The following is a 288,358-nucleotide window of genomic DNA, read 5'->3' on the forward strand; positions in this document are numbered from 1 at the left end:
AGAATAAATTATTTAAGAAATATAAAAAATCTGGATCATCCGTTGATTTTTCTGGCTATACTATCGCAAGATCTGAATATAATATTGAAAATAAAAGAGCGTATAAAATGTATATCTTATCAATGAAAGAAAAATTAAAACGTAATCCAAAATCCTTTTATAATTTTATAAACTCTAAGCGACGATCGAGTACATATCCAAGTTCCTTTAAATATGGATCTGTAGTTGCAGATGATGATGTCACAATAAGCAATTTGTTCGCTGATTTCTTTGCTACAACATACTCGAAAAAAGTATATGACCAATCTGCTCATTATCCATACAAAATCAACGAATCCTCTGTAATAAATGTATCTACATTTAGTACAGATACTGTATTAAAAAATCTAAAAACCATAAAAAATACATACAGTCCGGGGCCGGATGGAATACCTGCGAATATTCTTAAGCACTGTGCTAATAATCTTGCCATTCCACTTTCAAAATTGTTTAATAAATCGTTACATTTAGGTTATTTACCACCTGTTTGGAAGGAATCATATATAATACCATTATTTAAATCCGGCAGTAAGAGCAACGTAACAAATTATAGAGGTATCGCTAAACTTAGTGTCATACCGAAACTTCTAGAAAAACTTATTACAGATACTTTGTCCTTTGATGTTTCTAATATTTTATCTAACTGTCAGCATGGATTTCGGAAATCTCGTTCAACGATTACAAATATATTAGAATTGACCACTATTGTTAATGATGGGTTTAGATCTAGATTACAGACTGATGTTATATACACCGATTTTACTAAAGCTTTCGATAAAGTTAATCATACTCTATTGCTCATAAAATTGGATAAAATGGGCTTCAGTTCACATTTACTGCATTGGCTGAAATCATATTTATCTAGAAGAACTCAAAAGGTGAAATTTAACTCCGCTGTATCGAAAAGTATATCTGTTTCCTCTGGTGTTCCACAGGGAAGCCACCTTGGCCCAATTCTTTTCACACTCTTCATAAACGATTTACCCACGACTGTTAAAAATTCTAATTTGTTAATGTATGCCGATGACGTGAAAATATTCCGCTCATTTAATGACCCGGACGATCAGCTTCTTCTTCAGTCAGATTTAGATAATTTTTATACCTGGTGTAATTTTAATTTAATCGAGTTGAATATACCAAAATGTAAACATATATCTTTCTATCGACTTCATCAACTACGTACTAAATACTACTTTGATAATCACGAGTTAGACACTGTCGAATCATTCAATGACCTTGGTATATTATTGGATCATCGTCTTAGCTTTCGACAGCATATTAATTCTATGGTCAATAAAGCCAATGGAGCACTGGGCTTTATGAAACGATGGGGTAAAGAATTTGGGGATCCGCAAATCACCAAACGTCTTTACATATCTTTTGTTCGTAGCATACTTGAATATGGTGCAGTAATATGGGATCCTCATTACACTATATACGAAAACATGATTGAATCGGTTCAGAAACAATTTCTTTTATTCTGTCTGCGTCATCATGGATGGAACTATCAGAACCTACCTTCGTATGAGACAAGACTTAATATGATTAAACTGCCTACATTGAAAAGTCGTCGAGTAATGCTGGGTTTAAATTTTGTTTTAAATATCATTCAAGGAAGAATTTATTCAGACCTGATAATGAGTAGGATCATAATAAAAACTCCCATCAGGCAAACAAGAAATTTTCAACTGCTTCAAATTCAATACTTTCAGAGGAATTATGCCAATAACGATCCACTACGCTACCTTCTTTTGCAATTCAATAAATTTTATAATCAGATCGATCTGTCTGAAAATAAAGATGCTTTAAAACGGAAAATAATATTACATCTTAATACATAACACTTCCATCCAATCGTAATTGTATATATGTATATTTTTAGTCTGTAAGGATACATGTATTATCTATAGACTTAATAATAAAAAAAAAAAAAAAAAAAAAAAAAATTTTCAGATTTTTCTCTTTACCAAAAACCGAGTAATAAAGGGGCGTGTTTCGGAATTTCAAAGGCACATATCTCGGGAAGTTTGAACTTTCCCCCGAAAAACTGTATATTTTTGTAATCAGGAGGGAAAGCCCTACCTGTGGTAAAAATTTCAGATTTTCCGCCAGGTGTTTATATAATCAATTTATGCCCATTTTTTAAACAAGCCGACTCGACAATAAAAAAAGACTCACAACAAAAATATTTCTCAAATCGCATAGAAAGTATTTAAAACTCTATATACATATGTATGTATGTATTTAATGGCATATGCAAAGTAAATATGTATGTTTTTACTCAATAATTTGTGCAGTACAGTGCAAGGCACATTTATAGAAGGTAGAAGTTGTAGCTGTATTTTTACCTTTTTGTAAATTTGGGTTTCAAAATGTAATAGGGTCTACTCATGAAATTTGAAACTTTGAAATTTGCTACCTTAAAATACTTCTTTTTCATCATAAACGTTTAATAAAAAGGACTTACGACAGTTCTAAATGCTTTATGTTTACATTTCAAATTTCAAATTTGTTCTATTTTAGAGAATTTTCAAATTGTATTTGTTTTTCCTGAGAAAATTTTTACAACGTGTCGTTGTGTCTATTATTCAATATTTTCTTTGACATTTAATGTTCAATAACAACAATCTTGTTTTTGTAAATTTGTTAGTTGTTGTAATTTATTCATCTACTTTGTATAAATGTCCCTTGCACCAACAAAACTGACGGTCATGGAGGTCTATTTCCTTTATATCAAAGTCTAGCTAAATAATTTTAAAATAACTAAGTAATACTTTCAATATTGTATTTCAAACATTTTTAGCTAAACAAAAGTTCTTATTTGCCCGAAAATTGTCGTAAAAATACGTTGACTGTCAGTTTTGAATAATGGTGAGTACCTCCTTAAACTATTTACTTTCCCACACAAAAGTCTTTAAAAACTACATCTAATATATCATCAGTACTAACATGGCCGGTTATACGTTCGATATCTTTAATGGCGTTTCTAAGCTTAAGGGCAGAAATGGCCAAGTCTGGAAACACATCTGGCGAGTACTCTTCCAGAAATTCTTTGATATGCTCAATGCAGCGATGTAAATGCACTCGATATCTTGCGTGTGTTAAGCGAGGTGCTTCAGGCAATGGGGATCCACAACTGTAATAAAGAATAATGGTTTTTCTTTTTTTAGATAAAAGTTAAATAAAACACTGTAAAAATACTTACAGTTCTCGAAGTAGCGTTTCTAACTTTCCCATTAAATCGGTCAAGTTCTGTTTTTCTTTACAAGATATACCAATAACCATCGGTAATTTTTTTAACACCTCAATTTCGTCTTGCGATAACAGGTCTATCTTATTAACAATTAATTGAACTCGTTTATTTTTGATGATATCTTGGTTTAAATCAAGTTCTTTTATATATTCTAAACAGTATGAATCAATTTTACTAGTATCAAATGCATTAAATTCTTTGAAATGTAGTGCGTCTGTTACTAGAAGAACTAAATCTGCATCTTCTAAACTCTTCTTAGTTTTTAGTATGCCTTGTTGTTCTATAATATCCGTTGTACGGGACCTAAGTCCTGCAGTGTCAACGAAACGCACGGGATAACCACCAAATGACAATGTCGACTCAATAGCATCCCGTGTTGTACCCGCTACGGGAGAAACGATAGCCACTTCCCTTTGACACATAATATTAAGAAAACTACTTTTGCCTACATTCGGAGCTCCAACAATACAAGTTCGTACTCCATCCCTTAGCATTTCGCCCTGTCTCTGATCATTTAAGTGTGAAGTAATTTCTTCTTGCATTTTTTTCAAATCCTTTGTAAGTTTTACTACAACATCTTCCTCGATATTTTCATCTTCACCAAAGTCTATATATGCCTCCAAATGTGCTGCAGAACGTATCAAGCACTTTCGCCAGTTATCATATAGACGAGAAAGGGAGCCGTTGCATTGTTGTAAAGCCTAATACGATTCACATTCATGGTTTAGAATAACACAACAAAAATATCAAACAATTCCTTGCCTGTTTTCTTTGAGCTTCAGTTTCAGCATGTATGAGATCTGCTAATCCTTCAACTTCCGTCAGATCCAATTTATTGCCAAAGAAAGCGCGTTTTGTAAACTCTCCAGGTTTTGCAGGCCTAAGACCCGATATATGACTTAACGCATCAAGCATCGCTGCTATTACAGCTATAGAGCCATGAATCTGGAACTCACAACAGTCCTCACCAGTAAAGGATGATGGCCCAGGAAACCATAATACTAAACCTTTATCTATCATCTCGTTTGTTTTGGGGTGATAAAATGATTTAAGATGAGCATACCGCTCTTTGAGTGTGGCAGATCCAACGATGTTACGAAGACACTTCCTAGTCTGCGGACCAGATACTCGAATGACCGAAACGCCACATTTTCCATATGCTGAACTAAGGGCATATATTGTTGAAGCAGTTGAATATCTTTTAAATGCAATATAATTAGATCCTTTTAAAACAAACATCCTAAAAAGTTGTTTTGTAATCTATTCTTCAAGTTTATCATGTCCCCAGCAAGCGAATTCAAAGATAAACAAAGATTTGAAATGTCAAAATTCATAAACAGAGGCCATGGTACAATTAGAAAGGTAGATGCCTCAGCCCAGCTGATCGAATCTAAAACGTCAAAAACTAGGAATTCGCTATGAAAAATCAAACAAAAAACCATAGCTGTGTTCCTTTACTTACCTGAGGTTACCATTTTAACCATTTGTTACCATTTTTAACCTGCAAAGCGTTCCTTAACCCCGAAAAGTGGCAAAACTGGAAGCAATTTTTAAGAGAGTGAGAGGGGAGAGAGATCGAAAATGGCTTTCTCTTCTACCACAGGCTACCAGCAAAATTTCTGCGGGTAGAAAATGGCAGAGCTGATTTTTCGACTTTTGTTTGACGATTATTTCACAAAATGGACGAAAACCCGAAGAAAAAGTCGAACACTGACAACACTAAATTAAAAACTGTGAAATAAAAGACGGAAATTGATTTTTTATGTTTTTTCTGACATTGCTGCCGGATCTACCATTTTCCGTTCCTTTACTTTTCTGGTAAAAATGTTCACGAGAGAGCAATTTTGAACAATTTTGACACTTTTCTCTTTTACCACTCTTACCATTAAAAAAGTAAAGGAACAAAGCTCATATGATTTGGTAAGTAAGAGGTAGTTTACACTATCTATCAATGTCATATGACACGAAATAAAAACATTCTATATCTACCCACGCAGGCAATGTGGAGACGTAATTTTATTACAATTTTGCTTGTGTGGACGCACAAAGTAAACGGCGTAAGGAAAATCCCTAATATTGCACATTTTAGCGACCATATAATGATGGAAATTTTCATGTCATATGACATTTACATATAGTGTAAACTACCCCTAAGAGATATCATGTCTACACTTTATAGCATGGTACAAATACACAGGTAGCCGCATCGGCAATTGTTGGTAACATAAGATGTCAAAATTTGACATCAATTCAATGCAATTGACACATTATGTTAACATCAGCTGGCTTGATAATGCTACCTGTATTATTGTACCATGCTTTATAGCAATTCGCCGTTGCATCTACCTTTGTAATTGTACCATGCAAAAAACCATATGATTCGGTAAGTAATGCTAATTTTACATTTACGAAATCCACTCGATTTCAACTGTCAATTCCATAGTTCAAACGTCAAATGAAATCTCATCTTGATTTCATTTGACGTTTAACCTATGGATTTGACAGTTGAAATCGAGTGGATTTCGTAAATGTAAACCAAGTATAAGACTTGAGCTGTCAAAATTCATATTTGTCATTTGAATTCGCTGTGAGTTATTGAAATGTCGACCTGTATAGAAACAGGTAGATGTATCTCGAAAAAAGAAAAAAAAATAAACTTAATGTTATGCTTTGTTTACATTTACGGAATCCACTCGATTTCAACTGTCAATTCCATAGATTAAACGTCAAACGAAATCCAATCGATTTCAGATGAGTTTTCATTTGACGTATACCAAAAGGAATTGACAGTTGAAATCCAGTGGATTTCGTAAATGTAAACCAAGCATTGTATGAGAATTTAATTTACAATAACTTATTTTAGCAGTTCAAGTTCGATCAGCTGGTATTTTCTGTTTCGTCAAACAAAAATAACTACGGTAACAACTTTTTCTCGGAAAATGTTTTGTATGTATCTACCTGAATTGACAGAAAAGAAATTCGTCTTAAAATTTTTTCGCCTCTTTTATGAATTTTGACATTTAAAATCTTCGTTTTTCTTTGAATACACTTGATGGATTGTAAATTAAATTCTCATACAAACACAATAAATGTTGACATTTTACGTGTGCAACATTAAGTTTATTTGTTTTCTTTTTTTCGAGATACATCTACCTGTTTCTATACAGTTCGGCATTTCAATACCTCACAGCGAATTCAAATGACAAATATAAATTTTGACAGCTCAAATCGAAAGTTTTAGACGTTTTAGATTCGATCAGCTGGGCTGAGGCATCTACCTTTGTAATTGTAGCATGGTACATTGGTACAATTGTGCAATTACAAAGGTGGATGCCTCAGCCCTGCTGATCGAATCTAAAACGTCAAATAACTAGGAATTCGCCATGAAAAATCAAAACAAAAAAACATATGATTCGGTAAGTAACTCTAAAGCCACACGCTGAAACTTTCATACGAAACTTTCCCATTATTTTGGTGTTCATAGATCGAGTTCCATACTAAAGTAATTTTATGAAATTAGTGCATTGGAGAACTCGACCTAAGAACGCCAAATTAATGGGAAAGTTTCGTATAAAAGTTTCAGCGTGTGGCTTTAGAGTAAGAGATAGCATTTCTACACTTTATAGCATGGCAGAACTACCAGGTAGTGGTATCACACCAGCTGATCGAATATGAAAAGTCAAATCCCTTTATAAAAAAAATATTTTTGTTGTAATTTCCCCAACAACATAAAGAAAGTTTTGACATAACATATTCAAAATTTTACGATGCCACTACCTTGGTAATTGTGCCATGCTTTATAGCATGGTACAATTACTTAGGTAGAAACATCGGCGAATTGCTACAACAAAGCAACTTTTTTTGTAATGTAAACTGTCAAAATTTCCGCCAAATGGTTTCTTGTTGTCTCTTTTTATCGCTTGTGTTTGTACAGTGAAGTGAACACATGCTATCTCTTACTTACCGAATCATATGGTTTTTTGTTTTGTTTTTTCATAGCGAATTCCTAGTTTTTTGACGTTTTAGATTCGATCAGCTGGGCTGAGGCATCTACCTAAGTAATTGTACCATGCTTTATAGACAAACACAAGCGATAAAAAGAGACAACAAGAGACCATTTGGCGAAAATTTTGACAATTAACATTACAAAAAAATTGCTTTGTTGTAGCAATTCGCCAATGCATCTACCTTTGTAATTGTACCATGAATTGTACCATCCCAGCAAAAAGTTTGCATCCGCTGATGCAGTTAAATAACTAGAACAATTGCCGCTGAAGTACATCTTTTCCTATGAATTCACCTATGAATTTTCAAGAGAGCGCGCAGCTAGGATGCACTCAATTTTGCTTCCACGGCACACAGCTAGAATGCACTCCATTTTCGATCCAAATCACAGTCTTTGATGTAGTGTTTTGGATTGAATTTAAATGCGGTCTAAAGATGCTATAAAATGCAAGCCATTGCAAATATCCCAAAATAAATAAAATACATTGCTTATTCGTGTAAAACAAGAATATTAACTTTATTACATTAACACAAATGCTGAAAAGAAGAAAATAAAGATCTCCCGCTTACTTATGGGACATACGATCTTAACACATCAACACTTAATTAACAAGAACGCTGACAACAAATGCCCCAAATGTGGCGCAATCGTCGACGTCAAACATATTCTTCAGTCATGTAGATCATTATCTCAACAACACCAAGCCTTTTTACAAAACAATGGATTTAACTTGCTAAAAACTGTTAATTTAAACAATATTGATCTCATCTTCAATTTCATTAAAAGAAATAATTTTATCATATAAGGAAATTAACTTTACCCTAATCATTTATATCAATGTATAAGCTGATGGCCTTTGTAGCTAATGCTTTTACCACTTTTTTTTGTTGTAATTATCCTTATATTTACTATAAGTATAATTGTAAATAAATAAATAAATAAATAAATAAATAAAAAACTCTCCATTAAATTTGATGGTAACTGGGGTTACTTCCTCTGCTCTGATTTTTATGACACCGCAATTGATATTGCTTCATCATCCAAATGGTTTTTTTTTATTTTTCCTCCTACTCCAGTTCATATTTCCAAAAAAAAAAAATCCAACTCCACTTCAAAAATAACTTGCGTCTCGTGAATTACAGCACTGTTCGTAACTTTAGTTTGTATTTCTTTATTTTTTACAACAAATTCTTATAAATTTAGACACTCTTTCTTGTGTTCAGAAAAAAAGACTAGGGATCAAAAAATTGGCTTGCTTGGCTAGGGATCTTTAAGCGAGTGCTTCTAAAATGTACCTAGCAAAAAAAAATGGAAGTGGTGCAAGTTGGAGTGAGGATTTCATTACATGCATGGATGCGCTTCCAGTGGACTAATGAAAAAGGCAATCCTTTTCCTCACATTTGGATTACATCCAACAAGCACTTTTATGTATAAACGATAAAAAATTCAATTTTCATTCAACAAATGAAATTAAAGTAATACGGCGTTTATATTATAGTTTTTTGCAGTGTTAACCTTCTTTATGAGGATTTGTTTGAAGTATATACAATGGAAATGACATTTGAAACCCAGACCCACTGGGTTAACCTTGTTATATATAAACGGCCTATAAGAATAAAATTAAAATGTCTTATTAATGGCCTGTTCCCGTACTTTACAAAGTGGTAAAAGTCGTAAACGATTTTCATACAAATTTTGTGTACGGGAACGCAAAACTCGTAAAAGTGGTAAAAATTGTAAAAATGGAGTGCTTCCTAGCTGCGTGCTGCGGAAGCAAAATGGAGTGCTTCCTAACTGCGTGCTGCGGAAGCAAAATGGAGTGCTTCCTTTCTGCGCGCTCCCTTGTAAAATTCACTGAGGAATTCATAGAAAAAGAAGCACTTCGTGACACTTGCACCAGTGATTTAACTGCTTCCGTGGATGCAAACTTTTTGCTGGGTATCGGGCGGGGTGCATTTTTCATAACTCCGTGTGGACTGCATCGAAATATGTATTGAACTCATAACTCTACATTGCACTACTTCCAATTTTTTTGCTGGGATGATCCATGGTACAATTACAAAGGTAGATGCATCGGCGAATTGCTACAACAAAGCAACTTTTTTTGTAATAGGTATGTTCGTTTACTCAATAATTTGTACAAATTTGTACAAGTCCAGTAACTTCTTGTAAACGACTAATCTCTTTTGCATTGTAATGTGGAGTAAACGAACAACATCCAGTAACAATTTGTACAAATTTTGTAAACTGTCAACATTTTCGCCAAATTGTCTCTTGTTGTCTCTTTTTATCGCTTGTGTTTGTCTATAAAGTGTAGACATGCTATCTCTTACTTACCGAATCATATGGTTTTTTGTTTTGATTTTTCATGGCGAATTCATAGTTTTTTGACGTTTTAGATTCGATCAGCTGGGCTGAGGCATCTACCTTTCTAATTGTACCATGGTCAGGTATGAAAATCGATGAAAAATACAACCCTGTTGCCATGGCTTAAAACGTCAAATGACATGGTGCAATAATAAAGGTAGATGTATATGCATAGTTAGTCGGTTTTACAAAAACATTTGAATTTAGAACTTCACCGTTTATGTTAAAAGTACCAAATAGAGTAAAAAAATCATTTTAGTTATGCTCCAGAATATTATTGCTAGATAATTGTTCCAAAAATAGCAAAAGTTGTACCCAAAACTTAAGACAGTTGCTCTGTTCTTTTACGTGCCTGAGGTTACCATTTCTTACCATTTTTAACCTGTAAAGTGTTCCCTTACTTTTAATAGCATACAATTTATATGATAGCAGTTTACCACTTTTACCATTTTCTGCCACTGTTACCATTTTTAAAAGTAAAGGAACAGACCAAATGAAAGCAAAAATGCCATTCTCTTATCTTTTACTTGAAAAGTGTGACTGATCTAACATCGTTATTGCTGGCATCCGATTTGTGGATACGGCGACATTTCTTCAGCTAGAAATTTTACAATATTTGTAATTTTGCCGTTCCCGTACTTTTAGAACAAATTTCAATAAATATCAATACTTGACAAATCGTTTATTCTCAAGTATTACTACATATTAAAAAATCAACAATTTACAGTCTATTTCACTATTTCGAACGAAAATGAAAACGAAAGAAAAACAACTACGTGTATGATTTTTAAATTTTACAGTTGATTTTAAGCAAACACAAATATTGCCATGAAAACCAAAGTTTAGGTGTTTTTCATTCGCAATCATTTTCTTTCGACATAGTGAAACAGGCCCTTAATTTAATTTAGCGAATAACATTTCTTTTCCTTGTTTTCAATTTTAACATATAGGCCCGTTATAACATCCTTTCTGTAGTTAAATATTGGCCGGTATCGGTCAGATAACCCATTTTTTATTCTTACATGTATGCTTTAAGAATAACAGCCTGTTCATGTATGTCGATAAGAAAATGAATGGGCAAGAAAGACTACCAAATTTGAGTGTGTTTTTCAAATTTGTTTTTTGTTTTGAAGTAAAAGCAAAGGCAATAATATTTCAAAAACTAAAGTTTGGGTGTGTTTCATGCGCACACATTTTCGAAATACATAAACTGGGGGTAAGTGTCAGATAAATTAAAAGGATCTTTGAGTTCCTTTTAAAATTTAAACTGCGCCCGAGAGTATGCTGCACCTAAAACAAGAAAAAATTGTCAGCAAATTCAAATCAACCAATCAGTAATGGAATTCTCTAACGCATTTTTTGGTTATCGACAAAAATCGTTAAAATTAAAATGCTTATAATTTCGGTAATTAACGATAATATTCGGTATGTTAGCGATCAATAAAAAGTAGTCGCAAAGTTCTACCGATAGCAACATTGATGTCAACTTTTATTTTAACATTCATTCATAATTATGCCTTTTAATTTTACCGATTTTTGTCGGTAACCAAAAAATCCGTTAGAGAATCCCACTACAGATTTGAGAAAACTTGAGGTATACAGATAGTTTGCCTGATATTGCCATATTTTTACAATATATAACATTTAGTTTAAATTGAAGATGTAATAAGAAATCCCTTGTAATGCGAACTTTATTCCTTACTTTTCTTAAAAGAAGGTATAACAAAAATGGACTTTAGAGACAAGATGTAAGAACGGACCATAGTGTTAAAGCAGTTTTTTGTTGGAACAACTCACCGATGCATCTACCTTTATAATTGCATAATATCCCCCTGTAGTAGCATGGTAGAACAAATATAAGGTAAAGTAAATACTACATACAACAAATACAACTCGAACAACAACCACAAAGGAATTTGTTTTTGTTTGTAACGTTACTGCCAGTTGTATTTGTAAACAAAACAAGGAAATGTCTATAAATTATTGGAATTTAAAAAACTAATAATTTTTCACATTTGGTTGAATATTTTGGAAAACATGAATGAAAATTCGTTACATTTTCAATTTTTATGTTTCCACATCATTCCAGTAAATGCATAAATTCTCGCAGAAAGTAGAATTCTTGCAGAAAAGTTTGGGGTCGCTGGAAATTCATAGAAAAAGGAGAAGCTGTTTCAATGTTTTGTTTTAGAAATCAAAGAAGCACATGCTTATTAGGGCTTTATTTTTTTAAATTTTAACAAAATACCTCACATATTAACAAACGTTGTATCGCCTCTACAAGCGGGGATTTACTGCGCTGCTTATCGTTCGAACTTGGAGGAGGTTACATATCATTGATATGAAGAACTCTTTCTGGGAAATGTTTTTTTCCGAATGATATATTTTTTTTCAAAAAATATATGTCCCTAACGTACATCGAAATAGAAATAAATGTATAAAATGTCATATGAAATTTGACACTAACGTTACAACCCAGTTCAGTCAGCTGTGTATTGCTGCTACCTTTTCTTATTCTACCATGCTGTAGTAGAGCTGGTAAATCATCGACATTCCCAACATTAGATATTTTCGATATAATGTTTTAAAATATCGATTGCTATCGATATTATCGTTAAGTTGTCAGCGACATTAATTTGGAGATGATGTCAATTATTTTCTTGAAATTATGCAAAAGTAGCTCACAGAAATGCAAAGGAGAATAAACAACTGCTTTTATTTTATAAAAAATGTAAAAAATACATTTTGTTTTACCGAAAAATGTGTACGTGTGACTACGGACTTACTTTCTTACACACACATAACAGAAAAGCAACGAAATTTCTATTTATTTCAATGGTTTTCAGGATAGGGGTTTTTATTCCGATAATATCGATAGGCAAAACTATCTATCGATATTGGATTTTTATATAATAATCGATATTATCGACAGTACCATCGATTTTTCGCCAGCTCTATGCTGAACCGCATTAAGCGGGGTACACACGATCAGTTTTGACTGTCAGTTTTGCTCAAATAATCGGTTGCTTGCCAGTAGAGCTGGCAAAAAATCGATGGTGCTATCGATAATATCGATTATTTTTTAAAAATTCAATATCGATAGATAGTTTTGCCTATCGATATTATCGGAATGAAAACCCCTAACCTGAAATCCATTGAAATAAATAGAAATGTCGCTGCTTTTCGGTTATGTGTGCGTAAGAAAGTAAGTCCGTTGTCACGTGTACACATTTTTCGGTAAAATAAAATGTATTTTTTTAAATTTTGTTTATAAAATAAAAGCAGTTGTTTATTCTCCTTTACATTTTTGTGAACTGCTTTTGCATAATTTCAAGAAAATAATTGACATTTCCGCCATTTTCATCTCCAAATTAATGGCGATGGCAACTTAACGATAATATCGATAGCAATCAATAGTTTAAAACATTATATCGAAAAAATCTTATGTTGGGAATATCGATGGTTTGCCAGCTCTACTTGCCAGTGTCGCCGTTTATTTTTGTCAGTCATCAGCAATCATAAAATATTTTGTGGTTGCTGGACAGTTTGCCATTTATCGATATTTCCGAAAAATCGACAGTCAAAACTGATCGTGTGTACCCCGCTTTATAGAGCTGGCAAAACATCGATGGCACTATCGATAATATCGATTATTATTTAAAAATTCAATATCGATAGATAGTTTTGCCTATCGATATTATCGGAATAAAAACCCCTAACCTGAAATCTATTGAAATAAATAGAAATTTCGCTGCTTTTCGGTTATGTGTGTGTAAGAAAGTCCGTAGTTACACGTACACATTTTTCGGTAAAATAAAATGTATTTTTTTAAATTTGTTTTAGCAGTTGTTTATTCTCCTTTACATTTCTGTGAACTACTTTTGCATTATTTCAAGAAAATCATTGACATTTCCGCCATTTTCATCTCTAAATTAATAGCGATGACAACTTAAAGCATAGTACACACGGTCCAACAAAACTGACAGTCATCGAGGTCCATTTCGTTAATATCAAAGTCTAGCTGAATAATTACTTTCCTAATCACTAAATTATAGGGTTGTTTACACCATCTATCAATGTCGTATGAGATGCCAAATTTTCTACCTGAAAGTAAGGGAACACTTTGCGGTTAAAAAGTGGTAAAAACTGGTAACCTCAGGCACGTAAAGGAACACGACTATAGTGTAACCACTATGAAAATTTTCATCTATCAAAATGATTTGGCAACTCATATGTAAATTTTTCATTTAGGTAGCGCTCTATTTGATACGACATTCTCGTATGTAAACATAAATTTATCAGCTGTTTTCTGACATTCTCAAACAAAAAATGAAAAACAAAATCGTTTAAAAAAGAAAATGGAAAGGTATGTATATTTAGATATTCAGTAATGTAAATAAATGGCGTTTATAATGTTGTTTTCAGATCGATTGGTCGAAAGAAGCAGTCTTTGAAATTATTGTTTGGTGGCAAAAACATGAATGCCTCTATAACTCCAAACACCAATTCTACCAATTCAGTTTCCTTCAAACAAAATTAAAATTTGCGCAAAATTGCTACTCAACAATAAATGTAAATAATGACAAAAACAGCTGTTTTTATATTTTTAGGTTATGTCATACGAAAATAACACTTGCAGGTATGAACGCACAAATTGAAAGTTGTATGGATGACGTCAATTTTGACAAACATAGAGAATGTCGAATGGGTGAAAGAAATGGCAGCTCATATGACATTGATAGATGGTGTAAACAGCCCTTTAGCTAACAAAAAGTTTTTATTTGCCAGAAAATTGCAGTAAAAGTACGTTGACTGTCAGTTTTGTTGTACCGTGTGTACTATGCTTAACGATAATATCGATAGCAATCGATATTTTAAAACATTATATCGAAAATATCTAATGTTTGGAATATCGATGGTTTGCCAGCTCTACCGCTTTAAGAGCAGTACACAATAGCTTCGTTCCAGTACTTCTTAATGGTAAAATGTTCAAAAGAGAAAACTGTCAAAAATGAGTCCAACACACACATTTTTTCAAAATGTACGGGAACGGAAAAATGGCAGAAACGTCAAAAAATCTGGAACAAATGTCAAAGTCGGCATGTCAGCCAATCGGAAGGCGGCAAACATGTTGCACATTTTTGCTCGCTCAAATTGGTCGTGTAAAAAGTTTCTAAAGAGAAAGCTATTCAGCGCCATTTTTGTTCAAAGAGAAGTGAACATTTTGCAACTTTTTGTGTACGGGAACCCATTTCGAGTAAAAATGTGTTAAATGTGTAAAAACCTTTTAGTTCTGGAACGAAACTAATGTCAGTTTTGAATGTCGATATTTCGCAGTTATCGATAACTTTTTTACAACCCCGACAAAAAGCGTAGTTGCGTGCAATCGTTTGCTCCGGTATGAATTAGTGCACATGCATCTACCTTGATTTTTGTTTCAATAATCGAACGCCACGAATTTTATATTTACAGGCCTAATAATCGTTTCTGTCGGCAATTTTGTTTTGATTCCTTTTATTTGTTATTTTTATAAACTTTGTAAGCTTGAAATGCCGAAAGTTGTATCTCGGAGTATTGTGTGCTCTGATTCCAAAGATCAAGAGGAATATAATGACGATTCACCGTTAAATATATATTACTGTTTATGTGGAAAACTCTCATTAATTTTAAGTAATAATGAAACTTTAATTTTTTGCCTCTATAATTTTTGCAAAATCTTTACTGCTCAGATTGCTCCTTGGAAAAACTACCTTTGAGGCGAACAGATGGTGCAAGAGTTATAAATGGCAAACAACATGCTCACAAGCTAACATATCTTGAAGGTGGAATTGAATATATAAGGAGGAAAGAAAAGGGGATTGAAAAACAATATCGTTTTAATGTGAGTACAATAACTTTTGGTATGTTCCAGTACTGCAAGAATCTACTAATTTTTACTATTTTTTTCGATAACATAAAGGAAAAAATGTTATCGTAGTAAAAAGTAGTAGCTTCTTGCAGGTTCTGGAACAGAGCAATTATTATCTTGTCTTGGTTGGCATACAGTAAGTAACTATCACGACTAACCCCAGTGTAAATATTATTGTCAAGGTAATGTAAATGTCAAACAAATGTATTTGAATTGTAATGGCTTATCTTTCTTTTATATGCACATAGCGGAAAATTCGCAATTTCTGCAAATTCTCCTGATTCTAACGATGTATAATTCCAGGAAATGTATACTACACGGGATATAGCCTCGAAAGTTACGCAAAAGCACTAAAAATATTTATTAACACGTTGGCGGACGTGAATGCTATAGCATTCATTTTCATGGTGAAGTAGGATGACGTGAATGCTATAGCATTCACAGGCAAAGTCAATCTTAAGTCATTTACTTGTATACAATCCCTTGTTTTTGTGATTATTGTACATAATAGGCTTATCTTTCCTTTACCGACCCACCTCAGAAAATTATGAAAAAATTACCACAGATAGTGCTTTTTGTCCCGATGTATTGCTTTTGTTGCGGAAATGTATACTTCCCAAGATATGGGCCTCCAAAAATATTTAATTTAAAAGAAAATTTTGTTCCCGTTCCCGAGATTTGCACCTGTCCATAGGAGAAAGTTCTAAATCCCGGCCGAAGGCCGGCTATTTAGAGAAAAATATTTAAATAGAACATTGGTGGCGTTTATTTAATTGGGATAGCTGTTACAATTTTGATTTTTCAAAATAGTCTGGCTTAATCCCTTTTGTTGTTTTAATATTTAAAACAACAAGTTTATTAGTGGAGAAGGTTTGGCATCGTTCGCCAAGGGGTAAGGCAAGGAATGAGATCCAGTGGCGTGGATCGAAACTAGTCTTCCTTGCCTTACCCCTTGGCGAACGATGCCAAACCTTCTCCACTAATAAACTTGTTGTTTTAAATATTAAAACAACAAAAGGGATTAAGCCAGACTATTTTGAAAAATCGAAAAATATTTAATTTAAAAGAAAATTTTGTTCCCGTTCCCGAGATTTGCACCTGTCTATAGGAGAAAAGTATCTAATTTAAAAGAAAATTTTGTTCCCATTCCCGAGATGTGCACCTGTCCATAGGAGAAGTCTTAAATCGGTGTAAAAAGCACTATCTGTGGTAATTCTTTCATAGTTTTCTGCGGTGGTTTGCCAACATTTTAGACTAGGGCCATTGTGGAACTTTGTTGGCCCATATCTCGGGAAGTATACATTTCCGCACCAAAAGCAATACATCGTTGGAACCTGGTTAAAAGCCACTATCTGTGGTAATTTTTTCATAATTTTCTGCTATGTTTTGCCAAAGTTATAGGTTAGGGCCTTTTTGGATCTTTGGAGGCCCATATCTCGGGAAGTATACATTTTCGCAACAAAAGCAATATGGTTGGAATCGGGATAAAAAGCACTATCTGTGGTAATTTTTTCATAATTTTCTGCGTTGGGTCGGTAAAGGAAAGGAGTTCCCATAATACGACTAATTTCATATACAGTCAACCAACAAAGTCTACATACACCCTATAAATCTCGAGATCTAAGGGTAAGGAAACATCTTTAAGAAAATCCAAGTACATAGTTCTATTTCATATAACTAATGAACAAAATTAAATGCAACAAAAATATATTCCATAATGCGAATAACGGTAAATTCTATCAAAATTAATATGGAAAAAGTGTACATACACCCCAATGAAATATTGAGATTACCGTAAAATTTATGGAATAAGCTAACAAATTTTACATTTTATTGCTTTATCGAACGTCTTTGATTGTCCATGATAACATTTGACAAAATAGGAATATATTTGTGGATTAATTGCCTTTATTTAAGGTCAGACTTCGTGTCTAGCTCGTTGAAGCGGGCCCTTACAGATTTCTTTGAGTTTTTCAGTCTGTTAGTTTATAAAACCCCAGAAAATACAGTGAGACCAATAATTTTGAGATCCAAGAGCGCTTTGAAGTTGTTCTTGTGGATATTATATGCTCCTGAGCTTCGCTAAATATACGAATTCCTGAGTTTTCTCATAAAGTTTATAGTTTTCACAGCATTCCAAGTGGTAACTTACATGCAGAAGCTTTGGAATTACCTTGTAATAAGGTCTGATATAATTGTTGGACCTTAACTCAATCAGAAATATAAAAAATTATTCTACAAACCAGCTCCTAAAGTTTCCAAAGCATCAAAATAAAAGCATCAGCAAAGAATGCATGAAATTTGTATGAAATTTACACTGTTAACTAATATGCTCTCGTATTAATGATCGTTAGGGTCACTTAAAGCGCTAAAAATGTCGGATAATTTTACATTGCTGATTCAATGGGTGCTCAAGGATTGTACCAGACCTTAGTACAAGGTAATTCCAAGGCTTCTGCATGAATTTTGCCCCTTGCAATGCTATGAAACCTAAAAACTTTATGAGAAAGGTCAGGAATTCGTACATTCAGGAACATATAAAGTTTACAATGACAACTTCAAAGCGGTCTAGGATCTCAAAATTGTCGGTCCCACTGTTTTTCTGTGGTTTTATAAAGTAACAAACTAAAAAACTCAAAGAAATCTGCAAGGGCCCGCTCTAACAAATTATACGCGAAGTCCGACCTTAAATAACCACAAATATGTTCCTAATTTGACAAAAAGGTATCATGGGCAACCAAAGACATTCGATAAAGTAATAAAATGTGAAATTTGTATTGCTTATTCTATAAATTTTACGGTAATCTCAATATTTCATTGGGGTGTATGTACACTTTTTCACTATTAATTTTTATAGAATTTACCGTTATTCGTATTATGGAATATATTTTTGTTGTATTTAATTTTGTTCATTAGGGATATGAAATAGAACTATGTACCCGGATTTTCATAAAAATGTTTCCTTACCCTTAAAACTCCAGATTTATAGGGTATATGTAGACTTTTTTTGGTTGACTGTATATCCATAATATATGGTCTGTTCCAGAACTGCAAGAATCTACAAATTTTTACTATTTTTTCCGATAGCATAAATGAAAAAATGTTAACGTAGTAAAAAATAGTAGCTTCTTGCAGGTTCTGGAACAGAGCAATAATAAATAAAAAATTATAATAATAATATTAATAATTATTTAATAAATACACAAAAACTAATTTCGAAAAAAAATGGGTGTCATTTTTTTGCACCTCTCTGAGTTTTTTTCGTTTCGACCTTGTCTTTTATTGCCGACTGTTTCAGAACATCGTTTACACACAGTTGGAAGGTGTAAGCACCACAACGAATGCTAGTAATTGTATTTGATGAGATGTTAAAATCAATTGATTCAATTGTATCGATAGCTATTCGGCAATCGATATCATCGTCATCTTCCTCGAAATCCACGGCATAATTATTTATCGACAATTGCATTTCATAATTCAGGATTCGTACAGTTTTGAACATATTTGATCCGTTATCGGTTTTAATTGTTAAAATATTACGTATATTAACATCATATGCCTTTAGAACATCCAATATAACTGTTTTTATATATTCAGAAATGTGACTTGATCTAACCTCCTTTATAGCCAACGTTTTAACAACGTTTTCATCGATACTTAAGTCCAGCCTTGTTGCGACATCCATCTTAAGGGAAAATAATATCCCTTTAACTCGTTTGAGATTTCCCTTTTAATATTTTTTGAGAAAGCGATAATTAGTTCCATTACGTTATGTTCATTTACCGTTATCCCGAGTACACTTAAAACAGGTTCTATAAGAACTTTAAAGGCTTTATCTTCGGCCATATGTAAGGGCGGCCATCTTTTGTAAAAAGTTCCATCAATGCTTTTATGATGTCAGAAAAAAAATGGACAGGTACTTTATGGTTTTAGTGTGCAAGTAATTGTTACGTATACAAATATTTCCACCTAGTTCTGACTTTATGACTTTTCAAAATAAAAAATTCCGACAATTCTACATGTATAATAAACTCTAAAACTATAGCACACCCAAAGCACGGACGTTGCATTCACCGCTATGCATCAGTCCTTGAGTACCTCAACGGTAATTCATAATTTGAAATAAAGTAATTTTTATTGTGGTTTAGCATTTATTTTTATTCTGAAATCATCGTCAAGATATTTAATTATATTTGTGTAATATGATATTGATAATCAAAACAATTACTTCCAACTATTCTTCGATGCTTTCTTGACTTAGCAAGAAAGACCATCGCTTTTTCACATGTATAACATCAGCTGTTCTGTACATTAGTGTACCCAAAGTGACAACATACATGTGAAAAAGCAGATGGTCTGATGGCCGCCTAAAATAAATATTGAAAATGACCCACCTGTTTTCACAATTTTCAATACTCTTCTTATTCAAATCTTCAAAAAATACACCTCCATCACCTTTTGCAAATTGTCAAGATTTTAGATATTAGATGGGATCACTGTATTTCATTTGTATTTATTCCATAAAAAATTAAACTTATTTTTTAATACTTTATAATTAACCAAACAAATTTAAGTGTACCCTACCACGACTTTCTTTCTAAAGCTATATTATGGTGTACACTAAGTGGTTTTTTAATGTACGCGCTTCTGTAGCAACCATTAGTGGTTGCGTACCAAAAATGTGTGTTTGACCACCTTCCTCTTCCAGTATCTCCTGTTTAAGAAGCATTTACGTGTCGGTATAAACCGACACCTTAAATCCAGTCCAATAGGACTGGATTTTTTTGCTCCCCAGATAACAAAGTCTCAATTCGAACTTGAGGGTGATAGGAAAACTCCCACAAAATATTATTTCGAATAGGGGAATGCGGGAAAAAAGTATCCAATCCCCGCGCATTTATAATAGGACTGATTAAGTCCGTAGCTATTATAACTAAAAACAAATAAAATAAATTAAACTTCAATTGTTTGTGAAATGCTAACCAGACAAATTACTATAATACTGATTTTTGATCAAAATTTCATATAATTTTTTATTTAATCTAGTGTAAATCTTGCAAACTGCCCCTATATTATCGACACGATCCAAACTCCGAAAATACCTTTATTTTCCACCATGCTCTTGTAAAAACTAAAAACGACATTCACCTAAATCTAGAGCCAACATCCTCGAAAAATCATCCCATTGGTGAGACGGAAAAGGTTATGGTGACAAGGCATACCAAAAACATGGGTAAATTCAGTTCTGTTACTGTCTCAACAATAGATGAGGAGGAAGATGAGATCGAAGCGGTATGTGTAACAAACACCAACATAATTATGTATCAAACTGATACTAAGACATTTATCATTTAATTACAGCGTGAAATTGCAGACAGTTATGCCAATAATGCTCGAATTATTGAAAAACAACTTCAACGTAAAGGTGGAAAATTAACTGATGTAGGAGCAAGGAATAAACAAGAAGAAGTTATTCCTTCCAAGAAGCCCAGAGGAACATTAATCGATATTTAGTGAAAATAGATTGTAATTTTTTCCTAAAACAATGTTTCTGTGTCAATATTTATAAAAAAAACTCTAATTTTAAAATTAATTATACATTAGCAATGTGTTAATTTCAGCTAAAATCCATATTTTTGATTTGTTCTCACAGAAATTTATTTAAAATGTACGGAGCGGAAAATGCAAAATTGTTTGTAAAATCTGGACGAAATGTCAAAATCAAGCTGCTAGTTTCTACTCACGCACAGTTGTGTGGTAGAAAATAGCAAAAGATGGCGCCAAAATGATACAAAAAAAACAAAAATATACGAAAATATCCGAGTTTTACGTCAATTTTTGCTTAAGGTGGGTTAAAAAAGGAAGTGTATCTTTGATCTTCATATTTACGCGAAGTGATATTTTCCTTAAAAACAGTCCACGAAAACGGATTTTTTGTTCTAGCACCGGAACCAAGAAAGTTTTAATCATCGAATCAATTTAATGTGGTTCGAAAATAGAAAGAGTATTTGTTATTAACGTGTTCGGCATAGATGCAGTGTTGCCGAATCGGACGATTTATCGTCATTTTGACGATTTTTTGGCCAAAATTGGAAAATGACGATTTTATGCCCCGAAATGAGGATTTTTCAAGTTAGCCAAAATTTCATGAAATAAAACTATATATCGTCACCATAAATGCCCGAAGACGTAACCCACAAAACTTTAGAGGAGAAGCAAAAAACGTTATAAAAGTAAAAACTGTTTTATGGAATATTAATCTTATGAAGGCGAGTATATGGGATATTATCGATCATATACGAAGGGGAATAAGTACTGAAACCAAAACCGCTGAATTGCTTAGTTTTGAGATCCTCCATTACAACAAAATCTGCAATATTATCCTATTTTCCGAAATGCCATTTCTTGAATAGGATCGTTGTTTTTGAACGTAGAAGCTTGAAATTTTGCCAGAGCATGTATTTTAGCTTTATGTATCAGATTACGTCAATTTTCATGTCGGTTACGTCTTCGGGCATTTATGGTGACGATATATACATAACTATCAGCCCTATTCTGAACATTCCCATGGGAACTGTTTCCCATGGGAGCGAAATTTCCCATTCCCACGTTTTCCATATTCTCAACGACGTGGGAACATCAAATCATGGGAATTGAATTTTCGAAATTCGAAATTAGTTACACCAAATTATGATAGCATACTTTTAGGGGGCTGTAATTTTGTTTTGTAATACAAAATGTCTATTTGCATTGAATTCGCGGTTTTTGAATTAGATTAGCAAAAGCACAACTTACTTAATTCAACAACCGTGCATTGATTTATGGATTTTTTAAGTGAATGGAGTCAACGATGTGTGATGTTGTTCTAATAAGCACATTTTCTTCAGATTGTGCGAATTGGTGTAAGCATTTTTTAATTAGTAGGCAAACATAATTTTTATGTAAAAAGTAATAGGAACTTTTTAAGTTTGTAACGAATTTAAAAATTGTATGTTGATACCGAGTAATTTTAGTTAGGGGTTTAACGAGTATATCGCTAGTTTTACTTATTCCTAATGATCGCTTGAACTCGTATTTTGCATATTTTTAAAAAAATTCAAAACGATAAGTTCGGATATTTTTCTCGATTATTACATATTTTTGCTTGTTATTACATATCGTCGCCATAAATATCCGAAGACGTATCTCAAAAAAAAAAAAAAAATAATAATAATAAAATAGGAAATAGAATAGATCAATAGACGTTGGTCGTCTGATTTAAAAAACCCGAAAGTTATATTACGAAAATGAATAAAAGTTGTAAAGATTGTATATTATGGTTATTTTCCAATATATTTTAATAATTATTGCCAAAAATTCTTTTGAAATTGATTTGTTTTTACTTGTTGTTCTGCGTTAATAGAATCAACCATGACTCTTTTTCTCGTATTTCAATACATATGGTCTGTTCCAGAACTGCAAAAATCTACTAATTTTTACTACTTTTTTTGTTTTGTTCGATAACATAAAGGAACATTTTTTATCGGTGTAAAACATGTTAGATTCATGCAGGTTTTTGTATCATATAAGAATATGCAAAATCCGAAGTCTACTAATGACATATTTTACAGTACATTTTGTATGCTTTTATTAAGCAAACACATGGCGATTATAAATATTTGCAATAATTGTGTCGTGTAGATGTCTTAAAATATGAAATTTCATAAAAATATGAAATTTCTTGATTTTTTTTTTCAACCTCCCACACTGTTTGCTGGGGAGATTTTTCCCACAAAAAGACACAAAATTCTCCCACAATTCAAGATAGAGAATGTATACTTTTTTCCCATGGGAACAAATTCCCAATTCGAACTTCATTCAGAATGAGGGGAGATGGGAAATGGGAAAAAACTCCCACAAAATTTTGTTCAGAATACGAAAATGTGGGAATGGGAAAAAATTCCCAACTCCCATGCGTTCAGAAAAGGGCTGTATATTTTAACCAAAATTTATAGAAATAATTTGAAGAAAACAGTGTTGCAAACCCGATTTTATGAGCTTTTTTAAAGTTCTTAGTAATTTCCAGCCTGGGGCTGGATTCTTGTTCTATGAAAATTTGAAATGAAAAATATTTCCTTTATAATTTTTTTCATTTGACAGTTTTTTCCTTTATAAAAGTATTCATTTCACAGTTTCATAGAAACAGAATTAAGCCCCAGATTGGCTATATTTTGGCACATATCTGGAATACAGGTAGTTTGAGCTTTTTTGCCTCACAAATTTTCGTTTAGGATTAGGTCGATTCGATAACCCAAGAGTTCGTACAAATTTCAAATTTGTACAAACTTTAACAAATGCTGTTCGATAAAAAACTTGGTCAGTAAAAGAGAAATGAGAAGTAGTTGCAAGAACTTTGCAACTTGCGAAGTTATCGAACAAACCTATTGTTAGTGAATGAAAATCGTAGCTGACTTCCGTCAGTTGCTTTGTATTCGTGCATGAAACTAGGGGTTCTTAGATCGAGTTCCATACAAGAGTAATTTTATGAAATTGAAATAGTGGGGAACTCGTTCTAAGAACCCCTAATTTCATGCACGAATACAAAGCAACTGACAATACGGAAGTCGGACAGCCCTACAGTGCGGGGTGCTTTTTCTGCGGAATTACGTGGCCGATTGGTTTCGAATAAACCAAAATGTAGTCGGAAGGTGTTCGAGGACCTGTAAGTTTCCCATCATAATAAAAAAAAAAACTAGTATTAAGACGTGATTTCCACGTCGAGCCAAGAGATAATCAGCCCAATCATGAACATCATCTCACCGTGAGTTTTCTCACTCTCGCCTCCTCCCTTATTATAAACAGCATAAGGGAGAACAAAACTCACGTTCGTGAGAAAAGTAGCTATCATAAATGTCAAAAAAGTGAGAATGTGAGGCAATTTTCTCTCACCACAGAAATCAAGGTGAGTTGAACAAAAAAATGTAACTATGGACATTTTTTATAGAAAAAAATCGACAAGAAACGAATCTTTTGTAATGATTATCAATTGTATTTATTTGTGTTTTACGTTAAAGGTAACAAATAAAAAACAATTAGAAATTCTTTTGGCAACTATACATGTTTATCCGTGTATCAATGAAGCAAGGAAGACCTCAATAGAGTTTGGCGTAATTTGGAGGTGGAGTTGAAGTTGGCCAAAATTTTTCAGATATGGGAAGCGGTTCAGAATCATATGATGAAAACAGGAATGGAAGAGGATCCTATCAGGAGCAACACCTTTCTAAAAATTTTTTTGTAGGTACTTCGCTAAGGTTCCCAGCAAAATATTCGATGCCAAAGATTCTATTCAAGCATGAGTGCAAGTTATATGTCACCTTTTTACCACCTTCGCCCATTCTTTTTACAAGACTGTGACCCCTAAAAGATCCAAATCATTTTGGATGGCATCTTCAATAACCCAGTGGAATGGTATCTTAACAACCACCTTGGCATGGCATATTCCACGAACAAGCCACAATAGGAAGGATTAAATTAATAAAAAGAGCATGTTTATATTATATAGCCTTTTGCAGGGTTAACCTTCTTGAAAATTGAGAAATTGTATTTAAAATCCATGAAATTGGTTCAAATGTTGAATAGGATCCGAATTTCACGAATTGTACTTAGCATTCATATGATTGGTCCTATTGCTGGAGAAGAGATCGGATGTTTCACGTATTGTATTTATTTACAATTCTTGAAATTCCTTCCAAATGCTGAAAATGGGATCTTTCACAACTTAATTTGAACTAATACAAAAGATCCAGTGAGATATTGTAGCATGCAAAAGGAAACGAGATAGACCCATAGTTCCTTTTAGGGATATTCATAGAATCACTTTCTGAGTCGATTTACGCATGTCCGTCTGTCTGTCCGTCTGACCATGTATTTTTGTAAAAAAAAGTACAGGTCGCATTTATTGTCCGATTCGCATGAAAATTGAGGAATATAGTTTTTGGCCAAAGGACGAACGCTATTTACTTTGGTAAAAATCGGTTCAGATTTGGATATAGCCCCCATATATATTTTCGCCCGATTTAAGACATTTGGTGCACGAAACACGCTATATATGTCCGATTTCAATTAAATTTGGAAAGTGCGACTAGAAATAAGTATGCCAAATTATATAGAAATCGGTTCAGATTTGGATATAGCACCCATATACATTCTCGGCCGATTTTAGGTATTTGAAGCACGAACCGCGCTATACGAGTATATGTCAGATTTCAATAAAATTTGGAAAGTTTGCCGGGATTTGGCCTAGAAATAAGTGTGCCAAATTACATTGAAATCGGTTCAGATTTGTATGTAGCTTTCATATATAAGACAGATTTGAGGTATTTGATGCACCAAACACGCTATATTTGTCCAATTTCAATGAAATTTGGAATGCGTGACGGTGGTTAGTCTAGAAATAACTGTGCCAAATCATATCGAAATCGGTTCAGATTTGGATATAGATCCCATACATATTTTCGAACGACTTGAGGTATTTGATGCCCGAAACACGCTATATTTGTCCGATTTCAATGAAATTTGGACTATGTGACGAAATTTGGTCTACAAATAAATGTGAAAAATTATATCGAAATCTGTTCTGATTTGGATTTAGCACCCATATATACAGGCCTGTCACAGAAACCAATTCCGATCGAAAGTGGAATTGATTCCGAATTTAGCTTCTTCAGAAACCGAAAAACGAAAAATTCTTTCGGAATGAAACCACTTTTGGTTTATCAAGTGGAATTGTATTTTTTTGATAACATGTCACATTAAAACACTCCAAAAGCACTTAAAAATAATAAAAATATTGTTTTATTAACAAAACCACATTTAATTTCATATTTTTTATAATTTTATTGAAAAATTTTGCAAATGTTCATTATTTCTCAATCAACAAAACCAATTATTAACAAAGTGTTGCCACATAATTTTTTTTCGTGAAAATCACATTTTTCTTCGAACAAAGATTTATCGTTTCTAAAAACTAAACAATCTGGCATTACGAATGATAACTTAAAACAAACATAAAGAAGAACAAAATAGAAAGAACTCAAGCACGGTATTTTTCAATGTTATGTTCATTTTTGCATTATTAAAACTGAAAATCCAAAAAAAATGTACATTCTTTTCGCACAAAAAAGCTTTCTTTATGTTTTTGCTTTGTTTCTTTTGTTTCCTCTAATGTTGCCATATTTATACTAAAAAATACGATTTTCGGAATTCACCAAATCGATCGAAATCTGGAGAAGCTAAAACAAAATCGATCGAAATGAAATTACGGAATTGAAACCATTCCGATCGGAATCTGTGACATGCCTGATATTTTACATATTCAGAGTGGTATAGGGTATTATATAGTCGGCCCCGCCCGACTTTGATCCTTTCTTTACTGGTTCTACATTGAGGAAAGCATATAATTAATTTACCATAAACGTTGGTTTAAACTTCATATTAAGCCCATATTTTTCACTTTTAAGTAGGGTGCGCTTAAACGAATGTCATACCATATTCAAGGTTTTTGTACAGAATTTTCCACGATTAATTGTTATGAACTAAGTTTTGTGCATAATTCGTTAAATTTTAATATGATTAACTGTTTTATAAAGATGTGCAAACTTGTGTAAGCATTTTTTAATTATTAGACAAACATACTTTTTGTGTATAAAATAATAGGAACCTTTTAAGTTTGTAACGCATTTAAAAATTGTATGTTGATGTCCATTCAGAATAATTTGAGTTAGGGGTTTAACTTATTCCTAATGACCGCTGGACCTCGTAGTTTGCATATTTTTAAAAAATTCAAAATGATAAATTCTGATACTTTTCTCCATTATTACATATTTTTGCGTACATATTCACATTTATTATACTGACATATTTTTAACGCCTAATCGGTATTATGAAAAACAAAAACATCAGTTTTTTTAAAAAATATTTTGGCAACAAAAATTAATAGAATTGTTAATAGATCATTTGTATACCTTTAAATCAAAAGAAAAGCCAATCCCACATTTTTTACAATCAAAAAAATAATTTGGCATATATGTACGTTTGTGTGATCGTTGTCGTAGTCGTTGAGGAAACTAACACATTTTCAATAGAAAGTTATAACCCGGTTACACATAACCGGATTAACCCAGAGGGTTTCGGTTTCAAGTGTCAATTCCTTAGCGCAAACGTCAAAGAAAACCTCATGAAGTGGGTTAACCCGGCCAAAAACTCTTGTGTAACCGTACTGTTAATCATCTCGAAGGTTATATACGAAAATGTATATAAATTGTAAAGTTTGTATATATTCCCAGCAAAATGTTTGCCTCCAAAGATGCAGTTAGATCATATGTACAACCCAGCAAAATAAATTGGAAGTAGTGCAATGTAGACTAGTTCTTTCACGGCATGTTTTGATGCAGTTCAATCGGAGTCGTGAAAAAGGCACTCCCATGCGTTCAGAATAGGGCTGATAAAAAAAGTAAACTTTTATAGTCCGATTGAATATCCACTTCTACTATGCAATAACCAAGAAAACTTCTTCCTTAATCACCACAGTCCATACTCTAACTCTTGGATGAATACATTGGACCAAATTGAGTGTTCACAGTTATGGTGGCTGCACATCACTAAACCTTATTGCCGAATTACATTTCTAAAATGGGGATGTTTTACAATTTGGGAAATGTACAATCCTTTTAATTATCAAAAATATTAAACTTGATACGATGTCACAACAGCAGATTTTAGTAAATACCCAAACTCAACGTGTGGATAACAAAAATAAACATAAATTGAGTAATATAAATTGTATTTTATTTTCTAATCATGTGTTTCAATTGGTTTCTTTTATCAACCATTCCATACAATGAGATATATGTATATATTTTAAAAGACTTTGTTAAAGAATCGATCGTTTTGTTTATTTTAAAGAAGCAGGGGCTGTGTTTCTATAAAAACATTTTTGGGCGACGTACGATGTATTACATTTTCACTGATGTATTTCATGTGTTCCATTATTAATTCAAGCTTTTTACGAGTTCTCTTTTATTGATGTTTCTTCTCAAAGCACATGTTATTTTTTGTTTATTATAATATGCATATTATACTCGATACATTTTGTTATGTTATTATATTTTGGATTTCAGTTATATGTATGTAGCCATTTTGATTCCCCCAGTTAACTGCCAAATGGTTTTGATGTTATTATAATGCTGTAATATAACGTATCTAGAACTTTACTGATCCTCATCGCCCAATTCGTGTTTAATCTTGGAGAAATCGAAATCTTCGCCTGTACCTCGCTTGAAAATGTCCAAAACATCGAGGCAAGTTGTTTCAAAGTGTGTAGTAGCATCGTAGGATTCTGAGATGAAAATTTGAGAATCGCAACCGTTGTCAATAGGTTCAAAATAATCGGAGATCGAGATAAATTTTTGTGCAATTGGTTCTAACAGGTCTAAACCTGGTTTAATTTCATTTTCTGGTTGGTCGGTTTCTACGGTTGTAGATACCATGCCGACAAACCAGCCCTTGGCAGCCACTTGATGTGCATGGCTAACCAAAGAAACATAAATATCCGACTTGCGGCCAACTTGTTTTTGTGGAATGATAATTTGTGTAGAAAGAGCATCTTTAGTATTACCAATTGGATGATCCAACAAACAGATGCAACGTATTACTTGACCCTTCTTTCGTACCTACAAAAATTAAAAAACGACAATATTAGAAACAAACTGTGCAAAACATATATAAGTAACATCAATTCGTACCTTATCTGGCACATAGCTTGGATCGCAATAGACCTGTTTGCATTTAGCTACTTCATCTCCCGAACGGACTCCAACCACTTTACCGCCTTCACCCAAGACAATTTCGTCAATAGGTTTGTCCAACATATATGTACCACCATAAATAGCCGACAAACGAGCAAAGCCCTGTGGCAATTCACCCAAACCATACATGGGATAAAGATATGGAGATTTTCCATATCTGGCCAACGAATCTGAATACAATTTTATGCGCTGAATGGTCTTAACGGCAGGCTCATTCAAGTATTCATCATCGCGGAATAATGCCAAGGCATGGCCAGTAAAATCTTGTGTATTCTTATCCAAGCCAAATTTGTCGTATAACGCTTGCATGTTCGATTTAACTGGATCAAAATCTTTCCAGGTTTTTGGATCATCTTCCTTAAAATCTTGAACATAAATTAAGAAGTTGCGGAAACGTCTCTTTTCAAACATTCCTGGAATAGAAAAAAAAAAAAATATGGTGAAACACACGTATTGAATTATTAATAATACAATTGATATAGATACATATCTATAAGGCATTTTAAATAGAATATAAATAAATAAACCTTTCCAAAAACCACTAACAATACAATAGTAGAAGATACTTGCCGAAATTTAAGTTATTATCTATACTTATAAAGGAGTTGAGTAATGATGACTGACTGAAAAAAAAAATAAAAAAATCTAGAATCTTGAAATTTTGGGTGAGGGTCATCACTCTTGGTCCGAAGGTGTCAGATAAGGCTGGATTTTTGGAAATTCGAACTAGAACGGTACGAAAAGTACTAAAAGGTACTAAATATGGTACCCTTTGTATTAGGCAGACGCGAAGAACTAGAATTCTGAAATTTGGAATGAGGGTCACTGATGGAGAGCTGTTGGGATCTTCCTTGAGGTGGAAGATCAGTGACCTGGAATAACCTTTAGTCGTGCACAGCTTCCTGTAAGTCCAGGCAATGTACTTGGAAGCATAGATAATCGTCTCAATTTCAAACAACACATATCTATAATTACAAATAAAGCTTATAAAAACTTGGGATTTATCAAGAGATGGAGTAAAGAATTCACAGACCCGTTGGTAACAAAACAACTGTATATATCATTTGTTCGCTCCAAGTTAGAGTATGGTTCTATTATATGGGATCCAGTCTATTCTATCCAAACAAAAGCTATCGAATCAGTTCAAAAACAATTCCTTTTATTTTGTCTTAGGGACCATGGCTGGAACATTCAAACCTTACCGTCGTACAAATACAGGTTAAATTTAATAAAATTACCTACACTAAAAAGTCGTCGAACAATGCTAAATGTTACATTTATTTTAAACGTTATTCAAGGAAAACTATTTTCTGATTATATTCTCCAAAACCTTTATTTAAACGTTCCATTCAGGCAAACACGCAACTATCAACTATTACAAGTACCTTATTATAGGTCAAATTATGCAAATAATGACCCACTACGCCGTCTACTCTTGGAATTTAACAAATTTAGTAACATGATTGATGTATCTGAAAGTCGAGAATCGGTAAAGAGAAAAATTATACTTTCCCTAAACAGTTAATCTATTTATATAAAACACTGTACATATGTATTATAATATATTTTAGTCTGTAAGGATTATATGAATCTATAGACTTAATAATAATAAAAAAAAAAAAAAAAAAAAAAAAATAATGTACATTAGAAGTACGTTGCCTAGACAAAAAGATAGAAGCGCACTTAAGCCCCCACATCGCTTTAAGAGGCTAAAATCTTGAAATTTGGAATGAAAATCAAGGTCTAGAAGATGGGTTGATATAAGGATGTGGTTTTGGAAATGTGTACGTATTATTCGTAAATGGTACTAAATTTGGTACAATTTGAATTTAGGCGAACCGATAAGGTTGGAATTCTGAAATTTGGAATTACTATTACTGTTGGTGTGTAGGTTTGAGATATGGAGGTAGTTTTCGAAATTTGTACATATGGGTACGAAAAGTATTAAATAGAACCAAATAAGGTACAATTTGGAAGCGGGCGAACGGACAAAGCTGGAATTTTGAAATTTAGAATTCGGATTACTGTCGGAGTGTAGGACAGAGATATTTTGGAAATTCGTACTTTTGGGTACGAAAGGTACTCAATGGTACCAAATTTGGTACAATTTGGATTTGCGTGATCGGATATATCTGGAATCCTGAAATTCGGAATTAAGTTTGTTGTTTGAACATAGCACTCACTTAGTTTTGAAAATTTGTACTTATGGGTACGAAAAGTACTAAATGGTACCAAATCTGGTACAATTTGGATTTGGGTGAATGGATATAGCTAGAATCCCGAGATTTGGAGTAAGTAGTACTGATGGAGTGTAGGTTTGATGAATTTTTGGAAATTTTTAGTTATGTGTACGAAAAGTACTAAATGGTACTAAATTTGGTACAATTTGAATTTCAGTGATCGGATACATTTGGAATCCTTAAATTGTTGGAGTTGGAGTGTTGATAGAGGTAGGTTTGGAAATTCGTATTTTTGGATACGAAAAGTACTAAATGGTACCAAATTTGGTAGAATTTGGATTTGGGTGAACGGATAGAGCTGGAATCCTGAAATGTGGAATTGATATTAGTGTTGGAGTGTGGGGCTGTGGGTTCCTCGAAAATGCACCTAAATGCATCAGAAATAAAAATTATACCTGCTTGTTTTTTTAGCTGCGTTAAAAATGCGCGTTTGTGACGTTTTTAAGTACATAGCTTCGCATTTTTTAAGTATTGCGGCGTTGAAATACAATACTTATCCCTTTCCGACCGTATACGCACAATTGTGCGGGTAAGATTAAATCAGTATAATTTCATCAATATTTGACATTATGTGATGAGATCGGCATAAAAACATAGTGTATGCCCTTTTTTCATTAGTCTTTTAAAGATCCGTCATTAAATTTTGTCTTTTCATATTAATTTCGTTGTTCAAGAAGTTTACTTTTTGAAGTTGCAAAAATCAGTCGAAAGGGTAAGTTTGGATATTAATTACAAATTATTTAAATTGAGAAATCTTGTATCAAATAATTATCGTCAGTAAAAATAAATAGTAAATATCGTGTGTAAAGTGTTAACTTCGAAATTTTTTGTGATTTTTTATATTTTTACGTCAAAACTATTTAAGGTACCACAATTGTGCGTGTTCGGACTAGATTATAAAAATATTTTTACTTTTTTGTTCTTGTTCTCAAGAAGATTAACTGAAGACGGAATCTTAGATCAGCTTTTAGATCAAGGTTTGGAACACTTTAGCGGTGATGATAAGTGCGTAGATGCAACTTGGGATTTACCCATAGCTGCAAACGATTTATCGGACCAGGAAAGCGTCAATAAAGAAGAGTCGAATGTTCTACCAGAGACAATAGGAAATGTAAGTCAACCAGAGCTCCGAATACTCGCTCTAATTCGCTCGAATTCCACTCGCGAGTGAAACTCTTCTTGAATCCAAGCAAGTTGAGGGGGGCAAATTGCCTCTTTCCCACCCAAACAAAAAATTACCCCATCCTCAAATAAATTTGCCCCACGTCCACCAAAAAAATTGCACCCAAAAAAACTTACAGACTCCTCCCAAATTTTCACTCACGAGTAAATCTGACAATAGTCGTGATATTTCTGAGAAAAAGTCAATTTGAGACTCAGTTGGAAAATTTGTGCGGCTGAGGAGACAATCAAATGTAGTTTGGAAATAAATCTATTACTTGAGCGTGTGGGACCTACTTGTAGAGATATTCTACGAAAATGTAATGCTAATTATTTAATAGATGAGCAAATGATACCAGTTACTGGTCGGTGCCCCGTTAGATAAAGCCTTCCATATAAGCCTAGAGGAGTAGAATTAAAAAACGAAGTTTTAACAACTTCTGAGGGGCTCGTCCTTCATTTTAAAATTTTACAGGGCTAAACTTCAACAGTTTCAAATATAAATTTAGTCTTAGGATCAGGATTTGTTTTTCGTTGTTAATTTTTAAACACTTCCTGAAACTCCCTTATTTCACGACAATACCACTACTACAAGATCAGTTGAATCGTGAAATCTTTTTTACTTGTACAATGAAGAAGAACATAATAAAAATGTACACGAATGAAAAGCACATGAAGAGGGGTGATGTGAAAAATTCTGTCATAGTGAATAAAATATTGTCGTTGTTCAGTGGAAGGTTTCAAGTCCGTAGTTCTTGCATATTCAGCTGGGAAAAATAGAAAATGTATGTTGAAGTTCTACGGCACAGAATACAATATGGGTGACATTGATATTTGCCATCAATTAATGGAATCATACAGGTCAGCTTTTAAAACCCAAAAATTTACTTTAAAAGTATTCATCAATTTCATTGTCCTTGCTTGCTACAGTGCATGGATGCAATATCGTGATAGTTGCAAAATGAACTCCCAACTTTAGAAAGATACCCATGACTTTACTAAGGTTTAGATTGGCGTTACTAAACAACTATAGATAAATAAGAAATATTGAGTATAAATCTGAGGGTGAGGATTAAGAATGTTGCCCAAACTAACGTTCATCCGAACAGCCACGTAAAAACAAAAGACTTAACTATCCGTCAAACTCTGACCCCTTGAACATGATTTGCCGTCAGCAAGATGCTGCCGACGTGTAGGGTGGAAATCAAGAACGTGAACTTATTACTCATATAGTAAATTATATTTATGTTTAAGTAAAAAACAAATCTGTTTCTTTAAGTATTACAATGAAAAATACAAATAAATAATATTGTTTCAAAGAAATAGATTTTTTTATTTTAAAATTAAACCGGACTGCAACAATTGTGCGTATCCTGAAAAATAAGGATAAAGGGTCTTAGTGACGAAACTTATTAACTTAAAATGTTTTGTGTATACAGACCCGAAAAATTCAAAAAATCAGATAAATCGGTCACTAGGATAGGCTATAGGTCGGAAAGGGTTATGACATTCTCGGTCTATTGCAAAGCATCTGACGATACGGAATTCAGCCGTAGTTCTTAAGTTAAATACGAGACGTTACCAACAAAAAAATATAATGGCTAAGCTTAGTCTCTTAATTACAATATTAGGGGTAATGAAATAGCAAGTTCCTGGGAAAACAAGCCAGGGAGCAAACTACAGTCAGTCTAGATAACGCAAAGCCCTTAAAAGCGACGCGTATAGAGCAAAAGGCATTGACAAAAGATGCACATATATCCCTCTGGAGTAGAGTAGAGAAGGGAAAAAAAACACAGAAATCCTATGGGGGAACCCAGACGAGGACAAAACAAAGGAACTACTTTTAATTAGTAAAAGGACATCAGTAGACTGACGGGCATCCTTGCAGGACATCTGGGGCTACAAGCGCATCTGCACAACATACAGTTATGTGAAAAATAATAAGGACAGTGACATTCACTGTCTTTGGTGGGTCCTAAAATGTGTAAATTGGAAGAAATGGCGATGGAAATTTCTTTTTGAAAATGTACATGTATTGCAATAGAAACCCCGTTACGATTTGGATTTCTTTTTGTTTCGTTTTTATACAAAACAAACATTTTTCGTAAAATGCGTGATTTCTGCTGTGAAAAATAAGAAGGACAGTTTTTAGTTTTGGTGAAAATCAAATAATTTTATTTTTTTTTTGTGATTAATTCCTGTAAGTAAAAGTTTAAAATGAATTAATTTCTATTCATTAAATGTGGAAATCTGCCGATATTTGTTAAGTTTTTTTTTTGCAAATATGGGTAAAAATATGCATTGTGATCACGCTACTCTAGAAATCATTAAATGTTCACATCAATAAGGAAATTCGTATAGAAAAACTACATAAAAGCTTGGAATTTTCAAAACAATGGTGGGGGATGAAGTTAAGTGGTCTCCGAAAATGAAACTCGTGGCAGAAACCCAAATATTACACCTGTAATAATAATACGTGTTATTCGATGAGTAAAAAATATCCTTTTACCACACCTTTACCAATTAAAAAATGACTTAAATATTAATTTTGACACATCAACAATCGGAAAAACCCTCTTTGGTGACCACTTTAGACCTCACAATGTCTGGAAGGTATCATTTTAATTTATTTTAATCGAAAAATAATACCCTTCCCCACGTAGTGGTGTAGGGTGTAAAAATATGCAACAAATAATAAAGATTGCTAGAAATCACATCGCTTGGACTAAGAAAAATTGCATAAAATTCGTTGGTCTGATGAAACGAAAGTTACTTTTTTTGTTCCAATAGAGGAGTTCATCATTGTAGAAGCCCTAAAAATCAATAATATAACCCAAAATATACTCTGAAGGCGGTAAAATATGGCAGAGGTAAGTAACATCATTGTGCGGGGCTCATTTTCTTACTAAAAAGATTTCTTACATTGAAATAATGATTACATTGAAATAATGAAAAAATATAATGATACCGTGCTGAAGAGGATATGCCACTCAAATGAATCTTCCAGCCGGATAATGACCCAAAGGTTACGGCAACACGAAGAAAGGGGTTCCAGGCCAATTAAGTAAAGTTGCTAGTATGGACAGCACAATCCCTTAATTTGATTGATTGAAAATCGATTCGATTGAAAACTTGTAGAATAAAGTTAAAATATCGATCAGGGAAAAGTGTCCATCGACGGGCTTTGGCGTGGGAAGCGATACCGGTACAGGAGTGCCAAGATTTGGTTGACTCAATGCCCATGCGATGTGCTGCCGTTTTAGAAAACAAAGGATCGTCTACAAATTACTAATTAAACTGAAGCGCATGATCTATTAAAATTTAGTAAAAACCTGCATTAATTTCTTTCAAATTTGGTCCTTATTAAAATATGTCATGAAGTGTCCTTATTTTTTTCACACACCAATCTACACCAATTCGCATAAAATATAAAAGTTAAATAAAATATGATTACAAACAATCAAAATGCTTTTATAAACCTTTTCTTAACATGTTTAGAAAACAATAAATTTTATAAACTAGAGACATTTTCGCTTTTTTAATCAGTTTTCAACGTAGTCTTGGTTATGGATTAAAGTGTCCTTATTATTTTTCACACAACTGTAGGTTGTGCAGAAAGCAGTGCCTGCAGAGCATGAGAAGAGGACGACGAAACGTTGGAACGCTTCCTCTGTCATTGCCAGGTCTTCATAAACCTGAAAACCCAGCTACTAGGGAGCGAAATACAAGGACTCGACCAAATTAGGACATTCGAGCTCAAAAAGTTAAGAGACTATGTCAATAGGACAGAAATCCTAGACTAACGTCAATAAAATAATCAGGAATTTAACTTCTGAATTCTTATATGTACTTTAATTACAACCTCATCCTAACCTCAAATTAGAGCGCACAACAGAACTCCGTATGGCTTAAGTGTATGTCCACATGGACATGTGATGATCCTGCATCACCCCTCTTTTCAACCTAACCTTATTACAATATTGCAAATACAGTATTACAATAACTTTTAGTATAATTTTTCGAAAAACCTGGCCAAAAATCAAAATAGAAATTGTATCAATTTACACTAAATAGGGTCAAAGATTGTTTATATTGCAACACTATTTTAGTTTCTTGGTTTTTTTGGCAAAATTGATAACGATATTTCCTTGGTATGTAATGCAAATACAGATTTCATTTCTTTGGTGACTTATTTATAGTGAAATTTAGTGGATAACATTTTTGTCTTTGATGCCATTTTTTAAAATGATGTTTTTTATGACAACTTTGCCAAAAATCACTTCACTTAAAAAAAAAAACGACGATCATAAAGCTCAACTCCAACGAGAAATTAATTAAAAAACATATAACGCTTTTATGATCACACAGCATTATAAGAATGTAGCTCAGAGTTGGGATTATGAAGTCAGCCTTCCTCTTGGGCAAGTATTAACCATTTTTTACACATTATGGCAACCGCATTTATATATCTTGAGAGTAAATGACGTCATCCGTCTAATGTAGTACACACATAAGTATAAACATACGACAATGTTACCAAAAATATAATATAAATTTAAAAGTGAAAAATAATAATACAAATGAAGAATGCGCAGTATTGCTTACTTACAGCACAGACTAACGAACATTTAGTTCAATGCCCTGTATAAAGACAAAGTGTGCTGTGTTGCTAATAAAATGGTAAAGACATAGCAAGTACACACAAAGAATGTACCCATACGAATAGGATTGAAATGTGAATTACTAACAGTTTGCTTTCACTAGATAATTTCCAAAATACTATTTTCATCGTCACATTTTTAATGTATTATGAGCTTAGGTATTTATCAAAAACTTATTTCTATTAACATGTATAGTCGATTCAGCAATTACGTTTGGCTGGAAGGCAAACATATGGACATCAAACGACCATATTACACATAAGGCGTCTTTTGTATAAAAAAACCAATCGGCCAGGTGCAAAAGCGACAGCTTTTAAACCAACTAAAATGTACATATTAAACAAAAAACTCCTTATGTCCATATTAACATTAGGCAATTTTCCTTGAGGCAATTGTCAGTTTGTGGGTGAGAGAGGGTGTTGAGAGGCAAAGGGTTACCATATGCCTCACCTCTCTCTTCAACAAACGGACAATTGCCGCCAGGAAAATTGCCTAATGTAAATATGGACTAAGCATTTCTTCGGTTTCGATTTCAATAAGAATTTATTATTGAGTTAAAAACAAAATTTTATTTTTTGATTATTCAGAAAATGCTACAGAATGTACGCCCAAAATTCGGAATGAGACTAAGATAGCAGTAAGCCGACTGAAAAATAATAATGTAGCAGGAGCCGATGTTGCTTATGACCGTATGTGATGCGCTGAGGAAGCAAACTCAGTTGAGATTGAATTTACTGGAGACTTTTTATAATTCGTGTTGATGTAATGAAGCTCTTAGTATTCTTGCTTTACACAAATAATAAATTCTTTTTATTTATTTTCAATTTCAATTCAATGCATCCTAGCAACATGCTGAAGAAGCATAATGACGCAGTCTACCCTAAAGTATTAGGATCTAATATGGACTGTATCCTTTGGGGGTCACGCTCTTGTAAAAAGAATTAGCGAAAATTCATAATTTGATGTCATTACAGATCACAATATATGAATTACCTGCATCTTTGGAGGTAAACAATTTATTTTTTTTAAAGGTCTACCCTGTAATTTTTTTTCAGTTGATACAATTTTTTGGCGATCGTCCCACATTTATGGTAAAATCTATAAAAAAAACTTAACCAGTTCATTATTGTGGCTAAAAATCGAATTCTACAAATATTTATGTTGATCGGTCAACGATAACCGAACCCTTGACCGATCTTTATTTCCAGTACTTTGTATGGGGACCAATAGCGATTTGTCAGGAAATCCTTTTACCACAATTATTTTCCAATCGATTAAACATTTTTACCAGTATATAGTTGTGGTTGTTCATTAGTTGGACAAATATGTATGATGTTGAGTGAGGGTCTTTACATATTTGACTATGCCGTCAGTTTTCTTGCTGAAGTCCATATGTTCAGAGCTATGAACCCGTAAGTATACCTTTTTTGTATCCTCTTCTCTATGGTGTCCAATATGAATATCACAGAAAAGCCCTCGAAAACCAGATTACAAAAATATATGTTTTACTGCAGAAGTCCATAAAAACTAATAGTTTTAAATAGAGATTTAAAAACGTAGCTGATGGTTGGACAATATATTTATTGGATACAAGTTGCTGAGCAATAAGCTCATATATATAATATACATGGAAGGAAGTCCATACATCCGGAGATATGGGCTTCCAAAACTTCTCCTGCTTATAAGGCCGACTACTTAAAAGAAATTTGCTAGACAATTTTGTTCCCGTAAACGAGATTGTACATAGGAGAAAGTCTTAAATTCCTGGCCGAAAGCTGGCTATTTGGAGAAAATTTTAAAATTTAAAAGAAAATTTTGCCTTATCTTAGCGTTTAAACTCAACTTACACCAAAGGACGTCCACCCAAAAAATATATGTGTTTAATAGAAGCACTTCCGCAATAAAAATTTTATTAAATAAATAACTTAAACTGAAATAACTTAAACTGAAGTTGTCGAAATTTAAGACGTTCTCCACAGATTCCAAATCTGGCGAATAATTAACATATCTTTTGCATAAGTGTACACTTAAACTATAACCACAAATATGGTTTAAGGCTTTCTCCTGAAATTTCTGGGAGAAATTGTATATAGTAAAAAACAAATTTCCTTTACAATTCCATTTGTAAAAATTAAAAAATATTTTTGCGAGCACATCTACGATTTTTGGTATAGAGGTTATAGAAAAAAATTCTGGTTTCAAATCTGCTCACGATCACAAAATTGGCCGTTGCGCGAAAATTTAATCTCAGTTTTCATGCCCTTATAAAGAACAAATATTTTAAAATTTCTTATTTGTTGTATTGAGAAAATGTATGCATATATCAGTAACAGCATTTAATATCCATATGCACCATAATTTCTAAAATTTGTTTTTATTTCAGCGGAAAATAAAAAAAAATAAAAAATAAATGTGGGAACAAATCTGAATTATACTACCTCAGAGTCCGCATAAGCCTCTAAAAGGTTAATTAAAAATATCTACAGATTCTAGACAATGCATAGAAAAGTATGAAACCGAATTTGTAGAGATTGGGTATATAAGTTGCATACTATAGCAACAACAAAAGAGAAAAAACTTATTGTTCAAATATAATTCCAAATATATATTTTTGGTTCGATTAGAAAAATTAAAAAAAAATATTTGGGAGTTCTCCAACAAATTCGCTAAAATCCCATACAATAATTAATGTACACTGCTAAAACTTCATCAAGAAATATAGTTTACCATCGCGAAAGCTTAAAGGCGTACTGTGATAACTTATAAGTAGTATAGGAAATTAAGCGTAATATTGAAATTACAATCATTCAAAAAATATGACAATTAAAAAGCATATTATTCGGAATTAGTTAAAGTCGGTTGATGTACATCCGATTTTGGATACAGCGAATCAATCTCTTTCAATATCTGTGCATATTTCGATGTTTCACTCAGCGGCCATTGCCAAAAACTTAAAAGTGGGTAAAAGTCGCGCAGTATGCATACGATTTTGATGCGCAACCGGTTTTATTAGTGCCCAGCAAAAATTTTTAAATAGATTCTTGTAAATTTTAAACGCAAAAAATAGATTTTTTTACGGAAATTCACGCATCAAATTTTAGCCTTTAGACTCTAATTACTAGGAAACTGTAAGGAGCACACTCATGAGATATAAATTAAACAATGTAAAATCGTGATCCTATTATGAGTTTGAAATATCTTGCTGCGCGTCCGGATTATTAAAAAATTCAAAAAACCCAAAAATTCCGGCTTCAAAATGTCAGCACCAATTTTAGATGGATGCAGTGGTTATATCGAAAAATCATATACTAGTATCATCATGTTGCCCATGAAGTATTCTGTGAATATTTCTTGGTGCATAGGTCTATAAAATGTAAGGTTAAGCCAGAAATCGGAAGCGAACATAAAAAATTGTTGGCTTCAACCCATTTTTACCAATTTTTCTACATTGATGCCAACACAGTTTCCACTTAAATTATTTTTAATGGTGGACATTATGGGATCCCTCTTAAAACACTTCATTTTAAAGAATTTCAGTCATACTATATAGAATATATAACAGTTCGCGAATTCTGATAGGATGAAACTCGGATTCATCGATTGTAACCAAAAATGTTGGTTTTTACCATATACCTATCATTGGAACCAGAACAAAACACGTAAGTTGAAAGAGATGCCAACTGGTACGTCGTCGTTTTAGTATAAACCTCGCATAAGGGAAAGTTCAGAACTTTAGAGGACACCTCGATTCATATAAGATGTTTTGCGATGCCTTTGGAAAGTCCATTTTGATTTCGACTTCAAGAATAAACATTCTTTCGCTGTATTAAAAAAACATACATTCGAAGGGTTTCACATGACATTATACCATCACATAATATGATGGTAAAATTCATCATCATATTTCAATTTTTTCAATTTCAATTTAAATTTATTTACATTCAATACAAAGGAAGCCATTTAAGGCTAATTATACATGTATTGGAAGATTAACTTAATGTAGTGCTAAACTATGATATTAAAAAAAAAAAAAAAAAAAAAAAAAAAAAAACAGGCATAAGTTGAATATACGGAATGTATTCGGATCGATGATAAAAAATATTTCTATTTAAAGGGAAATTTTGTTCGCGTTACCCGAGATTTGTTCCTGTCCATAGGAGAAAGTCTTAAATCCCCGGCCGAAGACCGGATATATATAAAAAATTTCGATTCAAACAAACTTATCGTCAAAACCAACGGATTTTTTGAAATTTCGGAGCCTATATCTCGGGAAGTATGGACTTCCTGCCCATGATATATACGTATATTGGCCTGATCAGCACTGCAAGCCCTACATGTGGTAAAAATTTCAGATCGATCCGATTCCAATCCAAACAGTCAAGCTGCTCTAAAAAACATTGTTGGGCATAAATAGAATACTCTACCAGCTGGCGGAAAAATCTGATATTTTTACCACAGGTAGATCTTTACGTCCTGATTACAAAAATGTAAAGTTTGTTGGGGGGAAATCCATACATCCCGAGATATGGGCCCCTGAAGTTCCGAAAATTCCCTTGTTAAAGCAAGAAAAAAATTTAAATTAAAAAAAAAATGTTGTTTTCGTGCCCTAAATTGGCTCCTGTCCATAGGAGAAAAAACTTACAATTTAAAAAAAAAGTCAGATTTTTTCCGTCAGCTGGTAGAGTATTCAATTTGTTCCCATTGTCCATTGTTGGGACCAAACAATAAAATGCATACATTTTGAAGATCAGCTGATTTTTTGTAATTTTTAATGGATGTCGTTTGCAATATTTTGCCTAAAGAGAGAGAGAGAGATAAAGAGAGAGCATAATGCTTTCTCAAAAAAATTACTGTGAAAATAAACGAAAATATTTTTAACATTTTACTAAACTGTGCTTGAATAATTGTCCAATAAATGGTCTATGATATTGATATTTAAAAAATATATGTATATTATTTTGATTTAATTACGAAGTAAAAAATGTTCCCAATAATGAAAAAAGAAAAATAGGATGTGCGCAATAAAAGATGTCATTGCTACTTCAGTCCTCGTTCGGGTGTTTGTATACGTAAAAATGTAAAAGTACATTTCATTTCCATCTGTTTCTGGAACAAATTTGCGATAACAAAGCATTGTATTTGTCAAGTAAAAAAAAGAAATATGGCTTAATCACGGAAATATGGAATACGCTTTTATCCATTTGTTTTTTTTTTTTTTTGATATTCCGTAGTGGAAAGACAATACGATCTTAACAAATGTAAAAGAAATCTTTTCATCGTAAAACACAACAACGGACGAAAAAGAACTAAAAGAAAGATTGCAATAATTGTTATAACATTCACATACAAACGCCTGATTTCGCGCACAGTCATCTCTACGCCTTTATGTATAATTTTTCAATGTTCGTTACCGCTACTATAAAATACGTGTCAAATTTTTGTTAGTGAGAGGGGGGAGAAAATTACTGAAGAAAAAACAAGACTTCGTACATCTCATTTAATTACAAATGCATTACAATCGGCCATCCACATCAATCATTTGGATACAAATTTCATATTTTTGCGAACGAACATAAAATTACTTACCCATTAAATCAGATGCCAATGCTTCCTTTTGATCCACGGGCACCTTTGCGATTTTTCCTCCCTTGTAGACGTAACTACCCTCGATTGACTTAAATTCGAGGTAGCGGGTGACGCCCGTATGTATTAACAATTTTACCAGCTGCCCATTAGCCATTAAGAATTTTGGAATCAAGTCCACGTTCCAATCACGGCCGCGCCCATATTTATCACCGGGGACCTCGATATTAAAACGTTGGAAAAGTTCTTCCAAAGGCGTTATAGAAGCCGATTCACCACCATAGTACTTGTTTCGGTCGATATGCAATACCTTCTTTCCAGATACGGAAAGCATACCACTCAAAATGCACTCCTTCAGGCCGGTTCCCAAAACAATTGCATCGTATTCTTCATTCATTTTGTTCTTTGTTTAAAATGAACACGGAAAAGAACTTCGTTTGCAAATAGACTACTTTACTTTTTGTTAATAAAACGAAAAAGACCACCGTCCTTTCTCCGAACACTACTACTTTTGTAAACGTTCAATAAAATTTTTCTATTCATTTTTCAATTCCTGCCGTTTCGCAGATTTGATTACTCGAATAAGTATCGTAAAATCTTTGACAGTTACTGTGCAAACGTATCGTATACAAGAAAAATATTTCTTAAGATACGTTTACAGTAGAGACCGAATTACCTGTTTTATGCTTGGTTTACATTTACGAAATCCACTCGATTTCAACTGTCAAATCCATAAGTTAAACGTCAAATGAAATCCAGATGAGATTTCATTTGACGGTTGAGCTATGGAATTGGCAGTTGAAATCGAGTGGATTTCGTAAATGTAAACTTAGCATTAGGAAAAAACAAGGTATATTTAAAAATGTCGTAAGTCCGTGTTTATACTGCTACGAATGTAATATGCTGTTTATATTAGAGCATTTTGCAGGGTTAACCTTCTTTATAAGGATTTGTTTGAAATATAAGCAATGGAATTGACATTTAAAACCCAGTCGGTTTGTTAAATCCGGTTATATATAAACGGGGTATAACTGATAGGTTTAAGTTAATTTAGTTTAATTTCAGTTAATTTAAAAATTTGAATTGTAACGTAAAGTTTTATTACGCAGTTACTTTATTTAAGCAACAACAACAACTACCATGCAGAAATCTCTTCATCATTCCAGTTCTTTACCTTTCATTAATGTGCTTTTGTTTTGTTTTGCCACAATCGTGTAATTATTGTTTAGTTTGTTACTTCTTTATTTCTTGCATTTGTTTGTTGTTGTAGTTACGTCATTACTGTGCTTGCCGTCCAATTGTATTCCCCCCATGTATGTATGTGAGTATGGTTGTTCGCTTAGTGCGAATGTGCGACTGTGTGTTCGCTGCACAGATTCGAGGTGTTGCCATATGTGTTCTAGAGGACTCTAGAACAGGGAGATTTTGGGGTATAAATAGCGGTAGGGAACGGCAATATTGAGTGAGTTGTGTTTTAAGCGTTGAACTGAACAGATCGGTAAAAGAAGTGCTGCGTGCTAACTAGATACAAGCTGTGTGCTTAGTTATTAAAGTCGGTTACGAATAAGTGTAATATAGTAAATAAAGCATTGTAGAAACGTAATCTAAAACGAACGCTGTTTTATTTGGTACAAATCGTACTGGGGAATAAAACAACGTCTACACGGAGATTAGTTAAATCTAATTCCGTAACAATACGTTCAAACTGGAAAGGCAAATTTTCTTCTCAATTTCTTTCAAAATTTCCTTGCTATTTAGGCACGCAAATAATGTTTGTGTAAATTTTCTGATTCTTCTTCATCCCCATTTTCTCATTTGATCATTCAAAGACAATACGATATTGCTTATAGAAATTAAAGTTCATTAAAAATTAAATAAATACATTTGTATATGTTTACTATTAATTCTTTACAGATAATTTTTTGTCCAATATATTTTTCATCACAAAAGTTTTTATTAAAATGTATGCGTTGTTGTTTATTTGCCAGCGGAGAAAATAAAATGTGGAAAAGACTGAGAAGAATGAAGAAACAATCCAGAACTTGCGAGTACAGGGGTGTGTGTACCCCCTCTTATTCCTCTCTATTCCCTCTCCCATGAACTCAATTTTCTGTTTCATTAATTTTGAAAGTCTAAACGCAGACTAAAGACCAAGGCATATTTATATAAGGTAGAAGTGACAATCAGCTGTATTCTTATTATTATTATTATTATTATTTTGTAAATTTAGTTTTCAAAATATTGTTACGAATGTAACTGATAGGTTTAAGTTAGTTTAGTTTAATTTCCGTTAATTTAAAAATTTGAATTGTAACGTAAAGTTTTTATTACGCAGTTACTTTATTTAAGCAACAACAACTACCATGTAGAACTCTCTTCATTATTCTAGATGTTACTTTACCTTTCATTAATGTGCTTTTATTTTGCCATAATCATGTAATTATTGTTTAGTTTGTTACTTCTTTGCACTTGTTTGTTGTTGTTACGTCATTACTGTGCTTGTCGTCCAATTGTATTCCCCCCCATGTATGTATGTGAGTATGGTTGTTCGCTTAGTGCGAATGTGCGTCTGTGTGTTCGCTGCACAGATTCGAGATGTTGCCATATGTGTTCTGGAGGACTCTAGAACAGGGAGACTTTGGGGTATAAATACCGGGGAAATGGCAATGACGGAGTAGTTGTGTTTTAAGCGTTGAACTGAACAGATCGGTTAAATAAGAGCTGCGTGCTAACTAGAGACTTGCTGTGTGCTTTGTAATTAAAGTCGCTTCTGAATAAGTGTAATAAAGTAAATAAAGCATTGTAGAAACGTAATCTAAAACGAACCCTGTTTTATTTGGTACAAATCGTATCGGGGAATAAAACAACGTCTACACGGAGATTAGTTAAACCTAATTCCGTAACAATTGGTGTCAGGAAGTGAGATTACGATCATCCTACAATGAAGTCGAGGAAGTCGAGTTACCGGCAAAGGGCGAATCCACTGTTGAGGAAGTTTCATCGGTAGCTGCCAGGGGTGACGATTTGAAATCAATGCTGGCTATGATTATGCAGGAAATGAATAAGAAAAGTGAAGAAAATTCCAAAATGATGGAGAAATTAGATGCTAAAATGGACGAAAATTCTAGAATGATGGAAGAAAATTCCAGAAAGAACGAAGAAACCACCAAACTTATGATGGAAATGAAAGCAGAAAATTGTCGAATGAGCCAAGAATATTCCAGAAAATTAGAGGAAAAATTAGAAGAGAACTCTAGAAAAATCTCTAAGGGCATGGAAGAGAAACTAGAGGTAAATTCTAGAACAATTAACGAGAAACTCGAAAACATCACGATGGTGATTGAAAAGAGAGTAGAAAACATGGAGGTACAAATTAAAGAGTTGGATAAAAAGATTTTGTCTGTTGACGAGAAATTTCTGGCTCAAGATGAGAAGATTCTGGGCATAGAAAAGAAAATGTCGGAACTGGAAATTATAGGCGGTCCAGTGAGAGCTATCCATAACGCGTTAAAAATTAAGCCTCCAGTGTTCGACGACTCTACCTCTTTCAATGTGTTCAAATTACAGTTCGAGACAGTGGCTGCTAGAGATTCTTGGAACGACAACGAAAAGGCGGTATCACTCCTTATGGCATTGAAGGGTGATGCTGCTGACGTATTACAGAGTATTCCCGCCGCTTCTAGAAACAGCTATGGAGATATAATGGCTGCTCTTGAACGTAAGTACGGTAGTGAACACAAGCAAGAGATCTACCGAATGGAACCGAGGGGAAGAGTCCAGAAGCCAAATGAGACCTTACAAGACTTTGCGGCTGATATAGAGCGGTTGGCGCAGTTGGCATATCCAGGAGAGACACATCCATTGGTGGACCGCATAAAGATTGAGACATTTGCAAGTGGTATTCGTGATCCAGAGATAAAATTTGCGACGTATGCGGCACCAATGGGAACATTTGCAGAAACCGTGTCATTTGCCCTGGCCCAAGAAACCGCGAAGATGCTGGTGAAACCTAAAGCTTACAACGTGCGGAGGCTGGAAGTTGAGGACAACAATTCCCAGACCGTTGTCGACCTGCTGAAAGATGCACTAATGCATGTGAAACGAGGGGCTCCTAGAACGAAAAAGACTTGTTATAACTGTCGGAAAACTGGACACATGGCCCGAGAATGCAGATTGCGGCAAGCAAGACCCAGATCCCCCTCACCGCCTTCAAAAAGCGACGAACAACCGGTGGCCAAGAATCTGGAAAGAGAGACATTAGGTGAATCAAATAAAGTGAATTCCGTCAATCACGAGGCGCCGCTGGCAGAGGACGAAAACGATGGTCCCACAATCTCTATAGCCATAGTCCAGCAGGAGAATCAAAACCTGACGGTTAAAGGCTTCGTCAATGGTGTATTGCGTACCTTGACATTGGACACCGGTGCAACAAAGTCCATTATTAGACCGGATTTGGTAAAAGGGAAGGTATTGCCGTTAAATGGAGTCAAATTGCGGACGGCCACAGGCGAGACTGCAACAGTACATGGAAAGGCCTACCAAAGGCTGAGCATGGGTAGAAAATCTGTAAATTTCGATTTTATAGTGGCCGATATTGTGGACGAAGTTATACTTGGTGTAGACATCATGATTGCCTTCGATATCAACCTGGACATAAAGCACCGTGTGATGACATGGTCCAATGTGGAAATACCGATAAGTGTGGGCTACAACGAGAAAAGCGAACATCGCCCAAAGGCAGAATCCGGCGAGATCGCTGTCGATGTCCGTACGGTGAAGCTGGAAGCCGCCGACAATTGGCCCGTAGGAAAGCGGAAAAATCCAAATCCAAATCGAGGAAAGGTCCATCGAAAAGCAGATGTACAGCAAGGAAGGAAACGTCCGATGAAGACCAGGTGGCACTTAGGAGGGTGACCACGAAGAAAGAAGACATAAAGTTGCGATTGCTGGCGAGAAAACAACGACGTCCAAAGGAGCGAAAGTCCAAAGCTGACGGCGTAGAGGGTACGTCTAAATTGGTTGCCACCACTACGGATCGAGAACTGCGTCTAGTCAAGAGGAACAGGCTTAAGCGGGAGGCAGTGTTACCAATGCTCATACCACCGAGAGGGAACTGTGCCTATTCGGGACGAACAGGCTTAAGCGGGAGGCAATGTTACGAATGTAACTGATAGGTTTAAGTTAGTTTAGTTTAATTTCCGTTAATTTAAAAATTTGAATTGTAACGTAAAGTTTTTATTACGCAGTTACTTTATTTAAGCAACAACAACTACCATGTAGAACTCTCTTCATTATTCTAGATGTTACTTTACCTTTCATTAATGTGCTTTTATTTTGTTTTGCCATAATCATGTAATTATTGTTTAGTTTGTTACTTCTTTGCACTTGTTTGTTGTTGTTACGTCATTACTGTGCTTGTCGTCCAATTGTATTCCCCCATGTATGTATGTGAGTATGGTTGTTCGCTTAGTGCGAATGTGCGTCTGTGTGTTCGCTGCACAGATTCGAGATGTTGCCATATGTGTTCTGGAGGACTCTAGAACAGGGAGACTTTGGGGTATAAATACCGGGGAAATGGCAATGACGGAGTAGTTGTGTTTTAAGCGTTGAACTGAACAGATCGGTTAAATAAGAGCTGCGTGCTAACTAGAGACTTGCTGTGTGCTTTGTAATTAAAGTCGGTTCTGAATAAGTGTAATAAAGTAAATAAAGCATTGTAGAAACGTAATCTAAAACGAACCCTGTTTTATTTGGTACAAATCGTATCGGGGAATAAAACAACGTCTACACGGAGATTAGTTAAACCTAATTCCGTAACAATATAATAGGGTCTACTCATGAAATTTGAAACTTCGAAATTTGCTACCATAAAATACTGATGTTCATACTAAAGCTGAAAACACATCCAATAGGTGTTTTACATTAGCACAAAAATGCGGTTTTAGAGCTGTTGCGTAATTTATTTGCTAAAACAGCCAACATTTTTCGTCATTTAAAAATGTTACCATTTTTAAAAGTAAGTCCCAATTTACATTAGCCGAGTTTACTTGCGGCAATTGTCAGTTTGTGGGTGAGAGAGGGTGTTGAGAGGCAAAGGGTTACCATATACCTCAGCTCTCTCTCCATCAACCTTACAATTGCCGCATGTAAACTCGCCCAATGTAAATTGGGACTTAGTCTGAAACACAAAACAACTCACATTCACAAGTTGGAAAAGTTAAAACAAGAACAACATCGGGAACTACCCACTAAACAATTGTTACCGAGCGCTCTGATGTTAGATTTTTTTTTTAAGATTTTTTCCAATGTATGATCAGAAAATATTCCGATTTCTCAAAATTTCCTTCAGAAGTTGAACTTATTATCAGCCATTTTTTTAAGGAATCTCTGCACATTTTCTTGTGCTTGTTTTCGAAAATCTGCAAATATTCTGCACATTCTCTGATGGGAAATTTTGATTCGTTTCTCTTTCTCGCTAGTAAATTCCCAGAGAGATTATTTTAACCCATTTCGTACTTGGTGTTCGATTTTTCGAACAGTAAAATCACTTTTTTTTTTTTTTTTTCAAAAAAAATATTTATGGATGAAAAAGGTTAAATTTTAAACATGTTTTGGTATATGTATAAAGTCTAATCTGTCAGCAAATAAAAAAAAATTGTTCCCTTGAAAACCCCACCCCCCCTCGATGTTAAGGGTAGATTCTTAAAACCTATATTTTTGGATCTTTTTTAAATTAATTTTTAAAAAATTATAAAAAAGTAATCATGGGGAATTATTGCCAATATATGTAGCCGTTTGACAAAATATAGAGAACTTGATTTACATGCGCTAGCGCGACTTTACAGATGTGCAAAGTTGACTGTTCGAAATTTCGAACGCTGGTACTTAACCTACATATCGATGGGTATATCAAAACGTGGAAATTTACTGACAAATTGCGGGGAAAAGTTATTATAGCACCATATAAGACTAAATACTAATTTTCAGCCATTTTTAAAGGATAGTACGGCTAAAAGCCTGAAATACCCTAAAATCGTAAGGTACAATTCAATGGAGGCTATATAAAACCTGGACCTATGCTGACAAATTTCTGGAGGAAAATGAAGTAACCTCAAAAAAGACTAAATATGTATTAATTTACAGTCATTTCTGTAGGATAATGCAGCTAAATCCTTCAAATCTCCCGAATATCGGGCGGTACCGTTTTATGGGGGGCAATCCAAAACGTGAACCAGTGCTGACACATTTCGGGGAAAGGTTTTGTAGGTCCAAAGAAGTCTTAGTACCAATCTTCAACCATTTTTTCATACAAAAATGGTGAAATAAATCAGTAAAACCCGCGGGAGTTTGTTAGTTCTCCTACCGGGCGCGTCCCCACCGGCGGATAGGGGGAGGAGGATGGTCGTACCACTCTGTCCAATACCTATTGCATGGTGGGTCTGGGGCAGAGAGGTGGGATTATCCACCTCTGGAAACCTTGAGTTTCCCGCGGACAAAAAACTGACTATGGGGGTGTTCCCCTAAAACAAAAAACAAATATGGAAGGAAAAAAAGAAGAAAAAGTTACGGTGCAGGGCCTAATAAACCCAGTGCCGGCGGGGACCAGTGATCTGCCTACGAGTCACACCCCGTCGATATCATGCGATCGTGAGCAATCTCCCATAGATGTGGGTGCCTTGGCATCTGTGGTCGAAGGTAATGCTACAAGCACACAACCTAGTGTAAAACCTAGTGTAAAAACGGAGGAGGATAAAGGGCAGCACAGGGGGAGGATTAACTTGACCCAACTATCTGATGATGGTAGCGACCCTGATTCCGAATCCGATAGCTGCGGCAAAACAAACACCACCGTTGTGGAAAATCCCATGAAAGAGGAAGTCCACAAGATGGTAGAAGAAGTGAGCGAGAGCATCGCAAAGCTCACGACGAAAAGAGTGCAGTGGTCTGGGGCCCAAAGGAAGAAATTTAAGAGGAACCAGGCAAAACTAAAGAAGGAAAAACAGCTGGCTGCTTCAAAGGTTACCACAGAAAGTCCCTCCACTTCTTCGGAAGCGGCGAAGAGGACAAGGTCTCCTGAGGAGCAGAACGTGGCAAAACCCAGTAAGAAGAAAAAGGGCTTCCCACCTTCAATTGCCCAGAACAAACCTCGTCAGGACAAAAGCCAAGGAGACTGCCAAAAGGATCCTTCAAATGATACTGAAGAGGCGAGTTCTGACAAAAAGAAGGTGAGCGCGACGTCGGAATCTTCTGCGGTGGCCAAGGACTCAGTAAAGAAGCCTGCTACCACCCAGAAGAGGAAGATGGACGCTGAAACCGGAACGGAGCCGCCATCGACTTACGCCAAGGTAGCCAAGAGATACTACAAGGACGAGCTGTGCTACGCAGTAATCGATACTAGTAAAGGATCTGGAAGGCTACACAAAGAGTACTTACCGGAGATCGAGAAATCGATCAACGATAAAATATTGGAACAAATCCTGCAAGGACGAGTCTCAATAAAAATAAACTGCTGTGAGCCAAGGGGGGACCTCCTATTGTACCACCTGGACTCACACGCAAACTCTGCAGCTCTCGGGGAGGTAGTCAGCAGTATAGCAACTCCATGGGAAGGTGGCAGACTAAAACTGGTGAGGAAAGACGAAATTCCTCACCTAACGAAAGCATCGGTGTACGTCAAGGGGTATGGCTGCAAGCTCGAGACGGAGCGCATGCTCGAGGTCTTTGGCGTACAAAACGAGGCCCTAAAGGTGGAAAGATGGGAGGTCTTCCACAGGGAGGAGAAGGAAGACGGCACTCTCCTTGTGATGGGGATCGACGATCTCTCGCTAGCCGGGCTCGTCAAAACCAAGGGCAAGGCATTCTTCGTCTCGAACTCGGTCTACTTCAAAGTTGGAAAGGCAAGAGTTGGTGAGGAGGAGATTGCCAAACCAAATAACCAAGAGGTCAACCTACCAAAAGGCTTTCAGGAGGGAGGAGCAGACGAAATTAGCGACTCCCAAGAAGCCAACCTTCTGGAGGACCAATGATTGAGGTCATCCAGATCAACCTCCATCGGAGCGAAACGGCAACACTAGCCCTGATGGACAAAATAACTAAAGGTAATATACATATTGGTTTAATCCAAGAACCTTGGACCATAAAAAACAAGGTTTCTGGACTTAACCATATAAATTATCAACTTTTTTACGCAAATACGGGATCCCGACCGAGGACCTGCATTATATGCCACAAAAACTTATGCTTTCTTTTTTCTCCAGAGTTGTCATCGTCGGACGTTACAGTATTGAAGCAGGGGAATGGTAACATATACCTAGCATCATTATACCTGCCGTTCGACTCCCCGACATTACCACCTTCGTCGGAATTGCAGCAACTGGTGAGAAGGATAAAGCAAACAGGTAACGAAGTACTAGTAGGTAGCGATGCTAACTCTCACCACATCTCGTGGGGTAGTACTAACATTAACAAAAGGGGACAAGCCCTTATAGATTACTTAAATACTAACGACCTAATTACACTTAACACCGGGAATACGCCAACCTTTGTTAATAGAATTAGGGAGGAAGTACTAGATATAACGATATGTTCAGAAAATTTAATAAACGAGGTACACGAGTGGAGGGTCCTGGAGGAACACTCCTTCTCAGACCATAAGTATATTAGATTTAAAATAGCTAGGCCATCGCCTAACCCGATAACCTTCCGAAACAAATCCAAAACAAATTGGACAAAGTTCGGAAAACGAGTAAAAGAAAGACTTGGGCAACCAGATGAGGAATGCCTAAGTAAGGAGGACATAGAGAGAGATGTCCTAAAGTTAACTGAGGCACTAGTAAAGTCTTTCGAGGAAAGTTGTCCCCTTCGAGAGAGGAAATCCGCCTACGAAAAACCCTGGATGACAGGGGAAATTCGGAATAAAGGCAAGGAGGTCCGCAGACTTTATAATAGGGCCAAACGTAAAAAAGCAGCTGTATTCTGGGACAACTATCAGGCAAAATTAAAGGAATACAACAAAATAACAAGAAACGCCAAACGAAACTCCTGGAAGCTTTTCTGCGAACAGGTGGATAGTGTAAATGACGTTTCAAAGATTAAAAAGTTTCTATCTAAAACCCATACACAGACCGAGCAATTGGTCGATGGAAATGGAAAAAGGATTGAAACAACAGAAGAAACTCTAGGCCTTCTGATGAAAACGCACTTCCCGCAGAATACCATGGTTAACACTGAGGCATCGACGGAATGTATTAACTCATCGGAAGAAGCACCAAAGATCGACAGCTTAATGGTCCAACAAGCCATTTTAAGCTTTTCACCATATAAAGCAGCTGGACCAGACCAGATCTTCCCGGCTTTATTACAGAGGGAAGTGGACTTTATTGCGTCCAAACTGGTCGGGATCTTCAATGCATGCTTAAAACTTGCATACACTCCTATAGCCTGGCAGGAGGCAAGGGTAGTCTTTATACCCAAACCTGGCAAGGCAAGTTATGCAACACCAAAATCTTATCGACCGATAAGTTTAACTTCATTCTTACTCAAAACAATGGAACGGACAGTCGACACCATGATAAAGAGTAAGATCCCCAACGATATGCTTAAATTCAAACAACATGCATACGTTAAAGGCAGATCAGTGGAAACCGCATTGCATGAGGTAGTACACCACATAGAAAGAACCTTCGAAATGAAAATGTACACACTTGCTGTATGCATCGACATCGAAGGCGCTTTCAATAACGTAAGCACCGAGACACTTATCCACTCCTTAGACGAGTTTCAGGTAGACAGGGCCTTAAGGAACTGGATAAACCACATGCTAAGGAATAGATGGATAAGCTGCGGGCTATACGACGTGAAAATAAGAGACAAAGTTGGACAAGGAACGCCACAGGGAGGGATACTTTCACCTCTGTTGTGGGTTACCACCATAAACAGTCTCTTGAGGACCCTAACCGAAGAAGGATTTGACCCAGTCTGCTACGCAGACGACGTTATAATACTTCTGAGGGGAAAGAATCCGAATCAACTCTGTCGTAGAGCAGAAACGGCTCTAAAAATTGCTTTTAACTGGGCCAGGCCGAGAGGTCTGAACGTCAACCCAGAAAAAACAGAATTATGTCTATTCACTAGGAAAACGAAAATGGGGCACTACGAGGAACCAGTTTTTCTAGATAAGACAATAAATATCTCTTGTACAGTTAAATATCTAGGAGTAATTCTGGATAGGAAACTTAAATGGAAAGACCATATACAAGAAAGGGCCAACAAGGCCCAAATATGTTGGTCAACCTGCAGAAGGGCGATAGGCTCAAAATGGGGGTTCAATCCTAGGATGATACACTGGCTATACAGAAGCGTAATTAGACCAATTCTAACCTACGCGTCTGTGGTATGGTGGACAGCCATGGACAAAAAATGCAATGTGGAAATATTGCAAAAGGTCCAAAGAACATGCTGCCTAAGCATTAGCGGAGCAATGAGGACCACACCGACTAGGGCTCTAGAAACAATTTTGTTTGTACACCCAATAGAGATTCAGGTAAGGTATGAGGCAGCCATCGCAGCTGTAAGGCTAAAGTCGATGAGCGAGTGGATCGAAAAGAGCCACCAAACATACCACCAAAACATATTAAAGGTCACAACGGGTGAATCTATAAATCAGGTAGTATCGGACCGTATACCTGAAACTAGTGAAGTAGCCTTGTGTGAAGTGTCAATACCTGACAGAGACATGTGGATCGAGGGAGCTCTAGCACAGATTCCCGCTGGAAGCTGTGGGTTTACGGATGGGGCTGTGCTAGGGGGGAGAACCGGACTGGGTCTTTATATAATGGAACCGGAAACGGAAATCTCCCTCCGTCTGCCGGATCATAACACGATCCTGCAGGCGGAACTCCGGGCGATAACAGAGTGTCTGCTTTGGTTTGATGCACACACAAGGCCTACCACTGTAAATATCCTTACGGATAGCAAAGCAGCCATTAGAGCTATATCAACCAAGACAGTGAAATCTAGAACTGTCTTGGAATGTATTAAATCTATAAATAATTACTCCCAACACGGTAAGGTAAACATTATATGGGTACCAGGGCATACCGGGATTAGGGGTAATGAAATAGCAAACTCCTTGGCAAAACAAGCCAAGGAGCAACCAACGGTAAGTCTAGAAAACGCTAAGCCGTTTAAAGCTACGCGACTAGAACTAAAGACATGGGCAAAAAATGCACATGTATCCCTCTGGAGTAGTGGAGAGAAGGGAAAAAACACAAAAATCCTATGGGGAAACCCAGACGAGGACAAAACAAAAGAATTACTTTTACTAAGTAAAAAAGATATTAGTAGACTGACAGGAATCCTTACAGGTCACCTAGGTCTAAAAGCGCACCTGCACAAAATAGGTTGTGCAGAAAACAGTGAATGCAGAGCATGCGGAGAGGACGACGAAACGTTGGAACATTACCTCTGCCATTGTCAAGCCTTCACAAATCTGAGAACCCAGTTACTAGGGAATGACATTATACCAGGACTCGACCAAATTAGGACAATCGAGTTCAAAAAGATCAGAGACTATGTAAATAGGACAGAGATCCTAGACTAAGTCAAAAAAAAGGATAATCCTTCCATAACCCAAAATTAGAGCGCACAACAGGCCTACTTATGGCTTAAGTGTATGTCCACATGGGCATGTGGTGATCTAGTATCACCCCTCTTATCAACCTAACCTAACCTAACCTAAATCAGTAAAACGGCAAATAAATCAATTTTATTTTACTTGTATACATATAGCTTAAGTACCAGCGTTCGAAATTTCGAACACCACTTTCCGGGAAAACGAAAAATCGGAAAAATTTTTTGAGTCGATTTTTGACATCAGTGGGTCCTAATTACCCTAAAAAGCGTTTTGTTTTCAAAAAAATAAATAAAAAATTTTTCTCGGTACGATATGGGTTAAGAACTACAAAGAAAAGGTAGAGTTTTTGTTTTGTTTGCATGCTGCGGTTTGTTTTTTTAGTTATTTAGCAACTGTTAATTGACAAAGACGTAGCGGAACAAGTTATTTTGTGATTTAAATCGCAAATTAAAATTGTAAGTTTGCAAACACATAATGGAATTATCAATATTTTTAATTATATTTTAGAAAAATAAAATAAAAGCATTCGAACACTTTATCAGGAAGGACTGCGACTATAATTTTGCAATTTTTGCGGGCAGCAGCGGTGAATAATATAATAAATCCACATTGTAATTATGAACATAGGTATATAGCTTAAATAAAGAAGTTCTTATTTAAATTGCAAGAAATTCGAATCAAATCCGAATAAAGATTAAGAATTTTGGGCGAATATATTTGGAACATCTAATGAAACATCAGAATAGTTTCTGACTTTCGGATAGAACATAGCAAATTTTTTAGAATAAGTTCCGAAACTTTCCAGAATCTCGAAACACATCTCCGAAATGTATTTCATTTTCTGCACATTTTCGAATACTTCTTCAGAGTTTTGTCCGAGATTGTTACGAAAATCACAATTTACTTCAGATTTTTTAAGAAATTTCTTCAGAATTCGAAACTAATTTTTGTGGAAACTCGAATAACACTCATTAATGATTACATGCGCAACACTAAGATGAGTAAAAGAGATCGCTTTGTTTTAAATACAGTTTGACAAACTAATAAAATCCTAAAAGAAAACAAGGAGATATTAATCCTCAACCCAGACAAGGGTGGAAAAACGATTGCAATGTTGAAAAGTGAATATGACTTAAAAATGCAGCAACTACTCATGGATATGTGTAATTACAGACGTGTAAGAAAGGATCCCACAACTGCACTGCAAGAAAAGTGCAACAAAATAATCATGCAACTCTTTGATATGAAAGTCATCAATGAAAATTATAAAAACAAACTTATAAACAAAACTTCGGTAGTACATCGATGGACTACCAAAAATCCATAAGGATGGAACTCCACTACGGCCTATATGTTCTTTCATAAACTCACCAACGTATGAGTTAACAAAATATATGGCCAACATTTTGAAGTCTTTGACAATAGACTGGAAATATAATATATAGGATGCATGCGAATTTAAGTCTAGAGTCAACGAACAATTTATTGACAACGACGAAATACTTATTTCCTTTGATGTCGTTTCTTTGTTCCCCAGCGTGCCAGTAAATCATGCAATAAATGCCATAAAAGAGAAGTGGAATACAATTAAAGAATATACAAACATTCCTATGCATCTATTCACAGATATGCTAAACATGTGTATTAAGGACTCACGCTTTTTCTTATACAATGACAAAATATATGAACAACTCAAAGGTATGCCAATGGGTTCCCCGATATCACCAATAATGGCTGATATTATCATGGAAAAAATTATTAGACGAGAGTATGGAAAAATTGACAACAAAACCAAGAATTCTGACCAAATATGTCGATGACATATTTTGCATCGTTAAAAGAGATGAAGTCGATACTACCCTCAATATTTTAAATGCGTATAACCAGCAACTACGTTTTATAATGGAGAGTGAGAAAAATAATCAGTTACCATACCTCGACTCACTGGTAATCCGACAAGAAAATAAACTGATGTTAGATTGGTACCAGAAACCAACTGCGTCTGGAAGGATTATCAACTAACTAGTCAAAACATCCAAAAAGCATAAAAATAAATACTGCAACAAATTTTATACGCAGGGTGCTTAATATAAGGGATAAAAGATTTCACGCAACCAATGAAATGAAGATTAGAAAGATTTTAGCCATGAATGACTTCCCAAAAAGAACCACTAATGATTTAATAACACAGTTAAAAACCAATAAAGGTGTTATTACTGAACCCAAAAAATATACAAGAGATCAACGTATGTGTCTGGCTTCTCTGAACGTTTTTCCAATTCAAATTTATTCAACAAAGAACAATACCAAATTGCATTAAAAAGTAACAACACAAACAACAACTTTTTCAGCTGCACAAAGGCAAAAATTTCCAATGAAGAAAAATCAAACGTGGTGTACAAGATAAAATGTAACGGCGACCAAAAGGTAAAAAAACAAACCCATTGAACAAAAAACTGCACTAGCAGCCCACTGTGCAGTAACAGGGCATACACCTGACTTAAAAGATGTGTAAATACTAACACAAGAAAACAACTACAGACGACGATATATGTTGGAAATGCCCCACATTATAAATGTACAAACAAAACATCGCATTAACTACAAAACCGATACTGAAAATTGCGCTCAAATCTATAGAAACACTATAGAAAAACATAAAAAGCTTTAGTAAGAAAATACCTTTGCGCGTGAGTGGAAGTTAATGTCTTACCAAGTTCTTTAAAACAAAAGAACAAATGTAATTATTACAAAAATCTTATATAAATGCCTGCGTACATAAGCTGCCTTGCCTGATTGCCTTGCTTTCCTGCTTCATTTCTGACATAATAAAAATAAAAGAGTAAAGAAACCTGGCGAGGCAGCTTATGTACGTAGGCCTTTAGTACATAAGTTGCCTCGCCTGCTTACCTTGCTTGCTTCTGATAAAAGAATAAAAAAGAAAAGGGTAACCCAGTTCGAAATTTGCTAGGCCTTCTTTATTCTTTTATTTTTATTATGTCATATATGAAGCAAGAAAGCAAGGCAATCAGTCAAGGCAGCTTATGTACGCAGGCCTTAACCCCTTTATTGTTTTTCTGTTTAAAGCTACAACCCTGATGATGACCATCGACGATGGCCGAAATATTAGAAAAATAAAGTTATAAAATAAAAAAAACAAAAAAAAAATTTTTTATTTTCCGATGACCTCAAGCCAAACTAATAACTCAAAGAAGATTTCAGTCATACGCAGACAGTATGAAGATCCAAATCCAAAGTTCAGCACCCCTTCTCAACTCCTTAAAAAGTCTTCTCCGGACTTATCAGTGGCGAATTTGATGACCAGCCCGTCGTTCTTCTTAAAGGAACCGATAATCCTCCAATTCCAACGTTCTGCTTCTCAACCAATTTCAGTATTCGTCCTAGCTCCATTGAAGGAAGAGGGACCCGTACTGGGGTTACCATCCCATATGGTATCTCAGACAAAGGTACAACCGCCAGATTGCTACCTTCCCAAAGAGAGCCAATGTCATTAACTGTTTTAACAAGGAAATCTGCCGATTCCTTGTTTTCACAGCTAATTACCTTGACTCTCTTGTAGAGAGCGGACTGGCCTAGCCGTACATTGGTCTGGTCAACCACGTCCGAAACTATCAACCAATGACTGTCGCTGATACGCCCATTGGGATCAGCCCTGTCTATGATCGCCAGCATTCATAGACGAGCTTGCAAAACACTAGTTTCCGCGTTGTCCCTACTCGCCTTTGGGAACGAGCAGGGTGTCTGCAGAGCTCTAGGTTTTGCGTTGTCCTCACTCGCCTTTACAGACGAGCTCGGAGTCTGCAGAACACTAGGCTTCGCGTTATCCTTACTCGCCTTTACAGACATACAAGGCTTCAGAGAAGAAGCACATGATGAAGAGGTTTTAACCTTTTCAACAGTGATCCTCTCATTAGCCTTTCTCGTCACCGAAGCAAACGATGCCGACGGATAGACCGGCTGTGACAACGTAGACTTCGTCGCAGAAGGAGGCTGTTCCTCAGACGACCTCATCCTCTTCACAACCACTGTTTGTGATTTTGGATCGGTCGATCGAGGTCCGTTATCATTTCAGGAAGTCAATGCCGTCACTGACCCATCACTGTTCCGCCAGCTCGTGTTCCCATTGTGTCGGATGGTTTCTTCTTTTTCATCAGCTCACTAGAGGTGAGTCCCCACCCTTTGGCCAGCTACATAATCAGTCGAAACCTTCCCAGAGGACTTGGATACCTTCTTTCTCCTTTTTGGCTTCTTCTCAGCATTCTTTGAGGGCTGCGACGTTGCCGCATTGGATAGAGGGGTATCCTTATTCGAGTTGAAGTCTCCTCCCTTCGTCGCCTCTATGGAGGTTTCGATGGGGGTTACTCCCTCTCTTGACGTAGGGATTTCACTGACACGCACTTCCCTCTTAGTTACGTGGGGATATTCTCTTTCGAATTTCCTCACGATCTTGAGGTTAGAGCGAATCATCTTGCGTATATGTTGGGGTCTTTATTAGCGTACCGATTGCAATACTTAGTTGCCCTTCGGTATGATTTTTTGTATCTTGCTTCTTTGGCTTTGGCAGAATTGGAGGTCTGTGGATGCAGCGAATCATCCATCTTATCGATAGGTTCTTCGCTCCTGCCACTCTCCTCCTCTACTGCTTTCTGCTTCAGAAGTAGAGGTTTGTCGGAATTGTCCGACACCGAAACGTCACCGGATGGGGGATCGTTAGCGAGACTAGAGGTAGGGACACTGTCGCGTCCATATCTTCCTCTTCTTCACTCAGCGATATTTTTTCCTAAATTTCATCCGGGATGCTTTCCTGCTTGAGTGGGCATTTTCCTCAATAAGATTGAGGAGTAGTAAACTTTGTCTGTTTAGACTGTCATTTATATGGTCCAGTTCCGGAGTGTCATCCATCCATCCATTTTTCCAGTCCGTTCATTTGCAGCAGAGTTTGAGCTGCTGGAAGCAACATTGGGGGATTCGTTGTCAATATCCATATTTGTAATTGTGAAGGAAAATGAGGAGGTTGTACTTGTGAGTGAAAAGACTGAGGGTGCCAAGGCATGGTAGAACAAATATAAGTTAAAGTAAATACTACAACAAATACAACTCAACAACAACCACATTGAAATTTGTTTTTGTTTGTAAACCTCAGTGTCAACATACATGTAAACAAAACAAGGAAATGTCTATAAATTATTGGAATTTAAAAAACTAATAATTTTTCACATTTGATTGAATATTTTGAAAAACATGAATGAAAACTCGTTAGATTTTCAATTTGAATGTTTCCGTATCATTCCACTAAATGCATAATTTCTCGCAGAAAGTAGAATACTTGCAAAAATGTTTCGGGTCGCTGGTAATTCATTGAAAAAAGAGAAGCCGTTTCAATCGTTTGCTTTCGAAAACAAAAAAACACATGTTTATTAAGGCCTGCGTACATAAGCTGCTCTGCCTGATTGCCTTGCTTACCTGCTTCATTTCTGACGTAATAAAAATAATAGAATAAAGACGAAATTTCGAACTGGGTTGCCATCAGTTGGAAATTGGGTCGGCCTTCTTTGTTCTTTTATTTTTTTATTGAAGCAGCAAAGCAAGGCAATCAGGCAAAGCAGCTTATGTACGCAGGCCTTTAGGGCTTTATTCTTTTCAAGTTTAACAAAATACCACAGATATTAACAAATATTGTACCGCCTCTATAAGCGTTGTTTTAGTGTGCGGCATGTCGTTCGGACCTGGAGGAGGTTACATGTCAATGATATGAAGCCGTCTTTATGGGAAATAGTTTTTTTTTTCTGATGAATAAATTTGATCTTCAAAAATATATATCCTAATATACATCGAGCATAGAAATAAATATATAAAATGTCGTATGGAATTTGACACTAACACTAACAACCCAATTCAGTCAGCTGGGTATTGCTGCTACCTTTTCTTGTTCTACCATGGTGCCAAGGCATCCACACATACATCAGTCGAAGATTCATTTTGAGAGTTTTGGGTTTTTGGTTTTTTTTTATAGTTCGAATGTCCATGGGATATTGAGTTGTGGAGGAACTGAGGTCCACCGTGGCATAGCCTCCTTACCACGGCAAAAGCATGAGAATTACACGTTGAGTCGCCCAGGTATCAACGAGGCTCCGTTCAAATACAGTTGGTACCCTAACTGCAAACCTTAACAACACCGATGAGCACGTCGCTTAACACCCCGGTCTTAAGCCCTCGGCACATACGGTCCGTTTAGTGACACATTGGGACACGCGTTGTCCCAAAACAGTTAAATTATGTTTAACTTTAATGCGTCAGCCATGTTGATGTTTTTCAAAAAACTTGGCATCACTTTTTTCATGTGGTTGTTGTAGCGCAACGGACCGTATGTGCGCGGGCCTTTAAAGTGACATGTTTCGGAAAAAGATGTTAGTTTTCTGAAGAAGCTTACTCTGCATTTACACATGACAGGACAGTTGAGTTTATGTATTGGTTGTCAAAACCCAAAACTTGCTAAACAGTTGTAAAATTATGAATGAAAATCATTGAGTTCGTTTTTTTCGGTTCACATATTTTGTAATTGTTCATGCTCTTTTGATTTCAACACATTTCAATTATTATTTCACTTTTTCTTACAAAAATGTCAAAAATTTGCTACTTCTACTGTCTGTGAAAAAATTATGGACAACAGTGAGACAAACGACAAATGTATGTATATGTAAGTAAATCAGGGTTGTATTTGAAGACAAATTGTTTGTGTAAACGCCTTGTAATAACCCGTCTGCACCCACTGGGTTTCTAATGTCAATTCCATAGCGCAAACGTCAAATAAATATTGGCTGTATTATACTATGTTTACATTTACGAAATCCACTCGATTTCAGTAGTGGGATTCTGTAACTCATTTTTGCTGTGATCGATAATTGTCGGTAAAATTAAAATGCTTATAATTTCGATAATTAACGAAATTTTTCGGTAAGTTAACGATAAATAAAAAGTAGTCGCTAGCCTCTACCGACACAAACAGTGATGCCAACTTTTCTTTATGTTTTTAGTCATAATTTTGCGATTTAATTTTACCGATTTTTGTCGGTAACAGCAAAAATGAGTTACAGAATCCCACTACAGATGTCAATTCCTTTGCGTATAAGTCAAATGAAAACTCATCTGAAATCGATTGGATTTCATTTGACGTTTGAGCAATGGAATTGACACTTGAAATCGAGTGGATTTCGTAAATGTAAACATAGTATAACACTGTATGCTTTTTCACATGTATGACATCAGATGGTCTGTATATTAGAATACCGAATGTGACAACATACATGCGAAAAAGCATATGGTGTGATAAAAAAATGCTCATAGCATGGCACAATTACCAAGGTATGTATATGCATCAGCCAATAACTATAACAAAAACCAGTTCAGTACTGTGAAATGTCAAAAAGGTTTTACAAAAATTAAGCGATTCAAATATTTTTTTTAAACTAAATTTCATTGGGCAGTTATAAATACACGCGTTACTATAAAAATCCATCAAAAATTCACAATTTTTCATCTAAAGTTTTGTTTTGTATTTTTGTGTTTTCAATTACAACAACTTTTTGACAGTTCATCAGCTGCCCATAGGCCCGTTCTTACACCATGTCTTTAAAGTCAATTTTTGTTGTACCTTACTCTAAGAAAAGTAGGGAATAAAGTTCGAATTACTAGGGATTTGTTATTGCATCTTCCATTTAAAATAAATGTTATATTTTATAAAAATATGGCAATATCAAGCAAAAAAGTCTGTATACATCAAATTTACTTAAATCTGATTGGTTGATTTGGATTTGCTGTCAAATTTTTTTTTCTTGCTCTGGGGGGCACTTTAATTTTTAAAAGGAACACTGACCTCCTTTCAATTTATCTGACACTTATTATTAAAGGAAGGGTGCCAGTGTGGTGCAATGGTATGCACACCCGCCTTGCACTCAGAAGGTCTGCGGTTCGATTCCCACGCCAGGCAACATCAAATTTCCAACGGTGGCAAAATACCCCTCCGTAATGTTAGCGACATTTTCCTGAGTATTTCAGCCATGTAAAACTTCTCTACAAGTGGTGTCGTAAGACACGCCGTTCGGACTTGTGCTTGGTTTACATTTACGAAATCCACTCGATTTCAACTGTCAATTCCATAGGCTAAACGTCAAATGAAATCCAGATGAGATTTCATTTGACGTTTGAGCTATGGAATTGACAGTTGAAATCGAGTGGATTTCGTAAATGTAAACTTAGCATTGGCGATAAACAGTAGGTCCCATGCTCGCCTGCTTGCCTTGCTTTCCTGCTTCATTTTTGACATAATAAAAATAAAAGAAAAAAAGGAGGCTGAGCAAATTTCGAACTGAGTTGCCCTATTCTTTTTTATTCTTTTATCAGAAGCAAGCAAGGCAACCAGGCGAGGCAGCTTATGTACATAGGCATTTTTTTGAGTTACCGACAAATGTCGGATAAATTAAAATGCTAAATTATGAATAAAAAGTTGACAAGACAGTTGCTATCGGTAGAACTTTACGACTACTTTCTTTTGGTCGCTAACTTACTAGGCGTTTACACCAGACAGTTTGTCTTCAAATACAACTCTGATTTACTAACACATACATACATTTGTCGTTTGTCTCCCAGCTGTCCATCATTTATTCATAGACAGTCGGATTAACAAATTTTTGACATTTTTGTGAAAAAGAAGTGAGATGATGATTCAAATGTGCTGAAAACAAAAGAGTATGTACAAAAACAAAATATGTGAACGAAAAACGAAAAGGAATCGATGATTTTCATTTATAATTTTACAACTGTTTTTGCAGTTGTCTGGACGCCTACGTCACACAGACAAGTTTTGGGTTTTTGACAATCAATACATGAACTCAACTGTCCTGTCGTTTGTAAACGCAGGGTTATAGCCCGTTTAGACAAGTCATTTTAAATCGACTCGATTTCTAAATCCAACTTTCAAATCCTAGTTGTTTAGACTAGTCTAAAATTATATAAGATGCCAGTCAGCTGATATTTGTTTACGTATACATACGCGAATTTGCAGAAAGAATTGCTTGAAAATTAAAAATGGAATGGAATACTGCAAAAATTAATCTGACAAATTGCTATTAAATATGTTGTTTACAATTTATATTAAATTAAAGCTAGGTACATCCATTTTATTTTTGTTTAATATTTTTTCTATTTTTCCGCTTCTGTTTGTTTTTGTGTGTTTGTGTTTACAGTTATTTGAAAAATGTAAATAATAGGGTTATGACTTTTTTACAACCTCATATCCCTGTGTCATATTAGGATCAGCTTTTGCATAAGATTAGATAAAATCTTAATTACAAAGTGATTCGATAGAAAAAAGCTCACTCACAAAAAGCTATTAAAGTTTTTATTGATGCGCTTTTTGAAAAAAATGGAGTCACTTTAAGCACATAAATAACACAAAGCAATCGTTAAAGCCACACGACATATCCAGAATGACATAAGCTTTTGTTTCTCACCAATTTTATCGTCATAATATTACATATATATCATTTTATATCACATATAGCTTTATTCCATGTATCACATAAATTGAAAGTGGTTTGTGCGGGACCTTTTTCAATATTTAAATGAAATAAAATTTATTTTAGTCAATTATAGGCAAAATGTCATTTATTCGTGCAAAAGGAAAAAAATTTTGGAGCAAATTTTTTTTCATTTCATAGGATTTTCCAAAAAAAAAATTGTCAAAGTGGTTTGTGCGTGACCTTTTTTAATAACTAAATAGAATAAACGTTACTTTTGGCATTAATAGGCAAAAGTTCATTCACTCTCGCTACTGGAAATCATTTTTGAGAAAAAAGGTCATAAAGTCGTAACCCTAGTAAATAAACGACACATGAACATAGTTGCATAGTTTTAGGAGCAAAAAGCAGTGTTGTGTATCAAAATATTTCGATTTAACATTTGATTTAAAACAAATCCAAGTTTTGTGTTGATTTAATTTTGTATGGTAATACCCCGGTTACACTATTGTAGGTTAACCCACTGGGTTTAATAGATCCAGTGGGTTAATCTTTGCTGGTTACACTTAGCTTTTCGAGGATATAAACTGTCAGCTGATGTTTGTTTACGTATACATACAAAATAACTAATAAAGTTGTGTGTTACACTTTTACAATTTCTCGTATGAGATATCGTCACCGCCTTTGCTCATATTGGTATATTTTACACACAGGGATACATTTTTGTATCATGGTATCAATCGTACTTCTTGTTATAAAAGTGTCTAATGAAAAAAAGTAAATAATTTTATGATTTCCAAATAACTTTAGATTTATTAACTCCATAAAATCTCATGCGACCAATCGTAAACGTGTAAAACACGACAAACTCTGTTGCAAAAACAGTTGCAACTTTTGGTACTTTTTGATTAGAGTTGGATTTTTTTGCACAAAAACCGAATACAACACTGTATTTTTGGTGGATTTGTGCCGGATTTAAAATAAACCCAGCCACGAGAGGATTTAATTTTTGTATGGCAAATCTGGTCAGATTTGACCAGATTAAGCAATAAATCCTCATGAAGTGGGTTAACCCGGCAAAAAGCTGTAGTGTAACCGTGCTATAAATCAGGGAGGATTTGGGTGGATTAAGCACTTAAATCGAGATAATGCCCTTAATCATCGTATAAGGGTATAGTCTAAACGGACTATTACCGAAAAATATCGCTAATTACCGAATTTTGTCGGTAACTCAGTAAATGAGTTAGAGAATAGCACTACTGATAACCTACAAATAACACCTGTTTGGGTACATTAATAAAAATAAGGAAGTCACACCCTTATTAGAAGAAACCCGCGTTTACACATGACAGGGCAATTGACTTCATGTATTGATTGTCAAACTCCCAAAACTTGCCTGTATGACGTAGGCGTCCCGACAACTGCAAAAACAGTTGTAAAATTATGAATGAAAATCATCGATTTTTTTGTTTTCCGTTCACATATTTTGTGTTTGTTCATGTTCTTTTGTTTTCAACACATTTCAATTATTATCTTACACATTTTTACAAAAAATATCAAAAACTTGTTAACCCGACTGTCTGTGAAAAACTGATGGACAGCTGGAAGACAGCCTATAAATGTATGTATGTAATAGTAAATCATAGTTGTATTTGAGGACAAACTGTCTAAACGCCTAGTAAAACAATCAACAGTTTGCAAGTAATAATTAAATATTTATATGTGGTTCAATATTATTTTTACTTTATTATACCCTCCACCATAATATGGAGGGTATAATTAAATTTGTCATTCCTTTTGTAAGACCGTGTTTAGACACTCAAACTGGAAAGAAAATTTTTCTTCTCAATTTCTTTTAAAATTTCCTTGTTGTTTAGACACGAAAATCATGTTTGTGTCAATTTTATAATTTTTCTTATTCTTCTTCACACTCATTTTCTCATTACGCCGTTCAAAAACAAAGCCAAGGCAAAATTGTAATGAAAAGTAAAAATGGACGTGAGTGATAAACAATTAATTATTAAAGGAACCCTTGAATTGCATTTTAATTTTGATATTTCCACTTATTTCTAATTGTTTTTGCTTAAAAAATAGTTTTTCCTCCAAAAGGTTTTTTTACAATTGTCTTCGCTGTTGTTTGTTTCTCGACAGAGAAAATAAAATGAAAGAAAATGCAAAAACAAATCTGCAGCCAACTTCAGGTTGTATACGAAGAACAACGAAACAAAACAGAATTTGCCAGTACAGAGGTGTGTGTACCCCCTCTTATTCCTCTCTACTCCCTCGCCCATAAACTCAATTTTCTTTCCCATCAAATTTCCCTGTATAAACAGGGACTAACTTACTTACTTACTTAGTTGGCCCATTACAGAACATTTGTTCCATAGACCGAACTAAGAAAATATCTCCATTCCTCCCTGTTTTTCGCTTGACTTTTTGGAATACCGCGCCTTTCCATTTCTTCATCCACTTGCTTGCTCCATCGAAGCTTAGTCCTGCCGATTCTGCGTGCACCGCCATGTGGCATGTATTCATACGCCTTTTTAGCGGGTTCATCATCGCTCATTCTCATGATATGGCCTAGCCAACGCAATCGTTGCATCTCGATACGTTTAACTATATTCATGTCTTTGTATAGCATATATAGCTCGTGGTTCATACGACGTCGATATTCACCGTCAACGCAAATCGGCCCGTAGATCTTTCGAAGAATTTCCCTCTCAAACACACCAAGCACGGCCTTATCTGCTTGCGCAAGTACCCATGCTTCGGAGCCATACATTAGCACGGGTAGTATCAGCGTTTTGTATAGTGTTATTTCTGTTTGACGAGATGTGGCTTTGTTTTTAAATTGCTTACTTAGACCATAGTAGCATCTGTTGGCCAATACAATTCTTCTTCTTATTTCACAACTGATGTTGTTTGTTGTGTTTATGGCAGTGCCGAGGTAGACGAAGTCTTTAACTACCTCAAAATTGTAGGTACCAACTTTCACAGTTGGTCCGATTTCTATGGACGCTTTGCGCGTCGACACCATCAATTTGGTCTTTTCGCCGTTTACCGCCAGACCCACTTTCGCAGCTTCTGCTTCGACCTTCCTAAAGGTATCAGTTACTTCCTTTACTGATCGTCCCATGATGTCTATGTCATCAGCATAGGCAAGTAACATGTGGCTATTGGTGTAAATTGTGCCATTTCTTTTGACATTTGCATCTCGTATTACTATTTCCAGCAAAATGTTGTAACACATCGAAATATTCATCGGAGACCCTATATAGTATGTATATTCTTGATCAGGGTAAAATTATAAGTCGATATAACCATGTCCGTCCGTCCGTCTGTTGAAATCAAGATAAAGCTCGCAATTTTTAAGAAAGAGCTTTGTAATTTGTATAGAAGTTTCTATTACTCAAATTTGTTACTTAGTCTTCGTTGGGGGTATACAATTTTCCCCCAGAATTTTGCCGCCATAGAATGGTACCTCCCGATTTTCAGCATTTTGAAGGTTGTGGCCTCAATATTCCACCGAAATGGCTGAAATTTGGTATTTAATTTTCTTTGGGTGTATACAATTTTCCCCCAGATTTGTCATTCCGTTTCTAACACATCGAAATATTCATCGGAGACCCTATAAAGTAGGAATATTCTTGATCAAAAAACTTGGCATCACTTACACATTTTTCATGTGGTTGTTGTGCGCGACGCTCAACGCACCGTATGTGCCGAGCGCTTTAGGGGTTCTCAGAATTATGTGTAAGTGCTGCCAAGTTTGTTCTCGAGTTTTGCATGTGGTTGTTGTAACTCGACACTCAACGGACCGTATGTGCGCGGGCCTTTAAAGTGACATGTTTCGGAAAAAGATGTTAGTTTTCTGAAGAAGCTTATGCTTAGTTTACATTTACGAAATCCACTCGATGTCAACTGTCAATTCCATAGCTCAAACGTCAAACGAAATCTCATTTGGATTTCATTTGACGTTTAACCTATGGATTTGACAATTGAAATCGAGTGGATTTCGTAAATGTAAACCAAGCATTACTCTGCATTTACACATGACAGGACAGTTGAGTTTATGTATTGGTTGTCAAAACCCAGAACTTGCTAAACAGTTGTAAAATTATGGATGAAAATCGTTGAGTTCGTTTTGTTTTCGGTTCACATATTTTGTAATTGTTCATGCTCTTTTGATTTCAACACATTTCAATTATTATTTCACTTTTTCTTACAAAAGACAAACGACAAATGTATGTATATGTAAGTAAATCAGGGTTGTATTTAAAGACAAATTGTCTTGTGTAAACGCCTAGTAATAACCCGTCTGCACTTTACCCGATTTAATGAACCCCCTGGGTTTCTAATGTCAATTCCATAGCGCAAACGTCAAATAAATAATGGCTGTATTATACTATGTTTACATTTACGAAATCCACTCGATTTACGAAATCCACTCGATTTCAGCTGTCAATTCCTTTGCGTATACGTCAAATGAAAACTCATCTGAAATCGATTGGATTTCATTTGACGTTTGAGCAATGGAATTGACACTTGAAATCGAGTGGATTTCGTAAATGTAAACATAGTATAACACTATATGCTTTTTCACATGTATGACATCAGCTGGTCTGTATATTAGAATACCGAATGTGACAACATACATGTGAAAAAGCATATGGTGTGATAAAAAATAAATGCTCATAGCATGGCACAATTACCAAGGTATATGCATCAGCCAATAACTACAACAAAAACCAGTTCAGTACTGTGAAATGCCAAAAAGGTTTTACAAAAATTAAGCGATTATAATAATTTGTTCAACAAAATTTCATTGGGCAGGTATAAATACACGCGTTACTATAAAAATCCATCAAAAATTCACAATTTTTCATCTAAAGTTTTGTTTTGTATTTATACCCTACACCACTATGTGGTAACCCCTCATACCAATTGCGGATATTATTCGAATGTTCGGCACAACTTTCGAAAACGATATCACATTCGAAGAATTGGCAAATGTTTTTCGGGTGTACACAAGCACGTTGTTCTTTTGTTCGTCAAAAGTTTAAAAACGATATCGTTTTCGAACATTTGGCGAATGTTTTTTCTTCACAAGAAAAATTGTTTCGAGAAACATTTTTTACTTTGAAAATTTTTTTGTTTCAAAAAAAAATTATATTGTTTGTAAAAAATTCCCATTTGCTTTTTTCAAATAATTTCGATATAAATGCTACGTATAATATGTACAATAAGTGTTGATAAAGACAACATATGGGTAGGTTGCCAAACACAAGACAAAAATGTTTATCAACAGTTACATATCGAGTCGCTAACATAATGAAATAAAAACGGAAAAGGTACATAACAGAAACATCAAGAAACTCCACAAAAAATGTTTTTCGCCACTATCGTAAAAACTATCATCTTTCATTCGCTAATAATATTATTAACGATATTCGAATTCGAAGGTTTTCCTGCCACAAACTGAGCGACGAATGAATCGTTTTCAATTCGTTCTCGTGTGTCGTTTTCGAACAAAATATCCGCAAAACTATCGAAAAACATTCGAAAACGAATCGTTTGCGATAGCAATGGTATGGGGGGAAGGGGTATTATGTGTTAGTGCATTTGTATGTAACATACAAAAGGAAGCGAGATAGACCCATAGTTCCTTCTAGGGATATACATAGAATCACTTTCTGAGTCGATTTATGCATGTCCGTCCGTCCGTCCGTCCGTCCGTCCGTTCGCATTATACAGGTCGCATTTGTTGACCGATTTCGCTGAAAATTGGGGAATACCATTTTTTTAGCCGTCGGAAGATCAAGTTCGAAGATGGGCTATATCGGTCCAAGTTTTGGTATAGCCCCCATATATATTTTCGGCCGATTTCACGTATTTTCTGTAACACACACGCTATATATGTCCGATTTTGATGAAATTTGGAATGTGTGACTGAATTTGGTCTAAAAATAAATGTGCCAAATTATATCGAAATCGGTTCAGATTTGGATATAGCTCCCATATATATGTTCGCCCGATTTCACGTATGCGATGTACCAATCACGCTATATACGTCCAATTTTAATGAAATTTGGAATGTTTGACTGAATTTGGTATAGAAATAAGTGTGCCAAATTATATAGAAATCGGTTCAGATTTAGACATAGCTCCCATATATATTTTCGGCCGATTTCACGTATTTTCTGTACCAAACACGCTATATATTTCCGATTTCGATGAAATTTGGAATGTGTGACTGAATTTGGTCTAAAAATAAATGTGCCAAATTATATCGAAATCGGTTCAGATTTGGATATAGCTCCCATATATATGTTCGCCCGATTTCACGTATGCGATCTACCAATCACGCTATATACGTCCGATTTTAATGAAATTTGGAATGTTTGACTGAATTTGGTATAGAAATAAGTGTGCCAAATTATATCGAAATCGGTTCAGATTTGGATATAGCACCCATATATATTTTCGGCCGATTTCGCGTATTTGCTGCTCCAAACACGCTATATAAGTCGGATTTCAATGATATTTGGAATGTGTAACTGAATTCGGTCTGGAAATAAATGTGCCAAATTATATCAAAATCGGTTTAGATCTGGATATAGCTCCGATTTATATTTTACATATTCACAGTGGTGTAGGGTATCATATAGTCGGCCCCGCCCGACTTTGATCCTTTCCTTACTGGTTTTGTGTTTTCAATTACAACAACTTTTTGACAGTTCATCAGCTGCTCATAGGCCCGTTCTTAAGTGTGGTACACACGATCAGTTTTGACTGTCAGTTTTGCTCAAATAATCGGTTGCTTGCCAGTGTGGCCGTTCATTTTTTGTCAGTCATCAGGCAACCACAAAATATTTTGTGGTTGCTGGACGGTTGGACATTTATCGATAATTCCGAAAAATCGACAGTCAAAACTGATCGTGTGTACAGCGCTTTACAACATGTCTTTAAAGTCAATTTTTGTTGTACCTTACTTTAAGAAAAGTAGGGAATAAAGTTCGAATTACTAGGGATTTGTTATTGCATCTTCCATTTAAAATAAATGTTATATTTTATAAAAATATGGCAATATCAAGCAAAAAAGTCTGTATACATCAAATTTACTTAAATCTGATTGGTTGATTTGGATTTGCTGTCAAATTTTTTTTCTTGCTCTGGGGGGCACTTTAATTTTTAAAAGCAACACTGACCTCCTTTCAATTTATCTGACACTTATTATTAAAGGAAGGGTGCCAGTGTGGTGCAATGGTATGCACACCCGCCTTGCACTCAGAAGGTCTGCGGTTCGATTCCCACGCCAGGCAACATCAAATTTCCAACGGTGGCAAAATACCCCTCCGTAATGTTAGCGACATTTTCCTGAGTATTTCAGCCATGTAAAACTTCTCTACAAGTGGTGTCGTAAGACACGCCGTTCGGACTTATGCTTGGTTTACATTTACGAAATCCACTCGATTTCAACTGTCAATTCCATAGGCTAAACGTCAAATGAAATCCAGATGAGATTTCATTTGACGTTTGAGCTATGGAATTGACAGTTGAAATCGAGTGGATTTCCTAAATGTAAACTTAGCATTGGCGATAAACAGTAGGTCCCATGCTCGCCTGCTTGCCTTGCTTTCCTGCTTCATTTTTGACATAATAAAAATAAAAGAAAAAAAGGAGGCTGAGCAAATTTCGAACTGAGTTGCCCTATTCTTTTTTATTCTTTTATCAGAAGCAAGCAAGGCAACCAGGCGAGGCAGCTTATGTACATAGGCATTTTTTGAGTTACCGACAAATGTCGGATAAATTAAAATGCTAAATTATGAATAAAAAGTTGACAAGACAGTTGCTATCGGTAGAACTTTACGACTACTTTCATTTGGTCGCTAACTTACTAGGCGTTTACACCAGACAGTTTGTCTTCAAATACAACTCTGATTTACTAACACATACATACATTTGTCGTTTGTCTCCCAGCTGTCCATCATTTATTCATAGACAGTCGGATTAACAAATTTTTGACATTTTTGTGAAAAAGAAGTGAGATGATGATTCAAATGTGCTGAAAACAAAAGAGTATGTACAAAAACAAAATATGTGAACGAAAAACGAAAAGGAATCGATGATTTTCATTTATAATTTTACAACTGTTTTTGCAGTTGTCTGGACGCCTACGTCACACAGACAAGTTTTGGGTTTTTGACAATCAATACATTAACTCAACTGTCCTGTCGTTTGTAAACGCAGGGTTATAGCCCGTTTAGACAAGTCATTTTAAATCGACTCGATTTCTAAATCCAACTTTCAAATCCTAGTTGTTTAGACTAGTCTAAAATTATATAAGATGCCAGTCAGCTGATATTTGTTTACGTATACATACGCGAATTTGCAGAAAGAATTGCTTGAAAATTAAAAATGGAATGGAATACTGCAAAAATTAATCTGACAAATTGCTATTAAATATGTTGTTTACAATTTATATTAAATTAAAGCTAGGTACATCCATTTTATTTTTGTTTAATATTTTTTCTATTTTTCCGCTTCTGTTTGTTTCTGTGTGTTTGTGTTTACAGTTATTTGAAAAATGTAAATAATAGGGTTATGACTTTTTTACAACCTCATATCCCTGTGTCATATTAGGATCAGCTTTTGCATAAGATTAGATAAAATCTTAATTACAAAGTGATTCGATAGAAAAAAGCTCACTCACAAAAAGCTATTAAAGTTTTTATTGATGCGCTTTTTGAAAAAAATGGAGTCACTTTAAGCACATAAATAACACAAAGCAATCGTTAAAGCCACACGACATATCCAGAATGACATAAGCTTTTGTTTCTCACCAATTTTATCGTCATAATATTACATATATATCATTTTATATCACATATAGCTTTATTCCATGTATCACATAAATTGAAAGTGGTTTGTGCGGGACCTTTTTCAATATTTAAATGAAATAAAATTTATTTTAGTCAATTATAGGCAAAATGTCATTTATTCGTGCAAAAGGAAAAAAATTTTGGAGCAAATTTTTTTTCATTTCATAGGATTTTCCAAAAAAAATTGTCAAAGTGGTTTGTGCGTGACCTTTTTTAATAACTAAATAGAATAAACGTTACTTTTGGCATTAATAGGCAAAAGTTCATTCACTCTCGCTACTGGAAATCATTTTTGAGAAAAAAGGTCATAAAGTCGTAACCCTAGTAAATAAACGACACATGAACATAGTTGCATAGTTTTAGGAGCAAAAAGCAGTGTTGTGTATCAAATTATTTCGATTTAACATTTGATTTAAAACAAATCCAAGTTTTGTGTTGATTTAATTTTGTATGGTAAATCAGGGAGGATTTGGGTGGATTAAGCACTTAAATCGAGATAATGCCCTTAATCATCGTATAAGGGTATAGTCTAAACGGACTATTACCGAAAAATATCGCTAATTACCGAATTTATAAGGATTTAAATTTTACCGATTTTTGTCGGTAACTCAGTAAATGAGTTAGAGAATAGCACTACTGATAACCTACAAATAACACCTGTTTGGGTACATTAATAAAAATAAGGAAGTCACACCCTTATTAGAAGAAACCCGCGTTTACACATGACAGGGCAATTGACTTCATGTATTGATTGTCAAACTCCAAAAACTTGCCTGCATGACGTAGGCGTCCCGACAACTGCAAAAACAGTTGTAAAATTATGAATGAAAATCATCGATTTTTTTGTTTTCCGTTCACATATTTTGTGTTTGTTCATGTTCTTTTGTTTTCAACACATTTCAATTATTATCTTACACATTTTTACAAAAAATATCAAAAACTTGTTAACCCGACTGTCTGTGAAAAACTGATGGACAGCTGGAAGACAGCCTATAAATGTATTGTTACGAATGTAACTGATAGGTTTAAGTTAATTTAGTTTAATTTCCGTTAATTTAAAAATTTGAATTGTAACGTAAAGTTTTATTACGCAGTTACTTTATTTAAGCAACAACAATTATCATGTAGAATTATCTTCATTATTCTAGATGTTCTTTACCTTTCATTAATGTGCTTTTGTTTTGTTTTGCCACAATCATGTAATTATTGTTTAGTTTGTTACTTCTTTATTGCACTTGTTTGTTGTTGTAGTTACGTCATTACTGTGCTTGTCGTCCAATTGTATTCCCCCATGTATGTATGTGAGTATGGTTGTTCGCTTAGGGGTAGTTTACACTATATGTAAATGTCATATGACATGAACTTTTCCATCGTTATATATTCCCTAATATGTGCAATATTGGAGATTTTCCTTACGCAATTTACTCTGTTCGTCCACACCAGCAATAATGTAATAAAACTACGTCTCCAAATTGCCTCCGTGGGTAGATATGGAATGATTTTATTTTGTGTCATATGACATTTACATATAGTGTAAACTACCCCTTAGTGCGAATGTGCGTCTGTGTGTTCGCTGCACAGATTCGAGATGTTGCCATATGTGTTCTGGAGGACTCTAGAACAGGGAGACTTTGGGGAATAAATACCGGTGAAATGGCAATGACGGAGTAGTTGTGTTTTAAGCGTTGAACTTAACAGATCGGTTAAAGAATAGCTGCGTGCTAACTAGAGACTTGCTGTGTGCTTAGTAATTAAAGTCGGTTCCGAATAAGTGTAATAAAGTAAATAAAGCATTGTAGAAACGTAATCGAAAACGAACCCTGTTTTATTTGGTACAAATCGTATCGGGGAATAAAACAACGTCTACACGGAGATTAGTTAAATCTAATTGCGTAACAATTGGTGTCAGAAGTGAGATTACGATCATCCTACAATGAAGTTTAAGGATCTACGAGTGGAAGACTTGAAGAAGGAGCTAAGTAAGTTGGAGTTGTGTTCTACTGGCAACAAGGCCGAACTACAAAAACGCTTGTTGGAAGAGTTCGAGCGCCGTGGAATGAACATCGATGAATATGAGTTCGAGAAGGAGGAAGTCGAGTTATCGGCAAAGGGCGAATCCAGCGTTGAGGAAGTTTCGTCGGTAGCAGCCAGGGGTGACGATTTGAAATCAATGCTGGCTATGATGATGCTGGAAATTAAGAAAATAGAAGGTAGCTCCATGGAAATGAATAAGAAAAATGAAGAAACTTCCAGACTTATGGCGGAAATGAAATCTGACAACTGTAAGATGTTAGAAGAGATGTCTAGAAAGAATGAAGAAACTTCTAGACTTATGATGGAAATGAAAGCAGAAAATTGCAGAATGGTTGAAGAAAATTCCAGAAAGAGTGAAGAATATTCCAGAAAATTGGAGGAAAGATTTGCCAAATTCGACGACAAATTAGAGGAAAAGTTAGAAGAGAACTCTAGAAAAATCACCGAAAACTTAATGGCAGAGAATTCTAGGATGTTTGAAGAAAATTCAAGAAACTTAAAAGAGGAGTTGGAAGAGAATTCTAGAAAAATTAACGAGAAACTCGAGAATATCACGATAGTGATTGAAAAGAGAGTAGAAAACGTGGAGGTACAAATGAAAGAGTTGGATAAAAAGATTTTGTCTGTTGACGAGAAATTTCTGGCTCAAGATGAGAAGATTCTGGGCATAGAAAAGAAAATGTCGGAACTGGAAATTAAAGGCGGTCCAGTGAGAGCTATCCATAACACGTTAAAAATTAAGCCTCCAGTGTTCGACGGCTCTACCTCTTTCAATGTGTTCAAATTACAGTTCGAGACAATGGCTGCTAGAGATTCTTGGAACGACAACGACAAAGCGGTATCACTCCTGATGGCATTGAAGGGTGATGCTGCTGACGTATTACAGAGTATTCCCGCCGCTTCTAGGAACAACTATGGAGATATAATGGCTGCTCTTGAACGTAGGTACGGTAGTGAACACAAGCAAGAGATCTACCGAATGGAACTGAGGGGAAGAGTCCAGAAGCCAAATGAGACTTTACAAGACTTTGCGGCTGATATAGAGCGGTTGGCGCAGTTGGCATATCCAGGAGAGACACATCCATTGGTGGACCGCATAAAGATTGAGACATTTGCAAGTGGTATTCGTGATCCAGAGATAAAATTTGCGACGTATGCGGCACCGATAGGAACATTTGCAGAAACCGTGTCATTTGCCCTGGCCCAAGAAACCGCGAGGATGCTGGTGAAACCTAAAGCCTACAACGTGAGGAGGCTGCAAGTTGAGGACAACAATTCCCAGACCGTTGTCGATCCGCTAAAGGATGCACTAATGCGTGTGAAACGAGGGGCTGGTAAAACGAGAAAGACTTGCTACAACTGTCGTAAAGCTGGACACATTGCACGAGAATGCATATTGCAACGACCAAGGCTCAGATCCACCTCACCGCCTTCAAAAAGCGACGACCAACCGGTGGCCAAGAATCTGGAAAGAGAGACATCAGGTGAATCGAATAAAATGAATTCCGTCAATCACGAGGCGCCGCTGGCAGGGGATGAAAACGATGGTCCCACAATTTCTATAGCCATAGTCCAGCAGAAGAACCACAACCTAACGGTTAAAGGCTTCGTCAATGGTGTATTGCGTACCTTGACATTGGACACCGGCGCAACAAAGTCCATTATTAGACCGGATTTGGTGAAAGGGAAGGTATTGCCGTTAAATGGAGTCAAATTGCGGACGGCCACAGGCGAGACTACAACGGTGCATGGAAAGGCATACCAAAGGCTGAGCATGGGTAGAAAATCGGTAAATTTCGATTTTGTAGTGGCCGATATTATGGACGAAGTTATACTTGGTGTAGACTTCATGATTGCCTTCGATATAAACCTGGACATAAAGCACCGTGTGATGACTTGGTCCAATGTGGAAATACCGATTAATGTGGGCTACAAAGAGAAGAAAAGCATGTGTCGCCCTAGCGCAGAATCTGACGAAATCGCTGTAGATGTCCGTACGCTGAAGGTGGAAGCCGCCGAAAAATGGCCAGTACGAAAGCGGAAAAATCTCGCAACGAGGAGGAAAAAGCGAAGATGTACGTCGAGGAAACGTCCATCGAAAAGCGGCCGTACAACAAGGAAGGACAAGTCCGATGAAGACCAGGTGGCACTTAGGAAGGTGACCACAAAGAAAGAAGGTATAACGTCAAGATTCCTGGAGAGAAAGCAACGTCCAGAAGAGCAGAAGTCCAGAGCTGACGCAGTAGAGGGTACATCTAAATCGGTTGCCACCACTACGGAACGAGAACTGCGTCTAGTCAAGAGGAACAGGCTTAAGCGGGAGGCAGTGTTACCAATGCCCATACCACAGAGAGGGAACTGTGCCTATTCGGGACGAACAGGCTTAAGCGGGAGGCAATGTTACGAATGTAACTGATAGGTTTAAGTTAATTTAGTTTAATTTCCGTTAATTTAAAAATTTGAATTGTAACGTAAAGTTTTATTACGCAGTTACTTTATTTAAGCAACAACAATTATCATGTAGAATTATCTTCATTATTCTAGATGTTCTTTACCTTTCATTAATGTGCTTTTGTTTTGTTTTGCCACAATCATGTAATTATTGTTTAGTTTGTTACTTCTTTATTGCACTTGTTTGTTGTTGTAGTTACGTCATTACTGTGCTTGTCGTCCAATTGTATTCCCCCATGTATGTATGTGAGTATGGTTGTTCGCTTAGTGCGAATGTGCGTCTGTGTGTTCGCTGCACAGATTCGAGATGTTGCCATATGTGTTCTGGAGGACTCTAGAACAGGGAGACTTTGGGGTATAAATACCGGTGAAATGGCAATGACGGAGTAGTTGTGTTTTAAGCGTTGAACTTAACAGATCGGTTAAAGAATAGCTGCGTGCTAACTAGAGACTTGCTGTGTGCTTAGTAATTAAAGTCGGTTCCGAATAAGTGTAATAAAGTAAATAAAGCATTGTAGAAACGTAATCGAAAACGAACCCTGTTTTATTTGGTACAAATCGTATCGGGGAATAAAACAACGTCTACACGGAGATTAGTTAAATCTAATTCCGTAACAGTATGTATGTAATAGTAAATCATAGTTGTATTTGAGGACAAACTGTCTAAACGCCTAGTAAAACAATCAACAGTTTGCAAGTAATAATTAAATATTTATATGTGGTTCAATATTATTTTTACTTTATTATACCCTCCACCATAATATGGAGGGTATAATTAAATTTGTCATTCCTTTTGTAACTTACTTACTTACTTAGTTGGCCCATTACAGAACATTTGTTCCATAGACCGAACTAAGAAAATATCTCCATTCCTCTCTGTTTTTCGCTTGACTTTTTGGAATACCGCGCCTTTCCATTTCTTCATCCACTTGCTTGCTCCATCGAAGCTTAGTCCTGCCGATTCTGCGTGCACCGCCATGTGGCATGTATTCATACGCCTTTTTAGCGGGTTCATCATCGCTCATTCTCATGATATGGCCTAGCCAACGCAATCGTTGCATCTCGATACGTTTAACTATATTCATGTCTTTGTATAGCTTATATAGCTCGTGGTTCATACGACGTCGATATTCACCGTCAACGCAAATCGGCCCGTAGATCTTTCGAAGAATTTCCCTCTCAAACACACCAAGCACGGCCTTATCTGCTTGCGCAAGTACCCATGCTTCGGAGCCATACGTTAGCACGGGTAGTATCAGCGTTTTGTATAGTGTTATTTCTGTTTGACGAGATGTGGCTTTGCTTTTAAATTGCTTACTTAGACCATAGTAGCATCTGTTGGCCAATACAATTCTTCTTCTTATTTCACAACTGATGTTGTTTGTTGTGTTTATGGCAGTGCCGAGGTAGACGAAGTCTTTAACTACCTCAAAATTGTAGGTACCAACTTTCACAGTTGGTCCGATCTCTATGGACGCTTTGCGCGTCGACACCATCAATTTGGTCTTTTCGCCGTTTACCGCCAGACCCACTTTCGCAGCTTCTGCTTCGACCTTCCTAAAGGTATCAGTTACTTCCTTTACTGATCGTCCCATGATGTCTATGTCATCAGCATAGGCAAGTAACATGTGGCTATTGGTGTAAATTGTGCCATTTCTTTTGACATTTGCATCTCGTATTACTATTTCCAGCAAAATGTTGTAACACATCGAAATATTCATCGGAGACCCTATATAGTATGTATATTCTTGATCAGGGTAAAATTATAAGTCGATATAACCATGTCCGTCCGTCCGTCTGTTGAAATCAAGATAAAGCTCGCAATTTTTAAGAAAGAGCTTTGTAATTTGTATAGAAGTTTCTATTACTCAAATTTGTTACTTATGTCATGTTCACACGAGCGTTTCAATTACGTTGTTCTCCTGTCGAACGACGTGCACGAATTAACCCGTTTCCACGACACCATTCGTAATTAACAGAAACATAAGCAAAATCTCCTTTATATTTGTTTCCTTGTTTTCACGAAAATATGAACCGAAAACACATATAATATACATTAAATGAATAGGAAAAACAATAGACTTTCCTTCAAAAGTATCTTCTATATTTATCTACACACATTTCATTCATTTTTTCCATAAATTCTGAATAATTTTGTATTTAAAATATATTTTTATATTTTTCTATTTTCAAAATTAAAGAGAGAGAGACATGTCAAAACAATGTTTGTGTATACAGACTTTCAGTTATTTGTTTCCTTTTTGTTTCTGATTTTTTACGCGATTTTGAACTAATGGACAAGAAATGTGTGTGGAATTAAGAAGGAAACACAACCATCTTCCTTCTGCATCTATATAAAATGTTTAGTTCATTAATTTTCATTCATTTTTTTCCTTTTTTCTAAAAGTTTTTGTGTTTTCAACAAATTTTTCAATTTTGAATTTAGACATGTCATAATTATTTTTTTTCGATAAATTCTCTCATTTGTTAGGGATGGGACATATTTTATCGTTGTTCGGAGAGTATTTCTACTTATGCCATGTTCATACTAGAATTTGAATCACGTAGTTCGTTCTCATAATTACGTACACGAATTAACCCGTTCATACGACATGGTACACAATTCATAGCAACATGATTCATATTTTCATACTTTTTATTTTCTGATTTTAAAGAAAGTTTCGTCCAAAAGACGAGTAAAATTAATTGATATGAACTGAAAAACTATTTGTTCTTCTTTCAGATATCTATTTAATATTTAATTGCATTATTTTCATTCATATTTTCTATTTTTTCTCACAATTTTGGCGTTTTCAGCAAATAAAAATATTTTTCTATTTTCAAAATTAACGAGAGAGAGACCTGCCAAAATAACTTTTTGGTATACAGACTTTTTGGCAGGCATTTGATTTTTGTTTTTAAATTTGTACGCGAATTTGAAACGATGGACAAGAAATGCAACTGCAATAAACGAAAATAGAACATTTGCTATGATTTAAATGTTTATTAGCCCTTAAACCGTTTACTTTTCATTCAGGTTTTGCAGTTTTACTAAAAAATTTTCGGTTTTTAATAAATTTTAAATTTTATATATTTCCTGTCATAATTAATTTATTTCGATAAATTCTCTCATTTGTTAGAGATGGGACATATTTTATCGTCGTTCTGAGAGTAATTTAAATTGAACAAAGTACACAAATCGTTGTTCGTTCTCAACATTTTGTATGGGAAATGAAGTAATTATATCGTAATTTGGGGTCGAACAACGAATAGAGAACGAATTACCGTCAGTCTGAACAAGGCATTAAACAACATAGAAAAATCTTCGTTCGTTCTCAGAATTTTGTATGGGGAATCAAGTAATTTATTCGTATTTGAGGGTCGAACGACGAATAGAGAACGAACGACGTACCGTGGAAACGGGCTATTAGTCTTCGTTGGGGGTATACAATTTTCCCCCAGAATTTTGCCGCCATAGAATGGTACCTCCCGATTTTCAGCATTTTGAAGGTTGTGGCCTCAATATTCCACCGAAATGGCTGAAATTTGGTATTTAGTTTCCTTTGGGTGTATACAATTTTCCCCCAGATTAGTCATTCCGTTTGTAACACATCGAAATATTCATCGGAGACCCTATAAAGTAGGAATATTCTTGATCAGGGTAAAATTAAAAGTCGATATAACCATGTCCGTCCGTCTGTTGAAATCAAGATACAGGGGATCAATTCTTGTTCTATGAAAATTTGAAATGAAAAGTTTTATAAAGGAGAAAACTGTCAAATGAAAAAAATTATAAAAGAAATATTTTTCATTTCAAATTTGCATAGAACAAGAATCCAGCCCCAGCTCGCAATTTTTAAGATAGAGCTTTGTGATTTGGTACAGAAGTTTCTATTACTCCAATTTGGTATTTGTCTTCGTTGGGGGTATAGCCCCATAGAACCGTACCTACCGATGTTCGGTATTTTGAAGGTTGTGGCCTCAATATTCCTCCGAAATGGTTGAAATTTGGTATCTGGTCTTCATTAGGGGTATAAAACTTTCAATATGAAATTTGTCGGTATAGGTCCTCGCCTTCATATAGCCCCCATAGAACAATTTTCAGTATTTTGAAGGTTGTGGCCTCAATATTCCTCCGAAATAGCTTAAATTTGGTATTTAGTTTTCTTTGGATGTATACAATTTTCCCCCCGAAATTTTTCGGTATATGTCCACGCCTTCATATAGCCCCCATAGAACGGTACCTCCCGATTTTCGGTATTTTGAAGCTAAAATTTGGTACTTAGTCTTCGTTTCCCCCAGAAATGTTTCGGTATAGGGTTACGCTTCCGTATAGCCCTCATAGAACGGTTCCTCCTGATTTTCGGTATTTTGAAGGTTGTGGCCACAATAATCCACCGACATGGCTACAATTTGGTATTTAGTCTTCATTTGGGGTATAAAACTTTCCATATGAAATTTGTCGGTATAGAACAATACCTCCCGATTTTCGGTATTTTGCAAATTGTGACCTCAATATTCCTCCGAAATGGCTGAAATTTAGTATTTAGTCTTCATTGGGAGTAAAAAACTTTCCCCCAGAAATTTTTCGGTACCGCTTCACCCCTTAATATAGTCCCCATAGAATGGTACCTCCCGATTTTCGGTATTTTGAAGGTTGTGACCACAATATCCATAGAAATGGCGGAAATTTGGTATTAAGTCTTTGTTGGTGTATTCAACTTTCTCCTCTAAATTTGTCGGTATAGGTCCATGCCTTCATATAGTCCCATAGAACGGTAAATCGCAATTTTCGATATTTTGAATTTGCTGATACGAAATTCATCCAAAAAGATGGTAAGTCTAGATCTGCATCTCCTGGGTCTTTTCCAGGATATGCCGCAGGATAAATATCAGGTCAATGGTCCACTTATCTCGTTGACCATAGGATTAAGTCCTTCACACAATATCCCTGACACTATCTTATAAGCAATATGGTGCAGATTAATGTCCATGTATTTTTGTTAATTTTCTCGTTTAGAGTTAAGCTTGATGATCTGAAATTATTTGCAAGTGAAAAAGGAAAGCCAAGGACTCGAACCCACATAGTCACCAAATTACGTTACCTGGTTTCATTGGTGGTAAAGCAAATCTTCGGTCGTATCGACTATGTAATGGCTCCTCTGTCCTAGAACTTATCGTTTTTCAAATGCAAATGTGTTTTTGTACATTAACGCGGATACTTGGCCACAGAAATATATTTTCTTCATGACAAACGCTTTTTGCGCTGACTTTGAAGTTATGAGTTTTGGCTTTGAACGCTGACACGCCATGACAACATTTTTTGATATGTTTCGTGGGTTCAAATCCCAGCCGGGCTCAGCCTGTTTTTTTTTTTATTTTATTATTATTTTTTTTTTTTTTTTTGATGTAGTTAGAGCACACATTGTTATTTTTTTATTGTGGACGGGACTCACGATGCTCAGGTTCCAATCGTCAGGGTTGCGTTTTTTCTTCAAGATGATGTTAATTAGCCGATGAACACACTTTGTCAGCTTGTTGCCTGCTGCCTTGAACAGTTCGGCTGCTGCCTTATTATTGTTCAGCCTGTTAATTGATCGATGATCGACAGATAGTAAATGTTGATCTGCATCTCTTGGAAATTTTCTAAAATTGCCGCAGGGTAAATATCTGGTCAATTGGATCTGTAGTAAATTCGTCGTCGCTAGTATTGGATACCAACAATTTGGAAAAATGGTCTTTCCATAACCGGAGCACACTATCTGTATTTGTTACCGGATTTCCTTCATGCTCCTATGAATCTCCATTTTTTCGCTGTTCCGCTTTTCCATTCCTCTCATTTTCTTGCGGAAAATACGTTTTTCTTATCTCCTTTTCTCCCGATACATCTCTCGTGCGCTACGAGTTGCTACTGATTGTAGAGTAACCCTATATGCCGCATTAGGGCGGCCCAAAAAATGACAAAATTGTTTTTTTAAACACCTACCCTATGGTCGAATAATAAACGGTAGTCGTATCTGTCAAATTTAGGTACGTACACTCCACGTCAGTAGAATAGGACACCTAAAATTTTCCTAATGTTAGCTTATTTACCCCCACGGAATAGGGATAGGTAATGGAAAGCAATAATCGATTTTTCGACTTTTCGATTTTGGTCTAAAACTAAAAATGCGATTTTTCGGTCTGGCGATTATTTCACTTGTCATAAAACTCGACTTTCGACTTTTTCATAACCGCAGAAAATCGATTATGATCGATTATTCGTCTATTTTCGAGTTTTATTTTGAAAATGTAAAACAGACAAAACTGTGAAACCGCCAAGTCAGCAATCAATGGGCAAACTCGAAAATCGATCAGAACATAATCGATTATGCGATTTTCCCTCCAAAAGCCAAAAGTCGACCACGATTTTTAGACTTTTAACTGCAAAAAGTCGACTAATCGATTAATCGAAAATCGGCTTATCTATCCCTACAACGGAAGTTGCCAATCTTCTACTGGGCGCGCCTTCCCGGGTGGCGGATGGAAAGGGGGGTCTCTGAGTTATGTGGGGTCGGCACTGCCCGAGGGAAACCAAAGGCGATTCTGCCTTCACATATCTCAAAGACTCTGGGGATTTTTCTTTTAAACCCCTTGTGGACCAAAATTGGATCGGGGTAGTTCCCTTAAATAAATAAACTAAGATGGGTAAAAGGCATAAAAGGAGTAAAGTTACGGTGCAGGGAGTTTATAACCCAGTACCGGCGGTAAGCGTTGGTGAGATCACAAGCCACGTGCCGTCGAGATCAAGCGAATGAGATCTGGCTGCCTTAGGTGTGGATGCCTTGGCACCTACAGCTGTAACTGCTACAAGTGCAGAAAATTCAATCCGAAATATGGTTGACGAACCGGCAATTCCAAAGGACAACGCTCCAGCCATAACTGGTGTAAATCAGTCCACGGCTGACAGGACCTTAGTTTTGGGCGGGGACGACCTACACGGACGACGAACTGGACATTACAGCCACTGACTCTAAGTCGATGGCCAACGATGAGGAATCAACGGAAACTCCTCCAACACGTTGGGACACGCGTTGTCCCAAAACAGTTAAATTATGTTTAACTTTAATGCGCCAGCCACATTGTTGTTTTTCAAAAACAGTGGCATCACATACACTTTTTTCATGTGGCTGTTGTACCGCGACGCTCAACGCATCGTATGTGCCGAGCGCTTAAGTCTCCGGCCTGCGTTAGGGAATCCAAGGAGACTTCGAAGGACACCGACTTAAATGCAATATCCGCCAAAGATGCTGCAGATACGAGGCACTATAAACGTGCGATCTCGTATCTGCGCAAGTTCGTGGGAAGGGACGCGAACTCGCATTCAAGGAGGGAGATTACTTTCATCAAGAGTATGTTTAAGTACGTTAGGAAGTTCGAAAGAACTTATCCTAACGCACCCAGATGTGAACTCTTGGTGGAAAAAACCTTCCTCCAAACCCTGTGGCTGCTTCAGCCAAAGACTCGAAAGAGACTGCGGTGACAAGCAAAAAAGTGGAGGTGAAGCCTGCTGCTTCTGGCAGTAAGGTGGAACCTAAAGCTGTTCCGAAGCCGAACCCGGATCAGAAAGTACTGGAAAAGGATAAGGGGCATAATTCGACACCAAAAGACTCTCGTAAGGGTAGTCAACTGGGGAAGTTGACTGTCCCAAATCCGGATCCTACCCCAACTGACGAGGGTAAAGCGGAAGAACAAAAGGTTTCGGAGACCCGCGCAATCTGTTCGGGAGTCACGACGTCTGAGAAGGCGAACAAGTCCTCACAGCCAAAGACTGTGAAGCGGGTTCGCTCTTCAGAAGGCCCACAGCCTTCGCCAAAGAAGACGATGATCTCCCAGGCGGTCAACACGGCGGATTCCTATGCTGGCGTTCTTGATCGCAAAGCCAAGGGAAGTAGCACCAGTACTGAGAAGGCGTCCACCTCCTCGGAAAAATCTGCTACCAAGGCCCGTGGTCAAGGACGTAGGAAACCCCATGCCAAAACGGCCAAAGTGGCAACCGATGACGATCTCCTGGTTGCAATCATCGGCAGAGCTGACCCCTTCGGGAAAATCAGCTCTTTGAGACTCATCTTCGTAGAGCCATTGTGTCCACTGAGGTAGATCAGGGTGACCGTCAGTTTGGCGGTGCCTTCCTTCAGAAGGGAGTTAAGGTCATCAAATGTCTCAGCAAGAGTAACTTAAGAAGAACTTTAATGGCTTCAACGACCTTTGGGAGGGGGCAAAAATTGCTGCGGTCTCTGTAGCGGAGATTCTATCAAGGAAGGTATTCGCAGCATGGGTTCCGTCACCCCCCGTGGACAAGGAACTTCTGCTGAGGATGCTGGAGCTCCAGAACCCAGGTCTCCTTACTGAGGACTGGACTGTCATAAGTCTAACCCCTTGTAAGGAAAATGGAGGGTTGGACGTAAAGGTGGCGGTAGACTCCTCAGGAGAGGAGTACCTCAAGGTTCGTGAGGATAAAATGAATTTTGGTTCAGGATGGGTTCGGTTTCGACTAAGTCCACCTCGCGAAATTCAGTAGGAGTAGGTATGCGGCAGGTGCTACGCATTTTGCAGATTAATCTGCATCATTGTATATACAAAAAAGGTCTCTGGACTGAACAATGCCAACTTCGAGGTCTTCGCGTCGTCCGAGGGGGACAAGGTGAGGACCTGTGTCGTAGGTAGGAAGAACCTTATTTTAATCTTTCTATCTAATTATATCAATAGAGACATGTGCACGGTGCGACTGGAGAACGACAGAGAGAAGGCCACTCTCCTGCCCTCAATCTACATGCCACATGAGGACCCTGATCAACCAAATCAGGGGAAACACAGGCTGCTAAAAGAGAACCTGGGCGTTTGTAACGTAATCCTTGGATTTGACGCCAACGCCCACCATTTATATTGGGGCAGTAAGGATACAAACACTAGAGGTGAGTAAATTTTCAACTTTATACTATCTTATAATCAAAGAATATGTAATAAAGGAAATGCCCCTACCTTTAAAATTAGAGACAGGGAGGAGGTCATTGACCTATTAGCCCGTTTAGACTATACACTTATACGATGATTAAGGGCACTATCTCGATTTAAGTGCTTAATCCACCCAAATCCACCCTGATTTACTATACAAAATTAAATCAACTCAAAACTTGGATTTGTTTCAAATCAAATGGTAAATCGAAATATTTTGACATACAACACTGCTTTTTGCTCCAAAAAATGTAACTATTGCAGTCTGTACAAATATTGGCAACTATGTTCATGTGTCGTTTATTTACTAGGATTATGACTTTATGACCTTTTTTCTCAAAAATGATTTCCTGTAGCGAGAGTGAATGAACTTTTGCCTATTAATGTCAAAAATAACGTTTATTCCATTTAATTATTAAAAAAGGTAACGCACAAACCACTTTGATTTTTTTTTTTTTTTTTTTTTTTTTGGAAAATCCTGTGAAATGAAAATTTGCTCTAAAAGTTTTTCCTGTTTCACGAATAAATGTCATTTTGCCTATTAATGACTAAAATAATTTTTATTCCATTTAAATATTGAAAAAGGTCCTGCACAAACAACTTTCAATTTATGTGATACATGGAATAAAGCTATATATGATATTAAATGATATATATGTAATAATATGACGATAAAATTGGTGAGAAACAAAAGCTTACGTCATTCTGGATATGTCGTGTGGCTGTAACGATTGTTTCTAGTTATTTATGTGCTTAAAGTGACTCCAAATTTTTTTCCAAAAAGCTCATCTATAAAAACTTTAAAAGCTTTTAGTGAGTGAGCTTTTTTCTATCGAATCACTTAGTAATTAAGATTTTATCTAATTTTATGCAAATGCTCATCCAAATATAACAGAGGGATGCGAGGTTGTAAAAAAGTCTTAACCCTATTATTTACATTTTTCAAATAACCGTAAACACAAACACACAGAAACAAAAAGAAGCGCAAAAATAGAAAAAATATTCAATAAAAATAAAATAAATGTAGCTTTAATTTAATAAAAATTGTAAACAACATATCGACGACTCCAAACAATAGTATGCTAAGTCGACTTAGCATGTTTTCAAGTTCTTTACATTTTTATATTTAACGTCCTTTAACTTAAATTCTGTCAAATTTTGGTAATGATCGGACAATCCGAACAGAAGTTATAAACAAATATTTACTTAGCATAGTACTGAAGGTCAAAGAAATTTCCAGACTTTCAGAGCTTGTCCTGCAAAACTCGCTTTTCAGAATTAGCAAACTATTATTTGGAGGTGTCGAACGTCCTTTAACTTAAATTCTGTCTAATTTTGGTAATGATTGGTCAATCCGAACAGAAGTTATAAACAAATATTGACTTAGCATAGTACTGAAGTTCAAAAAAAATTCCAAACTTTGAGAGCTTCTACTGCAAAACTCACTTTTTAGAATTAGCATACTATTATTTGGAGGTGTCGATATTTAATAGCAATTTGTCAGATTATTTTTTGCAGTATTCCATTCCATTTTTAATTTTCAAGCATATCTTTTTGCAAATTCCCGTATGTATACGTAAACAAAAATCAGCTGACTGGCATCTTATATTATTTTAGACTAGTCTAAACAACTAGGATTTGAAGGTTGGATTTAGAAATCGAGTCGATTTAAAATGACTAGTCTAAACGGGCTATAACTCTGTCAAATTAAGATGATTCTGTCGTCAAGAACTGGTGAGTATCCAACAAATGCTCCTTTTCGGATTATATGGGGATATACTTCGAAATCTCTTTCGACGGAGTCTGCCGAAATCCTTATAGGAACCCGAGAAGGACGGACTGGGGCAGGTTCACTGATCTGACGAATCATCAACTGACACTCACTGGAAGGATAGTAACAGTTGCTGAGCTTAACAGTAAAGTCTCCAACCTAACAGAAACGCTTCTTCGCTGCCATAAGGATGACTGTCCATTAACTTGGGAAGAAATCCCAACCAGTGTGGTGGAACAAGGATCTTGGCGAACTGCGGAAAAAGCTGTATAACAGGGCACATGCGACGAAACTTGACAGTAACTGGGAATCGTATAAAGCGAGTTTCAACAAATACAGGAGTGAAATCAAGCGCGCCAAAAAGAAGTCATGGGTTTGTTTCTGTGAGTCTGTAGAAGGAGTAAACGACGCTGCCAGGTTCCGCAAGATACTCTCCAAGGACCCTAAATCCATTGGCAGTATCAGGGTATCGGGGAAAGCCAGTCACTCTGCACCGAAAGACTACAGACCTATAAGCTTATCCTCCTTTCTCCTCAAGACACTCGAACGACTGATCGATCTGGAGATTAGGAGCTTTGCAGACACTGTCTCGCTGAGCAACACGCAGCATGCTTACATCAAAGGTAAATCTGTGGAAACTGCTCTTCATGAGGTCGTGGGTTTTATTGAAAGAAACATGGACTTAACCTTGGGTGCTTTCCTGGATATAGAAGGAGTTTTCAACAACGTAAAACTTAAGTCCATTCATCTATCGCTTAGAGCGGTCAACACCCCGGAAACCCTGATATGCTGGAGAGCAGGATCATTAGTTCTAGTATTGGGGAGTTGACGATAAGGAAAAAAAGTAACTAGAGGTACCCCCCAGGGAGGTGTACTCTCACCGCTGCTGTGGCTACTTCTTATAAACAACATTTTGCCGGAATTCGACAATCAGGGCATCAAGGTTGTCGCATACGCGATGATGTTATATTGATAACTGGCAAATTCTTGTCCACAATATCGGAGCTTATGCAAAGAGCCTTATCAAAGCTGTCCCGTTGGGCCACCGCAAATGGCCTTGGTGTAAATCCAACGAAAACAGAACTGGCATTGTTCACCAGAAAGCTCGGCGACTTCGTGCCACCAACATTGGATGGAGTGCAGTTACATCTATCTCCTGAGGCCAAATACCTAGGTACAATCGTGGATTCACAATTAAGATGGAAGAGGAACGGACGAAGAGGGGTATGATTGCACTTTATTCATGTAAGAATTCGATTGGGAAAAGCTGGGAATTAAATCCAACTATTATACACTGGCTGTGTAATACTGTTGTGAGACCCATCTTATCTTACGGATGTCTGGGGGCACGCGCTTCGACATACATCGAACTCCGGCAACATAGACAAGGTGCAGAGGGCAGCATCGATCCTGATAACTGGAGCTTTTAGAGTACACCGCAAGCAGCTCTAAATGCGATGTTGAACCTCTTGCCCATGAGACTCAGCATCAAAGGTCAAGCAGCACGTAGTCCCCTGAGGCTACATGAATTGAATCGTTGGCGTGACAGCACCTATGGACATGCATGCATTCTTCGGGAGCTAGGACCAAATCTTAGCTTAAATCAGCAGGGGAAATTCAGCTACTATTTATCACCAGTCCAAAGATTTGAAGATATTATCCCTAGTATAGATGACTGGATCCGTAGTAACCCTCCTCTGGACGGTCTGGCTTTCAACACAGACGGTTCCAAGATGGAAGAAGGTACCAGAGCTGGCGTCTACTGCGAAAAGCTTTGTCTCGAATACTCATACAGGTTGAACAGCGGCTGTAGTGTTTTCCAAGCCGAAATCTTCGCGATGAAAATGGTTGCAGAGTAGATAAAAAGTCTGGATGCAGAAATCTTTGAACCGGTGACTATCTTCGTTGATAGTCAGCCGGCTCTTAAAGCCATCAAATCCTCCAACATCAAGTCTGAGGCTGTTCTTGAGTGTAGAACTGATTTCGTGAACCTCACAAACGCTCTCCGACTCTGCTGGGTACCGGTACACTGTGACATTATGGGAAACGAGAAGGCAGATAAACTGGCAAGACATGGAGCCCAATCAACAAGTCACCTTTTTCGGAGAGTGGAGACGTTCTTTGAAGAACGAGCCAAGGAACTATGGCATAATGAATCAAGGTGCAACGTGTCAAGGCCCATTTGGCCGACTCTATCAACAAACAGAACAACTTCGCTCTTAAATGTGAGCAAATCAGAAATCAGGGTATTGACGGGGGTCATTACCGGTCATTGCAACATCCGAGCTTTTATCGGCAAATGGCAGGATGATGGCATGGATTATTGCAGGCTCTGTGAAGGTGAGGAGGAAACGGAGACTTGAGCATATTTTATGTCGCTGCCCGATGTTAACTCGAAAGCGATACAGATTAACAGGAGAATGCTTTCCTCCAAGCTTAACCTTCTGCTCAAACATGGAACAAACAATCATCAATAACATCATCAAAAATTTGAATTTGCTGGGACGGCGCAACCCATACGCGTAACTACTTCTCTGACTGTTTTCTAACCATCCCCAAATAAAACCATGCTCCTTTTTTATTACATTTTCATCTTTAATAATCCAATTATTATTACTTTCCCAACCCCACCCTCTTTTTTCTTTATTTTCTTTTGTTTCTCTTCTTTTGACTTTTCAGGTACTTCTGAACTTCTTTCTCTGTTTTATGGATGATCACAATGGACCGAAAGGTCTCCGAGTGGCGTAGTCAATATATTGGCTACACATCCCCAAAACTAACCTAGCTTATTTATCCCGAAGCGAATGAATCTATGTTTCTAGTCTTGTAGGAATTTAAAGTCGATAATGTTCCATATCAAACACAGAAAAAATTAAGGTTCTAGCTTTTCGCGAAATGATTTTCTAAAAATTTTCCGATAGTACTATGAAAAATAGGCCTTTATTTTTGGTCATCAGGATAAACAGTCATTTTATTTTCGCGAGTTTTTGATTTTTCTTTCAGTCTATAAAGCAGGGCTTTCTAATCATTTTTCACCAAAGAAAACCTATAAATAATTTCGCAGACACCGAAAAAACGCGTAAAAGGGTTTAAATTGACAGATAATAATTGAAACATCACAGAATATAAATAGGAGTCGCGCAGTTATGTCATATTTCTTCACAATAAGATAAAATATGACACAGACAACCTCAATGGATAAGATGGAACATTTTCAAAATAATTATGAAAAACGTCAAAATTTCTTATAAAAACCTTGATGTTTTGTTCAATAAAATGATTTTTCCACGAACAAGTCTGCCGTTTAGAGGTTTGGGAATATGCTCCACATTTGTCGATGGTCAGACTAGCAAGATTTCAACATGGCGACGTCAAGTTTATAGACGAGGGGTATGATGTAGTGAAACCCATGTACATGGTTTTCTGTGTTTGTTGTGTTACCTTCCTTTGAATGTGGAGCAAACTGTAAAACGTCCGACTTGCTGGCGGAAAATATCATTTTATTGACCAAAATATCAAGGTTTTTAGAAGAAAGTTTGAAGTTTTTCATCAGAAGCACTCAATTGTATCCGTCAAGGTAGTCTGTGTCACATTCTATCTTATTGTGAAGAAATATGACATACATAAATAAAGTTGCGCGGCTACTATTGAAATTTCGGAAAAATGATCAGAAAATCAATTCGCGAAGAGCTAGAAACATAACTTCATCCGTGTTTGATATGGAACATTATCGACTTTAAATACCTACAAGATTAAAAACTTATGCTTGGTTTACATTCGGCGTCGTTTCGTGATTTCGAAGGCGTTTCGTGATTTCGCGCGGAATCAAGCAAAATTGATGATGATTTCGCATACAAAAATTAATGCTTTGTTTACATTTACGAAATCCACTCGATTTCAACTGTCAATTCCATTGGTTAAACGTCAAATGAAATCCAATGGATTTCAGATAAGATTTCATTTGACGTTTGAGCAATGGAATTGACACTTCAAATCGAGTGGATTTCGTAAATGTAAACCTAGCATAAAGCGTCTCATTTCGCGATTTCAGCGAAATCAACATCGAAATTACAGTACTCATGATATACAACCCTGATTTTGCCTAAAAAAATACCAAAAGTTGCAACACTTTTCACGTATTACAATAAACAAGATAGATGGTCAATTGCTGCAACAAAAAATTTTAGTATCAAAATTTGTAAACAATGTGAAAAAATATTAACTGATACCAAAATCCACTGGATTTCGCGAAATCCAGAAATACATCCCGGTGTTTACACTTATTTTTTGTTGATTTCAAACATATCACAACAATCAAGGTAGATGCATATGCGCAGCTGATCGAACATGAATTTTCAAAACAAGCTGTTGTAAATTGATTGACAATGTAGAACTTTACTGCTTTATTTCGAAAACTATCTATATATAGTATTAATTAGTAGTATTCATAAACAAATGAAAAAAATAAAAAAGGTTTTATCGTTGAGACATCAAAATTATAAATTTTGATAGATAAAAGTTGTGTTCAGAACCTGCAAAATATTACTACTTGCAGTAATTTTTCCGTTTAGTGCTACAAATGCGTTCCCGTACTCCGAAATCTAGCAAGACTTGCACTTTTCGATAAACAAAAAGAGCGCTGAATAACAAATACCCTTCTCTCCTGTTTTCTGTTATACAAATTTGGTATAGTAAAAACTAGAAGCATGTTTATTGCACAGCCGACCAAGAAGAGGGCACATAAAATTCTCAATATTTGCAACTTTTGTGTTAGTGTTAGTAATGTTGTATGCACGCATGCTGCAAAACAAAAACAAATCAAAACATTTGTGTGCTCTTTCGTTGCGTTCGGGTCGTGTGTGTGTGAATTGCCGAAAAACTTCGTAACTTTAACAATATCAAAGCACGCCATTGGTTTATTGGCATCTGAATATGATAGCTGATACATTGATTGTGACATTTCTGCTGGAGTTTTTGCAATTTCCGTCATTTTTCATTACCGTATTTTTTAGGAAATTTGTATGGGAAAGAAATTTTTGACAATTCGCTCGTTCTTCTAACATTATTTTTTATATTGTTTACACATTTTGATACTAAAATTTGTTGTTGCAGCAATTTATTGTGATACGTGAAAAGTGTTGCAACTTTTGGTACTTTTCTAGGAAAAAAAACAGGGTTGTATATCATGAGTACTGTGATTTCGATGTTGATTTCGCTGAAATCACGAAATGAGATGATTTCAATTTGTATGCGAAATCATGATAAATTTTGCTTGATTCCGCACGAAATCACGAAACGCCTTCGAAATCACGAAACGACGCCGAATGTAAACCAAGCATGACTTTTTTACACAGCTTTTTTATTGTGTTCCCGTACTTTTTTAATGGTAATGTTAGAAAAAATTGCTTACCAATACAAATTTCTTAAAAAATACGCGAACGGAAAAATTACGGAAATTGCAAAAACTCCAGCAGAAATGTCAAAATCCGTATCCGCTCTCGTATTTAGATGCCAATGAACATGCTGCTAGTTTCTACTAGGCCAAAATTGTATTGCAGAAAATAGGAGAAGATGGTGTTATTCGGGTTTTTTTTTCGTCTAAACAGAAGTGCAAGTCTTGCTAGATTTCGGAGTACGGGAACGTATTTTTAGTACTAAACGAGAAATTTACTGCAAGTAATATTTTGCAGGTTCTGAACACAGCATTTATCTATCAAAATTTATTATTATAGGCCGTTTATAGCCCGTTTAGACTATACCCTTATACGATGCTTAAGGCCCTTATCTCGATTTAAGTGCTTAATCCACCCAAATCCAACCTGATTTACCATACAAATTTAAATCAACTCAAAACTTGGATTTGTTTTAAATCAAATGTTAAATCGAAATATTTTGATATACAACACTGCTTTTTGCTCCTAATAATCATGGTACAATAAGAAAGGTAGATGCCTCAGCCCAGCTGATCGAATCTAAAACGTCCAAAAACGAGGAATTCGCCATGAAAAATCAAAACAAAAAACCATATGATTCGGTAAGAAAGAGATAGCATGTCTACACTTTATAGACAAACACAAGCGATAAAAAGAGACAACAAGAGACCATTTGGCGAAATTTTTGACAGTTTACATTACAAAAAAAGTTGCTTTGTTGTAGCAATTCGCCGATGCATCTACCTTTCTTATTGTACCATGCTAATAATGCAACAATTGCAGTCTGTACCAATATTGGCAACTATGTTCATGTGTCGTTTATTTACTAGGGTTATGACTTTTTGACTTTTTTTTCTCAAAAATGATTTCCTGTAGCGAGAGTGAATGAACTTTTGCCTATTAAAAATTAGCTCCAAAAATTTTTCCTGTTGCACAAATAAGTGACATTTTGCCTATTAATGACAAAATAATTTTTATTCCATTTAAATATTGAAAAATGTCCCGCACGAAGCACTTTCAATTTATGTGATACATGGAATAAAGCTATAGCCTATATGATATAAAATGATATATATGTAATAAAATGACGATAAAATTGGTGAGAAACAAAAGCTTATGTCATTCTGGATATGTCGTTTGGCTTTAACGATTGTTTTGAGTTATTTATGTGCTTAAAGTGACTCCAAAATTTTTTCCAAAAAGCTTATCTATAAAAACTTTAATAGCTTTCTGTGCGTGAGCTGTTTTCTATCGAATCACCTTGTAATTAAGATTTCATCTAATCTTATGCAAAAGCTCATCAAAATATGACACAGGGATGTGAGGTTGTAAAAAAGTCATAACCCTTTTATTTACATTTTTCAAATAACTGTAAATACAAACACACAAAAACAAACAGAAGCGGAAAAATAAAAAAAAAAATAATAATAAAAAAATGGATGTAGCTTTAATTTAATATAAATTGTAAACAACATATTTAATAGCAATTTGTCAGATTATTTTTTGCAGTATTCCATTCCATTTTTAATTTTCAAGCAATTCTTTTTGCAAATTCGCGTATGTATACGTAAACAAAGATCAGCTGACTGGCATCTTATATCATTTTATACTAGTCTAAACAACTATGATTTGAAAGTTGGATTTAGAAATCGAGTCGATTTAAAATGACTAGTCTAAACGGGCTACAAGCCTGAATTTGTGTAAAGGAATAAAGAAATCCAAAATCGCATTTGAATAAGGCCTGGCCTTTATTAATTTGCTTGAAATTGAGGGTGAAGCAAGCAACAAAAGTGATTGTGTGTCTTCCTTAAAGGCCTCGACACATAAGAAGCATGGCATTCTTGCTAATGGGTACTTTACACGATATGTTTTTTACATATGGGTTGTCACTTTCCATATACATTTTGTATTTAAAAAGTGACAACCCATATGTTAAAACATATCGTGTAAAGTACCCATAAGTCATATCTGGTAAATGACTTAAGACCAAGTTCGACCTAATTCAAATGTAATTCTGAAATCTTTTTATTAGGTCGAACTTGGTCTTTAAGGGGTGTTTACACTATCTATCAATGTCATATGAGCTGTCATTTCTTTTATCCATTCGACATCCTTTATGTTTGTCAAAATCTATACCACTTTTAGTTTTTGCGTTCACACTAGCATACAATTTCATATGACCACAAAATATAAATCATGCAAATAACACAATTTATATTGTTAAAAACTTTAATCGCACTCACATTTTCGTTTTCTTTACCTATTTCCTTAATTTTTGGTAAAATTGTTTTCTTCTAACAATTAATTTCTCAACTGCATACGAAAATACATGGCCGAGTGCTCCCTAAATAAAAAATGTACATATGAGTTGCCACATCATTTTGATAGATGAAAATTTTCATAGTGGTCACACTATAGCTCTGTTCCTTCACCTGCCTGAGGTTACCATTTCTTACCATTTTTAACCTGCAAAGCGTTCCTTTACTTTAACAAGCATACAATTTATATGAGACCAGTTCAGCACTTTTACCATTTTTTGCCACTGTTACCATTTTTTAAAGTAAAGGAACAGACCATATGTTTACAACATTTGGTCTGTTCCTTTACTTTTGAAAATAGTAAAACCGGCAAAAGTAGTAAAAGTTGTAAACTGCTCCCATATGAACTGTATGGTGTCTAAAGTAAAGGAACGCTTTTCGAGTAAAAAGTGGTAAAACTTGAAGATTCTTGCACGTAAAGGAACAGAGCTATTCACAGCTAGCAAATTTTACATTTTACATGACATTCATACACCCATGGTACAATAATTCATAGGTAGGCCAGGTATGAGAATCGCCAAAAAAATACAACCCTGTCGCTATGGCTTAAAACGTCAAAATTGTTTTGATGAATGATAACGGATGAGTATACAAAGAAGAAGAAGAACGAAATGTTGAAATGAAAACAAAACAGAGTTGAATTTTTTGATCAATAATAAATATCAACTCTGCATGTCAACACGGGTTTGACAAATTAAGCCATAACATAAAAAAAATTGTAATCAGCTGTTAGCTGTGGCCTACCTAAGAATTATTGTACCATGCATACACCCATGGTACAAAAAATAGAGGTAGGCCAGGTATGAAAATCACTGAGAAATGCCACCCTGCAGCCATGGCTTAAAACGTCAAATGGCATGGTGCAATAATAATGGTAGATGTACCTGCATAGCTATCCCGTATTACAAAAACATATGGAACTTAAAGCTTCACTTTTTATATGTTAAAAGTGCCATATAGTGTACAAATATTTCTTTAGTTAGGCTCCAGAATATTCTTGTTGGAAAAGTGTTCCAAAAATAGCAAAATGTTCTTCCCAAACTTATGACAGTGAAAAATGTCATTCACTTATTTTCTACTTGACAAGTTTGGCTAATCTGACATCGTGATTGCTGTTATCCGATTTGCAGATAAATGTCAGCAGAATTTTTCAAAAATTGTAATTTTTACATTCCCATACTTTTGGAACAAATTTAAATTAATATCAATATATGATAAATTGTTCATTCGTAAGTTTTGCTAAAAAAATCAACAATTTTATTTTGCCACGCGAATACATATTTTTTGTCCTTGTTTTCAATTTTAAGATATAGTGTTACACCAGAAGTTTTTTGTTAGAACAATTCAGCGATACATCTACCTTTATGACTGCATAATGTCAAAAACAGTACAAAATGTCAACCTCGCTTTTGACAGATTAGGCCATAAAAAGAAAAAAATTGTAATCAGCTGTTAGCTGTGGCCTACCCATGGTACAATTACTTAGGTAGAAACTTCGGCGAATTGCTACAACAAAGCAACTTTTTTTGTAATGTAAACTGTCAAAATTTTCGCCGAATGGTTTCTTGTTGTCTCTTTTTATCACTTGTGTTTGTACAGTGAAGTGAACACATGCTATCTCTTACTTACCGAATCATTGGTTGTTTGCATGATACAATTAATTGTGCCATGGTTGTTTGTTTTGATTTTTCATAGCGAATTCCTAGTTTTTTGACGTTTTAGATTCGGTCAGCTGGGCTGAGGCATCTACCTAAGTAATTGTTCCATGGGCCTACCTTTACTTTATTCTACCATGCATACACCCCTTAACGCTGGAATACACCTGTTGTTAATTGTTCAATGCAATTGTGATGAAAATACTCGGTAGTTGTCAAGTCTGATTATTTTTTCTTCAGTTTCGTGGTTATCGGTTACAAAAGAGAGAAAATAGCAACCAAATATCAACAATCTGAGGTCTGGTGTTGACAAGAACGCGTGGAGTGAAGAAATGATTTTTTGTTTTTGCAATAAAAAATTCAATCAAAACAGTGAAAATTGAGAAAAGAAAAATATATAAAATTAAAAAGAAAAACAAATATCAAGAAATGATTTGATTGAATGAATACTGATGGTATATATCAATATAGCAAAGAAAAATAATCTTGGCAAGTGGTTCTCATTTGTCGCTTTTAATTAAAGTGAGATTTATATGTAATGTGCAAGCAAATAAAATGTGAAAATAAAAATACCATAAAAAGCAAATAAAAGAAGTGAAAAAAAACAAAAATACGAGCGTATCAAAACAGAAATTCATCGAAGTTTTTCACATTGCCAAAAAGAAAAGAGGTAACCACATAGGGGAACGTAATAATTGTTTTTCATCGATCTCATTGGAAAATAAGCTACAAAAAGACAATTGTATATACGTGTTCCTACAACAGTTTGGAACATTATGCTTCTAAGATAAAGCAAGTACACAACACAATTGCCAATAACTAATAAAAAACCAGTCCACCAAGCAAGCTCTCACACAAAGCTGAAGGCAAGACAAAGCGAAAAATCATTTGCAGTTGAGGAACCAGTTGTCGTTTTGCTGCTTACCATGTAGAATTTTAGAAAACAACGACAACAACTCAACAACTCGCAGTGCCCAATACACGTACACTTCATACTCAAACTTTATCTTCAATGCTTCTGAAGTCAGCTTCCATGCAGTGAATCGAAACCTCTTCTCCCACTTCACTCCCCCTTTTCGATGTGTCATTTGTACTTTCATTTTAGACATTCTGCATTGGTTGTAAATTTGCTTCGTGTAAAGATATGTATTTAACCGAATATTTATTTGCAAAAGTTTAACAATAAAGACATATATTGTTCTCAATGGTTAATAATGTTAAATCAATTTTTTGGTAGATTTTTTGAAGCAGTTTTAATTGGTAATTTATGTTACACAAAGAAACAAAAATAATATGCCGAGTAAATGAAGATTGGACCTAAAAACCTTTGGAAATTGATATGCATATACTTCTTCACAAGTTGCATAGCATAGCACAAAACTATCGTTTCTTATTTTTACTAAAACCTATCTGGGAATGAAACTCTTTGTCCGGATTATATACACACTACATAAAACACATACCCAAAAATCTACCACCTGTGAAACACACTTCCCAATATCGTATACCCCTATCCAGCATCAGCAGGATGTTTGTTCATCGTATAATAAAAAGTACTTCACAGTCGCATAGAATACTCAGGTTCAGATGTTGTTATCATTGTGTCGCCTCCGGTCATCGGCCCCTGCTGTTTTATTATATTTCAATGGTTTTTTTGCTATTTTGATTTTAGGATTGATTCTTTGACATTCTCGTTGGAAAATGATATCTAGCGAAGTTAGTTTATTCAGATCCTCAGGTATGTCAATGTGATTGATTGACAAAGGTGGAGTTTGATAACTTCTATTTATACGAACTTATTGTCGATTATTAACGTATATTCGGTATTCACATGAGTGATTAATCCGGAAATTGACTTAAGCTGAGTTTAAGCATTAAATTAATTTTTTTTTTTCAAATTTCTTCCACAGGTAGGTCTCGTCACCCTGATCACAAATATACCTATATAACATTGAGGGAAGTCTATACTTCCCGAGATATGGGCCTTTGAAGTTCCGAAAATTATCTAAAGGCCGACTACTTAAAAAAAATACAATTTAAAATATTTTTTGTTCCCCTTTCCAAGATTTGTACCTGTCCATAGGAGAAAACCTTAAATCCCCGGCCGCCGTACTTAGTTTGGAAAAAATTATAATTTTAAAAAATGTTGTACCCGTTTCCGAGATTTGCACCTGTCCATAGGTGAAAGACTTAAATCACCGGCCGAGAGATGACTACTTACGATTTACAATGGTACGCATATTATCAGCATCCGTTCAAAAATACCGAAGTTATACACAAAGAATTTTCAAAACTTCTGAAGCCTATATCTCGGGAACTCGGGAATAGGACCAGCTCCTACAAAAACGTTTTGGAGCCGTTGCAACCGAATTTAAAAGCAACAAAAATCTTAATTATGTTCAGCACTTTATAAGAAAATTAACCAATTTTTTACAAAACTCCAAGAAGTGGGGAAAAAGAAATAATAGCACCATTATTTAAATTCTTGTAAAATGAAAGAAATTGGGGAATAAGTTCAGTTGACGCACTATGCTCAAAAAAAATTTTTTTAAAATTGTATTTTTTTAAGTAGCCGGCCTTTGGCCGTGGTTTTAAGACTTTCTCCTATGGACAGGTGCAAATCTAGGGCACGGGAACAACTTTTTTTAAATTTAAAATTTTCTCTTATCAGCTGGCCTTTAACAAAGGAATTTTTGGAACTTCAAAGGCCCATATCTCGGGAAGTATGGACTTCCGCAATAAATGTTATATATATTTGTGATCAGGGTGACGAGATCTACCTGTGATAAAAATGTCATTTCGATCCGAGCATAGTTGGCCAGCTCATTTTATGACGAAATTGGTCATAGGTCTACACTTTATCACTCAAGAATAGTAGTTCATAAATAGTAACAAGTGTTTTCTTACTTATAGTTATTTGAGTGCCCTAGTAACTCCTAGGGATTGGCTTGGTATCGAGTTAAACATATTCTACTACTGGTTGCAGGATTCTTCTTAAAGAACCTCAAAATAACTTTCCAACTTGATTTTCTGATTGTTGGGTTTCATGCTGTAGTTGCTTTATTGAAGTTAGTTTAACATTTTTTGATTTGTCATAGCCTAGGGTCAACGCACAACCCTAGAGAAAGGCCACAGAACTTCTAAACGACAAATTTTTTGTCTTTCTTCCAGATTATAACCCAGTTTATTACTGTCCATATCCTTTTGGAAGGACAAACTAGTGCCATCTTATTTTCTAAATGAAATAGAGTCAAATTTTCAATGATTTCAACGATAATAAGTTAATTCTACACAGTTTTGTTGCCATGTATAGGGCTTAGTCTCTAACGACAAAGTTAAACAATCCTTTCATAATCGTTTTTGATATATATTTTTGGTTCTATTCAGAGTATTTGAGAATATGTAACAGAGAAACCACAACTACATAAATATTGCCCCACTGTTGGTCCAGCAAATGTAGAATTTCCTTGTGACCATTTTTCTACTTTAAGCATTTTCTTTACAGTTAATCGCGTGAGGAATCATTTTCATAGATTTTTTTTAGAGTAAGAAAACACAAATAATTATTGATAACAACGTTTACAATTCCTTGCTCCCCAGAATATAATTGTTTTCAGTGTAAAAATCTTTCAAAAACATTTCCGAAAAAAGTTTAACAATCTTCTCATTTTTGCAATACTTAATTAATAATCGATTTAGTAGTAATAATTTATAAAACTGAGCTCTGCAATATTGTTTTATTTCACACTAATCCTGAATCTTATTAATTTTTAATATTTTTACAGATAAAAAAAATCATGAAGTCACCTTTAAATAATCAACATGTGTTCTGTTAATAGTAAATCAGTTAAAACGCTGTAAAAAGCGCGTTATAGTTTGTTGTTTGTGCGTATATATATAACATTAATATTTTTGATATCATCGAAACTAATGGTGTCTTGTGAAAATGCCTTCTGCAAATACCGAAGAGTTGAGGCGAAAGTTCACAGTTGTTCAACAACAAAGATCAGCACCCCCTGGATTTTCAGCGCAAGGAGTAGGTGCTGCATCGAACTCAAATTCAGTGTACGATCCGTTAAATGCTTCATCTATTCCTTTAGGCAATACAGCAACGGGATTTTTGAATGTACAAGAACCCGAAAGAACATATATATTTCCGGGTCCGGGCGGGCTTGGCGGAAATGTACTCGGTAGTACAACAACGGCTATACCGGGAGTTGCCATTATAAACCCTGCTCCTAATACGTTAAGTGTGACATTAGCGACGGGACGAGGACATGCTCGCTCAGTTAGCCATGGCGGTGGTGCTATTGTGGGTCCAAGCAATCGGCCCATTAAATCGGCTATGAAAGGTCATCAAAGAGCATTTTCGCAAGGTCAAATCACTGACTCACCTGGTGCCACAAACACTCCTAGGGGCCACAGTAGAGTCGGCTCGAAAACCGATTTCATTTTGCCACCCGGTCATAAAGAGGAAAATGAGACGCGTGAATTTGGTCCTTCCGCGCCATCTTCAGCTGCGGGTCGTGGTCACTCTCGACAAGCTTCCCGTTCTGAATCGATATATACACTACGCCGGTCTGAAACTCCACCCTGGTGGAAACGTATAGGTTTGTGTCGAGCGGAAAAATGTGAAGAACGCTCTTATCGTATTGTAGTGCCAAATCATACAGTTCCCCCGAAAACTCCAAAACGTGATCATCCAAATGGTCATTTTGTCGGTAATAAAATTCGCACTACCAAGTATACACTGCTCTCGTTTATACCGAAAAACTTGCTCGAACAATTTCATCGTGTAGCAAATTTATATTTTATCTTCATTGTTTTACTCAATTGGTTCCCTGCCATTAATGCATTTGGCAAAGAAGTTGCCATGATTCCTGTCTTATTTGTTTTGGGTGTAACAGCTGTAAAAGATTTGTTTGAAGATCGTCGTAGGAGATTTTCGGATAAAAGGATAAATAATTCAACATGTCGTGTATATGATGGGTAAGTTTTGTCAACCATTTTTTATTTTATTATGCTATTAAATGCTATCAAACATTGAATATTATATGTAGGTATATTCTTTTTATTTATCCTGTATGTAATATATTACTTTCAGAATTGTAAAAAATAAGGTGTACACAATGGCAGGCAAAAGTTTGGTTAACATAAATTTTTCTCAATTATATCAGAAATCAGCTACATTATAAAAAAAACTAAGTAGTTATTTTTCTATATGCTATCAGAATGTAAGTGGGTTAAACACAAAATTATTATTCACTGAAAGCTTCGAATTGGTTATATACATATAATAGCATTGTGGTCAACATGGTCAAAACCATCTGGTTCTAAATAGTGACATATTATGTATTTCTAATATTCTTCTAACTTAATTGAAATTAATTATTGGCACATAGAATTTATTGCCAAATCCATTATAGAAAGTATAAAATCAAGATTATTCAGCTTGAGGTCTTGATTTTATTAATATTCAAAAGATCGAACAAAACATAAAAATACTAAAAAAAGTATATATTACACTGTGCGACATTTTTAAGGTGATCTTGTGCAAACAATTCGAACTCAGGATTTTTTGAAAGTACAGACCCAAACGACAGATCCAGCTCGGATTTTATGGCCCCATCTAAACATGGTTTAATATTTAGTTTTTAAAGAAATTCTGGGCTATATCTCTGAAACCAACGCGAATCTTCTTCTGACCTCTGAAGCAAATTTGTAGATAAGGACAAGAATAAAATATTTGTAGAAATAATAAACTCGAAAAACTACATTTATTACCTCAAATTTCAAAATATATGCAAAAAATACACAATTTTTATACATTTCTCACCGTATCTCCAAAACAGTTAATTTTTTCTGAATATTTTCTTTTGGAAAAATATTCCCTGGAATGTTATACACAACTCTTCAGAACATGTCATTGTTGTAAAATGCCTCTATGCCGTTGTTTTCTGTACATTTTTCAACGACGATTTAATAAAAAAGTCAATAATGTAGTGAAATCCGAAATGCGAGAAAAAACTTGATGTGAACTGTGTTTGAAATACGTGTTGTAAAAGATATGATGAAAAATACCGCTTAAACAACAGCAAGTAAGCATTTTAGAGTTTCAGAATGTTCTAAAGAATTGTTCAGAACTTTATTTGGAAGATTTTTGCAAAAGGTTACTTGGTTCAACTCCCAAAAGTTTAGCCGATACTGACCAGAATTTCAATAATTATGTAAATTTTTCTATATTTTATAGATTTTGATGCCCTAGATGGAGTTTTTCTTATGTGGTTTTCTCAAAAGATAAGTTCTACTAGTTTAGGGCTACAATATTGCTAAAGACAGCAAGGCCAAATTCCTATTCGTTTCTGAGATAAAGGCCTGATAAATGCAAAAAAGTGTAGATTTAGCCCGGTTCAGATGAGGCCATAAAATCCGAACTGGATCTGACACGACAAAACCCTACTGGGGTTTTATAGTCTAAATATGTACTTTCAAAAAATGCATACGAGAAGTTGTTTGCATTTTCAGTGTTGCATAGTGTAAGCAAAAGTTCCAAATTAAAAAAATGAATGATGATTCAGATAGAAAAAATATACTTCTTGGTTATTTAAATATGCTTTCTGCTAAGTGAATTACATTGCCTGATTCTGAAGCTCTGACTCCCTTAACATTCATTGCATATATTAACCCCAATATATTTAAAATTGTTGATCGATTATGTGACATCAATTTTCAATGAAAAAACGAGGGTCTACGCAAGATCCCTGCCTTACATCTTGATAAACACATATTTTTTCACAAATACAAATTAAAGTTGTTTTAATAAAATATTAAAACAACGACAACGGGATTAACCCTGAATATTTTAAAAAGCCAATTAGAAGTCGTCATCAAAAATAAAAAACGCTAACTCTCTCAAAATACATACAGGGCAATCATAAATGTGGAATTCGTTCCCTTCCCCAATTTCACAATTTTTATTTCCATATTTTAATTTCCAAAAATGAAAATATTTTTGTCGATTCTTCGAGAATATTCCATAATTAAGTGATTCTAGTCAGGGTTTAAAATGCTAACGCCATATTAGCAAAAGCACCGAATATTTGCAGCTTTGCCTGCTAAAACTTCTTCGAAATATTTTTGTCAACAATGAACAACGGCAACATGTAGCAACAAATTTCACAAAAAAATTGCTAGCGATGCTGATGCTATTTGATATTGTTGCTATAATAAAAGAGCATCGGCCACTCATACTCATATTTTGCAGCACACATGATCAACACATACAAGAAAAGGTAATAAGCAACAAAGTTTCAACGGCTTAGCCAGGTTTGCAGCAAACAATTGTTTTTGAGATCAGGGTTGTCAGTGTAATGCATTAAAAATCACACAATAATAATTAGTATTCTCTAGGTTCTACCATATACTTGTAATGGCACTTTGACATTAAAGACACCTTTTTTATTACTGCGTTGGCAACTCTAATCACAAAAACACCCTCGGTTGCTAATTCGTTGCGACGAATGGTCAGCCGACTGCTAAATATGTAGCGTGGTTGTCGATTATGCCTAAAGAAAAAAAGATTAGGCGTAAAAAACGAAATTAGCAAAAATATACAAAAATAAATATGCGTTCGGTTGCTTATTTAGCCGTGTGTGTCAATATTGTGTAGCAGTGTGCAGCTAATGCTAATATTTTTAAATGCTGGCTTTTAAACCCTGATTCTAGTAGTTTTCAACGTTTTAAAATATTGATTTTTTTAAATTGCGGAAAATTCCGAGGGAAATATGCCCTGATAATATACGCGGAGCTCCTGCTTATGCCTAGGAAGTTTTTGCGGATGCTGAAACTAGAATGTTCATAGATGAGAAAAATCAAAAAGGAAGAATTTTTAAATAAATCGTGTTCAAAGTTCACATTTGTAGAGTTTTTTAGACATTCAGGATTTTGTTTGAAAAAGTCTTATCGAAATGGGACTAGAGAAAATCTTATAGCTGTGAAAACTCTCTACAATATTGGCTTTTATAATTTCCTAGGTTGTGACATTTGTGGTATATATAATTTTAAATTGGGACATTGCACTAACTGCTTCCTGCTTCCATAAAATGCTTGCCATTACATTTTTTTATAAGCAAACAATGAAGTTAGTGCAATGTCCCAATTTGAACTTCAATCATAGCGATTATGAATCTTCACGTAGGGAGCTACTCACAAGTGAGTTGCAGTTCACTTTCACCTGCTCGAGCTATTATGATTGAGCAGGGAGGAGCACAAAAAGTGAACAAGGGTTGACAAGTCGGAAAATGGAAAATAATGGCGCGACTTGTGAACCCTTGAAATAATAATTTGTGTTGCCATACCGTCATTTTTTGCACAAATAACTTTGAGATTAATTAATTCTTATTTTTTGTATAAAAAATAAATAAATTTTCAAATTAATAAACATTTCTAGCAAGAAAAATGTCAGTTATTAACAATCCACTGTAAAAGAACATGGATATTGGTAAAAGAAAATACAACATTAAAACAACATGGCAACATCTGTAACAGCTGTTCTTTTGTTTTGGCAGATATGTGAAAATTGTTTATTTACACTGAAGAATTCGTGAAATTTATTGGAAAATCGTAAAAAAGTGAACAAATGTCGTTGAAAAACGTCATTAAATGGCTACAATAAGTAAATGTTTAATGTTGCATTTTGGGTGATAACAGAAATGGCAAATTCTGAGGAATACCAAGGAAATGAAGTGGAAGTTGTGTTTAGCACCATCTCCCATTCTTTCCAAGACTGCGACCCCAAAAGATCCAAATCGTGTACATTACTCTCTCTAGGAATAACAATTGCAGACATGGGTTGCTCCTGATTGGGTCCTTGTATAGTTGTGAGCCGCTTTATGCAGAATGTACCTTTTTGATCTGTCCATACCTGAAAACTCGATTTAGGCCTTCCTTCACTGATACATACCACGGGCAACGTTTTAGTTACAGTACTTGCTCGGGCATTACCGTGAGATAGGGATGGCTCTCACGGTAATGCCCGAGCAAGAACTGTAACTAAAACGTTGGGTGGGTTGGCCCGACACACTAGGTCCATCAAGAACCATACTGGATAGAATCCCTTGCTCAACAAGTAGTTTTGAATAGCTTTCACATAGTCGCAGGTTCTAATGTAAACAAATATAGTGTGAATAAAGTCCACAACAAACCAGAGTAGTTTTTGCTCAACTATGCTTGGGATATTGCAGTCGTCTAAATTCTTAGGCAAATATTGATAGCACCATGCACAGCACTCTGCGTCTTTTAATGGTGCGATGCCAAACCTAGTAATATAACTCCAGTGGATAGTTACATGCCATTCTTGGAACTGAAGGTAGACCCAATTTTCTGAAAGAATTCAGAGATTCAGACCGAATTCGTAAAGAACTCTGAAAAAATGTTAGCGGTCAATGTCCTAAGCTTTAAAAAACAAGAACATTTGTTTTATGCAACTATAAACATTATGGTAGAAATTTATAATAATGATACTTCTTTCTTTTTATAAGAATAAAAACAAAAACGCCCATTTGTTTTTAAATTTTTAAGTTGACCTCAAGCCATATTAAAACCAAAGAAAATAGCGTCCAAAGGTCAACAATAACCTCACAACATAAAAAATCTCTTATTATTTTTTGTTACTTTCAACCTAAAATACAATTAATTATCATTACAGATACAAAATATTCGTATTTTTTAAAATAAATGTTCACACTTAAATTTTTTTGTTCAACTCACTTTGATTTCGGTAGTGAGAAATTTCAGCAGAAATTTGCCTCTTTTTCTCACTTTTTTTACATTTGTAATAGCTAATTTTTTCACGAACGTGAGTTTTGCTCACCCTCTTGTTGTTTATAATAAGGGAACAGTGAGAACATAACATCACTCACGGCGATATGATGTTTATAATAGGGGAGGAGGCGAGAAAGAGAAAACTCACGGTGAGAGGCCGTTCATAATTGGGCTGTATATCTCAAAAGATGGTACAATCTAGGAAAGAATTTGTAGAGAATTTTCACAGCTATAAGATTTTCACTAGATCCATTTCGATAAGACTTGCATTTTTCGAGAAAAATTCTAAAAACCTCTACAAATGTGAACTTTGACCGCGATTTATTTAAAAATCCCAAAAATGAAAATTTGTAATTCAATTTTTCCATTTAGAATTTGAACTTTTTTTATTTAAAATCTAATAATTTATTATTATAATCTATTCGAAATTAGAATTATTACATTTAAAATTCGAATTATTCCATTTGGAATTCAAAACATTTTATTTGTAATTCGGAAAAATAAATATATGCAACCAAAAATGTTGTATTTTTTGTTTCGAATTTCAAATGGAATAATTAAAATTACAAATGTAATAATTCGAATTTCAAATGTAATAATTCAAATACAAATATTAATGAAAGAATTGAAATTATAAATTAAATAATTCAAATTTCAATTTGAATTCTCAGAAGGTTGTACCACTTTTACCTCTGCAAGATAGAAGATAATTTTAAATCAAATGCAAAATAAATTCTCCTACTAATTTTAGAACTTGAAAAGGAAACTTTCCTCTAAAGCTACTATTTTGAATTTAAGCAATAAGTAATTTTTAAAAGATTCTGATATCGTTGAAAATGTTTAGCTATTTTTTTGCTACAACTTATTCAAGTGCGGTTTGTCAAATTAGTGATACAAATAGGTTTAGATCGAGCATATATGTATTCAAGAAATTTCTAGAAGTCTACCAAGTTAAAGGTCGTTTCACCCATGTACAGTGTCGGCCAAAACTAAAGTACATTTTTCAGTACGTTTTTTTAAATGGTAATTTTTTTAAGAAAACAATGTTTTTCTTTTTATTTATATCTCTATTATTGGAAAATACAGGCAATGTCCGTCCGTCTGTCTGTCTGTCTGTCTGGCTGGCTGGTGCGCACGATAACTCTCGAACGGATCAATCGAATCGGTTCAAATTTTGGGTATCGAAATATTTTGTCCAGATTCGATTTAAGTTCGAAGATGGGCAATATAGGTCCACTCCTTTAGGTACCTCCCCCACAAATGTTCAAAAATTGTCGCAAAACTTGTGCGCTCGATAACTCTTGTAGGGAATAAGCGATTTGGTCCATACTTTACACATCGTGTAATATCTACCAAACTTAGATGAGGTTCCAATATGGACTCAATCGGTCCACTCCTTCGGGTACCTCCCACACAAAATTCCGGAAATGTTCAGTTTAGGACCTGGTCTCGAATCGCTTTGATTTTTGTTTACGCACGTTGTATTCGCTGTCCTCTATACGACGCTGTAAGTTTCATTAGGGGCAAGTCCATACTTCCTTAGAAAATAGCCTGAAAGTTACAAAAAACCCTATGACACCGTGTGTAGTGGTTGGAGCGCATGATAACTCTCGAACGGACCTGCCGATTCGGTCCAAAATTTGGCTTTCGTAATATTTTGTCCACTCCTTCCGGTACCTTCCCCACAAAAGTTCGAAAATCTTCGGAAAATTTGTGCGTGCGATAACTCTTGAAGGAAGTAACCGATTTGGTCCATACATTGCACATTATGAAACTTCTACCAGACTTAGATGAGGTTCCAATATGGACTCAATCGGTAAACTCCTTCGAGTACCTCCTTTTCCGCAAAATTTTTGAACTTTAGTCATACGACCAACATTTTGAAACCCCCTAAATACATAATTTTTTTGTGAAAAAAGTGTTTCAATTTGCAAGGGCTGAGGGTATATCTCTGTCGGCAAAGCCGACTGATCCTTTTTTACTTGTTTTCTAAGTGATTTTGTATTCGACCAGAAGATACTGTACTGTAATATCGGCTAATGTTTTGGTATAGCCCCTTTATAGCTGTACCTACTGATTTTCGGTATTTTGTTGATTTAAGCCACATTTTTATGCATGCATGTACAAAAACTGTCTACATAGGTCCATGTAGGTCCATATAATATTAAGGCATTTTGAAGGTATTATACATATTTGACTACTGGATTGTCTATATAGGTCCATGTTTTGGTATACACCATTTTCACATGTTATTCGAAGAATTTCAGTTGTTCATTTTGACTGAATTTTTTTAGAATTTTCATAATATAGGTGTAATTTGGAACTTAGGGCTCCTAGTGGTCATAAAACTTTTCCACCAAAAATTGTGGACCTGGACCCACGTTTAGGTATAGCCCTCGTATAACGGTACCTCATGCATTTCAGTATCCTCAGCAAAATTTTCCGGAAATTAATTATTTCGCCAGAAAGAATTAATAATTTAATATCCTCTATGCCTAAAAGATGTGCGTGTGTCATCCAGAATAAAGGATACGCAATGTTGATTTAAATAGTTTTTGTTATACCTCGATTAAGTATATTTGCGACCTAAAATGTTATTTGAATTTTAACATTTAATTATTAAATTTTGAATTGTTTATCTTTGTATTTCCCAATAATAAAGATAAATAAAAAAAGATAAAAAGAAAAATACAACTTTGTTTTCTTGAAAATATTACCATTTTAAAAAATGTACTGAGGGGGTGCTTTAGTTTTGGCCGACATTGTACATTCAACCGTACAATGGAAAATATGAATCATTTGGTCCTATTCCCACTTTGAAATTGTTGTTAATTAATATTTTTTTCATTTAAAATGGTTCCTGCCCGGTTTATGACACTTTCCTAAGGAATGTGGAGTCCTTAGACGATTCAACATTTTCCACCTAAAATTTTTCAAACGTTTCATCATTTCGCATTTGGACTCCTTTTTCAATTTCAATTTATTTTATAAATGAGAACCTAGCCCATAGGGCCAAGAGCGGTTCCAAAAACTACAAAACATGTACCACTCAATACTATTTTTGTTGATTATTGCATTTTTAAAATCATTTGCCTCCAGAAGGGGTAAAACCGCTGAAAGTATGCTACGAAATATCACCTGAGAAAAGTCAAGAAGTAAGGGTCAGTATTCCAAATTTTGATAGGAAAGTGGGATAAGATTCGAAAATACCAGCTACCATGTAGTCCGTTGTGTTATGTTCAACAATGTTAATAAAAGTTTATTATTTCCGATATATTATATATTATATATATTTCCGATATTATGAGCAGCAAATCTACTAATCTACCTTGAAACATTACCTAAACTTAATTCATTTTAAATGAAACATGCGTTGGTTGTTGATTGCTATACTGTTATGTCATTGAGGTATAAGAAAGAACACATTCTCAATTTCTTTAAATAATTATAACCGTTCAATTGTACTTTCAAAATAATTACAAGGTGTATCTATTATTTTGGATGTGGATGTATATATTTCAGAGTATATTTTTGAAAAAATAAATCGACGATCCCATTCGAGAGCTTTTAATACAAAAACATTCCCTTCGGTTTGAATATATTAAACAATGAAAAATCAAAACCATATGTATTTTTGTCATTTGAAAAATTAGCCTTTAAGGCTGCATTTTACAAGTTGTTCAGGAAATCTGATTACATGTTGATGAAATCATTACTAGTTCATTAACAGGCGGTGACTCTTATCACTATTACCACAAGCATAGTGTCTGTTTTTATACATACATTATGTTCAATATGCTTCTGTATACATACAAACATACAATGCCCATATCTGTTTATGTGTGCGCCCCACCTCAACGAGAAACACTTTACACAATAACTCTGAAGGAATATGAGTTCACTGATAGAAGTTTCATATGACCTAGTTTTCCATTGACATGACGGTCAATAATTCTCAATACACAAATGTTGCTATTGGACAACAAACAAACACCATTAGGGAGTAAACATTTGTAAAGAAAAACAATTATCCAACTTAATACACCGTGATAAACACTGAGGGAGGGTGGAACTTTTATTGCAGTAAGGCGGTTTGAATGCTATGCATGTACAAAAACTGTCTACATAGGTCCATGTAGGTCCATATAATATTAAGGCATTTTGAAGGTATTAGACATATTTGACTACTGAACTGTGTATATATAGGTCCATGTTTTGGTATACACCATTTTCACATGTTATTCGAAGAATTTCAGTTGTTCATTTTCACTTAATTTTTTTTAGAATTTTCATAATTTTTTTAATTTAGCATTTATAATTTGAGAATTCCCATTGAAATTCGAATTATTTTATTTATAATTAGAATTTTTTCATTTTAAATTTGAATTTTTCCATTTGTAGTGTGAATTTTTTTCATTTGAATTCGAATTATTACATTTGAAATTCAATGTAATTTGAATTATTCCATTTGAAATTCGCAGCAAAAAAAAAAAAAAAATAATAATAATAATAATAATAATAAAAATACAACATTTTTGGTTGCATTGGTTTTATATTTGTTTTTTTTTTTTTGAATTACAAATTGTATAAATGTAATCAATGTGATAATTCGAATTTTAAATGTAATAATTCGATTTTCAAATGAAAAATTCAAAATCCAAATGGAAAAATTCGAATATAAATTAAATAATTCAAATTACAATTGAAAAATTCAAATAATATGTAAATGACATAACTCGAATTTCAATTGGAATTATGAAATTACAAATGAAATTCGAATTATTGCGTTTGTAATTCGAAACATTTTCTTTGTAATTCTAAACACTTTATTGTAATTCGAGAAACCAAATATAAAGCCAACGCAACAATTTTTTTAATTTGTTTGTTCCGAATTTTAAATGGAATAACTCCAATTAAAAATGGAAAAATTCAAATTACAAATAAAATAATTCGAATTACAAATAAAAACTAAATAAATTATAAACAAAATAATTCGAATATTAATTGGAATTCTCAAAATATGAATGAAATAATTCGAAATTCAATTGGAATTCACAAATTACAAGTGAGATGTTTTGAACTACAACTGAATTTATTCGAATTACATGTGAAAATTGTGTATGTTTTGAATACTGTTGTATCAAAAACAAATGTTCGACTATACTAAAGAAACCCGCTCTTGCGTGGACTTATTAAAGTGCATTCAATATAGAACACTATGGAGGCTATTCAGAACGTAAATTCCCCGTGAGTTTTCTCACTTTCTCCTACAAGTTGAAACGGTGGAAAGACAAAACTCACGGGGAATTTTCGTTCAGAATACCCCCTATATAGTTTGTTTTGCTTAACTTCATCGTGACCTAAAAAACGCGGCAAATAGAACAATAACAAAACAAACTAGAAGTACATATTTGGGTGAAAGTAGCTGGGGTTAGCGGTGGGCGCCACCAAAAAGTAAACAATATGTATAAGGTAAGCAATGGTATCGAATTCTTAGTGCTAACAATTAGGATACAATAAAACAAGTGCCGCAGCAAAGTCATTAAATGTGGTTGTGCTTTTATAGCAATACAAGAAAAACAAAATAAAAGCGTGAAAATTATTGTAGGTGCAGGAAAAATATTGTAAGAACGTGGTTACAACGTAATCATTAACCATAGTTCGTTATTTATTTAAATTATCTTAAGAAAAATACATTAAAAATTGGTTATATTGATACTTACTGATCAATGAAAGACGGCTACAACGAATGTTTTGATAGCAGAAATGGAAACAAGAAAAATAAGACCCCTTTTTTAAATGCTAACAAAAACATTTTACAAACTAGATAAAAACCTCTAAACAATCAGTAGGGAATTTTATTTAAATAAATTCGTTCGTTCGACTCGAACGAACGATTACTTATTAAATTTCTCCATCCACGACCAGAAGATGGGTGGTATTGATATTAGAGAAGTCACCTTTATTATGTCGTTAATATTCCATCTTGGGAGGCTAAAAAAAACAAACAATTAGATCAATTGCTTTTATAACCTACACCACCTTGTGGTAAGGGGTATTATGTCTTTGTGCATTAGTTTGTAACATGCAAAAGGAAAAGAGATAGACCCATAGTTCCTTTTAGGGATATACATAGAATCACTTTCTGAGTCGATTTACGCATGTCCGTCTGTCTGTCCTTCTGACCGTCTGTCCATACATTTTTGTAAACAAAGTACAGGTCGCATTTATTGTCCGATTCACATGAAAATCGTGGTGTAGGGTATTATAAGTTGGTTTTGCCCAAAAAGTTTGTAACGCATCGAAATAATGGTCGTAGACCCATACTTATATATACCAAAATGAATGTCTCGACGAGCTGAGTCGATCTGGCTATGTGTGTCCGTCCGTCAGTCCGTCCGTCCGTCTGTCCGTCTGTCCGTCTGTCCGTCTGTCCATCTAAACCTTGTAATCACGCTACAGGTCGCAATTTTGATCGGATCGTCACGAAATTTTGCATGTTGATGGGGGTCCCGGAGGGGAAGAAGCCTATTGATTTGGTTATGGTCGGACAATATTTAGGGGACGGAAAGGGCAAAAAGCTTAGGTGGATAAAAAGACAACGTTTTTTTTCCAAAGCGAATATCTCAGCTTCTATATGGGGTATACCAAAAGCAAAACCTGACAAATAAATTAGAAAATATCACCTTTCTAATGATGCAAAGTAGGTGCTCGTAGGTGATCAAACAACGAAGATATCACAATAGTAGCAAATCAAACCCCAATTTTCATTTTTGCGATTTTAATTATATTGACGAATATCACAGCTTTAGTTGTAAACTTTCCAAAAGCAAAGCCTAACTATGAAAGTAGAAGATCCCGTCTTTACAATGATGCAAAGTAGGTCGGCGTGGGTAACCAAATGACGGAGATATCGCAATAGTCGGTAATACATCCCATTTTACTATTTTTTTGGAAATCACGCTACTGGTCGCAATTTTGATCGGATCGTCACAAAAATTTGAGGGTTAATAGGGGTCCCAAAGAGAAAGAAGCCTATTGATTTTGGTGATGGTCGGATAATATTTAGGGGTCGGAATGGGCAAATACTTATTTGGAGAAAAGTCAACATTTTATTTCAAAGCCAATATCTCTGTTTCTTTAAGAGGTATATCAAAAGCAAAACCTAGCGAGGAAAGTAGAAAACATCACCTTTACAACGATGTAAAGTAGGTTGTCGTAGGTGGTCAAATAGCAGAGATATGGCAATAGTCGATAATGCATCCATTTTTCCGATTTTTTTGTAATCACGCCACAGGTCGCAATTTTGATCGGATCGTCACGAAATGTTGGGGGTTAATAGGGGTCCCAAAGAGAAAGAAGCCTATTGATGTTGATGATGGTCGGATAATATTCAGGGGTCGGAATGGGCAAACACTTATTTGGAGAAAGGTCAACGTGGTATTTCAAAGCCCATATCTCTGTTTCTTTTAGAGGTATATCTAAAGCAAAACTAGGCAAGGAAAGTAGAAAATATCACCTTTACAACGATGTAAAGTAGGTTGTAGGTGGTAAAATAGCAGAGATATGGCAATAGTCGATAATGCATCCCATTTTCCGATTTTTTTGTAATCACGATACAGGTCGCAATTTTGATCGGATCGTCACGAAATTTTGGAAGTTAATGGGAGTCCCACAGAGGAAGAAGCTTACTGATTTTAATGATGGTCGGATAATATTCAGGGGTCGGAATGGGCAAACACTTATTTAGAGAAAAGGTCTACGTTTTATTTCAAAGCCAATATCTCTGTTTTTTAAGAGGTATATCAAAAGCAAAACCTGGCAAGGAAAGTAGAAAATATCACCTTTACAACGATGTAAAGTAGGTTGTCGTAGCTGCTCAAACAACAGAGATATCGCAATCACGAATTTTTTGATAGTGGATGCGGGTCCCACAGAGGAAGAAGCCTATTTAGTTTGGTGATGGTCGGATAATATTCAGGAGTTGGAATAAGCGAAAAGCTTATTTGGAGAAAAGTCAACATTTTATTTCAAAGCCAATATCTCTGTTTCTTTAAGAGGTATATCAAAAGCAAAACCTAGCGTGGAAAGTAGAAAACATCACCTTTACAACGATGTAAAGTAGGTTGTCGTAGGTGGTCAAATAGCAGAGATATGGCAATAGTCGATAATGCATCCCATTTTCCGATTTTTTTGTAATCACACCACAGTTCGCAATTTTGATTGGATCGTCACGAAATTTTGGGGGTTAATGGGAGTCTCACAGAGGTCGGATAATATTCAGGGGTCGGAATGGGCAAAAACTTATTTAGAGAAAAGGTCTACGTTTTATTTCAAAGCCAATATCTCTGTTTTTTTTTAAGAGGTATATCAAAAGCAAAACCTGGCAAGGAAAGTAGAAAATATTACCTTTACATTGGTGTAAAGCCGGTTGGCGAAGGTGGTCAAACAAGGGAGATACCACAATAGTCGATAATGCATCGAATTCATCCATTTTTTGCAATCAAGTTACAGGTCGTAATTTTGATCGGATGAGAGAAAGAGGCATATTATTTTTGGTGGTAGTCGGATTATATTCCCTAAGAGAAATGTTTAGCAGTGAAAAGCTTATGCACAGGGGTAGTGGTGTAGGGTATCACATGGTCGGCCCCATCCCGACTATAGCCTTTGCTCACTTGTTTTATTTTGGTAAAAATCGGTTCAGATTTGGATATAGCCCCCATATATATTTTCGCCCGACTTAAGGTATTTGGTGCACGAAACACGCTATATATGTCCGATTTCAATGAAAATTGGAATGTTTGCCGGGATTTGGCCTAGAAATAAGTGTGCCAAATTATATCGAAATCGGTTCAGATTTGGATATAGCTCCCATATATATTTTAGGCAGATTTGAGGTATTTGATGCCCGAAACACGATATATATGTCCGACTTTTAAATCGAAATTATTATATAGTCGGCCCTGCCCGACTTTGATCCTTTCCTTACTGGTTGTTTATTACACTGTGCAGCAGCATTTTTGGGGTGGAAATTTTCTTTTGGAGATGAAAGCCCTTGCTGAGTATACTAAGAAGCCAAAAGGAAATTTTCGCCATAGGTCAAGTTTCTGAGATATCGCGCGATGAAGTTTTTGATTTTTCCCCTATAATACTTGGGAAAATAGCTCCATATCTCTGCTCGGCGTTATTATAGCTTCGTTTTGAGGTGACATGTCCACAGTCAAATCGATTGGCGAATCTTTTTGTAGAACATTTCATTCTTCTAACTCAATGCCTTTCATGTCCTTTTCGTCCTTTATTTCTTGAACCGTAGTGAAAGTACCACAAGATGAGATTTTTCGGCATCCAAATATTGTACAAAAATGTTGCTTAGAAGATTTTAGGTATGCTTCTCTTTGATAATTAATCGATTTTGTCCCGTTTGACCTATGGCAGAACTGTCCGTCCGGGTTTATCATATTACCTTCATCGACATTCATCGCCAAAAAGAATTGTTCACCCCCCCAGCCTTTAATAAAGCTGTTTGAAATATTTTTATAGAAATCTCCTTCCACCGTTTCAAAGAAAATAGTTCCATCACCTAGTTGTTGTTGTTGTTTTTTTTAAAGTCTTTTAATTTTGCTTGTCAGTGGTGGAAGGTGAATCTTTTAGTTTGCCCACTTCTTGTCAATCGTCGGCCTATTGGCGGCTTCCATGTCTTCGTAAGTTTGCATCATAGTAAGAATCTTCTGGGGTACTCTCCTTGATTAGACAGATAAATAAATTCATCATTTCCAACGGATTTTAAATATCATCGCTGCATCTGAAACTCCCTAATCTTCTACCACTCCCTAATCAAAACCTATTGATTTTTGATAGGTATACAACGTTTTCGTCGTATATCGGAAAGTATGTCATATGCCACATTTTCGGCATCTAGTAAAGGTTTTTTTTTATGACAGGCTCCTTTGATGACAGACTGCTGTAAAATTTTCCAGCAAAATTACCCATTCCCCAGAAATTGACCCTATCGATCATTTTTGGTTCCAAAAAGTAGAGTATTAGCGATTCTTCTAAAAGACAGTTGGTCTATAGTTCCCCATTATGCTTCTGAATCTGCCAAGCATTATGAACCCCCATATCCACACAGTGCGCTATGATTGGGGAAATACAATTTTTGTCTAATCGTTCTGATCAGAACGATATACTCTATCCATTTCGAGCGCTCTCAGCACGCAGATGAACGTATCCACCACGAAAAATTACTCCAAATAAGCATTTAAGGTACATATATTTAGATAATTCTCTATGGAAAATATGTCAAATACATAGCATATTATATGCCCAATGTCCTACATATAGGATACCAAACATTAAGGTGTCACAAAAACAAAACTAAAAATCAATAGCTAAATGTTTATACATATAACACTCAAGCAATTCTTTATAAATAAAAATCCAAAGAAGATATAGTATTTATTCACTTGTAAATGTGTCAAAATTTACGTACCATTTAAATGTGGCCCCATATTCAGTCATTTTAAAAATATGACTAATGAATTATTCAATAACGCAAGAATAGTAACAAAAAATAATGCGATCAGTAAATCTCCCACGAGATATTGATGAGTACAGAGTGTGTCAACAAAAAAAAAAAAAACGGTACTTCTATAACAGTAAAGTATCATGTCAATAAGAATTTAGTGTGTACTACATTTAGGTCATTGGGCATATCTGGGTTAAAAATGCTATATTTGCAAAATTGCGAATGTACCACGCCTACTATTTTGAATATGTTATATCTCCAAAACTTTTAATTAATTTCGGAGAAGGTGGGGTACATTCCCCAAGTCCTAGATAATAACGCTATATATGCGCAACTTATTACCATATCGGATTCAATGGTGTTGTGTCTCCGACACTAGGTACTTTTTTGGAGCCAAAATATTCGACCACGCCAACTTTTTTAAATATGTTATATCTTGAAAACTGATGACCACGCCCTCACTTTTCTTTCAAAAACTACTGAACCTAATTCCATAAAATTTTCAGATAATGTTCAGGGATGCGCCGGCAACGCGGATCCCTGTCTTCTAATAATGTTACATATTAAAGTTGATATATCATCTCCAAAAAAATTTCTCTTGAAAATAAAAAATATAATTTAGATAAAATTTCATGATGCCTTAAGTAAAGTACGGCTATTGACATGCACAATTTTACTAAATATGACGTTTGTATTGCTGTCATCACATTATCAATTATTGCTACCTTATAATCTATATTTGTGTTTATTTGAATTAATTCACACATTTTCACTAACGGTACCCGGTAGGATTGATAAATTAGATCTCGTTAGATAAGTAAATACAATACATTAAGAACAACAGTCTATTATAGTTTGTGCAGATTTTTATCAATTTCAGTTTGTTTAGGACTTTGTCACGTTTTCTATAAAATATGTATGTATGTCGTCAATGAACAGAACGCGCGAAAATCACTCGGGACTGTGTAATAAATAATAATTAAGACGTTTGTTTATCCAGTCGTGTGAATCTCTTTACTCGGCTGTTAACCGGACGGTCATTTCATAAATTCGCTAATTGACAAAAGAATGTGTTGGCGGCCAAAATACAGTAGTATCTAAGTTTATCTAATCACGAGAAATTAGACCGGTTAAAATCAATTTATATATTTCGCAAAGGAACTGATTCTTTCATTTTTTAATTTCATAAGATTCGATTTGATATGCAACTATAATTTCATTAAATGATATTTATGACAATTATTGTATGAAAAATGAGTAGAAATATAATTGCAATGGGGATCATCCAATATGGTGTAATATTTAGCATGCCCGCCTTGCATGCATAAGGATATGGGAAGAAGATTTACGTTTACATCAATAATTAAGAAATCATTTGAGATTAATAGTATTATTTACAACATCTTTAAAATACAATTCTAAATTTTCTCATATTAAAAAAGCAACAAAACAAAAAAGAACTTAGTTTGTGAGAGCAATTAGGTTGCGTGTACTTTTTTATTCAAAACGCCAAGTAAGTAGAAAATGAAAATCACAACGAAAATAAATGAATCGTTGACAGCTGGTTTCCAGATAAACAAATCTTACATTGAACACGTGTTTGGCAATATAATGAGATATTTTAAAATGCAATGCACTCACATTAAAATGCGGCTTTTTCGTCATATTTGTAGGCTGGCTAGGCTTTAGGTACAAACCAAATAAAGTGTAAAAATTGATACAAAATTTGGAATGTTGGGTTCGAACGAAAAAAAAAAAATTGTGTAAAATGTCGTTTCAATAAATTGAATTGAGTATCTTACGATTGACGATTCGTCTAATCCAGAAATCTAATAACCCAACAAACGGTTGAGAATTATGCCGATTGTGTAGGTGAGGTGTTCAACTGCTCACGAGCACAGGCAATTATGTCAGCGTATGAGTTGTTGCCCAATACTCATCTAATAACTTATGTACATGCAATTCTACTTCCACCGGCTTTTGCACTCATTTTTTTGTCATGGTACATCTTTCTACCAAAAACAATGTTAAGTGGTGCCTTTACTCATTATTTAGATCGAGTTCGGATGATCTCGTGAAAAATTTACTCCAATTAGTAGGTGTAATTGTATTCCAAACAATGAATAATGGACAAAAATTGAACTGTAAGTAAAATTTACAAAAAATGTATAAAACGTGTCAATAATGAATTTAGGGGAAAATGACTTTCTGATGTCAATAAATCAGAAAGTTAGAGTAACGTTCCCAGCCACTAATCGGAGGATGTAATTTATTTTTCGGCAGTGACACTTGGCCGCTTCCCCTCAAATGACATGAATGGGTCAATAAAGTCAAGTTTTTCTGACATGGGCAAGTACGGGTGCAACCAGAACACTAAACATTATTCTTCACTTAAGGTCAACATAAGGTCAAAACACAATATGCGTTGTCTATCAACAAAACTGCATTGACCAAGCAAATTTAGATAATTTTGGCTAAGCAAATGTTGGAAGTATTAACCGAGCAATTGATAATTTTTATAACCTCAGTCTTTAAACCAGCAATCGGCACACAACAACAAAAAATTGAGCAAACACTGTTTCAGTACATGGTTTTTCAATAAGTTAGAGAGAGAAGATATCTTTGCTTGCTCGCGAGTAAAGGGCTGCGGAATGCTGCTTTAGAGTAACGAGGGTAGAAGTCGTAGAAAAATAGAAATTGCTAAATCAAAAAACGTATTTTTTGTGTTATGCCAATATTTGAGTTAATAAGCGATGTTTAGTGGTCCAAAATTTGGCCTTCGTAATATTTTGTCGAAATATCGACTGACACAGTCACTGAAATGACTGGAGGACGAGCTATCTCTCAAAAAGAAATGACTCCCAAAAAAAAAGATCCGATGCATTCCTTTAGGTACCTCCTCCGCCTCACTTTTGATCTTTAATCTAAATATATAAATTTTTTGAATTCATGCGTCCGAAGAGGGCCAGCAAATCTGAAAACCTCCTAATACATGTTTTAATTCCGTTACACCCTTATATGAGAAATTCAATATATAGGTTCAATTAGCTGCGCTGCCCCCCTATAACTGCATAGGCAAACAAACTATGTTTTAGAAAATGTGGGACAATGAGAGCAAGCAAGCCAGTTACCGGACGGTGACGATGACGCTACAACAACAATAAAAACAGTAAACATCGTCATGTTCTCTCTTGAGGTTTCCCCCGCACACTTGCAAAATCTCATTGACCAACAAACAATTATATTTCGCCGTGTCGTGTTGGTCGAGGGAAAGTTTGTTTTAGCATTTAAATTTATTGATTTCTTTCTACTGCCTCACGTTTTACTACGTGGTAATTATTAGTTGACTGAAATGAATTGAAAAATAACAAATAAATTAAATGTTCTGAAAACAACAGCATATGGAGTATTCCCAATTGTGTTTATGGATTTCTCCTCGCCATTTTATTGTATGTACATATATAATATATTCTTAAATAAGTATAAACCTGACAGTTTGGGTACTCCCCTGCAAGCAAAAACTATCGCGGAAGTGACTTAGGCGTGTCGCCCAGGGCGATGAAAACAGTCGCGGAAGTCACCCTGAAGTGTCCTCCATTGTGAAGAAATGAACCACCCCGGCGTGTCGTCTTGGAAGTTACTACAGCGACACTTCTAGAAGATTATTACCGCGATATTTCTTGGAATTAAAAAATAAAATTTTCTATTAATTTTTTTATTTTAATTTTTTTATTTTTATTTTTTTTAAAGTACGCTCTTTTCGGGAAGGTATTCTTTTGAATTTCCACCTACATTAATTTTGTCATTTTAAAAATGTGATGTTTTGTTGCCTGACTTGGGAAGCGAACCCAGACCTTCAGAGTGCAAAGCGAGTATGCTTATCAGATAGAAAAATGTTCTATATTGGTTCAAATGTGTTGAATCATTAAATAAATGTAAACAATCGCCTTGGAAGTCACTCAGAAGTCACTCCGAAGTGTCGGCATACGCGATAAAAGGTAATCACAATGAGGCTATGGAATTGTTTGTGTAATTCACCAACGATCTTCCTTGGCGTGTCTCCGGAGTGACTTCCTAGGCGAGGGAGTGAGTAACTCACTTCCAAATGCTGGCAGGGTCCTAATAAGTGTCAGTTAAAGAAACATATTTCCAAATCCTAATGTTGGATTTACAGCAGTATCATAAACTTAAAAGACAGTAGTAGACGTATGTATGTCTATGTCCATATACCGTGTCGGCCAAATCGAAAGTAAATTTTTTTAAAAATGATAATTTTTTAAGAAAATTAAATTTTTCTTTTTATTTATATCTTTATTGTTGGAAAACACAAACATAAGGAATTCAGAATTTAATAAACAAAAGTTAAAATTCAGAAATCATTTTATGTCACAAATGTAAGCGGACAAAACTAAAGGTTCAACAAAAACTATTGAAATCAATATTTCGAAGCGTATACTTTATTCTGGATGACACAAGCACATGTTTTAGTCATAGAGGATATTATATTATTAATTATTTCAAACGAAATAATTAATTTTCGAGAAATATAGTTTAAATCCTCAAAATACTGAAAATCAGTAAGTACCGTTATATGGGGGCTATACGCAAACGTGGGCCAGGTCCACAATTTTTGGTGGAAAAGTTTTGTGACCACTAGGAACCCTAAGAACCAAAACATTAGCCTATATTGCTCATATTCATCCAAAAATGATGCTACAGCATCTTTGTCAAATACAACGTCGCTTAGATTTAAAAATTAACAAAAAGAACGATTCACAGAAGAGAGGCCGGTTTATTCAGTCGACGATCAGCAAAAAACCTTTTAAATCGACCAAAAAATGAAAAAGCCAGATTGGAATTCGCCAAGACCCATCTGAACTGAGGGCCCACGTGAAGGAGGACTGCGCTGTTTTTTGATGAATCTGAGTTTAATTTAAAGAATTCCGATTGCATACCGCGTGGACCAAATGGGCAAAGGTTAAATCCTAAATATTGGAAAGGCGGGATACGATGGTATGGATTTTTTCTCTGGGCAAGAGATTGGACTGATTCATAAAATTAATGGAATTACGGATCGTTTAAAGTATCGTTTCAAAGACGTGATGTTGCTTTATGCTGAAGAAGAAATGCCTCTTAGATGGACATTCCAGGAAGATAACGAGCCACAAAATGTATCGAAAGTGGTTAAGGAGTGATTTCAAAACAATTCGACAGAAGTTCTCCATTGGCCTGCCCAATCTCCTAATCTTGGCTCTCGATTGGGACTTATGGTAGATCGTTAACTCAAAAAATCAACAGAAAAGTTGCAAAACCAATGAAGATTTATTTATTGTTGTCTTATTAGGTCGAAGGTCATTATTTTATGAAAGTTCTTTGTTTAATTAATTGAATTAATCGAGCGAACATGACCTAAGGAGTTTTTGTATTGATAAAGTGAATTCTAGCGAAGTGTACAAATAGAAGTTATCAAAATCAACCTTTGTCTTGTAGCCGTTCACATCCGATATGCCTGATGAGCTGAATTAAACTACCAGCGAAACGATCGTATACAAAACTCCTTCAATACAAAAACTCCCTAGGTCATGTTAGCTCGATTAATTCAATTAATTAAAAAAAAGAAGATTTAGTTGAATCCCGAAAATAGCCTGGGAAGCATTATCGCCTGTAATAATTAATAATTGAATACCATCTATGACTAAAAGATGAGCTTGTATCATCCAGAATAAGGACACGCAACAAAATATTGATTTCAATAGTTTTTGTTGCACCTAAAATTAGGGGGTGCTTTGGTTCTGGACGCTCATATTAGCGAAATAAAATGATTTTTGAATTTTAACTTTTGTTTATTAAATTAAAAATTCGTTATGTTTGTGTTTTCCAATAATAAAGATATAAATAAATAAAAAGAAAAATACAACAAAAAATATAAAAATACAACTTTGTTTTCTTAAAAAAAGTCAGTTTAAACAAGTAAGAACGGCGTAAGTTCGGCCGGGCCGAACTTGTTATACCCTCCACCATAAGTTGTATTGAAGTAAAATGGAATAATTAGTTTCCTTTCGTGTATGAAAAATACTTCGGTAAAACAATGTGAGGCACCATTTTATGGGGGCTATTTCAAAACGTCGATCTATACCGACAAACTTCTGACGGAAAGTTTTTAGGCTCAAAGAAGACTAAATACCAAAATTCCTATATTTCGGTAAGAGAATGTGGCTAAAACTTAAAATATACCGAAAATCAAGAAGTACGCTTCTATGGGGATATAGGAAGACGTGGACCTATACTTATAATACTCTTCTGGAATATTTTATAACTCTTGGAAGACGAAATAACGAATTTCAGCCATTTCGTTTGGATATTGACGTCACAATCTTCAGTTTTACGAAAATCGGGGGGTACCGTTCTATGGGGGCTATATCGAAACGTGGACCTATACCGACGAATTTTAGTCAGAAATGGGGCAATATGAAAGCGTGGACCTGGACAGACATATTTCTGGCGAACAGTTTTATATCACATTGAAAACTAATTACCAAATTTCAGCCATTTTGTGGAATATTGAAGACACAACCTTCAAAATACGAAAAATCGGGAGGTACCTTTCCATGCGGGCTATATGAAGGCGTGGACCTATACCTATACCGACAAATTTAAAGGGGAAGTTTGAGTACCCCCATCGAAGTCTAAATACCAAATTTCAGCCATTTCGGTGGAATATTGAGGCCACAACGTTCAAAATACCGAAAATCGGGAGGTACCGTTCTATGGGGGCTATATGAAGGCATGGACCGATATCGACAAAGTTATGGGGAAAAGTTTTATACCGCCAACGTAGACTAAGTACCAAATTTCAACCATTTCGGTGTGATAATGAAGCTAAAACCTTCAAAATACCGAAAATCGGGAGGTACCGTTCTATGGGGGCTATATGAAGGTGTGGACCGATACCGGCAATATTCCGGGGGAAAGTTTTATATCCCTAAAGAAGACTACGTACCAAATTTCAGCCATTTTGGTAGGATAATGAAGCTAAAACCTTCAATATACCGAAAATCGGGAGTTACCGTTCTATGGGGGCTATATGAAGGTGTGGACCGATACCAACAATATTCTGGGGGAAAGTTTTATATCCCTAAAGAAGACTACGTACCAAATTTCAGCCATTTTGGTAGGATAATGAAGCTAAAACCTTAAAAATACCGAAAATCGGAAGGTACCGTTCTATGGGGGCTATATGAAGGTGTGGACCGATACCGACAAAATTCTGGGGGAAAGTTCAATACCCCTAAGGAAGACTACGTACCAAATTTCAGCCATTTTGGTAGGGAAATGAAGCTAAAACCTTAAAAATACCGAAAATCGGGAGGTACCGTTCTATGGGGGCTATATCAAAACGTGGACCGATATATCCCATTTTCAATACCAACCATCCTGCAAGCAATAAAAACTTCTGTACCAAATTTGGACTCTCTATCTTTAAAATTGCGAGCTGTATCTTGATTTCAACAGACAGACAGACGGACGGACGGACGGACGGACAGACGGACAGGGTCAAATCGACATAGAATTTTATGCTGATCAATAATATATATACTTTATAGGGTCTCCGACGAATATTTCGATGTGTTACAAACGGAATGACAAATTTAATTATACCCTCCATATGGTGGAGGGTATAAAAATGTGCTGAGGGGGTGCTTTAGTTTTGGTCGACACTGTACATACAGTGATGGACAAAAGATTACATTAACCCCATAAATCTCGGGGTTTAGGGTAAGTAATGATGATTGCTTAAGTCTGGAGTATTCCCACAATGGCTTAACTTCATTATTACTCTCTATTATAGAGAGTAATGTTTTTCAAAACGAACTGACAAGTAATGATTTTTATGAAATTCCAAGTGTACAGTTTTATTTCTTCTCACTAATAAATAGACTGCGGAATCCTATGCAAATGCAAATATGGTTACGATGGTCGTAGAGAAAATCTGATTAGACAGAAACACGTTTTATTACAAAATAGAACGAATTAGGCCCAGAAATTTTTGCATATTTTGCATATCGTGCATATTTCGACATATTTTGACATATCTGCATAAAATGAGCATATGCAAAACCATATGCAAAGATATATTCAAGGATTTGTGGTCTAAATATCCCACCGAAATGGCTGAAATTTGGTATTAAGTCTTCGTTAGGGGTATGCAACTTTACAACTGAAATCTGTCCGCATAGATCAGTGTCTTCATATAGTCCCCATAGAACGGTACCTACCGATGTTCGGTATTTTGAAAGTTGTAGCCACAATATCCCACCGAAATGACTGAAAATTGGTGTTTAGTTAGGCGTTGTGGGTATAAAACTTTCCACCTGAAATTTGTCGGTATAGGCCCACGTCTTCATAAAGCCCCCATAGAACGGTACCTCCAGATTTCTGTTATTTTGAAGGTTTTGCCCTCAATATCCCTCCGAAATGGCTGAAATTTCGTATTAAGCCTTCGTTGGTGGTGTAAAACTTTCCACCTGAAATTTATCGTTATAGGTCCACGTCTTCATACAACCCCCATAGAATGGTACCTCCCGATTTTCGGTATTTTGAAGGTTGTGGCCTCAATATCAAACCGAAATGACTGAAATTTGGCATTTTGTCTTCGTTGTGGGTATAAAACTTTCCACTTGAAATTTGTCGGTTAGTTCCACGGCTTCATATAGCCCACATAGAACGGTACCTCCGGATTTCTGGTATTTTGAAGGTTGTGCCCTCAATATCCCTCCGAAATGGCTGAAATTTCGTATTAAGTCTTCCTTGGGGGTAAAAAACTTTCCACCTAAAATTTGTCGGTTTAGGTTTAGGCCTTCATATAGCCCCATAGAACGATACCTCCCGATTTTCGGTATTTTGAAAGTTGTGGCTGTGATTATACATTTCTCTATTTTATTTACCTGTCTGAAGACAATTTTAAACAGAAAAATTGTACATACAAACATTTTTGTACCTATTATTGAAATATTTGTTGCATAAGAAAATATGTAAAATGCATAAATTTTGCATATGCAAAAATTTATGCATTTTGCATAATTTTGCATATGTCATATGTTTCGATTGCAATGTAATCAGAAGACAAAAATATGCCCAGTCCCAAAATTTGACATGAATCGGACTAAAAATAGGGGTTGCATAAAATTCCGCTGTCTACTAATAAACAATATTTAATACAAAAAAGTATATTCCATAATACAAATAACGGTAAATTTTACAAAAAACAAAAAATGATAGAAACAAAAGTTTACATACAGTGTTGCGCATATCAAAAGCAACAAATCCAGTATTACGCATTAATTTAATTTTTGTATCCGTAAAATATTTAAAAAAATTTCACTAAAATCGTATGCACAATATCTCTTAAGCGGGGCAACCAATTTGGTCAAAACTTTGGATCTCCTAATATTTTGTCCAAATTTAGTTTAACTTCTAAAATGGCCCATATCCGTCCTCTCCTTAGGGTACCTCCCTCCCCCACAAAAGTTCAACATTTGTGTCTAAGTGCTATTTTTGGTCTGTTTGAAGATCCTTTGGCAATGTATACCGATGCGGTTCGTTGTGGTCCTGTTTGTAGCGATATTATGTTATACTTGTGCAAAAGTTGTACGATGAGCCACTGAAATGACTAGTAGGCGCGATATCTATCGAAAAATATGACTCCCAAAATAAGATCTACTTCCATAATGGACTATGTCGGTACATTCCTTCAAGTACCTCCTCCGCAACACTTTTGAACTTTAATCCTAATCCACAAAATTCTGAAAAGACCCAAAATACATTCGATCTGTCCGTAGATGAAAGTTCAAATTCATATAGGCTGAGGGTATACCAATTGTTTATACATCAATTGCTACTGTTAAAAACGAAAACATCAATGAAATAAATAAGTGTATACAATATTTTCCTTTTGTTAGAGGCGATTCCTTTTTCTGGAAGTTTCTATATACCCAATGTTTGTGATAAGTTATCATTTGATGAACTTTTTAAAACTTTTTAAGTTTATAGAATCCAGAATTTCCAATGATACCGCCCGTTATAACTTCATTAGATCAGTATCCATCATTCTTATATGGACCCAATCCCTACGATCCTATGTTTTTCGAGACCCAGGCTTCTGACTTTTGCTAACAAAGGATACAACTGCACTCTAAACTTTCAATTTTATTAAATTGATAACTGAAATGTTAAGGAATTTTCATTACTTTTGATGTTTTTTACCCTTGGGCCCATATCCATGCTTCCCTCGAAGAAGTTCGTATGACTGATATCAGTTTCAAAATTTTATTTACCTTTAATCTTCCAAAAAAAAATGTATTTTATACAAAAATGATATTTTACAAAATATTGAAGATTTTTGCATGGGATTTGGTTCAGTCGCATATGTTTTGACCATTCAATTTTAAGGCGTGTCATGTATTTTCATATTTTTTTCAAAATTTTTGTTGTATACCGTATCAACATTTTTTATTTTCTTATATTTGAAGCAATGAACTATAAATAATTACAAAACATACTTAATTTTACTTTCAAAAAAATATTTTAAATAAAATTTTCTAAAACGTGCAATTTTGTTGCCAATGTATGTATATCTGATTTCGATATAGCTCCCATTTTTATCTATTTGGTGCACCAAACACCCAAATTCCGCCCCATTTTGATGAGATATGGTAAATATCACCGAATTTAAACTAGAAATAAATGTACCAAATTGTACTGAAATCGGTTAAGATTTGGATATAGCTCCCATATATATGTTCGCCCGATTTGAGGTATTTGGTGCACCAAACACAAATTCTGTTTATTTTTTCATTTATATTTTCGGCTGATTCCATGTATTTGACGCAGCAAATACAAAATTATACAGATATTTTTCAGAAATTTAAAAAATGAAACTTGGAAAATGCAATTTGGTCTAGAAAAAAATTTTGCCAAATTATATTGAAATCGTGGTGGTGTAGGGTATCATACATATATTCGGCTTAATGCTTTCTTACTGGTTTATAATGTCAATAACAATAAATTTGTAAACTATATGTGAGCCTTTTGCCGGATCTACAACCTCAAATAAAAATTTGCAAAACAAATATGGCAATCAATCTACCCCAAAAATTTAAAGATTTGACTGGATTTACAACTTTTGAAAGGTTTTGCATAATTTAAGAAATCCAATATAACAATATTAGCGCCGGATCTTACCATTTTTGTTTTTGTTTATCTTATTTGCAATGTTCTGTTTATTTTTTCATTCCTCATATTGTTTTTAAATTCCTTATTTAGACGTGTAAATGTGTCAAAAATTAGTCAGCGAAACATTTGTGTTCAACAGGTTAATTTGATCATTTCTATTATGTACAAATATTATTTTTGTTTAGAAAACCTCAATCCAATTTAAATGGCCTATAAACAAACATTTATATTTATCCATGCATACATACATATGTATGTACATACATGCATTTCGAGTTAAAATGCAACTTGGAATTACTGTTGAATTTCACAGCTGTTTGACACGTTGGTTTATTCTCACCAGAATAATTCATTAAGGTGAATTGTTGTGAAAATTAAACAGAAAAGAACAATAATAATATATACATAAATGCTTTGTGTTACGTTCTATATATTTATATGTATGTATGAAAATACAAAAATATTTGTATATGTGTATATGCAAATGTGGGGGTGTGTATTGCTAATTGTACAAAACTGACATATTAAATCTATATGGAATCATATGCAAACTCGCGGGATTTGAAATAAATGCTAAAAATCCTCGTATGCGATTAAACTTACAGTACCACGAAAAACAATAGCAGGTGACTTTGTTATTATGGTTTAATCGTTATTTTATTTATTTATAGATTTGTTTATTTCTACAAAGCAAGATAAGAATTATATAATTTACAGTGAATGTGGATTGTGATTAATACAAAATATCTTATACTCATATTCTTTATAAATAAAATTCAAATGTCGTTAGTAATTACATTAGTTTAGAAAGGCAGAATCGATTTGGATATTTTTTAAAATGTTCGTTATAGTCCATCTTAGATTGTTTATGAAAGGAAAAATGACCACGCCTACCTTTTTTAAATATGTTACATCTACATAACTACTGAACCGATTTTTCTAAAATTTTAAAGGAATGTACAGGGTTTCCTCCCAGTGAAAATAGGCTACATATTTTGTTGAATTTCGGAGGGGGCGGAAAATCTCGCCTATGCCCTATTTTTTAAAAACGCTATATTTGCCTAAAGACCCGGCCACACCAACATTTTAAAAATGTAATAAATATAAATCTTATAAAACTACGGAAGGGATTTTCATTAAATTTGCAAACAATGCTTAAATTGTCCCATTGTGAAAACGTAGGGGTTGAGGTACCTCCCCTGTGCCCTATTTTTTATACCCTACACCACTATGTGTGGAGGGTATTACAAGTTGGTTTTGGCCAAAAAGTTTGTAAAGTTTGTAGTATAAAAAAATATACCAAAATCAAAACCATGAAATGAAAGTAGTATGTATCATCTTTACAACGATGTAAAGTAGGTTGTCGTAGGTGGTCAAACAACGGATATATCCCAATAGTCGATCGTTCGATCTAACTTTTTATTTCTGCAATTTGAACTGTTATGAAATGGGTGTTGATGGGGATCCGGAAGTAGCCTTTTGGTGATGATCGGATAATATTCAGGGCGACGGAATGGACAAAACAGTTATTTTGAGAAAAGCGATTATCTCCGCTTCTGTAAGGGGTATACCAAAAGCAAAAAAAGATATAACTGACAAGGAAAGTAGAAAGTATCACCTTTACAATTATGTAAACTAGGTTGTCAAACAACGGAGATATCCCAATAGACGCTAATTCAACCCAACTTTTCATTTTTGCTATTTTAACTTCCAAAAGAAAAAACTGGCTATGAAAGTACAAAATCCCACCGTTAAAATGGTGTAGGTTTGCGTAGGTTATCAAACAACCCATTTTTTATTCTTTGTAATCTCGCTACAGTTCCTATTGATTTTGGAAATAGTCGAAAAATATTCATAGGTTGAAATGGGCAAAAACGTATGTGGAGAATATTCAACGTTTTATTCTTATGTGAATACCTTCGCTGCTAGTAGGAGTATTCAAAAAGGAAAGCCCGTCAATGGAAGAAGAAAAGATCGGTAATGCATCCAATGTTTCCATTTGTGGTAAGGGGTATTATGTCTTTGAGCATTTGTATGTAACATACAAAAGGACACGAAATAGACCCATAGTTCCTTTTGGGGATATACATATAATCACTTTCTGAGTCGATTTATGCATGTCCGTCGGTCCGTCTGTTCATGTATTTTTGTTCGCAACGTACAGGTCGCATTTTTTGTCCGATTCAGCTGAAAATTGGGGACTACAATTAGCCATAGGAAGAACGCTATTGCTTTTGGTGAAAATCGGTTCAGATTTGGATATAGCTCCCATATATATTTTTGCCCGATTTCACGTATTTGCTGCACCAGACACGCTATATACGCCCTATTTTGATGAAATTTTGAATGTGAGACTGAATTCTGTCTACAAATAAGTGTGCCAAACTTTATCAAAATCGGTTCAGATTTGGCCGATTTCACGTATTTTCTGTACCACACACGCTATATACGTCCGATTTTGATGAAATTTGCAGCTCAACTCGAAAGAGAATTAATTAAATTTGGAATGTTTGACTGAATTCGGTCTAGAAATAAGTGTGCCAAATTATATCGAAATCGGTTCAGATTTGGATATAGCTCCCATATATATTTCGGCCGATTTCACGTATTTTCTGTACCAAACACGCTATATATTTCCGATTTCGATGAAATTTGGAATGTGTGACTGAATTCGGTCTAGAAATAAATGTGCCATATTATATCGAAATCGGTTCAGATTTGGTTGTAGCTCCCATATATATTTTCGGCCGATTTCGAGTATTTGCTGCACCAAACATGCTATATAAGTCCGATTTCAATGATATTTGGAATGTGTGACTGAATTCGGTAACGGTGGTGTAGGGTATCATATAGTCGGCCCCGCCCGACTTTGATCCTTTCCTTACTGGTTTTGATTTGAATTGTGGTCTATATACAACAAAAGTGGTCTATATACCTAAATAAGGCATGAAGACATCGTCAAATATTAGGGATATAGAAAAAGACGCTCAGATACCACATTATTTAATTTTGTTGCCAATATAATGGTTGCTTAAATAAATATAAATCTTTGTATAATATTTTGGTGACAACTTATTTTACACAAAAATTTACCTATTGTTAGTTTTACCTTGTATGAATAAATATACACAAATGTATAAAATTTTTAGGCCTTTGATTGTCAAATTTGAAACATTATGCTGAAAAACTTATAGTGGATAAATAATAACTTTTTGGACAATTGGTATTTTACAGAATGATGTTCACTTAACACATATAGACATCACCGTCGTCTAAATGTTAAAAAAGTGACAAATTGTAAATTTTTCAGTAATGAACAAAAAAACTTTCTCCTCCACCATTTAGAAAGTATTTTGAGGAAAGTAAAAGGTAAAAAAATCGCATGAAGACATTGTTTGCTTAAATTCTACGAATGTCTTGCTTTGCTCACTTGCTTTGCTTGTTGTTGAAACTATAACGAGCACGGCAGAACTTAAAAACACAACCGGTTTATGAAACCTTGAAAATGACACTTTGCTTTGTATTAAAAAATAATAAACAAAGAAAATATTTACTTCCCACTATTGTATACTTGAAAATTTGATCAATTTTACGAAAAGAAGTAGGAATTGATTTGATGATTTTGCGAATAGAAGAAGTATACATGTATTTTGTGGGAATATTATTTGTATTTTCCTTATATTTCATGCATTTAAATTTATTCACTCCCTAAAAATATTAATATAATTAATTTTATAACTACAAAGAATCTGTAACATCGGAAGACATGTCGAATAAAGATGATAAAAAAAACAAACAATATATCGCCTTTCCATTCATTCATCACGACAACAAATCATAATAGTATTTTATTTTCCATTTTATTTCTCTAGCCAAATGATTTAGAAGGCGAAACACATAAAATCGACTTGACATTGAAATTTTAAACAAACTTTTTGAACTAATGATAATGATCAACAAAGCCACAAACGTCAAATAAACCGGTTATGCGGACGGGCGGTCATGATGGTGGTGACCAATCAGCAAACTAACCGTTTGTTCATTCAGTTTTAATGGCCAGTAGTGGGTATGTAAAAAACACATACAAATAAAACATATACAGTTCTGAAAATTTGTTTAGGTATGTTGAAGATTTGTAGTATACCTCTTTTTATTCGCCATTGTTGTCATATAACGTGTCAAAAGTTTTCAATTTCCTAAAATGACATTTTCAGTTTTCTCTGAAACTTGTTAAATAGATACAAAAATTGTTTTCTATATAAATAAAAATCAAATGTCCTTCCTTCTTATCAGTTGAGAACGGCTGGACCTATTTGTATAATTTTTTTAACGTTCGTCATAGTCTTACTTATGTTTTTACGGAGAGAAAATTTACCACAACCACTTTTATGTCCACTTTTTTAAATATGTTTCATCTGCAAACCTATTACAAACAGACATTTTCAGGGAATGTACAGGGATGACCTCCGCTGAAAATAGGCTAAATATTTTTTTGAATTTTAAAGTGGAAAAGGCTTAAAACGTTGTCATTAAAAAACAAAAACAAAAATGGCCCAGTAGTAATTAATAAATATTCAGGACGGTATTACTGTCGTATAATTGTCTTATAAAATTGTTGATATCAACCTTAAAGTGGGAAGTATAATATTGAGTCTGAAATAGTTCCCCAATAATTACTAGCATATTTTATTACAGCGTTTTATTTAACTGGCTTTGGTGTCCGTTTAGTTCAAATCTAGTAACTCATTTTCCACACAGTTGCTGTTGATCAATCGAACTAAAACTTTGCACCCTTTTCAGATTTGGATGACAATACATGAATATGAAACCAAAACTAATATGGGTCAATTTGTTCTTATAGCCCCCATGTAGCGGTACCACCCGGTTTAAAGTATTTTATCTTCGTTTTTAGGCCGAATTGGACATGTTGGACATAGGTCAAGGTTTTGATATAGCCTCCATATAGCGCTACCACCCGATTTCAGGTATTTTAAGGGTTTTATTCTCATTTTCAACCCGAATTGGCTGAAACTTGGCATTTGGAGTTCCCAATGGCACAAAAAGTTCTCCACCAAAAATTTTGGACATAACACCAGGTTTTGGTATTGCTCTTATATAATGCTACCACACGATTTCAGACATTTAAAGTTTTTATCTACATTTTCGGCCTAAATTGGCTATAATTTTGTTTCGAGGTTCTCAGTTGTAAAACAATTTAATTACTGAAAAGTTAAAATTAGTCATATGGAATTAAAATTTATTGTGACTTATAATTGATAACAAAAAATAATTAAAAAATTAAGTTACAGTGTTTTATTTACAAGTGGCCTTAAAACTAGAAAATAATTTTTCATGATGGAATCTCCCTCAAAAAAAAAAACGGTTGCATTTGAATTGGAAATTGTGGCAATATTAAAGGAAGGGCAAGCGTTTTATTTGAGAGATTCCATCATGAAGAATTATTTTCTAGTTTTAAGTGCATTTGTAAATAAAACACTGTAACTTATTTTTTTTAATTAGTCCCGATTTACAGTAGGCGAGTTTACATGCGGCAATTTTTCTCGTTCCTTTTTAAACTTGCCTCTTGCGTTTATAAAAGGCAATTCTGTTCCTACAAGTTTTGTTTTCAAAACAATGAAAATAATGTCAAATACGAAAAAAAGGAATTGCCATTCCCCTTACGTGTCTCTCCTACAAACTGGGACTTGCCGCAAGTAAACATGCTTAATGTAAATTGGGACTTATTTTTCATTATCAATTATAAGTCACAATAAATTTTAATTCCATATGACTATTACTGAGCCTAACTTTGTCGGAAGAGTTGTAATTGGGATTCAGATAAATAGATTGGACAGCCTAGTCAGCAATAAATTGTAATTCCATATGACTATTACTGAACCTAACTTTGTCGGAAGAGTTGTAATTGAATTCAGATAAATAGATTGGACAGCCTAGTCAGCAGTCTGCCATACATTGAAACCTGCAGAATTCACTTGATTTAAGGAAAGTATATTGCCACCTAAAACACGCCATAACGTTGGTTACTTTAAAGTTTTATATTAATAAATTTAACATACACATTTTATACTTTCGTGGTGTGTAATAAGCCATTTTTGTATGTATTTACATTCTTTCCTCACGACACTACTTTGAGTGCGTGACGACGACTCCCCCCTAAAAGCATCTCAAAATAATGTCTGGTCATTTTTGGCAATGCCACCATGCAACAACAGGCTATTAATGAGAGTTTAAACAACCTGAATCTGAAGTTGTGCTCACGTCTTTGTTAGTTAATGCGATTTGTGCTTGACTTCAAGTTCGTTAGTTTATTCACACAATACGTTTAGATTTGGGTTTTCTAACCTTTTCAGTTAAACTCTTTTGTTTTTCCACAATAACTTCATGGACAGACATACACACGTACTCTACATAAACAACAAGAACAACACATCTTGTAATATATAGATATAATTGATACATACGTACATACATATATTGTGTATATGCCAGCAATGTAGGTAAGTAACTTGATTCGTTTTTCTCATGATTTTAATGTGGTTTATTGTGTTTGTAGGTCATACCATTACGAGTTCATTACTCCCACTAAAAGCGGTGCAGTTATACGATTAAAACATATCATTGATACGGTGACTTATTATGAAAATAGCATCGAATTTATTTGTTCTGGGTACTTTCAGAAAGGAACCTCCGAACATGAACACATTGATGTTGAATTAAACATGATAATAATCAACTTATTGTAACATTGTGAAAATTGATTTTTTAATTTATCCCCCGCAAATCATCAAATCCTGTGTTAACAAATAAAAATATTTTTTTTGTCTTTTAGTGTCCGCGTTTTAATTAAATTTGTATAGCCGATAGCCGTAGTCGCTAGTGCTTTTAGAAATAAGTTTATTATAATTTTTAATTTTAATAAATATTTAAATAAAATAAAATAAAATAAAATAAATAAATAAATAAATAAATAAATAAATAAATAAATAAATAAATAAATAAATAAATAAATAAATAAATAAATAAATAAATAAATAAATAAATAAATAAATAAATAAATAAATAAATAAATAAATAAATAAATAAATAAATAAATAAATAAATAAATAAATAAATAAATAAATAAATAAATAAATAAATAAATAAATAAATAAATAAATAAATAAATAAATAAATAAATAAATAAATAAATAAATAAATAAATAAATAAATAAATAAATAAATAAAGTATGTATACATATTTTTGATCAGGGTAAAATTCTAAGTCGATAAAATTTTTAAGATAGAGCTTTGTAATTTGGTAATTTGGATCCACGTTTTGATATAGCTCCCATAGAACAGTACCACCCGATCGATGGTCGTTATATTTTAGGTTTTAGCTTCATTATCACACCGAAGTGCCTGAATTTAGTCTTTGTTGGGGGTAAACAACTTTCCCCCAGAATTTTGTCGGTATAGGTCCACGCCTTCTTATAGCCACCATAGAACGGTATCTCCCGATTGAGGCCTCAATATTCCACCGAAATGGCTGAAATTTGGTATTTAGTCTTAATTTGGGGTATAAAACTTTCCACGTCGAAGCGTACCTCCTGATTTTCGGTATTTTGAAGGTTGTGGCCTCAATATTCCACCGAAATGGCTGAAATTTTGTATTTAGCCTTCATTTGGGGTATTCAACTTTCCCCTATAAGTTTGTTGCTATATAGTCCACGCCTTCAAATTTCCCCCATAGAACGGTACATCCCACTTTTCGGTATTATGACGGCTGTGGCCACAATAATCCATCGAAATGGCTGAAATTTAGGGGTTCGTTGGGGTTATTCAACTTTCTCCTCTAAATATGTCGATATACAGTGGTGACCAATATATTTGCAACAAAATCCATGTTTTAGAACTTTTTCTGTAAAATATTTTTTTGAAAGCAAAAGTAGGTATTTTTTTGCAATTATTTATAGTTCAATGCTTCAAGTATAAGAAAATAAAAATTTTGACACGATACCCAACAAAAATTATAAAAAATATGAAAATACATTACCTTAAATTTCAATGGTCAAAACTTATGCAACTGAACTAAATCGCATACAGAAATCTTCAATATTTTGTAAAATATCATTTTTAATATGATTCAAATTATTTGCTTTTGGTTTTGGTAAGTTTTAAAGTGAGTAAAATTTTAAAACTGATATCAGTCATACGTACTTCATCGGTGGAGTGGCGGGTCTAGGGGAGGAGTATGAAAATGGGTACAATAGTCAGAAACTTCGGTAATAATGGAAATGTCTTGACATTCAAGTTTTGGATTGAATAAAATTCAGAGTCCAGAGTGCAGTTATATCGTTTATTAGCAAAAGTCAGAAGTCTGGGGCCTCGAAAAACATATGAACGTAGGGATCGGACCTGTATCAATGGGCAACATCATTGAACTTTCGGGATTCTATAAAGGCAAAAAGTTTTAGAAAGCCCGTCAGATGATAATTTACCGCACATATTTTGTGTATAGATATTTCCGGGAAGAGGCTTCCCAAAAAAGGAAAAGGTTTCAACATATTTAATGCTCGCTAGAATATATAAAGCACATCGCATAAATTTATGAAAAATGCGTTTATTATAGAATTATATGTCAAAAACATTATTTATTGTTCAAAAAAACAGGAATACTATCAAAAATTCACTCAGAAGACTATAAAACACGGTAGTTAGAATATAATGTTAATGGGCTTTAGCAAGTACTAAATGTGTTGCAAACCATTTCTTTTCTTGGGAAGCCTGTGCTCTTCCCGGAAATGTCTTTATACAAAATGTGTGCGGCAAATTATCATCTGATGGGCTTTATAAAAATGTTTGCCTTTATAGAAACCCGAATTTCCAATGATATCGCCCGATATAACGTCAATAGATCAATAGTACTCACTCAGATAAGGGTCCGACCCCTACGCTAATATGTTTTTCAAGACTCAGACTTCTGACTTTCGCTAAATGTAAAAAATTCCATTATTACCGAAGTTTCTGCCTCTTGCAACCATGTTCATACTCCTCCCCTAGATCCGTCACTCCACTGATGAAGTACGTGTGACTGATATCAGTTTTAAAATTGTACTCACTTTAAAACTTCCCAAAACCAAAAACAAATAACTTGAATCATATTAAAAATTTTATTTTACAAACTATTGAAGATTTTTGCATGCGATTTGGTTCATTTGCATATGTTTTGACCATTAAATTTTAAGGCGTTTTATGTATTTTCATATTTTTTGTTGGATATCGTATCAAACCTTTTTATTTTCTTATACTTGAAGCATTGAACCGTAAATAACTGCAAAAACAACCAAATTGGCATTCAAAAAAATGTTCTAAAACGCGCAAATTGGTTGCAAGTGTATTGGCCACCACTGTATATCTGATTTCGGTGAAATTTCGAATGTGTGACGTCCGATTTTATCAAATTTGGAATGTGTGACTGAATTCGGTCTAGAAATAAGTGTGCCAAATTATACCAAAATCGATTCAAATTTGGATTTAGCTCCCATTTATATTTTTTATATTTTCGGGCGATTTCACGTATTTGCTGCACGAAACAAGCTGTATATTTTTGATTTCGATGAAATATGGAATGTGTGACTGAATTCGGTCTAAAAATAAATGTGCCAAATTGCATCGAAATCGGTTCAGATTTGGATATAGCTCCCATATATATTTTCGCCCGCACCAAACACGCTGTATACGTCCGATTTTGATGAAATTTGTAATGTGTGACGGAATTTGGTCTAGTATATGTAAGTGTACCATATTATTAGAAATCATTTCAAATTTATATACATATATCGCCTATATATATATATATTTTATATATTCACAGTGGTGTAGGGTATCATATAGTCGGCCCTGCCCGACTATAATCCTTCCATTACTGGTTTTTATTTATAAAGATATGAAGGAATTATTATTTTTAACTTGCAAACATTTATATTATTTTTTAACTAAATAAGACATGTTTTTACTAAATGTTTGTAGTTTCTGTTATACAATAACAATTCCAAAAAATATGTATACGACATACCTAAAATATTAAGAAAATGACCTTCAGCGCCTAATACCATTCCGACTTCAACAAAATTCATATGCGGTCCTTCTTTTATTATAAATCAACGCTTACACAAACTTTAGAAAAAATCCAATTACTTTCTGTAAACATCATTGTAACTATCCTTGCCCTTTTCCAATTTGAAGAGCGCAACCGTTGCCAGTCTTTATTGCCTGCATACAAATCGTCAATTGTAGTTTCAATTCATCAATTATGCCAGTTCAATAAGGTTTTGCTTTTTCTTAGTTTCACTTCGAAAAGCGTATACCTACTCGGAATCATGCAATAAGCATTTTCTGAAAGGAGGGAGGTGTTTTTAATAATTCATGCTGTTTGTGTTGTGTTCTGGAAGGCAAACCTCCCCAATAATTACTATTGGTGGAAAGCAATAACCATGTAACACAATTCAATAACATTTGATTTAAGGGTAAACAAAGTCAATGTTAAATTTAAATCCTAAAGAAATTATTTAGTAAAGTTATAGGAGTGGGATAAGATATGACAATTTTAATAATACAGACCTACGGTATATTTACATCATTTATTTTTTTAATTATATGTCCCATCAAAATATTCACATTACCAAATAACGGGTTTTTATAGTTTGTAGTCTTAACTACTTACAAATCACATACTAACCCATTATTTTAACAAGGCCATGTCGCACTGATTAACTAGTTATTCTATTGCCACTAGAAGTTGAAAATAAGCCAAAAACAGATGTTCTATTTTTAAAACAGTTGAGGTAAACTTATTTAAATTTCAACGTACCCACACTTTTATTTTGCTCTCAGGGGGATCTGAATAAGTGAACTTTTGATAGCTAAACACACTACACACTGTGTCACGTTTACGAACATTAAGGGTTGTTTAAACGCTTACATGTACAACACAAACCGTAGTCATTACTTAGTAATGAGTAAAATAAGTTGGCGTTGTTGTTGTAGAAGAGTAGACACTTACTTAAAGATAAACTTGATGCTGGGTTGGCAGCCGCCGGTTGCTGGCCAATCCGGTACGAAAGGACCCGCTACAGCGGGATTGGAGTAAAGTAAGTAGTTTTGCATTGTAAAATTTTAAAGAAATAACCCACCATTTCTTAGCCTTCTGATAATGCAGAAGGTAGCTTGTTTACATTACTTTGTAATGGGTTATTCGACATACATATATTTCTATGAGTGCACATTGATTCATATTATGACATGGGACCTCGTTTTTTCGACGACACCACTTGTAGAGAAGTTTTACATGAAAGAAATATTGAGGAATGTTGCTTATATTACGCTTGAGTTACACAAAAGTAGTAATGGAAAGAGTTATTAATAAAGAATGGTAAATCGAAAATAAAGAAACAATACATTTGTTAGTGTGTCCCATATTTACTTTTTATGTACACTTCATACGACCAAAATGTGCCTTATCGAAATAATGATCTTAGACCCCAAGTATGTTTGAACGAAATCCGTTTCAGACAATTTGGAGTCCATCTATCCGTCCGTCCGTCTCGTTGGTTGGAGCGCACGATAACTCTGGTTCAAAATTTTAAAAAAGTTCAAAATGTTTCGCAATAATGGTAAGTACGATAATTCTCGAAGGGAGTAACCGATTGGGTCCAAACGTTGCACGTCGTAATATTTTTAACAAACATAGGCCGAATATGGACTATATCGGTCCAATTATTCGGTTATCACCCACACAAATGTACAGAAAAGTGCAGTTAAGACCTCCTCTCAAGTTGAACTCGGACCCCTATTACTACGGTACAATTTTTTCAGGGGCAAGTCCATACTTCTTGCGAAAATGGCACAAAGGCTGTAACAAAAACTCCCACGACCATCATGTGTACTGGTTAGTGCGCACGATTACTCACGAACGGATATTGCGAATATGGACTATATCGGTCCAATTATTCGGTTACCACCCACACAAATGTACAGAAAAGTGCAGTTAAGACCTCCTCTCAAGTTGAACTCAGGCCCCTATTACTACGGTACTATTTTTTCAGGGGCAAGTCCAAACTTCTTGCGAAAATGGCACAAAGGATGTACTATGGACCATATCGATCTTCTCCTTAGGGTATCTCTCACAAAAATGCGTCTAGGCACTCCTTATGGTCCTGTTTATTATTAGTTTTTTTATGGACTTCCATGCATCCTTATATAATGATCCAAAATTGTTAAAGTCAAATTCTTCCGCTCGGTTCGTTAGTTCTTGAGATATAAAATATTTAAAAAGTAGCAGTGGTCGGGCCCTAACTAAAAACATTTGGCTGTTGCCTTCCAAAATAAATTTCAAACCCGATGCGTTCATAAGTTTTGCAAACATAGCGATTTTAAAACAATAGGACTCTTCCTGAAAATTTTCTGAAATTAGATTCAGTAATTTTGGAAGTACAATGTATTGTAATGTAAAAAGTGGTCGGGTATTTCGGAGACAAAACCACTATTGTCTCCCAAAACTAATGCTCAAATCAAAAGGTATCCCATCTCCTCCGAAATTTATAAAAATATACATTACATTTATAAAAAAATGGACATTACTTTTATAAAAAATATACATTACATTTATAAAAAATATACATTAGATTTATAAAAAATGTACATTACATTTATAAAAAATATACATATTTTCACCGAGGGCCATTTCTGTACATTCTCTGAAAATTTCATGGAAATCGGTTAACTAGACGGAACATTTTTAAAACAAAAGTGGCCTGGTAGTGTCTTTTGGCCCCAAATAAGTACGTAAGATCGGACACAAATCCATTTTCAAACCGACACATTCCAATTTTTTGCAAATATTGCGTTAATAAAAAATCATAAGGGAGGTACTCCGTCCCTATGAAATTCAAAGAATTATGTAGCCTATTTTCAGCAGGCGCAATCCCTGTACATTCTCTGAAATTTTCAGAAAAATCGGTTTTGCCGTTTTGGAGTCTGTAGTGAATATACAGACAATGGTTTTATTATATGTATAAGATATTAAAAACATTAACAAGAAATTAGCCAAATCGGATAGACATTGTCCGATTTTAGATATTTATTATATATATATTATTTCTTTAAGTAAAACATTAAAATTTCGTAGTACATTTAAAAAATGAATTAGCCAATCGCTGTAGCTGTTTTCCAATTTTAGATAAATCGAACGTGATACATTTTTCGGTCCAGCCCACGATGGGGCCAACGACAGGATTTTGAGGCAAAACGTAATTTTTTCAAGTCAGTGATTGAAATCAAATAATAACGGAATTATATTCTTAACACTTTCAAACCTCCAAAACCAAAAAATTACAATCGTAATGTATATGAGAGCTATATCTATATATGAACCGATATCAACCAAATTTGTCAGATTCGTTTCTAGGCCAATTATAAACATCTGCACGAAATTTTGAAGGTCTAGCTTGTCCCTGTGATTTTTTGCCTCAAAACCGTGACTTTGGCCCCGTGACTTTGGCCAACAAACTACATTTAAACTACATTTGAACCCACGTCCTTGAAAAACATATCAAAAAATGTTGTCATGGCGTGTTAGCGTTCAAAGCCAAAACTCATAACTTCAAAGTCAGCGCAAAAAGCGTTTGTCGTGAAGAAAATACATTTCTGTGGCCAAGTATCCGCGTTAATGTACAAAAACACATTTGCATTTGAAAAACGATAAGTTCTAGGACAGAGAAGCCATCACATAGTCGATACGTCCGAAGATTTGCTTTACCACCAATGAAACCAGGTAACGTAATTTGGTGACTATGTGGGTTCGAGTCCTTGGCTTTCCTTTTTCACTTGCAAATAATTTCAGATCATCAAGCTTAACTCTAAACGAGAAAATTAACAAAAATCATTAAAAATGATCTTCGCCCTAAAAAGGCAAAATTTATTTCCTCAAGCCAAGCACGACCAATTTAATAAAAGTCTATATTGAGTTTAAGATTTTTTTTATTTTCAGTGTTTTTTTGTCAGTACACAAATTAAGGTACATATATTAGTTATTAAATAAGTTACACTTCCCATTCCATTCCATTTTATTTACATTTATATTTGGTTTATATTTCCGCGGTTTTAGACACGTTAAAAGGCTTAATAATTTAATTTTGCTTTTAAGTTTTTCTATAAAATTCTCACTTTGACTGCTATTTAAACAGCCTTCATGCCGCTATTTTGAAAAAAAATATTCATATTCATAAATTTTGACATGTTCTACAGTGCGTTGGTACAAATGTTCATAAAATTTAGTAGTAGTTTCCCGGAATCGTAGTAGTAGTTTCCAGGTAATAATAAAACATTTTATTGAATGTTCCATTAAGAAGGAGTAATGCAATAATAAGATATCTTTTATTCATTTCACATAAAACCTAAAGACTCAGTTCCAAGGTAGGAATTCAGTAACTTTTTAACAACTTTACTCATTGTTTCTTTTACACCAATTTCATTTGTTTTGTAGTTGTTACAAAAACAAAAGAAATTTTAACAACTTTTTAATCGATAAAAGTTACTACGATTACAATTTTTTCTTTATAATATAGAAAAAAAGTAAAATTAGTAGATTAGTAGTAGGATATTGTGCATCCTTTACAATTTTGCTGCATAGTAGTAAAGGTGAATGTTAAGTCAGAAATGGCCATGATTGGAAGATTTTTTTTTATACCCTCAGCCTTTAGGCTAAGGAGGGTATATACACTTTGATACGACGAAAATGTGCCTCATCGAAATAATGGTTTTAGACCCCAAGTATGTTTGGACGAAATGTGTTTCAGACAATTTGGAGTCGATCTAGCAATGTCCGTCCGTCTGTCTGTCTGTCTGTCTGTCTGTCTGTCCTGCTGGCTGGAGCGCACGATAACTCTCGAACGGATGAACCGATTCGGTTCAAATTTTGGCTTTCGTAATATTTTGCCCAAACTTAGTTTAAGTTCGAAGATGAGCTACATCGGTCCACTCCTTCCGGTACCTCCCCCACAAAAGTTCGAAAATGTTCGGAAAGTTTGTGCGCACGATTACTCTTGAAGGGAGTGACCAATTTGGTCCATACTTTGTACAGCGTAAACTTTCTACCAGAGTAATATGTGGTTCCAATATGGTCTCAATAGGTCCACTCCGTCGGGTACCTGCCACACAAAATTTCGGAGAAGTTCAGTTTAGGGCCATCTCTCGAATCGCTTTGATTTTTGTTTTAACAACTTGTATTCACTGCCCTCTATACGACGGTACAAGTTTCATCAAGGGCAAGTCCGCACTTCCTGAGAAAATAGCACGAAAGTTGCAAAAACCCCCTATGACACCGTGTGAGGTGGTTGGAGCGCAGGATAACTCTTGAACGGATCTGCCGATTCGGTTTAAAATATGGCCTTAGTAATATTTTGTCCAAACATAGTTTAAGTTTGAAGATAAGCCATATCGGTCCACTCCTTCAGGTACCTCCCCCACAAATGTTCGGAAAAATTGTTCGTACGGTAACTCTTGAAGGGAGTGGCCGAATTGGTCTACACTTTACACATCCTAATATATCTACCAGATATAGATCAGGTTCAAATATGGACTATATTTGTCAACTCCATCCGGTACCTCCCACACAAAATTTCGGGTAAGTTCACTTTAAGACCTGCTCTCGAATCACTTTGATTTTTGTTGAAGCAATTTGCATTCGCTGCCTCAATTACGATGGTAAAAGTTTTTTTAGGGGCAAGTCCATACTTCTTGAGAAAACGGCCCGAAGGGTGTAATAACCCCCTATGGCACTATATGTTGTGGCTGGAGATCCACTTCCATAACGGTCAATGTCGATCCATTCCTTTTAGTATATCCTCCGCAAAACTTTCGATCTTTAATCCTAATCAACATTTTTGTCTGTTCAAACGCCCAAAAGTTTTAAAACCACCTAAATACATACGTATTTTGGGAAAGAATAGTTTCAATATACACAGGCTGAGGGTATATCTCTGTCGGCAAAACCGACTGATACTTTTTTACTTGTTTATTTTTGTCGTTAGGTGCAATTCTATGTGCCATATTTGTGATTGTATTCTATGTATGTTGTTATTTTCTTTAAAATCAGTCGAGGCCCTGCCGAACTTTTTACATGATTTAAAGTTTCTAATTTCAGTATGCAATAAACTTAACACATCGAATATAAAGACATGTAGAGGTCTTTAATGTACTGCTACATTAAAGACCTCTACATGCTTTCAGACAACCCACAATTCTTTATAATAAATGAACACCCTAATGTAGAGTGAAAAACGTACACATATGGATAATTATTTTCTTCATTGCCTTTGAAAAGCCAATCATATAGCGGCATATGTGTGATTATTTATTGTACGTTTGTTAGGAATGTAATAAAAAATGACAGTTTACCGTATAATTATCTTAGCACACGCAATTTATTAACGATATGAAATTGTAACATTTGTTATTAAAAACCACTTAATCCACAAATCTAGCGAAACCTATGCATATGGCATGGCGATTCAGGTGACATGCATGTAGATGACTGTAATGTCAGTCAGTTGCACTTACATATTTTTCTGTAAGCACTTCTAAGGATATTGTTCTAAATTATTCTTTATAATATATAATTAACTGATTCTCTTCCAATGGAGATGGAAATGTTTCCCACATACATACATATGTATATATATTCATATTTAGGTATATATGTTTTAAAGATTTATTACAACAATCCAGTTGATTTCTATTAATAAAGTTTTCGTTTCCTGGCGGTTTCCAAAATGTTTGCTTTATCTATAAGTTTACAATAAATATATGTTAATTGTAAGGAACATGTAATAATCGATAATTGGTAAAGATTAGTTTATCGCCAGCAATCTAAAGTTAACTTTAAAGTAAATAAAATAAATATTTTTCCATAATGACAAATCAATTTCTCTCATAATTCATTCATAATTTTATTCAATTATTTGTTCCGTTGTTGATATTATATTTTCTTCAAACATAGAAATTCGCAATCCTATTGATTTGATTGATTAGTCTAAATTGTTATCTTTGAGATATGACCTAGGAGAATGTTTCGTAAATATTCCATAAAATCTATAGATATGAAGAGAATTGCAAAGAAAAATTCTGGAACATATCAAAAAAATTATTCCGTGCAAAATAAAAAGTATTCCGTGCATTCATGATTGAAGTTGAAACTAGGGGTTTAAAGATTTTTCGAACTTGCTCTATCTTATTTCTTCAGAAAGCAAAGCAAAGCTTATTTGTCGCCATATTTTTTTATTTATAAAAATTTATTTAAGAACAATAACAGAATACAACTTCTTTCTGTACTTATTTTACAAATTATATTTAAAATGTACAATGTAAACAGTGGACCGAAAGTTTTTAATTACTTCACAACATAGGTATTAGAACGGCGTACAACATGTGGTTCATAAAAAACAAAATCGGGGTTACCGTAATAAATGACTATACCAAAACGTATTCATATTAAGAATGCAGATTCCGATTTCCGATTCTAAAAATCGACAACGCATTTGTATAACTTCGTGTACAATTTGACAACAGTCATGTTAAAAAAAATTGTCAATGCCTGGTGCAAAATTGACTCCATACGGTGTTGATTTTGTATCACGTATTTTTATACCCTACACCACTATGTGGGAAGGGTATTATAAGTTGGTTTTGGGCAAAAAGTTTGTAACACATCGAAATAATGGCCGTAGACCCATACATATATATACCAAAATGAATGTCTCGACGAGCTGAGTCGATCCGATCGTCACCAAATTTGGGGTGTTGATGAAGGTCCCGAAGAAGCCTATTGATTTTGGTGATGGTCGGATAATATTCAGGGGTCGGAATGGGCAAAAAACTTATTTGGAGAAAAAGTCAACGTTTTATTTCAAAGCGAATATCTCCGATGATGAAAGTAGAAGATATCAACTTTGCAACGATGTAACGTAGGTTGTCGTAGGTGGTCAAACAACGAAGATATCGCACTAGCCGCTAATAGAACCCAACTTTTTATTTTTGCGATTTTAATAATAATAATGACGAATATCACAGCTTTGGTTGGGGACCCCCAAAAACAAAGTCCGACTATGAAAGTAGAAAATCCCATCTTTACAATGATGCAAAGTAGATTAGGGTAGATGGCCAAATAACGGAGATATCGCAATAGTAAGTAATACATCCCATTTTTTTGTAATCACGCTACAGGTCGCAATTTTGATCGGATCGTCACGAAATTGATTTTGGTGATGGTCGGATAATATTCAGGGGTAGGAATGGGCAAAAAAACTTATTTGGAGAAAAAGTCAACGCTTTATTTCAAAGCGAATATCTCTGCTTCTATAAGGGGTATATCAAAAGCAAAGCCTGGCAAGGAAAGTAAAAAATATCACCCTTATAACGATGTGAAGTAGGTTCTCATAGTTGGTCAAACAACAGAGATATCGCAATAGTCGGTAATGCATCCCTTTTTCCATTTTTTGTGCAATCACACTACAGGTCGGAATTTTGATCGGATTCTCACTAAATTTTTTGGGTTGATGGTGGTCTCACAAAAAAGAACCCTATTCATGGTTGGCGTACATCCCACTTTTCCATTTTTTATTATGCCTGTGAAGTTATATTGGAAATTATATTGGAAAAATTAATTTTTAGCAAAGGCGCAAACCATTCACAGGGTGACTCAGAGAAAACATATTTAACTAAAATTGGAGAACAAATTGAATCGCAAATTATAATTTATGGTCATAACTATTAAAATAACGGTAAAGTATAAACAATTCTGAACAAAATGAATGAAGGAGGCATAAATACGTGTTTAATATATATCAAAGAGCTGTATTGAAAAAGACACTGAACAGAACAGCCCATTGTGCCAAAACTATAAAAGATGGGCGGACGAAACTTGGCTTAAATTAAAGGCCTCTTGAATAGCTATCAGCCAATATATAGATTTTATCCGAAATCAATTTCAGAGATCTGCATTTTTGCGATCTACCTTGGGCCCACCTATGAAAAAGACACTAAACAGAACAGCCCATTGTGCAAAAACTATAAAAGATGGGCGGACGAAACTTGTCTTAAATTAAAGGCCTCTTGAATAGCTATCAGCACATATATAGGTTTTATCCGAAATCAATTTCAGAGATCTGCATTTTGCGATCTACCTTGGCCAAACCTATGAAATATATACTGAACATAATAGCCCACTGTTCCAAAACTATAAAAGATGGGCGGACGAAACTTGGCTTAAATTAAAGGCCTCTTGAATAGCTATCAGCCCATATATAGGTTTTATCCGAAATCAATTTCAGACATCTGCATTTTGCGATCTACCTTGGGCCCACCTATGAAATATATACTGAACATAATAGCCCACTGTTCCAAAACTATAAAAGATGGGCGGACAAAACTTGGCTTAAATTAAAGGCCTCTTGAATAGCTATCAGCCCATATATAGGTTTTATCCGAAATCAATTTCAGAGATCTGCATTTTGCGATCTACCTTGGGCCCACCTATGAAATATATACTGAACATAATAGCCCACTGTTCCAAAACTATAAAAGATGGGCGGACGAAACTTGGCTTAAATTAAAGGCCTCTTGAATAGCTATCAGCCCATATATAGGTTTTATCCGAAATCAATTTCAGAGATCTGCATTTTTGCGATCTACCTTGGGCCCACCTATGAAAAAGACACTAAACAGAACAGCCCATTGTGCAAAAACTATAAAAGATGGGCGGACGAAACTTGGCTTAAATTAAAGGCCTCTTGAATAGCTATCAGCCCATATATAGGTTTTATCCGAAATCAATTTCAGAGATCTGCATTTTGCGATCTACCTTGGCCAAACCTATGAAATATATACTGAACATAATAGCCCACTGTTCCAAAACTATAAAAGATGGGCGGACGAAACTTGGCTTAAATTAAAGGCCTCTTGAATAGCTATCAGCCCATATATAGGTTTTATCCGAAATCAATTTCAGACATCTGCATTTTGCGATCTACCTTGGGCCCACCTATGAAATATATACTGAACATAATAGCCCACTGTTCCAAAACTATAAAAGATGGGCGGACGAAACTTGGCTTAAATTAAAGGCCTCTTGAATAGCTATCAGCCCATATATAGGTTTTATCCGAAATCAATTTCAGAGATCTGCATTTTTGCGATCTACCTTGGGCCCACCTATGAAAAAGACACTAAACAGAACAGCCCATTGTGCAAAAACTATAAAAGATGGGCGGACGAAACTTGGCTTAAATTAAAGGCCTCTTGAATAGCTATCAGCCCATATATAGGTTTTATCCGAAATCAATTTCAGAGATCTGCATTTTTGCGATCTACCTTGGGCCCACCTATGAAAAAGACACTAAACAGAACAGCCCATTGTGCAAAAACTATAAAAGATGGGCGGACGAAACTTGGCTTAAATTAAAGGCCTCTTGAATAGCTATCAGCCCATATATAGGTTTTATCCGAAATCATTTTCAGAGATCTGCATTTTGCGATCTACCTTGGCCAAACCTACGAAATATATACTGAACATAATAGCCCACTGTTCCAAAACTATAAAAGATGGGCGGACGAAACTTGGCTTAAATTAAAGGCCTCTTGAATAGCTATCAGCCCATATATAGGTTTTATCCGAAATCAATTTCAGAGATCTGCATTTTGCGATCTACCTTGGGCCCACCTATGAAATATATACTGAACATAATAGCCCACTGTTCCAAAACTATAAAAGATGGGCGGACGAAACTTGGCTTTAATTAAAGGCCTCTTGAATAGCTATCAGCCCATATATAGGTTTTATCCGAAATCAATTTCAGACATCTGCATTTTGCGATCTACCTTGGGCCCACCTATGAAATATATACTGAACATAATAGCCCACTGTTCCAAAACTATAAAAGATGGGCGGACGAAACTTGGCTTAAATTAAAGGCCTCTTGAATAGCTATCAGCCCATATATAGGTTTTATCCGAAATCAATTTCAGAGATCTGCATTTTTGCTATCTACCTTGGGCCCACCTATGAAAAAGGCACTAAACAGAACAGCCCATTGTGCAAAAACTATAAAAGATGGGCGGACGAAACTTGGCTTAAATTAAAGGCCTCTTGAATAGCTATCAGCCCATATATAGGTTTTATCCGAAATCAATTTCAGAGATCTGCATTTTGCGATCTACCTTGGGCCCACCTATGAAATATATACTGAAAATAATAGCCCACTGTTCCAAAACTATAAAAGATGGGCGGACGAAACTTGGCTTAAATTAAAGGCCTCTTGAATAGCTATCAGCCAATATATAGATTTTATCCGAAATCAATTTCAGAGATCTGCATTTTTGCGATCTACCTTGGGCCCACCTATGAAAAAGACACTAAACAGAACAGCCCATTGTGCAAAAACTATAAAAGATGGGCGGACGAAACTTGGCTTAAAGTAAAGGCCTCTTGAATAGCTATCAGCCCATATATAGGTTTTATCCGAAATCAATTTCAGAGATCTGCATTTTGCGATCTACCTTGGGCCCACCTATGAAATATATACTGAACATAATAGCCCACTGTTCCAAAACTATAAAAGATGGGCGGACGAAACTTGGCTTAAATTAAAGGCCTCTTGAATAGCTATCAGCCCATATATAGGTTTTATCCGAAATCAATTTCAGACATCTGCATTTTGCGATCTACCTTGGGCCCACCTATGAAATATATACTGAACATAATAGCCCACTGTTCCAAAACTATAAAAGATGGGCGGACGAAACTTGGCTTAAATTAAAGGCCTCTTGAATAGCTATCAGCCCATATATAGGTTTTATCCGAAATCAATTTCAGAGATCTGCATTTTGCGATCTACCTTGGGCCCACCTATGAAATATATACTGAACATAATAGCCCACTGTTCCAAAACTATAAAAGATGGGCGGACGAAACTTGGCTTAAATTAAAGGCCTCTTGAATAGCTATCAGCCCATATATAGGTTTTATCCGAAATCAATTTCAGACATCTGCATTTTGCGATCTACCTTGGGCCCACCTATGAAATATATACTGAACATAATAGCCCACTGTTCCAAAACTATAAAAGATGGGCGGACGAAACTTGGCTTAAATTAAAGGCCTCTTGAATAGCTATCAGCCCATATATAGGTTTTATCCGAAATCAATTTCAGAGATCTGCATTTTTGCTATCTACCTTGGGCCCACCTATGAAAAAGACACTAAACAGAACAGCCCATTGTGCAAAAACTATAAAAGATGGGCGGACGAAACTTGGCTTAAATTAAAGGCCTCTTGAATAGCTATCAGCCCATATATAGGTTTTATCCGAAATCAATTTCAGAGATCTGCATTTTGCGATCTACCTTGGGCCCACCTATGAAATATATACTGAAAATAATAGCCCACTGTTCCAAAACTATAAAAGATGGGCGGACGAAACTTGGCTTAAATTAAAGGCCTCTTGAATAGCTATCAGCCCATATATAGGTTTTATCCGAAATCAATTTCAGAGATCTGCGTTTTTGCGATCTACCTTGGGCCCACCTATGAAAAAGACACTAAACAGAACAGCCCATTGTGCAAAAACTATAAAAGATGGGCGGACGAAACGTGGCTTAAATTAAAGGCCTCTTGAATAGCTATCAGCCCATATATAGGTTTTATCCGAAATCAATTTCAGAGATCTGCATTTTGCGATCTACCTTGGGCAAACCTATGAAATATATACTGAACATAATAGCCCACTGTTCCAAAACTATAAAAGATGGGCGGACGAAACTTGGCTTAAATTAAAGGCCTCTTGAATAGCTATCAGCCCATATATAGGTTTTATCCGAAATCAATTTCAGACATCTGCATTTTGCGATCTACCTTGGGCCCACCTATGAAAAAGACACTAAACAGAACAGCCCATTGTGCAAAAACTATAAAAGATGGGCGGACGAAACTTGGCTTAAATTAAAGGCCTCTTGAATAGCTATCAGCCCATATATAGGTTTTATCCGAAATTATTATTATGTTCAGTATATATTTCATAGGTTTGGCCAAGGTAGATCGCAAAATGCAGATCTCTGAAATTGATTTCGGATAAAATCTATATATTGGCTGATAGCTATTCAAGAGGCCTTTAATTTAAGCCAAGTTTCGTCCGCCCATCTTTTATAGTTTTTGCACAATGGGCTGTTCTGTTTAGTGTCTTTTTCATAGGTGGGCCCAAGGTAGATCGCAAAAATGCAGATCTCTGAAATTGATTTCGGATAAAACCTATATATGGGCTGATAGCTATTCAAGAGGCCTTTAATTTAAGCCAAGTTTCGTCCGCCCATCTTTTATAGTTTTGGAACAGTGGGCTATTATTTTCAGTATATATTTCATAGGTGGGCCCAAGGTAGATCGCAAAATGCAGATCTCTGAAATTGATTTCGGATAAAACCTATATATGGGCTGATAGCTATTCAAGAGGCCTTTAATTTAAGCCAAGTTTCGTCCGCCCATCTTTTATAGTTTTTGCACAATGGGCTGTTCTGTTTAGTGTCTTTTTCATAGGTGGGCCCAAGGTAGATAGCAAAAATGCAGATCTCTGAAATTGATTTCGGATAAAACCTATATATGGGCTGATAGCTATTCAAGAGGCCTTTAATTTAAGCCAAGTTTCGTCCGCCCATCTTTTATAGTTTTGGAACAGTGGGCTATTATGTTCAGTATATATTTCATAGGTGGGCCCAAGGTAGATCGCAAAATGCAGATGTCTGAAATTGATTTCGGATAAAACCTATATATGGGCTGATAGCTATTCAAGAGGCTTTTAATTTAAGCCAAGTTTCGTCCGCCCATCTTTTATAGTTTTGGAACAGTGGGCTATTATGTTCAGTATATATTTCATAGGTGGGCCCAAGGTAGATCGCAAAATGCAGATCTCTGAAATTGATTTCGGATAAAACCTATATATGGGCTGATAGCTATTCAAGAGGCCTTTAATTTAAGCCAAGTTTCGTCCGCCCATCTTTTATAGTTTTTGCACAATGGGCTGTTCTGTTTAGTGTCTTTTTCATAGGTGGGCCCAAGGTAGATCGCAAAAATGCAGATCTCTGAAATTGATTTCGGATAAAACCTATATATGGGCTGATAGCTATTCAAGAGGCCTTTAATTTAAGCCAAGTTTCGTCCGCCCATCTTTTATAGTTTTGGAACAGTGGGCTATTATGTTCAGTATATATTTCATAGGTGGGCCCAAGGTAGATCGCAAAATGCAGATCTCTGAAATTGATTTCGGATAAAACCTATATATTTTGATTTCGGATAAAACCTATATATGGGCTGATAGCTATTCAAGAGGCCTTTAATTTAAGTCAAGTTTCGTCCGCCCATCTTTTATAGTTTTTGCACAATGGGCTGTTCTGTTTAGTGTCTTTTTCATAGGTGGGCCCAAGGTAGATCGCAAAATGCAGATGTCTGAAATTGATTTCGGATAAAACCTATATATGGGCTGATAGCTATTCAAGAGGCCTTTAATTTAAGCCAAGTTTCGTCCGCCCATCTTTTATAGTTTTGGAACAGTGGGCTATTATGTTCAGTATATATTTCATAGGTTTGCCCAAGGTAGATCGCAAAATGCAGATCTCTGAAATTGATTTCGGATAAAACCTATATATGGGCTGATAGCTATTCAAGAGGCCTTTAATTGAAGCCACGTTTCGTCCGCCCATCTTTTATAGTTTTTGCACAATGGGCTGTTCTGTTTAGTGTCTTTTTCATAGGTGGGCCCAAGGTAGATCGCAAAAATGCAGATCTCTGAAATTGATTTCGGATAAAACCTATATATGGGCTGATAGCTATTCAAGAGGCCTTTAATTTAAGCCAAGTTTCGTCCGCCCATCTTTTATAGTTTTTGCACAATGGGCTGTTCTGTTTAGTGTCTTTTTCATAGGTGGGCCCAAGGTAGATCGCAAAAATGCAGATCTCTGAAATTGATTTCGGATAAAACCTATATATGGGCTGATAGCTATTCAAGAGGCCTTTAATTTAAGCCAAGTTTCGTCCGCCCATCTTTTATAGTTTTGGAACAGTGGGCTATTATGTTCAGTATATATTTCATAGGTGGGCCCAAGGTAGATCGCAAAATGCAGATGTCTGAAATTGATTTCGGATAAAACCTATATATGGGCTGATAGCTATTCAAGAGGCCTTTAATTTAAGCCAAGTTTCGTCCGCCCATCTTTTATAGTTTTGGAACAGTGGGCTATTATGTTCAGTATATATTTCATAGGTTTGGCCAAGGTAGATCGCAAAATGCAGATCTCTGAAATTGATTTCGGATAAAACCTATATATGGGCTGATAGCTATTCAAGAGGCCTTTAATTTAAGCCAAGTTTCGTCCGCCCATCTTTTATAGTTTTGGAACAGTGGGCTATTATGTTCAGTATATATTTCATAGGTTTGGCCAAGGTAGATCGCAAAATGCAGATCTCTGAAATTGATTTCGGATAAAACCTATATATGGGCTGATAGCTATTCAAGAGGCCTTTAATTTAAGCCAAGTTTCGTCCGCCCATCTTTTATAGTTTTTGCACAATGGGCTGTTCTGTTTAGTGTCTTTTTCATAGGTGGGCCCAAGGTAGATCGCAAAAATGCAGATCTCTGAAATTGATTTCGGATAAAACCTATATATGGGCTGATAGCTATTCAAGAGGCCTTTAATTTAAGCCAAGTTTCGTCCGCCCATCTTTTATAGTTTTGGAACAGTGGGCTATTATGTTCAGTATATATTTCATAGGTGGGCCCAAGGTAGATCGCAAAATGCAGATCTCTGAAATTGATTTCGGATAAAACCTATATATGGGCTGATAGCTATTCAAGAGGCCTTTAATTTAAGCCAAGTTTTGTCCGCCAATCTTTTATAGTTTTGGAACAGTGGGCTATTATGTTCAGTATATATTTCATAGGTGGGCCCAAGGTAGATCGCAAAATGCAGATGTCTGAAATTGATTTCGGATAAAACCTATATATGGGCTGATAGCTATTCAAGAGGCCTTTAATTTAAGCCAAGTTTTGTCCGCCCATCTTTTATAGTTTTTGCACAATGGGCTGTTCTGTTTAGTGTCTTTTTCATAGGTGGGCCCAAGGTAGATCGCAAAAATGCAGATCTCTGAAATTGATTTCGGATAAAATCTATATATTGGCTGATAGCTATTCAAGAGGCCTTTAATTTAAGCCAAGTTTTGTCCGCCCATCTTTTATAGTTTTGGAACAGTGGGCTATTATGTTCAGTATATATTTCATAGGTTTGGCCAAGGTAGATCGCAAAATGCAGATCTCTGAAATTGATTTCGGATAAAACCTATATATGTGCTGATAGCTATTCAAGAGGCCTTTAATTTAAGCCAAGTTTCGTCCGCCCATCTTTTATAGTTTTTGCACAATGGGCTGTTCTGTTTAGTGTCTTTTTCATAGGTGGGCCCAAGGTAGATCGCAAAAATGCAGATCTCTGAAATTGATTTCGGATAAAATCTATATATTGGCTGATAGCTATTCAAGAGGCCTTTAATTTAAGCCAAGTTTCGTCCGCCCATCTTTTATAGTTTTGGCACAATGGGCTGTTCTGTTCAGTGTCTTTTTCAATACAGCTCTTTGATATATATTAAACACGTATTTATGCCTCCTTCATTCATTTTGTTCAGAATTGTTTATACTTTACCGTTATTTTAATAGTTATGACCATAAATTATAATTTGCGATTCAATTTGTTCTCCAATTTTAGTTAAATATGTTTTCTCTGAGTCACCCTGTGAATGGTTTGCGCCTTAGCTAAAAATTAATTTTTCCAATATAATTTCCAATATAACTTCACAGGCATTTTTTTATTTGAGTTGTACTGACGATGTACTTAAATGCGTTTCAACAAAATTGACCTGTATTAATGAAGACATTCAAAGCAATGGCGCTAAGCTATCCCGATTTTAATATGTTGAATTTTACCAGTCAAGAGCTTATGCACAGGGGTAATGGTGTAGGGTATCACATAGTCGGCCCCGACCCGACTATAGCCTTGGCTCACTTGTTATTATTTCGATGAGTTACAAACAGCAAAACAAACTTATTACACCCTCCTTATTATGGTGGAGTGTACAAAAGTAGACCATTAAGATTTTTGTATGAGTAAATTACATTTTCTTAAAACCTGAAAGATAACAAACTAACACAGAAAATTTAATTTTTATCAGATGATTTGTTTGTTTATTTAATTTATAAGCAACAAAGGATCACTTGATTGATAGATGGTATTAATATTAATTTGTTATCTGGCATTTGGTTATGGAACATAATCAATAACACTGTTTCACAAAACGGAATATAAAAATCTGTAGAGTTTAAGAGTTTCCTTTTGGGGCGAAATCTCTTGTATATTATGTCTGTATATTAGGGCGACCCAAAACATATTTACTTTTTGGAACTCCCACCAACCTCCTATTTTTTTCTATTTGATCCTAAAACAGGCTGCCTGGCTGGCTGATGCACGATAACTCTCGAACGAAGTAACCGATCAAACTTACATTTAAGTTCGAAGATAAATAAGCCTGATCTTTCCACTCCTTCCGGTACCTCCCGCACAAAAGTTCAAAAAATTTCATTAAAATAGTGCGCACGATAACTCTCGAAGGGAGTAACCGAATTGGTCATAACTTTGCATATGATAATATTACTTCCATGTACCTACCACACACAATTCGGAAAAAGTGAAGTTGAGGAAGTCCTCTCGGTTCGTTTTGAAATGTTTTTTTTTTTGCAGCGCCCTTTACAACGGTGCATTTTTTCGGGGGCAAGTGCATACTTCCTTATATATTGGCCTAAAAGCTCCAAGAAACCCTGACGGCACCAACTAAAATGACAAATCCGCAAAATAACTATCGCAGAGAGTTTCTGATTGGTCCCAACTTTGCACATCGTTTTATTTCATCTAGTCATGTATCAAGTTGAAATATGAACTATATATGTCCCATCCTTTGGGTACCTCCCACACAAAATTTGCGAAAAGTGCATATTAACAGCTCCTCTCCAATCGTTTTGAATTTTTTTACAAAAAGTTCTTTTTGCGGGCCCTGGGTACAATTCCCTATTTCCTGAGATAATGGTCCAAAATCTCCAAAAAAAAAAGCCTGCCGGCATCAACTAAACTGTGTAGTACGTAAGAGAAACCGATTTGGTCCCAAAGTTGTACATCGTATTTTTTCTTACACTTACGAAGTACATTTTTCGGGGGCAAGTCCAAACTTCCTGAGAAATTGGTCTAAAAAACAAAAGGAAACGAGATAGACCCATAGTTCCTTTTGGGGATATACATAGAATCACTTTCTGAATAGATTTATGAGTGTCAGGTCGAATTTATTGTCCGATTCACCTGGTTTGGGAATATCATGTTTTAAGCCATAGGAAGAACGCTATTGCTTTTGGTGAAAATCGGTTCAGATTTGGATATAGCCCCCATATATATTTTCGCCCGATTTTACGTATTTGCACCAAACACCCTATATCTGTCAAATTTTGATGAAATTTGGAATGTGTGACGAAATTGGGTCTAGTCATAAGTGAACTGATTTGCATTTAATATGAAACTAATTTTCTGATTAAGTCCAAGTTTCGATATAACGTCATTGACCTAATTTACATGGTTTGAAGGACTTGTTTACTTATTTTCAAAATGATAACGTTAGAAAACATTACGACGCAACTGCAAATTCAAAATTTGTTTCCAAAAGGTTTAAATGATACTGACAATGTCAATACGTTGCATTCAGGAATCCATTGCATTACCCTCTATGGTAATCTGTATTGCACCACGGTTGCTCTTTTTTTATACATACATACATTCTATCCAATAATCATTGATACTACAAATCGAAGTTCAGTGGTTAACTTCTTATGTATGTACATCACATTCAATGCTGGCATATAAAAATCAAACAAAATATAAAACTACGTCAATTCTATGCAGTAATATTTTCATTTCTAGCGAAGACAAGCGGAACCTAATACTTGGCCAGAATATAAACAATAAACGGGCCTTGGGAGTGAAACTGTGCTCTGTGGAAATAATAACTGAACTAAAACACTTTCACGAATGTGATGGCAAAAGCAATAGAACAAACCTCAATGTCCGTACGGTATAAACGTGACATGGCAGACTAGTGTATGTGTCAAATATTGAAAAAAATATGTAGACACATTCATTCATACCATCGAGTGATTGTCTATAGTATGTTTCATTGGTAATGTTTGCTTACAACACCCACGTCATTCCGCTAAGCAACAAAACTACTGGTGTTTATCTTAGCTTCTGGAATTCCACAACCACTCAACGTAACGACGGTCAGCCTAAATAAACCAAACCAATATCAATGTATTTATGGAGGAGACAATTATATTGACCATGACATTCACTTGGCGGCCTTGTTATTAGTGTCAAAATAGTAAAACTCCGACATAACTCAATGAACAAATCATCGATAAAGAAGAGGTTCAAATTTATTAACAATCGCAGTTTATGTCTGTGTTGAAATATTTCAAATCAATTACACTGAAAAAAGCAAGTGATCTTTCGTTAACACCCAGAAATCTGAGATCTCAGAGTGCTAAAACCAATAATTTGCCGGTTGAAATAAGGATTTGGAGTACGGTAATTTGCCAACACCGATTCCCAATATAAGAACTATGCTTTTCAAAAAAAAAAAAAAAAATAATAAATAAATAAAACAAGTCAAAAATGCTTGTTAGGATAAAATGTACTACTTCAAATGACGTGGACGATGAAAAAATAGTTTGAAGCTTAAAGAGTAGAGTTACTTCTCTTGGGAGCATAGGGCTTCAAAAAACTTACTCAGTTGTTTCTGCATCTTTCCATGTAAGGTTATTTTGTCTTAGTCCTTGATTTCTTGGTCGATCTCGATTTCGTGATACGGGGATTCTATTCAAGTGCCCTTCTGGTTATGCTATGAAAATTTTTTAAGGTGTGGCCAATCCATCTCCTCTCCATTTTCTACGTTTTACCTGCGTTTGCATGGGTTCCTGGTTCGTTAAGGGCTTATGGCTACTTATTGAGCACCAAAAAAGCCGTTTTCATGAATTTTTACAAGAAATCTACCCAACTTTTTAGAAGATTTTATTTTTTCATCTGAAAGGTCACACCTTGAGCTACCTTCGGATTTTTTTTCTGAGAAATGCCCGCATACCAAACACTGTTTATAACCCTACACCACACTGTGGTAAGGGGTATTATGTCTTTGTGCATTTTGTATGTAACATGCAGAAGGAAACGAAATAGACCCTTAGTTCCTTATGGCGATATACATATAATCACTTTCTGAGTCGATTTATGCATGTCCGTCCGTCAGTCCATATATTTTTATTCGCAACGTACAGGCCGCATTTATTGTCCGATTCAGCTGAAAACTGGGGAATATAATTTTTTAGCCATAGGAAGAACGCTATTGCTTTTAGTGCAAATCGATTCAGATTTGGATATAGCTCCAATATATATTTTCGGCCGATTTTACGTATTTGCTGCACCAAATACGAAATATGCGTCCAATTTTGATGAAATTTGGTATGTGTTATAGTTTTATGGTGCTTCGCGGTCGTATATCGCCGACGGGTCCGCCTTTAAGCAGTGTCCAATTTTCGCCCATCGCATATAAAGTGTAGTCGAGCATACTGTGTGAACGGTTAAAACCCATGGTCAATGAAATAATCGGGTCATACCAATGCGGTTTTAGACCTGGTAAGTCGACCAAATCTTCACACTGCGCCAAATATTGGAGAAGACCCACGAAAGACAAATCGACACATACCACCTATTCGTCGACTATAAGGCCGCGTTCGACAGCCCAATTAGAGCAAAGGTGTTTCAAGCCATGTCTGAGTTTGGCATCCCTGCAAAACTAATTCGACTATGCAGGATGACATTGGCTGACACAAGATCAGCGGTTAAAATAGGAAAGAACCTCTCCGAGCCTTTCAACACAAAACGAGGTTTCAGGCAAGGTGACAGTCTATCGTGTGACCTATTTAATATCCTACTGGGAAAGGTCATACGAGATGCTAATATATATACGGCCAGAGACAAAAACAGCACGATATACAATAAAGATGTAATGTTGCTTGCATACGCAGATGACATAGACATAATAGGTAGATCAGCGCGAGCCGTAACAGCCACCTTTGGAAAAATTGAAAAAGAGTCTACCAAAGTGGGTCTGGCAGTCAACGGCGATAAGACGAAGTTTATGCTATCAACACGCAAGTCGTCCAGTAGACTCGGACCAACTGTGGATGTTGATAATTATAAATTTGAGATAGTAAATGACTTTATCTACCTCGGCACCGCCATAAATAAAATCAACAATATAAGCCTTGAAATAAAGAGAAGAATAATATTGGCCAACAGATGCTACTTTGGTCTAAGTAAACAGTTTACAAGTAAAACCACCTCTCGTCAAACAAAACTTACGCTCTACCAGACACTGATACAACCCGTACTTATGTATGGATCTGAAGTATGGGTACTTGCGAAAGCAGATGAGGCAGAACTTGGTGTGTTTGAGAGAAAAATTCTTCGAAAGATTTATGGACCAATATGCGTTGACGGTGAATACCGACGTCGTATGAACCACGAGCTATACCAGCCGACCGACATCGATATAGTAAAACGTATCAAACTACAACGATTGCGTTGGCTTGGTCATGTCAGCAGGATGGATAAAGATGCCCCCGCCAAAAAGGCATTTGAATACGAGCCACTCGACGGTATACGCCCCAAGGGAAGGCCAAAACTCCGATGGAAGGACCAAGTTGAAGAAGATATCACAGAACATGGCATCCAAAATTGGAGAAGTAACGTAAAAGATCGGTGCGTTTGGAAATCTATTCTTAGTTCGGCTTATGAAACAAGACGTTCTGTTTAATACAAAAGCCATCTAAGTTAGTAAGTAAAAGCTAAGTTTCTCCAAAAAAAAAAAAAAAAAAAAAAAAAGAATTGGTCCAAAAAGCACTACACACGAAAGAATACGTATTTACCTATCCGAAAATCATTTTGTCAGGTGTGAATTGTGAATGAATAAGATTTTCTGCATTTGTTAAAAATTTTCGGCCACAAATCCGCCAAAAAATATTTAAAAAAGTCTCTCACTTAAGAACAATATTTTTATGTGTATAATAATCCCACAAAAACATATGAAGATCGGATCATCTGATTTCGAGCTACAATGGCCACCGCTTTGAAAAATTCCATTTCAAGAAAAACGCATTTTTTGTTTCTATCCTAACGCACATATCAATTGTCAGTCAGTCAATTGTTGTCCGATCGACTCGATTTTTTTTGCAACATATCTATTCTACCCGAACTTGAAAATGAGTCAATAAAATAATTTTCGATTTTTATACCCTACACCACTATGTGGTAAGGGGTATTATGTGTTAGTGCATTTGTATGTAACATACAAAAGGAAGCGAGATAGACCCATAGTTCCTTCTAGGGATATACATAGAATCACTTTCTGAGTCGATTTATGCATGTCCGTCCGTCCGTCCGTCCGTTCGCAACATACAGGTCGCATTTGTTGACCGATTTCGCTGAAAATTGGGGAATACCATTTTTTTAGCCGTCGGAAGATCAAGTTCGAAGATGGGCTATATCGGTCCAAGTTTTGGTATAGCCCCCATATATATTTTCGGCCGATTTCACGTATTTTCTGTAACACACACGCTATATATGTCCGATTTCGATGAAATTTGGAATGTGTGACTGAATTCAGTCTAGAAATAAATGTGCCAAATTATATCGAAATCGGTTCAGATTTGGATATAGCACCCATATATATTTTCGGCCGATTTCGCGTATTTGCTGCTCCAAACACGCTATATATTTTCGATTTCGATGAAATTTGGAATGTGTGACTGAATTTTGTCTACAAATAAATGTGTCAAATTATATCGAAATCGGTTCAGATTTGGATATAGCTCCCATATATATTTTCGGGCGATTTCACGTATTTTCTGTAACACACACGCTATATATGTCCGATTTCGATGAAATTTGGAATGTGTGACTGAATTTTGTCTAAAAATAAATGTGCCAAATTATATCGAAATCGGTTCAGATTTGGATATAGCTCCCATATATATGTTCGCCCGATTTCACGTATGCGATGTACCAATCACGCTATATACGTCCGATTTTAATGAAATTTGGAATGTTTGACTGAATTTGGTATAGAAATAAGTGTGCCAAATTATATAGAAATCGGTTCAGATTTGGATATAGCTCCCATATATATTTTCGGCCGATTTCACGTATTTTCTGTACCAAACACGCTATATATTTCCGATTTCGATGAAATTTGGAATGTGTGACTGAATTCAGTCTAGAAATAAATGTGCCAAATTATATCGAAATCGGTTCAGATTTGGATATAGCACCCATATATATTTTCGGCCGATTTCGCGTATTTGTTGCTCCAAACACGCTATATAAGTCGGATTTCAATGATATTTGGAATGTGTGACTGAATTCGGTCTGGAAATAAATGTGCCAAATTATATCAAAATCGGTTTAGATCTGGATATAGCTCCGATTTATATTTTACATATTCACAGTGGTGTAGGGTATCATATAGTCGGCCCCGCCCGACTTTGATCCTTTTCTTACTGCTTTTAATTTGCAAGTGGCTATAACTCCCTTAAGTTCCACAGCTGTTGGGCCAGAAGATCCTGAGGCATTTGATTATGGATACCTGTAGCTTTTGCGTGATGGTGTTAGATACAAGCCTGGGTTCACTGCCGTATAGTACAATCAATATTATACCTGCTTCGAATATTTTAAGCTTGGTTTTCCTGGATATGTGTGAGCATCTCCATACACATTGCGTCCGAATGCTGCTCTCGCTTTGTTTAGCCGAGATAGCAGAAGCTGTCGGCTCTGAAGCAGGGTGTATTCGGTACTAGTGTTGTAAATTCTCATGGCCTTGGTTCTTTTGACGTTTATCTCAAGTACAACATTGTGAACCAGTCTCTCCAGGCCTTCTAATATTGATTGCATTTTGGATATCTTGCAATCTAGTCTTCGAGTTGTTGTGAGAGTCTCTAAGTTACGCCCCTTCATTATACGCTCTACCATAGTATATATTTCTGAGTCGAACCAGTCGTGTCCGATTGTCTGTCTGTTGTAAACACGCTAGTGTCCGCAATAACTGGACTAGAAGTTTATATTTTTGCACCTGAGTGTCTTTTTTTCCATGGGCAGGTCAAGGTATAGCCCCCATATAGCCTCACATCCCGATGTTCGGTATTTTGAGGATTTTTGGCTACAATTTTTACCCAACGGAAATTTCACATTTGAGGTTCCTAGTGGTCACAAAACTTCTACTGGTACCTCCTGATTTTCGGTATTTTTAGGATTTTTGCTACATTTTTTGACGGAACTAGTTGCAAATTGACATTTGAACTTGTACACCAAAAATTGTTAACATCGGTACATGTTTTGGTATAGACTCCATATAAAGGTACCTCCCGGCTAAAATAAATGTTTTTTTACTTGTTCATTATTTCATGCGGTGCAATCGTGAGCTGTAGGGGTGACATAAGGTAACATAAAATAAAAAGTAGTAAACGTTGTAAACTTTTAAAAGTTGTGATATAAAAAGGAGTTTGCCTCAAGTTGGCGGAAAAGTTATTTTTAAATTCTAGCTAACCAAAGTTACCAAATAAGCAAACTAAAAACTAGTAAGCTTATTAGGCGAAATGAACAATTCCCTTTTCATGGTTTTGAGGTATAAACACCGACAAACACGACACATTTTCCTTCGAGCTCAAATATGTCTGGTTAGGTGATTGATTGCCTTGATAATGAAATATTCGAAATCATCGGCATATTAAGTCAAAGAACGCCACCAATAGGTTTGTTGTGTAAAGTTTGCGATCTTCGGGACCGAAGTTTCCGATCAGCAACCTTTAATCGAAACAAACACGTTTGACCGGAGCTTGAAATATTCTACAATCTATCAGTTTATCCACTTCTGCGTCCTTGGAGAACGCCGGTCATAGAATCAATGGTGTTCTTTCCTGGATAAAACTAAGTACTGAATTCCTCTTTCCCACAGTGTTAAAATAACCTCGCTTCCTCTGAATAATTTTATTTTTTGTCAAAAACCTATTGATTTTGGATAGGTATACGACGTTTTCGATGCATGTATTATACGTCGGAAAAGTATGTCATATACATAAAACTTTCTGACTGACCATCTCAGGTTGTGAAGAACTGAGAGTTCTGCATGCTCGTACATCACTTTTATTATTTTGAATATTTTCTGGGGTACTCCATTTTTGCTCAATGCTTTATGTCAATGAACTATCTACTGTGCGGGGGTGCGCCATTCTATAAATTGTTCTGTTATGACGCGTAGGGTGTTGGCCTTATCTAGACAGATTTTATTTGTTCATCTTGTTCATCTCTCAGAATGTAAAAAACATTATGCCTTTGAATTTTGTTTTTTATTATGGCTGCTGTATTTTATTATGCTTGTATATGGTGTTGAGCAGGGTTATTCTTCTCCAGTTGTTACAATCTTTCAAGTCGTAATTTTTGGCTAACTTCACAACGATGCCTTTCTTCCACATTGTAATTTTTCCTTCCCCCAAGCTGATATGATGTGACGTCAAAGCAACTCAGCTGCGATTCTGCCGTCAAACTGCAGAGCTTCCATTTTCTCCTGCTGCTTCGTCCAATCGCTTTTTTCCATCTCATTTCGCTTATAACTAAAAAGTCGATTTTATACGGTATCATTTGCTTTTTTCGTTCTGCAAGCCTCGATGCTTCACGAAGAGTGCAGTCCATTGCGCAATTCGGTCATATTTCGTGTGCCAAAGGGGTCATTAAACTCCTCTGGAAATCTTGTGCTGATGAGCTGTTAAGAAAATGTAGCCATCCTTCCGAAAAAATATAAATAGATTAGTTTTGGCCGCAGAATGGGCTGCTGTTGAAAATGTCGCACTTTTGGAGTTCCTATTTTCTTCTATAATCTGTATCAATTTGACATTATCAGTTTATTATATATCGGCAGGAGAATACCTTTTTGTCTGAGTTCTAACTCGATTGCTTACCTTGAAATGACAAAGATCTTAAAGTTCGTTTCAAATATCTCAGAAACGGGGTACTGTTTGCCAAGATTGCTGGGATGAAAGAATTTTGCAGTTGTTGGGGTCCTTGCTTATTTAGTCTTGCCTCTGTTTGGGGCCATCTCCTGCCATTCATATTTTGGGCGCACAATGTACAGATCTTAGGTTTGAATAACAGTGCGCCTCTAAAAATCTTATGCAGGTAATCTGTTAAGCAAATGTAGGCATATTCCCGGATAAATATAAATCGATTAGTTTTCGTCGAAGAATACAAGGGGATTGCTAGTAATAATGATGCACTCAATTTGGCATTATCAGTTTATTACAAATCGACAGGAGAATACATTTTCGTCAGAGTTCTAACTTCTCTGTCTTTTTGACAGAGTGGAACTTAATATATCGACCAACGTACTATTTCTGACAAAGCATGCGATACCTGTCTTGATTGAACCTCATAGTATCTGCAAATCATGAAAAATTTTTGGCTACGTCTGTTGGAAATTTTTAATACAAATTCTTAGGTGTCAACATAAGTTGTTGTTGACAAATCATTATGAAAACTACCACATCATTATTCTCAACATTTTCTTTTACGGAAATTGCTTTCCACAGGGAACTGAGACATATTATCTTATGATTAGCTAAAAGATTTAACATGATGATTTGGTACTATTTTGTAAACATTTAAACACTTATTAAACGCCTACTGAGAAAATCTAGTACAGTCATGCCCCCCACACCTAGCCCATGGGGAAATGGAAAGTGAACGTAAATCACACTGTGTCAATTAAGTGACATGCAATATAGTACGCTGCTACCAGTCTAAGAAATGTCAAACAGATGAAATAAATTGTTGTTAAGCTTAGAAAATTCCCATGCGGAATTTGTTAAGGTTTGGGGGCAATTGTGGCCAATTGACACAATACATAGTACTGGGTTGGGGCCATGAGTACTAAAACCGATTAGACATGTGCGCGTATATTCAGGTGTTAAACTTTGTAAACTATTAATAAGTCTGACACCTGTAAACTTTGTCCTTCCATTGTTCAAAAGTACTTTACAATTAAGGAGAACTATTTTCAATTGTCATATTCTTGATAAAAAAAAAACTTACGTGGGGTTTTCAAAACCGAATAAGAAGTAATCATACGGGTATGTAATGTAAAAGCAACCTACAGCACGGAATCGGGTAATGTAATATAACACAATGCCGAATTACATCACATACCGAAATATGTTTATTACCAACAATAATAACAACATTGAAACGGGGAAGGACTTTTTAGAAGGAAGACGGACAAATCCGACCAACAATCTTACAGAAAGTCCATATTTACATTAGGTAATTTTCTTTGCGGCAATTGCCAGTTTGATGGTGAGAGAGGGTGTTGAGAGGCAAAGGGTTACCTTACGCCTCAGCCCTCTGACAACTGCCGCAAGGAAAATTGCCTTATGTAAATATGGACAAAGTGAATCCTTTTGAGAGTGCCCTGGAAAACGTCAAAGGCGGCAGGTTAGAAAATTACGTCATATTAAATAGTTGTTAATAAAAGTTTTGTTATGTATTGTTTTTATAATAAAAACTTTTTTGTTGGTCTAGATTGGATGCTATTCAATTTGTTGAGTTTCGACCACTTTAAGCAAATAGGAAGAATTGGTAAAATAATTGATGAATTTAAGGACCTGCTAGACAATGTTTGGAGTATATTAAAAATATAATATTTTTATAATTTTTATGTCTACTATTGTAGCCATGTATGACATAATATATATTCGATATTTTTAAGTGGAAATTTTTTATAATAATTTATTTTTCTCTCTTTTTTTCCTTTTAGTGAGACAGAACGATATAAGCGAGCAAAATGGCAGGACGTTCGAGTTGGTGACATTGTACATTTGTCAAATAATGAAACAGTACCTGCTGATATTCTCTTATTACGTACCAGTGACCCCCATGGGGTCTGTTATATTGACACCTGTGATTTAGATGGTGAAACAAATCTCAAGAGAAGAGAGGTTAGTATAAATGACAAGAAATACCTAGCAATATCTTTATAAATAAAAATCAAATGTCGTTCGTTGATCACGCCCATATTCATGCCCATTTTTTCAATTTCAAAGTTTTCTACAAAAACTACTGAACCTACTTTCCTGAAATTGTCAGGGAATGTAAAAGGATGGCTACATATTTTGTTGAATTTCGGAGGGGGCGGGGAACTTCACCTATACACTATTTTTTAAAAATACTATGTACATAACATTTCAGAATTTATCGGTTTGAAAATCTATTTCCGAGACAATTGGGGTTGTGTCTCCGACCTTATGTACTTATTTGGGAACCAAAGACTTTAACAGGCTCACTTTTTAAAATAGGTTGCATCTAAAAAACTACTGAACCAATTTTTCTGAAATTTTAAGGGAAAATAGGATGCATATTTTGTTTAATTTCGAAGGGATGGGGTATCTCCCCTATGCCATATTAAAAAAAACGCCATATCTTTATAAATAAAAATCAAATGTCGTTCGTTGGTAATTGCATCAGTTGAGAACGGATGGACATATTTGGATAACCCGGCTTAGCTTTTTATGGAAAGAAAATTTGACCACGCCTACTTCTACGCCCACTTTCCTGAAATTGTCAGGAATTTTTAAAAATGTTATATGTATCTTCATAAATAAAAATCGAATGAAGTAATAGATGTAAAGAGTATGCCACACAAATTTCAAGTCGATCGGAGCAAAATTGGCTGAGATATGACTGTCAAAGTGAAGAACTCGTTTTGTGCGTACAACAGTGCTTCGGAGCCGGAGTCTACGAGTCGGAATCCACCAATTTTGCTGGAGTCGGAGTTTAAGTCGAAAAAATATCTCGACTCCGACACTGGACAAATTTTTTCTACATTTATCTATAAAATATTTTTAAGATGAGTCGTATCTATTTTGATTATAAACTGAAATTTTTGCAAACAAATTCAAATTTCCACGACAATCGAATTATAATTACTCCTTTAAGGTGAATATATTTATGGCAAAAAAAAAAAAACAAAAATCAAAAACATTTTGGAATAATGGTTTTAGATACTACATATCTTGAAAGTCTAAATATTATCTGACTGAGGATTTTTTGAAAGTACAGACCCAAACGACAGAAAACCCTAGTTGGGTTTTGTTGTGTCAGATCAAGCTCGGATTTTATGGCCCCATCTAAACATGGTTAAATATTGAGTTTTTAAAGAAATTCGGGGCTATATCTCTGAAACCTATGCGAATATTCTTCTGACCTCTGAAGCAAATTTTTCGATAAGGACAAGAATAAAATATTTGGAGAAATAATGAGCTCGAAAAACTACATTTATTGCCTCAGATTTCAAAATATATGCAAAAATACCACAATTTTTATACATTTCGCACCGTATCTCCAAATCCGTTTATTTTTTCTGAATATTTTCTTTTGGAGAAATATTCCCTGGAATGTAATACACAACTCTTCAGAACATGTCATTGTTGTAAAATGCCTCTATGCCGTTGTTTTCAGTACATTTTTGAACGACGATTTAATAAAAATGTCTATAATGTAGTGAAATCCGAAATGCGAGAATAAACTGTTGGTGTGAACTGTGTTTGAAATACGTGTTGTAAAAGATATGATGCAAAATACCGCTGAAACAACATGAAGTAAGCATTTTAGAGTTTCAGAATGTTCTAAAGAATTGTTGAGAACTTTATTTGGAAGATTTTTGCAAAAGTCTACTTGGTTCAACTCCCAATAGTTTAGCCGATACTGACCAGAATTTCAGCAATTATGTAAAATTTTCTATATTTTATAGATTTTGATGCCCTAGATGGAGTTTTTCTTATGTGGTTTTTATACCCTATACCACAATGTGGAAAAGGGTATTATAAGTTTGTTTTGGTAAAAATTCATGTAACACCGCGAAATATTCGTCGGAGACCCCCAATGTGGTATACCAATCTTCATATCTCGACGAGATAAAGCGATTTTGTGATGTGTGTCCGTCCGTCCGTCCGTCTGTCCATTATAAATTGTAAACACGCTCCAGGCCGCAATTATGGACCGATTGTCACGAAATTTTGTATGGAGGTCGGGTTCAGATCAGAATAGATCCCTATTCTTATTGGTGATGACCGTAAAATATTTAGCGGGTGAAATGGACCAAAAACATAATATTTATCCAATTTTCTAGCGGCTCTGTAGGTCTCAATAATAGTCCGATCAACGCGTAGTTTTAAATAAGGTAAGAGTATATGATGATGAAGAAGAAGCGTACAAACCAACTTGAAGATCAGTTAATACTTAGCGGGTTAAATGGACTGAAACTTTTGAGTGAAATTGGTAAAAATTTCAATAACGTAGCGGTTAAACAACGGAAGTAGTAGTACTACATAAGTGGGTTTCATTACATTTTAGTTTGTGTGAACTAAATTTTCCTTTCCTGCTACAAAAATGTCTTTGTCATGCTAGATAACTTTTTGGTTTTGGTCATAAGTATTATACATTACATCTCTGATATTTGATAATTAAATTTTCACAATCATTGAAAAGAAGTTCCGTGGAGAGAGATTGTCCAGGGATAGTGGTATAGGGTATCCCATGGTCGGCTCCGTCCGACTATAGACTTTTCTTACTTGTTTCAAAAGATAACTTCTAGTTTAGCGCTACAATATTACTTAAGACAGCAAGGCCAAATTCCTATTCGTTTCTGAGATAAAGTCCTGATAAATGCAAAAAATTGTAGATTTAGCCCGGTTTAGATGAGACCTTAAAATCCGAACTGGATCTGACAGGACAAAACCCTACTAGGGTTTTTGTAGTCTAAATATGTACTTTCAAAAAATGCATACTAGAAGTTGTTTGTATTTTCAGTGTTGCATAGTGTAGGTAAAATTTTAAAGTTGTGTATATACAGTTGCGTTCAAAATAATAGGAGCGCCCAAACAAAAAAAGAAATATGTCAAAAAATATGGTTAAACTTATCCATTTTGGTTTATTTTAAATTTGTTTAACATTGTTGACATCCCAACAGTTAATTCATCAGCAGAAATGTGACAATCTGCTTTAAATTATTTACTGTTTACACCAACATTATAAATCGTGTTTAAAGTTTTGTTCAAAAAATAGGAGTGTGGAAGAAAAAGAACGATAAAAATTGTTTTAGTTGGTTTAGGATCAAAATTGTCAATATTTTAGTTGATAGTAGTAAATCCAATAGATTTTATGAGATTTGATTGTTGTTTGAAAACAAAAGTCCTTTGGAGGTAGCCAAAAAACCGGCGATTGTCCTTGCAGAATTTTTTTTCCATAAATTGAGCACTTATTGGGCAACTCAATGGATTTTGTAGACAAAAGCTTTAACGATTAGATTTGTTTGATGTTATGGATGTTATCTCTAACAATATATAATGTTTGGTATCCCATAAATTTGTGTATTTTGATCCTTGATCCAAGTTTAAGACAGTTTACATTAGCCCTTAAGGTAAGGATCGACCAAAAAAAGCGTATCTACAAGGAATTTATTCCCCAACCAAATAATATTTGGAAGTCCTTAGGGTGATAATCTTGTATATGCAATCAATTTCGCTTCTATTCAAAAAATGTTTAAAACGTGAACGGTTGAAATGTACTTTGAACCATTTAGTGATAGGAAGGCTGGGATTGCACTATGGTTGGTATACGCCGTAATATATTTTTCAATATAAACTTACGTTTTTCACTCAAAAATACTTCATTTAGGTTATTTTCGTAAGAAAACTGTTTATTATACGATGCAAAACCTAATAAAAATAATTTTAGGCCAACTTCAAAAGTTTGTCTTTAAAGTTTCCTTCTCAACAAAGCATTTTGAAAAATGTCTCATATGTGCCAATCATCCAATTATTCAAAAATGAACCATATAATCAATTCTCCGTGCAGTTAAGATGCTAAGGACCTCAAAACATCACTTGATCGAGAAATTAATGCCTTATAGATACGCTTTTTTAACCGATCCTTACATAAAGAGTTAATCGAAACCGGCTTTAACTTGGCTCAATGATCAAAATACACGAATTTCCGGGATACCGATCATTATATATTGTTCGAGATAACAGCCAGAGCATCAAAAAACTCTAATCACTAAACTTCTGTCTACAAAATCGATTGAGTTACCCAATAAGTGCTCAATTTATGAAAAAAATCGCTGCAAGGACAATCACCTGTTTTTAGGCTACCTCCAAAAGAACTTTTGTTTTCAAACAGCCATCAAATCTCATAAAATCTATTGGATTCACTACTGACAACTAAAATATAGACAATTTTGACCTTAAACTCAACTAAAAATATTTGTATTGTCCTTTTTCTTCCGCACTCCTATTTTTTTGAACAACAAATTTGAAGACGATTTATAATGTTGGTGTAAACAGTAAATAATTTAAAACAAATTACCATATTTCTGCTGATGAATTAACTGTTGGGATGTCAACAATGTTAAATAAATTAAAAATAAACCAAAATGGGTAAGTTTAACCATGTTTATTCGGCCATTCCCTTGGTGTGAATGAGCACTCCTATTATTTTGAACACAGCTGTATTATTAACTTTGAGTGGAGTAGGAAATTATCCTTGGAGTCGACACTGGAGTTGGAGTCGTGAAAAACCTACACCGGTGTTTGCAGACGGAGTCGAATCAAAAATGGCTTGACTCCGTAACCGTAATGTAGAGGCGGAACTTAAAACGCGCTTTCCTCGAAATTGAATTTTTGAAGTCGGTGTCAACGATAGCTCGAAAAAGAATGGATTATCTTCACATATGTATTTTGGTGAGCTTTCAAATCATAAAAATCTTGCCTTTAGGCTAGATGCACTATTTTAATTTTTTGTAGGATTTTTGAACAAAAAGGTCCATTTTTTCACTATTTTTTTAATCGATTCTTTAAGTTTCTGTTTCAATTACACTGTACAACAAAATCGAACTTTTTTAAAATTACAAGAAACTCCGCACAGATTATGAAAGAAGACCGAAAAAAAGAAGACACGAGTATCGGCGTTTTGAAAGTTTACGTCGGGCGAATCCAACCTGGCTCCTTCCTTTTGTCGATATGAAAGGTTTTTTGCTGGTCGTCGACTGAATAAGCCGTTGTCTACCGTTCTTTTGTAAATCGTTCTTTTGCTAATTTTTCAATCAAAGCGACTTTGTATTTGAGCAGAAGATGCTGTAGCATCATTTTTGGATGAATATGAACAATATCGGCTAATGTTTTGGTATATAGCCCCCATATAGCGGTACCTTCCGATCTTCGGTATTTTGAGTATTTAAGCCAAATTTTCCTAGTGGTCACAAACCATTTCCACCAAAAATTGTGGACCTGGGTCCTCCGATTTTCAGTATTTTGAGAATTTAAGCTAAATTTTCCGAAAATCAATTATTTCTCCCACAATAATTAATAATTTAGTATCCTCTATGTCTAAGATGTGCTTGTATCATCCAGATTAGAGGATACGTAACGAAATATTGATTTCAATATTTTTTGTTGTACTTCAAATTGGGGGGAGCTTTAGTTTTGTCCGCTTATATTTACGACCTAAAATGTTTTTTACAGTGTTTTATTTAACTTGCTTTGGTGTGTGTTTAGTTCAAATCTGGTAACTCATTTTTAACACGGTTGCAGTTGACCAATCGAACTAAAAGTTTGCACACTTTTCAGATTTGGATGACAATACATGAATATGAAATCAAAACCAATATTGGTACATTTTTACACTGTTTTACAATGTTTTATCTAATTTGCTTTTCAATTCTGGTAACTCATTTTTCACATAGTTGCAGTTGACCAACCGAACTTAAAATTTGCACACTTTTAAGATTTGGATGACAATACATGAATATGAAATCAAAACTAATATTGGTCCATTCTTACAGTGTTTTTACGGTGTCTAACTTGACCCCCTTTTCAAATCTGGTAACTGATTTTTAACACGGTTGCAGTTGACCAATCGAACTAAAACTTTGCACACTTTTCAGATTTATATGACAATACATGAATATGAAACCAAAACCAATATGGGTCCATTGTTTCCTATAGCCCCCATATAACGGTACCACCCGATTTCAGGTATTTTGCTTTTCAAATCTGGTAACTCATTTTTCACGCAGTTGCAGTTGACCAATCGTACTTAAACTTTGCACACTTTTCAGATTTGGATGACAATACACGAATATGAAATCAAAACTAATATTGGTCCATTGTTACAGTGTTTTTAAGGTGTCTAACTTGACCCCCTTTTAAAATCTGGAAACTGATGTTTAGCACGGTTGCAGTTGACCAATCGAACTAAAACTTTGCACATTTTTCAGATTTAGATGACTATACATGAATATGAAACCAAAATCGATATGGGTCCATTTTTTCCTATAGCCCCCATATAACGGTACCACCCGACTTCTGGTATTTTGGGGATTTTGTCTTCATTTTTAGCCCGAATTTGCTGTAACTGGGCATTTGGATTTCTCAATACTCCAGGAACTTCCCCACTAAAAATTGTGGACGTAGGTCAAGGTTTAATATTGCCTCCATATAACGGTACCACCCAATTTCAAGCATTTTAGTCTACATTTTTTGCTCAAATGGACTGTAATTCGGCATTTGGCGTTCTCAGTGGTCAAAAAAATGTATTTACTAAAAAGTTAAAAATAAAAATTATTTTAAAAAATAAGTCTCAGTGTTTTATTTAGAAATGCACTTAAAACTAAAAAATAATTTGTCGCTTAGCCTCAATAAATATATTCTTTCTCATGATAGAATCTCTCAAATAAAACGCTTGCCGTTTAATTTTGCCACCATTCGTAATTTAAATGCAAGCGTTTTATTTAAGAGATTCTATCATGAGAAAGAATATATTTATTGAGGCTAAGCGACAAATTATTTTTTAGTTTTAACTGCATTTCTAAATAAAACACTGAGACTTATTTTTTTAAAATAATTTTTATTTGAATTTAACTTTGGTTTATCAAATTCTGAATTCCTTATGTTTGTACACGGTGAGCCTTAACTAATTTTAAATGGAAGGTGCTTACACCTCGGAAGTTTTTGCTGATTCTGAAACTACAATGCTCATAGATGAGAAATATCATGAAACAAAAAAAATCGCCGGAGGGATTTTAAAATAAATCGCGATTTAAGTTCACATTTTTAGGGGTTCTTTAGGTTTTCACGATTTTGCTTGGAAACCGGAGTTCTATGTAAATGGCATTAAAGCAAATGTTGTAGCAGAGAAAATTCTCCACAAGATTGGCCTTTATGATATTTTCGTATATTTTACCGTTTTTAAGATATGGAAGTTCAAATTGGGACAATGCACTGACTGTATCGCCTCCTTATAAAACAATGTATTTACTGCAATTTCCTAAATAAAACTTTTATATCTTGAAAATGGAACAACCTAGGAAAAAATTAATCATCAAGTCTTGTAGAGAATTTTCACAGCTTCAACATTTTCTTTAGTCCCATTTTGATATGACTTGCGGTTTCCAAGAAACATCTTGAAGACTTAAGATAAAAACCTAAAAATTTGAACTGAACCTCTATATCTCAAAAATTGTAAAACCTACGAAAGAGCCTAAAGGTCAGTTTTGTAGAGAATTTTCACAGCTATAACAATTTCTTTAGACTCATTTCGATACGACTTGCGGTTGCCAAGCAAAATCGTGAAAACCAAAAAAACCCTAAAATTGTGAATTTTGATCGCGATTTTTTTTAAAAATCCATCCGGCGATTTTGTCTCTTTTTTATTTTTCTCATCTATGAACATTGCTGTTTCAGAATCCGCAAAAACATCCCATGTGTAAGCCGTTTTCATTAAAAGTTAGTTAAGGGACACTGTGCATGATATTGTTTTATAAGGGGGCGATACAGTCAGTGCATTGTCCCAATTTGAACTTCCATATCTTAAAAACGGTAAAATATACGAAAATATCATAAAGGCCAATCTTGTGTAGAATTTTCTCTGCTACAACATTTGCTTTAGTGCCATTTACATAGAACTCGCGGTTTCCAAGCAAAATCGTGAAAACCTAAAGAACCCCTAAAAATGTGAACTTAAATCGCGATTTATTTTAAAATCCCTCCGGCGATTTTTTTGTTTCATGATATTTCTCATCTATGAGCATTGTAGTTTCAGAATCAGCAAAAACTTCCGAGGTGTAAGCACCTTCCATTTAAAATTAGTTAAGGCTCACCGTGTGTATTTTCCAATAATAAAGATATAAATAAATAAAAAGAAAAATAAAAAACAAATTTATAAATTAGTTTTCTTAAAAAAAAATTTACATTTTAAAACAAGTGAGCCAGGGGTCGGGGTCGACTACGTGATATCCTACACCACTACCCCTGTGCTTAAGCTGTTGACTGGTAAAATTCAAAATATTAAAATTGGGATAGCTTAGCGCCTTTGCTCTAAATGTCTTCATTAATACAGGTCAATTTTGTTGAAACGCATTTAAGTGCATCGTCAGTACAACTCAAATAAAAATGGAAAAGTGGGATGTACGCCAACCATCAATAGGCTTCTTTCTCTGTGAGGCCCCCATCAACCCCCAACATTTCGTGAGGATCCGATCAAAATTTCGACCTGTAGTGTGATTGCACAAAAAATGGTGAAATGGATACATTACCGACTATTGCGATATCTCCGTTGTTTGACACCTATGACAACCTACTTCACATTTTGTAAAGGTGATATTTTCTCTTTCCTTGCCAGGTTTTGCTTTCGACATTCCTCTTACAGAAGAGAGATATTCGCTTTGAAATAAAACGTTTTCTCCAAATAAGTTTTTTTTTCAAATTCCGAATAATATCCGACCATTACCAAAATCATTGTGGCTAAAAACGTTGGGAAAACTTTACAACTAATGCGAATAGCAAGGAAGTTTATAGAATTTGTTGAGGCTCTTATTTCCGATGTAAGTCCCAGATTAGTTCGCAAAAAAAGTTTTGAAAACAATTTGAAACGTTATACAGTTTCCAACTCAAACAACACATCGGTCAAGAACCCATAGTTTCAACCAACAGAGGATAAAATAATGTCATATGGCTAAATAATTCTTGTTTTTTTATATTTTTGTTATTGAATCTTATTTTTAATATAATTTATCAAAAGTAAAAAAATCAAATTGGACCGTTTAAATCGTATAAAACATTGGATTTTCTACCAGTGTTTCATAAATTGTCTTCCTTTGGGTATGACAATGGTTTCTTGTCCAGAGTATAACTGTTTAAATTGTTTTCAAAACTTTTTCTGCGAACTTATATTGGAAACAAGAGCCTCAACTAATTCTTGGAAGTACCTATTCGCATTATTTTTTAAGTTTTTTCCAACGTTTTTAGCCACAAAGTGCCGATGGCCTCAAGGGATTTACACCAGGATGGATTGTGTTTAACTATATTCGGTAGTTTAACGTTTTTATTATACGGCGCACATATGAACGGTTGATACTAATACAGTTTCCGAATGAATATTTTACAATTTAAATGTTTATATAAAGGAAACAAATTTGATTTGAAGGTATAACGACATTTTCCACATACCATGGGAAAAGTGGTAGGAGATGGCAACCCTGTTATGATATCAAATGCAAATTCTTCAGAAAATTACACAACAACAAAAATCAAATTTAAGTCAAAAGTACAGCTAATTAAAAACGATAACACTACAATTTTAAATGATATTCCGTTGTTGCTTTTGTTTTGCACTCCCCATTCTCAAAGATCAGTCAATATTGTTGTTGTTATCTCATCCAACTACAAAGTACATAACAAGAACAACTGGAGACAAAATATTACATTTTAAAAAATTGTAACGCATTCAAAAATTGAATTAATGCGTAATGCTGGATTTGTTGCTTTTGATATGCACAACACTGTATGTACTTTACCCGTAGTCGTTAAATAATAAAAAAAAACTTACCAAGTCTGGGCTTCTGGCATCAGTATATATAGGCCAAGATTTTAAGATGCTTGCGTTTTCAGCTCTTTGCGCCGTAAACTAAATGTTTTCCATAACATCGCTCCAATTCAATGTATCTGGGCTTAATGATGCTTCAAGTGCTGAAGCAACTGAATCAAATCTCAGACTTGAGCGAGCATGTGTCGTCTTCTATTCCGAACTGAAAATTAATCAAAATAGAAAATTAGCCTTCCTACTGCAAAATAAATTTAAGTATATCGAAGGACACAATCTACCATTTCCTTTTTCCATGCGAAGTCGTTGCTGCGAAACTTTGCACGGTTTCCTATGGCTGGAATAGCCTCCTTTATATCCTCCCTGTCAAAGTATTTCAAGCTATCAAAAGTAACCTTGGCGGATACGCTGGTATATTACCAAATGAGCCTGAACTATGATAAAAATCAAACTTACCTTTCAAATAAAGGAAAACTTCGGACAATCCGGCTTCTTCTAGCCACTCGATCAATTTTTTTGGTGTCTTCGTCTTCCAATATTTTTGTAGAAATTGTTTGTTTGCATACAGTTTCTTCTACAAAACATACATCAGCTTCAGTAGAGATGCTTTGCACTTCTTCGTTTTGCGCGACGACCATGTTTTCAGATATCAATTTCACTATCTACAATTGTCACGACTTCACCACTTTCTATGTACAGTACACAATTAACTAAATTTAATTTTACTAACATTGTTCTAAGCGTACAAAAAGCACGAATTTTCACAAACTACTATAAAACATCTAAAATGCTATGAACAGTTATTTATAATGTTGCCATGTTGATTTAACAATGTCTGTCCTTAAATAAAAGTTGATTCCATGTTGATTCAATTTAAGCCACGAAATAAAAAGAACCAATATTAATTAAAAGTTTTTTAACGTTAAATCAAAATTGTTTCATTATAATTCAAGAAATAAGTAGAAACAATATTAATTCAAAGTTGAAAACCTTTAATGTATTTCAAAGATATTTCTCTGTTACGTAGTTCATTTTCAACTGGTTCTATGTTCCAATTTTCCAAATTGTATCTTAAATATCTTGAGTTCTCTCTCACTATTGAATTTAAGTACCTTGCGTCAATATTTAATATAAAAATCAACTAACAACAACCTTTAAAATAGCTTTACGTGACGCTACACTACATTTTAAAATTTTATGATTTTTGGTCAAATCCTGTGTACGTCCCTGATTAGTATGGCTTTCACGGTGACATCAGAGCAAGTATTGCAACGAAAGCATGCCTTTGTGTTGCTGTACTGGAAGAATCTATGTCTTCTCATGTAGATGGTCCACTGAAGACATGCACTGTGTTGCACTTATATTCGCGGACCACAATAGCGCCGCATAGCTTACCACAGATGTCGTTTTATATGTGGTGAACAAGGGTTCTTTATCTGCACCCCAAGTGCTACTGGTTAGGGACCTGAGGACCTTGCTTCTATCTCTCAGCTTGTCGCAGATAGCTCAGGCGTGCGCGGACGACATGAACATGCTGTGCAATGTGACCCCTAGAATTTTGGCGTAGTTTCTAACAATGACTTTCATCTCGGTTCTCACCTCTGCCGTCCATGTGATGAACAGAGTGGCCGTAGATTTAGTGGCGGATATTTGCATATACCTCGCTTGCAAAAATGTGGTAAGATCAGTCAAATAGGAGTTCAGCGTTTCACAAATTTCATCAGGGAATGTACCTGACGCCAGGATCCTACAATCATCCGCACACGTTACGGTCTCAACAGTTCACGAGATATCACCTCACCTAAGGGTCGTCTTGTTTCTGAATTCCACGTACGACCGGCGTGCACACATATAACTGATTATCCATCATTCCGAACTTGGTCGAAGGGTAGTCTGCCCGATGTCCTCAAACAGCGTGGAGTGCTTGAAAGTGTCAAATGCTCTTTACAAGTCAAGCGCCAACATCACTGCACTGTACTGTGCTGCTTACGGAACCCATGCTGTATGCTGTGATCAACTACTAGATAGCTATTTCTAACGATGGGGAGGATTAAAGCCTCAAAGTTTTTGATACGGGTATGATTCACATTTGCTGGCACCCTGGTTTCAACGGCGGGACAACCCTGCCCATTTTCCAGATTTCGGTGGCTAGCGGCAGGTTGAGAACTTTAGTGAGATACTCGACTCCCGGCTCATTAAGCTGTTTCAGCATTACCATGTAGATTCCATCTGGGCCCAACGTATTGAATGATTTAGCGTTTCTGATGACATTCGCAACATAATCCATTGTAAATTGTGGTGGTTTATCCTCGGCAGGAAGAGATGTGATGCGACGTACTACTCTTCTCTTCGCCCTATCACTCCCGGCGTGCACACCTCTTCGAATCAGTCAGCGTAACGTCGCCAAACGTGACTGAGGTCCTATCTTCCTTCTTTCGAGGGTTCGAAAGTGACTTAACCGTTGCCCACATTATTCCGGCTCCAATGCTGCAACTCTTCAGATGATTTAACTAATTGTTCTGCTTATGCTCACCGACCAACTTTTTAACATCCAGTGTCAGCTCCCTGACTCTGGCGTCATTGGGGTCGGCACGATGAAGATAATCACGCTCATTTGCTAGTCTCTCTCTCTGCTGGAAAGTTTCGCCTCACTTCGGGTATTCTACCAGCAGGCATATGACGTGTGGCTGCAGCAGGTATGATATCTCGAAAAGTCTTTTCTACTACCCTAGCATCAGAAGAATTGGTCATATTATATAGCGGATTATTCTTCGACTTTTTCAAGTAAAATGTGCTTTATGCGTAGAGTTTCATTTTTATGAACTTCCGCATGTCGCATTTGTCTGAATACTGGCATTGAACTGCTCATAGAGTTGTTCTATTACACTGTGCAACACTGAAAATGCAAACAACTTATAATGGGCATTTTCTGAAAGTACATATTAAGGCTACAAAAATCCTAGTTGGGTTTTCCGTTATTAGATCGGGTTTGGTTTTTCTGCCTCATCTAAATCGGGCTAAAACGACAATTTTTCATTCTTCCAGGCTTTATCTCAAAAACTAAAACGTATTTTGCTTTGTAGTCTTCAGCAATAATATAGCCCTAAAGTAGTATGGCTTAAGTGTCGAACAGCTTAACTAGGAAAAACTGCATCTAGCAGGTGAAAATTGATAAAATATATGAATATCTACATAATTTCTGTAACTCTGGTCAATAGCAGCTAAACTATTGGGAGTCGAACCAAGTAACCTTTCGCACAAATTTTCCAAATAATGTGCTCAGCATTTCTTCAGAACATTTGAAGCTCTAAAATACTTATTTCAAGTTGTTTAGTGAGTATTTCATATTATACTTTCTACAAAATATTTTTCAAACAATGTTCACACTGCCTGCTTATTTTCATTTTTGGGATTTCAATGAATGTTATTAAATTGTCTTTAAATATGGTAGAAACAGCTTGATAGAGGCATTCTACAAGAATGGTATGTTCTGAAAACTTGTGAATAACATATCAGCGGCTAATTTTTCCAGTCAGCGAATAATGTAACTGTTTTGGAGATATGGCGCGAAATATACAAAATAATGGAATTTTCAGACATATCATGATTTTGAGGCAATAAATGGTCTGAACTTTCATAAAATCCGCAGTAGAAGTTGTTTGCACACAATTATCTATAAAATGTTGCACAGTTTCACAAAAGTTTTGTAATTAGTATTATTGCTGGGCAGATTACATTTGCTCGATCATATCGGCCCAAGCAATCAGTTTGATTTTGCTCTTTGGTAGAATTTTAGGAATTTATTCTGCTTCTGTTCATACGAGTACAGTTAACATATGGAAAAATTCCGTTAATTTATTAAATCTTTGCATTTTCACTTTACCGATTTTTGTCCTTAAAAAATATGACAGAGTCTCTCCACAGAAGCATCATAAATTAAGTGAATACATATCTTCTATGATATTTATTTTTAGGTGGTACGTGGTTTTATCGATAAGCAGTCTATATTTATACCAAATAAATTCGTTAGCCGAGTAGAGGCAGATGCGCCAACAACAAAGCTATATAGATTTCATGGGGCCTTAATACATCCCTCTGGTGAGAGAGTACCAATATCAACAGAGTGCTTATTGCTAAGAGAAAGCAGACTTAAGGTAATGATCTCTATAATTTTGGTAGCCAAGAGCGCATTGCCTAGTTATGTTTTTAATATCCTTTTCATTTTTTTTCTAGAATACCGATTTCATTGAAGGCATTGTTGTCTATGCTGGACATGAAACAAAATCGATGCTTAATAATAGTGGTCCTCGCTACAAACGTTCCCAGGTGGAGCAACAAATGAACATAGATGTTATCTGGTAGGTAGTGAATGTAATAATATGGTCGAAAAAATATTTAATAGTTGTCATTTTCTTTATATACAGGTGTGTAATTATACTGTTAATCTTATGTGTAGTCGGTGCTGTGGGATGCAAAATGTGGCTTAGTTCTTTTGAACAGTTTCCTGTACCTTATTTACCGTTCGATGTTAATCCAGACTATGAAGGCCTTTTAATATTTTGGACATATATAATAATACTACAAGTCATGATACCGTTATCTTTATATGTGACCATAGAATTATGTAAAATATTGCAAGTTTTCCATATACACAACAATATGGATTTATTTGACAGTGACACCAATAAGAAAACGGAATGCCGTGCTATGAATATCACCGAAGAACTTGGGCAAGTACAACATATCTTCTCCGATAAAACGGGGACTTTAACTGAAAATAAAATGTTATTTCGGCGATGTGCCGTCAATGGTATAGACTATAATCATCCGCCCTCCGAGTTGGAGAAGGTTTATTCAAAGCCTGGGTCTCCAGCGCCGCCTTTAATAGCGAATGCCTCGCTCATAAACGATATGCTCAATTTGAGTACATCGGGACAGTATTTATCACAGAATTCTCAACGAATTCAAGAATTTCTGGTTGTATTAGCCATATGCAACACAGTAATTGTAAGTGCTACACCGCATCGTGATCTCATGAATGCCAGCGGTATTATTGAAGTGCAAAGTAATAATGCATCATTAGTGGGAGAATCATCGGTGACTCTAAAAGGTAAGTTGTTTAAAGATCTACAGCCTTATTTAAAATATTCGCAGAGACTCGACTTGTTGCTGACAATATTGGACATACAGTATCAGACAAAACATTTGCAACTGACACATACAATTAAATTTTAGCGCTATAATATTTGTAAAAACAAACTTTTTGTTCAGTTTTTCAGCATTAAAACGTTCTTCATACTCCGAAGAAAACATCCACAATTAGTTTTTGTACCTTATAACGGTGGTCCACTTTTAATAGCGTACTTAAAAGAAATATCCCATATTTTAGCAAGACAAAACAATTGCAACTCTCTTCGTCACTATATAAATAAGGCTCAAAATTATGACTCTTTACATTATTTTTGTGTCACATCCAGATTTTTATTAGTTAAGGGTCTCTTTAAGACTGAATACATCAATTTATAAAGCTAGAAAAGTTACATAATTAATAGGAACGGAATATTTTAATCTAATTTTTACTTTGCACTTGATAAGTTTGGAAAATGCCTAGGCAATCGTATTACAAGAGAATATAATCTAGAATCATCCTTAAAAATAGCTTGTAGTTGAATACGAAGGCCACACAAAATCAATAAAATGCATTTTTCAGTTTTTTGAGTAATTTAGTCTGCTGAAGTCCATAAAACGAGGGCCTGCTGTGAATATAGGCCCCATACCAGGCCCATTTATGGAGGTTCCGTAAAACGACAGAAGTGATAAATGTTAGTTTTATATCGACATTAACCTTAGAAAAATATTACGATTATATAATAATACCTGGACTCAGGGACGTACGCAGGGGGGCCCGGGCCCCCCGAAATGATTTGTTCCGATAAAATTTTTTGAGCTACTTTAACAAATTATTACGTCTTTTCTCTAAAATAATTTTTAGTTTTGGAAATTTCAAATGAAAACTTATATTTTTCTGAATGTTCTACCTACCTCTAACAATTACCAGCAATATTAGGTATAGAGGGTTACCATAGGGATCAAACAAGTATGCTCTTTCAGATTTTTTGGTAGACTTTTTCTATCTGCTCTTCGGCCCGAAAGCTTAAGTTCATTTCAGGTATGAAATTAATATTTTAAGAACTTACGAATTTAAAAATACAGAACTTTAATTTTCGATTTAGAAGGTTTGAATTTATTGAGTCAAAGATTGAAAAATTGATTTGTCACTTTATTCCCTGTGATTTACAATATTTTGCATTTGTGTCATAAGTGTGTATATGGAACAATTCTTTATATTGTTTTCTTGTTTTTGTTGTTCTTGGGAGGTTTATTTAAATCATGGCATAGGTCGATCTTCAGACATCATCTTCAATAAGACACTTCAATCACTTTTTTATTAAAACTTTCGACATTTTACCAAACCTGGGTTTTGGCTATGACATGCGTATAAGGGGGAAATATGAAAAATTCCCACAAATCTGAATTTTGGTGCAAAAAGTTATTCGGGTTACAAAAAAAATTCCCACAAATCTGAATTTTGGTGCAAAAAGTTATTCGGGTTACAAAAATCGCCTAAAGTAAAAGTTGTAGATTTAAAAATTAGCAACAAGAATGGTCTTTATAATTTTTAAAACGGAATCACCATTCATGAAGTATCGTCATCTGAGGGTCAAAATAAACATATGGAGAAATAAGCCGCATAAGAGGCGAACCTGTTAAAATAACCAAACGACACCCACTTTGTAATAATATGTTCAGTAGAACCGGGTCTAACCCGGTTTTTGAATCTGTACTTTCGGGTCAAATAACCGGATCCGTCCAAAGGAAATTATACATTTCCGTAATCAGCTCAATATACCCTCCCTCTGGCATTATAATTGCTGCAAAAATCAAAAACTAACTTGTTACAAATAATGAGGGTTACGCCTTTTGTGTTTTATGAAAATTACATTAAGCTGTTACGTCTTTTGGCATTTTTTGAATAGGATCGCTATTTTTAAACGTAGAACTTTGAAATTGCCAGAGCATGTATTTTAGCTTTATGTATCAGATTCCATCAAAAAACGAATTTCGATTTTCATGTAGGTTACTTACGTCTTCCGGCATTTATGGTGACGATATACTATTACTAATAAATCTTGTCAAAAATATATTTTCTTCAGTCAGTTCCAAGCAGTTGTGACGCAAACATTAAAATTCGATTATCTCAAAAAAAAACTAACTTGTTTGTACTGCTGTTTAATTTTCAAATAATGAGGGTTACGCCTTTTGTGTTTTATGAAAATTACATTAAGCTGTTACGTCTTTTGGCATTTTTTGAATAGGATCGCTATTTTTAAACGTAGAACTTTGAAATTGCCAGAGCATGTATTTTAGCTTTATGTATCAGATTCCATCAAAAAACGAATTTCGATTTTCATGTAGGTTACTTACGTCTTCCGGCATTTATGGTGACGATATACTATTACTAATAAATCTTGTCAAAAATATATTTTCTTCAGTCAGTTCCAAGCAGTTGTGACGCAAACATTAAAATTCGATTATCTCAAAACGGGAAAATGACGTGTGGAATACTTAAGTGGTAAACAATGGCCTGTACGTCTCGAACCAGGAATATCTGACAAAGCTAAGACATTTTATGAGTTTTTTAGTCCACGAGAATGGACTGCCAAAAAATAGAGAACGAATACCTAAAACAGAGTACTGTACTTTACAATATAGTACAGTTGGTCACCGAATGCATATATCAAAATATTGTGGCGCCTTAAATGACTTTTAGTATAACTCTCACTTGTATTGATTATTTTTACTCCAATAACGATTTAAATATGCCATGCCTACACGCCATATTTCTTTCTATATTTCATATTTGTAGTCTTAGTTAATTGATTTTTCGTACAAAGCAGCGCACGTAAAAATACTTTATGAAACAATTCCAATAGTTTCTTTCGTATTTTCCATAAGAACAATACAAAACGAAACATAACCCACGTTGACCGAACTCGCTGTTTGGTTTCGTGTTTTTACTTTCGTGAGCGCGAACAAAACTAATAGCGAAAAGATCTCAATTCCACAACAACAGATTGAAAACGAAAAAGATCAAAACACATGAATAGTTCAATGAATGATTCGTTTGGTGGTTGAAAAACTTCCACCGAAGTATGTTCCAAGTATGTTGATGATAGCTTTTGGGTTGTTAACAGGGTTGCCGTTTTGGGCATTTCGGACCAAATTTGGTCCGAAAAATATTTAATTTTTAATTTGGTCCGATGGTCGGCCCAAATCCACTTTGGTCCATTTACATCCTAATAATAAAAAAAAAGTATTTTATAAAATATCAAATATTAGTCTTTGAAATATATTTATCATGATACTTATGGAATGATTCAATGATACTTCAATGATACTTATGAATGATTCACGTATTGTTGCCACTGTTTAAAACATACCACCGAAGTTCATAATTATTTGGTGGCAACGGAATCTTAAGATACACTTCGCAGTCGGCATTTCGTCATTAGCGATATTCCAATAATTTAGTGGCACAGAATTACATGCTGCGTTTTCCCTGTTGTTTAAATGTTTGCTTATAAATTGTTCAATAGATAAAAACGATGTATAACTAAGTAGAAAGGTATGTTCTATAACAATGGGTATTGATCACAAATGCAAAATGCAGGCAAAATTAACTATAACGGTACTATTACAAAAATATTAAGACCCACTTGGCAATGGGATTCGAATAAATACTATTTTTTCTACATTTTTAAAAAAATTGTCAATACAACTTTTTCTTTATACCCGTGTGAAACATTTGTTATTTTATTTAGGAATTTATCTTAAGAACTTCCTAATTTTTCGATTTTGAAAATGGTTTTGTAATTGAAAAAAAAAAAATAATAATAATAAAGTTAAAAATTATTGTACTAACATTAGTGTGTATTACTGAATCATCTCCTGGAATTAATCACTTTAATATTTGTAAGATTATTCGGTTCGGATGCCCATATATAAATCCAAAGCTGTAGTTAATTGATTACACTGTGCTACAAAAGTTGACAACATTTTTTTGCAGGGATTCTGATGCATACATATGACGAAAATACCTTCGGTTTCTTTGGGTCACTTCGATTTTTTTATGTTATAACGGTAAATGTAGTGAAAAAAGGGGTTTCTTGGATTTTCAACTTAAAACGGACATAACTTCTTTTTTCCACTGAAAAAGTTTATTTTTTATTAAAAGGTGAAAATCATGTCTTTCGAACAAACCATAAAATCGGATAACAAATGGATAAGTTTTAGTGATTTAAGTGTGACAAAAACACATTAAAATACAGCAAAATGCTTTTCCTCGTGCTCTAGGCTGCGTAGAAGACACCAAACTTTATAAAATGGGGAAAACCAATGAAATCGGTTGAAAAATAGATGAGTTATGGCATTTTTTGTGTTTTAACTTTTTGGTTTTTCCTTTATAACAGTTGGTACCTTAGTGACAAAAACGCATTAAAAAACAGAAAAATGCTTTTCCTCCTGCTCTAGGCTGCGTAGAAGACACCAAACTTTACAAAATGGGAAAAACCAATGAAATCGGTTGAAAAATAGATGAGTTATGGCATTTTGTGTTAATAAATTTAACTTTTTAATTTTTTATTAAAATAGTTTCTTATATAAAATAAATAAATTAAATTGTATTGACAAATGTTAAAAAAGTTCGAAAAAAATCGTAATTATTCGAATCCCACTACCAAATGGGTCTTAAAATGTTTATAATTGATCGTAGTTTAATACAAATAAAACAAGTAAAAATGTATAAGTCGGCTTTGTCGACAGAGATATATATCACCAATATTTTTGAATTTTTAACATAGCTGAAGCCAAGGTTTACCCTTCTAGAATACGCGACTTGTGGTTCTATATTATACAAATTAAATATTTTTGGATGAAATGAAATGTTTTTGGACATGGCAAAAAATATTGGCCTTAAAAGATAATTTGTGTGGAAGCTGTGGCTATATTGATGTTAAAAAATGGGTAAAAATGGGTTGAAGCCACCATGTCTTTTTTTGTTTTCTCTCGATTTGTGAGTAAACCACACTTCTCTCGATTTTCCTGTCAAAGTAAAAGTAAAAGCAAACTAAATACGGATCATCTCACTAATGTATTACTTTTCAAAATTTGAACTGCTTCTACCATTAAATGATGCTGACATTTTGAAGCCAGTTTTACAGTGTTTTTTGACATTTTCTTCTAATTTCATTCCGCAAACAGGTTTTACAAAAAATCGTATATAGGATTGTAGAACTCGCGATTCTGAGTTATTTGATATATGTGTCGTGAATGTAGTCTACACAGCTTCATAGGAATCTGCATCCAAATACGGAAATTTTGTGTGAACATTTTTCTAAAAATCATATTTTTCGGGCCTAATTTTTATAATTATCTTTTGATTTCCTCGTACTTGATTGCACATTTTAGTTTTTTACGTTCCGGATCTAATAAATCATTCCCCGTGAAAATCCATCCACTAAAACGCGAGTTATAAGAAAGTCCAAAGTAGAAAAATCACCTAAAATTGTTTTTGGAAATATCGCGTATTTTATCGCGTTTTCTGCGGTTCGTTTCCACTGCAATGAAACAACTAATACAGCATCTTCGTTTTGGCGGAAACAGAGTTTTGAAAACTTCACTGATAAGGGAGCTACATTCATTTTATCCCAAAAAATAGTGTGTGATGCTACATCCACGGTTCTTAATTGATCGCCTTGAAATAGATATATATCGATGTAGATTTTCATGGTGGACATTGAAATCGGATGCGGACAAAAATTGTATGCACTTTGCGCAAATTAGCGATATTTTATAGGTATTTTAATGCTAATATGCAGCTGATGCTACATCTTAGCCTCCAAATTAAATTTCGAAAAATATATACAAATTAACAGATATGGTCTTGCTGTACATGAAAATCACATGCGGACAAAATGATTTTGATAATTACGCGATTTACACGTATTTGAAAATGCATATAAATAAAAATGAGTTATTTGACCTCTATTTCCATTTCAGAAGTTTTGACATATATCCTCATCAACACAATTAGTTTCCCTAATGGGAAAGCTTTAATATGAATGTGAATAAAGCAAAATCTGTCTATTTTGTTGGGAAATTTAAGCAAAATGAAGGAAGTATTCCTATAAATTTTTACAATATATTCTACTACATAATGCATGTGAAAAAAATATTTTTTCAAACAAAAAATTATTTTTTGACCAAAATATGTGTTTATTTTGGCTGTAACATCCAAACTATAACACCAATCTGTATGATTGCAGTCTCATTTGATTCGCCGTGAGGTTTGGATCCACAACAATTTTTTATGTAATTATATGACCACTAAATGGGCCTTAATTTTGAAAAAAGTAGACTTATATTCAATAATTTATCAATTTTTTGTACATTCCGCGAATTCTGTGTAACATTTTGCACTTATTACGCAATCTACTCGCTGAAGTCACTTCGAGAGCTCTTTTTTGTAACAATTGTGCTTATTAAAATAATTAGCGTTTTTATAATATTTTCATTCTTAAAAAGCGAAATAAAAGCGCAATAACTTTTGTCCGCAACAACCAAAAATTTGCTCGCGACCAGGTTTTTACTGGGAATCTTTTTCTTAACCTACATATCAAAAATCGTTGACGTAGCGCGAAAAAAAATTATCCTTTTTTTCTGAAATGGAATATGAAATAATTGACAATATTCCTGATATACACTTAGCCTATGTGAATTGAAAATTTTATCTACGGAGAGATCGAATGTATTTATAGTCTTTTTAGAATTTCGTGGCCCTTTTTGGACATTTGAACTTGCCGACAAAAATGTGGATTAGGATTAAAGTTCAAACGTGTTGAGGAGGAGGTACTCGAAGGAATAGTTTCATAATGGACTATGTCGGTGGATCTTATTTTGGGACCGCCCACTAGTCATTTCGGTGCGTTATCGTATAACTTGTGGAAGCATGGTCCTCATGATCCACTGGAAAACATAATATCGGTGTAAACAGGACCACAACGAACATACTCTAAACTGCACTTGTACACAAATGTTGAACTGTTGTGGTGGAGGTACTCAATGGAGATGAGCGATATGGGCAATTTAGACAAAATATTAGGAGATCCAAAGTTTGGACGAAATTGGTTGTCCCGTTCAGATGATATGATGTATACCATTTAAGTGACAATTTTTAAATATTGGGGTGAAGTACCGGAAGTTGTGGACCGTTATTGCCCATCTTCGAACTGAATCTAAGTTTGGACAAAATATGATGAAGGCCAAATTTTGGACCAAATCGGTTGAACAGTTCGAGAGTTATCCTGCCCTTCAGCCCCTACATATGGCCCATAGGGGTTTTCTACACCTTTCGCTCTGTTTTCTCAAGAAGTATGGACGTGCCCCTGAAAAAACGTATACCTTCATAATTGAGGCAGTGAATCCAAGTCGCTTAAACAAAAATCAAAGCGATTCGAGAGCCGTTCCTAAACTAAACTTTTCAAAATTTTGTGTTGGAGGTATGCGAAGAAGTGGACCAATTGAGTTCATATTGGAACCCCATCTAAGTATGGTAAAAATGCAAACCGACCTAGTTTTGTTGCCTGTGGACATCTAAATGTTCAAAAAATAAAGAAACCCCCACCGCGAAACGCTTTATGCCACCATTATGGCTTTGAAATTTTAAAAGGTTCTAAGACATTTGATATGCCGGAACAACTTAGTGATAGGGGAAGGCAGACGTTAATTTTTTTTGAAAGTAAAGTTTTTAATTTCGACGGTTATGATGTTCATACCTCTTTTACTCATGGTATACGTACGAAAAAAACTGTTTCTGACCCGTTATTACACAAGAAAGGGCGCCTATGTTTCTGTGCTTTTCATGTCATGCATATCTTTTAAATCAAAGCCCTTGATGTTGTCATGAAGCGTTCAGCGGTGGGATTTTTGCTATTTTTCTGAGCTCTAGATGTCCACAGCCAACGAAACTGCCCGGAACCCATCGATTTGCGCTTGTTTTCCTCAGAAGGCAGAAATTTGCTTTATCTTTGGCATATTTTCTCTATTTCGGACCTATAAACCTATCAAATGCGAATTTTTTGTAATTTTTTGTGGTGTAGAAAATTTTGGACACAATTCAATATAAAATTTTGACTTTATAAATTGTTTCTAACGATTTCTTCATAAGAATATGTTTTCGAGCTCTAAGCATCGATTTTCACCATATTCCAAGCCCCTAACACAATTTTTTCACAATATTTGTTGGCAATCAACACACACGGCCTTTATTTATAATTATAAGTATTTTTTTTTTTTTTTTTGTAAAAGTTTACCACATCTGACAAAGGATTTGTGTAAATTCTTAGGTTGGTTCTATCCTGGTGAATCATTAAAAAATGCTAATATTTTGTAATTTTTTGTGTGCCGTTATAAAAAGTGCCGTTATAACGCATAAGTGAAACATTTTAGGTATTAAAAATATCGCCTACTATATACTCTACATGCCCGCAAAAACATAATCTACAATTTCTCTCCTATCGTTAGTTATAACGTTATTTGTAGGCAAAAATTGGTTGGTTCTATTCAGATGAACCGCAGTTATGTATGTGTTTTCTATTTTGAAAACAAATCATGAAAATCAATTCATTGTGAAAGAAAATTATTTGTGTCTACGAATGAAAATATGTTTAATGTGTTTTAACCCACTTAGCGCCGAGATTTTTTTTGCGAGAAAACTTAAATTTTTTTATGAAAATTAAATGTTTGAGATTTTTTAAGTATTTTTGTAAAAAAAAACTTTTTTCTCTAAAACGTATAGTTTTCCTGCAATCGGACCTTCTTTTAAAAGTTCCAAAAACTTTGGAGGGTAATATAGGTGTATCCTTATATGCCAATCCCTTGGTTTTTGATTGAGAAAATACTCTTACTATATTCCTAACAAATCCTTGACTTATATGATTCTAACATTTTTGATTAAATTTTTATCGCATATTTAAATTTTTCATCAAAAGTCGAAAATTGCAATTGCGTAGGTCAAATGAAGCGTTATCAGCGTGAACTTACAGATACAATACTATAACAAAATGCAAAAAAACCCACAAAAATATTCGAAAAACCGGAGTTTTACGTCAATTTTTGCGCAACCATTTTTTGTGGCGTTTAAACGACCAGTGGCTTTATCTGGGTTAATAGCGGTTTTGTGTTTAATACGGACGGCCCAAGAGCGCTTTTGTGGTAGGATGGTGAATTATTATAGTACGTCGAGTTAAATATTAGGTATAGGCGTTACAAAGGAAATAAATGTAAAAATGTCAAAAATTTTAAAGAAAATATTTTTCATTTCAAATTTTCATAGAACAAGAATCCAGCCCCAGGAAGTTGTCAATCAGACAACATAATTTGTGGCTAACTAGACAGTTCCTGCTGGCATCTTATATGCCGTGTCATCCTAACCATCACATTCGAAGCCATAAGTGGCTAAAGAAGCAATAAATTCCTAATGTAACATCCACCTGCAATTTCGGACATTGAGCAGCAATTTCCCTGGCATTCTTTAACAACTTCTTGCTATACCCGGATAGCAATGTTCTCAATTCCTATAGATACAAGCAATATCAACAGTGAATGACTTCAAGAAATTAGTGGTTAAAAATATATTAAAAATTTGGTATAACATTGCGGTACTTTGCGGCGCAGTTTCTACGGCTGCACATATCCGCCTCCATGCACACAAATTATTGATATATTTTTTACTCGTCTTTGTCATTTTTTAATTAAATTCTTCAGAAAAGAATGCTCGAGATCAGTCGAACTGTCACAACAACCACTAAATTCGAAGTCTCCTTCTAAGAAAATGAATAAGGAATGCATTATTTCATATTGACGTTATATTGGGGATAATTCTCCATTATGTCTACAACTGATGAAGTCAAGGAAATAGTAGTTAAAAAATGCGATATTAAAAATTTGTATACGTTTGCTGCACCTTCCCTCGCCACTTACCATTTCCCGATTGCGTCACCTAAATTGATATTTGGGTCCTTTGTTACTTCAGCTTTGCCTACTCGCCGTATTTTTGCCTACGCCCTAGATTGCTATAAGATATTCACAATTATAGTGCGTCTGATATACTATATTTATTATCTGAATCCATATGCGGCTGCCTTCCCCTATTTGACTAAACACATAAGGTGCTTATCCAAGCCTCAATTTATATAAAATAATAAAGAAATGCAAGATCGCATTTTAATTATGTAGGTAGCAACTCCCCTTTATTCTTTTACATTAAATTGAGAGTGAAGTAAGCGACAAATTTCATAGTGTTTGCACCTTCACCTTACCATTTAGTGACATTATAGACTATTACATGGTGATAACATTAAACGTTTTACTATTTTCAATTCAATTATAAAGCAGACATATTAAGTTGGTTGCTTTAAATATAAGGTTACTTCTTCCCCACTGCCTTCTCTCATTTTTTACTCGTGGCGGATTTGATTGGTTTAAGCATAACTTTAAGTTTAAAGGCTATGAAACTGACAACATTAGATATTAGCAGCTGTAGTGGAATTAAAACGCAAAATTATGAATGAAAAGTATCAATAAAAGTTGACAGCACTGTTGCTATCGGTAGAATTTAGCAACAGCTTTATTTTGGTTGTTAACTTACCGAAAATTTTCGTTAATTACCGAAATTATAAACATTTTATAGCTGATGGCCTTAGTAGCCAATGCTACACGCAAAAAAAAATCGGCCTCTCTAACATATGTCCCAAACATATTTTGCAGCAAACATATATATGTTTGCAACAGTCCCAAACATAATATATGTTTGGGTCTGCAAACATATATATGTTTGGGTGGAAACAAATATATGCTTGGGTGCAAACATATATATGTTTGGGTGCAAAGATATTTATGTTTGGGTGCAAAGATATATATGTTTGGGTGCAAACAAAGATATGTTTGGGTGGAAACAATTTTATGTTTGGGTGCAAACATTTTATATGTTTGGGTGCAAAAAAATACAAACCCAAAAGGCACAAAAAAAAAACAAACACATGCACCAGTGGGCGCTTACTGAGAGCAAGGGAGCGTAAAATTCAATGTAAAACACTTTAAAATGTGTGCTCACTTGCTCTCAGTAAGAGCTCACTGGCTATCTCTATAGTATACACACAAATGTTGTGGTTTTTTATTAAAAGGCAAAAGAACAACAAACACATAGGTACATACAAAATTCCAAAGAAATACATAACACACTTTAATAAAAGAAAAACTGATTGAAATAATTTGTAGTCACACTTTTAAGAAGGAAAAATATATAGAAACGTAGTTGTACGCTTCTCCTTAGTTGTGAAATAAAACAAATTGTCCTCATAGTTGAAATCATCAGCGGGGAATCGGCATCTAGAATCAAATGATTATGTAATGTAATAAAAAAAATATGGATATGCCATATTTCAAATGTACATAAGTATGTATGTAATTACCAATATTAAATGCGATTTCTTCCTTGTCCAATAAAATAATTCCATTCAACTTTCCGATTCAATTATAAAATGTATTGGGTATTTAATTTACTAAAAACACAATTTCTTTAAGAAAACACAAAACACTGATTTATTCACTCACTTTACAGTCTTGACTCTACAAAGGCAACTAAAACACTGAAGAAAGAAAAAAAAAATATAATTCATTTCATTTTTTCTTTTCTTCTTCGTTGGTTAACACAACGAAACAAGAAACACACGAGTTTGACGCATACATGCCACCAAAGCCCCCTTCTTCGCTTCTACGTCTTCTATTATACAATACCTACAACTCTTTATTATAAAGCAGCATTCCGCAGCCGCGAGAGCACTGTTATTACTCTCGTTGACAAACATCCTCTCTCCACCCATGAAAAAAATGTTCTAACATAAAAAGTATGTTTTACCCAAACATATCAAATTGAGATATGTTACAAAATGTTGCAAACATATATTTGTTTGGACCCAAACATATTATGTTTGGATCCAAACATATAATTGTTTGCAACCGGTCCCAAACATATATTTGTTTGGATCCAAACATATTTCTAACATAAATTTTTCTGCGTGTACCTTATTTTATTAACTTTGTATTTACTACTAGTTAATGTAATAAATAAATAAATAAATAAATAAACATTTTAATTTTAACGATATTTGTCGGTAACTCGAAAAATGAGTTACAGAAGTCCACTACTGAGGGGGAGAACTGCTCCCTTGACCCTATCCCGCATATTTTTTAAGAGATGGGATATACTTTCCTGCCATTTATTCAGGGTCCTAATTGTCGAATCCGTTATCGAGTGAGTTTTTATTCGAATACAAATTACGAACGTTTGAAATTTTTTGATTCCTTTATACTTTCAAAATTATTTAAAAAAGTTATCGATACATTCAGTTAATGAACGTTGAAAATATACGTCCTCTGTTCCAGAACCTGCAAGAAGCTACTACTTTTTACTACGATAACATTTTTTCCTTTATGTTATCGAAAAAATAGTAAAAATTAGTAGATTTTTGCAGTACTGGAACAGACCAACGGTAAACACAAAAAATACAAACATAGTCCGGTTAAAATAGACATTGAAATAACAAAAATTCCCACATAGCTGAATTTTGGTGGAGAGCTAGGGTTTGCCATTAGAAGCAACGTCCTAAAAGTCCCCATCGATCCCATGTGTGCAAAAAAAAAATTATTCGGGGTCAAAATTTAAGGGTTTTCAGGTTTTTGGATTTATTTTTTGAAAACGGTTGACCGAATCAAAAAGTGACTAAAGTAAATATTGTAGACAAGTTTGATTCTTATAATTTTTTTCTTAGAAGGAACCATTCTTGAGATATAGCTGTTCTAAAAAACACATGATTTTTATGCACTTATAAGGGAAATATGCACATATTCAGACGAACCGGCTAAAATAAGCGAAGTAATCGGGTCTGTCCCCCAAAAAATATATATTTTCTTGAAGAGCGAAATTAAAGATATCTAAAAAAAAATCCAACAAAATCGGAGTGTGTTTAGTAGAGTTATTCAATGTTAGAGTCATTTTATGCAAAAATAGCCCATTTAACCCACATGTATAATCGAAAGCCCAACGGGAACGACCCAAGCCCAAAACTCTCCGATTTTTTTCAAGTTTTGTCCGAAGGTAGGGTTTGTTGCGCTGATTACGGAAATGTATAATTTTCAACAGTTGCGGATCCGGTTCGCCGGTTATTCGATCCGAAAGGCCAAATTTAAAAACCGGGTTAGACCCGGTTCTACTGAACCGATTACTGTAAAGTGGATATCGTTTGAAAGCTTACGGAAGTATCTAACACATAGTGTCGTTACTTTAACCGGTTCGCCTCATAATGTACTTACGCGGCTAATTATTTATTTGACTTTTAGATCGCGATATCTCGAAAATGGTAAGTCTTTTTTAAGAATCGTAAAGACCATTCTTGTAGACAATTATTGAATCTACAACTTTTACTTTAGCCGGCTTTTGCTAAGTCTTACCGTTTTTGAGAAAAATTAAAAAAACTGAATAATGTCTCCAAAAATGACCTTTGACCCCGAATAACATGTTTTGCACACATGGGATCGATGGGGACTTTTAGGACGTTGCTTCTAATGGCTAACCCTAGCTCCCCACCAAAATTCAGCTTTGTGGGAATTTTTGCTATTTCCCCCTTATACGCATGTCTATTTTGACCGGACTAAACAAAGAAGTTGTTGTGCAGCAATTTTCTCGTAAAAAGAAATGTAAACATGAAAATTGTATAAAATAGAAAATTGTAAAAAAAATAAATTTCACGATGTAAAAATATAAAAATCGCATTCTGACATTGGAAAATATATTTTTAATTTTTAAGAAGCATCACCCTTTTTGTCTATCTTTCTTACACATTTTATTTTATTGGAAAAAGTCATTAGTATGTGATTTTGTTTAGTTTTATTGCAAAAGCTTCCATTAATATTTACTACGTAGTATAAAGATCGTTTTATGCCACAAAAATAATCATTTCGACAGCAAATGTGTGCGGGCAAAAACTCGCAAGATTCCAATCGAAAGTGTATTCGATAACGGATGTCGTAATCCAAATACTTAAAATATCGATCGAAATAACTCGATCACGTATGCGAAAATTTGGTCCCAATGTTATTTTTGTTCGTCCTTTTCCAAATTTATGTGAGAAAGACTTTATTTGAGCTTGAGGCTTGGAAAATGCTACACATCAACAATTTACTGACAACAAAACGAATAATCTTCAAGAGCGACACGGATAATGCTAGAGTTGTGTAGTTCCGGAACGAACTAGTTCCAAGGAACTATTCCGAATAAGGAACTATATCCGGCTCTTGCTTTTATATAGTTCCTTTAGCATATACAGTTCCTATTGTTCATCTCGTTCCTTTAATTTATCACCTACGTGGTTCTTTTTTCGTTGTGTTAAGTTTTCAGATTCTGTCACATTGGCAAATAAACGTAAATGACATGCGCGTTATATCGCTGCAATTCATTTATTATTATCATGTCAATTCCACCAAACGATAATTCAGAAAGATTCATTGAACTATATCGCTCTCGGAACTATTTGGATCGAAGGAAATAAAAAGTACGATAAGATAATTCATATAGATTTATGGAACTATATCGCTCTCGGAACTTTTTGGAACGAAGGAAATAGCAAGAACTATGAAAGAGAAAGACTCATTGAACTACAGTGTTGGTCACACAATTAGCACACCCCACTACCAACATTTATTTTGCTTAAAAAGACCTTCAAAAGTAGTTGTATTGAATAAAGTATTTGTACTAATATATTCTCAGTTGTATGCTTAAAGAATACAACGCAATACAGAAACTGAAACATAACTTTCAATTTGACTAACCCCCAAAAATTTAAAAAATGTCCTAAATTCACTGGACACGTAATTAGCACACCTTAAAAGAATCACTAATATTGTGAATAGTTTCAATATGTTCGTCCATATTCTGTTTTAAATCCCTTTCTTTTGGGAATAAGTTTCAGTCTGCTAGTTATATTCTCCACCAGTCTCCGAAATTTCAGTGCCAGAAGGGAATTATATGGGGTACACCTTGGGTCCCAAGGACTGATGGAAATTTCAGTTTTTTTTAGTTTTTTTTTATCGATTTTTGCACATGTAAACAAATTCAATGAGGCAAGTAGTTCATAGAAACATCAAACAAAACATCATATTCTTGTTCATCTCTGTAAATTTTCGAATAGTGGGATGTACCCACCAGCAGTGTGCATCTGTAAAATCCGTTTGACACAATAATTTTCGTTAAGAAACTGCAATATGATGGTTTGAGCTATTGATTATATAAATACTTATCCATCTGAACTGAATTTTACCGATATGTCGTGATGTATGTCACGATAAACCTATGTTCATCTCTATGGGACCTACGCAAATTTCAATAATTTTGTGAACATAAGGCAAATTGGAGATAGTCTAGTGAGACCGCAAGATAATATGTTTCCCGGAGCTTAAAATGATTAAATTTAAAATCAATAATCCAGAAAACATTTATCTTGAATAGTATATACCTACTTTCATGGATTCTGACCAATTTCAGGAAACCTCAAAATCCTGTATTGTTAGAAAATGGATATTCCTAAACATACTCATGTGCTTCGTGTTCACCTAGCGCTTTGTTGACAGTTTTGTAGTGATAGGTCTTTGGTGTTATTCAGACTTGTAATTTTGAATAACAAATGGTGTTATAAGTTGATCCTTCTTTACATAATGGTGCATTTTATTGATCTTCATTCTATAAACCCCTTCCAAATCGAAAACTTTCTTTAATGAATCATCTACCTTAAACACTTTTTGAAAAGTTTTTGCACTTTATATTTAAATTTCAGTAATCGGTTAACAATTCCAATAATTTCAGATCCAATTGTACATTTGTTTTTAAATTTTTGGCGAATTTTTGACGTTTAGGTGTACATTACGAAAAATGGTCCGCTATTGGGATATATTTTGAGATTCCGGGGTGATAAATAATTTTTTCTTTGGAAAAATGATTTGTTCAATGCGTTTTGAATATGAATTAACTTCAATATAAATTAATTTTTGTATATTAATTGAATTAAATTAAAAAAATCATAGGGTGTGCTAATTATATGTCCCCTTGATAATTTGGGCGTCTTCACAAAACTTTTATTTTCAAAAAACCACTGATAATACTATTCACTTATATCATTAGAACTGTTAAATACATTATAGAAAAGGATTTTGTTTACGAAAATACTTCAATTTGCCCTATCAAAACTCTTAGCTGACTAAAATCATTTTGCCCCAAAGGGGTGTGCTAATTCTGTGACCAACACTGTATATCGCTCTCGGAACTATTTGGAACTATATTGAGGAACTAGTTCCTTTTGGGAAAAGGAACTAGAAAGATCGATCCGCTCCGGGAACTAGATTGCCCAACTCTAGATAATGCTGCTTATTGTTATCGCCATCTCACACAAAAAAGTATATCGTGCAAAATATGTAAAACAACTCAGTGCAATATTTACATTAGACGATGATTTTTAAGTAACACTTGGCAATAGGTTTATAATGTTTTACATGTAAGCGCAATTTGTCCATTTTTTTGTGTTGTTTTCTGTTTTTATTGTTGTTTAACTTATACAATGCTGTCTTTTCCCTGTAGGAAGTGTGGGGTCATGTGTTGACATGTCGCCACTTTGTCTACTAATATGGTGAAAAAGTCAACACTTTGTCACCAGGTTGTCAACTATTGATACCTTTACCTTAATAAGAAGAAGCATTGTGTATATTGACAGATGATAGCCCAACGAAGCATCTTTTTTTAATTTTCTTAATTGTTTGGCGTAAAAATTTTTGCGGTTGGTGAAAAAAGTGTTTTTTTTTTTTAAATAAATAAAATATCGTGAAAACTTAAAGTATATAATTTCAATAACAAGTATGAGCAAAAGAAAATATAAAAGACATGTGAAAAATAATCAATTCTATAGCAAAGTACGAATTCTGAGGCGACTAACAACATTTGTAGTGAAATTTCGACAATTAGATGTTATTTGGAACCTTTAGAGAAGATTGTGGAGCCTGATGTATATATTGTCCCCTCTCGCTGGAAATGCTGAATGCAACTAAACATAATAATGAATTACAATGTTGAAGAATTATTTGGCAAAAATCGATTGTGAGATTTTTCCAATGTTATACAGCTGTAATAGGCAAGCAAATTTAAGGACATATTTTTTATTTATGTTTATTTATACATGTTTATTCTTTTCAATTCCTAGATGTTATATCAACATACAGCGAATCGCCTGATAAAACGTTAAGTGCAACAGAAGAACTATTTTAAGCAGACAAGCCATTGGTGCGACTTGGCCAAGAAACTAAAACGAAAACTTTTTTTATTATTTATATGTTAAAATGTTTAAGCAGCCTTGAAAACATTGTCTTTATTTACTAATTTTTACTTATGTGGAATCTTTGGCTTAGCCATTTAAAAAGATAAAAATAATATTATTTGTTTTATTCTTTAATGAAATATAGTATTTTAACAAATGTGTAGCTTCATCTTCTTATTAAACGTACTATATAGCTGTTATATCTATGAAAAGTTCCAAATAAGTTAAAAAATTTAGTATTGAAAATCTGGTACTATTGACTCACTACCTCCAATGTCTATACTGACTTACTACCTCCAATGTCTATACTGACTCACTACCTCCAATGTCAACACAAGGTTCCTCAGGAACTTGATGTATAATAAATAATTCATCAACCTGACTTACTATTGAAATACTAGTTCCATCGTCAGTACTGACTTTCGAATGACACGTTCATACAAAATGTCTTTAGAAAATTACATTAGTTGTCTACAGTTTGTCAGTAGTACTGTTGACAATGTCAGTAGTAAGTCAGTATAGATTCACTATTGACATTTCCTACAGGGTTAACACAAAAGTTCAGTAAAAGAGAGTGAAGTGAGAGAACAATTGTTTGCTGAGAAATTGCTAAAAGTAGCTGAAAGAATTTTTCCCAGCAACATTTAGCAAGTTCCATCAGCTGTTTTTAATCATCTGCTAACGGTCTGATGCTCAATTTTTATCTGATTTTTGTGGAAAAATACTATAAATATTACGATTTAGCTATATTTATTGATTATTTTATTAATATATTACATATTTATACCCTATACCACAATGTGGAAAAGGGTATAATAAGTTTGTTTTCCCAAAAATTCATGTAACGCCGCGAAATATTCGTCGTAGACCCCTCATGTGGTATACCAAACTTCATATCTCGACGAGATAAAGCGATTTAGCGATGTGTGTCCGTCCGTCCGTCCGTCCGTCTGTCCGTCCATTAAAAATTGTAATCAAGCTACAGGCCGCAATTATGGACCGATTGTCACGAAATTTAGTATGAAGGTCGGGGTTATACCACAATAGAACTGATTAGTTTTTGGCGATGATCGTGAAATGTTAAAGGGATGAAATGGACCAAAAACTAAATTTTTGGTCGATTTTGTAGCCGCTCTGTAGGTCGCAATAATAGTTCGATCGGCGCGAAATTTTAAACAAAGGTTAAGTTTATGATGGAGAAGGCGTGTGCAAACCAACATGAATATCAGATAATATTTAGCGGGTTAAAAGGACCAAAACTTTTGTGTGAAAATTGGTAAAATTTGTAATGTACAGGTTATATCTTTATCCATGGAGGAAAGATATTGCAAATGTACAGTGGTATAGGGTATCACATGGTCGGCCCTGTCCGACTATAGCCTGCTCTTACTTGTTTTTATTTATTTTGCTTAAAATTGAATAACTTTTTCATTGCTTTTTCATACATTGGCGCCAATGTTTTTGTTTTGGTAATCAACTGTTACCTTGCTAAAGTTTACTAAATGCTGTCTTTTTACTTTTTTCTCTATTTTCGTATCAAAGAGTAAAATCTCTCTTATGCTAAGTTTACATTTACGAAATCCACTCGATTTCAATTGTCAATTCCATAGCTCAAACGTCAAATGAAATCTCATCTGGATTTCATTTGACGTTTAACCTATGATTTGACAGTTGAAATCGAGTGGATTTCGTAAATTTAAACCAAGCATTACTCTATGAAAAGAAGTTACTGAATAATTATTACTGAAAAAGTGAAAAGACACAACTACTATTAAAACGCATAATTTTTTGTAGATTCCCTGAAGATGCAAAGTAACTCGTTGCGAAATATTGGAAAAAATAAAATCTGGCCTCAAGCTGAAATAAAGTCTTTCTTAACTTTCCATTGATTTACCTAGAATTTGGGCACTGCATCTGTTACAGTTCTATAGATATTCGCATAGAAAATCTACATTTCATTTTGTTTTCGTTTTCTTTGTTTAAATTACAATACAGGATAATTACAATTTTAATTATAAAGTGTAACAAAAATATATATGACAAATGTTGTCAAATATTTCATATTCCATTTCAAAAAAAGTGTTCAATTTTTTTCGCGCTACATCAAAGATTTTTGGTACATTGGTTAAGAAACAAATTCCCAGTACGAATCCGCTCGCGATCCAGTTTTATGTTGATGCGGACAAAAGTTATGGCGGTTTTATTTTCGTTTTAAAGAAAAAATTATTATAAAAACGCTAATTATTTTACCGCGAGCAATTGCTACTAAAAAGTTATATTATAATAATATTTGTTAAATGTTACTCAGTACTCGCGAAATGTATAATAAATTGATAAATTATTGAATGTATGTCAACTTTTTTCAAAATAAAGGTCCATTTACCCGCTATAAAATTAGGAACAAATTCGTATGAAAGCAAAACTTCACGGCGAATCAAATGAGACTAAAATCATACAGATTGGTATTATAGTTTCGATGTCACAGCCAAAATAAACACATTTTGGTTAAAAAAATTATTTTTTGTTTGAAAAAATATTTCTTCACATTCATTATGTAGTATAAAATTTTGGAAAAATCTATAGGAATACTTCCTTCATTTTGCTTAAATCTCCCATTAAAATATACGGATTTTGCTTTATAGACATTAATATAAAAGCTTTCCTATAGAGGGAGATAATTAGGTTGCTGAGGATATATCTCAAGGCTTCTGAAATGGAAATAGAGTTCCCAAACCCATTTTAATTTATATGCATTTTAAAATACGTGTAAATCGCGTAACTATCAAAATAATTTTGTCCACATGTGATTTTCATGTACAGCAAGACCATATTTTTTAAGTTGTATGTATATATTTTTCGAAATTTAATTTGGAGGCTAAGATGTCGCATCGGCTGACAATTGCCACAAGGAAAATTGCCTAATATAAATATGGACTAATTCGAATTACAAATAGAATAATTCGAATTTCAAATGTAATAATTCGACAGTTTTTTATCTCTACTGAAAAAATTCTAATATTTTCTCTTTAATTTAAGGCATAATCATTTTGGTTGACAACTAATTGTATATGTATGTTTCTTTTAACATTTCAGCTGTAAAAACATCAGCGGACCAAAACGATTTATCCGGCTCACCATCTATACAACAAAATAAATTAGCATCAGCCATACCAGCCGATCGTTATGTACGTCTAGCGGAATCAAGATCGGTGACACCATCACCACCTCCAAACTTGCTTTTTAACATTCCCACGCAATCACATATACCATCGCTATCACCAATAAGTAGTTCAGCAGAGTCAACGCCTACCTCAGAATCACCACCAATGAAAATGAAATCATTGTCACACAACATATCTCCTACAGGACGTGCTAAAGCGGTTATCAATTCCAAGATTACCAGTCTAACGACATTTTTAAATTCTAAAGCACAATCGAAACGATTGGCCAATAAGTTGCAGTAAGTAACTCTTTTATGTTATAGACGTGTTCCAACACTCTAACAGTATATTGCTATTTTAGACAACAAAAAAACAATATAACATATCAAACGCCTGATGGCCGTCCTTTGTATGAAGCTGAGAGTCCCGACGAATTGGCATTGGTTAACGCAGCCTACAGTTATGACTGTTGCCTTATTAATCGCAGTCCTAATCACATATTAGTGAGCATACCCAACAAGGGTTTAGTTGAGTATGAAGTTTTGAAAATACTGCCCTTCGATTCCAGTCGGAAATGTATGTCAATTGTAGTAAGACGCACTGGTACACAAGAGATCGTTCTCTATACCAAAGGTGCTGATAGTTCAATAATGCCTGTACTAGCTCCGTGCTCACCAAATTCTCCCGATGGCATTATACGTGAGAAAACCCAACAACAACTCGATCATTACGCTCGTGAAGGCTTGCGGATTTTAGTAATGGCTAAGAGAAATTTAAATCCTGCAGAATATACAGAGTGGTGGGCTAGACATCAGGAAATCGAAATGTCAATGGAAAATCGGGAACGTCGTTTGCGTGACTCATTTGCGAAACTTGAGAGCAACTTAACGCTATTAGGTGCCACAGGCATCGAAGATCGTCTACAAGAAGGTGTACCTGAAACAATTTCATCATTGTTGGCTGCAGGAATATCAATATGGGTATTGACTGGAGATAAACCAGAAACTGCTATTAATATTGCTTATTCCGCTAAACTATTTACACAACAAATGGAATTAATTAGGTGAGTTAGAATAGTCTCCATTTTTACCTAGTGTTTTCAATTACAGCAATAAGAGAAAGAAACATAAAATTATGTTATATAAATTTTTCAAAATGTATTTATTTACTCAATCATGTTTTAGATTAACAGCCCGCTCAAAAGACGCTGCGGAATCTGCCATCAACTTTTATTTAAACGAAGTAGAAGCAGCCAAAGTAGCACCACATCGCTTAAAACCACGTGCCCTCGTGGTCGATGGAAAAACCTTAACTTTTATATTAGATTTAAGGTGTGTATTTGATGTGACATATACATAGTTGCAAGCATTGATGAAAAAATGTTCACCCCATTTGATTGTGAATAGCCTAGCCGTAATATACGGAGAAATTAATTTCCATTTTTTCATATCAATAGGCAAAAATAAAAAAAAATATTTTTATTTATTTGTTTATTTATTTTTAGATGCACTAAAAACTAGAAAATAAATTGTTCTCTTAGCCTCAATAAGTATATTCTTCTTTGGTTTATATAGATCTCTGTCGAATTATATACAGAATTCGGCAGAGATCTGATGTACAACAAAGCTAATGAATTCAAAATGTGTAAGCTTTACAACCGGTATATTAAAGATGTTTATATTAAAAATAGTCTGCCCATGTGAAAAATAACCAATTCCCTAAAAAGGTGAAAAATTATAAAATAATTACTATTTGTCTTTGAGCCTCAGTGTCATATGGAAAATATTGCTCTGGCTAAGCGCATGAAAATAAGAATTTCCCTTTTTATTTCATCCTATAAAAAATACATTTAAAAAGCGTAAAATATTGTACATATTCTAATTGAACATTCTTCCATCAATGCTCGCCCTTTGTGTATTGCAGTTCTAACTAAGATTTTTTTATATAGATCCAAACTTATAAGGCCTTTTTTAAAATTGGCTAAAAGTTGCGCATCAGTATTGTGTTGCCGTTCAACACCGTTGCAAAAAGCATATTTGGTCAAAGTGGTTAAAGAAGAGCTACGATTATGCACATTAGCCATCGGCGATGGTGCTAACGATGTATCAATGATACAAGTAAGTATGAAAAATAGACCCATTTTTGTTTTATCGTAATATAATTATGTTCATTTAGATGGCTGATGTTGGTGTTGGTATATCTGGCCAAGAAGGTACACAAGCTGTAATGGCTGCTGATTTTACAGTAGCCCGCTTTCGCTATTTAGAGCGTTTACTTCTTACCCACGGGTATTGGTGTTATGATCGCTTGTCACGTATGATATTATACTTTTTCTACAAAAATGCTGTAAGTAAAGGGGAGCTATTAGTGTAACTGTCTGTTGCATCCTTTAATGATTCGAAATATTCCCATTTCTATTCTATAAACTAAAAATTATACTTGGCTTTTAATCCCATTTTAGGCCTTTGTGTTCCTGATATTCTGGTACCAGTTGTACTGCGGATTTTCCGGTTCTGTAATGATGGACCAAATGTATTTAATGTTGTATAATTTAATATTCACCTCGCTGCCGCCTTTAGCTATTGGTGTCTATGATCAACGAGTGCCAGAAGACTTATTGCTTAGAAATACATATCTGTATAAAAATGTAATGTTGGTAATCTATATTTACAAAATTATACTCACGTATTGTATGTACATTTCAGGGTCGTTTGGGTTTGGCGTATAAACCACATGATTTTTGGATAGTGCTCTTAGATGCACTGTATCAAAGTCTGATAGTATTTTTTGTAGCTTTATGTGCCTATACTGATTCGGATGTGGGCATATGGGAATTCGGTGCCACCATAACAGCTTCTTGTTTATACACGAATTTATTGCATGGAGTAATTGAAATACGCTCATGGGTAACTAGAGAAGAAAATCGTAAAATTTAACATATAAATAATGTACATTTCATTTCTTTTCTTACAGACAATACTTCACGTACTTTCAATGGTTTTAAGCTTGGGTTCTTTTTATTTGTTTTCAATTATTTACAACTCCATGTGCGTCAATTGTTTCGGCCTTCCTTCTAGTTATTGGGTGATCTTTCGATGTTTTCGTTCTGCAATTCATTGGCTTGTCATTTTATTATCGGCAGTAATAGCTGTTCTACCACGGTAAGTATTTTGTACACAATAAAATTGTGGAAAAATTTAAAACAATTTTTTGTTTTGCATTATTTCAGTCTGCTCCTTACGGTTCTAAGAACCACATTGTGTCCTGATGACAGCACAAAAGTTTTATTGCATAACAAACGTGAACGTCATAGAGGTGAGGGTCTATTAGTTACTTGGTCACGGTCGACATCTGCTTCATCAATATATAGGTAAAGAACACACAACTAATATTTATATAAACAAAAAAATTGAAACCATTTCAATTACCTAGAAGTCTGCCTTATTTTAAAGATAAAAATGTATATTTCCTTTAGTTTTTATGTATATTTCCAATATATCATGCACGCTGTAAAAAATTAAATACAAACGATATTAAACTCAACATAGTCACAAATTAGATTCAATTTTATTTACATTGTTTTTTGCCTTTTTTATTATCAATATTTTTTTGTAGATGTTTGACCATTGTTTTATTTAAAAGTTGTTTTGATTTACTTTTGTTATATTAGTTGTGTGTCTTTATTTAAATACTGTTGATTATTTATCATTTTATTAAATTAATTTATTATTTATTTTTGAATCGAACTAATACACAAATAAACACTAACCTATTTTAATTACACAAATAATACTGACTTTAACATTATAATTATTTATTTGAGAACTAAATGATATATGCTGTCCCACAAACAACGTAATATGTAATTATAGATGCTACTTGGCTTACTGTCCATCCCTTAGTATTTATTTCCAATTTTTATGCACTCAGCCTTTAGGGTAAAGAGGGTATATACACTTCGATACAGCCAAAAATGTGCCTCATCGAAATATACACCTAGTATGTTGGAACGAAATATGTTTCAGACGATTTGAAGTCGATTTAGCCATGTCCGCCAAAATTTGGCATTCGTAATATTTTGTCCAAGCTTAGTTAAGTTCGACGATGGGCTATACCGGACCAACCGAAGGGTGGGTTCAAAAATTTTCTGTAAAATGGTGTGAATGATAACTCTCGAAGGGAGCAATCAAATTGGTCCAAACTTTGCACTTCATAAAATTTCTACCAGACATAGATGAAATGACTAATTGGCGCGATATCTATCGAAATGAAATGAAGATCATTTCAAAAACTGAAAAGCCAATTGATAATTCCCTTCGCCGGGATGAAATCATGATATTAGTAGCGATCAGTAGATTTGCAAGCTGTCAGTGAGTTTTGTAAACATTACTCTCTGTAAAGAAAGTAATGAGCCAAAGTAATTAAGCCAATGGGGGAATACTCCAGACTTAAGCAAACGAAAAGAAATGACTCCAGAAAAAATATCTACTTCCAAAATGAACTATGCCGATGCTTTCCTTCAGGTACCTCCTCCCCAACACTTTTGAGCTTTAATTCAAATCCATATTTTTGTCGCCTAGTTCATACGTCCAGAAATAGCCACAAAATTCAGAAAACCCTCAAAATACCTAATTTTTAGGGGGAAGGATTTTGGTTGTGTGGCCGCTTTTCGATCTCTCTGTAGATGAAAGTTTCCACTCACACAGGCTGGGATATATCTCTGTCGGCAAAGCCGATTGATACTTTTTTATTACGTGTTTTTATTTAAAACGTTTGATTGCAAGTAATGTGTTTTGGAGTAATGACGGTGAAAATGATATACATACATAGTAATTAAACCTTCCGTAGTTTGTAGACTGATGGCAAAGTCTTCTACACCTTTTTCAGAAGTAATTAGAATTATTTTAATTGTAATTCGAGAATTTTATTTCTAATTCTTAACATTTCATTTGTATAGGGTTCCTTTTTAAATGAAACTCAATGCTTTTGTCTAGGGTTAATTAATATAATATTTAGCTCAAGTTTATTAAAATGAAATTGTAATTAAAACAAAGGAAAGTTAAAATAAAAGAAACATGAATAATGATCGTCGTTAATCGTCGTTTATGCGAGCCGTCTTGAGAACGTCTTTATTTGTTCGCGTCGTAAATGCAACTCATTTTTATAATTGTAACGGGACATCATCATAGCTAAACATCATTGGTCTCTCTCTAAACTTCACTCACACTTCTGTTCCCACAACTCGGCCATCCTGCGAAAGTAATTCATCATCGTCTTCTTCTTCTCCTACAGGCCAAGGCTTCATAAACTCTGCGCAAGTTGTTGTCTGCTTAGGACCTTCATTATCTCCGCATTTCATGACATCATAGGTATCATTAGGCTTGATTTTTGTGATACGATATGGACCCAAATACTTCGGTTTTAATTTAAGACCTCCTCCAAGCTGAGTTCTTTTAATCGCCACTAAGTCACCAATCTTGTATTTTCTAGCAGCTTTACGTCGAAGATTATACGTTTTCTTATTCTCAGCTTGAACTTCCAATATTTGTTGTTTTGCTTTTTGTCGTAGTTCATTTCGTTCTTCGTCATATGCCATCATAAATTCTTCTTCGATTAGCTCCTTAATCTTGACGTCTTCTTTTGTTCTCATCTTCGCGCCTACCAACAGCTCAAATGGAGTGATTTTAATGCTACGGTGATAAGTTGAGTTTATTATTCGTTGTACGTCTCCAACATACTTGTACCACTTCGTAGGATCTGAAATACTAAGTTTAGATAAAACAGAAATAATTACAGAATTAAGTCGTTCAATTTGTCCATTTGCTCTGGGAAGACCTGTTGTAATTTTCATGTGATTAATATTCTCGGATTGGCAATAGTTCCTAAAGTCTTCGCTGGTGAAAGCTGAACCACGGTCTGATATTATATTGACTGGATTTCCAAACGTTAAACTTTGTAGTTGCAATTTAGATATAACTTCTCGTGCTGATGTTGTTTTAGTAGGATAGAGCCAGCAAAATTTAGTGAATGCGTCGATTACAGCGAAAATATGGTTATACATTTTACTTGTTGACTCTAACGGTCCTAAGTGGTCGATGTGATACGTATGCAATGGCATCTCTCCTTTTGGTATTGTGTGTAATTCTCCTTCTTGTTTACCTTTCTTCTTATTCGTTATTATACAAGGAATACAGTTTGATATTTGTTTTTGAATCTTTTCTTCCAACTTCGGAATGAAATAATCTTTTGACAATAGTTCTTTTGTTTTCTTTACAGAAAAATGACCTCTTTCGTGAGCATTTTTAATTATTTCATTTTGCATTCCTTTTGGTACACACAGCAATTCCAAATCATTTACCAATTTGTATAAAACACCACCTTTCATGAAATATCCATCGTAATCCGTTTGATCGTTCAGAATGTGCCGTATTGCTTTCAGGTCGTCATCGTGTTGTTGTAGTTGTTTTATTCTCGCCGTCAAACTATCTTCGCCAATAAACATCACAGGATGTCGGCTTAAGGCATCAACGTGTCGCATTTGATTACCAGGGCGATGTTCCACATAAAAATGATACTCTTGCAGCAACATTATCCATCGGGCTACTCTTGTTGGTATGTCTTTCTTCTCAATTGTTTTGGTGAACGCGTTACAGTCCGTAACCAACTTAAACTTCAATCCAATTAGATAAACACGAAATTTTCTTAACGCCTCCACGATTGCCAAAACTTCTAGTTCGTAGCTCTAATATTTTCTCTCTTGCTCAGTAGTTTTCCTACTCATAAAATAAACTGGGTGCAATAAACCATCATCAGGAGACTTCTGCAGCAACACTGCTCCGTAACCATCAATCGATGCATCCGTGTGAAGTTCCGTCTCGTACTTTTGATTGAATATGTTCAGAACTGGTTGACTCGCCATCATTTCTTTTAATTTGTTAAAAGATTTCATTTGTTCTGGACCAAAATAAAAAGAAATTTTACTTGATTTTAAATCAGATAACGGTTTTGATATTAATGAGCATTGTGGAATAAATTTCCTAAAATACCCCGCAAGTCCCAAAAAACTTTCAACTTCTTTCAAATTCTTGGGTGGTGGATACTTGATCATGGCTTCAGTTTTTTCTGGTGATGGGTAAATCTTCTTATCCTCAATTACATGACCAAGAAATTGTATACGCTTCTTTAGAAAATGACATTTCTTCAAATTAATCTCAAGTCCATATTCTTTGCATGTTGTCATCGTCGCTAGCTGGGATGATAATATCGTCGACGTAGGGTAAGGCAATACCTTCTCTGTTCAAATTTCTAAAAATCGCGTTGACATGTCGCTGAAACACTGCTGGTGAATTTGTAAGTCCAAATGGTACCATCTTAAACTGGTATTGACCATTGTGTGTTACAAACGATGTGTACTTACGGCTTTCCTCATTTACAGGCACGTGAAAGAAACCATTTCGCAGATCAATTGTGCTAAAAACCGTTGCACCTTGTAACCTATCCAGTTGATCTTCAATTAAGGGTAATGGAAAATGGTCCTTTACGATTACCTTATTTATTTTTCTGTAATCTATACACAATCTATGAGTTCCATCACGTTTCTTCGTTAAAACTACAAAACTCAGAATTTGACACCTCTATTATATCTTCTGCCATCCACTTATCTATCTGGTCATCGACAATATATCTCTCAGTTAAAGGAAGTCGCCGTGGGTTGCAAAATATTGGATCTTCCTGATTTAATGTTATTCTCATTTCCACATTCGTTCCTTTGGTCTTTTCCGGTCAATAGTTCTTAATCAAATCTAAAACTTTTTCTTTAGCGTCATCACTTGCCGTTTCTCCAATACATATCAATATCCGTGTCATTTGCGCCGTTCCAAATATCCAAAGCCATCATACTGTAAACATCTTCGGATTCATCGTCTTTCACTTTTCTAAACTGTATTCTTTCCGGTGTTATGTTCACTTCAGCGTAAGAGCAAAATTCCTTTCCAATAATTACGTCGACATCTATACACGTAGCTGGTACAACTTGAAAACATAACCTGTATTTCTCACCATCAATTTCAACCTCGTGCTCAAAAGATCCCATTGGCTTTATTTTATTGTTTCCAAATCCGACAAGATAAAAGTTTGTTTTTGTTAGTTCAGGCTTATTCAGAACCTTGTAGACATTTTCAGTTACAATGTTGAACTTGCTTCCAGTATCGAATAAGGCAAACCAATTCTCTTCTTTGAACTTTACGTTTATCATCATATCTTTGTCTGAATTAATTCGTCGAACCTTTCCGTTTTGTTTTTATGGGCAGTCTTTTGAAATATGGCCGTAGTTGTTGCAATTGAAACATTTCAAACCTTTGCCAGCATTTGGACATTTTTTGGATGTATGACCCTTAGCTCCACAATTATAACATTTCATTTCAGTCTTTTCAGTTTTGTTGGGCATTTTTGCTTGTACCGGCGTAACATATTCTTTCTTTACTGTTGAAGACTGCATCATTTCATAACATCGAAGTTTCTTTTTAAATTCATTTATGTTTTCCGCTCCAAAAAGTATGGCTTTATTCACCGTCGAATCTTTAATACCTTCTATTACATATTGCATGAGCGCCTTGTCTTCAATAGAACCTCTTGATGCAATCTCTCTCATGTGCAAAAAATATTCTTGAATGCTCTCATTTTTTAACATTTTTCTTTCCATGAGCATTTTATGTAGTTGGCAACTATTTACCACAGTATCAAACTCTTCCAACAAAGCCTTCTTTAATTGATTGTATGACGTAATACTCCTTTCACTCGATATGAACAATTTCGCTAAACCCTTTAGTGACCGTTTTGCAAAAATAAACATTTGAAACTGATCCCAACACATTACTCTGGCATTGTCCTCAAATTCATCCAACCAAGAGCGGATTGACAAGTTTTTGCTTCCATCGAAATTTCTTATTGTGTCCTCTATGTCTCTGAAATTCATCGCAAATTTTGGTACATGGAGTGACAGGTTATATTGCCCAGCAGTCGCAATATTCTCTTTATTATTCTCGTAGTCCTCGCTATGCACTTTATTCGTTGGTTGTTGTTTTAAAATATGTTGTCTCCCATCTTCGTTGCCATTAGAAAAGTTGTTGTTCTCCATACGGACTCTGCTTTGCAAATTTTGACTAACGGTGTTTACAACATTATCATCTATTTTTCTCGGTACCATGGTTAAATCATTGTCATTTATCGATCCCGGTTTATCATCATTTGTTAGACTCTCCGCGTCGTCTACTTCATTCTCTGCTTCGTCATCATCTGCTTGACTCTCAACGTCGACGTCGTTTGTTAACAGCATACCCTTCTTCAAATTTGAGAATATGTGAGCACATAAATCCTCAACGTCATAACTCAAACATAATAAATTGCAAATTGAGACCAAATCGGCTGTTGACAAGTTCTGTTTGATGTACTTCACTTTCTCTTCATACTCAGCGCTGTCCTCTGCATACTCAAACCCTTCAAAATTGCGTAATCGTTTTCTGTTTGATCGATCTCCTTCTTCGCCAAAGATAAATTTATGCAGTGCCGTTGTTATTGTTCTTTTGGACGTAGATAAATTGTTGCGTATGACGTCATAATCTCCGAGAGTCGGCATTGTTGTAATTCGCTTCAAACTTTTTGCAAATGCGTTTTTTCTAACTCAAGGTTAAATTAGTTTCAAGGTTAAATCAAAGTTAAGAGTCTTTTTGTTGTTTCATACATAGAATTTTATTTCGAACCGAACCGAGCCGTACCGTCGTTTAAAACATTTGTACATACATACATTAATATTGTTTGAACGTATTGATTTTTTACAAGACATAAAACATACATGTGTTTTCTTAAACATGTAACCTCTTCTCCAGAATATTGTTTAAAATAATCTGTGGAGATTTAAATACATCAGGTTTCATGTATTTAATAATTGTTCACAATTACACGACTTAATCGAATGGTTTAAATAACCTCAAATGTTGTTTACACGTTTGTTACACAATTTACACGTTACGTAACACTACAGAAATTGAGTTGGCATATGTAATTATTATTTCTTTCTCGCGATTGAGTTCTCAAATTTATTTCTTTTCATATCGGCGTCTTCAAATTTATTTATTTTTCCTTATCGCGGTTGAGTCCCCAAATTTATAGGGTTCCTTTTTAAATGAAACTCAATGCTTTTGTCTAGGGTTAATTAATATAATATTTAGCTCAAGTTTATTAAAATGAAATTGTAATTAAAACAAAGGAAAGTTAAAATAAAAGAAACATGAATAATGATCGTCGTTAATCGTCGTTTATGCGAGCCGTCTTGAGAACGTCTTTATTTGTTCGCGTCGTAAATGCAACTCATTTTTATAATTGTAACGGGACATCATCATAGCTAAACATCATTGGTCTCTCTCTAAACTTCACTCACACTTCTGTTCCCACATTTGTAATTCGAATTACAAATGGAATAATTCACATTACAAATAGAATAATTCGAATTACAAAAGAAATTCGCGAATTACAAATGAAATGTTACGAATTACAACTAAAATGTTTTGAATTACATTTGAAAATGGTGTTGTTGTCACTAGTAGCATCTCAACTCGGAGACCTTTATTCCATTAAGGACATCTTGAAAACGTGCGGTGAAAATCTGTATATACGAATTGATCATATCTAATAGATCTGAAAGGAACATTTATTCTAATAAGACAACAATAAGGCTGACTTCCGTATTGTGAGTTGCTTTGTATTCGTGCATGAAACTAGGGGCACCAGAAGTGGAGGTGGGGGACTAGCTTTCGTTTGCACCAGTCTGTTTAATACAGACCTATCTCGCTTGAGCCTGACTCTAATGACCCGTCTGGTCTTGGGGGACTTTAATGCGCATCATGAGATGTGGCATTCGGACCTCGGAGGGATTCAGCGCTGGATGAGCAGATTGATAGCTCTACGTTTTGCACGGTCAATTAGGACGCTCCTACCAGAATTTGAGGAGAGTGTCACAGTTCGCCAGACATAACTATCGTGTCACCGTCATTTCCCTTGGACCAGACCATCTCCCCATAATTGTCTCCATCAGCAGACCACCCGATTTCATCACCTCTGAACGCCGCACATTCGTCAATCATAAGAAAGCCGATTGGCTAGGTTTCAGAGCTTCAGAGAACTGCCCAATGCTTCTGATGTTCGGATAACGGAAAGGACATTCTGAGACATCATCACTGCTGCAGCTGCTCGCCATATACCTGCTGGTGGAATACCCGAAGTAAGACCAAACTTCCCAGCAGAGGCGACGGGATTAGCAAATGAGCGTGACGATCTTCGTCGTGCCAACCCCAGTGACCCCAGAGTCAGGGAGCTGACATTAGAAGTTAACAGGCTGGTCGGCGAACATAAGCGGAACAAATGGTTAAATCATCTGAAGAGTTGCAACCCCGGAAGGAGGGAAGATTGGACCTCAGTCACGTTTGGCGACGTTAAGTTGACTGACCCGAAGATGTGCGCAAGATATTTCAATCGACAGTTTTTCGAGCACCCCGGCAGTGACAGGGTGAAGAGAAGAGTACTACGTCGCATCAGATATCTTCCTGCGGAAGATGAACCACCACAGTTTACAATGGATGATGTTGCGAATGCCCTGATGGAATCTCCATGGTAATGCTGAAACAGCTGGATGGGCGGGAAGTGGAGTATCTCCCTAAAGTTCTCGACCTGTCGCTAGCCACCGTCATTGTTCCCGATGTATGGAAAATGGGGAGGGTGGTCCCGCTACTGAAGCCAGACAAGGATGCCAGCAATAGTGAATCGTACATGCCGATTTCGCTTTTGTCGCCTGTAGCAAAGACTCAGAAATAGCCATCTAGTTGCCGCACGACAACAGCGCTGCACGCCATCTCCGCATATATTTGTCGAGGACTCAACCAGGAAAGGCAGTGTGATAGAACGGTGATGGTGGCGCTTGACTTATCAAAAGCCTTTGATACAGTCAGGCACTCCACGCTGTTTGAGGACATTGAGCAGACAACCCTCCGGCCAAGCTTGAAACGTTGGATAATCAACTATATGTGTGGACGCCAGTCGTACGTGGTATTCAGGAACAAGAAGTCGAAACCCCGTAGAGTGAAACTGGGAGTTCCCCAAGGTGGGGTGATATCTCCGGAACTGTTTAACCTTTACCTTTCCTGTATTCCGCCCCCTCCAGACGGCATTGAGATCGTAACGTATGCTGATGATTGTACGATCCTGCCGTCAAGTACCTACCCTGATGACATCATAAGCAAATTCAGCGCGAATAAAGTCCTCGGAGTACATCCCCCATCTATCACAGCTGAGGAGCGTCAGCTGCCACGACAAACCAGAGTTGTTTTCGCTCAATTACGCTCGTGATATTGCAGTCGCCTAAATTCTGATTGGGCGGCACACTGAACCTTTTCAACTGCCCTGCCGAATCTACTCATCTAACTCCAGTGGATCTGTGGTTACATCCCATCCCTGGAACTGGAGATAGATCCAGAGCCAGATTGCGCAGAAGAACGAACACGCAAACACACAATAATAAACACTGTTACAACAACAACGGCCGACTTCCGTATTGTCAGTTGTTTTGTATTCGCGCATGAAACTAGGGGTTCTTAAATCGATTTCCCCACTACTGCAATTTCATAAAATTACTCTAGTATGGAACTCGATTTAAGAACCCCTAGTTTCATGGACGAAAACAAAGCAGCTGACAATACGGAAGTCGGTCAATGTCTTAGCGTTATAAGCAACTGCCAATCTATCAAACTTCCGAACTGGAAGGCAATACAATTCATGAAGGAAAAACACCTTCGATTGTATATGTGTGTGTATTGGACAAACATGCCTGATCAGCTGAAGTAACCACCAGTCAAACGATCGTAGCATATCGGTTGGATGTGTGTGGTCTTCGCTAGATATCACTTTTTCAATACTCCGTAGGTCATGATAGCTCAATTAATTCAATTAAATAAAACTTTCACAAATAAATGACCTTCGTACTAAAAAGACAACAATAAATACCATTTTTTTCTGTTTAAAAATAAAAAATTATTAAACGGCTTCGCCAATGATTTGAACGAAATAGTGGAATTAATAATACCGTGATTTTTAATGCCTTACAATTGGTAACACTTATCGCAAAAACTATTGTTTGCTGAAAACCTGGCATTTTACACTTGCACTTAAAACAGGTGTTTTGTGAGTTTACGTCATTTATTTGACAGATATTGTATGGAATTGACAACTTAAATGATGCATGTTTTATAAAACATTGTTAAATGTAAAATGCGTTTAAACCGTTGAAACTATGTTGCTCATTCTCTTTTCAAATATGTGTTGATCGTGTGTGCTGCAAAATATGAGCATGTGTGTTCGGTGCTGTTTTATTATCATTGTTGTTAAACATATTTTGATGCGATTTTAGCAGGCAAAGCACCAAATTTTTGATGCCTTTGCTAATATGGCGTTAGCATTTTAAACCCTGATTAATTGTGATTAATATAAAGGACTATGACGACACTACAGGTTCAATAACGGACATGATCCGAGAAATATGCTGGTGGCTTTCATCTCTACTAGATCTTCGTATAGTTGTGCTGCTGCTGGTTGGTTAACTTTGAACTGGAGGCGTAGATACTCGCGTCTGCTCTGGTAGTTCGTTTATTGATAGATGTTTCGATCCAAACTTCCGATTGGGTGGTTTACGGATGTTTTTCGGTTCATGTTTTGGTTTAATATCTTGACCAGGTTTTGGAACATTGTATCTACGAAATTGGTCGATATGTCCTTTAGCTTGTAACCAGTATCCTGTAGTACCTCGTAATGTAGATTCCCCTTTTTCTAGCGATGACACCAAAGTTCCAAGCAGTTTTACCTCTCTCGTACCAATGCACTTGACGAACTATCAATGAAGGTGGTGAAGCATTTTCTGGCTTACCTGGTCGTATGATATCTATTTTTTTCGCATAACGGTGTTAAATCCTTTTCCATGGTCTTTAGTTTGGTTTTTAATGTGTGAACGTATCTTTCAGTGAGACCGCTTGTTACCGGCATCATTGTCATGTCATCTTGCACCAGTTCACTGTAATGGTAACTTACACCAGTTCATTGTCATGGCATTTTGCACCATTTCATTGTCACGACATTTTGCACCAATGCACTATAGGTAGTTTGCCCTGTTTTTGAGACAAAAATTAATAACAGCGAAATTAAAGGTTTTTTTATCTTTTTAAATTATTTAGGTGTAAAAGTGAGATAAAACAAAGATTTTTACAGATAAATTCGGATATAACGAACAACGGTTATAAGCAACTACGTATATAACGAACAAAGCTATTTTTTCCAATGCAATTTTCATTAGTTTTCTTATACACAACAGACTGTTGAAAACGATCACGGTAGTAAGTAACAACAATTTTGTGCCCGCGAGTAGATTTCCAAACGAATTGTTACTACAGTTTTGTATATTTTTTGAATATACGTTAATAAAGACGAGTTTAGTACTCCCCTAAGCCGTATCAATGATTAATATGTAATAGAGAGATAAAATAAAGCTTACTACTGCCGCACCGTTTATAGAAAACCACGGATATACCGAACAATTTGTCGCCATTACTTATTTTACTTGCAATGAAACTGTAAACGCCAATATTTTTTACATTTATTGTTTATTTCCTCAAACCAAATTTCCACAATTTTAAGACTTTTTATTGAGAAGTAACCTAAATAAATCTCGGGTTTTGAAACCTAGTAATACCAATGCAATGTGTTCAGTAATGTGTTCTAGGTGGCAAAATCACGGCCAATTTAGTATAAGTCTATATGAAGTGAGTTTAAGAAAAATAAAATATTTATTTCTGACTTTTTGTGTTTTTTTGGTCGCTACCCAAAATGTTTAAGCAAGTTACCTATAGTGCAATGCATTGGATATGGATTTCCAACAATCAGCAATACAATTTGCGGATCAATTATGTAATTTGTTGAATACAATACACAAATGATGTCATTTTTCTTTATTTTTATGTAATTTTCAAGATTATTATCATTATGTGTTTTTTAATATGTATATTATATTGATCTGCCAAAATCATAGTTATCCTTCCGATGGCTGCAAGACATTTCATTCCACTTGGGGTTCCGTTTTTTTTTCAATTTAATTCCACAAAATGAAACAGGTTTCCAAACACAAAATATATTTTTCTTTTTTTTTCATAGTATTTTTTATTAAAATATGTAAATTTTGCCACAATCTGACTTTTCTTCATCTGACTTTTATTTTAATTGTAACAATTACTTTTGCAAGTAAACAATTATTCGGGTACACGATTATTTGATCATTTATTGTACGGGTACTTATCAATTTATTTAAATTCATGACGATATTATGACAAAGATCGGATCTTTCACCACTACATTTGCATTCATGAAAATTCGATGAGATGGATTTTGCACAACTCCATTCGAACTCATGATAATTCGAGGTAAAGATCGGATCTTTCTCGACTTCATTTGAACTCATTCAAAAGAATCAGTGATATCATTATTTCACATAGAAGCACTTCCATTTAATTTTGCTGGTTATATCTTCAGTTGTAGTACAAGACATTTCATAAACGTAAGGAAATTGAGAATATGCGTCTACCCAGCAAACAAAATGTCGGATGTCCGACATATCGGAACAATTTCGGAAGCAAAATCGTTCAGATTTCGTTTCGATTTCTATACGATTTTTCGTAGGGGAATTCGTTCAGATTTCGTTCCGATTTCGGAGAAAGTGTCGGAAGTAAATTTCCCTTCGAATATGCTAATGTTTTTCTTCGGATTTCGTTACGAATTCGGATCGATATGTCGGAAACAAATTTCCCTTCGCACAACAACCACCTTTTGTATATATCAAACAAGCAACATTTTAGTTTGTTGTCGAAAAACAAAATGGTTGGTTATAAAATACATATACAGTTTTTAAATATTTTAAATATAAATGCAACATATACACTCCACGTCAGTAGAATAGAACACCTACATTTTTGTTAATGTTAGCTTATTTATCCCAAAACGAATGAATCTGCGTTTTCAATCTTGTGGGGATGTAAAGTCGATAATGTTCCATATCAAACACAGGAAAAATTATGTTTCTAGTTCTTCGCGAAATGATTTTCTGATCATTTTTCCGATAGTACTATGAAAAATAGGCATTTATTTTTGGTCATCAGCATAGAACAGTCACTTTATTTTCGCGAATTTTTGAGATATTAAAGCCGAATTTTCTTTCAGTCGATAAAGCAAGGCTTTCTAATCATTTTTCACCAAAGAAAACCTATAAATTATTCCGCGGACACCGAAATAACAGCGTTAAAGGGTTTAAATTGACAGATATTGGAAACATCTCGGAATATCAATAGGAGTCGCGCAATTATGTCATATTTCTTCACAACAAGATAGAATATGACACAGACAACCTCGACGGATACATTCGAGTGCTGCGGATGCTGATAACATGGAACATTTTCAAAATAAGTATGAAAAACGTCAAAATTTCTTATAAAAACCATGATGATTTGTTCAATAAAATGATTTTTCCGCGAACATGTCTGCCATTTAATGGTTTGGAAATATGCCCCAGATTTAGAGGAAAATAATCTGATATGAACATAACCGCTATTTAATACACTGAGGGAAATTTTAGTACCTTATAAAACAACATACGAAACCTAAAACCTCAATTTCCATGACTGTGTTTTCCCGCGAAAACGGGGCTTTTACATTTGCGATTTCAGTTAAAAAAACTACTAATTCGTAAATCCGGTATGGAGAGCATAAACTGGTCCATTTATATTGGAGCATAACACCGAAATAAGAACACATATAAAATTCAAAATCCAAAGGGTGTGTTCAATCATGGTAGAACAAATACAAGGTAAAGTTAATACTACAACAAATACAACTCGAACAACAACCACAAAGGAATTTGTTTTTGTTTGTAACGTTACTGCCAGTTGTATTTGTAAACAAAACAAGGAAATGTCTATAAATTATTGGAATTTAAAAAACTAATAATTTTTCACATTTGGTTGAATATTTTGGAAAACATGAATGAAAATTCGTTACATTTTCGATTTTTATGTTTCCACATCATTCCACTAAATGCATAAATTCTCGCAGAAAGTAGAATTCTTGCAGAAAAGTTTGGGGTCGCTGGAAATTCATAGAAAAAGGAGAAGCTGTTTCAATGTTTTGTTTTAGAAATCAAAGGAGCACATGTTTATTAGGGCTTTATTTTTTAAATTTTAACAAAATACCTCACCATGGCACAATTACACAGGTAGTGGCATCGTCAAATTTTGAATATGTTATGTCAAAACTTTCTTTATGTTGTTGGGGAAATTAGAACAAACAATTTTTTTTATAAAGGAATTTGACTTTTCATATTCGATCAGCTGGTGTGATACCACTAGCTGGTAGTTCTGCCATGTACCTCACATATTAACAAACGTTGTATCGCCTCTACAAGCGGCGATTTACTGCGCGGCTTATCGTTCGAACTTGGAGGAGGTTACATATCATTGATATGAAGAAGTCTTTCTGGGAAATGGTTTTTTCCGAATGATATATTTTTTTTTCTCAAAAAATATATGTCCCTAATCGAAATAGAAATAAATGTATAAAATGTCATATGAAATTTGACACTAACACTACAACCCAGTTCAGTCAGCTGGGTATTGCTGCTACCTTTTCTTGTTCTACCATGGTGTTCAATTTGAAAAATGTGCTAAAATTTCCCTCAGTGTATTAAATAGCGGTTATTTTCATATCAGATTATTTTCCTCTAAATCTGGGGCATATTTCCAAACCATTAAATGGCAGACATGTTCGCGGAAAAATCATTTTATTGAACAAATCATCATGGTTTTTATAAGAAATTTTGACGTTTTTCATACTTATTTTGAAAATGTTCCATGTTATCAGCATCCGCAGCACTCGAATGTATCCGTCGAGGTTGTCTGTGTCATATTCTATCTTGTTGTGAAGAAATATGACATAATTGCGCGACTCCTATTGATATTCCGAGATGTTTCCAATATCTGTCAAATTAAACCCTTTAACGCTGTTATTTCGGTGTCCGCGGAATAATTTATAGGTTTTCTTTGGTAAAAAATGATTAGAAAGCCTTGCTTTATCGACTGAAAGAAAATTCGGCTTTAATATCTCAAAAATTCGCGAAAATAAAGTGACTGTTCTATCCTGATGACCAAAAATAAATGCCTATTTTTCATAGTACTATCGGAAAAATGATCAGAAAATCATTTCGCGAAGAACTAGAAACATAATTTTTTCTGTGTTTGATATGGAACATTATCGACTTTACATCCCCACAAGATTGAAAACGCAGATTCATTCGTTTTGGGATAAATAAGCTAACATTAACAAAAATGTAGGTGTTCTATTCTACTGACGTGGAGTGTAATAATTCAAGATAGTGCTGATAGACTTAACATATTCGTACACAAAGTTTACCTTGTTCTACTATAACTACAAAATGATAACAACATTGAAAATCATTAGATACCTTTGAAATTATAATCTTCCAATAAAAAACATAACAAAGAAAATTGATGAATAAAAATAGGCATCAGAGAAAATTTTTTTCCTTCGATAATCATACTAAATTATTCCAGAATTCTTTACGAAAGTTCGGAAGGTACCTCAGATTTTCATAGGACATTATTCCGAAATCGTTCAGAAATCTGTACGAAAATTCTTAGGAAAAAAATCGAATTCCAAATTTCCCAAGGATTTTCTTCGGATTTCGTTGCGAATTCTGACCGAAATCGATCCGATTTCGTTACGACATTTCGTTCCGAAATTATGTCAACCACTTCATACAACTTTCGTTAAGATATCGTTACGATTTCGGATCAGATATCGGACGTAACGTCCGAATTTTGTTCCGATTTCGTTACGATATCGGTACGATTGGGTTGCTGGGTACATACATGTTTCGCTTCCTTTGCGTGTGCTGTATTGTTAGCGCAAGATATTTGCGCTTAACGCAAGAGTTTGACATACGCTTTTGTATTACAGAGTACGGTGATGCTAGATTTGCGTAAACTGGTTGCGAAAGGAGATACGAAAACGGATTAGAGAGTATCAATTACTTAATCCGGTCCAATTTTTCTTACGCATCGCAATACAGAGTAACCCCCCTGTTTTTATACCCTCCACCATAGTATGGAGGGTATATAACGTTTGTTTTCCGTTTGTAACGCATTGAAATAATAACTTACGACCCTATAAAGTATATACAGCTGCGAAAAAAATAATAGCACCACCTCCTACAAATCTGGTTTGGAGGATTCTTATTTACATGTGCAAATTTGCTAACCGTTTCATGCGTTTTTAGAACTAATAGACTCTAAAGAATTTAAAACTAACAAAAATGATAATTGTTTTCGACACTTTCTAAAAAAATTAACCAATTTTTACAAAAACCCCAAAAAATAGGCGAAAAAAATAATAGCACCACGATTAAAAATTTTCTTAAACTGATAGAAATTGCACAAATGTTTACACTTTATTGCTCAAGAATAGTAGCACATCAAGAGAAACAAGTGCATACTCATTTATTGTTCAGTTGAATTCGATAGCAACGGCTCGGGTTAGGCTTGGTATCGAACAAGCGGATTCTGGTATTTTTCTCAGGATTATTCTTAAAGGACCTCTAAATAACTATCCAAAATGTTTTTCTGGCCTTTGGTTTTGATGCTGTAGTTGTCTTATTGACCTTAGCTAACACTTTGTCGAGTTGTCATAGTCTAGGGACAACGCGCAACCCTTTAAAATGACCTCAGAACTTCTATAAGACAATTCCTTTGACTTTCTTCCAGATTATAACCCAGTTAATTACTGTTCATATCCTTTTGAAAGGACCAAACTAGTGCCATTTTATTTTCTAAATGAAATAGAGTCATATTTTCTAGGATTCCAACGAGAATAAGTTACTTCTTCACAGTTTTGTTGTCATGTATAGAGCTTAAGGTAAGGTCACATTAGGCAAATATTTGCTCAAAAGTGACAAATATTTGTTTGCCACAATTTGACCAGCAAATATTTTTCAAAGGCAAACAAGAAAACAGCTGATTTTGGGAAAACAATACTATTTGGAAGCAAACAAAAATTTAACCAAATTGCTTTTAATGTGAACACCGTTCAGCAAATATTTTCCTCCTTTTTTGACAAACATTTATTTGGTCTTACAATTTGTTTGTAAGAGCAAACATCTGCTGAAACACCTTGTTGTCACATATTAAAAAGGGGCATATGACCATAAAATGACGAAATTTCTTGAAAATATATAATACGAAGTCAATAATTAGTGAATAAAGAAATAAATAAATGGGAGGTGAGGGATTTAAAGAAACAAAAATGTTTTACAATCGATGAATCCGAGTTTCACCCATTCAGAATTCGCGAACTGCTAACATATTCTATATAGTATGATTGAAAATCTATATCCATAAGGTCGACCATAAAAATTAATTTACGTGGAAGCTGTGTTGGCATCAATGTAGAAAAATAGCTAAAAATGGGTTGAAGCCAACAAGTTTTTTATGCTCCCTTCTGATTTCTGGCTTAACCTTACATTTTATAGACATATGCTCAAAGAAAGACTCAAAGAATACTTCATGGGCAATGTGATACTAGTGAATCATTTCGATATATCCACTGCATCCACCTAAAATTTATGCTGACATTTTGAAGCCGGAATTTCGGGGTTTTTAAAAAAAACCTATTTTTTGAGTTTAAAATTTACAAGTGTTATTCAATTTCCTTTGTACCCCGCGTGAATTTAGTTTTTTTTACGCGACGGATCTAATGAGACCTTCCGCGATCGAATCCATCGACTAAAACCGCGGATATAGATACCTTGAAAATACGAAAATCGGCAAAAATGTATTTTGACGAATCGGCGTATTAAACCGCGATTTTCTTTAACATTTCTTACATAAATGGAATCCTTTATACGCGATTTTACCAAAAATAGAATGTGGAGGCACATCCGCGGTTCGTGAAGAATCTGTTTGAAATAGATGTATATAGACATATTTTTGATGGGTGCTACTGAAACCGGATGTGCATCAAAAATGGTGGGTTTTAGAAAAACGCAAAATCTCAGAAATTATTAGATGTATTGGCATACATTACAATAGTAATTGTGACGTAATTATTGGTAGTGGTTATAATTGTACTGCTACGCGGATTTAGTTTTGTTATTTATACATCCAATACTGTCTTGAAAACAACAACCGACGTTTTAATCCCGATTATCTGTCAACATTAATAAATCAGTACAAAAAATCTTCTTTCTTTTAAAAATATTACCGTGGCAAGCTGTAAATAGCTGCGGTAAAATGTGAATTTTTTCGAAAAATTTTGAAGAAGCCAAACAAAGTGCCGCATATTGAATTTGACACTGTTTTTCATTTGGTTATTATTGTTATACATGGATTTTTATTTATACGCCCAATATTATCTTCACAAACTAATTTTACAAAAAGCGCGATTTTTTTATAAAAAAATTTAATTTTCATAAGTCAATACAAAAAAACTTCGTTTTCTATGTTTAAAAACATTATCTTGATAACCTGTATATTATTTTCATTAATAGAAAACGTTTTCATGGTAAACTGTCTGCACCCTTTTGGTTGAAATACTACGTTGACAACATTTAAATACAAATATGAATTCATAATAAACAAAATTGAAAGCTGTTTATAAAAATAATTTTCCAAGGCACAATGTGCCATAATTCACATAAATTCGCAACAATACACAAATGAACTCATTCCGACAAGGCACTCATTGCCAAACATGTGGTCTTTGATTTGCCTTCTCCACAACAAACAATAAACACAACGCCATTTTTATTATTTCTCTCTATTTTTCTCGGCCAAATAATTTTATATTTGCTGGCAGTTTGCTCAAACAATTTCTGGGTGAACATATCTCTTCAAATGTGAACACACGGCAAACATGTTTGCCCATTTCGTTATTTGTCACTGTTTGAACAAACAAAATGTGTAAAATATTTGCTTGTAATGTGAACACAAATAAAATTTTGTATGAAATTCACATTTGTTTGGGCAAAAATGGGAAAACGAATTTGTACCAAATATTTGCCTAATGTGACCTTACCTTTAGTCTCTAACGACAAAATCAGCTCTATACTATTACGGTTAAACAGTTCTTTCATAATGGTTTTTGCTGTATATTTTTGGTTCTATTTAGAGTTTTTTGAGAGCATGTAACTGAGAAATGAAATTATTTTCGTCCAAACATAAATATTTATAACCACAACTACATAAAATATTGCCCCACAGTTGGTCTTGCAAATGTAAAAATTCATTGTGACTATTTTTCGGCTCTGTATAGTGTAATCCGTTAAAATTATGACGTTTCCTGGAACTGTGTGCTTTTAAATGATCTTATCTGAGATATTTGCGAAGTTTCTGTACTGCTTCCGATACAATATGGTGTTTTTATAGGCTACTAGGACCTTCGAAATAGTACCTATTTGCATTTCAGATGAAAATTTTTACCTGATGTTGTGTCGGGGATCAATTAATTCTAATACTTTACGCATTTTCTTTACAGTTAATAGCGTGATGGATCATTTTCATAGATTTTCAAACAAATGTGTCAACTTATCTGTAAAACTTTGCTATCAACAGAGGTGTTGTTCATTATTTTGGGCTTCTCTGCACTGTAGGACCTTTTACGACCTATTGTAATTTAAAACATCGTATTTTTTGAAGGTAGAATGTCAAAAAAATTGAAATTAATGTTAAATAAGTCAAACAAGTGTTTAAATCTAAGAAAATGTGCATAAAGTAAAATATTTTCTATAGAATATGTAAATGGTGCTATTATTTTTTTCGCCTCTTTTTGGGTAGTTTTTGGTTAAAGCTGCCAAAATCAAATATTTATAATAATGTGAATATAAGTTTTTTCTTTTTATAAAAGGAGACACCTTAGGATATGCACCTAAAAACAACATTAGTGAAAACAACAACAATCTTGATTGTTTTTTGTAGTGGTGAACAAATTGTTAACGGTGGTGCTATTATTGTTTTCGCAACTGTATGTATATTCTTGGTCAGGATAAAATTCTGAGTCGATCTAGACATGTCCGTCTGTTGTAATCACTCTAGCGCCCGCAAAAATTGAGCTAGAGATCTGGAATTTTGCACCCGGGCATATTTTTTCCGTAGGCAGGTCATGTTCGAAGATGGGCTATATAGGTCCACGTTTAGGTATAGTCCCCATATAATTGTACCTCCAGATTTTCGGTATTTTGAGGGTTTTAACTACAATTTTTACCGAACTAGCTGTAATTTCGCATTTAAGGTTCTTAAAGATCAAAACACTACTACACTAAAAACTTTCAACATAGGTCCATGTTTAGGTATAGCCCCCATATAACGGTACCTCTCGATTTTCGGTATTTTATTGGTTTTAGCTACATTTTTCAACCAAACTAGCTGTAATTTGACATTTAAGGTTCTTAGGGGTCACAAAACTACTCCACCAAAAACTGTTAACATAGGTCAATTTTTAGGTATAACCCCCATATAACGGTACCTCCAGATTTTCGGTATTTTGAGGGTTTTAGCTACAAATTTTAACCGAACTACCTGTAATTTCGCATTTAAGGTTCCTAAAGATCACAACACTACTCCACTAAAAACTGTCAACATAGCCCCCATATAACGGTACCACCCTATTTTCGATACTTAGATGGTTTTAGCTACATTTTTAAACCGAACTAGCTGTAATTTGACAGTTAAGGTTCTTAGGGGTCACAACACTACTGCACCAAAAACTGTCAACATAGGTCCATGTTTAGGTATAGCCCCCATATAACGGTACCTCCCGCTTTTCGGTATTTTGAAGGTTTTAGCCACAATTTTTAACCGAACTGTAATTTGACATTTACGGTTCTTAGGGGTCATAAAACTACTCCACCAATAACTGTCAACATAGGTCTATTTTTAGGTGTAGCCCCCGTGGAACGGTACCCCCGATTTTTGTATTTTGAGGGTTTTAGCTACAATTTTTAACCGAACAGATGTAATTTCGCTTTTAAGATTCTTAAAGGTCACAACACTATTGCACTAAAACTGTCAACATAGGTCAATGTTAAGGTATAGCCCCTATATAATGGTACCTCCCCATTTTCGGTATTTTCAGGTATTTACATTTGTTGACTGAATTACCCGTAAGGAATTTCAGTATTTTAGCTACATTTGTTGACCGAACTACCTGTTATGTCACATGCGAGTTTCCCAGCTGCCACAAAACGTCTCCAACAAAAATTGTCAACATTATTGTCATTGTCAAATTTCTTCGAAATCTGTTTAGCAACAATGAACAACGGCAACATGTAGCAACAAATTTCACAAAAATATTACTAGCGATACTGATGCTATTTGATATTGTCGCTATAATAACATAGCATCGCACACGCATACTCATATTTTGCAGCACACATGATCAACACATATCAGAAAAGAGAATAAGCAACAAAATTTCAACGGCTTAGCCAGGTTTTCAGCAAACAATTGTTTTTGAGATCAGGGTTACCAGTGTAATGCATTAAAATCACGATATAATTAATTCCACTTTCAAAGGCCTTGCGATTTTTTGGTGAAGCCGTTCAATATATATTTTTTATTTCACTGTGCAACATTTTTGAGCCAATCGCGTGCAAACAACTTCTGTCCAGAATTTTATGAAAGTAGAGGACCAATAGGCAAAAACCATATTTGGGTTTTGTTTTCTTAGATCGGGTTCGGTTTTTATGGCCTCATCTAAACATGGTTAAAGATCGAATTTTTAAAACAAATCGGGGCTGTATCTCTGAAACCAATACGAATCTTGTTTTGACATCTGCAGCAAACTTGTAGATAAGAGCAAGAAGAAAATATTTGGAGGAATAGTGAACTCGAAAAACTCGATTTATTGAATCAAATTTCATAATATATCTAAAAATTCTATAATTTGTGTATATTTCGCAGCGTATCTCCCAAAATGCTAAATTCTTCTTAATGTTACCTTTTGGGAAAATATTCTCTGGAATGTAATACACAACTCTTCAGAACATTATATTGTTGTAAAATGCCTCTATCGCCTTGTTTGTAGCAAATTTTTCAACAACAATTTGGTAAATATTTCAATAATTCTTTAAAATCCCCAACATGAGAATAAACAGCCTGTGTGAACATTGTTTGAAATAAGTTTTGTAAAAGGTATGTTATGAAATACCCCTTTAACAACTTGAAATAACAATTTTAGAGGTTCAGAATGTTAGGAAGAATTGATGGTCACAATATTTGGAAAATTTTTAGAGTGGTTACTTGTTTCAACTTCCAACAGTTTAGTTGTTACTGACGAGAATTTCAGAAATTATGTAAACTTTTCTATATTTTAACGAGTTTGATGCGCTAGATGCAGCTTTTCTTAGTTCATCTGTTTGACACATAAGTTCTACTAATTTAGGCCTACAATATTGCTGAAGACTGCAAAGCAAAGTTCTTATTAGTTTCGGAGATAGAGGTCCGAATACTGGAAAAAAGGTTCATTTTAGGGCGGTTTAGATGAGGCCCTAAAATCTAAACCCGATCTAAGAACACAAAACCCAATTAAGGTTTTTGTAGTCTCAATATGTACTTTCAGAAAATGCCCATTAGAAGTTGTTTGCATTTCCAGTGTTGCACAGTGTTTTTAAACAATAATAATTAGTATTCTTAAGGTTCTACCATATGATGCAGGCATTTTGACATTAAATTACACCTTTTTTATAACTGCGTTGGCAACTCTAATCACAAAACCACACTCAGATGCTAATTCGCTGCGACGAATGGTCCGCCGACTGCAAAATATTTAGCGTGGTTGTCGATTATGACTAACGAAAAAAAGATTTTGCGTAAAAACGAAATAAGCAAACATGTACAAAAATAAATATGCGTTCGGTCGCTTATTTAGTCGTGTGTGTCAATATTGTGTAGCAGTTGAAGTGTACAGTTAAGGCTAATGTTTTTTTAGATGCTGGCTTTTAAACCCTGGGTAGCACCAATTTCAGGTTTTTAGTTTTTATCTAGATTTTCGGTTAAAATTGAATGTCGTTTTGCTTATATGATTAAAAGTAGTTAAAAACTTCTCTAACAAAAAATGTGAACATTGGCTAACGTTGTGCTGAGCCCCCATATAACGGTACCTCTCGATTTTCGATATTTTGACGGTTTTAGCTACATTGTTTGACGGAACTACCGTTCTCAATACAACTTTTCTCTTTTTGGTATAGGCCCAATTTAAGCACATCTCCCGATTTGCGGTATTTTGAGCATTTTAGCTTGATTTCTTCGCCGAACTTGCTTTAATTTGACATTTTAAGCATATATTGTGCACAACACTTCCCCAACAAAAGTTGTCAATATAGGTCCCGATTTTCTGTGTTTTCAGCGTTTTGACAACATTTTTTAACGAAACCACCTAAAGTTTAAGGTTCTCTGAAGTCACGAAACTTTCCAACCCAAAAATGGTCGTAAACTTTTGCGCCCTAAACTGTGGACAGGGAAAGAAGCAAATTATTCCATTTTAGTAAAGAATATTTTATGGTGGAGGTTATAAAAAGTACGGCCCAGCCGAATTTAACAATTTTTTACTTGTTGTAACTAATTTCGACCGTTGCGCATAAAAGATATAGGCGTTTCAAATTTAGTAATTAGAACAAATTAAAAAAAATCGCTGCTTTATATAGTAAGCTGCAATATCCTATTACTGTTTACAAAATTGTTACAATTTGCGATGCACAATGGATCCACTTGTATGGAGAAAGTGGCCAAAAATATTTTCCGTGTAAATATCAAGTCAATGCGCTGGTTACAGCTTTGTGCTGCTGCAAAGAGTGTTTTAAGAAACCACGAGCGTAACATTCTCCCCCTTTCCCCTCGGGAGGGGGTATACGGTAAGAATTGTTTTATGCTGTTAATACAAAATGACATGAACAAAGGTCCCGATTATCTTATGATGCAAAAATAGGCTTGGGGAAACAAAATAATCTCCAAAACAAAACAATCTCCAACCAATTTAGCGGATTAAAAAAAAATCAAAACTTTTGTCTGAAAATTCGTAAAATTTTTAATATAGATCTTATAGCGTTCTTCCTGGATGGCACGTACCGCCAACGTAAGACAAATTTGGAAGAAGATTTCTTCATCTTGCCACTGACACCAATTATGTTAATGTACGTGGTCAGATAACAGAGTTCTACGCCAATATATCCATAGAAACCCTATTCTAGGGCAGCTTTAGTCAGCGGCCCACCATTTATAGTCTGGCACTAGATGGCAGCTGTTTTTAATACTGAATAATCTTAAACCCATGACCTAATTTGGAAAATTATTCCCGAGGTGGGCACTGGTGGACATCATTACTAAAACCTTAGGTCAAATGTAGGTATATGGTCGAATTGGCATTACAAAATACACTAAGAAAATATGCAGCTAACTAGAATTCCACAACACGCTAAAACACTATTTTTTAATGAAAATTAAGCTATTACCTCCCCCTTCAAAATCCACTATAATATTTTGCTATACGTATTAGTTTCGCGATATTTTGAATACATTTACTTGCACTTAAAATATAGATTGTACTCACAACAAAAAATATTAGTCAAATGTTCTGACTTTTGAAGCTATTCTTAAGAAGATCGCGTTCGAATGAAACAAAAATTTATATATGTTGAAAAAGGTCCATGTCAGAGTTGCCAGATGTTGTACCAAAATTTTGACATTTATTTTTTTATTTTTGGCCAATGGGTGGATCCACTGTGCGATGATGGAAAAATACTTATGAAAAGTCTTAACGGATTCGCGAAAAATAGGATTTCTTACAATTTTTTTTTTAAAATAGTAGCGCTTGTACTTACAAAAAACAATCACGTCACGTTTATTTCCTCTTAGGTGAATGCACATTGTGTATTGTTTAATTCGTATCTTAAGAACGGCAACTCTTTGGCGGATGCTGTAAAGAACAATCTTATATGAAATTTAGTAGCCTACAACTTCTTCAGACACTTTTTGGTAGAAAATACGAGTTTCGAAATAATTGCAAAAGAATGCCGACAGGTAAACTACCACACAGTTGGCTATTGTTTTTTTTTGCATTTTCTATATTGCGCGACTCTTATCTCAGGGACCGTAGGTCCTAAGCCGATAATTTAAAGACCAATCTCGTAGAAGTCTACAAGTTTCTCTTTATAATCATTTTTGTGATATGATAAAAAACCAAAAAAGTCCCAAAATCTGGCCTTTGACCCCGAATAACTTTTTTTGAACACATGGGATCGATGGGGACTTTTACGATGTGGCTTCTAATGAATGACCAACTCTAGCTCTCCACCAAAATTGAGCTTTGTGGGAATTTTTGCTATTTGAATGTAAATTTTGACTGGGCTAAAAAGGTTAAATGAGAAAAAAGCTCATCACTGAAAAAACAATTTGCATTTGAAAAATGAAAAGTTCGATGACAGAGAAGCCTCTCCACAGCCGATATGTCTGCTGAACTGCAAAAAATCATCGGTCATTAAGCTCGACTCCAACGAGAAATTAATTAAAATGTTATAGTTATTTATTGTTGAGCTAAAGCATTTCTTTTTATACCCTAGACCACACTGCACTATTGGGCCAAAGCCAGGGTTTTGAAACAACAAATCACAAGGGCAAGCAAGACCTTTAAAATTCGGTGCATATGTTTATAATGGGCCTAAACTAATCTGCCAAAGTTGGTTAATATCGGTTCATATATACATAGCTCCCATATACGTATGTGTGACGTAAATGTGACAATATTCGGTCTAGAAACAAGTTTGCCAAGTTATATTGGTTCAGATTTGGATATTTGGAAAACATTTTTGGCAAATCATATCAATATTGCTTCAGAATTGGAAATAGCGCCCATATATGTATATATTTGGCCGATTTGAGGTACTTGGTGCATCAAACACGGAAATTCTCTCCAATTTTGATGCAAATTGGAAAATGTTACAGAATTCGGACTAGAAATAAGTTTTGCAAATTGCAAGTTCAGATTTGAATATAGCTTTCATATATTATTTTGCCCGATTTGACTCACCAAACACAAAACTGGACAGATATTGTGATGTTATTTGGAAATTTTCAAGCAATTTGGTCTAGAATAAATCTCGCCATATTATATTGAAATCGTGGTGGATTTTGTTCTTTTTAGTGACCTGAAGCCGAAAAAATAAAATATGCTTTATAATAATTTTTCTATCACATTCTAATTTTTGTATCATTCTAATTGATTTATAATAAACTTTTATTTTGCTCATTTCAGAATCACCGATTATGGGTCTAAGAATCAGATTATAACATCAATTACCTGATTATTACTTATTACTGATATAATTTATGTAAGCTATAAACAATATACCAACGACTTTTTATATACATACAATTATTTGTTAATTTTTTTTAATATTGTAATGTTAAATGAAATATCCTGCCCGATACGCCGCCTTTACTAATATATGAAAATTATTTGCTAAAAAGTTAAATTAATATATTTTTAATAGAAAATGAATGTCCAAAAATTACAACTTTCTGTATTATTGTATATTAATTTATTAAGAGTACTTATTATTAACAAAAATGTATTATGTATTATCGAGGGGCAAAGATTATATATAATTTTATATATCTACGGCTCAATGCTTAAGTATTACCATTGTCATGCTGTAGATCATAAGAGTAAAATAATTTGTTGGCACATACTTATATAGGGAAATTCACTTTCTGCAATTATAAACGGTGTCTTGTTAATTTAGGGTTGTCGAAATACTGTGTGGTGAATGTGATATCCTGTGGGATTGATTAGTTAATAAATAGAAACAAATTGATAGATTTTAAAAACATATTTCCTATATTTAAAGGTTTGAACCACAAGAATCTTGCTCACTTTTTATCTAAAGAAAATTAATGCAATCCGCAAATGTGATTTCTTCCTAGAATCCGACCAACAGCAACGCAGAATCTATTTGTTCGAAACGCAGAAATGACTTATGGAATACTTATGAATTGAGCTAACGAATTACTATTAATTGAGTATGAAACATGCACTCAATGTACAATATACGTTTTGACTGACATACATTTCTAAACTATTTTCCGCTTCTCAAACAAAAGGAAATGCTTTAGGAAAGCTGTCGTTTAACATGACGGTGTAGTTATAACGAATGGAATTGCATATTTGCCATAGAGGTGATAATACAAGCTCATATTGTAGACATTCTACACCTATTTTATCAGCAACCATCTTTCCTTTTTTATTGTTTTGCAATGATGTTTCAACCAATTTATTTAAATAAAAATAATAATGTAATTAAACAAGCAGCAGATATTCAGCATCAACATTTAGCCCCAACTATAAAAATTGTACAGCACATAAACCTCAATAATCAATTAGTTTATAATTTCGTCTTTGGATTTAAGTTGTGTATAAAAATTTCAATCGTGATTTTTCATTTCAATGACATGACAACCTTATAAGAAAAAATAGGATTAAATGTGATAGCTACTTTTAATGCAAACAAATCAAAACAAAAAAAATGTATGTATATGTAATTTCATTTCTCAACACAACTTTGGTCTGAAGGCAATAAATTTGTAGTATTAAGTCATTGAACCTATTTATAAATAGAATAATTATTTTAAAAAATAATAAAAATAAATTTAAACTAATACAGTTAAAAAGTTAAGGAAATAGAAATAATAATGATGAAGAAGAAAAGAAAAACAATAAATAGTAAACGGCTGTGATTGTACACTCATTTTAGTGAAAAGTAATAAAATAACGTTAAAATCATATAATATATTTTTTGTTTTTATGCAAGATTTCAATTGAAAACGAAATTCATGTTTCGGCGTACAGAAAGTGCACTACAGAAAAATGCGCAACAAACGAAAATGTATCCCAAAATTTGGGGTATTTTCTATATTGAAAAATTGCTTAAGCAAACGCACATCAAATAAGGAAATTGGTCAAAAAATCCGTTTACGGCCCAAATTGAAGTTGGGATGTATTTTAAAAGTGCAAAATCACCCCAAACATCAAATTGCAAAATAGGCCTTAAATTATGTACTATCGCATCCCAGCAAAATTTGAAGGAAGGGGTTACATGCCATGACGTGATTTCATGGCATCTTTTGCATTGGTTCAAACGAAGTCGTGAAAGATCCGATCTTTTCATCAGCATTTGAACCCATGTAAAGGAAGTCGTGAAATATCCGATCTTTTCATCAGCATTTGAACCCATTCCATCGATCCAAAAGAGTTGAATTTTGTGTTTTTATTTATACACATTTTTCTAAATATATAAGATTAATTATTTACAATAGGCTTGATGTTGTTAAAACTCTCGTCGTAATGATAATGTCATTGCGAGGGGTTGGTGAAAATGACATGCCGAAGCATTGGTGGAAATGACATGCCAAATCATTGGTGAAAATGACCTGTCAAAGCATTGGTGTAAATGACACGCTTTGGATCCAAAAATTAATAATATCTTTTGGGGTTCACGCTCATATAAAATTCATCGATGAAGATGCTAAAAAGATGACATGCCGATCACTTGCACCCATGATTGAATGGCATCTTTGGCATAGAACATTTCGCTGGGATTGTTTATTTAATAAGATTTCAGGTGTAAATGGAATATGAAATTCGGGTTGTATTTTCAAAAAAAGTTTTTGATGATTTTACAACGATTTTCAATAGAGAACAACTTTACATTACTCCCGAAATTCGATTTATTTTTTTAATATTTTGTCTATCGATAGATCTTGTCTTCCTGAGTATGGTGGATTATGACCGGATTCACTTGATATGGGAATCACATTAAACTTTTCGGCTTAACTCTTTTCCAGAGGGTAGATATTGCTGCGCTGATCACTGGAATGTACAATTTTTTTTCGGGGACTGACCCGGTTACCCGTGTTAGGTCCTGCTATACTGAACCGATTCCTACAAAATGAGTATAATTGCAAAGCTAAATACCTATCCAACAAGTGGTCATATGATGGGGTTATTTGCAGTTATTCTGGTGATTTAGCCCAAACCACGATTTTTTGGACCCGGGTTTTTCCATAAAACACTCAAAAAGTCAAAAATGGGTCCATTATGGGTGCTCGCTTAATGTATGCCAGATTATAGCTCGCTTAAAGTATGCCAGATTAAAGCTCGCTCTTTCCAAATCGTGCTATATGTTGCAAGCGTAACTGGATCCAGAATATTGACAACCCGGTTTTTCTTAGTGGCTATTTAGAGAAAAATTATAAATATTTATCAAAAATAGAAAGATTTGTTCCTGAACAAGAAAGTTTATTCTATTATCGCAGCTTGTTTCGATTTTTTACTTTTCTTTATCACATTTTCGGACAGAAATGTGGATTCAAAAGTTTTATTATTTCTTTTTTTAAACTATTATTCAGGGCAATCATGAATATTTCCCTCGGAATTTTCCGCACGAAAATAATTTTAAAAAATTAAAAATAAAAAAAAAATCTTTTAAAACCAATATATGTAATGAGCTACACCTAACTCTCAGCGCGACGTACAAAAATTATTCACCAACCTACCACAACAACGCTTTCTGAGCGTCCGTATTACCCAAATACGTTGAGTCCAAAATCACATTTAAAACACAAACTCCGCGACCGAAACTTACTTAAATGTTTTCATTCGTAAAACAAATAATTTTACTTTGAAATACAATTTCATGTTTTGTTGGGCTTTTGTTTTTAAAATACAAAACACACACACATACAAACAATAACGTTCTGTCAAACCCAAACACAATGTCGGACGTCCGACGCGTCTGCTCAAAGTCGGAAGTTTTTTCCGAGGCGTCTGACCGACTTCGGTCCGAACTCTGTCCGACTAGTCTGACGAACTTTTTCCTGTCCTCTCTCTCCCTCTCTGAAGGAAATTTTTCTATTTTCTCTTGTGCTGCTTTGGCAAAATTAAGTGTAAATAAGCACATTGTAAATGTGTAATTGTTGATGTGCCGACATTGATGCAGTACGAAGAAAAATTTAGTGCTCGGGTTTTAATTTCTGTATCGGAGAACAAATTTGGTTTATTTTTTTTATGCGTGTTGATGCATGATAGTGTTTAAATGTTATTCATAGTGATCGGTTGCATACATATTTCTTTATTTTTGTGAAGTTAATGAAAGTAAAGATTTTCTTCGTCAAACTTCAACACTATGTTTTTATATTTGTATATGGCCAAAGTTAAGTTTCTTAACACTTTTATGTGTATGAACATTTTTGGCATGTGAAGACATGTATTTTCACAGATCGTGTTGACGAATTTGTTGTTCTCCACAGTTTGTTTTCCGCATTTAACACAGCATAAGATGATATTAAAAACATTAATATGTTTATAGTAGATAAACTTTTATAGGATTTGGATATTTCTTAACTGAAACACTTTCGAATTTCATAAGATTTTACTTCCGAATTCGGACCGATAGCTGTCCGAAAGTCGGTAAATAAATCAGAAATTTATACGATAGTTCATCAGAGTTCGGACCGAATTCGGTCCGAAAGTCGGCTAAAACATCCGATTTTCATCCGAATTTCGGTCAGAGAACACGTCAACCACGCCATATGACTTTTGGTCAGAGTTCGGACCGAATTCGGATCCGAACTCGGACGTTTCATGCAACTTTCGGACCGAATTCGGTCCGAACTCTGATGTTTTTTCCGATTTTGGTTTGCTGGGAAAGTTAAATTTTTTTACCCTACACCACTATGTGGAAAGGGTATTATAAGTTTGTTTTGGTAAAAATTCATGTAACACCGCGAAATATTCGTTGGCTCGCTCTCTATTCTTTGTTCGACCCCAAATTACGATGTAATTACTTCATTTCCCATACAAAATATTGAGAACGAACAAACATTTGTGTACATTGTTCAATTTAAATTACTCTCACAACGACGATAAAATTTGTCCCATCTCTAACAAATGAGAGAATTTATCGAAATAAATTTATAATGACAGGAAAAATACAAAATTTAAAAATTTATTAAATACCCAAACATTTTTAGAAAAACTGCAAAATATGAATGAAAAGTAAACGGTTTAACGACTAGTATATATTCAAATCATAGCAAATTGTTGTTGTTGTAGCAGCATATAATGCTGGGTTGGCAGCCGCTGGCCGAAACACTTTTGGTTTCGGGTCAATCCGGTACGTAAGAACCCGCTGCCGTGGGATTGTATAGCAAATTGTAGGTTTGTCTGGTTACTCTAAAATTTTCAACAATTTGTACCAATTGTTGCTGGAAGTCGTCTGTTAACACAAAAAACCAGCAAAAGAGAGCGATTCAAGAGAGACATTTTGACAGTTCTTTCACTGAGAGTTTGCAAATTCTTGCTGGACAAATTTCTTCTTGCAACCACTTGCAACTCTTCTTCTTCCTGAAAACAATCAATCATCTGTTTTTAATTTTCCGTTGGTTTATGTTATGAAGAAAACATTTGCAAAGTGGAAAATCCTTTTTTGGTTCAATTTCTTTTCTATTTTAATACAACATGTTTGCTTCCTTTGGTTCCTTTATAGGCGGACAAATTGTTCTGTTTTGGCAAGTCAGCTGATTGCTTGCTGGTTTTTGCTGGGAAGGTGTCTGTTTACTTTTTACAATTTTCTAGCAAAAGAGAATCAAAACACCTTACTCTCTGAGAAAGTTCTTGCTGGTCAATTCTTGCTGGGAAAGTAACCAGACAGACCTTGTGTCTTCTCTTTCATTGCACTTGCATTTCTTGTCCATCGTTTAAAATTCGCGTTCAAATTTAGAAACAAAAATCAAATGCCTGCTGGAAGGTGGGTATACCAATAATAATGCCCGTAATTTCTACGCGTAGTTATCTATGAGTTCATAGATATCCCCTGTGTAAGCAAAATTTCATAATTTCAATCCATAGGTAACGTTACCGGGTCGAAAACGGCCGTGTTACTTACACCATGGATTTTGCCAGGTCGATCGTTGCCAATGTGTTAAAAATTTTAAAACACTTATATGTGGCAATGTTTTTACGAAATCATGAATGAAAATCACCAATGTTACCACATGCTTTCAAAATTTACACACCTCGGCAAATGGCACGTAGAAATTACCAAACGCGTAGGTAAAGATAACTAATAGGTAGCTACCTACCCGGTTACCTAGTGCTAGAAATTACGGGCATAAGTTATTCTGGCAGGTATCTCTCTCGTTAATTATTAAAATAGAAAAATTTGAAAATATACTGAAAATACCAAAATTGCATGGTAGAACAAATACAAGGTAAAGTTAATACTACAACAAATACAACTCGAACAACAACCACAAAGGAATTTGTTTTTGTTTGTAACGTTACTGCCAGTTGTATTTGTAAACAAAACAAGGAAATGTCTATAAATTATTGGAATTTAAAAAACTAATAATTTTTCACATTTGGTTGAATATTTTGGAAAACATGAATGAAAATTCGTTACATTTTCAATTTGTATGTTTCCACATCATTCCACTAAATGCATAAATTCTCGCAGAAAGTAGAATCCTTGGAAAAATGTTTGGGGTCGCTGGTAATTCATTGAAAAAAGAGTAGCTGTATCAATCATTTGCTTTTGAAAACAAAATAGCACATGTTTATTAAGGCTTTATTTTTTAAATTTTAATAAAACACCTCACATATTAACAAACGTTGTATCGCCTCTACAAGCGGGGATTTACTGCGCGGCTTATCGTTCGAATTTGGAGGAGGTTACATAACATTGATATGAAGAAGTCTTTCTGGGAAATGGTTTTTTCCGAATGATATATTTTTTTTTTTTCTCAAAAAATATATGTCCCTAATGTACATCGAAATAGAAATAAATGTATAAAATGTCATATGAAATTTGGCACTAACGTTACAACCCAGTTCACCCCACGTTTACACATGCAAGTGACAGTTCGAAAAATACCAATACACTCACACATATTCACTGCCACACCAACTAACAACCTCACTGCCCATAAAATTTTCTTGTCAGTAGTCAATGTAAGTGCTTTGAAAGTAACCTAAATTTTTTTCCGAACGTTTACACATGCAAGTGTCAGTTCGAAAAAATTGAAGTTTCGACTATAATATGTATACACAACTGTCTGCAAGTTACTTGCATGTGTAATCATTGGGTTAGTCAGCTGTGTATTGCTGCTACCTTTTCTTATTCTACCATGCCAAAATTGTGAGAAAAAATAGAAAACATGAATGAAAATAATAGAATTTAATATTAAATAGATATCTGAAAGAAGGACAAATATTTTTTCAGTTCATATCAATTAACTTTACTCGTCTTTTGCATGATACAATAAGAAGGTAGCAGCAACTGCCGTTTTTGGTAACATAAGATGTCAAAATTTGACATAAATTCAATGCAATTGACACATTATGTTACCATCAGCTGGGCTTCAGCTGGGCTGATAATGCTACCTTCTTATTGTATCATGGTCTTTTGGCTGAAACTTTCTTTAAAATCAGTAAACAAAAACTATGAAAATATGAATCGTGTTGCTATGAATTGTGTACCATGTCGTATGAATGGGTTAATTCGCGTACGTAATTATGAGAACGAACGACGTTATTCAAATGCTGGTATGAAGATGGCATTACATAACTTGATTTGGTATAGCCTTACATTTTGATACCTACAGATTCCACGTATTTTGAAGCAAACTGGTGATACAAAATCAATATATTTTTATACCGTATAATTGTTGTGCTTGTTTTTTTCTGGTCAGATGCTGAGGGTATATCACCGTTAGCGCAGCTGACTTATACTATCTTCTTTGGTGTGTAATTACAAAAAGAATACGCTCGACGTATTTCGGTAGTTCTCATAAGCAAGGCCTAGAGAAGGTCGGCCATTCAGAGTTCTGTTAACAACTTTTGACAACAAACATAATATATTTTACATTATTGTGATTTAAGTTTATTTGTATTTTAAATCACAATAATGTTTTTGACATCAAACATAACAATCAGCTGGGCTTATTGTCCGACTGTATAGATTGTGCTCATAGGGGTACATGTGTTCTACTTTTTTCACTACACACGTCCTGGGTATACGGACGTATATAGGTATGGGCCTAAAACTTTGGAAACTACGCACATTTATACAAGGTAGAAGTGATAATCAGCTGTTAATTAATTTTTTTTGTAAATTTGGTTTTCAAAATGTAATAGGGTCTACTCCATGGCCGAACTACCAGGTAGTGGTATCACACCAGCTGATCGAATATGAAAAGTCAAATCCCTTTATAAAAAAATTATTTTTGTTGTAATTTCCCCAACAACATAAAGACAGTTTTGACATAAAATATTCAAAATTTTACGATGCCACTACCTGGGTAATTGTGTCATGGTCTACACGTGAAATTTGAAACTTGTAGGTCGATTCCGCATTGCGATGCGAGTCATGTCGTGTCGTCAATCGTCTCTGCGACAAAATTTAAAAAATATACTACGCAAAGCGGTAGAAAATAATCATCGATAACAAGTTATCGGTGATGTAGCGGAGCGTTTTTTGTTTTGATTTGATAAATTAGAAAAAATATCAGAACAAGTTGTACACAAAAGTTATAGTTTTCTAAAATGATAAGCTCAGTGGAACTATTTTTTGATGATAATGAAGAAAATATAGTAAACGTAGCATCTATAAGACGACCAAAATTTAGAGATAAATCGAATCCTTTAGAATTGCCATCAGTATTGTGAGTATGTTTGGTTTCCAACATTCATCAAAATAATTGTTAATTTTTCCAAAAGACGCTGATATTTGCTCTGTTCCAGAACCTGCAAGAAGCTACTATTTTTTACTACGATAATTTTTTTTTCCTTTATGTTATCGAAAAAATAGTAAAAATTAGTAGATTCTTGCAGTACTGGAACAGACCAATTTATATAGTAGAGACATTAAAAAATTACTTAAAAAGCCCACAGATCAACAGCAATACAGTCACTCCTTAAAGTGTGTGGTGCTTAAAATTTTATGCAGAAGTAAGCTATCAAAAATCCCATGGCAATGACTTTAACCTTGGGGTGGCTCAGCCCACATTGTCAAAGGTATTAAGTGAAGTTCTGAAGTTAATACAAGAAAAACTGTGTAAAATTTGGATTGTTTCCAAATTAACAGAAAGGAAAAGCGTCAAAATAAAAACTATTTTAATTCAAAAACAAATTTTTTTGTCGGATGTATTGACGGAACACACGCACATATATCTGAATAGAAAAGGATATTTTAGTTTAAACGTTTTGTTGGCAAGTACGTTGTCAATTTCTACTCTCATTTTGAGGTTTTTCATTTCCTACCTCAGCAGATTGTCCAATTTCACTGTTATTATAATCCCATGTCTCTTTAATTCCGTAGATCGCACCTGCAGTATTTGAAACCATATTAATTTGCAGTAAGTCTGCTACCGCTTGCCCCATCGACGACAAAGATATTTCTTGTGATGGTCCACCTCCTGTAGCTGTAATGTTCTTCTTATTTTTGGGACATTTTTTTTCTTTAGTTTGGATTTAAAATGAGTCCATACTCTGTGTGTCTCATCAAAAGTGGCTTTGGTTTCGCCAAAAAGTCTGACTCCACGAGCTACGTTTGGGTGGGCTTCCATTTTTTCAAGCAGCATTTCAAATTGCTGTTTTGTAATAATTTTTACCAATATAAGTACCGAAACACCAAAAACGTATATAATATTAAATAAATTCACTTAAAATAAATAAAAATGTTACTTACGTTTCAATTTTTCGTTTTTATAAGTTTGTAAAAAATGCACGGCGACAGCTAATTTGTTGTCGCCGGAAAATGAACTTTATGGCGACAGAATTTGACGTCGTCGGGCGACTTTTGCCATACGTAATGGAAAAATTGCAACTAGCAACACGACTCGCGTCGCAATACGGAATCGACCCATTAGAAATTTGCTACCATAAAATACTTATTTTCATCATAAACGAGAATTCTGAATGCGTTATATTTACTTTTTGATTCAATTTTTTCTATTTTAGATGATTTTCAAAATGTATTTATGTTTTTCCTGAAAACAATTTTAGAACGACCCTATAATAATAATAATTATTGTTCCACTAACATCCCATACGGGACAAGGGAGACTTCTCTCATATCAATGAGTGCACCCCGATTCATAGTAGCACAATGATATGGGACCTACTGTTTATCGCCGAGTCCGAACGGCGTGTCTTAAGACCCCACTTTGTAGAGAAGTTTTACATGGCTGAAATACTCAGGAAATGTCGCCAACATTACTGAGGGATATTTTGCCACCGTTGAAAATTGTGATGTTGACTGGCCGGAGAATCGAACCCTACCATTGCACCACGGTGGCACCCGGAACGACCCTATTATTCAATATTTATCTTTGACAATTAATTTTCAATACCAACAATGTTGTACCTTATATGAATTTGCCTTGTTCGCAAGTATTACTGCATATTAAAAAATCAACAATTTTATTTAGCCACGCGAATAAAATTTCTTGTCCTTGTTTTCAACTTTAAGATATAAGCCCGTTTTTACATCCTTTCTGTAGTTAAATATTGGCTGGTATCGGTCAGATAACCCATTTTTTATTCTTACATGTTTGCTTTAAGAGTAAGTGTCAGATAAATTAAAAGGAACTTTGTGTTCCTTTTAAAATTTAAACTGCGACCGAGAGTATGCTGCACCAAAAGCAAGAAAAAATTGGCAGCAAATTCAAATCAACCAATCAGATTTGAGAAAACTTGAGGTAACAGATTTTTTTGCTTGATATTGCCATATTTTTACAAAATATAACATTTAAGCTTCGTTCCCGTACTTTTTAATGGTAAAACTCGTAAAACAGAGAACTGCAAAAAATTTGTTGTCACACACAAGTTTCTTGAAATAGTTCGGGAACGGAAAAATGGAAAATACGTCAAAAAAACTGGAACAAATGTCAAAGTCGGCGTATCAGCCAATCAGACGCCGGCAACCATGTTACTATTTTTTTACTCGACCAAATTTGTCGTGTAAAAAGTTTTTAAAGAGAGCGTCATTCAGCGCCATTTTTGTTTAAAGAGAAGTGAACATTTTACAACTTTTTTGTGTACGGGAACGCTTTTTCGAGTAAAATGTGTAAAAGTCGTAAAAATTGTAAAAACTTTTTAGTTCTGGAACACAGCTTTAGTTTAAATGAAAGATGTAATAACAAATCCCTTGTAATGCAAACTTTATTCCTTACTTTTCTTAAAGTAAGGTATAGCTGTGTTCCAGAACTAAAAACTTTTTACAATTTTTACGACTTTTACACATTTTACTCCCAAAACCGTTCCCGTACACAAAAAAGTTGTAAAATGTTCACTTCTCTTTAAACAAAAATGGCGCTGAATGACGCTCTCTTTAAAAACTTTTTACACGACAAATTTGGGCGAGTAAAAAAATAGTAACATGGTTGCCGGCGTCTGATTGGCTGATACGCCGACTTTGACATTTGTTCCAGTTTTTTTGACGTACAGTGCCCGGCATAATTATTTTGACAAGTTTGAAAAAATTATGTGTTTGGTTTTTTACCGGATTAGTCTTCTACAAAAATATGAAAAAATATTCTGGCTAATCCTTTACTAGAGTACTTATAATTAGTAATAGATTTTATCAATTTAAATTTACGCTTCCACTTTTGTAATGTAAATAAAATTTCACTGCGTGGCATAAGTATTTTGACAAAATTGTTTTATTGATTTTTAGACCTCAAGAATTAAAAATGTTTTATTTATACTTATGATTATTATTAGTTACGGTAAAAATAATATGCTTCACACACATATTTACCGCTATGGACCCATTTACGGATCGATGTTTCAAGGATTTAGGGATTTATCACTAAACAACATTTTCGATGATTTTCTCCCATTATTTTCCACATTTCCACTTTTTAATGAGAGTAAGAAGATTTTTCTCTTACAAATGTGATATTTGAAGGAGACTACTTTAAGTTTGAACCCGAAATACGCTCCAAACTTGCTCCACAAAATTCAGGCTTACCATAGTAGCAGTGTTCTGCAAATGAATACATAACATTTCGATCGGTTTAATACTATGTTGTTAAGAAATATTGTTTAAAATGCCAAAATATTCATTATAGTCCACAGCATTATCGATAAAAATTAAATATCACAGTATTTTAAATGGTCGATCAACATATTCTGATGCCTGGAAATGTTTGGGCATGGCAATAGCATCAGAAGGACATTTATTTCACAAAGATATCAAACTTCTTGGCGGTTTTTTGACTCAAGCATACTAAAAAAGTTATTCTAAGATCAATTATGTCCAAATTTATTTTTATCAGTCCACAATATGCTCTTCCACAATGATTGGTGGGGTGCAAGTGATTTTTATTGAAAATCTAATTGAAAATGTTTGTGGCTATGATTTATAAATCGAGTGGAATAGCAAAAAATGACTTCAAATTGTTTTTTTTTTTCTAATGTTTGGAGGTTCTAGTCTTAATAGAGAGTTTGCTTTGACATCGAAATTATTCAGAAGATGAGGATTTGTGTGCTTAAGTAAGATTAGATTTGCAATTCTGCTCTATTTACCGGAGAGCAACTTCTGTAATTTCACATTTTCTGCCTAGATCGACCATATTTACAGCGTTTTCAGTATTTTCAGATTTATTCGTTTCAAAATAAATAGATAACTGCAGCAATGTCTAAATAATAGCTACATTTATCACCGAAACTGTAATTTTAAATTTCACTACAATTTTTGACAACACCATACCCTATTTGAATTAAAAATCTATGACTGTCAAGAACATTTTTTCTTAAATGTTAATAATTTAGCTAAATCAATTAATTTTGTTACCAAAAAGTTCGATTAAGTACCAAAAATAACATAATTATAGCATGTCAAAATACTTATGCCGTTTTGCGTTTGCCTCACTTTTTAAACATTCTCCTACCTAATCACAAATAAAGCTGGAATATTTTTGAACCACTAATTTTTATTTAGCTGAGAGGACAAAGAAAACCCCTAAGCTGTTAATATCCCGTTATATGAATGCTGACAATAATTATATGCCTTTTAAGACAAATGTAAATTTTGTCAAAATAATTATGCCGGGCACTGTATTTTCCATTTTTTCGTTCCCGAACTATTTCAAAAAACTTGTGTGTGACAACAAATTTTTTGCAGTTCTCTCTTTTACGAGTTTTACTATTAACAAGTAAGAAAAGCGTTAAGTTCGGTCGGGCCGAACTTTTTATACCCTCCACCACAAATTTCAGCCATTTCGGTGGATTAATGTGACCACAACCTTCAAAATACCGAAATTCGGATGGTACCGTTCTATGGGGGCTATATGATGGCGTGGACCTATACCTACAAATTTCTGGTGGAAAGTTTTATACGCCTAAAGAAGACTAAATACCAAATTTCAGCCATCTCGGTGTGATAATGAGGCTAAAACGTTCAAAATATCGAAATTCGGGAGATATTGTATTATGGGGGATATATCAACACGTACACCTATATAAACATTTTATGGTAGAAATGTTTCTTAGCCTCTGGAAACACAAAATACAAAGTTACAACCGATTCTTTGGTCAAATGGGTCTAATACATTCAAAATATATTAAAATGACGCGTACTTTATAAGGGGCCTTATGTGGGGGCTATACCAAAACGTGGACCTATATAACCCAACTTTGGTAGGAATGTTTTCTGGCCTCTGAAGACACAAAATACCAAATTACAACCAATTCTGTGGTCAAATGGGTGTAATACATTCAAAATATATTAAAATGACGCGTACTTTATATGGGGCCTTATATGGGGGCTATACCAAAACGTGGACCTATATAACCCACCTTTGGTATGAATATTTTTTGGCCTCTGGAGACACAAAGTACCAAATTACAACCAATTCGGTGGAAAAATGGGCCAAATATCTTAAAAATTCCTTAAAACGACGACGCGTCACGCGTCATTTTGTATGGGGGCTATACGAAAGCGTGGACCTACATAGCCCGCTTTCAATACCAAAAGTCCTACGTAAATATAACATATTTTCCCAAAATTTCATCAACCTACGTCAATCCGTTCGGACGCTAGAGTGATTTCCACAGACGGACAGACGGACAGACGGACGGACATGGCTATATCGATGTAGAATTGCACGCTGATCAAGAATATATATACTTTGTGGGGTCTACAATGATTATTTCGAGTAGTTACAAACGTAGTGACAAACTTAATATACCCCCATCCTATGGTGGAGGGTATAAAAAGTACGGGAACGAAGCTTATAACAAAAATGGACTTTAAAGACAAGATGTAAGAACGGGCCATAGTGTTAAAGCAATTTGTTGTTGGAACAATTCACCGATGCATCTACCTTAATAATTGCATAATGTCAACAACAGTAAAAAATATGTGTGTTCGTTTACTCAACAATTTGTACAAGTCCAGTAACTTCTTGTAATCGACTAATATGCTGTTTATATTAGAGCTTTTTGGGAGGTTAACCTTTATTATCAGGATTTGTTTGACGTATATGTAATGGAATTGACATTTAAAACCCAGTGGGTTTGTTACATTCGGTTATATATAAACGTACTATAAGGTTTTTTGCATTGTACTGTAGAGTAAACGAACAACATCCTGTAAAAATTTGTACAAATTGTAAGTAAACGAACACACATATTATTGTACCATGGCAATATAGGTAATTTGGACAGGTTTTTAGGCAAAAAGTCGATTTTTGCACTTTTAATAACGCGAGTTTACTAATTTGATTCGAAGAAAGAACATGTCAAAGTCCATGGATGTGCAATTTGTTTTCAAAAATATTCAAAACTCGCGGTATAATTCGAAATTAAAATCAAAATTTCGAAGACAAAATAAAAAATCTTAAAAAAGGTTAAAATTCAGAGCAGAATTTAAACGCAATTTGTAAGAATTTGGTAATAATCAAATACAAAGATATGATATTCAGTGGAATGGTGGCGGTGTGTACTTTCTGTTTTAAGAAATAATTTTCTTCAAAATGTTTGTTACAGCAGAAGAAATCGTCATATAGGATACAACCTAAGAATTATTTTTTTTACAAAATTATAGTTTTATATTATAGACTTTTACAAAATTGTCCAACTTTGTCCGAAATTCTGCCACCGGGAATATCTTCAGCAAAGGGTTCTGAATCAACTACATAATTACCAAGGTGTGATTTTTTGCGTTTTTTGAGTTATATCACTTTTTTGAAGGTGCCCTCCTTGCAGAAAAAAATATTTTTTTTTTTTTAATTTTTTGTTTGGTGAAGGAAATATTAAACACAAAAAAGCATCCAATTTGAACTAAAAAGACATTTTCTTTAAAGAAATATTCACCATATGTTTTAAAAATGTACAGACGTGTTGTGGTCAACATTTTTGTTAATTATAGCCGTAATATGTTCTAACTAGGGATCATGATTGCGTGATTTATTTGGTCCTTTAAAAAATAATATTTATAAAGATTTTTTCGCGAATCAATATTTTAAACATATCAATGTTTATAAAAATCTTTTGGCGGATCAGTACTTTAGTTTATTGCAACCGTTATTCTTTTCTTTTAACCGCGTTCATTGAGTTGGAACGAATAAAATAGGTAAAATGAGAATAGGGGATAGGAAAAAGAAAATTTGTTCTTCATATGTGGCGTTCGTTATAAACGCGTTCGTCTGTAAAATTCTTATTAAAGCTTACTTTTAAATATCATATGTTAAAATATTTGAAACAGTGCTGAAATTCGTCGCTATCCGCTAGTGCTTAAAAGAGGGCCTAAAAATCATAACAAATTGTAAAAAATTCTACTCGCGGGGTAACAATTTTTGTTTGTTATAATCGTGGTCGTTTTAAGAAGTTGAATGTGTGTACAAATATTAAGAAAAATTCTTTGGAAACACAAAACCTTGTTCGCTATAAACGTAGTTTCTTATAACAGATGTTCGCTATATCCGAATTTTACGGTGCAATTCTTTGTTTTATCTTACTTTTGTATATAAAGCATTAAAAATATATAAAAAGTCCACATATCCACCGCTATTAATTTTTGCCTCAAAAACAGGTCAAATTACCTGTAGTGCATGTCACTATGGGTCAAACAGCCCATTTTACTGGCCAAAAGTCAGATTTCGCACTTTGTACTTTACTTATTTTGTGTTACTTTTGGTCTGTTCCTTTACTTTTAAAAATGGTAACAGTGGCAGAAAATGGTAAAAGTGGTAATTGTATGCTATTAAAAGTAAAGGAACACTTTACAGGTTAAAAATGGTAAGAAATGGTAACCTCAGGTAGGTAAAGGAACAGAGCATTTCTTGTAAGAAACACTTCAAATATAATAAAAATAAATTTTGTTTTTGTATGAGAAATTATACCTTTACATTGCAGGCTGCCAAATATGTATTATCCAAATATCTTTAAAAACTTGTTAACGAAATATGTTTATGAAACAAAATCACCATATTCGCATAAGAAACGATTTGATTAGAAAGTATTCGATATCTATTTATCAAAAATGTCCTCCTGTCATCATTTATGTGTATAAATAGTTATTGAATGGGTGTTGACTTTGAATTTTCAAAGAAAGTAGAACATTTTGAGGTTATGTACGCTTTTAAAGTCTCGGCAACGTTCGGCAATGAAATTGAAAATTGAAATTGGTTCATTAACACGTGCCGAATGCAGAAAATTTCATGTGATTTTGCGTAAATTTGCTCGACAAGAATTATACAACTTTTTTCAGGTTATCATATTTTCCATAATATTGATTTTTTTGAAGTCAGGGTTAAACCTCTTACCAAATAATTTTAGCCAAATTGGGGTAGAAGTGACAATCAGTTATATTTTTTTTTTGTGAATTTGGTTTCAAAACCCAGCAAAAAAGTTTGAAAGTAGTGCAATGCAGAGTTATGATTTCACAACATCTTTGAATGCAGTCCACACGGAGTTATGAAAAATGGACTCTGTTCGATACATATTAGAAGCACTCGCTTCTAAAGGCACTACAGGCACAAGCCAATTTGTTGATCCCTACAAAAGACGTCGCAGTTTTTTTCCAAATATAAAAAAGAGTTTCTAAAATTCTAAGAATTTGCTTAAAAAATAAAGAAATACAAACGAAAGTTGCGAACATTGCTGTAATTAACGAGACGGAAATTAGTTTTGAAGTGGAGTTGGAGTAAATTTCGAAATTTGAGCTGGAGTGGGAGGACAATATGTATAAAAAACCCTTTGGTTGATTAAACAAAATCAATTGCGATGGCATGAAATGCAGAGCAGCGGAAGTAAACTCGGTAATTTGTGTTTATGTAATAAAGTTCTTTATATTATTGTTTTAAACAAATAATAAATAAATTTTATTTATTCTGGGATATTTTGCAATGGCTTGCATTTTTATAGCATCTTTAGACTGCATTTAAATGCAATCGAAAACATTGCATCAAATGCAGTGATTTGGATCGAAAATGGACTGTATCCCAGCTGTGTGCTGTAGAAGCAAAATAGAGTGCATCCTAGCAGCGCGCTCTCTTGTAAAATTCATAAGTGAATTCATACCCAGCAAAAAAGTTTGGAAGTAGTGCAATGCAGAGTTATGATTTCAATACATCCTCCGATGCAGTCCACATGGAGTTATGAAAAATGCACTCCGTTCGATTCATTTTAGAAGCACTCGCTTAAATATCCCTTTAAGCAAGACAGTTTGTTGATCCCTAGAAAAAGTGTCGGAGGTTTTTTCCAAATGCATAAAAGAGTGTCTAAAATTTTAAGAATTAGTTAAAAAAATAAGAAATACAAAATAAAGTTGCGAACATTGCTGAAGTTCACTAGGCGGAAATTATATTTTGAGTGAAGTTGGAGTTAATTTCGAAATCTGAACTCGAGTGGGAGGACAATATAAAAAACCCTTTGGATGATGAAGCAAAATCAATTGCGGTGCCATAAAATGCAGAGCAGAGGAAGTAAACTCAGTCACGATTAAATGTAATGGAGAATTTTTATAATTTGTGTTAATACAATAAAGTTCTTAATGTTCTTGTTTTGCACAAATAATAAATGTGGGAACAGAAGTTTGAGTGAAGTTTAGACAGAGAGCAATGATGTTTAGCTATGATGATGTCCCGCTACAATTACCAAAATGAGTTGCATTTACGACGCGAACAAATAAAGACGTTCTCAAGACGGCTCGCATAAACGACGATTAGTCGATGGTCAGACTAGCACGATTTCAACATGGCGACGTCAAGTTTATAGGCGAGGGGTATGAAGTAGTGAAACCCATGTACATGGTTTTCTGTGTTTGTTGCGTTGCCTCTTCTGGTTATTCGTTGCAAGCTTTTTTCTTCCATTTTCTTTCATTTTTATTTTCTCAAGCAAACGTTAACAACAAAACAAGCATAAAAAGATTTAATAAAAACATTTGATTAATGAAAGAGTGAAAATTTAAATATTTAATATTAATTTAATTTTAATTATTTTGTGTTGTTTTTTAGTTTATTTATGTTTGTTCTGTTTTTATTGGTATGAGAAACACAACAAACGCGAATGGTAAAATAAAGAGGACACGCAAAAATCTTAAATTTCACGTTAACGTGTGTGGACACTAACGAAACTTGAAAAGAAACTTTAACGAAATTGGTTTCAAGAAACCTTGCTAGTCTGACCATCGACTTAGTCGATGGTCAGACTAGCACGATTTCAACATGGCGACGTCAAGTTTATAGGCGAGGGGTATGAAGTAGTGAAACCCATGTACATGGTTTTCTGTGTTTGTTGTGTTGCCTCTTCTGGTTTTTCGTTGCAAGATTATTTCTTCCATTTTCTTTCATATTTATTTTCTCAAGCAAACGTTAACAACAAAACAATCGTAAAAAGATTTAATAAAAACATTTAATTAATGAAATAGTGAAAATTTAACTATTAATATTAACTTAATTATTAATGTTAATTATTTTATGTTGTTTTTTGGTTTATTTATGTCTTTTTTTGCTTTTATTGGTATGAGAAACACAATAAACGCGAATGGTAAAATAAAGAGGACACGCAAAAATCTTAAATTTCACGTTATCGAGTGTGGACACTAACGAAACTTGAAAAGAAACTTTACCGAAATTGGTTTCAAGAAACCTTGCTAGTCTGACCATCGACTTAACGACGATCATTATTCATGTTTCTTTTATTTTAACTTTCCTTTGTTTTAATTACAATTTCATTTTAATAAACTTGAGCTAAATATTATATTAATTAACCCTAGACAAAAGCATTGAGTTTCATTTAAAAAGGAACCCTATAAATTTGGGGGCTCAACCGGGATAAGGAAAAACAAATAATTTTGAAGACGCCGATATGAAAAGAAAGAAATTTGAGAACTCAACCGCGAGAAAGAAATAATAATTAAATATGCCAAGTCAATTTCTGTAACGTGTAAATTGTGTAACAAACGTGTAAAAAACATTTGAGGTTATTTAAACCATTCGATTAAGTCGTGTAATTGTGAACAATTATAAAATACATGAAACCTGATGTATTTAAATCTCCACAGATTATTTTAAACAATATTCTGGAGAAGAGGTTACATGTTTTAAGAAAACACATTTATGTTTTATGTCTTGTAAAAAATCAATACGTTCAAACAATATTAATGAATGTACAAATGTTTTAAACGACGGTACGGCTCGGTTCGGTTCGAAATAAAATTCTATGTATGAAACAATAAAAAACCTCTTAACTTTGATTTAACCTTGAAACCAATTTAACCTTGAGTTAGAAAAAACGCATTTGCAAAAAGTTTGAAGCGAATTACAACAATGCCGACTCTCGGAGATTATGACGTCATACGCAACAATTTATCTACGTCCAAAAGAACAATAACAACGGCACTGCATAAATTTATCTTTGGCGAAGAAGGAGATCGATCAAACAGAAAACGATTACGCAATTTTGAAGGGTTTGAGTATGCAGAGGACAGTGCTGAGTATGAAGAGAAAGTGAAGTACATCAAACAGAACTTGTCAACAGCCGATTTGGTCTCAATTTGCAATTTATTATGTTTGAGTTATGACGTTAAGGATTTATGTGCTCACATATTCTCAAATTTGAAGAAGGGTATGCTGTTAACAAACGACGTCGACGTTGAGAGTCAAGCAGATGATGACGAAGCAGAGAATGAAGTAGACGACGCGGAGAGTCTAACAAATGATGATGAACCGGGATCGACAAATGACAATGATTTAACCATGGTACCGAGAAAAATAGATGATAATGATGTAAACACCGTTAGTCAAAATTTGCAAAGCAGAGTCCGTATGGAGAACAACAACTTTTCTAATGGGAACGAAGAAGGGAGACAACATATTTTAAAACAACAACAACCAACGAATAAAGTGCATAGGGAGGACTACGAGAATAATAAAGAGAATATTGCGACTGCTGAGCAATATAACCTGTCACTCCATGTACCAAAATTTGCAATGAATTTCAGAGACATAGAGGACACAATAAGAAATTTCGATGGAAGCAAAAACTTGTCAATCCGCTCTTGGTTGGATGAATTTGAGGACAATGCCAGAGTAATGTGTTGGGATCAGTTTCAAATGTTTATTTTTGCAAAACGGTCACTGAAGGGTTTAGCGAAATTGTTCATATCGAGTGAAAGGGGTATTACGTCATACAATCAATTAAAGAGGGCTTTGTTGGACGAGTTTGATACGGTGGTAAATAGTTGCCAACTACATAAAATGCTCATGGAAAGAAAAATGTTAAAAAATGAGAGCATTCAAGAATATTTCTTGCACATGAGAGAGATTGCATCAAGAGGTTCTATTGAAGACAAAGCGCTCATGCAATATGTAATAGAAGGTATTAGAGATTCGACGGTGAATAAAGCCATACTTTTTGGAGCGGGAAATATAAATGAATTTAAAAAGAAACTTCGATGTTATGAAATGATGCAGTCGTCAACAGCAAAGAAGGAATATGTTACGCCGGTACAAGCAAAAATGCCGAACAAAACTGAAAAGACTGAAATGAAATGTTATAATTGTGGAGCTAAGGGTCATACATCCAAAAAATGTCCAAATGCTGGCAAAGGTTTAAAATGTTTCAATTGCAACAACTACGGCCATATTTCGAAAGATTGCCCATCAAAACAAAACGAAAAGATTCGACGAATAAATTCAGATAAAGATATGATGATAAACGTAAAGTTCAAAGAGGAGAATTGGTTTGCCTTATTCGATACTGGAAGCAAGTTCAACATAGTAACTGAAAATGTCTACAAGGTTCTGAATAAGCCTGAACTAACAAAAACAAACTTTTATCTTGTCGGATTTGGAAACAATAAAATAAAGCCAATGGGATGTTTTGAGCACGAGGTTGAAATTGATGGTGAGAAATACAGGTTATGTTTTCAAGTTGTACCAGCTACGTGTATAGATGTCGACGTAATTATTGGAAAGGAATTTTGCTCTTACGCTGAAGTGAACATAACACCGGAACGAATACAGTTTAGAAAAGTGAAAGACGATGGATCCGAAGATGTTTACAGTATGATGGCTTTGGATATTTGGAACGGCGCAAATGACACGGATATTGATATTGGAGAAACGGCAAGTGATGACGCTAAAGAAAAAGTTTTGGATATGATTAACAACTATAGACCGGAAAAGACCAAAGGAACAAATGTGGAAATGAGAATAACATTAAGTCAGGAAGATCCAATATTTTGCAACCCACGGCGACTTCCTTTAACTGAGAGATATATTGTCGATGACCAGATAGATAAGTGGATGGCGGAAGACGTAATAGAAGTTTCAAATTCTGAATTTTGTAGTCCCGTAGTTTTAACGAAGAAACGTGATGGAACGCATAGATTGTGTATAGATTACAGAAAAATAAATAAGGTAATCGTAAAGGACCATTTTCCATTACCCTTAATTGAAGATCAGCTGGATCGGTTACAAGATGCGACGGTTTTTAGCACAATTGATTTGCGAAATGGTTTCCTTCACGTGCCTGTAAATGAGGAAAGCCGTAAGTACACATCGTTTGTAACACACAATGGTCAATACCAGTTTAAGAAGGTACCATTTGGACTTACAAATTCACCAGCAGTGTTCCAGCGACTTGTTAACGCGATTTTTAGAAATTTGAACAGAGAAGGTATTGCCTTACCCTACGTCGACGATATTATCATCCCAGCAAGCGACGAGAAAGATGCGATAATAAATCTTGAACGAGTTTTGACAACATGCAAAGAATATGGACTTGAGATTAATTTGAAGAAATGTCATTTTCTGAAGAAGCGTATACAATTTCTTGGTCATGTAATTGAAGATAAGAAGATTTACCCGTCACCAGAAAAAACTGAAGCCATGATCAAGTATCCACCACCCAAGAATTTGAAAGAAGTTGAAAGTTTTTTGGGACTTGCGGGGTATTTTAGGAAATTTATTCTACAATTCTCATTAATATCAAAACCGTTATCTGATTTAAAATCAAGTAAAGTGTCTTTTTATTTTGGTCCAGAACAAATGAAATCTTTTAACAAATTAAAAGAAATGATGGCGAGTCAACCAGTTCTGAACATATTCAATCAAAAGTACGAGACGGAACTTCACACGGATGCATCGATTGATGGTTATGGAGCAGTGTTGCTGCAGAAATCTCCTGATGATGGTTTATTGCACCCAGTTTATTTTATGAGTCGAAAAACTACTGAGCAAGAGAGAAAGTATTCGAGCTACGAACTAGAAGTTTTGGCAATCGTGGAGGCGTTAAGAAAATTTCGTGTTTATCTAATTGGATTGAAGTTTAAGTTAGTTACGGACTGTAACGCGTTCACCAAAACAATTGAGAAGAAAGACATACCAACAAGAGTAGCCCGATGGATAATGTTGCTGCAAGAGTATGATTTTTATGTGGAACATCGCCCTGGTAATCAAATGCGACACGTTGATGCCTTAAGCCGACACCCTGTGATGCTTATTGGCGAAGATAGTTTGACGGCGAGAATAAAACAACTACAACAACACGATGACGACCTGAAAGCAATACGGCACATTCTCAACGATCAAATGGATTACGATGGATATTTCATGAAAGGTGGTGTTTTATACAAATTGGTAAATGATTTGGAATTGCTGTGTGTACCGAAAGGAATGCAAAATGAAATAATTAGAAAAGCTCACGAGAGAGGTCATTTTTCTGTAAAGAAAACAAAAGAACTATTATCAAAAGATTATTTCATTCCAAAGTTGGAAGAAAAGATTCAAAAACAAATATCAAACTGTATTCCTTGTATAATAACGAATAAGAAGAAAGGTAAACAAGAAGGAGAATTACACACAATACCAAAAGGAGAGATACCATTGCATACGTATCACATCGACCACTTAGGACCGTTAGAGTCAACAAGTAAAATGTATAACCATATTTTCGCTGTAATCGACGCATTCACTAAATTTTGCTGGCTCTATCCTACTAAAACAACATCAGCACGAGAAGTTATATCTAAATTGCAACTACAAAGCTTAACGTTTGGAAATCCAGTCAATATAATATCAGACCGTGGTTCAGCTTTCACCAGCGAAGACTTTAGGAACTATTGCGAATCCGAGAATATTAATCACATGAAAATTACAACAGGTCTTCCCAGAGCAAGTGGACAAATTGAACGACTTAATTCTGTAATTATTTCTGTTTTATCTAAACTTAGTATTTCAGATCCTACGAAGTGGTACAAGTATGTCGGAGACGTACAACGAATAATAAACTCAACTTATCACCGTAGCATTAAAAGCACTCCATTTGAGCTGTTGGTAGGCGTGAAGATGAGAACAAAAGAAGACGTCAAAATTAAGGAGCTAATCGAAGAAGAATTTATGATGGCATACGACGAAGAACGAAATGAATTACGACAAAAAGCAAAACAACAAATATTGGAAGCTCAAGCTGAAAATAAGAAAACGTATAATCTTCGACGTAAAGCTGCTAGAAAATACAAGATTGGTGACTTAGTGGCGATTAAAAGAACTCAGCTTGGAGGAGGTCTTAAATTAAAACCGAAGTATTTGGGTCCATATCGTATCACAAAAATCAAGCCTAATGATACCTATGATGTCACGAAATGCGGAGATAATGAAGGTCATAAGCAGACTACAACTTGCGCAGAGTTTATGAAGTCTTGGCCTGTAGGAGAAGAAGACGATGATGAATTACTTTCGCAGGATGGCCGAGTTGTGGGAACAGAAGTTTGAGTGAAGTTTAGACAGAGAGCAATGATGTTTAGCTATGATGATGTCCCGCTACAATTACCAAAATGAGTTGCATTTACGACGCGAACAAATAAAGACGTTCTCAAGACGGCTCGCATAAACGACGATTAACGACGATCATTATTCATGTTTCTTTTATTTTAACTTTCCTTTGTTTTAATTACAATTTCATTTTAATAAACTTGAGCTAAATATTATATTAATTAACCCTAGACAAAAGCATTGAGTTTCATTTAAAAAGGAACCCTATATAAATGCATTTTATTTATTTTGGGATAGTTTGCAATGGCTTGCAGTTTTATAGCATCTTTAGACTGCAATTAAATTCGATCTAAAACACTGCATCAAATGCCGTGATTTGGATCCAAAATGGAGTGCATCCTAGCTGTGTGCTGTGGAAGCAAAATGGAGTGCATCCTAGCTGCGCGCTCTCTTGTAAAATTCATAAGTGAACTGACTTGGAACATGGAGTATACCAAAATGCTCGTGAGGACTCCCTCTTTCATTTGGCGTTGAGACTTTTGTGTACGTTTTTATATCGTGGCTTCCAGAGCCAATTTTCTGTCCTGACCACCAGTTGGAAACCAGACAATTGGAAACTTTGTTCTACAAAAAACTGACCTGGAACACATGGAGTATACAAAAATGCTTGTGAGGACTTCCTCTTTCGTTTTATGTATAGTTTATTGCATGGTATAATAAAGTAGATGTAGGCCAGGTATGAAAATCGTTGAAAAATACAACCCTTGCCTTGGCTTAAAATGTCAAATGACATGGAGTAATAATAAAGGTAGATGTTTATGCATAGTTAGTCAGTTTTACAAAAACATATGAAATTTAGAACTTCACTGTTTATTTTACAAGTACCAAATAGAGTAAAAAATAAAAATCACTTCATTTATGCTCCAGAATATTATTGCTAGATAAGTGTTCCAAAAATAGCAAAAGTTGCACCCAAAAACAAAAATGCCATTCTCGTATCTTCTACTTGAAATGTTTGGCTGATCTAGCATTGTGATTGCTGGCATCCGATTTGCAGATATGGCGACATTTCAGCTAGAAATTTTACAATATTTGTAATTTTTCCGCTCTCTTACTTTTAGAACAAATTTCAATAAATGACAATACCTGACAAATTGTTCATTCGCAAGTATTACTGCATATTAAAAAATCAACAATTTTATTTAGCCACGCGAAAAAAATTTCTTGTCCTTGTTTTCAATTTTAAGAGATAATGTTAAAGCAGTTTTTTGTTGGAACAATTCACCGCTGCATCTACCTTAATAATAGCATAATGTCAACAACAGTAAAAAATGTCAACCCTGCTTTTGACAGAATAGGCCATAACAACAACAAAATTGTAATCAGCTGTTAGCTGTGGCCTACTTTATACATTATTACCATGGTTTGTTGTGTACGTTTATACATTGGAGCATAAATTAAAGCTTCGTTCCAGTACTTTTTTAATGATAAAAGTGTCAAAAGAGCAAACTGTCGAAAATGAGTTCCACATACACATTTTCCAAAATGTACGGGAACGGAAAAATTGCAGAAATGTCAACAAATCTGGAACAAATGTCAAAGTCGACATGTCAGCCAATCAGAAGCCGGCAAACGTGTTGCACATTTTTGCTCGCACAAATTTGTCGTGTAAAAAGTTTCTAAAGAGGAAGCTATTCTTCGCCATTTCTGTTCAAAGAGAAGTGAACATTTTGCAACTTTTTTGGTGTACGGGAACTTTTGAGTTCTGGAACGAAGCTTTAATTTTTATATTCGTAGCTATTTTTCGTCCCCACAGTTGGAAAAACGTATTATAGTACGTTTATATATAACCGGATTTAACAAACCCACTGGGTTTTAAATGTCAATTCCTATAGTATAAACAGCATATTACATATATGAAATTTTAGGCTTTCTGTGTCACCCTGTGTTTTTCGATAACTTTTGTTATCGTTGCTAAAGGGGTGTTTACACTATCTATCAATGTCATATGAGCTGTCACTTCTTTTATCCATTCGACATCTTTTTGGTCTGTTCCAGTACTGCAAGAATCTACTAATATTTACTATTCTTCCCGATAACATAAAGGAAAAATTGTTATCGTAGTAAAAAATAGTAGCTTCTTGCAGGTTCTGGAACAGAGCATTTATGTTTGTCAAAGTCCATACCACTTTTAGTTTTTGCGTTCACACTAGCATACAATTTCATATAACCACAAAATAAAATCACGCAAATAACACAATTTATATTGTTAACAACTTTAACCCCGCTCACATTTTCGTTTTCTTTACCTATTTCCTTCATTTTTTGGTAAAATCGTTTTCTTCTAACAATTAATTTCTCTACTGCATACGAAAATACATGGCCGAATAGAGCGCTCCCTAAATGAACAAGTAAAAAAGTTGATACTTTGCCGACAGAGATATACCCTCAGCCTGTGCAAATTAAAACACTTTTTTCACAAAAAAATTATGTATTTAGGGGGTTTCAAAATTTTGGTCGTATGAACCCACAAAAATGTTGATTAGGATTAAAGTTCAAAAATTTTGCGGAGAAGGTACTTAAAGGAATGGACCGACATAGACAATGGGGGTGCAATAGGGGGGTTTTACACCCTTCTGGCTATTTTTTCAGGAAGTATGGACTTGCCCCTGAGAAAACTTGTACCTTCGTATAGGCAACAGTGAATACAAGATGTTACAGCAAAAACCAAGGCGATTCGAGAGCAGGTCCTAAACTGAACTTTTCCGAAATTTTGTGTGGGAGGTACTCGAAGGAGTTTACCGATTGACTCCATATTGTAACCTCATCTAAGTCTGGTAGAAATTTCGTAATGTGCAAAGTATGGACCAAATCGGTTACTTCCTTCAAGAGTTATCGTACTCAAAAATTTTCCGAACATTTTCGAACTCTTGTGGGGGTGGTACCGGAAGGAGTGGACCGATATAATCCATCTTTGAACTTGAACTAAGTTTGGGCAAAATATTACGAAAACCGAATTTTGGACCGAATCGGTAGATCCGTTCGAGAGTTATCTTGCGCTCCAACCTCTACACACGGTTGGTCTGTTCCTTTACTTTTAAAAATGGTAGCAGTGGAAAAAAATGGTAAAAGTGGTAAACTGCTATCATATAAATTGTATGCTATTAAAAGTAAGGGAACACTTTACAGGTTAAAAATGGTAAGAAATGGTAACCTCAGGCACGTAAAGGAACAGAGCAGGTGTTATATGGTTTTTTGTAACTTTCAGGCTATTTTCTCAGGAAGTATGGACTTGCCCCTAATGAAACTTACAGCGTCGTATAGAGGACAGCGAATACAACTTGCGTAAACAAAAATCAAAGCAATTCGAGGCCAGATCCTTAACTGAACTTTTCCGAAATTTTGTGTGGGAGGTACCCGAAGTAGTGGACCGATTGAGTCTATATTGGAATCTCATCTAAGTTTGGTAGAAATTACACGATGTGCAAAGTATGGACCAAATCGGTTATTCCCTACAAGAGTTATCGTGCGCACAAGTTTTGTGACAATTATTGAATATTTGTGGGGGAGGTACCTGAAGGAGTGGACCTATATGGCCCATCTTCGAACTTAAATCGAATCTGGACAAAATATTTCGATACACAAAATTTGAACCGAATCGATTGATCCGTTCGAGAGTTATCGTGCGCACCAGCCAGACAGACAAATTACACAATTTATATTGTTAACAACTTTAACCCCGCTCACATTTTCGTTTTCTTTACCTATTTCCTTCATTTTTTGGTAAAATCGTTTTCTTCTAATAGGCCGTTTATATATAACAAGGTTAACCCAGTGGGTCTGGGTTTCAAATGTCATTTCCATTGTATATACTTCAAACAAATCCTCATAAAGAAGGTTAACCCTGCAAAAAACTATAATATAAACGCCGTATAACAATTAATTTCTCTACTGCATACGAAAATACATGATAGATGAAAATGATCATAGTGGTCACACTGTGTGTACAACATTCACAGCTAGCAAATATTACATATCATATGACATTCATAGATATATGTAAGCACCCCTTAACTTCACGCAGGTGATTATTGCAGGTTCTAGAACAGAGCATACAAGTTTGTTATCGAATGGCGTTTTATACAAATTTTTGGGATATCGTACAGACCTTTTGGTATCGTTGCTATCCATGGCCCAATAATCAATGTAGCTGTATCGCTGAATTGCTACAACAAACAAAACTTTAATAAATGTCATTGTTTACAAAGCCCTTGTCACACTAGAGAGTTTTCTTTGAAACAATGTTATGAAATCTAGGATTCTTACGTCGAGTTCCATACTAGAGCAATAAAATAAAGTTGCTGTAGTGAGGAACTCGATCTATAAATACCTAAAAGTTTCAATGAAACCACTCTAGTGTGACCGTCGACATACATACAAGTGAAAAACATTTGGTCTAATTTTTTCGATAACATAAAGGAAAAATAGTTATCGTAGTAAAAATTAGTAGAGTTGTGCCAATGGAACTATAAACTAAATGTCAATAACATAGCGTATACGTCAAATAAAATTCTCAGGATTTATGTGAGGTATTAGCAATGAATTTTTTATTTGACATCCAGTGGAGTTCGTAAAGCTGGGTACATATTGTCAGTTTTGAATGACAGCTTTGTTGTTGCTTGCTAGTGTGGCCGTTCATTTTTGTCTTTCAAACTGACAATCGGCGTGTTCCCGTACTTTATAAAGTGGTAAAAGTCGTAAACGGTTTTCATATAAATTTTGTGTACGGGAACTACACATTTTGCGTTAGTGGTAAAAATTGTAAAAACTTTTTAGTTCTGGAACAGAGCTAATGTGTACTGCTCTTAAGTCTAAAGCTGGGTACACATTGTCAGTTTTGACTGACGATTTTTCGAAAATATCGATTGCTTCAGTTTTGTTGGGTTTTACGGAGCGGTCACACTATCATTCATGTTGGATGCCAAGCCGTCAGTCAAATTGTAAAATTTGCTCAATAAATATGGGCGCTGGCAATCACAAACTAATGTTTGGTTTACATTCGGCGTCTTTCCGTGATTTCGAAGGCGTTTCGTGATTTCGCGCGAAATCAAGCAAAAATTATCATGATTTCGCATACAAAAATGAAATCATCTTATTTCGTGATTTCAGCGAAATCAACATCGAAATCGCAGTACACATGATATACAACCCTGTTATTGCCTGAAAAAGTACAAAAAGTTGCAACACTTTTCACGTATCACAATAAACAAGGTAGATGGTCAATTGATGCAACAAAAAATTTTAGTATCAAAATTTGTAAACAATGTGAAAAAAATATTAAATTACTTTGTCACAATGCTATTTTTCAGTGTGTTATTGCACTTTTTTAATGGTAATGGTAGAAAAAAGAGCGAATTGTCAAAAATTGATTCCCATACAAATTTCTTAAAAAATAATGGAACGAAAAAATTACGAAAATTGCAAAAACTGCAGCAAATCAACGTACCAGCTATCGTATTTAGATGATAATGAACATGTTGCTAGTTTCTACTATGCCAAAATTGTATGGCAAAAAACAGGAGAATAGAAGAAGTGCAAGTCTTGCTAAACTTCGGAGTACGGGAACGCATTTTTAGCACTAAACGGGAAAACTGCTGCAAGTTCTGAACACAACTTTTATCTATCAAAATTTATTATTAAGATGTCTCAACGATAAAATCATTTTTTTATTTTTTCATTTGTTATTACTATACACAATTAATACGATATATAGATAATTTTACGATAATTTTCGAAATAAAGTTGTAAAGTTCTATATTGTCGTATATTTTTGATGACTAATTCAATTTACAACAACTTGTACAACAACTTGTTTTGAAAATTCATGTTCGATCAGCTGCGCATATGCATCTACCTTGATCATTGTGATATGTTTGAAATCAACAAAAAAATAAGTGTAAACACCGGGATTTATTTCAGGATTTCGTGAAATCCAGTGGATTTTAGAGCGCAAGTATAAACTTGGCATAATAAAACAAAAACAATAAAATGATGCATGTTAACAAATATATGGCTATTTTCTATTTACTTGGGAATGTTGTCCATGAAAAATCCCTACTCAGCGACCCATGACTTCCCACTAACTTAAAAATACACATATAATGAATTTGGAAAACCACAAGCATTTATTTATTAATACAGCACATTTATTAGTATAGCACAATCAATTTAGACACTGAAAGATATTGAGCACATTTTTCCATTTTGCTTTGGCGTCAACCACAGAACCATCTCGTTTTTCCTTTTATAATATTCACTCCTTTCACAATTTGTTTTTATGTATAGCTATTGCCACATCTATTAGTACCGCACACACAATTCAAACTCCGGGAGATTTTTAAATTTTTTCAACAGCAGAATGCAGAAATTTATTTTTTTCCTTTTTGTTTTGTTGTCATCCACAGAACCATTTGCCCATTTGCTGTTTTCCTTGTTATCCCGTTCACTGTGTCGTCAAATTTCTTTTGTTATGACCGCGTGTATCGCCAATTCCAATAGTAATTCTCCAAATTTAATAAAACACACGAATTCTTCATTTTTATTTGATAATTACACTGCAAATTTATTCCTTGAATGACGTTTTTGGTGCACACTATCATACAACCAACACCAGACTGTCCAACAACCACAAAATTTGTTGTGGGTGCATGATGAATGACAAAAATGATCGGTCACACTGGCAAGCAACCGATTATTCGAGCAAAGCTGTCATTCAAAACTGGCAATGTGTACTCAGCTTAAAGCTGGGTCATGGTGGAATAAGAAGGTGTTACATCGATAACAATAATCGGACCATTTATTGAGTTCTGGAACATTTGTTCACAAATTTTGACGTTTGGTCTGGTAAATGGCCGATTATTGTTATCGATGTAACACCTTCTTATTCCACCATGAGCTGGGTACACATTTGGTCTTTTCCAGTACTGCAAGAATCTACTAATTTTTACTATTTTTGCCGATAACATGAAGGAAAAAATGTTATCGTAGTAAAAAATAGTAGCTTCTTGCAGTTTTGAATGTCGATATTTCGCAGTTATCGATAGCTGTCAAACCGTCCAGCAACCACAAAACATTTTGCGGTTGCATGATGAATGACAAAAATGAACGGCCACACTAGCAAGCAAAAACAAAGCTGTCATTCAAAACTGACAATGTGTACCCAGCTTAAAACTGCTTTTAATTTTTGCTCTGTTCCAGAACCTGCAAGAAGCTACTATATTTTACTACGATAACAATTTTTCCTTTATGTTATCGAGAAAAATAGTAAAAATTAGGAGATTCTTGCAGTACTGGAACAGACCATTTATTTGTCGAATGTTTTAAAGGCCAAACATATAACTCTGCGTGTGCGTTCAAAAATACAAAAACAAAATACATGTATTTCAAATTGAAATACATGTATAGCGGGGTACACACGATCAGTTTTGACTGTCGATTTTTCGGATTTATCGATAACTGTCCAACCGTCCATCAACCACAAAATATTTTGTGGTTGCCTGATGACTGACAAAAGTGAACGGCCACACTGGCAAGCAACCGATTATTTGAGCAAAACTGACAGTCAAAACTGATCGTGTGTACCTCGCTTATGTATTTTGTTTTTGTATTTTTAAACGAACACGCAGTTATAGGTTTGGCCTTTACAACGAATAACCTGTACAGCATGGCACAATTACCAGGTAGATGCATCAGCCAACAACTAAAACAAAAACGAGTTCAGTACTGTGAAATGTCAAAAATGTTTTCCAAAAATAAAGCGATTCACACATTTTTTTCAACAAAATTTTGATATGCATTTATTAATAAACATATTACTACAAAAATCCGTCAAAAATTCATAATTTTTCATTTAAATTTTTGTTTTTTTTTTTTTAATTTTGTGTTTTCAATTACAAAAACATTTGGCCTGTTCCCGTACTTTATAAAGTGGTAAAAGTCGTAAAAGTTGTAAAAGTCGTAAACGATTTTCATATAAATTTTGTGTACGGGAACGCAAAATGTGTAAAAGTGGTAAAAATTGTAAAAACTTTTTAGTTCTGGAACATAGCTATTTTCACAGTACATCAGCTGGGCTGATGCGAGTACCTGTATGATTGTGCCATGCTGTACAGCAATTTGTTTTGACAGTTCATGTTCGTCGAACATTGTTCGATCAGCAGGGCTGAACCATTTGTTCATGATCGATTAGTAGGGCTGAAACATCTACCTTGTTTATTGTTCCATAATGTTATCGAAATGCCATCGATTGTCTGTCATCGCTAGTTAATAAACAACCACCAAAAGACAGCAAATATACCGGAGTAGACAGGCGAAATTTAATATTTGGAATATTAATATTTTATGCAGAAAATATGGAGTTTAAAGTTCCCTGAAATAATAAGTTGATCTCTATAAAATCGTATATGTAAAGATTATTTGTAATAAATATGAAAGTCGTAAACAAAAATTGTGTTCTTATTTTTCTTAAAACGAAACCATGTTTCTGAAAATGGAGGCAAATTAATTTAAATGTACTTTGGCACTGTGGAAATGAGGCGTCTCTTCGGGGTTCCCGTACAACAAATATTGGCATAAGACGGATTCACATGAGGCCGGGATAGTTTCGTAAAAACTCTTTTTTTCAAATGTAGGCATTGATGCGTTGATCACGGGTATGTATAATGTTGGGACGGATCCGGTTATTTGACCCGAGAGTTAGACCCGGTTCTACTGAACCGAAAAGCTTATGAAAATACCTATCCAACAAGTGGTCAAACTATAAATAGGTTTTCACGGGTTCAGGAGATATAGCCGATTTGCTGTATGTTGTAATATCTTAGAACCTTGACAAACCGGTTATATTGGGCTCAATTCTTTGCATTATACAAATTTCATTTTTTTTTTTAGTGCTTATATTTTGTTGCTTTGGGAACAAAATATTTCACATTTCTGATTCAATTAATGCCCAAGGATTGTGTCGGACCATAATACAAGGCAATTCAATGCCTTTTATATGTAATTTGCGCCAGGAATTTCGCGGAATATATAAACTTCCTGAGAAATTTTAAGGAAAAACGTGTTTTAATCGACGTCCAGGAAGGAATATTTTGCTCAATAGCAACTCCAAAGCTTTCTAGGATCTCAAGATTTGCAATCTGAAACTAATTTTGTGCTTTTTATAAAGTACAATACCTAAAAACGCAAAGAATTAAGCAAGGGTCAGGTTTAATGAGCTATACAAGAAGTCCTACCTTAAATAACGGCATTAAACCCCCAAAAATTATTTGTTTTCTCTAAAATATATCATGGTAGAACAAATACAAGGTAAAGTTAATACTACAACAAATACAACTCAACAACAACCACATTGAAATTTGTTTTTGTTTGTAAACCTTAGTGTCAATGTACATGTAAACAAAACAAGGAAATGTCTATAAATTATTGGAATTTAAAAAACTAATAATTTTTCACATTTGATTAAAAATTTTGAAAAACATGAATGGAAACTCGTTAGATTTTCAATTTGAATTTTTCCATATCATTCCACTAAATGCATAACTTCTCGCAGAAAGTAGAATTCTTGCAAAAATGTTTGGGGTCGCTGGCAATTCATTGAAAAAAGAGAAGCTGCTTCAATCGTTTGCTTTTGAAAACAAAAAAGCACATGTTTATTAGGTTTTTATTATTTTCAAGTTTAACAAAATACCACACATATTAACAAATATTGTACCGCCTCTATAAGCGGTGTTTTAGTGTGCGGCATGTCGTTCGGATCTGTAGGAGGTTACAATCAATGATATGAAGCCGTCTTTATGGGAAATAGTTTTTTTTTTTTTTTTGAATAAATTTGTTCTTCAAAAATATATATCCCTAACAGACATCGAACATAGAAATAAATACATAAAATGTCGTATGGAATTTGACACTAACACTACAACCCAGTTCAGTCAGCTGGGTATTGCTGCTACCTTTTCTTGTTCTACCATGAAAATATATGGTAAATTTCAAATTTCTTTTGCAATTCCATTGGAAGAAATGTTAAAATTTTTTTTGCGAGCACATCCGCAATTTTTGGGACATAGATTAAGAGAAAAGTCGTGGTTTCAAATCTGTTCGCGTTCACAAAATTGGATGCTGCGCTCCAAAGTTATGGCGGGTTTTGTTCCCTTATAAAGAACAAATATTTAAAAATTCCATTTTTGCTGTAATAAGAAAATGTATATATAAAGCGTTAACAGCATTTAATATCTATCCGTAGATGCCTAAATATTTACTAAATGTATTTCTATTTTCGCGGAAAATCAAGAAATATTGAAAAAATCTTGGAGTAAATTTAATTTATTCTAATTTAAAGTCCAAATAAAACTCGAAAAAATGAATTAAAAATAAGTACAGATTCTAGACAACGCGTAGAAAAATATGAGACCAAAATTTTAACGATAGGATTTATAACTGTCATATTACAGCAACAACAAAAGACGAAAACTTATTGTTGGAATATTATTTCAAAAATATATTTTTTTGTTTAATACGAAAAATAGAAAAAACATTTTTGGGAGTTATTCTACTATTTCGCTAAATTTCGATGCAAGGACTGACGGACCTCGCTGAAAATTCTTCAAGGAAAATGCGATGACAAACCCGAAAGTGTATTTGCTTACTTTGATAAACAATAGGATTATGAAATAGAAAGTAATATTGAAATTACAACCAAAGAAAAAACATAAAAGTTAAAAAACGTATAATTCGCGAATTCGTTAAAATCAGTTAAGGCGCATGCGCTTTTCAGATACAGCGAGTGCATCTCTATCAATATGTATCGATTTTTCCACTTTTCATTCAGCGGCCAAAGTGTGCCGTAAACTGCATCTTACTGTTAAAAAAACCTTTTTGTGGGTAAAATTTCGCGATGTACATAAGATTATAAGGCGCATCCGATTTCAGTGACCGCCTATAAAAAATACGTCATTATAACAAATTTTAAACAAATTCGTCAAGAACCGCGGATGTGCTACCAAATTCTATTTTATACGAAATACGAATATTACTCCAGAATCTCAGTAATTTATGCCACACGGTTTTGGAAAATAATATAATCGCTTATGAAGGATTCCATTTATGTAAAAATAACCAAAGAAAATCGCGGTTCAATGCGCGGAATCATCAAAATATAATTTTGCAGAATTTCCTACTTTCAACGTATCTATAACCGCCGTTTTAGTGGATGGATTTGAACTCGGAAGGGTTCATTAGATCCGGCGCGTAAAAAAAGAAAAATCACGCGGGGTTCAAGGGTACCTGAGTCACAGTTGTAAATTTTGAAGCCAAAAAATAGGTTTTTAAAGAAAATTTACGCACCAAAATTTCGACTTTGGACTCTTATTACTAGGGAGCTGTAGGAAGCACACTCATGAGATATACATCAAACGACGTGGAATCACGAGTTCTACAATCCAATAAATAGTTTGGGAAATTATCTGGTTGCGCCCTCCAATTATAAGAAAAATTCAAAAAACCCAGATTTCAAAACTTCAAAATGTCAGCATCGATTTTAGGTGGATGCAGTGTATATATCGAGAAGTCATACATTAGAACCATGTTGCCCAAGGGGTATTCTTCAATTCTTTCTTTGGGCTCAGGTCTGAATTTTCCGATTTTAGGTGGATGCAGTGTATATATCGAGAAGTCATACATTAGAACCATGTTGCCCAAGGGGTATTCTTCAATTCTTTCTTTGGGCTCAGGTCTGAATTTTCCGTGGTTTGACCAGAAATCAAGAAAGAACACTAAAAAACTTGTAAACTTCAACACATTTTTACCCATTTTTTAATATTACCACCAACACAGCTTCCACATAAATTATTTGTTATGGTTCATATTATGCGACCCCGGCTAAAACACTTCAATTAATACAAATATATTCATATTATATAAAATATATTGACAGTTCGCGACTTATTAAATGGTGAACCTCAACTTCAACGATTGTAAAACATTTTTGAATATTACCATATCTCAGAAACCCAGAGACATTCGCCAAAGCTAAAAAATTTATAAATTTTGCTACTAATTCCATAAATTTTACTATACTTGTATTTCCTTGGAGTGTATGTATAGTTTTCTGTGTTGCGAAATTTGATTTTCTTTAATCGTATTAAATATATGTATTAGATTAAAATAAATTTGTGTAATTATGGTTATTTTGTCACCAAGGAGCCACACAGCGCAGTTGTTGCTGTAAAAAAACCCAACGATTTAGCTTAAACTGCATTTTTGTAGGGTGTATGTATACTTTTCTGTGTCACTGTAGCTGTCTACTGAAGATTTTACTCCCTGTTTATGTATTTCGAAACGAAAATGTGTGCGCATGAAACACACCCAAACCTTAGTTTTTGAAATATTATTTCCTTTGCTTTCGCTTCAAAACAAAAAACAAATTTGAAAAGCACACTCAAATTTGGTAGTTTTTCTTGCGTATTCATTTTCTTATCGACATACATAAACAGGCCCTTAAAGTTCTAACGAATTTATTTTTTTGAAAATTTTGCCTATTAGGTTGAAGATATATACATATAACTTCTTTCGTCTGTTTTAGAAACGGAAAGAATCTATCATTTTAGGCCTAATCCTCGTTCAGATATAACTCTCGGGTCAGTCTGAAATGTTTACCATAGATAGGTATCGATGTCTTGATTATTTTTTATTTATTTATTTATTTATGCTCATGCAAAAACCTAGCCCATAGGGACATGATCAGTTCCAAAAACCACTATACATTTACTACTCTCAAAAACTTAAATTTAACAATGTTTTGATTCTTAAAATAATAATGGGCCGATTCCGTACAGCGAGGCGAGTCATGTCGCGTCGTCTATCGTCTCTGCGACAAAATTTAAAAAATGCACTACGTACAGCGATAGAAAATAATCGTCGATAACAAGTTATTTTTATTATACCCTATACCACAATGTGGAAAAGGGTATAATAAGTTTGTTTTCCCAAAAATTCATGTAACGCCGCGAAATATTCGTCGTAGACCCCTCATGTGGTATACCAAACTTCATATCTCGACGAGATAAAGCGATTTAGCGATGTGTGTCCGTCCGTCCGTCCGTCCGTCTGTCCGTCCATTAAAAATTGTAATCAAGCTAGAGGCCGCAATTATGGACCGATTGTCACGAAATTTAGTATGGAGGTCGGGTTTGGACCAGAATAGAACTGATTAGTTTTTGGCGATGATCGTGAAATGTTAAAGGGATGAAATGGACCAAAAACAAAATTTTTGCTCGATTTTGTAGCCGCTCTGTAGGTCGCAATAATAGTCCGATCGGCGCGAAATTTTAAACGTAGTTTTGGTTTGAGATGAAGAAGTAGCGTGCAAGTCAACGGTATGATCGGATAATATTTAGCGGGTTAAATTGATCAAAACTTTTGTGTGAAAATTGGTAAAATTTCTAATGCACATCTTATAACTTTATCCCAAGAAGACGCGTTTAGTGGTATAGGGTATCACATGGTCGGCCCCGTCCGACTATAGTCTGTTCTTACTTGTTTTTTTTTTATTTTATTTTTATTCGTTAGTAAAAATGAACGGCGACAGCTAATTTGTTGTCGCCGGAAAATGAACATTACGGCGACAAAATTTGACGTCTTCGTGCGACTTTTGCCATACGTAATGGAAAAATTGCAACTGGCAACGCGACACGACTCGCCTCGCTGTACGGAATCGGCCCATAAATCTAACAAATGAATACCTACAATGCAAAAGCAAAAGTCTTAAACCAGCCATGCAATTATAGTTCGATAACAAATTAACATAAGAAACCATGAATTTTATATTACACTACTATTAAAATGCTCATAGAACATTCGTTTGTTACAATTTAAAGAGGAATTAAATACCTTCAGCTGTGGTGGCAAAGTGTTAAATACATGAGAAACTCTTACAAAAAAGACTTCTCCAACAATGGAGTCAAACACGGAACAAGCAGTTGTTTGTTTCTCTACGATCTGGAGAATGTAAAAAGGTCTAATATAGTAGAATGTAATTTGACCGGCATTCAAAATCGGTTATTTGAACCAAAAGTCCGGGTGAAGACAGGAGTTTTTGCCCGTTGTTGTAAATGTATATCCCACACTTAAACCTTTCCAAAATGGTGCTATATGTTGTAATATCTTTTCTGGGTCCAGAGATATTGGCCTTAGAACAGTGGAGACCAACAAAATACAATCAAAACAAATATGAGTGGAAAAGCAAACAACCAAATGATGTTTATCGTTTGTTTTTGTTCACGTACACTGTGCGTGAGGGAGAGAAGCGAGTGCAAAGACAACTCAGTGGGGTCACTGAGTGTACTGTGTTTGCAAAAGGCGCATCCCTAATAAATCCGGCTGCCTTAATATGTTGTATACCAACCAAAGTTTTCCTAACTTGATACTTTTTCTAAGATGCCGTCCTTCGACCGTCGCTTGACATTTTCTCCTCTGGGTTTTTGTATCGAACTCATTGTTTATTTTACAACAATTTCATTTGTCTGTTTTGTAGTTGTTACAAAAATAAAAATTAATTTAAAAAATTAAGTTACAGTGTTTTATTTATAAATGCACTGAAAACTGGAAATTAATTTTTTCGCTTAGCCTCAAAAGTATATTCTTCTTCATGATGGAATCTCTCAAATAAAACGCATGCCTTTTAATTTTGTCACCATTTTTAATTTAAATGAAAGCGTTTTATTTGAGAGATTTCATCATGAAGAAGAATATACTTTTTGAAAAAATTATTTTCCAGAATATAGATGAAAACTTTACAGTGTCTGATATCGGGTGGTACAGTTATATGGGGGTTATACCAAAACCTGGACCCGTGTCCACAAAGTTTCTGTACCATTGGGAACTCCAAATTCCAAGTTACAGCCTATTCGGTCTAAAAATGATGATAAAGTACTCAAAATACCTGAAATCGGGTGGTACCGCTATATGGGGGCTATAGGAAAAAATGGACCATATTGGTTTCGGTTTCACGTATTGTCATCCAAATCTGAAAAGTGTGCAAAGTTTAAGTTCTATTGATCAACCGCAACTCTGTGGAAAATGAGTTGATGTCAGGCATGTCACAGATTCCGATCGGAATGGTTTCAATTCCGTGATGTCATTTCGATCGTTTTTGTTTTAGCTTCTTCAGATTCCGATCGATTTTGTAAAATCGGAAAACTTCATTATTTAGTTTAAATATGAAATTAAATGTAAATTTGTTAACAAAACAAAATTTTTATTATTTCTAAGTATTTTTAGAGTGTTTTAAAGTGGCAATTAAACAAATATTGGTATAAGACGGATTCACATGAGGCCGGGATAGTTTAGTAAAAACTCTTGGCATAAATAGAATACTCTACCAGCTGCCGGAAAAATCTGAAATCCGGCTGCCTTAATATGTTGTATACCAACCAAAGTTTTCCTAACTTGATACTTTTTCTAAGATGCCGTCCTTCGACCGTCGCTTGACATTTTCTCCTCTGGGTTTTGGTATCGAACTCATTGTTTATTTTACAACAATTTCATTTGTCTGTTTTGTAGTTGTTACAAAAATAAAAATTAATTTAAAAAATTAAGTTAGTGTTTTATTTATAAATGCTCTGAAAACTGGAAATTAATTTTTTCGCTTAGCTTCAAAAGTATATTCTTCTTCATGATGGAATCTCTCAAATAAAACGCATGCCTTTTAATTTTGTCACCATTTTTAATTTAAATGAAAGCGTTTTATTTGAGAGGTTTCATCATGAAGAAGAATATACTTTTTGAAAAAATTATTTTCCAGTTTTTAGTGTATTTATAAATAAAACATTGTAACTTAATTTTTACAGCCAATTTAGGCCGAAAATATAGATGAAAACTTTAAAGTGTCTGATATCGGGTGGTACAGTTATATGGGGGTTATACCAAAACCTGGACCCGTGTCCACAAAGTTTCTGTACCATTGGGAACTCCAAATTCCAAGTTACAGCCTATTCGGGCTAAAAATGATGATAAAGTACTCAAAATACCTGAAATCGGGTGGTACCGCTATATGGGGGCTATAGGAGAAAATGGACCATATTGGTTTCGGTTTCACGTATTGTCATCCAAATCTGAAAAGTGTGCAAAGTTTAAGTTCGATTGATCAACCGCAACTCTGTGGAAAATGAGTTGATGTCAGGCATGTCACAGATTCCGATCGGAATGATTTCAATTCCGTGATTTCATTTCGATCGTTTTTGTTTTAGCTTCTTCAGATTCCGATCGATTTTGTAAAATCGGAAAACTTCATTATTTAGTTGAAATATAAAATTAAATGTAAATTTGTTAACAAAACAAAATTTTTATTATTTCTAAGTGTTTTTAGAGTGTTTTAAAGTGGCAATTAAACAAATATTGGTATAAGACGGATTCACATGAGGCCGGGATAGTTTAGTAAAAACTCTTGGCATAAATAGAATACTCTACCAGCTGGCGGAAAAATCTGAAATCCGGCTGCCTTAATATGTTGTATACCAACCAAAGTTTTCCTAACTTGATACTTTTTCTAAGATGCCGTCCTTTGACCGTCGCTTGACATTTTCTCCTCTGGGTTTTGGTATCGAACTCATTGTTTATTTTACAACAATTTCATTTGTCTGTTTTGTAGTTATTACAAAAATAACAAGTAAAAAAGCATTAAGTTCGGCCGGGCCGAACTTTTCATACCCTCCACCATAAAATATTCATTCCTGTCCCCAACTTTAAGTGAGTACGTTAAAATGTCAGATAATGTACATAAAATGCTTCATTCGGGAGGCCCTTTTTTATGGTGCCTATATCTAACTGTTGACAATTTTTGGTGGGCTAGAAATTGGGAGGTACTGTTATATAGGGGTTATAATAAAACATGGGCCTATGTTGACAGTTTTTGATGGGAGCCTTTAATGTCAAATAACTCCTAATTCGGTTAAAAAATTTAGCTAGAATCCTCAAAATATCGAAAATCGGTACATAACGTTGGAACTTCAAATGTCATTAACAGCTAGTTCGGTGGTATCTGGGCTATACAAAAATATGAACTTAAATGAACAATTTTTGTTGGAGAATTTTTGTTGACTTTTAAATTTCAAATTACAGAAAGTTCGTCCAAAAAATAAAGCTAAGGTACGGAAAATCGGGAGGTTTGTTTTGGTGCTATACAAAAACATGGACCTCAAAGTACCGAAAATAGGGAAGTATCGTTATATTGGGGCTATGTTGAAAATTTTTGATGCAGATGTGTGGTGACCACTACAACATTCAAATGTCAAATTACAGTTAGTTCTGTTAAAAATTGTAGCTAAAATTGCCAAATAACTGAAAATTGGGAGGTACCGTTACATGGGAGCTATATCCGAACATGAACCTATGTTGACAATTTTTGATGGAGAGGTGTTGTGACCACTAAGAACTTTAAATGTCAAATTACTGCTTGTTCGGTTTAATATTGTAGCTAAAATAATCAAATTACTGAAAATCGGGAGGTACCGTTATATGGGGGCTTTTTTGACAATTTTTGGTGGAGAGGTGTGGTGACCACTAAGAATTTCAAATGTCAAATGTTCAAATTAATTATAATTCGGTTAAAACTTGTTGGTAAAATTCTCAAAATACCTGAAATCGGGCGGTAACTTTATATGGGGGCTATTCCAAAACATGGACCTATGTCCACTAGTTATATAAGTTTATTGACATTTAAGAACCCTAAATGTCAATTGATAGCTAAATCGGTCTGAAAATTTAGATAAAAACGTCAAATGCCGTAAATCGGGGGTACCGTTATATGGGGGCTATACCAAAACTTGGACCTAGGTCCACAACTTTTGTTATATAAGTTTAGTTACACTTAAGAACCCTAAATGTCAAATTATAGCTATATCGGTCTGAAAATGTAGCTAAAAAAGTCAAAATACCGTAAATCGGGGGGTACCGTTATATGGGGGCTATACCAATACGTGGACCTATGTCCACAAATTTTGTTATATAAGTTTATTGACTTTTAAGAACCCTAAATGTCAAATTATAGCTAAATCGGTCTGAAAATGTAGCTAAACCCGTCAAAATACCGTAAATCGGGGGGTACCGTTATATGGGGGCTATACCAATACGTGGACCTATGTCCACAACTTTTGTTATATAAGTTTATTGACTTTTAAGAACCCCAAATGTCAAATTATAGCTACATCGGTCTGAAAATGTAGCTAAAAACGTCAAAATACCGCAAATCGGGGGGTACCGTTATATGGGGGCTATACCAAAACGTGGACCTATGTCCACAACTTCTAATTTATAAGTTAATTAACACTTAAGAACCCTAAATGTCAAATTATAGCTAAATCGGTCTAAAAATGTAGCTAAAAACGTCAAAATACCGCAAATCGGGGGGTACCGTTATATGGGGGCTATACCAAAACGTGGACCTATGTCCACAAGTTTTGTTATATATGTTTGTTGACACTTAAGAACCCTAAATGTCAAATTATAGCCAAATCGGTCCGAAAATGTAGCTAAAAACGTCAAAATACCGTAAATCGGAAGGTACCGTTATATGGGGGCTATTCCAAAACATGGACCTATGTCCACTAGTTATATAAGTTTATTGACATTTAAGAACCCTAAATGTCAATTGATAGCTAAATCGGTCTGAAAATGTAGATAAAAACGTCAAATGCCGTAAATCGGGGGTACCGTTATATGGGGGCTATACCAAAACTTGGACCTAGGTCCACAACTTTTGTTATATAAGTTTAGTTACACTTAAGAACCCTAAATGTCAAATTATAGCTATATCGGTCTGAAAATGTAGCTAAAAATGTCAAAATACCGTAAATCGGGGGGTACCGTTATATGGGGGCTATACCAATACGTGAACCTATGTCCACAACTTTTGTTATATAAGTTTATTGACTTTTAAGAACCCTAAATGTCAAATTATAGCTAAATCGGTCTGAAAATGTAGCTAAACCCGTCAAAATACCGTAAATCGGGGGTACCGTTATATGGGGGCTATACCAATACGTGGACCTATGTCCACAACTTTTGTTATATAAGTTTATTGAATTTTAAGAACCCTAAATGTCAAATTATAGCTAAATCGGTCTGAAAATGTAGCTAAACCCGTCAAAATACCGTAAATCGGGGGGTACCGTTATATGGGGGCTATACCAATACGTGGACCTATGTCCACAACTTTTGTTATATAAGTTTATTGACTTTTAAGAACCCCAAATGTCAAATTATAGCTACATCGGTCTGAAAATGTAGCTAAAAACGTCAAAATACCGCAAATCGGGGGTACCGTTATATGGGTGCTATACCAAAACGTGGACCTATGTCCACAACTTCTAATTTATAAGTTAATTAACACTTAAGAACCCTAAATGTCAAATTATAGCTAAATCGGTCTAAAAATGTAGCTAAAAACGTCAAAATACCGCAAATCGGGGGGTACCGTTATATGGGGGCTATACCAAAACGTGGACCTATGTCCACAAGTTTTGTTATATATGTTTGTTGACACCTAAGAACCCTAAATGTCAAATTATAGTCAAATCGGTCTGAAAATGTAGCTAAAAACGTCAAAATACCGTAAATCGGAAGGTACCGTTATATGGGGGCTATTCCAAAACATGGACCTATGTCCACTAGTTATATAAGTTTATTGACATTTAAGAACCCTAAATGTCAATTGATAGCTAAATCGGTCTGAAAATGTAGATAAAAACGTCAAATGCCGTAAATCGGGGGTACCGTTATATGGGGGCTATACCAAAACTTGGACCTAGGTCCACAACTTTTGTTATATAAGTTTAGTTACACTTAAGAACCCTAAATGTCAAATTATAGCTATATCGGTCTGAAAATGTAGCTAAAAATGTCAAAATACCGTAAATCGGGGGGTACCGTTATATGGGGGCTATACCAATACGTGAACCTATGTCCACAACTTTTGTTATATAAGTTTATTGATTTTTAAGAACCCTAAATGTCAAATTATAGCTAAATCGGTCTGAAAATGTAGCTAAACCCGTCAAAATACCGTAAATCGGGGGGTACCGTTATATGGGGGCTATACCAATACGTGGACCTATGTCCACAACTTTTGTTATATAAGTTTATTGAGTTTTAAGAACCCTAAATGTCAAATTATAGCTAAATCGGTCTGAAAATGTAGCTAAACCCGTCAAAATACCGTTAATCGGGGGGTACCGTTATATGGGGGCTATACCAATAAGTGGACCTATGTCCACAACTTTTGTTATATAAGTTTATTGACTTTTAAGAACCCCAAATGTCAAATTATAGCTACATCGGTCTGAAAATGTAGCTAAAAACGTCAAAATACCGCAAATCGGGGGGTACCGTTATATGGGGGCTATACCAAAACGTGGACCTATGTCCACAACTTCTAATTTATAAGTTTATTAACACTTAAGTACCCTAAATGTCAAATTATAGCTAAATCGGTCTAAAAATGTAGCTAAAACGTCAAAATACCGCAAATCGGGGGGTACCGTTATATGGGGGCTATACCAAAACGTGGACCTATGTCCAAGTTTTGTTATATATGTTTGTTGACACTTAAGAACCCTAAATGTCAAATTATAGCCAAATCGGTCTGAAAATGTAGCTAAAAACGTCAAAATACCGTAAATCGGGGGGTACCGTTATATGGGGGCTATACCAAAACGTGGACCGATATAGCCCATCATAGAACTTGACCTGCCTGCAAACAAAAAACGCATTTTCCCAAAATTTCAGCGTCCTATCTCTATTTTTGTGGATGCTAGAGTGATTACCACAGACGGACGGACGGACGGACGGACGGACGGACGGACGGACGGACGTGCTCAGATCGACTTAGAATTTTACCCTGATCAAGAATATATATACTTTATAGGGTCGCAAATGAGTATTTCAATGCGTTACAAACGGAAAAACAAACTTAATATACCCTCCATACTATGGTGGAGGGTATAAAAATTAATTTAAACAATTAAGTTAGGCCATGTTTATATTATAGCTTTTTGCTGGGTTAACCTTCTTATGAAGATTTATTTTAAATATAAGCAACTAGCTGAACCCGGTGCGCTTTGCTACCCCGACTTAGATAAAATATAATGCAATGCTTTTTTAATATTTTAACGTATATAGGAGATATGAAGGCGTTCTATACCCATTCAGGGCTGTTTTGGAGCTACTATGGTTGTTTGTATGTTTCAGGAGGTAACACTCCTCCTAAAGCCTTTGCGTCTATAAGTATTCCTACGGTAGTTATATACTCTTACAATATTAATTTCTCTTTATTTGTACAGATTGGATTTGGAGTGAATAAAATTAAGAATAGAACCAGGTTTGAGAACCTTACCCAGCAAAAATTTGGTAGGCACATGTCATTACTTTCTGCATTACCAGGTAATGAGTACTCATTACCCTCCGCATTATCACACTGTACATATATAACAGTTAACACATAACTAGTTACATCCTTACTTACTACTTACTTACTAAGTAATGGGTATGGTGGCACAGAGCTAGTGTGTCCGACCACAAATTCTAGAGTTGTGTGTTCAAAGCTCAGCGTCGGCATGTGTGTTTTTTGTTTACAAAATTACAAAAACATGTTGATGTACATGGATGAGTTTAACCAACCCTTGCTGTTCGAGCGAGTGGCCTAGTGTGTAGTGTGTTTGACTACAAATCAGAAGTTCGTGTGTTCAAAACTAGCACGTATCGAATGAAAAAGAAAAAAACAAAAAATGTGTAGTGTTGAATTTGAGTATAATTTCACCTCAATTTTTTTCTAAAAATAGAACTATGCTTTTTAGCTTCTTTTCGACTGCCGGTATGTGGTTAAGTATGTACTTAAAAAACATATTTAAGGAAGTACTTCCGCCCTATGACATCCCCTTGTAAAAATAATGACTTTTAAGGTATATTTGTAAGTAGTTACTACTGCCAAATTTTACTGAATAAAGTCATTACATAGTAATGACTTTTTTTGCTGGGTAGGTTTGAGGATAGTTGTAATTTATTTTATAAATGGGACTTATTATTTCCAGGTCATATACATATTAACATATTGTGATATCTGAAATTACTCTTAGGATAACTCCCACTCGTATTCAAAATTTTTACTCAAATAATGATTTAGTTATATCATATTAAAACATTATTCTTAAGAAGTCTCTCAAAGATATAATATTTAATGCTGTAGCCTTTGTCAATTTCTTCTCAACTATAAGTACTCGTACTTGTGTATATAATGATGACTTCTAAGTATCTTCAAAATTTCATTCAAATTAGACATATGTAACAAAACCATGAAAATATATATGGGAGCTAAATTCCGATCTGAACAGATCTCGATATCATTTTGCACATTTATTTTTACACCAAATCCAGTCTCGCATTCCAAATTGCAGTGAAATTGAACATACATAACGTGTTTGGTGCACAAAATGCAAGAAATCGGCCGAACATTTGTTTCTAGACCAAATTCCGTCACACATTCCAAATTTCAGCGAAATTGGACACACATAGCGTTTTTGGTACATAAATTACAGGAAATCGCCGAAAATATATATAGGGGCAATATCCAAATATGAACCGATTTCGATATAATTTGGCACATTCATTTCTATACCAAATTCCGTCACACATTCCAAATTACATTGAAATTGGACATAAATAGCGTGTTTGGCGCATAAAATATAGCAAATCGGCCGAAAATATATAAGGGAGCTATATCCAAATTATAACCGATTTCGATATAATTTTGCACATTTATGTATAGACCAAATTCCGTTACACATTCCAAATTTCAGCGAAATTGGACATATACAGCGTGTTTGGTCCATCCAATGCGGAAAATCGACCGAAAATATATATGGGAGCTATATCCAAATCTGAACCGATTTCGATATAATTTGGCACATGTATTTCTAGACCAAGTTCAGTCACACTTTCCAAATTTTATTGAAATTGGGTATCAATAGCGTGTTTGGTGCCTCATATTCATGAAATCGGCAGAAAATATACGTAGGAGCTATATCCAAATCTGAACCGATTTCGATATAAATTGGCACATATATTTCTAGGCCAATATCCATCACACATTTTAAATTTCAGCGAAATTGGACATATATAGCGTGTTTGGTGCATAAAATAAGGAAGTCGGCCGAAAATATATGTATATGGGAGCTATATCCAAATCTGAACCAATCTCCATATAATTTGGCATATTTATTTCTAGAACAAATTGCGTCAGACATTCAAAATTTCAGCGAAATTGGACATATATAGCGTGTTTGGTACATAAAATAAGGAAGTCGGCCGAAAATATATGTGTATGGGAGCTATATCCAAATATGAACCGATTTTGATATAATTTGGCACGTTTATTTCCAGACCACGTTCCGTCACACATTTCAAATTTTATTGAAGTTGGACATAAATAGCATGTTTGCTACATAAAATAAGGAAATCGGCCGAAAATATATGTATGTTGGAGCTATATCCCAATCTGACCGATTTGGATATAATTTGGTAAATTTATTTCTACATCAAATTCTGTCACACATACAAAATTTGGAGATTGTATCTGTAATAGTTTTTAAGATATTTGCATACAAATTCTACATTTTCTGGAGGTACCTCCGGTTTTGATGCTATATCTCCAGAACAACGCGAAATTTCAAAAAATTATATAGCCTATTTTCATTCCAGGCCATGTAGCAATGTACCCTAAAAATTTCAGTAAGATCTGTTCAGCGGTTTTCGAGTCTATAAGGCACAAACAAACAAACAAACGTACAAACAAATTTCAATTTTATATATATGTATAGAAGATAGGCCAATTCTATCACACATTCCAAATGTCATTGAAATCGGACATATATAGCGTGTTTGGTACATCAAATACTTGAAATCAGACGAAAATATATGTGGGAGCTATATCCAAATCTGAACCGATTTCGATGTATAATGGAACATATAGTTATAGACCAAATTCCGTCACACATTCCAAATTTCATTGAAATCGGACATGTATGTACAGCGTGTTTGGTACACCAAATACTTGAAATCGGACGAAAATATATATGAGAGCTATATCCAAATCTGAACCGATTTCGATATAGTTTGGTACATTTACTTATAGGCCAAATTCCGTCACACATTCCAAATTTCATTAGAATCGGACATACAGTGGTGTGAAAAATAATAAGGACACTTCAATCCATAACCAAGATTACATTGAAAACTGACAAAAAAAGTGAAAATTACATTAGTTTATAAAATTTATTGTTTTCTTAAAATCTTAAGAGAAGTATTATAAAAACATTTTGATTGCTTGCAACCATATTTTATTTATCTTTTATATTTTATGCGAATTGTCGTAGTTTGGTGTGTGAAAAATAATAAGGACACTTCATGACATCTTTTAATAAGGACCAAACTTGAAAGAAATTAATGCAGGTTTTTACTAAATAATGGTAGATAAAGTGTTTCAGTGTCATTAATACATTGTAGACGATCCATTGTTTTCTAAAACGGAAGCGCATCGTCTGGGCATCGAGTCGACCAAATTTTGGCACTTCTCTACTGGTATCGCGTCCTACGCGACCTGTATAAGTTGCCAAAGGTCGCCATAATTTGATGGACACTTTCGCCTGCTTGATTTTTTAACTTCATTCCACAACATTTTTCAATCGGGTTCAAATCAAGGGATTGTATGGGCCATTCTAACAACTTAACTTAATTATCCTGGAACACCTTTTTTCATTTTGCCGTCATTTTTGGGTCATTAACCATGCTGAAGACTCATTTGAGAGGCACACCCCCCACAGCAGACGGAAGAATTATATTTTTCAAAATTTCAATCTAATCTGGTGATTTCAAAAACACTTTGAATATTGTATAGAGACCCCACAGCATAGTAAGAAAATGAGCCCCACACCTTGCTGTTACCTCTGCCATATTTAGCCGCCTTCAGAGTATATTTTGGATTATATTATTGATTTTTAGGTCTTCAACCATGATAAACTCGTCTATCGGAACAAAAAAATATATTTGGTTTCATCAGACCAAAGAATGGTACGCAATTTTTCTTAGACCAAGCGATGTGATTTCTAGCAACCTGTATTATTTGCTGAATATTTTTATACCCTACACCACTACGTGGGAAGTGTATAATTTTTCGATTAAAATGATACTTTTCTGACACTGTGAGCTCTAATATGACCACCACAGAGTGTTTTAGGACTTGTTGATGCGTCAAAATTAATATTTAAGTAGTTTTTTCTTTGTAAAGATGTGGTAAAAGGATCTTTTTTATCATCGAATAATGCATTTATTATTACAGGTGCACTTTTTGGATTTCTGCTACGACTTTTACCTTTAAAGTTCACTTAGCTGCATCCTCCACCATTGTTTTTAAAGATTCTAAGCTTTTCCTGTAATTTTTCTGTATGAATTCCCTTCTTTATGTAAACATTTAATGATTTCTTGAGTAGCGTGGTAACAATGCGTATTTTTACCCATATTTGCAAAGGAAAACTAAAAAATACCGGTGGATTTAACATTTAATGAATAGAAATTAATTCATAAAAAAAAAAAAAAAAAAAAAAAAAAAAAACTAGAATTGTTTGAGCTTGAGGTCTTATTTTTGTTGTTTATTTATTTATCATTTCCAATATTTCGCAATTTACGTGAATTGCATCCTCAGGGAAATCTACAATATTAAAGTATATTTTTGATATTATTATCACAGCAATATAATATATCATATAAATACATATTATATTATTAAACAAACACAAAATTAACACAGAATTTGCTTACAAGTAAAATCAAAATAAAAGTGTCAAGTTAGCTTAAAAACTATGATGGGCTTCACCATCATCGTCGCTTGTAAATATTGCACTGATTTGATTTACTTATTGCAGGTTCTTTTCTGTGTTAAATGCCTGTAGCAGTATGCAGCATTGTCTGTGTCGCTCTTAAAGTTTATTCTCTTCGTTGTTGGTAGATTATTGATGTGTAACATTTCTAACGTCATTCTCCTGTTGTAGTTGTTCTCAGTTTGGAGTATTTTAACTTCTTCAAATTTTGGCTGGTGATTTTTTCTCTTGCAGTGTTCTGCTAACGCCGTTTTTTGTATTGCATTTTGGTTTCGTAGTTTGATGTCAGATTTGTGCGCCGAAATTCGCGTTTTTAATTTATTCTTTGTTGTACCAACGTACATATGGCCACATGTTTCGTGCTCGTTTCCATCACATTCAATCTTATATATTAAGTTATGTTTCTCCATGTTTTCGATCTTGTTTTTTGTATTTGTAAAAAGTGTCTTAAGGGTGTTGTTGGGTTTTTGGGCTATATTGTATATATTTTTATCATATAGATTAGAGTATTGAAATCTCTCTGATATTTGAGGTAAGTAAATCATAGACTTATATGTACGTTCTACTTCATTTTTCTTGGTTCTCGGCCGATCGTGTTGTTCAAATAAGTTATTAATTAATCCAATAGGAAAACTGTTTTTCAATAATATATCCTTGATTTTAACTTTGTTCTTTCCATGAAATTTTCGGTCACTCGTGTTAAGAACTCTATTCACTAGGTTTTTTGCAGTATTTATGATCATTTGTCTTGGATGTTTCGAGTAAAAATTAATAATTCGTCCAGATGCCGAAGGTTTTTGGTACCAGTCAATTTCCAATTTTCCATTATTTCTGTATATCATAGTGTCTAAGTATGGTATACAATTGTTTCGCTCTTCTTCTATAGTAAATTGTATATTCTTATGAAAGCTGTTTAATATCGTCAAGGTGTTAGTTATTGCATCGCCGTCAAGAATCACAAAAAGATCGTCAACATATTTCGTAATTATTACTGGTTTTTTGATTAGTTTCTCCATAGAGGTGTCAAGTAGTTTCTCCATAACTATGTCAGCTACTATCGGAGAAGCTGGTGAACCCATGGGAAGACCTTTTTTCTGTTTGTAAATCTTGTCGTCATATTTAAAGTATCGGTTGTCCTTTATGCAAAATGTAAGAATACGGAAAAATAAGCCCTTCGTCATATTTGTGTATTCTTTTATCTCTTCCCATCTCTCTTCAATTATTTGTATCCCTAGGTCCACTGGTATACTGGGGAACAAATTTACGACGTCGAACGATATCATCATCTCCTTGTTATCAATTGTGATATTTTTTATTCTATCTTTGAACGCCAATGAATCCTTTATATTGTATTTCGAGTTTTTTGTTAGGTGTTTTAGAATATTTACCACGTACTTGCACAGTTGTATTGATGGGGAATTTACAGAGGAACATATCGGACGGAGAGGATAATTATCTTTATGAATTTTCGGCAGTCCATATAGTCTAGGTGCTGTCGCCACGTCAGTTTTCAAAGATTTTCTTTCAGTTGCCGAAATTATGTTTGCATTAAATAATTCTTCTACTAATTCATTGTTCTTTTTCATTAGGTTATTTGTGGGATCCTTATTTAATCTTTGATATGTCATCATGTCCGAAACAATGTTCATCATTCTTAGTTTATAATCGTCTTTATTCATTGCCACTGTGACATTACCTTTGTCTGCATTTAAAATAACAATATCCTTATTCTTTTTTAAATATGTGCGTGTGCGTTCCACTGTGCCGTTAATAAATTTATCTCTCCCACTCTCTCTCAATTTGTTCAAATGCGTGTCGATCATTGTTGTGAATCTCGTTCTCATTACTTCTTGTGTTTCTTTGTCGTTGTTGGTTTGAATAATGTCATCTCCGTCGGCGATAAACTTAAATAACGGAAAATCTTCCTTTTTTGTTGGTAGCCCAAATTTATCTCCTAATGAGAGCAGCCACTTAACTTCATGTGGAATTTCTTTATTGGTTTTATTGACGAACCATTTTTCGTTGAGTTTTATTTGCAATTCTTCCATTTGTTTTTGTTTTAGTTTGTCAAATTTCTGCTTCTGTGTGGTGGTAGTTTTATTATGTATAGTTGTTGTTATGTTATTCTCATTAGAAAATATGTTTTCTTTTTCTTTTGCTGTAAGGTGTTCATCTAATGTTTTTTCTATTTTTTGTATTTCTACATTGTTGTCGTTTATTTCATGATGTTTTTGTTTGATGACTAGGTTAAGAAGTTTGTTTTGGAATGTTTCAATGTACCCTTTTAAAATGTTTTGAATGTGATGAATATGTGGTGTTTTGAATAACGTGTAAATGTTTTTCAACGCATTTTTAATGAAATTTGGAATTATACCATTATTTCGGCATCTAATTAGAAATGTTAAGGAACATTTTAGCTTCGTAATTTTTACTTGTATGTTTTTGTGTCTATTTATGCTGTGACGAACGTGGGATTTTTCCTTTATTTTGCTGTAGATCATTTTTCTATATTGCGGTGTGCTCTCCGGAATGTATATTGTTGTGTGTTTGTTCGACCTTTTTGATATCAATAAAAAACTAGAATTGTTTGAGCTTGAGGTCTTATTTTTGTTGTTTATTTATTTATCATTTCCAATATTTCGCAATTTACGTGAATTGCATCCTCAGGGAAATCTACAATATTAAAGTATATTTTTGATATTATTATCACAGCAATATAATATATCATATAAATACATATTATATTATTAAACAAACACAAAATTAACACAGAATTTGCTTACAAGTAAAATCAAAATAAAAGTGTCAAGTTAGCTTAAAAACTATGATGGGCTTCACCATCATCGTCGCTTGTAAATATTGCACTGATTTGATTTACTTATTGCAGGTTCTTTTCTGTGTTAAATGCCTGTAGCAGTATGCAGCATTGTCTGTGTCGCTCTTAAAGTTTATTCTCTTCGTTGTTGGTAGATTATTGATGTGTAACATTTCTAACGTCATTCTCCTGTTGTAGTTGTTCTCAGTTTGGAGTATTTTAACTTCTTCAAATTTTGGCTGGTGATTTTTTCTCTTGCAGTGTTCTGCTAACGCCGTTTTTTGTATTGCATTTTGGTTTCGTAGTTTGATGTCAGATTTGTGCGCCGAAATTCGCGTTTTTAATTTATTCTTTGTTGTACCAACGTACATATGGCCACATGTTTCGTGCTCGTTTCCATCACATTCAATCTTATATATTAAGTTATGTTTCTCCATGTTTTCGATCTTGTTTTTTGTATTTGTAAAAAGTGTCTTAAGGGTGTTGTTGGGTTTTTGGGCTATATTGTATATATTTTTATCATATAGATTAGAGTATTGAAATCTCTCTGATATTTGAGGTAAGTAAATCATAGACTTATATGTACGTTCTACTTCATTTTTCTTGGTTCTCGGCCGATCGTGTTGTTCAAATAAGTTATTAATTAATCCAATAGGAAAACTGTTTTTCAATAATATATCCTTGATTTTAACTTTGTTCTTTCCATGAAATTTTCGGTCACTCGTGTTAAGAACTCTATTCACTAGGTTTTTTGCAGTATTTATGATCATTTGTCTTGGATGTTTCGAGTAAAAATTAATAATTCGTCCAGATGCCGAAGGTTTTTGGTACCAGTCAATTTCCAATTTTCCATTATTTCTGTATATCATAGTGTCTAAGTATGGTATACAATTGTTTCGCTCTTCTTCTATAGTAAATTGTATATTCTTATGAAAGCTGTTTAATATCGTCAAGGTGTTAGTTATTGCATCGCCGTCAAGAATCACAAAAAGATCGTCAACATATTTCGTAATTATTACTGGTTTTTTGATTAGTTTCTCCATAGAGGTGTCAAGTAGTTTCTCCATAACTATGTCAGCTACTATCGGAGAAGCTGGTGAACCCATGGGAAGACCTTTTTTCTGTTTGTAAATCTTGTCGTCATATTTAAAGTATCGGTTGTCCTTTATGCAAAATGTAAGAATACGGAAAAATAAGCCCTTCGTCATATTTGTGTATTCTTTTATCTCTTCCCATCTCTCTTCAATTATTTGTATCCCTAGGTCCACTGGTATACTGGGGAACAAATTTACGACGTCGAACGATATCATCATCTCCTTGTTATCAATTGTGATATTTTTTATTCTATCTTTGAACGCCAATGAATCCTTTATATTGTATTTCGAGTTTTTTGTTAGGTGTTTTAGAATATTTACCACGTACTTGCACAGTTGTATTGATGGGGAATTTACAGAGGAACATATCGGACGGAGAGGATAATTATCTTTATGAATTTTCGGCAGTCCATATAGTCTAGGTGCTGTCGCCACGTCAGTTTTCAAAGATTTTCTTTCAGTTGCCGAAATTATGTTTGCATTAAATAATTCTTCTACTAATTCATTGTTCTTTTTCATTAGGTTATTTGTGGGATCCTTATTTAATCTTTGATATGTCATCATGTCCGAAACAATGTTCATCATTCTTAGTTTATAATCGTCTTTATTCATTGCCACTGTGACATTACCTTTGTCTGCATTTAAAATAACAATATCCTTATTCTTTTTTAAATATGTGCGTGTGCGTTCCACTGTGCCGTTAATAAATTTATCTCTCCCACTCTCTCTCAATTTGTTCAAATGCGTGTCG

At 34.6% G+C, this 288,358-nt stretch overlaps 4 protein-coding genes across 5 annotated transcripts; 2 read left to right on the forward strand and 2 right to left on the reverse strand.

The window, feature by feature from the left end:
• Positions 1-2,671: 2,671 nt before the first annotated feature.
• Positions 2,672-4,684, reverse strand: LOC141394197 (5-taurinomethyluridine-[tRNA] synthase subunit GTPB3, mitochondrial). Its single transcript, XM_073968173.1, has 3 exons — positions 4,055-4,684; positions 3,245-3,993; positions 2,672-3,175 (listed from the first exon to the last, which is right to left on the reverse strand). Exons 1-3 carry the CDS (start codon positions 4,529-4,531, stop codon positions 2,932-2,934), a joined length of 1,470 nt encoding a protein of 489 aa, XP_073824274.1. The 5' UTR covers positions 4,532-4,684; the 3' UTR covers positions 2,672-2,931.
• A 10,417-nt stretch (positions 4,685-15,101) lies between these two features.
• LOC141392935 (STING ER exit protein) lies at positions 15,102-21,200 on the forward strand. Its single transcript, XM_073965904.1, has 4 exons — positions 15,102-15,335; positions 15,395-15,546; positions 20,620-20,865; positions 20,935-21,200. The coding sequence occupies exons 1-4, from the start codon at positions 15,215-15,217 to the stop codon at positions 21,085-21,087; spliced, it is 672 nt and encodes a 223-aa protein (XP_073822005.1). The 5' UTR covers positions 15,102-15,214; the 3' UTR covers positions 21,088-21,200.
• Positions 21,201-28,376: 7,176 nt separating this feature from the next.
• On the reverse strand, positions 28,377-43,663 carry Gdi (GDP dissociation inhibitor). The gene is made up of 3 exons (XM_073968174.1): positions 43,066-43,663; positions 29,355-29,830; positions 28,377-29,282 (listed from the first exon to the last, which is right to left on the reverse strand). The coding sequence occupies exons 1-3, from the start codon at positions 43,457-43,459 to the stop codon at positions 28,821-28,823; spliced, it is 1,332 nt and encodes a 443-aa protein (XP_073824275.1). The 5' UTR covers positions 43,460-43,663; the 3' UTR covers positions 28,377-28,820.
• A 55,363-nt stretch (positions 43,664-99,026) lies between these two features.
• On the forward strand, positions 99,027-235,228 carry LOC141394202 (phospholipid-transporting ATPase VD). Of its 2 annotated transcripts, none has more exons than XM_073968178.1 (16): positions 99,027-99,439; positions 102,555-103,758; positions 168,438-168,618; positions 182,530-182,709; positions 182,789-182,913; positions 182,980-183,665; positions 204,181-204,547; positions 204,610-205,311; positions 205,433-205,579; positions 206,197-206,365; positions 206,424-206,594; positions 206,710-206,895; positions 206,954-207,154; positions 207,222-207,409; positions 207,478-207,618; positions 233,697-235,228. In XM_073968178.1, exons 2-16 carry the CDS (start codon positions 102,716-102,718, stop codon positions 233,743-233,745), a joined length of 4,536 nt encoding a protein of 1,511 aa, XP_073824279.1. In that variant the 5' UTR covers positions 99,027-99,439; positions 102,555-102,715; the 3' UTR covers positions 233,746-235,228. The 2 variants fall into 2 exon arrangements, with proteins under 2 accessions (XP_073824279.1, XP_073824280.1); XM_073968179.1 differs by having other exon boundaries at positions 99,050-99,439; positions 207,478-207,563.
• Positions 235,229-288,358: the final 53,130 nt, after the last annotated feature.

This window comes from Musca autumnalis, unplaced genomic scaffold (assembly GCF_047663935.1).
Source record: "Musca autumnalis isolate F117 unplaced genomic scaffold, ASM4766393v1 scaffold_2, whole genome shotgun sequence".
In the NCBI taxonomy this organism is placed as follows: domain Eukaryota; kingdom Metazoa; phylum Arthropoda; class Insecta; order Diptera; family Muscidae; genus Musca; species Musca autumnalis.

What these genes read in the sequence shown, in the direction of transcription:
- LOC141394197 (XM_073968173.1), bottom strand. Translation starts at nt 4,531, where the DNA reads ATGTTTGTTTTAAAAGGATCTAATTATATTGCATTTAAAAGATATTCA. An exon ending in CTGAAGCTCAAAGAAAACAG is followed by an intron (nt 3,994 to 4,054) that starts GCAAGGAATTGT and finishes GAATCGTATTAG; the next exon opens with GCTTTACAACAATGCAACGG. An exon ending in GAAACGCTACTTCGAGAACT is followed by an intron (nt 3,176 to 3,244) that starts GTAAGTATTTTT and finishes TCTTTATTACAG; the next exon opens with TTGTGGATCCCCATTGCCTG.
- Gdi (XM_073968174.1), bottom strand. Translation starts at nt 43,459, where the DNA reads ATGAATGAAGAATACGATGCAATTGTTTTGGGAACCGGCCTGAAGGAG. An exon ending in ATTGGCATCTGATTTAATGG is followed by an intron (nt 29,831 to 43,065) that starts GTAAGTAATTTT and finishes TTTCTATTCCAG; the next exon opens with GAATGTTTGAAAAGAGACGT. An exon ending in CAAGCTATGTGCCAGATAAG is followed by an intron (nt 29,283 to 29,354) that starts GTACGAATTGAT and finishes TAATTTTTGTAG; the next exon opens with GTACGAAAGAAGGGTCAAGT.
- LOC141394202 (XM_073968178.1), top strand. Translation starts at nt 102,716, where the DNA reads ATGCCTTCTGCAAATACCGAAGAGTTGAGGCGAAAGTTCACAGTTGTT. An exon ending in ATCATCGGTGACTCTAAAAG is followed by an intron (nt 183,666 to 204,180) that starts GTAAGTTGTTTA and finishes TTAACATTTCAG; the next exon opens with CTGTAAAAACATCAGCGGAC. An exon ending in GTAATAGCTGTTCTACCACG is followed by an intron (nt 207,410 to 207,477) that starts GTAAGTATTTTG and finishes GCATTATTTCAG; the next exon opens with TCTGCTCCTTACGGTTCTAA.
- LOC141392935 (XM_073965904.1), top strand. Translation starts at nt 15,215, where the DNA reads ATGCCGAAAGTTGTATCTCGGAGTATTGTGTGCTCTGATTCCAAAGAT. An exon ending in AAAACTCTCATTAATTTTAA is followed by an intron (nt 15,336 to 15,394) that starts GTAATAATGAAA and finishes TTTACTGCTCAG; the next exon opens with ATTGCTCCTTGGAAAAACTA. An exon ending in AAAAACAATATCGTTTTAAT is followed by an intron (nt 15,547 to 20,619) that starts GTGAGTACAATA and finishes TATTTAATCTAG; the next exon opens with TGTAAATCTTGCAAACTGCC.